This window comes from Melozone crissalis, unplaced genomic scaffold (assembly GCF_028551555.1).
Source record: "Melozone crissalis strain CALT ecotype California unplaced genomic scaffold, PUWL_Pcris_2 ptg000034l_1, whole genome shotgun sequence".
In the NCBI taxonomy this organism is placed as follows: domain Eukaryota; kingdom Metazoa; phylum Chordata; class Aves; order Passeriformes; family Passerellidae; genus Melozone; species Melozone crissalis.
The window spans coordinates 10422941-10692243 of record NW_026535812.1 but is presented as its reverse complement, the minus strand read 5'-3'; the positions used below and the strand labels follow the sequence as shown (position 1 = coordinate 10692243).

General features: G+C 39.9%; 9 protein-coding genes across 18 annotated transcripts; 3 read left to right on the top strand and 6 right to left on the bottom strand.

The window, feature by feature from the left end:
- Nucleotides 1-2668: 2668 nt before the first annotated feature.
- Nucleotides 2669-21875, bottom strand: DAW1 (dynein assembly factor with WD repeats 1). 2 transcript variants are annotated; one of them, XM_054282711.1, is made up of 13 exons: nucleotides 21826-21875; nucleotides 20053-20125; nucleotides 18697-18841; nucleotides 15439-15497; nucleotides 14647-14769; nucleotides 12988-13087; nucleotides 11105-11212; nucleotides 10309-10415; nucleotides 7247-7349; nucleotides 6753-6867; nucleotides 4764-4840; nucleotides 3877-4039; nucleotides 2669-3332 (listed from the first exon to the last, which is right to left on the bottom strand). In XM_054282711.1, exons 1-13 carry the CDS (start codon nucleotides 21863-21865, stop codon nucleotides 3298-3300), a joined length of 1248 nt encoding a protein of 415 aa, XP_054138686.1. In that variant the 5' UTR covers nucleotides 21866-21875; the 3' UTR covers nucleotides 2669-3297. The 2 variants fall into 2 exon arrangements, with proteins under 2 accessions (XP_054138686.1, XP_054138687.1); XM_054282712.1 differs by lacking the exons at nucleotides 18697-18841; nucleotides 20053-20125; nucleotides 21826-21875 and adding an exon at nucleotides 17825-17902.
- Nucleotides 21876-31878: 10003 nt separating this feature from the next.
- On the bottom strand, nucleotides 31879-33690 carry CCL20 (C-C motif chemokine ligand 20). Its single transcript, XM_054283039.1, has 4 exons — nucleotides 33609-33690; nucleotides 33260-33374; nucleotides 32463-32540; nucleotides 31879-32289 (listed from the first exon to the last, which is right to left on the bottom strand). Exons 1-4 carry the CDS (start codon nucleotides 33688-33690, stop codon nucleotides 32262-32264), a joined length of 303 nt encoding a protein of 100 aa, XP_054139014.1. The 3' UTR covers nucleotides 31879-32261.
- An 11554-nt stretch (nucleotides 33691-45244) lies between these two features.
- Nucleotides 45245-55214, top strand: LOC128940840 (thiamine transporter 2-like). Its single transcript, XM_054282584.1, has 6 exons — nucleotides 45245-45329; nucleotides 47855-48020; nucleotides 48352-49168; nucleotides 50639-50831; nucleotides 52389-52530; nucleotides 53117-55214. The coding sequence occupies exons 2-6, from the start codon at nucleotides 47871-47873 to the stop codon at nucleotides 53294-53296; spliced, it is 1482 nt and encodes a 493-aa protein (XP_054138559.1). The 5' UTR covers nucleotides 45245-45329; nucleotides 47855-47870; the 3' UTR covers nucleotides 53297-55214.
- A 533-nt stretch (nucleotides 55215-55747) lies between these two features.
- On the top strand, nucleotides 55748-66075 carry LOC128940841 (thiamine transporter 2-like). Its single transcript, XM_054282585.1, has 6 exons — nucleotides 55748-56741; nucleotides 58547-58703; nucleotides 60606-61422; nucleotides 63410-63602; nucleotides 64107-64248; nucleotides 65030-66075. The coding sequence occupies exons 2-6, from the start codon at nucleotides 58554-58556 to the stop codon at nucleotides 65150-65152; spliced, it is 1425 nt and encodes a 474-aa protein (XP_054138560.1). The 5' UTR covers nucleotides 55748-56741; nucleotides 58547-58553; the 3' UTR covers nucleotides 65153-66075.
- Nucleotides 66076-66204: 129 nt separating this feature from the next.
- AGFG1 (ArfGAP with FG repeats 1) lies at nucleotides 66205-103528 on the bottom strand. 9 transcript variants are annotated; one of them, XM_054282874.1, is made up of 15 exons: nucleotides 103325-103528; nucleotides 94415-94508; nucleotides 83817-83932; nucleotides 83135-83297; nucleotides 81990-82146; nucleotides 76444-76563; nucleotides 75748-75906; nucleotides 74607-74816; nucleotides 73584-73764; nucleotides 72863-72942; nucleotides 72484-72576; nucleotides 71087-71134; nucleotides 69554-69712; nucleotides 68854-68945; nucleotides 66206-68480 (listed from the first exon to the last, which is right to left on the bottom strand). In XM_054282874.1, exons 1-15 carry the CDS (start codon nucleotides 103489-103491, stop codon nucleotides 68421-68423), a joined length of 1899 nt encoding a protein of 632 aa, XP_054138849.1. In that variant the 5' UTR covers nucleotides 103492-103528; the 3' UTR covers nucleotides 66206-68420. The 9 variants fall into 9 exon arrangements, with proteins under 9 accessions (XP_054138850.1, XP_054138849.1, XP_054138851.1 ...); XM_054282876.1 differs by having other exon boundaries at nucleotides 75748-75819; XM_054282875.1 differs by lacking the exon at nucleotides 71087-71134 and having other exon boundaries at nucleotides 66205-68480.
- Nucleotides 103529-117800: 14272 nt separating this feature from the next.
- Nucleotides 117801-121328, bottom strand: MRPL44 (mitochondrial ribosomal protein L44). Its single transcript, XM_054282784.1, has 4 exons — nucleotides 121165-121328; nucleotides 120390-120858; nucleotides 119308-119486; nucleotides 117801-118152 (listed from the first exon to the last, which is right to left on the bottom strand). Exons 1-4 carry the CDS (start codon nucleotides 121326-121328, stop codon nucleotides 117963-117965), a joined length of 1002 nt encoding a protein of 333 aa, XP_054138759.1. The 3' UTR covers nucleotides 117801-117962.
- A 1498-nt stretch (nucleotides 121329-122826) lies between these two features.
- Nucleotides 122827-144707, bottom strand: MFF (mitochondrial fission factor). Its single transcript, XM_054282347.1, has 10 exons — nucleotides 144598-144707; nucleotides 140109-140326; nucleotides 139094-139266; nucleotides 138029-138117; nucleotides 134579-134653; nucleotides 131291-131449; nucleotides 128922-128939; nucleotides 126039-126101; nucleotides 124014-124098; nucleotides 122827-123650 (listed from the first exon to the last, which is right to left on the bottom strand). Exons 2-10 carry the CDS (start codon nucleotides 140323-140325, stop codon nucleotides 123519-123521), a joined length of 1011 nt encoding a protein of 336 aa, XP_054138322.1. The 5' UTR covers nucleotide 140326; nucleotides 144598-144707; the 3' UTR covers nucleotides 122827-123518.
- Nucleotides 144708-149672: 4965 nt separating this feature from the next.
- On the bottom strand, nucleotides 149673-201607 carry COL4A3 (collagen type IV alpha 3 chain). The gene is made up of 52 exons (XM_054282670.1): nucleotides 201527-201607; nucleotides 190579-190635; nucleotides 187473-187562; nucleotides 186816-186860; nucleotides 186288-186332; nucleotides 185931-185993; nucleotides 185164-185217; nucleotides 184315-184341; nucleotides 184031-184108; nucleotides 183084-183146; nucleotides 182566-182601; nucleotides 182412-182453; nucleotides 180948-181025; nucleotides 179670-179732; nucleotides 179359-179415; nucleotides 178645-178689; nucleotides 177202-177255; nucleotides 176800-176841; nucleotides 176009-176096; nucleotides 175615-175650; nucleotides 175139-175303; nucleotides 174845-174937; nucleotides 174038-174133; nucleotides 173625-173695; nucleotides 172853-173041; nucleotides 171820-171988; nucleotides 170457-170549; nucleotides 169875-169979; nucleotides 168893-168990; nucleotides 167380-167530; nucleotides 167155-167268; nucleotides 166206-166373; nucleotides 165039-165128; nucleotides 164319-164453; nucleotides 163486-163584; nucleotides 162353-162442; nucleotides 161848-161987; nucleotides 160752-160878; nucleotides 160403-160483; nucleotides 159677-159775; nucleotides 158661-158711; nucleotides 157532-157717; nucleotides 156712-156842; nucleotides 156194-156266; nucleotides 154840-154911; nucleotides 154599-154718; nucleotides 154349-154447; nucleotides 153523-153735; nucleotides 152641-152818; nucleotides 151450-151564; nucleotides 149984-150156; nucleotides 149673-149757 (listed from the first exon to the last, which is right to left on the bottom strand). Exons 1-52 carry the CDS (start codon nucleotides 201605-201607, stop codon nucleotides 149673-149675), a joined length of 5013 nt encoding a protein of 1670 aa, XP_054138645.1.
- Nucleotides 201608-206975: 5368 nt separating this feature from the next.
- Nucleotides 206976-268542, top strand: COL4A4 (collagen type IV alpha 4 chain). The gene is made up of 47 exons (XM_054282580.1): nucleotides 206976-207045; nucleotides 207902-207941; nucleotides 209771-209848; nucleotides 219285-219419; nucleotides 220303-220347; nucleotides 222004-222120; nucleotides 224494-224562; nucleotides 224788-224823; nucleotides 225556-225618; nucleotides 226049-226084; nucleotides 226252-226293; nucleotides 227217-227297; nucleotides 228671-228724; nucleotides 229853-229912; nucleotides 230525-230569; nucleotides 231584-231637; nucleotides 235611-235680; nucleotides 237146-237250; nucleotides 237865-238029; nucleotides 238599-238691; nucleotides 239019-239182; nucleotides 241298-241370; nucleotides 242644-242750; nucleotides 243103-243286; nucleotides 243842-243910; nucleotides 244942-245046; nucleotides 245448-245666; nucleotides 246240-246401; nucleotides 247047-247217; nucleotides 248369-248512; nucleotides 248893-249000; nucleotides 249248-249426; nucleotides 250486-250549; nucleotides 251060-251134; nucleotides 251267-251374; nucleotides 251687-251794; nucleotides 255649-255720; nucleotides 256503-256631; nucleotides 258436-258543; nucleotides 259041-259196; nucleotides 259823-259921; nucleotides 260229-260237; nucleotides 261684-261815; nucleotides 263833-263949; nucleotides 264660-264848; nucleotides 266615-266901; nucleotides 267497-268542. The coding sequence occupies exons 1-47, from the start codon at nucleotides 206990-206992 to the stop codon at nucleotides 267758-267760; spliced, it is 5046 nt and encodes a 1681-aa protein (XP_054138555.1). The 5' UTR covers nucleotides 206976-206989; the 3' UTR covers nucleotides 267761-268542.
- The last annotated feature ends 761 nt before the right edge of the window (nucleotides 268543-269303 follow it).

The window sequence follows — 269303 nt, the reverse complement described above, 5'->3', positions numbered from 1 at the left end:
CACCAGTCCATTGATAAAGAACCCACATGAGCTACTTAAATAAAACAAACTGCAGCTCAGAAGGAAAGCACATCCATACTAGCCAATTTAAGAACCTGAGTCAGAGCCATTCCTAAGCCTTTGCCATGTATAAGCAAGCCTATAACACCAGTATTTCAGTTTTGCCAACCCACTCTGAATCCAGTCATCACAAGGAACAGGCCCTCAGAAGGCAACTTGCAGCTGTGCATTATTTAGCAGGACAGACAGCACTGTTAGACAGCTGGACTATCAAACTAATTGAAACAATTTGCAGAAGAAAGGGCTGGGTGATGGGTACTGCATCCCCCTCCCAGCTTCAGCTGAGAATTAGACAGTAAAGTGCAGCAAACTGGCAAATAGAAGCAGGAGATATTTCCACATCCTTTTACTAACTACCCAGGAAATGTGAGTGATCCCACTGAAGGAGACAAAAAAAAAAAAAGAAATTCACACAAAATGCCACTTTGAAAACATGAATGGGTGTGAGTATTACTGTCATCACCTATTCAGAAAGAATTGGAATCTCAGATGTCACAAGTCCAAGAACACATCATGTGCTCACATGGAAATCCCCATCCTTGTGAAGGGTATGTTCTGTCCTAGAGCAGTTACATGACACCAACTTCTTTCCCAGAAAAACAGAATTGCAGATTCACAGAGGTTCATCCTGAAAAGATTTCAAAGGTCTAAAGGACAGAAAGAATGCAGCAAATATGATTTCTACAGTGACAAACCTAAGCACTTCAGGGCTCTCCTGAGGTAATCCTTTTCAATAAGGCCACAGGGAGCCAAGTTTGTCAGCATTTCAGGGTAATGTTGAAAGCTACATCTCCAACCACACAGTGATTAAATTAGCACTTGGATAGTATAAGGTGGGCAGTTTAAAAAAGTGCCAGGTAATAGGGCTTGAACATACACATTCACCATTTTGGTGGAGGGACTAAAGTGGAATCAGAGAAAGGGATAAAGCTGCTGCCAGACCCACAGAATGGTTCCAGCAAGTTATATTTATGCAATACGTTCCTAATGCCTATATCTATAATTTACAAAATCCACATGTGAGTAAACCAAGGTGCAGAGAACCTAATATCAAAGCATTCACAGAGAGTATCCAGAGTACAACTGAAGCTCCTACAAGGTACCAAGCCAGCACCCTTTCCAGCAGTGCTGTGAATCACACCAGGTGGGAAAATATTTCACATATGAGCAGGAAACTTAGATAATTTAGCCTGAAAAGCAGTTCTACACACTCAAGAATCAAGGAAGAATAAGAAATAGAACCCAGACAGCCTGCCAGTCTAATGCATACTGTATTAAACCTCAACTCTAATTTCTTGCAAAAATAGAACAAGGGCTAGAAGCCAAAGCTATTACAGATGTCTGATTCACTAGCATAGTATAAGGAAAAAATAATGAAGGAAGACACAACAGGAAGAAAACCAAACTAAAAGATTAAGAGGGGGTGGGAGGAGAATTTAGTTCTAATCACAGTCCAAATAATATTTTCTACTTCGTGATAGTTCACAGCAAGTCAAATTTCAGTTTTTAACTACATAGCAGTAATTGCAGACACCTCACCTAGTAATTTTTCTCCAATTTTGTCAGCTGGAAATCTCCCAGGACACAGGCGCCCATCAGTCTAGGGACATTGAGCAATTCCAAACCAACACAGAACAGCACTGCCCTTCCTGGCCCTTTCAATTCCAACCTTCTGAGATACATTTTTGTCATTCAAAAATTTTGCACAAACACCTAGGAAGCATCACAGGTATTACAGAGACATTTGTGTCAGCCACTTTACCTACTGGTGAAAGTTAGATTTTAAATTATCTGCAGCTCTCTGCTCACTTCTCCCACAGCACAGCACCACTTGAAATAACCAGGAAATCTGCCAAGGCTTGACAGAGACTTTTCTGTCTTCATTTACACACAAGGGTGCTGGCAAGCACTCAGATGTAGTCCCAACACATCAGCTTTAGTAATTTCCTACTACATTTTAACAACATTTAGAAGTCCACAGTCACCCAGAAATACAGAATATAAATAAAATACCTCCAAGTTCATTCTCTGCTGTACACTTCCTTTCTCCCTCTTGGCCTCTTCATTCTTCTTTTGAGTCTGCTGGAGGAGACCAGCCAGTTCTGCTCCTTCACTTATGCCTGCAAGGAGCAACTGCCCTTCCAGGTGCTTTCAAGAAGTGGAGCAAGCTCTGCACAGGTGAAACCTATTGGCAATTTCTGGGAGAGGAAAGCCTGGCTAAAAGCTCATTGCAGGCTAGTAAATGACTTGCAGGTGTTTCTCATCCACTTCTCCGTTTATGTCTGTTTCCTTGGATTCCAATCTTTGGCAAGCAGAGTTTCTTCATGCTGGACTTAAACAATGGGCCAGGATTCCAAGTTTAAGTCACCACTAATATTAATTTTTTTTTACCTCTGTTCAAAATAGGAGAATGAGGACTGAGCAGAAAGGACTAGATTAACTGGAAAGATGTGGGCAAGTATGAGAGGGGAGTTTAACTGCAGCAGATATGCAAGAGTTAATAGCAAGGCAGTTCATAAATGGCTGCTGACTTTTGCCAGGAATATGAAAGAGGCATTGCATTACAAAAAGCAAACTGGCATTTTAATTCAATATTTTATTACACACACAAAAAAAGTAATACAAAAGTCCTCAAAACAAGCATGTACCAACACTCCTTCCACAACTGAGATTACTATAATGCTCTGGGCTTTTTTATTAAAAAGATTCCAAGTTAAAAATCATACACAAAGAAACTGAGCTATCCCATGCATTCATTCTCACTGATCATGATTTCTCTCTGGTGACTGAAATAACAGACCAGATTCTTCTCAGTGCTACTCAGTGAAGAGGCAACATACACTAATTGAAAAATAAGGAAAACAAAAGAGGGGAAAAAACACTACTTTTCTTCTTTACTATGCAAGTAATCAAATACTAAGCAGGTTGTGTAGCGAAACTGTGGAGTCTTCATCCTTGGAGATACTCAAATCCACGCCGGTCCTGGGCAGCCTGGTTGGATGCCAGGGCTCTGAGCAGGGCAAGCTGTTGTGCTGGATCACCTCCAGTGGTCCCCTCCAACCTCTGCAGTTCTGTGATGCCATATCTAAGTCAAACCTATCAAATCTAGATAACTGTTCTACTTCAACAGAAGGTGAACAAAGAGAATAAAATAAAACAGATCTGAAAGGCTGAGTTTATTGACTCTGAAACTCACAAAGTATGCAGGCACACGTCAAACTGGATCCTTCTCTTCAGTCAGTGCCAGATTCTACAGGAGTTATCCTTGCTCCCTAGTAATGAACACACATTGTGAAGGATCACTTAGGTGCACAGTCTATCTATTCATGTTAATACCTACATCAACAATGTACCCAGGAGACACATAAATATTTTTTCTCTACAACTAGCAACAGGCAGCAGAATCTAGGGCAATACTTTCAGCTGAGATCATCCTGCATCCCATGACTGAAATGAAGGACACCTGATCAGAGTTCAGTACCAAATACTCCAAAGGCATGCTTCCTTTGCCTTTTGTTCATCTCCACCTCCCTCATAGCAATGCATTGTGAGAAAATGGCTTAGCCACTGCTCTGGTGCTGGTATGTGCCCACTGGAGAGATGGGAGGACATGCCCATGCCTTTGCACAAATTTGCTCATGGCCACATTCTCAAATCTCAGTTCTAAAGTGAAGTTCTAGATTTTCTTGACTATATTGTCACTGCTGGTACCTGCATTTGGCCCCAGGAAAATTTTCAGACTATTTTTGTTTTGCCATAAAAGATTTCAGATGTCTTTTTAAAAAAAAGGAAAGAAAAATAGAATATATTAGTTACCTGTAATGATTGTATCACCTTTGTAGTTAAAGGCACAGGAGAAGATCTCATCAGCATGACCCTCTAATACCTGAAGGCAGTGCCCAGTAGCAGCATCCCAGAGCCGAGCTGTTTTATCAGAGCTGGCTGTTAGTATGCAATTGCCTTTAGGGTTGAAACACACCTTTAAAAATACAGAAATGAGTTATGTTACTCAGCAAGTCAGTATGCGAGAGAAAAAAGCATATCAAAGTGATTGAGGGATGAAAATAGAAAGCAGCAATCTTGCATTCAGTTTTTTAGCTAAAGTCAAGGGTAGTATTCCACTAGAGTCATGCTGGCAAACTTCTGTGGCTGAAAACTTTGTGTATTTACAAAGGCCTTATATACCATGACCTTACTAGAGGAACATAACTTCCAAATAGCAACTTCTTTTAGATGTATCATTATTCAAATGTAAAATTTATACATATTTTATAGAGTTCTACATTAAGTAACATACATCTCTGTAGTATCAGAATTTGCACTGGAAAAAATTAATTTTACAGTAAGTCTCCATATTTGTTAAACATTCACTGTCATAACTGCATGGATTTCCAGATAATCAGGTACATTTTTGAGCACTAAGCAGACAATACCAGTTTATCATACCATTCAAAATTGCTTAAGGAACAGCACACCCAGTATTGTCTTAGCTCAGAAGTGGGAAATTGGTAAACAATCATTGTCTGATAGCTTTTAGCTAAAAGGAATGTTCTTTTAGAAAAGATAACTTCATAGCCAGACCTATCAATCTTAAACAATGTGGTGGTATAATGATTAACAGTATTCCTGCATCATAGAAAAACTCCTGGATTGGATGTCACACATAGTCAAAGTAAAAAAGGTGCAAACCACACACAACTTACCTTTGAAATTTCATCTTCATGCCCTTCTAGCTTTGCAATGCACTGTTTTGTTCCTGCATTGTAGACTCTTGCTGACCCTGTTGCAGTAGGAGCCATATGTGATTGTTATGCTTAAGCACCCATTTCAGTAAAGTCAGAAGGAACTCATCCTCAGGTTTAATTTTGGAAGAAATAGAAGGCAAACTTCACAGAGTTTCCTCCAGGGGTAAAGTATGTTTAAAAGAATATGTAATCTGGGTGGAAAAGACTGATTTCCTTTCCTGACCAGAAATGGATTCTCCTGGAAAATTCCCACCATAAAAATACAAAGGTCCACATAGAACACAGATTACTGAAGCCCATTATTTCAGAATGCCTGTACAATATATTAATAAAGCTTTCATTATAGCTCATTATTTAATAATCTATTAATTATATTTAATAAGATACTTATTAAATATCAGGAAACTTTTTACATTGGCTTTTGTCTTAATATAGCAAGTACAGGAAAATAGATCCAAATAGTCCTCCTCATCCAGTCTGGTAACCTGTTTCTGGAATTGTGTATCTAAAACTAATACAGTATTGTCATTATGCAGTATAATATAAATAACTGAGTAGGTGAATACAGAAAACTATTTATTATGATTCCTAGACAAATAATAAACATGCTAAGCTTCTGCATGCCAATAACAAAACAAAATTGCTTCTTTCACTATTTCTTTATTGTGTATTCTTTTGCTGTGCATTAGAAAAGCCTGCTAGTAAATCCACCAGTAAAATTCCAACTATATTTTCCATTTAAGCCTAAATCTGAGCCACCACATCAACCCCCTCAAAAGGTATTTATGTACACATTTAAAATGTATTTCCAGCCACAAGTGAAATATTTCCTTCCAAGTTTGAAGTTAAAGGGTAAAGACAAAAGTTGAGTTGATTGAAGTATGAAAATAATAATTTTGTCACTGGAGAAAACTTTTAAAGTTGAATGCCCAATTTCTGTAATGCAACAAACATTGCTCAGTCGACAGTTTTGAATCATGCCCTCCTCTTCAAGCTAATGAGACAAACTTTAAAGAATTTAGGGATTTTAGTGGAGCTGAGGTTTTAGTTAGAGATAAGCTTTATTGGAGAAAATCAAAATAAATGGGTAGGCCTTGATGAAGTTAAGAGTTAGTAGTTAACTAATAATTGATTGCTTGTCAACACAATGTTTGGTTAGCTGGGTTTATAATGAAGAATATAGAAACTGATAAATAGCTTTTAGGAACATAAGACAATTGTAGGCCTCCTCTGTTCTGAAACCAGTTGAAGACAGGAACGGGAGTTCTACCAAGGGTTCATTTGTCATATTTGCATTGAAAAGGTAGAAAGGTCAGAACGAGGAAGACTTCATTTACTTCCTCATTTTGGGACCCCTCCCCATGAAAGGGACCACCGACCCATTTCAAGGAACAAACTACGCATGCATAACAGCTTTTGAACTAATTACCAAAGGAAGCAAGGAATGGGATGTACCAAAGTTATGAATATGCATTTGCATTAGGGGTATTCAATACTTGTATGGATAAAAGCACTCTGTAATCACCTGTAAATTGCAGTGTGTATTTGAGAGCTATCCCACAATAAACACACACTTTCTAACTTTAAACTGTTAGAGAGTCTTGGTCAGTCACAGCTGGATATCGGTGCTAGATCAATATCCATATTTTTAATAAACCACTAGATTCAAAGCAGAGGCAAAGGGAAAGGACAGAGGTGTTTGGTGCTGCAGCTCCCCTCATTGATGAAGGACAGAGGTGTTTGGTGCTGCAGTTCCCCTCCCTGATGAAGGACAGAGGTGCTTGGTGCTGCAGCTCCCCCCATTGATGAAGGACAGAGGTGTTTGGTGCTGCAGTTCCCCTCCCTGATGAAGGACAGAGGTGCTTGGTGCTGCAGCTCCCCCCATTGATGAAGGACAGAGGTGTTTGGTGTTTGGTGCTGCAGTTCCCAGCAGTTCCCCTCACTCACCATCAGCAGAGGCCGTTGCAATGCGCTGCCCAGCGTAGTCAAAGCACACATCCAGCACCTCCTTGCTGTGCCCTGCCAGCGTCGCTATGTGTGTCCCTGTCACTGCATCCCACAGCTGCACACACAAACAGGGACACTGCATTGCTGCTTTGGAATTTACTAATTTACTTTATAGATATCCAGCTGATTGATAAAGCAATTTGTAGAGGCCCTTTCTGATGTTTGAAATGCAATAACACGAAAGCTGAATACAAATCAATAATGAGTCATTCTTTAGTTACCATAATGAAGTTCTATACATTTTTTAGTTCAGTGCATTGATTAAACAAGACTTAACTAGACTTCACGGAAATTAGTAAGATTATAGGTTTTACATTTAGTTGTAAATTCTCTAATTCATTATATGTACTACTTTAAAATGACGTTCCTCATTTTAAAAAAGGTACATTTTATATGTCAAGTAACTGTATTCACTACCTACTCAACCAGCTTACCATGCATGTTTTGTCCATTGATCCAGTGACAATGAGAGAACAGTCCCAGTTGAACTGGGCACTGCTAATCTCTCCTCGGTGACCTATTAAAGTATGTAGCAACCTACCAAAAAAAATACTTTAAATTATCTTTTACATTTATAGAGTATATTTTTATATACACATATAATTTATAAGTTTAGAGAATGGTATAGTTAAGGTGTCAAGTCTTCACCATTACAGCAATTAAATGGAGTGGTGCAGCTCATTTAGGATTCTAGTACTATATCAATTCCATTTTCTATTTTTGGCAAAAAGAGGCAGTAAAGAATAAAATGGAAATTTCCTCCCTTCTCTTTCAAAAATATTTTAGTGAATGTATTTCCAGTGAAATGTGATGATTTTCAGTACCAGCAAGATTCCTTGTATTCATCTACACACTAAGCAAGTACAGCAAGTTTTTCCACGTTACTCTCCTATTATCCTACTTCAATGAACTGTAAAAACAGTACATCTTTAAAACTCCATATAATCTAAACCTTTTATAAAATCCACTGAAGATCAAATGGAAGTTAATCAGGTACTTAATGCGAGCATGTTCCCAAATAACAGGCAAATGACAGCCCAACTAAAATATGATTTCTAATCCTCATTAATCCTCATCTTCTTGCTGCACAAGACTAGCAATATAAGTCCCATTAAATTATTCAGCTTTATCTGAGTAGAGAGGTTACAATTAGCCAATACTGCTTCCTATTTAATGGCCTGTAAGGCAACAAAGCCTAAAAAAGATTAATTGAGATATACATCTATTAAAGGATTAGCAAATTGGGTTATTATCACAATGCTAGTATCACTGCATCATTAATAGAAGCAGACTGTAAATAACAGATAAAATAATGACTAGAAAAACAACTAAATTAGTTTAAGTGATTAAAATGTTTTTATTCATTGCACAAGATATAAAAGAGTAGCTAAATTAATATATGTGCTTAATGAACAGTAAAGAAAATTTCCCGAGCATTTGAATTTGCTATTTTTTATAATAACAAAAACTTGATTAGGTTCTTAGCATTTTACAATACTTTTACTTTCTAACACTATGAGGTCTACACTGTTGTAATTGTGTTTATTTTTTTACAGTAAAACAAAAAATCAAGAAGCAGATAAGAGAAGAAAACTTAATTTTGTAAACATATTATTTGGTCATCAAGACTGCTGTTACTGTAATACCTAATGCCCAAATACCTAGTAATACATAAAAAAAGTATTAATTTAAAAGCTGAAAACTTGAACTTCTAATTTTCAAGAAGGCAGTGAGGCCTTCAAGCTTTGACATAAAAATCTGATCAATAAACAGAATAAATAGCAATGTGGAGAAGATCTCAGAGAAGCCATTATCAGATAGAAAGAACACAGAAGAAAGACTTATGAATGCCATAAAAAATTCCATTTAAGTTCTTTATTAAAAGTAATCAACTTTAGTCATGACAGCATTTCCTTAGCCTTCAGTTTCCAAGTGAAATTTGATCTATGGATGCTCTAGTATTTGACTACAATTGCAAATGAGAAACTGCTTCTCTCTCACATGCTGGTGCCCAGCACCCTGACCCAAGTTACAGGACCAGGCTGTTGATTTGCCAAATGAAGCTCTGCAGACACCTTCAACTGAACTACAATGGGCAGTATCTCCCATGGAAATACAGATCTGGATTACAAAAGTGTGTCTCCCCCCTTCACCCTTTTTTTCTTCTAAATCATAGTATTTTATGAAGAGAATCTCAAACTCTGTTCAGATTTCCTGTCCCTATATCAATTTCCCTCAGGGCAGTTCAGGGCACCTACCCAGAATAAAACTCAGGAACACATGTGCTCAGCAGCATCAGCCAGAAAAATCAGAAGAAACTCAAATTTGGAAAGCTGTACACCTCATGTGACTCACATGGTGAAAAACAAGCACACAAAATCTCACCTATAAGATTTTTGCAAATCTACCTGAATCTGTCAACAGCAAATTATGATTTGCTGGCAGTCGTTCTGACTGCAACTTTCCATTATTCCTAAATGCATTCATGCCCAGGTGCCATCTGAAAGGCTGACTGCTGGCCTGGGAACAGTTCTATTGCCCACTAGCTAATCACCAGAACTGCCAGTGAGAATCTGCTCCTTTACATTGCTGGTAATGGTCCTGATGTGAAGTCCATATTGATTTCATAGAAAAAAGCAACATGCAAGTCCCCAGACTTTGATTTCACAGTAGGCTCAGACAATAAACTGGAAAAAGTTGTTTTCACACAAAAATCCTTGCAAGAACATCAGGCTGAAAGAAGTTGAATTCAAAGGTCAATTTGCTTAATGAGTGTTGGTGTTGAATCAGCTCAAAGATTATAGGATCAAGCCTTAAATGATACACTGTGTGTACACTACTAATAAATCACACACTTAGTCTCACTTTTATATATATTATCTGTTATCCCAAGATATCACTATATACACACCTTCCTTTTATATATAAATTTCAGAGATATTCCCCTTGCTCTCAAAAAAAGAAAAAGCACAACCTCTGTAAACAAAATAGAATGGTTATCTTCATAAACTACTTTGTCAATAATCAGGCTGATCATTTTATTATTTTACTTACACTGAGTTTCTCACTGAAAAAACAAGTGAATTTGTCAGTATTATGCAAGTTAATATTTACCTGCCGCATTATTATTTGTTGGCATCTTAATCAAGAGATTTTGTTCTCTACAGTCAAAGGAGAAACCCATTTTAAATTTATATTGACAAAGGATGGTGAGAAGGAAAAAATACACCCTCTAGGGTCAGGGTCAGTCCAGTCTTTCCACCTCTTTAGTACTCATAAGATAGATTGAAATTTGAAACAAAGAATACATATAAAAGCATTTCATAAGCAGCATTCCTTTTCAAAAGAACAAAGAGAACAGTAGTAACAAATTACAAGACCAAAGAACATATACTCTAAATGAAATACAAGCTCCGTAAGATGTAGCTCAACATTTTCTATTTAGTTTGTCCTGAAATCATGCAAAGTAAAATTATATTTATTACTGCTGTAGTACCTGCCAGTGCCAACATCCCATACTGCCACTGTATGGTCAAAGGAGCCAGTGATGATCCTGTCTCCAGTGGTATTGAAAGACAGAGCAATAATTTCTGCTGAGTGCCCCTAAGAGAATTTTTAAAAAGGAGTATGAGAATACAAATTATTACTTTTCCATTAATATAGTTTAATATGTAGTCTTTTACCAGCAGCATAATCCTTCCATAACTCATCACTATTTTATTTACTGTCTTGTCCAGTATACCACAATTTTGACAGAAAGATCTACCTGACTATGGAATAGTCAATATCCCAGCAACTGCAAAAACTCAGGCACACCACTTAAGCAGGAAGTTTATTCACTATATATGGCTTAGGATTTATGTGAGAGAAATGCACTGAAGCAGCAGAGGCCAATCTGACCCTGGGGAACGCCAGCAAGCCATGCAGAGCAAAGAGAGATGACAATCTAGAGGTACCTGGTCCTCTGCCCATGTTTACCTCTCCATACAGAGGAGCTCACAACTGACTGTAGAGCAGCAGGTTTTAACAAGTAATGGAAGGGAATCTAATCTATAGCAGTAATGTCACTGCAATGAGAAAATCTGTCTTTTGATAAATAGGACTCAAAAACACCACAGCTTTCTCATTCCCTTCAAGTTTTCTTATTCTGTTTTGGAAATGTAGTTACTATGGGATCACCTGGTAAAAGAAGCTGCAAGGTTTGAAACAGTTGGAATGGTCACACTGTTATTTAACTCAGCTGGAAAACTAAGTAAGGAACACCTCTGAAAACATAAGGAATGCAAACATACATTTAAAGAGGCTACTTCTTCTCCTTTCTCTAGATCCCATAATTTGGCAGTGGTGTCCATGCTTCCAGTTGCCAACAGTGTGCTCTGAGGATTAAATGACAAACATACCTGCACGAGAAACATTGGATAGAAAAAGTTTAAAGGAATCCATTCATATATATTTTCTAAATAAACTAAACAAGGGTCAGGATTAATATTTTTAAATAAGACAAAGGTCTGATAATATTTTATGATATACAGAAAACTTGCAGAATTCTTCCAACAAATCCTTACCACATAATTCTGGATAAGTACTCAAACCAAGTGGACTCCATGCAAGCACATGCTTTGTTTTCTTTATTTCAAAATTCTCTTTGAAATCCTCCAATTACTGTCCAGTCTGACAGTGCTGCCTAGCACTATCATTTGGTAGGTTTTCTCTGTTCCTTGATGAGACTGGGGCAAAGATCATGCAAACAGTTCTGTGTACCCACAAACACACTCTGTGCACTCCTACCATACCAGGTGTCATTATCAATGTCATTTGCCAAGGGCATTGCCACAACATCATAGTTAAGAAAAAGCAAGAATAAAAGCTCAACAACTACTTTAATTCATTTCTCACATTAAAAAACCATGTATTCGCCCTCCCATTTTCTGTAATTATTCAGTGTGATTGCTCTGCAAATAAAGAATAGCAGCTGCCATGAAAAAAGGAAAGCAGCAGCTCAGTTTTTTCATCCTGAGTAACTATGGGCATGCCCTTGCCAGCAATGTATCAGATGCAATAATGGCCTTTCAGAAACAGGTCTGATTCAGAGAAACACATCATTTCCTGCTGGCAATTATCTCCTTCTAATTACTTGTCAGCACAACTCATAACAGTTCAGGTCTAATCTAACCCCAATGAAGTCAGAAAAAATGGAGAGACCTTTAAACATTTACCTGACTGATTTGTGGAAGTAAAACCACTGCAGCCTTTCTCACTAAGCAAACATGCTCTCCATTGTAAGGGGTAACTCAGAGCATCCAGAGAATCAAAAACATACTGAAACAAACCCCAAATTCCAATATAGTAAACCACTATTTTCTCATCTCTTTCTAGTTAAAGCCTCTCAATCTACAATTAAATTCAAATTGTTTTTTCAGAAATCATTTTGAGCAGTATTTCATTGAATAGTGATTGTATAGCTGTTAAAAAAACAAAACAAACAAAAAACCCATTCATCATGGAAATTCAGAGTTTTAGTGGTTTTGCCCTGATCTTTCAAACTGAAAGTTGTGTATCAAGGCACTTGATGCTGCTGATAGGGGTCCTAGTGCATGGGAGAGGAAACCAAGCATTTTTAAGCTTAAACTGTTTTAATTTCATAGATCTTTGACATTTCAGCATCCCACATATTCCCAGTTAACACATTTTAAATTTCAGAAACTCGTTCCCCTACAGCTCCAATTGCTTCTGTACATGAAGTACAGATCTCTGTGTGAAAGACAACAACACAAGCAATGATGTTCTTGTATATTTAGTTCTGCAAATGTGAGAGGCAATGCAAGATAGCTAGGAAAACATCTGATATGTGATCAAACAAAAAGTATGTAAAATAAAGCGAAAATTCCAGTTGCTATGGTATTTACCCATGTTTAAACATTTAGCAAACAAGGGAAATCAGAACAAAGTAAAAATAACAATATAATTTCAAGCTGTGTATGGGGGTTTATTCTATATCAAGAACTGTCAGACTATCCTCCCTTGCAGTGCAGAAATGTTAACAAGACCTGGATGTATGAATAGGAATGCCACAAAAACTGTGCCTTCCATGGGGCTCACAGGGAGTCAGAGCTCACAGTCATCAACGATAGAGTGAGGAAACACAAAGGAATAATAAATATCCATCACTACTCACTATTTCTGCACTATGTCCTCTGAAGGTATGATAACATTTTCCTGTTTCTGTACTCCACACTTTGCAGGTTTTATCAAAAGATCCTGTGGCAATCTTGTCACTAGATAGGAAAAAAAAAATCCTATAATTTTTATGCAGAAAAACCCTCTGACTCCAGAGACAGAAGAACTCAGAGAAACAACGCCCAGCCTTGGAAGCTCCCATGCACTTTGGTGCTTGCTGCAACACTACAAGATCCTGCAGCAGGAATTCACAAACACAAGTTACAGCAAGGCAAAAAATGAGCAGACACAGGGAGTTTCTAAGAGAGCTACTGTGCCTATCTATTAGCACAGGAGTGTTCATAACTGATGACTGACCTACTTTAAGGATGATGTTGTGCTGTACTTACAGATTTATTAAGAAGTTATATCATTTAATCAGATAACACCTGTTTACCAACAATTATAAATGCAGTTCACCCGAATTTCAGAAGTTGAACTCTACTCCCACTCAAGTCAGTTGTGACCATCTGCAGTTAGAGGAAGACTAAAGTGAAGTCTCCAGAAAATGTACCAAGGGGCACTGTACCAAAACCTAAAGATTAGCAGAAAAAAAAGGGGGTTTTATCAAATTTTTAATACAAAAGTAGTTCAAAGTTCTCTTAAGGTTTTGTCTCACTGTATGTTTCTTCTCCACTGTTGTGTTGCAGTCTAGTTACTGATCTTTGCACAGATTTTTGTCATTAGTTGCGCCAAGCCAGAAAAATGAACTTCATTAAATGGTTTTATAAAGTAAAGAATTAGATCAGAATATAAGACACTGACACAAAAGGGTCTAAGTTTTCCTTTTCATATAGAAGAAAGAGATGAAGTTTCAAATAATGTAAGAACAAATATTTTAACATGGTAATTGTGTATTGTTCAACTGGTAAATAGGACATCTGACAATAATGTGATTCAACAGAAAAATAGGAATTAATTTATCTTACTTTACAGAAAAAATGGTTTTTTCCCACATGACAGCTTCCTCAGGAAGCAAATGACAATGAAACTTCAGTAGCTAACATGTAATTCCCTTCACCTAACAGGCAGCAATTCCAACCTAGGACAAAAAATTACTGAAGAAAACAAAAGGTGCAAAAATTAGTATCTGATGCTCACACAGCAGCACCTTGTGGATTTTACAAAAATTACTCAAAAGCTGTGACATTTCTAAATCACATCCTAAATAATATTGAATTTGTAATGGCAAATGGAGAAATCCACTTATTTTTCCTTAACTGAAGCAACACAGATTGTCACATCACATACAACTACATGGAGGCAAAAGAGAATGATAGACATTCAGAACACAATCTGGTCATGTAGGTATTACTGAAATAAACTGTGTTTCAATACATTCAACTGACTCATTTATATTTTTTTCAGGACTGAATACCTAATTAAAATTTTGGTTAGAATTTCTAAATTTAATTTTAAAAAGTGATAGCAGAAAGCATGTTTGAATGGATCTCTTGTACAAATAATGACAGTGTCATCCCACAGTGATTAGCGATACCTGAACTCTACAAACTCAGAAGTTGAACTCTTTCAATTTAAAATAGTCTATTCTTAGTTAGAGTATTTATAAAATAACAGTACTAGCAATTATGAAGAATCTCAGAGGAAATTTATTTACCCATAAGGATTATTGAAAGCTATTGCATAGACAACGTTTCTGTGTCCCTCCAGCGAATGCAGCTCTTCTCCTGATGCTGTATCCCACAGTTTGCAGGTTCTATCATAGCTTCCAGTGATAAAGCTAAAGCAAAGAGAAAGTAATTTCTGAATACAGCAAATATCTTACTGGTCCCAACGCACTGCCAAATTATTTATTTCCACAGATTTTAGTTAGCATTGTCTCAGACCCTAAATCTGTATTCAAAAATACAGATTTATGACCATAGAGGTTCCTTTTCTTCTTTCTTTTTAACATCTTAGTCATAAAACCACATTTTTTTAATAATCTTTAATGTATTTTAACTAGAAAGCATGCTGCTGTTTTTAAGACATGAAGGAAAAAATGATAAGACATATGTCCACAGTGAAATCAATTAACATGAAAGTTACACTTTCACTACAGTGGAACTCCCAAATGAGTTTATGTCAAAGACTCATTCAGCTTTAGCAATATTTAGTTAATGATCATAAAGGTGCTTCTTTCTGTAATATGGTAATTGTCAACAGACTATGACTGTGGAAGAAAAAAATTACATAAACTGAATCTCACCTGCTACTTTTTTGCATCTCCCATGGGTTTTCCACAGAGGCCTGAAATATAATCCCCAATTATGCCCAAAGCTGCTTACAAGCAGCAGAGCTGAATCCTTTCTGCAGCAAGATAAGAGCACTGAAGTTTCCTTACCATTTAATTTACAAGTACAAAACTTCAATTAATGATTAGGTACTTTGACTTTGAAAAACAACTTACCGGGAACCAGATTTGTTAAATGCAACATTAGTCAGAGGCAATATGTGTGTTCTAAGCACCTGAAATAGAAGTGGGGGCAGTGAGAGGAAAAACATTTGAAGCTAAAAAAATAAACAAAATTGCTCAAAATATTCAACAGATTAATTTTTTCTCCTCCTCCTGTTAGAGGAGAAGAAATCCCCCATTAATCATCAGGTTACCACTGAAGATGTTATATGGTACTGATTTCAATTTATATTTAATTTCAATGAACTGGTTTTTTCCAATGTTTGCGTTTTTTTCACCTTCTCCAAGATCAGCAAAACAACCCTAGACCAGAGGTGAATGGGCAAAACAAAAGAGGAGACCATGATGACTATAAGATCACTGATGAAGGAAATCCCAACTAATATTAAGCCTTAGCCAGTGAACCAAGAAATCCAGTTAAATTTGAGACTTTTAGGGTGTGGGATGCTTCCATCTGGCACTTGACTTTGTTGTACAAAACAGGAAGAAAAAAGAAATATAAGCTACAGCTTATAACAATATAAGTTACAGCACTGTCTTATGAGGTCATGACAAGGTGTGCAAAACCATAACAAAGATACTCAGCAAAACAAAATTCCAAAACAGAATTTCAACTTTAATGTCCGCAGATTGTGTAGGTTGTGGAGGTTGTTTTCTAACAGTGCTTTAATCAGACACACAGGATCATTCATGTGAACAAGCCCATAGCCATGGTAACACACATTAAGGCTTATTAAGCAGAGGTGAAAATAGTTTCAGATACTGCAATGGAAGTCACCATGCCATGACACTTTAAAAAGAACCAAAAAAAACATTATCTGGTTGGTGTCTGAATAAACTGGCTTATGTAAATCATAGTTTGCACTTGAATAATTTTCACCTATTAGAAGCTGCCCTCTCCTCAAGCCTAAACCATAATAAAATCATAAACTGGGAAATCACCACAATTGCTGACAGTGAAGTAAAGGGACATTGAAATACCCCAGTGGTTCACTAGGTCTTTTCTGTAGAATGAAGAAACTGTTTATGAACAGTGAGATTTAATCACTGACATATTACCAGAGCTTCAACTTTTTTTGCTTATCTCAAGTTTTCCAAGCTGCCTGTCTCCAAAAGTAAAATGAGAAAGGCTCACAGATCTTCTACTCAGAAGGGTAGGGATTCATCAAAATGGTAATAACAGTTGATAAGTGAAGGACTGAGAGGGAGAGAGAAACAGAAAATGCATTTTATGTTACAGAAACAGCAATTTCTGCTCTCTAGAGAAAGCAACACAAGTTGTACTTTCAGCTACAGAAGTGGGAATGGGCAATCAAGATGTGGAAATGACAAAAATATTATGTTTTTTAAAAAAAGCCACAATATCTGTCTGCATACTATTATGGAAATCTCACCCATAACATTTTGGGACTACATGCAGGCAGTTCTGAACAACAAAGGTATTTTGAAATTATGAAAAAAGGGAGGAAAACAAGATGGTTTTTTATGTAATTTCAGATTATGAGAGTAATTCTGTTCTTCCAATGCCCAGTGCTGCAGTTGCTTCATCCACAGAACTGTGAGCCAGCAAGAACTGCCTGTGCAAATGATACAATAATCAAACCCTAAGGCAATATTAGAAAAAAATATACCTCAGTTCTGCAAAATCTGCTACAGCTGTACCTAAGATAAAGATCTGCAAATTACTATATCATCCCATGCCATGGAATAGTTTAAAACCTGAGAAATTGCTATAAAACTTAATTTCTCTGCAGGGTGCCTAACACACCACCATCACCACAATTACTGGAAATAACAAAAAGATGAGCTTATACACTTGTTTCAGATTATACTCCAGTGCAACAGGAATAAAAACCATTCCTTTCCAAACAATGCACACATGGAACATTTTTTTCAGGGAAAAGAAAAACAAATCTCACTCCCACCCATCTCTTATATTTTATTAGTATCTCAGAAGGACCTGGTACTCATATTTCATTTAGAAGCCTTAAATGAAACTGAACAGCAAAAAAGTTCTTTTCACACACTTCTAACCACTCTTGAGTGAAGGAAATAATCTAGCACTGATTGGATTTGCCTGCTTCTATTATTTCCAAATACAGAAGCTCAGACACAGCACTACACCCAACAATGAACAAAAACATTATTTACACTCAAGTTTGAACAAACATTTGAAGATTTGTCAGTCTCTGTGATGAACAAACAATTTCTAAAGCTTTTGAAAAGCATGGCATTATCTCAGTTGAGAGGATAACTTGCAAGAGAAACTTTTTAAATCCAAGATGCCTTGCTACATAGCTCTGTTTCCAAGGTTAAATCCATCTTTCTTTGCAGAATTCACCCAGATGAGTACTGTTGGTCAAAAGAACCAAAGTTATACCTCGGAGCATGTAAGGGGTTTCATAGCTGAACAAACCAACACAAAACTTCTTTTCTCTTCTAATTTAAGGTAACAATAAACGCCATAGCACTGACCAACATTGTTTAATAGCTACACATTGCCATCTGCTGACACAATAAAGACACAACGTTTAACTATGTCAGATTGTAGCATGAAATATCTCAAAGAAAGTTTCATTTCCACAATTAAATAGAGTTAAACCTATTCTCTTCTGACATACTCAATCCTGGATTTGAAGCTCTGAAAGGTCTCTGTAATAATTGTTCTTAAAATTCCTATTTGTTTGAAAAAAATATTTCAAGTGTGGTCTGTAAGCTGAAAATCAATATTATCAATATTTAAAGATAACAGTAATGACGGAAAGCAATGAAAACCAGGATTTGTAATGACAACTGCATGTAGCATAAAACCCCATAAAATAATAGCATAAATCCCACAATCTTCACAAAATGAAGAACAAGTAGACACATGTATGAATATATTTTGGTGCTTTCCCAACAGCTAATTTACGTGGGGTCGATTTACTGGTTTTGTTTAAATGTAACTATGGGTGTTGCTGGCCCACAAACTCTTACTCAACAAATAAAAGATTGATTTTTCTCCATCTAAAACACACCCTAGTTATTAAGCCTGGCTAAACAAGATCTATGAACAGTTATACCTCTCAGCTTTATTAGGGGAATTCCTGGCAGAAAAAACAGGCCAGACTCAGCTGCTCTAAAAGTGTAAAGAGGATTGAAAAGTGCCAGTGAATCAGTCATACAGCACAATACACAGCAGTAAAACATACTCACAGTATCATGACTGAAACCCCCACAAATGCCCAAAACTATTTTAAAGATGCCTCTGACCTTAAAAAGAGAGAATTTGTGATTCTGTTTTTCCCCTAGCTTCTCCTGCAATCTTTGCACTAGATGTATGATATGTTCCAAGCAGGAAGCTGTGATGAGAGGTTCTCTTTTTTGGATTTCTTCTACCAAGGCTGTAACATCTGTGCTAATTATGAGAAAAGAACAAAAACAAACTCAATAAATACCCCAAACCCACCACATTCCATTCTCTGGAAACAATTATGAATTTAAACCAAAGAATATTATTTACTTGCCAAGAAATTGAAGTAAGCAATTAAATGTTATGCATTTATCTCATTCTGTAAAGGCCTAAAGAAATAAGAATAAATCTTTCTTGGTTTTTATATTTCCTTCTCTCTCTTACTGAAGTTGTACAGTAAAATTCAACTTTTAAAAATTGTAGCTTGGCAAGAAATTTATCTTTTCAAATGATTTCCATGGAGGATCAGGCATGGGAGATGTGTGTCCCAAACTGTCAGTTTAAATATCTGAATTATACTGGAATTTCATAAATTCCAAACAAATTGCCCATGAAGTAGTAACAAGATAAATTATGTATGCAAAGTCTTAAATTCATCTCTGTCTGTGGCTTTAGAAATCTATGGGTGTTTTTACAGCTCTTAGTTTTGACAGTAACTATACATGCTGCAGTGTACTGATGTCCCTGGAGCCCGCAGTGAGGGGGCCACAGCTGCTCTGTGGAACTGGATCCTCCTTCCATTCCATCAGACAGCCACTGATTTCTGGCTTTCTGTGAGAAACTAAGGGTTGACAATACCCAGCAGTCAAATCACAATACACTCTTAAAATCAGCTTAGCAAGAAAGCCAAGCATGTCTGCTAGTATGGGAATTATTCAAGTCTAAGGGGATTTTCTGCATCAGACTTCTAAATGGGAGCCACTACATCATAAAAGAGTATCCTCTCAGTGTTTATATTCCTGTTCAGTAACACCAGACAACTTATTTCTTTTACAAAGAGACTTAATAGGTTTTACCCCCAGCACTATACTGGACAGTCCTAAGTAGACAAAACTCAATAATTTTTAAATTGGGATTTTTCATCCTGCATATCCAGCTTACACTATCTACTGACAGGCTTACATGCAAGGCCTCTTCCATGTCAATGCTGGTTTTAAGATAACCATTACTTCATGTCTTTCTGCCTAATAAATTCCATGGATTTGGGTAACTTTATTCAATGGTGGCACTTTGTTACTGAAGCCCTTCCTACCAGAGCACATAGGCTCCTCCTAATAGCTGATCTCAGTTATGTGTAACACAGTCAAATACAGCTGTACATGAACATGCTATAAAAAGAAAAAGAATGCTGTTATCTGAAGAAACAACATACTTACTCAGGTCTAAGATCGAGCAGATCTATTGATCTGGTCTTTGACTCACCACCTTCTACGTATTCCAAAATAATTCCTTTAAAAACAAGTGATAAACAGGTCATAATTAGACTTCTGGAGTTTTATAATATGCGCTGTAGACAGCAGCACTTCCACTTTCACAGCTCCACTGACTGCAGGAGACCTAGTTCCAGTTCTTGGAGCTGGAAGGAGGTTAGCTGTTATTGCTGACAGTAAGCATGGTGATGAACAAATCTGATATGCTTATATGAAAAAAGATATTAAATAATATTATTTCTGAGCTATCCTCTATTCTAGAAATGAACAAGATCTTTTTTCCAACAGCTTTTTGTATCATTTCATCAGCATTAATTTTAAAGAAGCTGTCTTCAAGATACTTGCTGTAGTTTGGTGTTCCAAGAAGTCTGGGAAACATTTTACAAAACTTATTATTTATATTTATTCTAGTGTTTGCAAAGGCTTGAGTGCAGTAGTGTATCAAAAATCATTAAAACACTTTACATTCCCAGGTTTGCTCTGGCACCTCTGCAACTTCCACTGAACTGGAGTATAAAAATGTTTAACCACATGGCTTTCTGTTTTGAAATAGCTAATAAAGGGCTCAGCTGCTCCTTGACTTTCTGTGGGATAAGACAACTTAGATGAACTTCTGTGTCATTCTGCATTTCACAAAGTTCATAGGAAAAGTCACACGTCTGTGACTACACTGTCACAAGCTTCTTCCATTTCTTTATGTGTTGGCACTGCAATAAGTAACCCATCCATGTAATGTATGATTATTGCTTGTGGATATTTCTGTCGAGCTGGAGACAAAGCCTGTGCCACAAACCATTGGTAGATAGTGGGCAACTTTTTGAATTTGAAAAGAAGATCCTTTTTCTAATATACTTCCCGAGCTGGCTGTCTCCAGCTTGTTTCACTGCTGAAATTTCACTGAGTTACCTGAGTACAGGGTACACCATGCCAGTCTGGCAGCACTGCTTTGCAAAGCATGGCTCCACTCAGAAAATTTATAAATGAAGGAATAAAAATAGGAATTAGTATCAGCTAGGTTGGAAAAGGCCTCTGAGATCATTAAGACCAACCCATGAGCGAACACCACCTTGTCAACCAAACCCTGGCACTGAGTGCCAGTCCTTAAACACCTCAGTGATGATGACTCCCCCACCTCCCTGGGCAGCCCTCTCACCTGTCTGATCACTGTTTCTGTGAAGAATTTCTTCCTAATATCCAATTTAAACCTCCCTTGGCACAGCTAAAGACAATCCTCTCATCCTCTCACTGCCTGGCAGAAGAGACCGGCCCTCACCTGGCTCCAAACTCCTTTCAGGTAGCTGTAGAGAGCGGCACCTTTTTTTGCTAAACAGCCATTTAAAAACACAAATACGGTTGTTGTTTTTTTTTTTCCGTGCCGTCTACAGTCACCGTTGACTTTTTAGACTCCTTAATGTGATGCGAGATAGACTGCCTTGAATTTGCAGTAAGTCACTGATTACACCCCCGACGGGAGATGAGCCGCTCCCCGCGGCAGCCTCCCAGGCAGGCACCGGGACAAGCGGCGGCACCCCCGCTCCGCTCGGGCCGGCTGCGGGTGCGCCACGGCCCCGCCCGGCCGTGCCCATTCCCTGCGGGCTGAGGGGCCCCGCCATGACGGGCGGCCCGCACACCCCGCCGCACGCCCCACACCCGCAGGCCCCCGACCCCGGCACAGCCGCCGGCAGTGCCTGGAGCCCCCCGGCCCCGCTCGCTCCGCACCCGGCGGGAAGTAGCGCAGCAGGAGCCGCCTCAGCGCCATCGCCGCCACCGCCGGCCCGGCCCGCGCGTCCGCCCACAGCCATGGCAACGGCCCGGGGCGCAGGCGCGGCTGAGGGGCCGGGCCCGCCATGGCGGGAGCGCTGCGGTGGCCGTGCAGCCCGGTCAGCGCTGCCGCCCCGGTGCTGGCGCCGGGCACTGGGTACTGCATCATCCGTACGGGGCTGAGAGGGCTTCGGGGCTGCGCCACTGGGAGGAAAGGAGCGGATCTAGGAAGGAGTGCGCTAAAATACACACATAAAATTCGGAGTACCGAAGAGCCACTAGTGACCGTGTTGCCACCGTGTGAAAGCTTTTTGGAAAGCGACTAGTTACTTACGAAGGAAAGAGAGCAAAGATTAATTAAATTAAAAAAAATAAAGAAAAACCTAATCAGTTTAATTTTTTAAAAGAGATACTGAAGGTCAATTATGAAAATACAGTTTAGAATCACAGAATCATTAAGGCTGCAGAAGGCCTTGCAATAGAGACCAGCCATTAACCCTGCATTGCCATGTTCACCACTAAACTATGTCCTCAGGGACCACACTCCTGTAGAACACCGCCAGGAATGGTGATTCCCCCAATTCCCTGAGCAGTTCTCAATATCCAATCTAATCCATTCCCTGGCACAACTTGAGGCCATTTCCTTTCATCCTGTCACTTGTTCCCCGGGAGAAGAGACCCACCCCGGTCACTACAGCCTCCCTTCAGGGACCTGGGAAGTGATTGTGTCACCCCAGTCTCCTTCTCCCCAGCTAAACACCCCCTGCTCCCTCAGCTGCTCCCCACAGGCTGTGCTCCACACCCTGCATCAGTTCCACTGCCTTTCTTTGCATGTGCATTTCATCAAAAAGAGAAGAAAAAATGTCATTGAAAAGAGGAAACCAATATGGAAGCATGAGAAGATAATGCATTAATAGAATGAAAAATTTGAGTCAAGCTCATGCTGAAATGGCTGTAGAGCATCAATAGGGGGAAGCAGTAAACACATTCTCATTTGGCCATCTCGTAGCCCACATTGTTGACAATAGATCAATACAAGGCAGTCCCACTCAGTGTTTAACAACACATGACTTTTCCAAAACCACCCATATGGCTCCCTACAGCTTCACTTTGAAGACAGTCCTTTGGTTTTTTGAAAGCCAGGAAATAAAATACAATGGCCAATTCCAGACTTCAGGACACGCCTGGGGGGACAAAGTGGTCTCTGAGTTTTTCATTCCCATTTGTTTGTTTTAAGTCTTTTATCGTGTTTGTATATGGAAAGTCTTGAGGCAGATAAGAAATATTTTCATTGAAAACAATCTGAACAGCTTTCCAACTTACTTGGACCAATCCTATTAAAAAATAACTTTTTGAACAACCCCAAATCTTGGTGGTCTCCAATTTCTTAAAAACTTTTTGTATTTGTTTAGCATAATATTTATTCACCCGGATTATAAATTCAGAATAAAAATATTTTTCTTTTCTTTTAACTTAAATGATGTGAACAAACAACTGTGGCAAGGACGCTGCTTCTTACCTTAAAACATTATTAGTTCATCATAAACACAGATTCATGTAGCCTTTCTGGTACCTTCCGTATTACTTAACACCAACTGGAAGTACTACATTTAATTGTTTTAGTCATATTTAAACAAAACAGTCAAAACAGGGGAGGGAAGTGGAAGGACTGCAAAGCTCCATGACGTCAGTACCTGTTAATCGGTACGTTTTCCCCTCACTTTCTTGCTCCAAATCTTCATCTGAACATAGACACCTCACAATTTGTCCTTACCAGTTATTAGGATGCAGTAATGACACAAGATGATGAATCAGGCCTCAGCTGTCACCTCTCTCCTTGCTTCTGCAGTGGAGTCACAGCAGAAGTCAATCCCTCTGAGCCCTGTGCCTGCTCTCCAGGCTGACCCAGAGAGGCACTGATGGGATGGCCTTGTTTGTTCCAGACCTGTACAGTCACTAGAAAGCACTGCTGACCACCTGAGAGGGGACAAGGAGCTCACTCTGTGCTGACACAAAGCTTTTCCCACAGTGCTACCCAGGAGAGGCCTGGGTGCAAACTACATGTACAATGACCACAGTGTCCTTCTGACGAGACAGAACAGAGCTGTAGCACCAGTAGGATTACCTGAGGAGGCTTTAGGGAAAAAGGGGAAAACTGTGGGGAGGGAGTGAATGGAAGGACTTGCTATTTCATTTTTACTTGGAGACTAGATAAGAGGGATTCTGATGATACAGCAGACTGAGCTCCTGTCCATACCATTGACTGTTAAGGAGAAATGCAACTTTTCTTCAAGTTCATGGAAAGAGGCAACTACTGCATACTTTTAGAAGGTATCTTCAGACTGCTGGGGCAAAATTGTTGCCCTGCTATTTTTTCAGTGTCTAAAGAGTGCACACAACATCTGAGTCATGAAAGGCTGACTTCAAAGAATGCACCATGTAGGGAGTTCAAAAATATCTACACTGGAAATAAAAATTAAATGCTGAGACATACATTTTTTATATACAAGATCAAAATTATTGATGATATCAGCCTGGAAAGATAATTTATATAGCAGTTGCTCCCTGTGCATTTTTGCTTATGTCAGCAGCTTCCAGGGGAGGCAGAAAGTTGAGATAGTATAAAACTCATTGGTTGTATTCAAGAGGCTTTGAACAGTTTCGGTGTAGATTTATCTACAGTGCTGAAGGGAACTCTGTCAGACAATGTGAAGCAAAATCAGTGCAGTTACAATGAAGAACTTCCTTTGGAGAACCTTGGGTTCTTTCTGCCAACACAGGTTCTGAAAAATCCTCTCTTGAGCCAATGTACCATCCTAAGGATAAGATGAAAGAAGTGTTTCTGACTCAAACACACTTGCAGAGAAGAGTGGGACTTAGGTTTCCTGGTTTAAAGCTGCATCATGACCCACTTGTTCTGAAGTAGGTCAGCCTGTGGTATGCTGAACTCTGTCAGAAAGGCCAGCCCAAGAGTAGTGTGAGTAGAGGGAAAGATGTAGAAAGCCACTTCCTATTTTTGTTATGCCAGTAGTGGGTGAAGTGAATTTTTACTAAGGGGAGTTTTTGTGTGCTGTCCTCTCTCATAATTTTCAGGTCTGCAGAATGCAGAAGAGCAGTTGTCTGATAGTTCCTTGTTTCTGCTTGGTGAATTAAACAGATTTACTTTTTTTTTTCCCAGGGGTGTTTTGTTCTGGCCTATTCTGCTTCCTTTTACCCAAAAAGACTCAGTGCCTTGCTAAAGCTCCTTCTCACTTCTACTCTGTTATTTTCAATGCTAACCATGACACCACAGCCATGAAAAAAGTTTAAACTATTACTTATGTAAGGAGCTTTATGTTCTGGGAGTTTGCCCTTTGCTAGGTAAGAGTTGTTCTAGGAGAAAGAAGTGACAGTGCATTGTAGAACAGTGTTCTCTTTCCCAAGGATTGTTTTTCCTCTTTGCATAGCTGTTTCCATTTATTTAAAAATCTAAAATTAAAAATGAAATAAAATTACTGGTCACAATTTGCCAAGAAAGCATGTCACCCACAAATTTCTGTTCACATGAATAGTTGCTTGTGATGTTCACCTACAGTGAGATAATAACAAGTAGCAGGAAGGAGCAGTAGTTCTCTTCCTTACTCTTCCAGTTTCCATCTCTGACAAACTGCTGGCATATCCCATGCAGTCAGGGAATTCCATTCGTGCTTACTTGCTTCAGTCAAATTTTCACTTAACTGAAACAATTTTTTCCTTCCTGTCCACTTTTTATGACTTTCCTCTCAACCCTGCCAAGTTTATGAGTTGACCCGACAACAAAAAAATCCTCAGTACAAAAACCCCAATGAGATATATTTATCTTACCGCTTCTGAGAAGAGCTCAGAGATGCTTTAATCTTTCTTTCCATGGCCCATGGGAGCTGAAGACCTTTAGGCTGAGCTCTGCATTGTCCCATCGAGACGGCGAAGCTGACGGTGCTGGGTAATAACGCAAGTGTTCTGCGGTCGGTGACTTCTCAGATGCACCCCGTCAGGAAAAGACAGGAGCTCTCCTACATGTACCTAATGCACAACTGGGTCAAACCATGAGTCAGGAGGCTGCAAAAACTCCTGACAAATAACAAGATTTCTAGTAAGTCAACAATAGAACTGGAAAACATAAGTAGTTAAAGCCGCTTTGTTTTAGAAAACACGACTTTGCTGAAGTAGAAGTGTGTTCATCTCACCATTGTTTGTAATAATTTTTTTTAAATAGTCAAAATAACTAGCTTGTGATTTCATATTTATTATCTATAATTTTGAAATCTATTAAGCATTTCACTTAAGCAGTTCTTTTTTCCATATCTGTTTCAAGGCCAGGTTGGTTGGAGTTGGATGAGTCCGTAAGCAACCTGATCTAGTGGAAGGTGTCCCTGCCCATGTCAGGGGGATTGAAATTGCATGATCTTTAAGGTCCCTTCTAACCATTCTATGATTCTATATTCCCTCTTTAAGTGTGGTAGTCCTACTACATTGTCTTCTCTTCTTTACCATCATTTTGATGTTCTTCTTATGGATGTGCAAAACAAGGTGCACGTATATCAACCATTAATTGTAATTAGCAGTAATACAGCACTACCCACTTTCATAGTCATGAAACATTTTTGCCTATTCTTGTACCAATTTCGGGAATGCTATAGAGTGAGCAAGTCTTTGAGATTTGCAGATATCTCAGATATCTGAGATTTGCATCATCTCTGAAAGACATTTTGACCATTTATTCCTAGTCGTAACAACACGAAACATTCAGATGCTCACAGGAACACACAATCATCTCTTTGAAACAGCTCTATTAAATGTACATTTGAAAATAAAGAAATTAGTGTAGTAGGATATATAACCAAAACATTATTTTTTAGATATGCATGACAAACTTTTATGTGAGCATTTTGATTTGAATTCCCCAAACACAGCTGTATAACAATTCTTATTCATACACAAGATACAATTCATACGTGAGTGAACAACTGAAGTCACTCTATACACTGACCACTCTACATCTCTGATTTACCTGCCACATTAAATTTGTCATTCTCAATTTCCCATTTGCCTACTTTGAATGTTTATAGAGTTATCACTGGTTTTGTGCCTGACCAGTGATGCTGCAAGGATATTGAACTACTGGTTTAATCTTGACACTGTAATTGATAATTTCACTGCCAATTGGACCACTTACCTGAACCCATTTCCAGTGGCACACTCTGATCAGATGGCTTGATCAGTCAGTGCATGTGGGGAGATGTCTGCTCCCCCACAGGTCTGAGGCTCCTAAAAGATTTGCAATGTTTCCATGCCCTTGGCACCTAATGATGCTATCTGCTGGCACCTCCATATTGTGTAAATCAATTCTTGGTACAGAGTTTATCCCCTTGCAAGTCAAGCTCATTCAATGTTTTGATTAAATTTTATTATCCAAAAGACATAGGATAGACACTATACCTGAAGTTTGGCTAAGAAATTAAAAATATTTTGTGCTCTGTTTTAAACACTTTGGTTCCTGCCTACACTAACCATGGATCCCCAACTGCTCTATTTGTTTCACATTTCCTGAGTTGCTGTCTATTAAATGGATCCTATCATTCAGGTTTTCTCACCAGGAAGCCCAAGTGGACCCAGATGGGCCACCTTGCTCCCATTTCCACAAGCTGGTTTGTATGTTTGTTTGTATCTCTCTCCCTCCTTATCATGGGCACATCTCTTAATCAAGTGTCTAACAGAAAGCTTATCTAATATTACAGCTACCTGTGTGTGTCCTCTCCTGAACTGTGACACAGACACAGCTAATGATAGCCTGGGTGTGCTGAATTGTCTCTAAAGGCCATTCCATCCCTGTCCAGCAGTAAAGATGTCAAGGAGAAAAAAACCCTATAACACAAACAGATAGAAAGAACATAGGCATCTTCAGCCTCAGCTAGAACAGCCATTGTTTTCACTGAAAAAGGGGCTCAAGATCATAATTTCTGATAACTGGAAGTAGCGTTCATTGAAAGAAACATGGCAATGACCTTCCTGTTAAATTACACTACTACAGCTGCTGCACAAAAACATGAGTTGGGTGTTGAAATATCATGCAACTAGCTTGGGTGTGAAAAGCTGTTGAGATGTTCTTCATAATTTGTTTTCCAGAGTTTTGTCTGGGTTAATTTTGAGGGTTAGAAAAAATAATCATTATGAGGCTTAGATTTTTAGGTAGATACTTCAGGAGAACCTGGTACGCTGAAATGTGTTGGATACAGAAAAATTTAATCAAGGGGCTGGGGTTTTAAAATTTTTATGTATGGTAATTAATTTTATATTTCATGGACCTGATTTGATTGTATCTCATGAATATTGTGAAGAGTTGGGAAGAAACCAAATTTAACAGAACCTGTGATATGACTTTTTATTCCTAGAACAGATTATTTTAGTCTCTATTTTTCCTGTAGCGTATTTGCTTTTTACCCATGCAGTATTCTAAATTTCATCTGCTGCTTTTACATTTAATATGTATCTTGTATTGCAGAATCTTTGACTAATGCTAGAAATTCAAGAAAGCTAAAACACTATTAAATGAGTGCCTGGGTTTATTTGCCATGGTAGGTCTATGAGCAATACCCTATGGCTAATGTACAATAGCAGCCACAGGACTGCAGCTATGGTGCATCACATTTAAATGTTCTAGCACCAGCAGCTCTAGGAGGGCTTTGGCTGGAAGCTGTCTGCACCTGACAGCACAGAAAGAATAAATACAGCAATTCAGAAGCCTGTACAGACTTAGGATTGCAACAGTGCTCAATTAAGGCTGACACCTCCCAGAACAGAGCAACCACAAGATCATGGGAACATAAATCATAGTCTTCATTGATGCACAGTCATACAGCTGTAATTGCTTAGTATACTTAGCATGCACAATGCAGTGGGCTTGTTCTGAAGACTAAAAGCTTCTTTTATGATTCATTTTTTGGCAAAGGATATTGCCTGTAGCCTGATATTTGGAGGAAGACTGCCAGGGTGTAGCACAGCTCAACTCAGTGTACAGAAGGTCTGTTACAATTGCTCCATTTCTATTGTTTTGATGTTTTTCCAGCTGGGTGGATGCCATTACAATCAAGTGACAGTGTCATAAGCTTAAAGCCCTTTGCAGTTCTGGACTTCCCCAATTCAATTCTCAACAAATTGCAGCTGAGTAGTGCACTCCAGTTCATCAGGAGTGAAGTTGAGCTGCACGTGGGCTGGTTGGTAATTGAAAATAACTGACCAATTATCCACATCCCTGTGGGGGGCTGAAAGTGTCACTGTCACTAAGCACACCCAGTGAGCTGGGCTTTCAGATATACCTGACTGCAGGACAAGGCCATTCACCCATTTGTCTCTTGAATTTGCAGGAGCTTTACAACCACTCTTTGTGTTTTTCCCCTTTTGATGGAAAAAACCAGGAGACAAGGAGGAATAAAACAACCTTCAACTTATGGAAGCTGCCATCAACTGAAGAGAAATGCAATAAATAACTTGTTAGTACTTCTCCAGCAGAAGAAATGTGGCAGGTTTTATATTTTAACAGCAAAATTAAACCATCAGATTTGCTATTCCCTACAAAAATCCCTGACCATGCAATGCTAGTTATTTTGTTTCTTTGTGCTGGAGTGTGATTAAAAAATTTAGAAATTAGTAAATCTAATTATGATTCCATATGTGAACAGGTCAAAGATCCTAACACAACAAAAGGCTGCAATTCTTGATTTGGAAAGGTGTGAGATTGCTTTATGGTAAAAAAAAAAAAGGAATTTAAAAATAAGCAAATAAAAAATTAAAAAAAAACACAGAAAGAATAGACACAAGTAGGATTCAATAGCCATACTGCAACTAGCACAAGAATCACTGAGGACTAGTTTCAATATAAAAGAAAGCCGGACACTTTGAAACTGAGATGTAAAGTGCTCAGAGTTTGAAGGGAAGGTTCCCACATCTGCTTCCCAAATATCCAAGCTATAATAAAAAGCATTTTGCAAGAAAAAAGCATTTTGTTTTTTGAAACATTATGCAAATGGCAGAGAAAAAGTTTCCAAATGACCATTATTTAATTCTGCATCTCAAATTACTCAAAAAAATTGCACAGGCTGAATTAGGAGCTGAAGTCCAAAGACACAGAGGAGGCAGAAACTCACCTACTCACATGCAGAACAGTCCCACCAAAGTGATCAGGATTCAGGTTTTCCTAGAAAGGGTCATGATTTACAGAGCTGTCAAAATTTCTAACTGACTACTTAAGGCTACAAAAATGTGCCTCTGGTCTGATGATTTTGGAGTCCCAGCACTCAGTTATAAAACCTGCTTGTATCCTCAGGAAGGCATGGAGGGACATGCTATTTCTACACATTAGTAACATACCAACCAGTAACATAACAACCTTAGAAATTTGTGATATTGAGCATGGAAACCAATATTTTCAATATCTTTCCTCTTACCAAGAGGTTGGTTATAAAAAAAAAATTGCCCAAAATAGGAGGAACTAAAAAGAAATCCCCCAAGTCACAGCTCTGTGGATGGAGTATGTGGAGTTTTGTAGCAATGGTAACTGGGAATTAAGAGCCACACACTGGTCTTCAATTCCTGATTTTGCTCCCCTGCTTTAAATTCAACCCTTGCACTCCAGGCTTTTCTGCACCAAGTTCTTTACTGCTCTGGTTCCTAACACCAATCCCCAGGGTAGGCTTGGGGAACCTCACCTTCCAGTACTTTTAACACATTCATCATGTGTGCACCACTTTTTGGTGCCTGATTTAGCCTATGTGCTCTCTGAGCCCAAACAGCCCATACCAGTACTAGCAGGTATGAGACAGAGCTCCACAATTCTGCCCAGAAGTTAGGGGAATGCCCAGGGAACAAGCTGGGTAATTACTCCTCCCTGGAGAATACCTTATGTTCTCAATATCAGGAATCTACCTGAAGGAAATTAAAGCTAATTAATTTTGCTCCTTTAGATTTCTTGCTCCTTGAGAGCTTCACCCACAGGGAACTGACAAGTCCCAGATTTGTAGAGCCACAAGCAGATTTTTTTAAGTTCTAGCAGGTGTTGAAACCAGAAAAAAACAGGATTACACTCATGAACACCATTTTAAAAATCCAGTATCTCTCAGCTCCTCTCTCAAGAGCACCAAAAATTCTTTGCCTTTAAGATTAAAAATTAAATTAAAATTAGTGCTTGTATTTCTATGGCAAGATGTAAATTTATCCATAAGACTCTCGTGCTGACAGTAGGAGGACTTCACTTGCACACTCTATCTAGTCACATCCCTCAAGTCCACATGGGCCATGTAATGGAGGATGAAAAGCTGAGCAGTCTTCCCCAGCCCACCTGCACCCATCTCTTCCATGATGTCTCATTATTTTATCAGGCATCCCTGACCTCCATCAAGAGCTCCTGCATCAGGAAAACCTCATTATGCCAGAAGCCATAGGATACCATAGGCAGACATAAAAAGCAGAGGAAAGCAGTGCAAGTTTCTCCTCTAGAGAAAGCCCTTTATGTTGAGAGCAGACTGTTAGCACAATGAATCCTCCTGGTGGATAAGCTAGAGAAGCTTGCCCAGTAACAACGTGTAAGGCTCCTCCTGAATAAATAGAGAAACTGGCAAAAGGAGTTCTCTCAAGTCTGATTGAGATGAAGCTAAGTCCTCATGGCAAACAAAACTCGATATATAGCAGCTGGCTGGGGCTGAGGAAGGAATTACCTCCTGTGGAGGTCATGGCTACCCCTAGGGCAAGCAAAGTGAGTAAGGTGGAAAGTGGTTGTAACAGGTGTCAACACACCTGTGCAATTGTTTCAGCTGAAGTCTCTTAACAAAGCAATTAATTTCAAGGGCAAGTCATGTTTTCAGTTAAAAAGAAATAAACATATCACAGAGAGTGCTGATTTTAACATTTAATTTTTTTAATCTCCAGTTACCATTTTTTTCTACAAACAGACTTTGTTTAACAATAATTCAAGAGGTATTATAATGCTAACTACAGCTTAAAGGAAACATTTTGTCACAAGACAATAACAAAATAAACATAATAAATAACCTGCTTTACATATGCTGAAGAAAACAAAACCAACATGCAATAAACTTAATACAATTCACACTCTGTACAACAGCTCAAGGTAGACCTTACTAAACAGCACTCATGTCCTATCAGTAACATACACATATTAGTAAAAATAGAAACTTCAACAAAATGCTTAACTCAAGCAAACCAGCGATGCAATATGAATCAACTCAAGAAGTTCATGGTTCCAAAGAAGCCAGAGTTGGCAGTGGGTGAGCACACAGCAGTGTACAAACCACCTCAGCCAGAAGCCTCTGCCTAGTTCTTCTTCAGCCACGTCTGTGTTTAGCTCCTTGCTGGAAACTGCGTCAGGCTGACATCCTCCTGAGCCTGTGGCTGTTAAAAGGAAGAGAGAACACACATAAATAATGACCTCAATTACAGTTTTCTCTTCTCCCCTGAGAGAACAGCTCAGGTGGAAGAAGGGGCATGTATCATGACTGTCTCTGAGAGGACTCCAGAAAGGAGTAGCTAAGTCTGACAGAAGATGGAAAGAGATGGATTCCTACCTCAGGAAAAGGAGATGTTTCTTCACCCAGCCTTCCTTAGGATTTACACAGGCATTCAGCCCACTGGCAGTGTGGAAACTGGAAAAGAAATAATGATAAAGAAATCAGAAATCCCTGCCAAACAGTGCTGTGTGGAGTACAGTTACTCTATATAATGACCAATAGAAACTGCTTTTGTAAACACCAGCTAGACACGGATGCTCCAAATCCCTCCAATATTATATGAAGAAAAAGAAAGTTAAATGTAATAGCTACTTCAGTCTCAGGGATCAATTTTGCACCATAAAATGTTGTTCAAGTTATTTGGTCTGTTTAGGCAAAGACCTTTGCTGGATGCTAGAAACAGCTGGTAAAATTGAGAATAGGTGCTGTCAAGCTAAGGTGACAGATCAACATCTAGGCCAAAACCTTGTAAGTAAAACATCTGATCCCTGTGAATTAGAAGAAATATTGTCACTTATGTATCTGTTTACAGGTTTTGGCAAGGGAGCACTCTGTGTTGGCCAGAATAGCCCTTAGCTGGAGACAAAACCTGTCCTTGTTTGCACAGCTGATTTCTAAAGAGTCAGATTTATTATTTACATTGTATGACTATCCCTTGGGTTAGCAGTCCGTATCAGCTAGAGGTTGTGGGTTTTGTTTACAGGTGTGATATACAATTTCTTCAGTTAATTTAACTTTTTGAAAAGGCAGGAAAAATCTCTCTTATAACATTCAAATCCTTGGTTTAGCCCAAACAGACATCCCAAGATTAATACATGTCAGAAAATACTGCAGAGATTCAGAAAGTAACTTACATGATGGCAGGGATGTCGCAGACCTCACTGGGGAGCTGTTCAGTGTAACCCTTCAGGACCCACTTAGGCAGACGCACTTTGGTGTAGGACAGGCAGCAATCCTGGTTGCTTTGTGCTGGAATGAAGAACAACAACAAGGTAAATAAACTCCATTTGGCCCTGCTGTTTAGGTCACTCTCTGCTCAACCCCAGCCATCCAGCTCACCCATGACAGAAGAGGGGGATGAGACAGGAGACAGCACACTTTGCTGAAACCATTCCCTTCCAGCTCAGCCCCTCACTGCTGCCAGCTGTGAGCTGCAGCAGGAGCAGGAGCCCTCCCCAGAGCAGAGCTCCCGAGGTCACTCACCTTCCGAGGTGCCGCACAGGAGCAGCGCCAGGAGCCCCAGCAGGGACACCGGGACCATGCTCTTGCTGCTGCGGCCACTCATTCCCTCTGCACACACAGCTGTGCTCCAGCGAGTGCCTGGCTGTGCCTGCTGCTCCTGCCAGCCCTGCCGCACCTCCACCTGCTTATAAAGCAGGAGCCCGGGAATTCACCCACGGGCGGGTTCCACTGTCATCAGCGGGTTTCCCCACGGCGAATTCCATCTCGCCCGATTTGGCCCCGGCTCTCCTTCCGGGTGCTACAAACGGAGATAACAGTGTGCTGGGGAATATTCTAATGGTGTTTTTTAACCAAGTCACTTAAAAGATTCGGTCTGAAAGAAAAGGAAATAAAAGGCTGTGAGGTAATGGTTCTGTGGGTGAAGCGTGTATAGTTTTAGGGGTAGGAGTGTGGGTTGTGAAATGAGGAAAGTCAATGTAGGTAACTTTAAATATTACCTACAGAAACTGTGTGTCTGCTGTGCTCTAGTTTAATGAACTCAGCCTGGGAGCAGGGGCAGGTGGGCTGAGCCAGCCAGATTCATTTCAGTGTGCCAAGGAGCTGGGTCACAAGCTGCACCAACACCAAAGTGCTACATTAATATTTCCTGGTTGGCCCACACCGTAACATCGGACTTTCCAGATTACTGTTTCTGAGCTCTGGACTGTAGTATTGGCAGGGACACACGAGCAGCATTGAGTATTCATGGAAATGGGGTTTTCTCGTTTCCTTAACCATATATTCCTTGCCATGACTTCCTGCCAGCTTGTTACATGTCTGAACTATTTCATCTGCAACAGAGTGAGCTTAAAAGAAACTTGAAATGGGGCCTATATTCTCCAAATCTGTGTTTTCTAGAATGCATTCATGTGCTTCATAAACAATAGCTGTAGTTTGTTGCTTTCCCAAACTGTACCAGAGTATTGTAACTCCTGAACATTCAACAAAAATACACTCAATCTTACAATTGCCTCGCACAGCTCTAGAGAAACCACCAGGGAGAGGCTCTGTCACCACTCCAAGTACATTGTTGGAGCCACTACTCAAGGATGGAACTTTCCCATGCTGTTCAGGGATCTTTGTGAAACTACTGTGATGGCTGCAGGCCATGTCCTGCCAGCCAGTGCTCACAGGAGCTGCTGCCAGCTCCAGGTGCTTATAGAGTAACCTGAGCTTAAGTGTTTAAGCTCTCTCTCAAGGTAGAGTCAATGGACAGTCATGGGCAGTGCATAATTACATGCCTTCTATGCTTCACAGGGTGCCAGTACCTCTCTCAAAGGGTGATTTGTATAAATAGAAATAGCTTGAACTCTAGAACAGACTGTTATTCAGAGAAATTAATTTCTCTATGTAGTAGTGAGAATTGAGGGAATTTCATATGAAATTTCATATACATGAGCAACCTTGAAGTGTGCATGGCATCACATATACTGGACATGCTTCTCTGCAGAGCCACAGCAACTGGCCAAAGGATGGGGAGGAGGCAACAAAGAACCCATGCCCTAATGAATGCAGCTTTTTGTGACTGTTTTATGGATCATAGTGAAATACTCTCAGTATGCAGCTGTCTCTGCCCTGCTTTAAAGACTGTCAGCATTAGGCAATGCCTGAAACTAGCTGACTAGAATGGTAGATTTTTTCTTTTACATACAGGTTTCATGGATCCCAAGTCTATTATACCTATGCCCAGCTTTGGCATTTCATATACCATTCCCTAGGCCATGCTGTTATCCATATGGAGGTGGCCTTGCACCTCATGCCTTCCTACAGCTCTACTTCTTCTTCACTGAGTGCTTCTTGGACAGAATCTTCTCATCTGAGCTTTGACACTTCTACCTAAGCCCCAGCAGTTTGGATACCAGGGCAACGACACTCCTCAGACAGCACTCACCCCATAGTCCTGCCCTCAGGCAGTTCCATCACAGCTGTGGTTCCCACAACTGACCCGTCCTGGCTTAAGGCATTTTCCATCATACCAGTAGTTCCCACAACTGAGCGTGGCTGGCCATGTGCCTTGTCACAGCTGGACACGTGCTCATTTTAAAAGGTGTTCCTTTTATCTCATTTTTTGTTTGATTTAGGAAATTAGGTTAAGATTTAGATTTGGAACAACAGCCACAAGGAGGGCCCCAACTTCAGGAGCGCTGTCATTTTGTTTGTACTTGGTGTATACAAAGTACCTTCAGTTTATTTGCACAAAGTAGTTAAAACAATCCAAAAAGGTTTAATGCAAACAGCTGAAGAAAGTTCTGCTGGTTGTGATATGACACATAACTGTGTCTTATCAGTCTTTACCTTCACAAACCCCTAATGGAAACAGAAGGCAAAAAATACATAAAAACAAGGAGGTGCTTATATTTGTTTTTCTTTATTCCCTGGGAGTGAGGGGACAGTTACTGTTGTCCACCCTGACCCAACCAAACTTTCAACTTGGTTTCCTTTGGCACCTGTGTGACCAAGTGAGGCCATGTGGGCTGGCCAGGGACTGCCACACAGCCAAGAGATGAGGCTGCCAGGCCCCAGGGTGGCCAGTGGCACCTCCAAACCTGTTCCTGGCTCAGTTGCAGGTGCCATATAAATGTGTTCAGTGTCTTAACACTACTGCAGTTCAAAAGCTACACCTTGAGGGGGCCACCAGGTCAAGGGAAGCCATCGTTTCTCTGCCCTGGGGCCTGTGTAGGGAGGTCTCCTCAGAGGGCACAGCCAAAGCATGACAGGTATCAGCCACAAGCTGTGAAAAGAGAAACTCCCATCAGACATAGAGAAGCCACAGCAAGGGAATGAGGCACTGGGACAGGTTGCCCAGGATGGGAAAGCCTTGTTTGAACAGCCCTGCAGATACTCAAGCTGGATGTGGTCTTTCCCTGAACATGATCTTAAACTTGGGTTCCTTCCCAAGCCACAATCACCCCTAAATTATTTTTCTGGGTTTTTCACATTTAGCTGTTTGTTTCTTATTTTAGTTCCCTGACTTATTTTTCTTCCTGATTTGACTTTGCTGTAAGCTTCTCAGCTTCCCTTCCTCCTGTTGTCCATCCTCAGATCCCCTCACAATAACTGCACACACAGTAAGGCAGAGCAGCAAAACACAGACTGACAGTGTTCATCCTCTCCTAAGCTTCCTCTCCCGTTGTTCCAGGGGCCAGAGAAAGCAGGCTCAAACCCCTCCTGTGTGTCTAACAGCAAAGACAGCCTAGGTGCCAGTGCTACAGTCAGACCTGTGGAAGAAATGCATTAGGGAAAACTGAGCCTTTTCCCAAGTAATACTGGGGAACTGACAGTTCTGAGAAGCTTGGGGATGTTAAAGAGGAGAGCTGGGGCGTCAAACTGCTCTCAGACACCATCTGCAAAGCTACAGCCAGAGGCAACTTTCTCTGGTCACCAAGCTGCTGCATCCTGATAATAAACTTCCTCTTTCATATCCCAAAGAACTTTTACTCACAGAAATATTTGCTGAAAGTCTGAAGTGCTGAAGAGGGCTTAATAGTTCAACCTTGATAAACACCTCCATACAGGGCAAAAAATTTGTTGGGGAGGGGATGGGTTTACCACATCATTCTCCTCATTACAGAAAAGCACAGGAGCAGTCTGCCTGGTTTTCATGCAAGGGTTAAAATACTTCCTGGACTTTTGAAGAGAAAGACAGAGAAGGAATTTTATAATCATTAACCATTTGATTATTGTCACTTTATGGGCTTAGGTCTGACATTAAAGATGAAAGACTAAAATAAAGAACTTGAATGTCAGCCACTGTTAGTATCTTTACCTGTGCCCTACAATAAGATGAGAAACATACTGCCAGTTGTTAATGAGCTAGCAGATAACAAGTTTCCATGTTTTTCATCCTCACAAAGAGATATTGTTTTATTGCTTATTAGTACCTTTTCTGAATTGATGTAAATAAAACTGTACAGCAATACTGCTGATCATCCAGGAAACCCAGAACCAGATGGGGGAAATTCCCTTCTGTAATTTCCAGAGGTTTAGGGCTCCTTTGATAAAGCAAAGTGCATGAGAAGGCAGTAGCCGGAAGGAATGTGGCCAAATACAGGGATTTAATCATTGCATAATCTCTGATGAGTAAATGCATAATAAGCACCGAGCACAAAAGTTCCAGAGGTAGCTTGCTCAATATCTCTGGAGCTGTAGAGGCTGTGATGCAACCCAGTGATTTCAGGCAATTCAGTACCTGCATGACTGACAAAAGTTATCTGAGGAAGAAGCCAATTTTCACTAATTAGAGGTTGCACTTCGTATGTTACAGATCTAGAAATACCATTGAATGACATTGCTTTGATGCAATTATGGACAAGATCTGCGCCTGTTGGGAGAAATTAACTTCCCATCTATCGAAAGTGCAGGTTATGAGCAGACCTGGTGCACCTGACATGAGCATCCTGGCAGCATCCCAGCACTGCTGATTGCCTCCTGCTACCTACATGCAGAAGCTAAATATCTAATGTTCTGAAGGAAGATTTCTCCCTGCAAAGTTAACTCTCCTCTGTCTACAGTCCCTTGGGGTAGCCGACCACCTTTTCACAGAAAGGGACCTCTCAAATGTGATGGCAAAGCCTATAACTGGAAAGAACAATGAAAAAAAGTCTTCATTGGATTTGTGTGGCAGGGTTTTGGGTAGGCACAGGGTTTTGGGTAGGCACTGGTGGTGGATTCTCTGCTAGAATCTTCTCCCATGTCTGGCAGAGCCAATGCCAGCTGGCTCCAAGGAAGGGCTCCGTGGACAAGGTTGAGCCCATCACTGACAGTGGTATCATCTGTGGGATAATGTATTTAGGAAGGGGAAAAAACCCTGTGCAACTGCAGTCAGAGAAAAGAATGAGTATATGGGGGATAGATGTTTGAAACCACTCTGCAGACCCCAAGTGCAGTGCAGAAGGAGGGGCAGGACCACGCCAGGTGGAGCCAAAATCCACAGCCTGAATGCAAAAATGCCTTCTGATACCGATAAAATGAGGGCTTGCACTTTAAAAATGTTTAATTCGGAAAGAGGAGCAAAAGATACTGTGCCTTGGCAATTATCAAAGAGAAATATGTGACATTTTCTGAATCTTGAAAGTAAAATACAAGAACAGAAGTAGGGAGAAAGAAAATCTGTGACTTAAATTTTTCATTAAAATGCAGTTTTAGGTTGGCTGAAACTGTTCATTAATTCAATTGAAACATGGTTTTGTATAAAATTAGAAGAGAACTATTAAGAAAATAGGAAGCTGCTTTTTTTGTGTTCTGTTTGCTTCCTCAGGAAGACCTAAGACAAATAATCCAAGCCTTATAAAGAAAAGAGAATAAAGAACTAAACAACATGAAGTAGTAATTTTTAAGTCAACCAAGAGAAATCGTGAAGGTTTTACTAAGTCCTACTTGACATACAGAATATGTGATTACTTGGACTACTCAGTACATTGTGAACACAGCCAGCGTTTTGTCATGTGTTACTGGAAGACCAGCTTAAAAATACCCAGCAATACCTGCTTATTTGGGATTGCCACACAAAAACCAATCAAGACTGTTTTGAATAGCTGTTAGTTAACAGTGGAGTGGCTGTGTCATGAGAGCTGGCAGAGCAGCTGTGGACACAGGCCCTCTCAAGACAAGAGCTGCAATCACTGCAGCTTTTCACCACTACAGGGTTGCGTTATAGGGACTTTCCTGTGAGGAGCTTTAAACCACAGTTGCCCAAACCAACTGCCTGGACTTCCCTCTTTCCAAGAGGCCTGCTCTTTTCCCAAGGAAACCACACCACCACATCCCTGCCATCCTGACTCTTACGGGTTATTTGCATAACACAACTGAGATCACTGACTCTCTCACCCTCCTATAGCCCTTTTCTGGACCTTGGTTATCACCCCCTGATTTCTGCAAGAGGCATTTGGAGGCCCTAGAAAGGGCAGCTTTGCTCTAGCTCCTGTGAAGGAAACCATCTGCCAGGCTAATTTTTCCTCTTTTTCTGCAGGGTTCTCTTGGCTGCTTCAAGCATTCTCTTGTTTGTCCCCGTTTTCAGAGTCTTTCTTGCTTACTGCCAGTCCAGACAACTGCAGCCAGCCCCAGAAGTGCCCTGTTGGTTGGCTCTTGGCTAGGGCTCTGAGGGTGGTGCAGTCCACTCAAGCCTGCTCACAGTCATCAGGGCTCCTGTAAACAAGGCAAGAACCAGAGACAGAAAAACTGTTTTAAGCCAGAAGAGATTTTAAGTCAAGCAGTCTGGGCTTGACAGAAATCTGCTATTCCAAAGTGACCTGTGTTTTACAAGAACATCTCCTCAAGTAAGTAGGCTCAGCCTTCCTCAGATCACAGACTGGTCCTTTTTCTATTTGTGTTTGTACCTGACCTAGGCCATAGAGGCATATGGCAACCAGGGCCGGAGCTCCAGGGTATAACATACACTGTAACTGCTTTGCCTTTGAAAGAACTCACAGGAAGGTGAAGGAACATGGAGAAAAACTTGGACCACATTAAAAAAAATATTCTTCATGAGAGGGATAAAAAACCTAACACACTGTTAGTGAAAAAAGCCAAACAAAACGAAAACCCCTAAAGACTTTAATAACTCTATGATCAAAATTCTTTGGAGCTGGCAAGAAATCAGGGTATTAGAAGAACTCAGGACATTTTAAGTGAAAGAATTCTTACATTTAAGCAAACACTAGCAGCATAATGGACCTATTTTAAGTCTGTTTCAGTTGTCAATAGAGGTTTAGCATTAAATGAAGCAGCCAGCTTGTTATGACCACTTATGAAAATGTGACAAATGCTCTTCCAGCAGGACTTTACACTACTTGGGCTGTTGCAATGATTCAGAGTCTCCCATGGTGTCTGTAATGAGATGAACCTTGAGGTTAAAGAAATATAGAGAGGATATGCTGAGCTGAATGAAACTTCCTACACACAGAGGTTGTGCAAACATAAATTTGCATCTCTGAAATGAGATATCAGTCTGTGACAGCAGGACAATATTTGCCACTAGTGGGAGGCCTGTGGAATAAGTCTACAGGGGAACACACCCTGGAAAGTGCTCTTTCAACATGGAAAGTGCCTTAGAAATCCCTCCAGGTTTTTCCTCTCATTTATCTTTGGCAAACCACAGTGAGTGAGCATTAGCATTAGTCACTACAAGTATTAACCATTTCAAATGAGATTTCTCTGACGTATATATCACTTCCCTTTTGTTAATTAACTGGAGATTTTAAAAGTGTGCAATCCAAAAAAGACTAAAGCACAGGTATTGAATTGGATTGTATGGCATTGTTACAAAGACTACAAATAAGATGTTAAAGTCACCAGGCCAAATCATCAAGGAGCAAACTTGGAGATAGGGGAGATTTTTTTGGTGCTGGGATAAGCATCCTACATACATCTATTTCTAACTGTAGTTAGAAATTCTAAACATGAAGCTTAATAGAGTCTTTCATATTCTTTCTCATCTCTTAAAAGCAATGCTTTTTTGTTTATTTTTTGTTACTACGTGTCACTTTTTTCTCACCAGAATCATCTTTCCCCACTTCATTGAGAAACAAAACACTGCTGTTCTTCCTTTAAACCCTGATGGCTCCTATGCCATTAGAAGAGCTGACAGACAGTGTAGGGGACAGAGGGACACCAGAGCCCAGTGCACTCAGCCACAGTCAGCACTAGGACAAAAGTCAGCTGCAAACCTACAGCAGTGACCTCATAATATTTAATTAGAAAGGAAAATCCTTAGAGAGTTCCACTGACAAAAGAGTGGTCCCTGTCCTCCACTGATGATCCAGAAGGAAAATATAAGGAAAACTAAATGACCTACTTAAGGTATAACCTGTTCTTCTGTAGATCTTTCTGTTCTGCTGTCATTGAATGAAACACAAAAGTTTCCTCCACCTTCCAACACCTGACTGCTTTGCATGCCTCAGCTGGGAGAGCAGAGTGTGCTTTGTGCCAGTAAGAGGGAGAAAGTAAAAGCTTGTTCAATCAACCCAGTCCTCAGATAACCAAACCTAGTCCTCAGAGAGTGAGAAACACCTTTATCTGGAAACCTCCCAAGATCTGGGAGAGATTTTTGCAAGAGGCACAGAGCAAATCAGAGAGCTGCAATGCAGGGCACTGCCATGCAAATAAGGATGCCTGTAAAGCCTTGGCAATGCTTCCAAAGGGACACCCACTGCAATCAGGTGCTCCTTGCTCAGCCTCTCACAACTACATCAGTGATCTCTCACCTAGAGTGAATTCAGCATCTAACCTGTAACCAAAAGGAGACAAACCAGCCAGTGACCTATATTGCAGAAAGGTAATGCAACCTAACTTTCCCTGGCCAGTAAAAGGAGATTAAGAAGGTAAATGCCTTAAAACCAGCATTTGCTCAGACTTCTTTGTTTACAAAAGGTACATAAAGCATGGCCAAAGTAGGTTCAACCAGTCTTTATAAACTCATCACAGGACTTCTGTGTGCTCCATACCATGTTGGTAGCACATTATAACAAGAGGTCCAGGTCTTGTTGGTGCCCAAGTGTGCCAACACAAAAATGCTGCCTGTAAGAAAAAAGAATTAAACCCCCTCAAAATGTCTCAGGGTGATGATTAATGGCACAGCTGTTTGTTCCAGCTCCTGCCCTGCTACCAGCAGCCACTACCCTGGCATGGTGCCAGTGGCAATGGGCACTCCAGTGACAAGAGTTAAGAAGAGTGAATAGGTAAAAAGGGTAGGCATTATCCTTAGGTAAGGTACAGCATAGTAAAAAATAGCCTTATAGCATTACTTTTTAATAAGGAAGCAGCTGTAAGTGTACATTTAAACCAAGTACCTGTGACGTTAGTTTGAATGTATTTCCTAACCTACCCCTTGGAGTAATGCCCTTAGTACCTTCTATCTAAATATTCCAGTTCAAGCTTTGCATATTCATTTTTGTGTCTCAGATCAAAATCACCTGAGCCCAGGATGTGAATGTCTTGCTACGTCAGGAACCTGGGGCAAGATTCAGCTGAGACACAAGTCATGGAAACACTCACCCACACACTGTGGGATTCAGGGCCAGCCTGCAGAGAGCAGCTCGTTCCCAAAGTGAGCGTGCAGTACACGAGAAAAGATAAAGATCAGCTGATCCATATGTCAGAACATGAACTTGTCCTGTGAGTACTCTTGGGTCTGAGAAATCTGACAGAAATACACTTTATTCTAACTGCCATCGAAACCTTTCTGTGCATAGGCTGTATTTGGCCACAAATGGAGAAAAATCTTCAGTATTTTTCTGGAAGGAAAGTATTTTTCTGGAAGGAAAGTATTTTTCTAAAGGAAGTGATAGCCACAGAAAATTTTCTTTGCTATCACTTCCTTTAGAGAACAAAGTACACATTCTTCAAATAGAATAAGCTATCAGTTTGACTGAAGAAGCCTCTTTGTCTGAGTTGGGCAGGTGTCAAGAAGCAGATGTGATTTGGAAGCTGATGTTCAGTGCCCAACCAGACAGAGAAACACCTCATGCTGCCACCATGAGCCTTTCAGCCTTGGTGCCATCCTGTGAAACACCAGGGATAATATCAGGATTGAGTCCAAGGGACAGCAGAGGCAGAAGGGAGTATCAAGATGACAAAGGTTTTCAGTCTTGTTCTTTTACTGCCTTTCTTCCCTTCTCAGAATTTTCCTATCTCCTTGATTCATTAGAGACTATATTAGATTAATTTTTCAGGATACACCACTACCATAAAACTCACCTTTCCTCCACTCTTACAGAATCTTCCCTTTCCCAAGTGAACAGAATTGCGATGCCAGCTAGAAACAGATTGCCCAGCCCACCCTCCAAGCAGAACAACATTTCTGCATCTGACTACACTTGGTGAAAAGAGTGTAGTTCCCTTCAAACCCAGCAGCTAAGCTCTGCTGCAGGATCCTTATAGCATAGGGCTCAAGTTGACCAAAAACTTGCATAAGCTTACAGTCTTCTATTTGGCATTCAAAAGTGAATCAGTGAAAAAGCATGAAATTTTAACTACAAACAAGATGGATTGAAGACTATGGGAAAGAAGAAATAAAGGATAAAAGAGGATCTGAAAGCAGAGAAACCAATCATCAATGCCTGGAACTTACTTAAATCATTCTTTCTAATTATTGCACTACAGGAAAAACAGAATTTTGCAGTTTTTCTCAGTGTCAAGAAATTTGAGTTGGATTCTTCAGTAAGTCAATGCAAACCCCAAGTAACACCGTTCCCCTTAAGAGTTCTCTGCATTTTAGCAAGCGTTTGTGAGAATAAAACCAAATGCAGGTATTCTCACTGTTCTCTCAGAGGGGCCGTCACCTCCTATAGCTGCAGGGTCAATGGAACAGGAGAACCAAGATAACTCCGGGATCAGTATCAGCAGTGACTGATGGCTGGGAAAGAGCCCTAAGGAGTTATTACATTCCTTCCAGGAGTTAGTTTCACACGCATTAGAGAGGCTGCCAGCATGTGAGGAGTGTCCGATGATGCACCATGCGTCACAAGGTTCAGCTGGAGAGAGTCCTGTGAGGAGCAGGAGTGGAACATGATGATCCCCATGGCTCCCTCCCAGCTCTAGGTGTCTCATGACCCCAGAAGCGCACAGCACTGCCCCAGGCAGGAGGAGATGGTTTCATGGACAAAGGCCAACAAAAAAGCTATAAAGGCAAGAGGCAGGGATGGCCCCTCTAACATCACTAATCCTGTAATATTGGATTGTTGAGGGATAGAAGGCAAAGGCTGCAAAACCTGGCCAAGAGTGAAGGCAAAGGTGGCTGAGCTGAGACACTTGTCTGACCCAGCAAGGAATGTCATACCTTTTTCATATTCATGTATGGGTCCATAAAATTACTGTTCCATTTTACTGTGTGTGAACCAAGGTGCTGCCTTCCTCTGGTTGGATAATTCACTGTTATTTACAAATATTTACACATTTTCCTACTGTATCAGTCATATTCCTAAATAATTATTACAGCACTCATTCCAGACCTACATGCTGTGAGACCAGGGTGGGAGTGGATCTAAATTTGTGTAAATACTTTTGGTGAAAATCTGTACATTTCACAGAGTGTACTCTGCTGTTGTGAGTCCCACAGAAACTTCTGAAGCAGGCTATAGGGCAGCTATCCCCATCTTCAGCAGCACTGTAAGAACCTGTCAAGGCAAAAAATCTGACAAATTTGCCAGCAAATGAGTCAAGAGGAAGTAGAGCAGGGTGTTTTACTTTTTACCTTTTAAATTTTTAGAATAGTTTGAAACCCCATGTAAGTGGTGTGGATACCTTCCAACCTTACAGCAGTGGTATTTGCTCAACCTCACCTCTGTAACTACCCACGCACAGCTACTGCTCCCTCTTTAATATAGGTCAGTTTGAGGTACAGATGGCTCCCAAGCCACATATCCTGTCAAATAGACCCAAAATTCTTTGGGAACAGAACTTCCTCTCTTGATTTTGTGCCAGTCAGGCACTAGACTGTAGTTTGGGTCTTGATTCACTGCTGCCTTGGGGAAAAGTCAGGCCAGGATTATTTGGCTGTTCCTTTAAGGGTGCTGAAAGAAAGCCAGCTGGAGGCCTTTCCAAAGGAGGTGTCAGAGCAAGCTGTAACACTAGAAGAACAGGAAAAGCACAAAACCCAAACAGAGTCCAGTAGCTGCAATACACACAGGACAACCAGAAGTAAGACTGGGAATACCAATAGGAGGCTTTTCCCTTGGAAGTAAGAAAGGAGGAGCTCCAGCACAGAAGGTATGATTATATATGAACTTTAGAAATATGAAATCCTGCAATGACAAGGGAAAGTGGGAGGAAAGAAGAGAGCAATTCAGTGGGGAGCTGGGGGGCTGTGTTAGGCTGTGTGTAGAAGAGCTGACAGCTCTGGCACCAAGAATTGCTGAAGGAAAAAAGAAACAGAGGATTTTTTTGTTGCAAAACACCACCAAGGCATCCTAAAATCTCTTCAAATGTGAACAAAACCTAGATTTATAAAAGACAAATTGACCACATGGGATGACTGAACAAGGAACAAATTGGATCCTTGCCCCTCAAGCAGCAAGGCAGAGCTGTGTTTGTCAGAGGTTTGTGGTTAGGAATGCAGAAAGGAGGGCTTGTACAGCAGCTGCACAGCTGGAGGGGCTTCCCCAAGGGCTGGGGTGTGAGTGGAACACAAGGCCCAGGGCAGGTGAGGTGACACCCCCTCCCACTCCCCAAGGGCAGAGTGGGCTGCCCTGAGAGCCCTCAGCCCCCTGCCCCTCCCAGCCCAGCACCAGTGACAGGTTTTTCTGCGCAGCTCCTTGTATCAAGGGGGAAACTTCTCACCTCACCTACCAGCCTAACCCCGGCAGCTCAAATGGCAGAAGTGCAGATTAGAGAGGTACAGGTGCAGCCCCAAACCCTGAACAGCGCACAGCTGGCACTGGAGGGATGCAGTGACCAGGACACACCTCAAGTTCTTCTGTGTATGAGAGAAACCATGAATTCCTGCACAGGATGGCAAAGCCCTGCCACCCATGGGCAGCATCCCAGGGGCAGCACAAGCACCCTGCAAGCCCTGCAGAGGCAGCAGCTGCCCACTCACCTCCCGAGGTGTGTGTGACATTTTGACAGGCTACATGAGACTTGCTGCCCTTGTTTCACACAGCCTGCTGGGGGTGAGCAAACAGGGCAAGACCTGAAACAGGGCAGAGAATCTAGGCTGGAAAGGGAAAAATATGCCCTGGCTACGTCCCAAAGCTGACTTGTACAAATGTTTCTCATTACAGTGTTAGAGATGGTCTCCACCCCGCTCTCTGGTGTGATTCTCTCAGAATCACACAAAGCATTCCCATGGCACTAGGTGCTGTATTGCTTTAATAATTACCACGTGGGAGGGGAGCAGGGGATGTTATGGTGACTCAGTGAGCACGATCCTGGGCAGGGCCCAGACTGGTCCTGCCAGAGCCACGTTTGCAGCAGGCTGATGTTCCAACAGCCAGGAGGAAGGAGGGGCAGAAATGCTTCTTTCCTGGAGCAGCACTCAGTGTGTCAGTCCTCCCCAGCTCGTTTGCCTTGCTGGGGCCACCTTGCCATCTAGTGGTTCACACTGCAGAGCTGACACAGAGCTGGGTTCCTTCCTGCTGCAATCCTGTAATGCCCATGCTTTTGGCCTTTATGCACCAAAGGAAGAACTTCAAATTCCCTTGGATCTGCACTCATTTCTTAGTGTGTCAGGCTGTCAGTAAAACATGCTGTCATAGCATGAAGTTAGAAAAGAAGATGCATAATGCCTACTGCCTTGTACATATCACATCCTATAAAAAGGATCCTCTGCCCATCCTACCTGAAGTGATATACTCATCAGGACATGACTGCTTTGGGCTGAATAGACCTTCCTTCAGCTTTTACAAAAAAATTTTGTGAAAAAAACACTACTTCATTTTTAAGATTTTTATAAGATTCATTTTTTGCCAAAAAAAGAAAGAGTTATCAGTAGGGAAGTAGATAAAAGTCAAAACTGGAGTGATAGAAATCCCACCTGCTAATATACAAAGTCCAAAGGGCTCCAAAAGATAAACTGCACACATTAAGATTCTTGACATTGCCTATACTAACATGAATATGGATGTTAACTTCCTTTGCATGTCCCCTTTACACCCATTTTGACTTTTGTTTGGGCTCTGTCCAGCAGAGTTGCAAATTTTAATTTATTCCACCACCTCACCTAGTGACAAGAACAAAAATACCTGCTTCATTTCATTTCAGCATGAACTGTTAACCTTCTGTGACCACGTTTATAAATGGAAAATATTATGTCTGTATCCAATATGGACTTCTCATGCAGATAATCCCAGATGAGAGTCTGGCTTGATATCATTTCTGTATTTCTTAGCAGCTCCGTCTGCTAGGCTCCAGAGTTATCTTTGTCATTTAAAAAGGTGCTTGGCTGTGATCAGTCACAGAGTCAAGGGAAATCTCAGTACTCAGCTGTCTTCAACCACTTCAATCTAGAAAGGCTTTTCCTGTGTTTATCTTGCTCAGTGCAGATAGAATGACAGGGTAGTTTGTCTTCCAGTTAAGGATCTTCCAATTCATTTTTTATGCCCTTTCTACAAAGAGAGCAGCAGACAAATGTAAGGAATAGCTATTCACTTTAACATTATAAATAAAAATTCTTTTGAACCGTCAACCTCTAAAGAGTACTCCTTAGCATTAGAAACCACAAAATAAAAATCAGTTACAAGATCTCTTTGCACTTGCATGGGCAGTGTCATTATTCTAACAAACTTTATCCTCAGCTTTGCTGCAGAGGCCATGGGCTGCTGGAAGCAAGAGAAGACCAGCACCTGGTTTTTTCCCACCCTGATCCTCTGCCTCTATGGATTCTTCTACATGATGAAACCATCAGAACCTTTCCTAACACCCTATCTAACAGGACCAGATAAAAACCTGACCACAGATGAGGTATGGCTTTATTCTATGATTTATTTTAACTGTAATGAAAAGAGAAATGGAAAACACTGTTTAATTTTTTTAAAAGGATGAAAAGAAAAAAAAAAAGCACAAATTTAACTAGCTCCGACAGGTTGCAATTTGCAGCAGACTGCATAAATAAAATATCCATTTAACGGATCCAAGATCCATTTGCCTGCCCAACAATCCCATGCTGATTCAATGTGATTATATATTTTATGAATTCCTTCAGAGAAAAATCTTCCCTCTACAACACCATTTAAAATACATGAACTTCCTTTCCTCAACAATAAGAACACTGACATTTTCTCTTCTGTTCTAGGTTACCAACCAGATTTTTCCAGTCTGGACATACTCCTACCTGGCTCTCCTTTTCCCAGTGTTCCTGCTCACAGACTACGTGCGCTACAAGCCCGTCCTCCTCCTGCAGGGCCTCAGCCTCATCGTCACGTGGCTGCTGCTGCTCTTTGCACATGGAGTGGTGGCCATGCAGCTGGTGGAATTCTTCTACGGCATGGTCACAGCCACCGAGGTGGCCTATTACGCCTACATCTACAGCGTGGTCAGCAGCCAACACTACCAGAGGGTCACCAGCTACTGCAGGAGCGTCACTCTGGTGGCAGCCACCGTGGCCGCCGTGCTGGGACAGCTGCTGGTGTCCTTAGCAGGCGTCTCCTACTTCCACCTCAACGCCGTCAGCTTGGCTTCCGTGTGCCTGGCGTTCGTGTGCGCGCTGTTCCTGCCCACGCCCCAGAGGAGCATGTTCTTCCACAGGAAAGATGGCCCTGAGCCTGTGCCAGGGCCTGGCAAAGGGCTGGCCGTGGGCACTGCCCCCAGGCCCCAGAGCTGCCAAGAGGAAAGGAGCCCTGATGCTGCTGCCGGGGCCCCGAGCCCCCAGCCCCAGGCCGGCAGGGCCGGGCCCCGCAGGCACCTGCTGGGCGTGCTGCTGCAGCTGGGCAGGGACCTGAGGCACTGCTACGGCTCCCGCAAGCTCCTCTGCTGGTCCCTGTGGTGGGCTCTGGCCACGGCCGGCTTCAACCAGGTGGTGAATTATGTGCAGGTGCTGTGGGACTTGCGAGCCCCCTCGCACAGCTCCGCAGTGTACAATGGAGCTGTGGAAGCCATAGCAACATTTCTGAGTAAGTCAGTGTTTAAACATTGATCACAATGACAGCCTCTGAAGTTTCACTTTAGTAAACTTTCTAAGTGCCATTCCATTGCAGGCGCTCCAGGGAGCCAGTGCACACCCTGTGCATTCCAGACCTAGGTCTTTGATGTACAACAGTTCAAATGTGAGTTATGTTGGTTTTTCTTTTATAGCCGACAAATAACTGTATTTTACCAGTATGCAGAAAGTGTGCAAGTCACACAGACATTGCATCTAGCTGGTAAATCCATTCAGAAGCACCCCTGTTTCTTTGGATGAGGCTATTGGGTGTTGGAATTTTTTCCCCCAAAGAAAATATTGCATTGTTTCCATAACAGTGCTATCAGCTTACACAGATAAGAGAAATTTTCTGTAAAAATTTTACACAAAATGAACATAATCCTCTCTTTTTTTTTTTTCTAGTGAAATACCCTTGTGCAACCAGACAAAAAGAAAAATTTTAGTCATTGCATGATACAAAAATTTTCAGAGGAAAAAAGACCCTATGAATCCTTACAATACTGATCTGAACCATTCCATTTTTGTACCAGGAGCATTGCTCTCATCACACATGCAAAGTGAGGTTATCAAAAGGTAACATCAGAGGATACCACCCTGCCTTGGCTCACATTGTGCTATTGTAAAGAACTTGCACAAGATGTGGGGGTGTGTTTTATCAGGAAAAATAAACACATCTGCACCACACCTGATCATTCAGGTCACCCTTACAGTCTTTAAGGAGAAACAGATACCACTCTTGCAGTAGGCAACAGACCACATGAATCATGAATTTGAAGACCTCCTGTAGTATCTACTCCTTGATGAATTTCTCTCTCATGGACTTGCCTAGTTCTCAGTGTATAAGTATAGAAGTTTTAAAATATAATTTATAGAAGTTTTTAAAAGGGTCTGGGACCCCTAAGATGGGCAGCCAGGTGGCTTAACTTTGCAACAGATGCATCTTCTAGGAGGTCCACAAAAAGCAAACCTATCCTTTCTTTTTCCTTGGATATACTTCCTTGATGCCTCAAAACTCACTTTTTTGACAGTTTATCTCTCTATGAGGTGCACAGAGCTAAACTGTTCAATAGAAGGTTTACTAGCCTAACTAGGAGAAGGTGGAAGAATTTCCTTCTTGAACTCCAAACCATGTTCCTAATTCTCTCCCCAGAGAGCCATGCTGTGTACAAACACCTAAATAATGAATCTTCCTACATTACAGTAAATTTATCCTGTGAAGTGGAATAAAGCACTAAGAATGGAATGGCATAGACTTGATATATGCAGTTGTCTTAAAATGACCAGTCATCTGCACAGCTGCAGAAGTCATCAGAAATGCTTTCACACTTCAGACTGCTTCATTATTCAGCATAGCCTTTTAGTATGTGAGTGTGGCAGGACTTGGTCATACAGGCTGTGGAGCAGATACAATATTTACATGTATTTTTTTCTCTTTTTCTAGGCTCAGTAACATCTTTCCTGGTACAATATATGCAGATTGACTGGGACCATTTTGGAGAACTGGCTTTAGGGATCTTCTCTGCAATAGATGCAGGTTGTCTGTTTCTCATGCATTTCTCTACCAGCATCTGGGTATGTTATGCTGGATATCTCATTTTCAAGGCATGCTATGTGCTCCTCCTGACAATAGCAACGTAAGTACAAAACATCACAATGCATCATCCTCATCATGCACAGAATACTGACCCTACTCTGAGCTTGCTTTGGGCATCCTTTTCCTCAGAGGTAGCTGACCTAATGCTTGACATAACTGTTTAGGTAAGGACAAGCACACTTAAATGTCTGGTTATGTTGTTTTCATTCTTCCAAACGACCAGGAGAGAAAAATTGTCAAAAGGACATTGAACATTTACCTAAGCAGAAATTAAACAAAGCACAAGGTAATGTTATTATTAAAGGCAATGGTAACTGCAAAATGTAGAAGCCATTTTCCTCCTTCGTGGCATGAAAGATGCAAAATGAACAATAGGGACAAGCATATCTTGACAGCCATCCTTTAGGATCACCATATGCCTAGACCCCCTACTGATGACCCTGTTAGCATGTCATGAACTGCTTGAATGCAGGAAAAGACTCCACATAAAGTGTACCCCAACATAATTTTATTCAGTTGATCATTGATGATATTAAGATGTAAAGAAGGAATGAAAGGGAACATAGGACATATAAACTCACATGAGATCTCATAGAAGACCAAGCTATTCTGTTGTCAGAAATAGAAATGCATAAATAATATTGACAACAAATATTTCGTCCTGTGTAATAAATATGAAATGTTATTCCTCCAGTAATTTTCTTGTTTGGAATGTCTTGAGACATACCACACTATTTTATTGACAAAAACACTGGATGCATTTTGTGTCAAACTCCAAAATTAATCAGATACCACTTTAAAAAACTGCTACAATTACAATGCATGGCAAGGTTATGCCTATCTTGAAGGAAGTCAAGTGAGCTCTTAATTGTCATTTTTGTAGATTGTTATTACATTATAGTTAATCACACCTGAACTATTTCAATATATTCTAAAAAAACCCCAACAAAATCTTGCAAAAAAACTCCCAAGCTAAAATTGAAAATGAGTCCTGAAGGATTAACACCCTTTTGTTTGTATAGAAACTTTGCAGGTATATATTGCAAAGAAAGATGTTTTGATTATTGTCAAAAAAGATACTGCAAGTAAAAATCTAAAGGCTCTTGACAGAAATAAGGAGCATGCTACCTCCACTGTCAAATCACAAAGCAAAATGTGACTTATTACCATGGAAAGCTTGGTTAGAAGATACCCAGAGTGACCTCCCAGCCAGGGCAGAACTGCTTCAGTGCTAGAGCAAATCACAGCTTTGCCTGGTCTCTGAAAGCTTCCAGCCATGGACTCTCTACAGCCTGTCTGGCACAGTCTGTGCAGGCAGAGAAGGAGCAAAGGGGAAGGGTACAGAGAGCTGACATTTTACCTGATCATCTGAAAGCAAGGGTTAGAAAAGCAGCCCATGCAGTTCAAAAAAACCCATTAAAATACACTATGGTACCCCAGATTTATTTTTTTTTAGAGAAAGAAATGAAGCAAACAAATGAAGCACCATTTCTTCTGTCCTTGATGGACCATCTGCATGAATCACTTTCTCTTCATCAACTGCTAGACAGCAATAGCTTTCCCAGGGGCAGTGACTGATCTGCCAGTTTCCTGTTAGGTTCCAGATCGCCATCAATCTGAGCATGGAGCGCTATGCCCTGATGTTTGGATTCAACAACTTCATTGCCCTGCTCATCCAGACCATTCTCACAATAGTTGTTGTAGATTCAAGAGGCCTGGGACTGGACGTAGTGACTCAAGTAAGTGCAGTTACCTTACTTTCCTACTTACTGCTCAGCCAAGTCATCTTCAAAATTCCTATGCTAAGGGCAACTTAATTATCCTTCCTCTATAGAAATCCAGACATCTTGTTCTTCCCTTGTCATTCTTCATCACTATTTGTCATCATTCTTCCCTTTTGCCTTTTAAAACATTTAGGACTACAGATGCTGGACTGTTAGTTTTCAAAGGGAGATAAACCAGAACATAACTAACCAGGCCCTGCTATCCAAACAGTTTTAGTAGTTAATAGGACACCATCCTCTCTTCCCAAAAGCTCAGACTGGTTTTGTCAGATGCAGAATGGGAGTTCAGGACTGTTCTTATCCCTCTCCCTGTTGGACGTTTGTCAAGAGGCATAAGGAATGAAAGGGCAGTTCTTCGTTTCACAGTTATCTGCTGCATACTTGAAAAGCTGAGATTTTGCTTAATCACAAAGCAAAAACTCAAGTGTAGAGAAACTGCCAGAACACAAGAGAATCAGAGTGACTGTCATCTTCAGAAGAAGCAGCATTTCCCTAATGTGTTTTTCATTAATTGTTCTGCCTTTTTCTCCTCCTCTCCCAGTTTTTAATTTATGGCAGCTACTTCGCAGTCATACATGGGATTTTCATGATCAGAAGCATTTGTGTGCTGGTCTCACGCAAATGCCAAAGGAAAATAGTGAGATCTTGCACGGAGCAGCTGAACCAGGCTGAGCACGAGTCAAGAGAGCAGATTGTCACAAGCTACATGACACGGCTGTAGGAGGCAGGCAGGCTGGAGAAGGGCTTCTCCTGGGAGAAGGGCTCCCAGCAGGGAAGAAGAGCAGCATGCAGGGAACAGCAGTGCAAGAAGAACGTTCAACTGAGCCCTGAAAAGCTACGCTGAATCATTCCAGCACTTCAGCACAACATATGCCAGCAGAGAGCTCACCAGAATGGCGCTGTGCCAAGAATAAAAGATAAGTTTCTTTAGATTCTTATTTACATGTATATAAATAGCTTAAGGGCAGTAAGTTATACACAGAATCAGAGCAACCACCTTTGCCTCCCCACATGCATGATGGCAGAGAGCAGAGTTCACCCTGCCTTGCTCATTGTAGCTCCTGAATGTGGTGCTGGCAAAGCTGCTTCTGTCACATTTGCTGATGCAGTGGCTGAGGGTGTGACTCCCCTTTGCACAGACCTTGTTCTGAACCAAGGAAGAAAAGATCATGTTTGCATCATTCTATTCTTTCATACCCACTACAGGCAGATGGGGGACAGGCTCCTCCTGTCTCACCCACAGCTCAGTGCACACAGGCTGCAGAAAGCTGGGCTTGCACAACCTGTCCTGGGAGCTTCACTGCGGCACTGCAACATCACAGTTATTGCTTGGCCCACATTTGAGAGCTACAAACACTGTGCTGACTTCACAGCAACCTCTGCCGAGAAGGGAATAATTCCAGAGTCCAAGCAAAGGCAAGAGCACCTTTGTGCTTCCAGTAAAATTAAACTCAGGACTGACTATCTTCCTCTTTCAGCAGGAAAAAAATAATATGAAAGGGCTTAAGTAGCACAGATTAAAACCAGAGAAGGACATTGTGGAGAAATTTAGCTGATTCCACAGAGGAAAATTCCAGATTAACAGGAATATCCAAGATTTATAACTGAAACAAACAGTGAGCATCATGTGTGTTTTTGAGTGCCAAGTGAGGGAGGTCCACTGATCTTGGCCAAGAATTTGGCAGGATCAGCCAAACTCATGTCAAGAAGCTCCAAGTCCTACAGCTAATTTTGTCCAAAGGACAGTCCAGGAGAAGAAAAAAGACACTAGAAATGAGTTTGCATAGTGAATGTCTAATTTAATATGAACCATATCCATATGCTGAAGTTATTTCTGTACTGCTGTTTGCTTCTAGCTTCCAATATCTACATCTAACTAATAAAAACCACTTAGCATTTACAGAATATTTTTCCTGTAGAGACACAAGCCATCATTTGTACAGAGATACCAGCTTTTCATACCACTGTCACACACTGCAATACAGACAAAGTGCCCAGAGGCAAGGACAGGACTGAAGCAATTTGTTTCAAGTCACAAGAAGAATCAGTAGGATCTGACAAAATGAACCTGGCTAATTTTTTAGGCCTTTTGTTTACTACTGTGCATTGTGGGGACATTGTCTGTTTTAAACTGGCTCTAAGCAGAACAGTTTAATCATTACAGTCATAAAAATAGGAGATGCACTTAGTCTCCAGTGTCAGTTCATTTCTTACTGCAGAACTGAGGGCATGATGCTCCTGCCTGAAGAAACAGGGACAGAATCCAGGAGAGTAAGGACTATTTTTCTCTTCTCCCTTGTGAGTAGCAATCTTCTTTTGAGGCATTCAGTTTAGAACTAGATGTCAGTCCCAGACTAGAAGTTAACAAGAGCTTGTGTTTAAATCAAAAAGAGGAACTTCATATTTTCACTTCCATTCTTACATTCTGGCTAGAGCTAACTGCTCTCTGTGTCTGTAGGATGCCACTGAGGAGCAAAGGACTGAGCAGACACAGTGTATTTGGCTTGCAGCTTTAGAGAAAACCATCTTCAGAAAACAGATAAGACTTCAAAGAAAAAATCCATTCCTATTCTCTCTAATCTCCAAAATAATGATTCTGAGGTTGGAAGTTGGCAGGAAGCATTATGGGGGTGTTAGGAGGAGAAAGACAAATCCTTATGTTATCCTGGGTTTTCAGCTGCAGATCAGAACTCACCCAGCAGTCAGAGGTTTCTAAAAGAGTAAGATGTACACTTGCACCTGTGTGTTTGTGTACCTACATGCACACACACTATGGAGAGGAGATAGTTGAGACTTGGCAGGTTACAAGGAAGGCTGGAACCCCAGGCTGTCTAGTTCTGTGGAAGAAGGAAATTCTCAACATCCACTTCTCCTAGCAACTTTTAGTACTGCTTTTCTTCCAGCATGTTAAAGGTTTCCAGGCAAACATGGAACTCCAGAGCTGGTGACATTCCTCCCCATAGCTGCAACCCCTTCTAAATACACCACTAATTACCTTTGAAACTTTAGTGGCTTTGGGCACAAATCTTCCGTGAAGATACAGCCCAGCAAGCTGGTAAGGCCAGTTTGAGCAAACAAGGAACAAATGTGTGTTTGTGTTCAAAACATGCAGGTACTGCCCAAGCACTGTGTGGGCTACCAGAGAAACAGGAGCCAGCAGCCCTTTCAGCCCCTTCCCTTCCCAAGGTCCTTTCCCTGCCTCAAAGCCCTTGGCCAGGGAGGAAGACGAAGGGCAGAGGCAGGTCCAGCTCTCCTGAGCATTTCCTGCCTGCTTGCACCAATTTCAGCCCTGAGGGAACCTCCCATACCTGCAGGACCAGACCAGGCTCTGTCAAGCTCCCAAAGGGCCTCTCCTGCCAGGGCCTCAGCTTCTGTTCCCAGGGTCAACACACGTCCTACCAACAGGTTTCAGGGTGAACTCCAGCCTCTGATGAACCTTGGAAGATGCAGGCAGTACAGTCTAAAAAAAAATGGGTAAAGGAAAGCAAAGCAGCAGCATTCCTCTGAAACAAGCCTGGTAATTTTTTAGCTAAGAACCTAGATTTAGCAGTTGAATTTAATCCCTTTGTCCTTAAATGACAGATCTGTTCCTATACAGAAGTAGTTCCAGGCCAACTAACAGTAGGAAGCATTTGCTGTCCCACCTCCCATAGCCCCAGCAGAGCCAGGACAGTCAGAGATGCCCCATGAGCCCAGAGGCCTCTGTGCTGTGCACGGGACAGGGACAGTTAGTCCAAATTGTAAAACTGGTTATCTGTCTTTCCATAAATCAGAGCCCAGAGCTTTTAATGGTATTTATTAACAGAAAGAATGCAATCATTGCTTTCTTGTCACAACAGGTCTTATTAATCATTAGCTACACTAAGTCTTATAGTTTTATCTTAAAAATAGAACTCAGTTTGCTGACAAAACCCATAAAGAACACTTTCCCTACAATCTTCATGGACAAGTTCTACAAGAAAGAACAACTATGACAAGCTGTTATTATTATTTAAATTCTGATAACATTTTCAAGTTTAGAAATAACTTCTTGGAAAAAGTTACAGAAATATCTGACTACCACAAGCTTAAAAGGGTGGTTTCTCACTTCTCTGCAAGACAAAGTCATCCTAGGAAGAACTGCAGCTGAATCCACAGGAAATTCTCCACAGCTAGAGCCTTGACAGGTAATTCATCATTATTTGGGAGTGTGCTGGCTACTCACTTGCTCAGTGCATTTGGAGGTGATGCAAGATTTATGGAGATGTTGCTGATCAGTCAGGGCTTAATTTTTTATATTTTTATCACATTTCAAATAAGGGCTTGAGTTAAAGATACTAGAGACTAAATTGTAGTTACAATTATTTGTAGGAGAAAGATGACAGAGACAATTTTTAAAAATCAAGTTACAAGGTTAGGGCTGCTTTTTCTAACATTCCTGTGAGGTCACACAAATATTGTCTTTATAACATACGATTTATACTAAGTTTTAATGGATATCATCTCAGTGCAAGCAGAAGCACTTTTTCAGAAGTGCCTGCCATAGAGTGGAATTCAGGAATTTAAGATACACAGCTTGTAGCAGCATGATTAGACATCAGCTAGTGCTTTGCTTTAACTTGCTTATGATTGAAAACACTGTTTCACTTATTTCAGAATCAGTGAAATTGACTTTTTAGCACAAAAGTAGTAAAATAAACTTAAAAAATCAAATCTTTCTCGACTTCTTTTTGCTGCCAGCTACACTGAAGAAACAAGCCTCCTTTTCCTTTTGGTCATCACTTTCAAAAGTGAAGTCAATAGTTCTCTATTCTAAGTCTGAGCAGGTACCATGAGCAGATAGTTTCTGGGTCTTTCTTTACCCTCTCCAATGACTGGAGTGCAAGAAACATGAGTGTTAAAGCATTTTTAAGAAGCTGAGATCAAAATGGGTTGAACTCCCTGATGACTTTTATTGCCATCAAGAACATTTGCATGGTCACTGTGTCAAATCAGTCAACAAAAAATCAAACAGATTTGCAAATCAACAGACAAAAACCTCCTTGAGCACACAGAATGAGCTTTGACCTCCCACTTTGCCCACCCATTTACTCAGAAATGAGGCTATAATGGAACTTTATTCTTCTGCTACAGCGCAGCCACTGAGCCCTAAGCACGTAACTACAAACAACCTTTGACAGACAATACAGAGTTTACCAGGGCTGGTGCACCTTGATCCAGTTGCTCATTTCCAAACTGCAGCTGTGGAGCCAGGCAGGTTCAGTGAGGGAACATTGGCTTAGGCATGTGGCACAGGTGGAGCCATGCACTTCACTCGTGAGACAGAAGTGACAATGCCCTTTATCAATATAACCAAGTTCAGTGGTAAATGTGATAGTGGCTTAATGAGACTCGACAGGAAAATGTGCTTGATTTAGTGCAGAGATGGCAAGATCAGGTAAAACTCTGAGAGAGACCCTCCTCCTAAGTCACTGGGCTCTAAACTCCTCTCAGAGAGGAGCCTGGGTGCTGCTTAAACCCACTCCTAGTCCCAGATTTTGTCAACTGCTTCCATCTAAAGGGTTATGCAATAAATGCAATAAGTTCTTTATATGACTTAGCCAAGGTTTCAAGGCTGAGCATGCTGTTAGTCACTTACCAAGAATGTGTTGCAGCAAAGAATCTCAGCCTCAGGAGCGTGCCAGAGGTGTCCCTGCCCAAGAGGAGATCCAGGAGTGCAGCTCAGCAGGAGAGCTTGAGATCAATGGTTTGGTACATCTGCACACCAGCCACACATCTGAGCCACCTCTGCAGGCAGCCCTTGGCTGTCACACTGCCACCTGTCCCCCTAAGTCCACTTACACTGGATGCCACCACCACAGCCCTCACCAGTGGTTATGGCTGCAGGGGAGTGACTGTAGGTTTAGTTAAAATGTAAACTTGAAAATTAATTTTTACCAACTGTGAAGAGCACCTATTCTTCCTTTGACACCTTTTTCTTTTTTTTGTTTAGGTAGATTATGGATTGCTGGAAGGGAGCCGTAAGCCACAGCTGGATTTATCCCACAGTGATCATCTGTGCAAATGGATTTTTCACCACAATGAGGCCATCAGAATCTTTTCTCACCCCCTATCTAACAGGACCAGACAAAAACCTAACAGCTGAAGAGGTATGTAACTATTCACTTAAGCAGTAACTAAAATGCTTAAAGCATTAGGTCTTACAGCAGTAACTGAAGGGAAGATGAAGTGTATTTTATCTAAAGATCCATATTTAAGATGCTTCTGGAAAAGAATAGGGAGTCACCTCTTTGGCAGGAGGTCCAAATTTTAAAGTCCCTACATTCTCAGAACTTTAAAACCCCTTTGATGGTTGATATTTTTGGCAAAATCAGGTCAGCTAGTTCCTCTCTCCACCCCAGAGGAGACATTTATTTATACTTACCATGGAATTGATTACACTGACAGAATTGGTTTCAAAACATAAGAACGCTAAGCAGCCTTCCCAGCTAAGCAGCCTTCTCCTTATGAGTTGTAAGCTTATTTCCTATATTTCATGCATTCATTGACCTTTGGAGGTTAAGTCCACATTCAGAAAAACTGGGGGTTTTTGACAAAAACATGCACTCCAAGCTTCCTTGCTATGTGCTGTGTTCAGCACTGGCTGCTTCAGGAGCACACCTCCCAACAAAAGGGGACATGGTTAACACGTGGCTGAGTCATGGAGCTAACGGTATAATTAGAAAACACAGGCTTGCTACACCCACATACAGCTAATATGAGGAACAGTCATTCCTGATGTGCAGTAGCAAATGTTAAGGCAGAATCTACCAGCACACTGTGAACCCAAGGTTTCTGCTGAAAAAAGGTATTTGTGGTTTAGGTTGTCAGGGAGTCTTTTTCTCCCCCCTTTTAATTTTTTTTTTTTTTTGTAGCTACAAGGGAAAGCATTATTTCTTCTATAAATCACACAGATAGCATCAGAGAGTGCCATAATTCTGATTTCAGCAAGAATCCTTAACTCAAAATCAAGCAGAGTACAGATATTGTCTCTTTCAGCCAAACTCACCTCCAGTGAATTAATTCAATGAGGTAATTCTAAGTTCAGAGAAACAAAAGAAGTCACACAGAAGGATACAGTGAACCTGCTGCTCACTATGCAAAATCATTCCAGTACCTGTTCAGAAGTAAAAAGCATTCCTCCAGCATTTGATACAGTTCCTTTCTAGTCTAATTGCTTAAGCAGAGAACAAGAGATAGGAATGGATACCTTAGCAGGCCCCACAATTACTGGGCAAGACCAAAACAGGCAACTTAAAGTCACAGAAGAAGGTTGCTTTGTGATGTGCATCTATAAGGATACCTGCCCCAGGTGTGTCCAAACTGCCTGGGCAAGAACTGAGCTTTACTGGCAACCACAAACAGCACCTTCCAACTCAAAATCAGAAGTTTTAGAAAAAAGAGAAAGAATTTCTTCACAGGGCATCTATGTATTGAACTCCAACTTAAACTTACTGAAAGACTTCTTCAAATTTACTTTAAATCAGAAAAAAACATAAAAGGTGCACTACACTAGTAGCAGTTACACACTCTGTGCAGTTCCAGTTCCCCTTTGTAAGAAGCACATACTTTTTTTATCTATACCTAACAAAACGTGACCAAAGGTATACAATTACTTACATTAAGTTAAAATAGGCCTTCATTTTCAGATACTGGCGGGAATAGGATTTGAAACCAGAGAGACATCAGACACAAAGTCGTAATTGCTTTAAACAGTTGCACATCAAAACCTGCCTTCTTCATAGGCCTTTACTGGAATTACTTTTTAAGCCAATCTGTTTCTTTAGTGGAGCATAGCATCACTGTCTTTAGTCCTTACATAGTGAAGTCACAGTCTGGTAACTAAAAGCAGTTTAAGCCTCCACTGTTCACACATTCCAATGTTTCATATCATCACAACTATGTCATTTCAGCAGTAACACCATCAAAAACCATCCAAGAGGGTATTTTAAACATATGGGGGGTTGGGGCTGTTTTGTCTGTATAACATCTCCTCTTTCATTGTGTTCTAGGTTACCAACCAGATTTTTCCAGTCTGGACATACTCCTACCTGGCTCTCCTTTTCCCAGTGTTCCTGCTCACAGACTACGTGCGCTACAAGCCCGTCCTCCTCCTGCAGGGCCTCAGCCTCATCGTCACGTGGCTGCTGCTGCTCTTTGCACATGGAGTGGTGGCCATGCAGCTGGTGGAATTCTTCTACGGCATGGTCACAGCCACCGAGGTGGCCTATTACGCCTACATCTACAGCGTGGTCAGCAGCCAACACTACCAGAGGGTCACCAGCTACTGCAGGAGCGTCACTCTGGTGGCAGCCACCGTGGCCGCCGTGCTGGGACAGCTGCTGGTGTCCTTAGCAGGCGTCTCCTACTTCCACCTCAACGCCGTCAGCTTGGCTTCCGTGTGCCTGGCGTTCGTGTGCGCGCTGTTCCTGCCCACGCCCCAGAGGAGCATGTTCTTCCACAGGAAAGATGGCCCTGAGCCTGTGCCAGGGCCTGGCAAAGGGCTGGCCGTGGGCACTGCCCCCAGGCCCCAGAGCTGCCAAGAGGAAAGGAGCCCTGATGCTGCTGCCGGGGCCCCGAGCCCCCAGCCCCAGGCCGGCAGGGCCGGGCCCCGCAGGCACCTGCTGGGCGTGCTGCTGCAGCTGGGCAGGGACCTGAGGCGCTGCTACGGCTCCCGCAAGCTCCTCTGCTGGTCCCTGTGGTGGGCTCTGGCCACGGCCGGCTTCAACCAGGTGGTGAATTATGTGCAGGTGCTGTGGGACTTGCGAGCCCCCTCACACAGCTCCGCAGTGTACAATGGAGCTGTGGAAGCCATAGCAACCTTTTTGGGTAAGCAATCATTAGCAGGTACTTGTAACCCATCCTGTGCTGAGGGACTCTTCAGAAATGTGTTTGGTACCTTTCCACCTCCTATGAGAGCTAAGTAAACAGACAGAGATAAACAGTGTGCAAAGCATGATTTTACTATAAACTTTTACAGTGAGCTCTTCAAAATTAGTCTTAAAAACATATATAAATAAGCTTTTCCTTCTTAGAGGAGACTCATTCTGCCAAAATGTTTTAAGATTACTGCTCTGTTTAGACCACGTCTTTAACCTTAAGTAAGCACATTAAAACTGTGCAATGATATCTTCCATATTCCTCCTTCAAATACACCTTAAGCTGGCTGGTTAAAGAATTAAAAGAACACGTTAGCAGATACACTCCTCTAAGTATTACTCAGAGCATACTGTGAAAATGTCGATTTAGACACTGGTTTAAAAATCATTCCAGTCTTAGTGCTCCTCAACAAATATCCTGACTGCATCTGTGTCCTGATTGGCATGTTTGCCACAACTAAGGGGTTGTACTCAACGCCAGTATGGGCCATTCTCTTCAGAGTTCGACTTGATGGTCCTTGTGGGTCCCTTCCAAGTCAGAATATTTTGTGAAACCATTTCTGTGATGTGACAAGGCTGAGAGCACTGTAATTGTTTACCCTTGAAAACCAAGTAATCTTATTAATGTGCATAGAGACTTGAAGGGGAGGAGCAAAGAGGATGGAACCATGCTCTTCCCAGTGGTGGTCAGTGACAGGACAAGAGTCAAGGGGCACAAAATCAAGCAAAGTTCCACTTAAACACAGAGGAACATTTTTATTCCAAGGGTGATTTTAAACAGGAACAGGTTGGCCAGAGATGTGGACTCTGCATCCTAGAGTCAAAACCTAGGCACAATCCTGAGCAGCTTCCTCTAGCTGGCAGCTTTTAACAGGGCCATGTGACCTCCGTATCTTCCAACCTCAGCCATTCTGCTTCTCATTATTTACCTGGTCCACCCAAATTCCATTTCTCTTTAGCCACAGAAGGGTATGGGTAAAGTGAAACAACATTTACATGGCTGTACAGCACCAATACAGCCTCCTTACGGAGCTCCCATTTACACAGCTGTCTCTCCCTGTATTCCAGGAGCTGTATCCCACACTGCTACAGGCAATTGTCAGGTTACTTTTCCTCCCTGCAATCAGCCTGAAATTCCATTTTACTGAAGCTACTCCAGAACTTCTGACTACTGCTTTGAACAGAGTTCCCAAAGTCTTTCTTGCCTTTACTTGGCATTTGACACACCTTCAGAGTACAGAAGACACTCACAGCACTGGGAACCACTGCTCATGGTTACAGAAGACACTGACCACTGGGAACCACTGCTCACGGCAGGAATGGACCAAAGGGATTGGTTTGCTCCAATTTCTGGAATTCTGATGAAGAACACATATAACCAGCAAAAAAAGTCCAGTTTTTCTGCTAGCCCACCTGAGAACATGGGGTTTGCTACACTGTAATTGACTCAAGTAAGGGTTTTAACATGTGATGGCCAATAGGACATTGACAAATGCAGTTTCATAAGGCTTTTCATCCGAACCTGTAAATACACTTCTAGTAAAACAAAAAAGGCATAAAGTGCTAAGATTTTCTTTCCATAAAGAACTTCACATGAAGTAACTAAACTCATTATACATATTTTGACAGAAAATGCTTGGTGGGATTGTTCTTCTCTTTGCTCATAGTTGTCTAAAAACAGAGCCACAATAGATAGTGCACTGCTGCCTCCAGCCTTAGGCATGAGGCACTTTCCCAGAGCACTTCAGGCAGTGAAGGGTCTAAACAAGGAAGAAAACAGAAAACTCCCACATCCCTAACAAGAAATATGATCCATACCATTACCAAAGTCCACTGTGAGCAAGACTGAAGAGCTCCTAGCATGATCCAATGACAGTTATGCAACGGCTCTCAATGATAATGTTTCCAAGTTTTAATTACTACTTTTCAATTTTTAGGTTCAGCAACATCCATGGCAGTTGGATATGTCAAAGTAAACTGGGATCTCTCTGGAGAACTGGCTTTGGGAATTTTCTCTGCACTGGATAGTGGTTCTCTGCTTCTTATGCACTTCACTGACAACATCTGGGCATGTTATGCTGGTTACCTTGCATTTAAAGCTTGCTATATGCTTCTTATAACAATAGCCACGTAAGTACAACACACAACTCTTCTAACTAAATTGGATTTAAATCACTGTCAAATTTTTATATTTATCAAAATTTTACCGGACGTTTCCCTAGGTATAAATACAAACAAGTTATGACAGCAGCATATATTGTTACTAGCGTGTATAAAACTGGGTAAAATTATATGACCTAACCATTAAAATAGTACACTCCAAGTGAGAACAAGGTAGCTTCTGCACTTGGCCATTCAATAACCAATGCATGAGTGTTCTCAAAATGATCCAGTGAATATATACACAGGTATTTAGCAAAAATATTCACTCAAGGGTAAATAAGATGCACAAAAGTCACAAAGCCAGAAAAACCAAAAAAATTTCTGTCAAAATGAAGCTGATAAAGCTTAATAGCCAAGATTAAAGTGATCTTGTCCTTTGAAGAGTGCACTGTGCCCATTAAACTGTTCCCATAAGTGCATCCACCTGTCCTTGTTCCCCACAGTTTTGTGAACATATGCATTCATTGTCAGGTTTCAGATTGCGATCAACCTCAGCGTGGAGCGTTATGCTTTGATGTTTGGCTTCAACAACTTTGTTGCACTGGTGATTCAGACAATTTTAACTGTTGTTGTAGTAGATTCAGGAGGTCTGGGACTGGATATCAACACTCAGGTAAGCCACTGAGTCCCACTGCTTAGTTCTCCTACTCTCCTTAGTTCCCCTACTCTCCTTCAAAAGCAGGTTCTACTCCAAGATTAGCCTGTGGTAATGTGCAAGCTCAGGACAGTTACTCACCTGGAAAATGACTCATTTAAAGTGAACTGGCTTGAACTACTACAACCTGCTTGTCCTCTAGGCCTCCCAATACTGGGATGACTGGAAAATATTCTGTGTTCACAAAACAGAGGGCAAAGGTGACCACCTATTACTTTGGGTATTCTTTCAATTCAAGGCTTACTATTCACAAGTTTATAGTCAAAATACCCTAACCAGAAGCAGGAAGCCAGTTGAAAGACAACCTATAGGTCTATTACTAGGGCAAATCTAAGTTACATAGTTCCAGTGGACACACCTTTAAAGTTACTGTAATTCTGAAAATTAACTCATTGCAATTCCCCATTAAATTTCTAAAATTAGTTTAAACGGAGACACGGAATGAGTCTAAGACTCTAGGTTTCATGTTTCCAGAAAAAAGATGAAGTGCAAGACAGCTGTCCTCCCTTACTGAGGTGGGGAAGGACATATCAGAACCTTGTGTCCCCCTTTTACAACCACAGAAGTTCTATAGTATAAAGTCAAGCAGTCCAGACTTCTTGAATCCTCTCAAGATGGGGTCATTCTGGACACATGTGACAGGGAAGGGAAGGCAGCAATGGAGAGACACCCCTTAGAGTCAAAAACTGTTTTTCCTGTTAGATAACTACTTTTCTCTCTCCCCACCTCCATTTCCCAGTTTCTCATTTATGGCAGCTACTTCGCAGTCATAACTGGAATTTTCCTGATCAGAAGCGTGTACACCATAATTTCCATCAAATGCAGAAATCCAAGTGTGGCTGCTGAAAGCACTGCCCCTTAACAACCAAGACAAAAGCAATGGTTACAAGCAACAATGCAGAAGGCTCCGTCATCTGGACAAGAAAGCAAGAGAAATATAACATTCAATCAAGGAAAACTGGTCCAGGTTGAAGCAAGCTGTTTATGAGCCTACTGCACAGAGAGCTTTGTCAACAGGATGATGCATTTGCTCCATTTTCTTCACCAAAAGTTTAATACAAACATTCCTCAAACAGTCTTCTAATTCAAGTTTAGTGATCTGACATACAAATTTCTATTAAGGCTCAGTGAGCACAAGGACATACAAATGCCTGAACCTCACACCAGAGGAACTCACAGAACAACCCTGGACTTTGCCTTCTACTGAGTATTTCAATTTAAGGCAATTTATTCACTGACAGAAGACCATCAGACATGCCCAGGCAATCTAAAGCAGTTGAACCATACAATGACTTGTCAGATAATTTGTCACAGAAGCCTTTGGAAAACTTCAAGGCTTTTTCAACTGGACATCACATCTGCCTTACAGAGCTCAGGATGGTCCTGCAAGTGTAGCATCTTCTTACACTTGTAACAGCAAATGTTTAGGACTGAAGTCTAATTAAGAGGTCTCCATATTAACTTCTGTATAACAGGCCTAGAGTTATCAAGTGAAGTGCTTTGATGCTAAAACACAAAAATACAGCTTTTAGGCAACTATGCTATTTGCATGAACAATTAAGGGAATAACTGCAGAGATCTCCATGATAAAAAACATTTAAAATCAGGGGTGAAAAATTAATTTTGTAAATAAAGCTATTTTAAAACCTAAACAACTAAACACCAATGGTGCCAGTTAATGCTCAATGTACAGAAGACTCAAAACAACACAAGATCTTCAGCTTATCTGGAATTTGACAAAACCAAAATCCGTGAACACAGACTAAAGAGGTGTGCTTGTGTGTAGTTAAAAGTTGCAAATCTTTTATCTGCAGTTAATTCAGTTATGAAAAATAAAGCATTCCACTACTTCTACAGCATATTCTAAACTACATGCCTTGCATACTTCAATCAGTTTCAGTATCTCAGCAGTAATATTTGGATTAGAACAATCTCTATAGATGCTGATCTCATTAGCCCTTGCCCAAAGCCTAATTTACACCACTGTAAGTGAAGAAGGCACAGAATTGTTGCTCTTTCATAACACTTTTCATCTCATAGACAAGACATCTCTTTGATTCAGTCCAGTTCTCTGCACTAAGCATTTTTAAGTATTCCACAAGCTCAGCTGAACCCTTGCAGTTCTCCACTCTCTACTGCATTTACCTCATACTATCCAAAACAGCCAAGGTTGGGGAACAGGGAGAGTTACAACTATTTACACTGTGCTAAAATACAGTGGTAAGAGTAAGGGTGTTACTAATACCCTGCAAACCTCCAGTTGCTGGGGATTTCTTCAGTGAATTCCTCAGAGAATGTTGGGAACTGAACTGAACACCACACTGTTGAGCAGTCTCCATCAGAAACAAGAGAGAGCCTTCAAGCCTGTTTTAAATATACCAACAGGACAAAACCAGACATTTAAGTTCAGAAAACTTGCAGTATGCTTTATGAGTTGCCTGTCTCCAGCTTGGTATCTCCAAAGTTTAAAAAACAAAACCAAAAAGAAATTACAATCCCCCCATAGGCAGGCAACAAAAGTCAAAAGCATTAGCACAAATGTTTTTACATGCAGAGGTCAAACCTTTCAGATGCCTTAGAAAAACCTAGCCAACATTCAGGCAGTCAATTACAAGTGAAATGTCTTACCTTGAAGAATTTTCATGTTTATCTCAAATGGATTCACATGTTCTTTTTAAAAAAAGTCAATCTCACCTTATTTATTCCTATTATCCTGTAATCTGTTAGAATTTTATTCTCCAGCTGGTCAGAAACCTTTAAGCTTGCAGTTTATGTATTCACAATATACTTACATTATTTGCTTAGTTCCAGTATTACACTTGAACTGTAGCCAAATTTATGTCTGTTTAAAACATCAACTACTTTGATGCAGTTATATTTTCCTTGAATCTTATCACTGTTACAGAGGAAGACAAGCCAGACATTTTTTCCCCAACAAGTTTCACTGTAGTATGGCACAAAATATTTCTGTAAATGAAAAAAATAAATTTAATATTCCACAGGAGCTCTTACTGATAGGTATCGGTTTTTAATAAAGAGAGGGCTGTTACATCTGTGGTTCCTTGGCCTGCTGTTACACACTCTGTTCAGAGCACAACTAAGGCCTGTCATTAGTTACCCATAATAAGGTGTCCTTTGCTGCAAACCTTCTCTCCAATAACTACCCTTCCCAGTGCTTCCAGTGTCCTTCATGGCATACTCTATGCAAACAATCCAAACCTCACCTAACACTCTCCTGCGTGACAGGTCACTTCACTTGAGCTAGAACAGTGAGCTTCATCACAAGGGCAAAAAGAAACACATCCAAGTGAGGATGTGAAAATTTTAGGCTTAGCTCACCTTTGAACACACTGCTTTGGACACCTCATCTGTATACAAGACACAGTGTGTACATTTTCATCCAGTACATGTTACTGCACAGAAATAATGCTACACAGGGGTTTTTTCTAATATTTATTTTTTCACCTGCAAACTGTAGCAAAACATGATCAGCTTTATTATGCAGACAGGTATCCCTCTAACATTAGAGATTTAGGCATGTATAAATAGAAGAGCTCTTAGGAAAGGAAAACATTTTGAGAAATGAACAAACCTTCAATTTAACTTCGTGACTTCCAATACCAATGGTTAAAATGATGCAGCTCATTCATTCCAAGAGATACAACAGCACCTTAAAGTGGCTGATCTATTCTCCAGTAACATTTTCACATAACAATGTGTTAAAGTTACAAATACTGATATGCACAAATAGCTATTTTCTAAGAAAAATATGTACAGTACTGCAGCATAATGAGTGTGGTATCTGCAATAACTTATTAGCCAATTGTAATACACATGATACCGCTACTTTGTACCTGCCACTTCACAGGTTCAAGGATGTTACCACAGCCCTCTGTTTTGCACGTTATTAACTCGTGGGGGGTTGGTTTTCTTGCTTTTTGTGTCAGGTGGTTTTTTTTTTTTTCCTTTTTGAAACTTTTTAAAGGTACACAATGCAGGCTTTTATTTTTACTTCTTAAAGACTTCTTTTGTGTTTAAAGCTAATATCAGTGAAACAAGACAACAGTGCAAGAGGCGCAGAGATGTTATGTGACCACATAAGAGTTCTTTTGGGTAAAGTGTCTATAAGGCTATAAGAAAGGATTGGTTGATGAGCTTCCTGTTGGAAATTGTCCTGTTGGTGCACCAGCCTGGGGGAAGAGGAACAAAGAAAAATAAGGCAAGTATTTTAAGATTTTTTTTCCATATTGTGAATAATAAATGCAGAATATATTTTAAAAAAATAACCTGCTGGGGAGTACTTCTGTTTTATATTGCAATCTACTTTCTGCTGCTTCTCTGGAATAACACTACTCTGGGAACATGTATGAAAGTACTTCTGCTTTGATCTGAACACCCTTACAAATGGCATAAATCCAAATAGTGAGCTGAGTTAGGAGAGTCACATGCTTCCTTCCATTATAAAAAGCAATAAAACTCCCTAATCTTTGTCTATCTCTAAATTAAGTGTTACAGACTATTCTTCTTTGGACATACAGAAGTCATTGACATGCAACAACTCACCATAAAAGGGTTACTAGATACTCCAACAGCTGCAACTTGTCCAAAAGGAGTTACTACAGGCTTTGCTTGCCCAAATGTAGCAAAACCTGCTCCTTGGAAAGAAAAGCAAAATAATATTAATACTAGTAAACAATGTTGAAAGAGTTCTTTGCTGCAGCTCCCAACCAAAATTAAGTGTAAGTTTGAACTGCAGAATCAGCAGGACTGATCCTACTTAAACATGATCAGGAATGTAAGTGTAAAACACTGTGGCTGAGCTTCATGTTTGTTTTCAACCGTTCACAACTCATCAATCTCCAATTTCTACATATGCACCTTTTTCAATGTTATATCATATAAATTCAGGGAGAAAATGCTTTCCAATTTTCTCTTGCCTGTGTTCTATGAAGTTAGAGGAAGTGTAATAGTATGTTGCAGACATTTCCAAACAGCCCTTCTTGCCTAAAAGCCCTTTAAGCCTGGGAATACTTACCATTTTAGTATGAGATTCTGGTAAAATTTAAGTTTGGTAATTAGGCAATTGCACACAGCCAAGTCACAAGGCTCATCTACAGAGCCAGAACAGTGTGGGAACCCTTCATCAACATTACTATCAAGTTCATGTAGAAATAAATATCCACCCGTTGTTGCCAACTTATAGACAGAGCATTTTCTCCATGTTTCTGATTTAGACAAGGTTATCTAAAACATGCACACCTACCATTTGGCTGCTGAGCAAAAGCAGTCTGTTGAGGGAAAGCTGCCTGGGTTGGGAACGTGGGCTGCTGGAAGTTGCCACTATAACTAGTAGGAAGACTGTAGGAGGCAGGAGTTCCAAATCCTGCCGGCATGCTCATGGATGCAGTACCAAAAGTTGCTGCTGGTAGGCAAAAAGTAACATGCAATTATTTGTAAGAAATAATTTTTTTCATGAAACAAATTACTATAAGGCCATGTTAAAAGTCTTCTAATGCCCTATGTGACTGGACAAAAGTTTGGTTCAACTTCCACAGCCACTCACTGAACTGATTTGTTCCCTTCCATCACCCCCAACTGGGTGCATAATTTGCCTTTACACTTTGAAAATGAATGGTGTTATTTAAAATTTAATAGATCCAGCACATTCAGATATACTTTCTGAAGAGGAAATTATTTTTTCTTCCGAGTGTTATCATATATTTCCCCCACAGGTTTTCTGGTAGAAGTCTGTACACATAAGAAGCAAGCAGGTTCAGGCAGCCTAAGCCCCTCTGTCTTTCTCCTTAGAAAAGCATGAAAGAACTTTCCTACTTCAAGCTGCACTAGAGGAGGTTATAAATAAAAAAAAAAGGGATACATGCATCCCCTTTTAGAATCCCATCTTTAATGTCTTTAAGGAGATTCTCACCATGCACATTATTTGCACACAAAGTTTCTGTTGCAAACTCTCTTACTGTTGAGGTAGAACTTAAAACAAAAAGAGCCCAAAACTTTTCATCTGATTCTCTGCTGAATATTTCAAGTAAAGAACACACAGCTCATAAGCATTTCCCCATGCCTTCAGCAAATAAACAGGAGCACGTGAGGTGCAAAAGTATAGTAACAAAACCATTATTCAGTCTTTTGGGAGTTATTCTTGAAAAGAGAAGTGCATAGGAAGAATTTTGGTACAAATACAGACACCAGGTATTCTATGCTAGTTAAACAGGACTTCTCTTTTGAAATGTTACAAGGTACACTTTATGCAAGCTCAACTGTTTAATAAAGCTAATAAAATAACTTTAATGAATATAGCTTAATTATCAGTTGAAGTATTTACCCCAAAAGTGTTCAAGGGCAAGACATTATACAGACAAAGTGTAGACACGTGCACGCAAAACTAATGTACTAACACTGTTCTCAAGTTACAGTGAGCAGAGCAGCTACTCCACAGCAAACTTGGCTAAAACAGCAAAAAGAAGCACAACAAAATCAGCAGGGGACTTGGGATATCCCAAAAGGCATCAAACTACTGTTGGCAGAAACTTCAACAGTCATTCATAAGCACTATATGGTGACCATGGATGATACCAATAATGGTTTTGTTTTGGTTGCTCAACAGGATGTCTATGTATGCTCTTCTCTCCCTCTGCCCAGTTGCCAAATATCCACACCCACTCCATTTTTATGAAGCCTTCCACAATGCTTTGTGCAGAGAACCAGATAGCTGTCAATAAGCTTTTACAAGCAAGAACAATTAGCCACAAGAAACTTGATACCAAATGTGGCCACCTACCAAAATGAGCCTGAGGAAATATGTGAGAGTGCATTGCTCCCGAGAGGCCTTATGGAAGCCACAAAGAGACCAGACAATGTCAAATCATTTATACACTCTTGAACAGTCATTTCTTAGTTTTTTATATATATAGAGAGAGAAATAGATACACATATATGTACCAAACAGTTCATCAACAGCATGACCAGCCATAGATTAGTATTAGAAAACCATGAGAAATAAGCTCTACAAGATAGATCTCCCATGTATTAAACAGGAACGTTCATGCAGGAAGAACACATAAAATGACAAGCTGTAAGTTTACACCTTACACTAAAAGGGGATGAACATTATCTTTACTTTAGACTTTATCTCTGTCACCCAGTGTGGAACATCAGGATGCTGCCAAAGGCTTGGAACCTCAGCAAGCCAGGGACAGCTGCACAAAAGGTGGAAGGGTAGTGGTGCCATACTCAAGAAATTTATCTAAAGAGGCTACAAATTCTTAATGATGATCCAAACTAGCCCATTTAGGAATGGGATTGAAATAAAGAAAAAAGGTATTTTGGGCATTAAATATCTGAACAAATTTAGCTGCATAGTATCTCAAAAAGACTGAAAACAGAAACAATTTTAGCAGAGGACAAAAATTTATCAAATCAGTTTTTAACTCAGCCTACCTAAATCACTGAGCAAACCACATTTCAAATGTCAAAATGCACACATCAGCAGATTTAAATCTGTTGAAGTCCAACTAATAGATAAAAATGTCAAAATTCAGCACTTGCTCTGTAGAGGAAAATCAGCATAACCTAACAGCCATCTAATCCAAGTTCATAATTTTAAAGTAGAAGTTTGCTTTCTTAAAAAGTGAATACATTTTGCCCATAGAATTATGATTCTACAGAATCACCCCACAGAAAATTAATATAAAAAATGAGTGTAAAGATTATTCATATGCTTTAAAAAAGAGACACTAATGTACTAATTAAGTGGACTGGTGAGGAGCTAGCATCCCAAGAGCCTTGGGATGGTTCTGGCTCCAGCTCTTTGGTTTTCAACACTTAGAAATAAAGAAAGAAATTAAACAGAAGAGCTTTCAAGATCCCTGATTTCAGGGCTACCTTCTATAAAGCATGCTCTAAAGACAAGGTTATAGTCTTGGAAGGAAGCCAGCTGGTGATACATATACCACAAACAGGTAGAGCTCAAACAGATCATTTCGACATTGTTCATCACCACCATGTGAAATCCTAGAATTGCACTTCAACATTGAGCAAACACACAACATGTCAAACAGACTAGGGACAGATAATACAGAAAATCTTTAAGAAACATATTACACAGATACAGGAAAAAAGAATCAATGCAATTCTTTAAAGAAAGTTTCTCAAACACTCAGTGTATTTTTTCCTAACCTGTTGCTCCTCGGCTATTGGTCTGGAATGGATTTGTTGAAGGTGCCACTGGGGCAACAGGGGCAGCTACAAATGGATTTGTGGAAGGTGTTGCTGAAAGATTAAAGACATTTTACTAAGTAAGCATTTCTCTAACACCAAATTTCACTTACATGAAGTCTATACAACTTTTATACAAAGACACATAAATACCTAAAATTAGGCCAAAAATCAGGAATATATAAGATACATTAAAAATATAGTTATTTTGACAGAAGTACTTTTTTGTTAACAGTACCTTTATTAGCAGTACTAGTGGTGTCAAAGCAGAGCATTATCAAGTAAAAATTAGTAGATTGCTTACTTATAGTCCCCAAGGGTGTTAGTAACACTTCCATACCTCCAAATGGAGCAGGCACGCTTGAAGATGCAGGCTGCGTCTGTGCTGTAGCAGCTACAGGTACTGTTCCAAAAGCATTGCTGGAAATAATTTATACAATCCATTCAGTGAAGTCAGAATTGCTTGTTTAATAATTAAATACAATTTACAGTTACTGCTGGCATGTAAAAGGGGATGAACATTCATGTGCAGTTTGCAGACTGCAGTGTACCTCCCTGATGCCAGGGTGAGACACTCTCACTGGTGCTGAGCAATGGAAAGTCATCTCCACCAACAGCAGGAGGAGGAATATAGAACTAAGGCCAGTTGTAAAGCAAAAGCCTTAGGGGCACTTGCAATGCCAAGCCCCTAACAGGCATTTGGTATTTGTTACTTCAGTGATCCAGAAATGGGTGGCACCATTTACATTAAAAATATCTGAATTCTTTTTTCAGGGATGATCCTCTGACTTGGACTAAGCATGCAGGTGCTCTGCAGAGCAAAGTGCTACCATCTAACAGGTTTAGCATGTCATGATTAGAAAGACGTAGAGAACATTCAGCTGACAGTATTCCTAGAGTCAGCCATCCCTCAGTCCTGCCATTATTGAAAACAAGAGATGCAGTTTCAGCACTGCCTCTAAACTCATTCAATGCTTCCCAGTTTGGATGAGAACAGGTCTGAGAAGCGCCTTGCAGCTGCTGGGTGCTGCTGCAGGCAGGGTGGGCAGTGAGCAGCGTACCTGCTGACGTTACTGGTGGCGGTGTAGGCGTTGCTGGAGGTGGCCGTGGAGCTGAAGACGCTGTCCAGCTCCGCCAGCGCCGCGTACTTGTCCGAAGATGCACTTGACTGGTTGGGGGCTGACAGGGCAGGGCCTGCTGAGGACACTGCTGTGCTGAAGCCACTTCCCTGCTCGCTCCCACCTAGAAGGAAAGCAAGCAGGTGAAGCATAGTGGAGATAGCTTCACTTTCTGCCCTGCTGACACTGAGAACTACATGAAAGTTCACAGACGGTTGCAGACTTAAAAATTAAATATGCACTAGGGCATAGAGGAAAAAGTATTTAACGAGCCATTAGCTGTTAGCAAAATGTCCTGCCTCTATAGGTACTCTGCAGCCCCAAAGAGCTTTTGTTTTCCTAGAAAAATAATCCATTCATCTTCAACTAGAAAATGAACAAAACATCTAACCTCAAATAATCCATTTCAGAAAAAACCTCTAGAGTACAAATGAACACAAGTTTTAACACACCATTTGAGAAGAACTACATTTGAGTAACAGAATAAGTAGCTTTTTCTCCTCAATTTATGATCAACTAAATCCAAATATCATTGCTACTATTTTATGAAAAACTAGAGCCAATTGTTTTTGTGGCAGAGAGGAAGAAAACTGCTCTGGTAGCTCTTTGCAACAACTGCAGCTCTCCATTCCAGAGCATCCACTCTAGGTTGTAATACAAATATAAAATATGTATTTGTATTTTTGTATGTTTTCATTATTGAAGTAATTATTATTTAGATATTTTAATTTTGAATTATTCATCTCAATGGGAAATAGGTTCCCAAACACCAGTCTTCTAATGACATCCTTTTGAAATGATGTCTTAAAACTCGTATCTTGCACATTTAAGGGTACATCGAAACAAAATTCTGCTGATCACTTAGAGAAATTTTGAAATACTGTAACAGTAGTTTGACAAGGACAGCCATCCTTGTGGTAACTATACACATATAGAATAACCATGGCAAACAATAAAGTTTAATACCTTGCCCTGCACTGAAGATATTATCTAAATTAGCAAGAGCTGCATATTTGTCAGCTGACTGAAGATTCAGTTTATTCACTGCAGCTTTACTGGCTGCAGTTGCTGTGGCGTTGCTCTGAGAAGCATTGAAGGATCCAAAATCAGCACTGGAGGATTTGGGGAAGTTATCAAAGTGAGCAAAATTAGCATTCACTGATCCAGCACTTCCACCTGTAACAAATTAAGTTAAACATGATCAATGCTCCAAAGTTAGGAAGTTTCTCCAACTGTAACTGATGGCACAATAACCCTCCCTTTGTGGCTATGTGAGGCAAAGTGTTTGCCTGCCCCATCCTACCCATTTAAGGGTCTTTCCCACTTCCTTCAAAGTTCAGTGGGCCATCAGAAAAAAATCATAAAATAGTGTTTTGACTGCATATCAGGGATAAACACCCCAAACTTCAACACTTTAAATCACAGTCATAATTTGATCCTGAAAACTATATGCTATTTTTAGCTGTTAAAAGTAATTTCAATAATAAAAACTTTAACAGTCAAAATACAGAAGCTTCATTTCCCTACCATATGTGGCTAACAAATAACTACTATTTACATTTGCTTAGTGGTTCAATGTTTAGTCATTTCAGATGTCAGCTATAATCCTAAGCAAAAAAAAAAAGTGCCTGGAAGTCCAAAAGTTATATGATTTCATGCCCAGGTTTAAAGAGTTTTGTTCTCTGTTCTCAAGAGTTTTAGACTGCATCCAATCAGGAAAGAGGTTAGGGGGAAGACACAACACAGCTCTTTTATAACAAGTCTCCACTGAAGTCAGAGATACATAAATCAATTTTATAAATTTAATATGAGTCCATACAACTGAACTTCAGATCAAGTATGACACCATGAGCTTCCATCTCTTCATTGTCCAGACAATTTAATCTAGGCAGGTCACAAATTTAAATGAGTTGTTCCATTAAGTGCATCACATTTTATAACAGTTGGTTGATGATTCCACTCATACTACAGAACTTTCTAAAACAGAAACACAACTTTCTAAAAGCATAAGCAACAAGTTGAAACATATGCAACAGTAGGAATGGAAGTGCTATACTACAATGGCATAAAATGAAGCAAGCTGAGTTTTCCACTGCGTGGAACTTACTGTGTACAGCCTGGAGAGGAAAAGCTGAAGTAAATTCACCAAAACTGCAGCTAGATGAAAGCGTTCTGAACGCTGGACAGCCAGAAATTGTGTGTGGGTTAAAGTTAACATAAGAAGGGAGAAAGAAAATTTGAAAAAAAAGTTTAAAACAACACCACACTCAAAAGAAAAAAAAAAAGGAAAAGAAAGTCAGTCAGCCAAAGATCTAGACAAACAGCAAGTGTAAACTCAAGCAGAAGTTCTAAAGCATGATCAAATTAAAGGAAAGCAAAATAAATCTTAGCAATAGGCTCTACACATGAAGTCAAACATACTGAAGTGTGTGCACATGCCATACATATGCAGACACACACTTGTTTGGTACTGTGACATCCTTTTGGATCTACTGAAGTGCTTCTCTTAGAAGACAGAGTCAATTCAATACTTATTAAAACCAGTAGAGTTTATTCTTTTCATAGTTATTTCAGGTGTAGAGCTAACAAACACAGTGCCATAAATCAGACTTCTGAGTAGCGTTAGGGGAAAAAAAAAATCAACACCAAACACAAGGAATTCATTTTGAGTTTCCCCAGAGCTTCAAATGGCTTGATCACATTAAAGCAGGCAGATGCAAGAAAAACTCAACTTCGGTACCTTTCAACATAAAGGTAAGGATTATTTCAATTAAGGATTAATCAAAAGTGCTAGGACTTCTACCTGTATTTTGGGGCTGAAAAGGAGACTGACTTGCTGTGGGGAAACCTCCAAAATTACTCGAGCCACTAGACTGTCCAAATGCATCAAAGTTTGCAAAACCTGCATTGGCAGAGTTCTGCGCTGTAAATCGCAAAGGAACAAAACATGTTAATGGATATGGGAAATAAACACAAAAACAGATGTATTAACTGAATTCATGGTCATGACAGCCTTCAAGGGTTATGTCCTACCATACATGTGCTGCTTTTGACATGAAGGAAATTACATGTTATTCTACAATTGAAAGTTGTCTTTGAACAAGCTCTCACAAATCACCTTCACAGAGCTGTATCAGTTAATGCCACTCCTGTCCTTCCCACACAAGCTGCTGCTCACAACTCTACGACCCAATGGGATCCACTCCAGCTTAACCGTAAGTGCTTGCAGTGCTGGCTGCCCAGGAAAAAACAGCCACAAAGTACAGAATACCTAGTTTCCAAAACTAGAACTTGTGAGCTAACTGAACATTTCTTTGTGCACAAAAATCAGAAGGTATTCTTGTAACACATTGGCAATTCAAATTCCTCATACACCAAGTGCTTCTTCCTCAGGTGAATTTTGGTTGGCACAGCCTGAATAGTTTTGGCTAGGTTTATAAATTCATTTAACTGGAAAATTCAGTCTTTAAAAAAACTAAATCAGAGTACAGAAATATGGAAAATCAATGCCAGTGACAAGACGATAGCATTCATGGTGTATCCACAAAATTAAATCCAAGGAAATTTCAAGTAATACTTCATTTTTTGCCTTCCTTTTGTGCCATACTATAGGAGAAAATAGAAGTTAACACTAATCTAATTTTGACCAGCTGGACATTCAAGCATCTATAGACTCAACAGAAATTGCACACCTAACTGGTAAGCTCCACAGAAGCCCTTCAACTCTATTATAAGCAAGAAAGGAAAAAATGTTTTTAATCAAATGCAAACCAAACCTTTTTATAAAGATAACTTGAATTACAATCTAAAGAAAGCTCACACAACACCTTCTGGAATAACAGATGGCAATACATTATATTTTTAGGTTAGAATTTGTTTATTCTAGAGATATTTTGCAGATTAAGTATATACAAAGAGAATAAATTATGCTGATTGCTGAAGTACTGTAACTTAATAATCTGATAGTGCTAATTAAAAGCTGTATTATTTAAATTAATTTCTATTAAAAATATCTGTACTATAAACTTAAAAACTGGAAAGACATTTTAATACAAACTACTGTACTCCACAATGTTGCTAATATAAATTAGCAGGAAAGTGCCTGCACTTTCCTTCCCCGAGTACCCGGGGAGAGAGTGAGGTTTGGCTGGACTCAATACCACATTTAATAAACCATGTGCATAAGCACTGGGTTACAGAGCATGGTTTTGGCAGCAGGGAGCAGCCAGGGTGGTCCCTGTGAGGAGTGAACAGAAGCTGCCCCCAGTGCTGCACAGCTGCTGCAGCTCCAAGACTGCCCCACCACTGCCCAAGGCCAAGGCTACCAGCAGTGCTGGCTGGGGCACTGTGGTTAAAAAGGTTAAAAACCAGTGTGCAGCAGCTGTGGCAGAGAGGAATGAGGAAAATGCAAGAGAAAACACTGCAGATACCAAGGTCAGCCAAGAGGGAGGGAAGGACATGCTCCAGGCCCATGGAGAAGACCATGGTAAGGAAGGCTGTCCCACTGCAGCCCACGAAGGACCATGGTGTAACACATTCACCCTGCAGCCTTGGAGGAGCCATGCCAGAGCAGGTAGGGAGGGCATGAGGAGGCTGGAGCTCATGGAAAGCTGCTGCTGGAGCAGGTTTCTGGCAGGAGCTGTGACTCTGCCTGAAGGACAGCACCCCATGGAAAGGACCCACACTGGAGCAGGGGAACAGCATGAGGAAGAAGTAGCAACAGAGACAAAATCTCATGATTTAACTGCAATGCCCATTCCTCAGCCCCCTCATGGGGAGGAACTAAAATGGTCAGGACACCTCACACACCTACACCTCACAAGAAGGGATGAAGGTGGATTTCGTTTTATTCTTTTACTGTCCTACTCTATTATTGTCAATAAATAAGTCAAGTCTGGTTTTCCCAGTTACTTTCTCCTGACTCAGCAGCTTTTTCTTGTCTTCCCCAACCTTGCTGATGGGAGAGTGAACACACAGCCCCCTGGGCACCTGGAACCCACCACAGCATGGGAGTCAGCAAGGAGAAAAAAAAAAATATCAAAGTGAAAGCAAGATCATGGGAAAGTTATTGAAGTGCGCAAAAAGTTGGCAGAAACAGACAAAAAATTACTTCTGTGATATCCTGTGTATTGGTTCAAACAGCATTTTACAAACTCCAAATCCCTAAGTTTGAGCTGTTTTGGTGTTTAAACCAATAGTTTTTTAATAGGAATAGATTAAGAATTTACTTTAAAAATTAAAGTGATACTTTCATCCTAATGCATCAATTGGACAGGCAAGAGACTGATGTTTAGTTGACCAAAGAGGATTAAGCACTTAAATGTCACTTCTAGAATAAGGGCAAGATTATTCATTTTAATCACTCACACAAACAGAAAACTATGTCAAGAATCTTAAATGAAATATCTTTTGGGCCCAAATTAAAAACTGGAGTGTATTACATTACAAAACACTTCATTTTACTGTATCAGCTGACACAGAAAGGATGACCTTCAAGTGAGCCCATGTTCAAATAGTACTGCTGCAAAACCTTTTCAGCAGAGTATTCTGATATTAATCTTGTTTTATTTTATGCAGTAAAATGTCAACCTTTGTAAATGTGACACAAAAGTAAAGACCGGGCAAGACTTGTACTCTCCTGCACCTGGACAATACATAAATTGCCAATTCCAAAATTCAGTTCTCCACACAAAAACCCAAGAACAATCCTAAGTAAGCTCAGGAACTGCAGGGGGTTGCAGATTGCCACGGATTTACAGCTGCCCTTGACACTGCAGACCAACAAGGCAGTACAAAAGCCAGTTGGCTACAGCCAGGGATGACAACACCAGTCATGGCAATGCCAGCTGCTCCTACAATCTCTGCAGTTTCTTCTGTGAGGTTTGTACTACCTCCTATGTAATAAAGGAATGAAACACTGCAAAATAGAAAAAAAACTAAAATAAAATCTATGTATACCTAAAGTAAAAAAAACCAAAAAAAACCCAACTCCACAAAATAATTCTTATACTATTTTGTTTTTTCTAGATAAAGTCTCTTCTTCCATGTTATCGGTAATACAGTTGTGCTGTGTCACTACACCTTTGTAAAATCTTTTGTCCAGCTCATCTATTCCATCAGTTTTTAAGAAACTTACGCGCCAAAAATTTTGATCCTTGTTGCAATTACCAATCTATAAACTACAGACAAATCAAAATCTCCATTTTGCAGAAATTACAGAACTTTGTAAATTAAATACCAACAGCAAACATAAGGTCAGTATGTTTCCCCTTCAATAAGCAACAATATCCTGAACCGGCTTAATACATTAAAGAACTTGGAAAGCAGAAACATATCACAAATTGCAGTTCCTGCATCATTTTCAAGATTTACACCTACACTTCACAGATTACAGGACAAGTTTGTTAATATTTTCCTATCAGCTGCCACACTCAGTAACTTGTATTGAAGGATCTTAATTTACTGGTTTCTTCAGTGATTTAGTTGGTATTGTGAACAGGAAGGGAAAAAAGTCCATCCTTTACACTCACAGCTAAAACCAAGCCCTAAAACAAGAAGACCAGACTGTAAACTTCGAGAAAGGAGCACTGGACTAAGTGCAAATTCTCCCATCCTCCTTAGCAGTGTGTAATTGCTAACAAAAATTACATGTTTAGACAGCTCCTTAATGAGCATTTCAAATTCATTTCTGCCAAAGCTGGCAGACTGATCAACCCTCCTTGTGTTCCAAAGGAAGAGTCTGTAACATTTTGTTATTCATTTCACTAACACTACCCTGTACTTACTGCACACAAGACATGCCTTACAAGCATTTTACTACAGCAAGTTAGAAAACACCCTCAGGTAGCAAGTCTGCAATACATGTTCAGCTATCACACACTCAGAATCAGGTTTCGGCCTTTTAGAAACTGATTTACTAGCACTGATACTGCTTGGGGCTCTAAAACTTATGGTAAGAAGTCATGGGAATGACCACAATGGTTAGTTTGTGACCAGAAATTAACAGACTCTCTCCTCAGATTTTATTTATTCTGGAGTGTTCCTACAGCTTTCTATCCTTCTAAAAATTACCCAGCAGAGACGCAGTGGAATTTTACCTAGATTTGGAACACAGTATTGAAATACTGCTTTAATGGAATTTTCATCTCCTAAAAAGCATTAAGAATAATAAAGGGTATATAAATAAAGAATCATTCAGCAACAAGTTTGGAAAGAAATTATTAGAAAAAATTAACCATCTGCAGCCTTTTCAGTAACACTATGCAGCACTGGCCAGCAGAAGTTCTCCAGTTAAAACACCTCCAAAATTTTGATTAACATGAAATCTAATTTTAAGGATTTTACAGAACACACAGAATAACAATTGCTGTTGCAGTGTTACTGAATTCAGACATTTATTTCACATTAATTTGGATAAATCTTGTATTTTGCTCAGCTCCTCAGGTGTGAACCTTAAGTCCAGCCTATGATAGTTTATCTTGTCTGTTAACAGTTTCAGGACTGATTTGCAAGAAATCTCTCTGAGTAGCTTAGCAGCATCACAGTTTCTCTCAGAACAACTAGATGAAAAGCCCATTCAGACCAGGCAGGCAAAGGTACTTTCCCACAACTACAAGGCAAGCTAGCAACAAGAAACTTCAGTGACCACAGAATTGACTTTGTCTTTAGGATACATTTCTATGGCTCTTGGTCTTTGGCTGGGAAAAAAAAACCCCTGAGGGTTCAATATATTTTACTGAAGTCATCCTCTAAGAATTCAAGGCCTATCCTCTTTCCTCAGTCAATACATATGCTCAAGGCTTGTTTATCCTTCCTGAAACTACAGAATACTGCTCACATGGGCAGTACTCAGCTTTCAAACAGACACACACACAAAAGATGAGATCACTCTTTAAACTGGGCAAGCCTTGGTTTTTGCTTTGACAAATTGGCATTTATTATCAATTCATTTGAACTCCTTTAAAGTCTCTGTATCTGCTTGCTTTTCATGAATGCTCTTCCTAATAATTTTCAGAAAGAAAATTGAAGGTCTAATATCAGCTTCTCTCAAAAATTTATTACTCATACTCTCACTCTCTCCCCCAAAGAACCTAAAATTTAGTAGAAGGCAGAAACAGTGTAATCATACATATCCTAGAGAACAGCTACAGCAACCCCCACTTCCCAAAGCAGAATTGTCAGTCTTTATGTCTTCAACCTTTCTTTATAAAGACCTGAAAGAAACTTTCAACAATACCGCATTCCTAAGGCACAGTAATTACATACATCTCATGAAGTTTAGTCAAAAGCCATCAAAATTAAAACTAGATTTTATACAATTAAAAAGGGTACAGTGGTCCAAATACCTACCTGTATGACTGTTGAAGTGTGCAAAATTAGCAAAATTCGCTGTAGCAGTTGACTGAGGAGGGGCAGCAGCAAAGATATCTGAGCCAAGGTCACTGAGGAGGTCAAATTGTTTCTTTTCTTGTTGCTGCTGTCCTTGAGATCGAACTACAACAGGAGACTACAAACAAGATTTCAATTAGCTAGTACAAAAAGGTGGTGTTTTACCAAAGTGACATTTACAAAATATTAGAAGGCTAGACTAAGCTTATTTCTTTAACAACACATTTATTCCTGAAGTTTAAGATGATGTATGTAGTACACACCCTCCTCCTACAGTATAAGGAAGATTATTTATATGCTATTACTCTGGCTCTTAAAGCAACTCTTGAAGATTTACATGGTTTAAATGCACCCAGAAGACTAAAGTAGCAAGATATTATTAGCAACTTCAGATTTTGCATTTGAAACTGTAAATACTGTACAAATACAAGCAATAAAACTTAATTTTACAAGACAGAAAATATTTATTCACTACATTCTGAAAAAATCATTAGAATTCAGTATAAGAGAGAAAAATTGAAGAATTTAATAGCAAGGCTTGAAGTTGCAATTTTCTACTGTTTGAGTTAAAAGAGGTCAATTTAAGAGTTGCCTGTATGCTGACAGCAGTTTTTAAACAAACTGTTTTCCCTCCAAAAATCTAAGTACACAGTGTTGTTTGACTTTACATTACAGCATAAGACAGTTTCAGAACGCATAGGAAGTCATAATAAATATGACATGCTTTCATCCACATAGTCACTACTAATCTCACAGTTAACATCATCAGTCATTTTCTTATTTTCAGAGAGAAAATGCAAAAATTAAAATATAACACATTAGATCTAAACTTGAGGTATTTATGCAAAAGACAATTAATTAATCCTATCACAATGGAGAACTCTATTTACTGAAAATAACCATTAAAAATCAGTTTGGTCAATAGAAACAAACTTCTTTTAGTATCTGATCTGCAAACATGTATATACTTCAGAAAAATATACAACATACAGTGATCATATTAGTTCCTATAGATCACAGCAGCTGTTACTGCAAGAATTTTTGTGCCACTGAAAGAGCTACAAGGACTGCAAACAGTCCTGTGCCCCTCAGCAATCATTACTCACTTGGCTAGGTGTGCCCTTGTTTAAGTGCAGTGCGGGTGCAGCTTCTCCCAAGAGAGATTTGAGTGGCTTCACCTCAGGTGTGCTGCTTGTACTACTGGCAGAAGAGCCCGAGATGGATGCATGGACTGATGCCACCACCTTTGCTTGCTCTGGAGGAACATACCTATATGCAAGAAGAGCACTGGTTTTTACAAGTTTCACATGGAAGTTCTTGAGTCTGAAGTTGAGACCTGGCAGATCTCAGCTTTGCGCCTGAACCCTGATCCTGCAATAGACTGCATCAGTAGTTTGCAAAGTACCTATTCTTTAAATATGACAGAGTTGGTTTTTTTTAACGGACTAGAATTTAAAGTTATCAATATTTTTAGCACTTATTCAATAAATCATAATAATAAATCAGATGGGAAATAACAGTTTGCAAAATTGTTACTTTACACTGTTGTTGACATCCTCTTATGCCATTTCTGTTCCATCAATATGAACACTGAGAAACTTGTTTAGTTTGCCTTCTCTGCTTCCTATAGGAGCTCTACATAAAGTTCAGAAATCATTTCACTTTAGAGTGTGTAATCTAGTCTAAAGTGCAGATTCAAAGAAGGAAATAACATTCAAAATGAGAGCAAACAGTCCATCTTCACTCCTCATCACAGGGGCAATCTTTCTAATAGTAAAGGTATCTTACCATCTTTTCTTTTCATATTTTTCCTGTAGAAATTCCTTTACTTTCTGTGGATCCCTGAAGTCTGGAATTGCTGATGATCTATCATCAAATAGGCCGAGCCAAATCTGTTTGCACACCTTAAATAAAAAAAAAACCACAACAACACAGATTAATCAGAGAAAATCCCTTAATTCAAAACTTAAATAAGTTTACTATTGTCAATACATTAAACCATTAAAGTGTGTGGCTGCATAATTTATATTCCAGACTGAGCTGCTGTAACAACTGACTGGTGCATCATGTACTGGTCTAAATACCTGAAGCTGCCCGTCACAGCAGGGCAAGCAGATCCCAGCATCCAATTTCATCATTCAACACTCCTTTTCCAAAGTATTTGTAGAATGTGCTCATGAAATGCAAGGCACCTGATTTCTACTTGCAATCTTTAAAATTCTTCTCCTTCACCTAATTCTATACATTCCCTTACCATACTTCAGGGCTTAAACTGTTTCAACAGATTCCATATGCCTTAAGCCTCGAATGGTAGATTTTAAAGAATCCAAGGTTCAGTATTTATACTTTTAATTACTATTTGAGTACAAGAACTGTTTTTTCAACAGCCTTTGTTACCATGATGCAGTTTCTACAATACCATATACATTTGAATGATGGTATGAGATAAGGGGTAAAAATACTCATGCTCCAATTTCGTTTTCTAATTGTAGCTGTGAGTGAGCAGAAGTTTAACCACTTGCAAAATTCTCAGTATGTTCAAACTTTAATTCCTGAGCAAAACAAGAGGAAAGGTGTTCTCAAAACTAAAGCAGATGTAGGAGTTTTAACATGAAATGTTTTAAGCCCTTCAGACTACTCTGCAAGTAACCTGAATATGCACCCAAACAATAACACCAAACATTAGCTGCCCTCAAAAATCACAGTGCCGTTTTAGAACAGGTTTCTTCCAGAGAAGCAGAGTCAAAAAAGCTTTGTTTTTATGATGCATAGCTTTTCTTCCCACACCCTTTCTGAAATAGCCCTGACCATGCCTCCTACCTGCCTACTACAAACATGCCCTCTATCCCTGCAAGTGTCAGGTTTTCAACATTGTCCCCAGTGACCTTCAGGCTCTAACAACCAAGAGCTGCAAAACTGATTGCTCTGAAAGCTGGCAAATCAAGGTAGAAGCTGTGATACTCCCACCTCAGCATCCTCCCTAAACTACTTGGCAAACATGATAAATCTTATAGGTCATTTCCAAGATTGCTCAGCATTAGAGAGATCAGGCAGACATCCTAACTATGTATTTCATTTTTGATGTTTCAGCTCTAAATAGTCCAATTGCATATTCAACACCTAACAGTCCTTATTACCAACATTATCATCATCCTACTGGATAGAGACAAACAACAACAGGAAACAGATCTAATGATCAAAAGATATTTTTAAATGAGAATTTATATAGCTAATTTAGAGCTAAGATCAGTAGTTACTATCTCAAACTCAGCAACTTTGCATTCATTCTGCAATTGTACTCCACAACAGGATCAAGTTCAACGCACTGATTTGAGTTCTCAAAATCAAACAGTCATTTACAGTATAGTAATAGATAAAACGAAGCTTTATTATTTAATACATCTTCATATGAAATTAGAAGACAAACTTAGTCAAAAAAGTCACAAGTCTGTTCTAAAGTAAAAGCTAATATCAAGAATCACTGTTTTAGCAGTATCAATCTTTCACTACTTTTTGGTGACAAAATATATAAAATCAGAATATTTATGTGTGTAGCTTTAAACTTGCAGTGAATAGCCTGAAGTGAGCCAGCAGTAGTATTTCCATACTTAGATTTGTGAGTATAACTATACAAGCAGCAGTCATATGATTGCTAGGAGGAAGAGAAGTCCTGCTTGTGGCTATTTACAGAATCTCTAGCAGCAGGAGTTGGTGGTGCTCAAATCTACACAGTCCCTCCCCAACCCCAACTTCAATATTGGAAAGAACATCAGGAAACACTGAAGAAAAGAAAAATTGGGCTCAATTTCAGACAGACAGAAAGACAAATGTTACAACAGCCCCCACTTGATTCTGCACCCAGCCCTGTAACACTTGGGGCTCTACCACGATAATCAGTTTGCATCCAGCCTGAGATGTGCTGGCCAATGACAGAGGAGGCCTCCTCCCCATCCTTATCAGACCATCCAATTACTTCTGCTTCTCCTGCCATCCAAAACAAGTCAGATCAAAGAAACTCATCACAATTACCATGCCACTGCTACCATTGAGACCTAGAGATCAACTCACAGCAACAAACCACAACCCAGTTTTTCATGTTTATCCCTCCCAGTTTTCTGCTTCATCTTCCCCCTGAAGTGCCTAAGCATTTGGAGTAGGGGGGGAAGAAAACCAAACAAAAAACCCTCACAACAACCAAACAAAAATCCCCAACAACTAACAATCCAAACCAAAAACCACCACAGCTCGTGTCAATGTCTCAGGCCATCATGACCACTACAGGCAGTTTCTGTGAGGACTCAGAAAACAAGGTGCTGTGTGGCTCCAGATCATTAGCAGCTACAGAGCCATAGTAGATCCAGTTCTATGAATATGCAAAGAGGAACGGAGGAGGACTGTGCTGAACAAACACCTGTTCGTTTAAAATGATGCAAGCTTCTTAAAGGCATCAGCTCTTGCCATTGCATTGCAATTTCTGCAAACCTTCAGAAAACCTTTCAGGCTTCCAAAAGTGTTTCCTGGAGCAACTAATTCCTTCTAAATACCTAACCACAAAAGGAAGTAACAAGTGAAATATGCCTTAAGTCACTACTATAATTAATTTAAACAAACTGCCAGGCACTCTGTGTTCTTCTGCTGCTGGTAGCACAGAGAACAGTTTTACTAATGGGCAACCAATTTTACTACCAGTTTTATTAATGGACAACCACTAAGCCAAAGAGCCTACTTAGTCACACACACTTCAGCAAGACATTCTCATTGTACCAGTATGACTGCAGGAGCTGCAGAAAACCAGTGTAAAACATTTACCACACCAAATGCAAATTAAATTCCACCTAGGTTTCTTAACCTAAAGAGTTATCAGAGGAAGTACAATTTCTTAAATGTTCTTAAAATGGACCAGTCTTAAACCAAAACCAGACACCCACAACAGATAAGAGTAGTCTGGATTAGTGGGACTGATGGAAAGAAACCATAAGATTGTAAGTGGGTGTACAACATGACTGGAATATGAAGGGTAAATCACATCCTCATAAGGGCATTTCAGACCATGCTTATGCCAAAAAAAGGCTGTTTTGTCTTCCTACTACAGTTGGGCTTGATGATCTTAAAGGTTTTTTCCAACCTACACAATTGTGACTTAAGTCCTTTGGAAAGCTGTATCTTATGAAGTTTTAGACCCACACCAGAAACCATGGAAAGGCACATATTTCTGTCTGAAGCAGCACACAATGCTTTCAACATCAGCAGCCATTCCAAGCAGGCATTCAGAGCCCAATAAAAGGCTCATTGTCTTCCCTTGTTTGCTGGTGACCTGTGTGCTCTGTCTAGCTATACTTCTGCTACCATCATCTGACTTGACAGGATCCACAACACTGCATTGATTATGCTTCAAGTGAACCACAAAACAATTTTCAGCCATCTAAAAAAAACACAAACGGCAGAGAGCTGTGCAATACCACAGGATGAAATGAAAATTGAAAAATAAAATTTAAAAAATACTGTTGACAAAGACAGAACTCACATCATGTAACTGTGTTTTCTTGAAGTAGTTATCTGTCCATAGTCATTTTAAAGTAAGTCACCAACAGTCCTGAATCTTGTGCAAAGAAACAAGTTTGCTGTGAGAAATTTTTTTTTTGCTTTATTTTTATTGATCAGGTCATCACATTTTTTTGTTTCAAAGCTAATCAAAAGTTACTCTTGTGATAAATATCAGGCAAACTTATGCCATACAACTTGCTGTTTATGGTGGGGGAAGATTACTCAGCATTTATACCTCTGGTACCCTGATTACTCCCTACTAATTCACCATCTGAACTGGATAGATACCAAAAGATTCATTAGAACAGCAATAAAAACCAGCACAACTATAGAAAGATCTGGCAACTTTAGTTGCCAACACCTCATCACAAGCTTCAGTGCTATGTTCTGTCTGGCCCAAGAGCTGCCCAGGCAGGACACCTGAAGAGCACAGTTACTCAGCACAGCCATCCACAGCATGTGCTCACTCTTGCAGGGCATTACTTGCAGGACATGGGAGCACAGAGAAACTGCAAAAAGGCATTAAAGCAAATGTAAACCTGCACAAACCAAGGCCTTAAACAAGCAGTTACTCTACTAAACACATTATTTAATACAAATTCACTATCTGAAAAAAAATCCAAGGAAGTAATTGTTCACAATTTTAGGTAATTTTGAAAACATATGTTTTGAGAAATTTGAACTCGATATCCCAAGGAGTATGTATTTCAAACCACCCCTCTAACAGCTCCATATATAAATCACACTTGCAGAGCTCATTCAGAAAATGCTACTGCTCAAGTTGTATGACACATCTTCAGTCCCATTTTAACAGAATTACTCATTCCTTTGCTTTTACAGGTAATATATGAACCATCATCCCAACTCAGCACACAATTACACAACACTACTATTAAGGTAGTGGGCCTAAAAATTTTATGACTTTCTGAAATCCTTCTACATTGCACCATCTCATTGGGAATACTCTGGTTCAGCCATTTAATATTAATATTGTTCTTTCTGCAACAGCAGCACAAATAAGCATGTGCTCAAAAGCTCTGTTTATTTGCTGCAAGCTTTGCTATACTCCTCCTTTTGATAATCACAGCTCTATCAAATAAAATGCTCTGCTTAGAGAAGAGCCTGACAAGCTCGAGCCAAGAGTAAACATTCAAGTTATGTGGAAGCCCCTAGAAACAGTGGAACATATCCAACAATCCATAATCATTGTCCACTGTCCCTGAAAAGTGTAATTAGTCCATGTCCCACTGGTTCACCAACCGAGCAGAGGAAAAAAAAAGGAGAGCATTGAAGTCAGAATGACTAAGCGTATGCAGCATTTGAAAGTCTACTTTTGTTGAAGGCTTGACAGAAGCAATACTTTGAAGTTTTGCCCCTACTACACTCTGGGGGCTGCAAAAATCAAGACAAAGCAAAGTTTTACCTTGTCAGATAACAATAAGTAGACACCAAGATTCAGCAGTTGTCTTCACGGAATTTAAGAGTTCATGAGAATCCCTTTACAACTGCTTTGGATAGTACCTGTCCTCTGCCAACAAGCTCCAGTCCTGCAAGGGATGTCATTAGACACTTGGCAACCAGATACTGGGACATTCAGAATTAGATCAGCAAGTACAGCATGAAGTAAAGAGGGAAAGAGAATCACAACCAGCATCAACCTACTCACCCTGACCTAGATAAAAACCCAGGAGGTAGCAAGGCAGAAACTGTGAGTTTCTATAACTTAAATATATCATTGAAAGGAGAAATTGGGCCAAGTGCATATTGTATGTTATAATAAAGCCTTTACCTATATTTCTCTTCATTGCACTGGTTTCCCTGAATATGCACTCCACAGCTATTCCATCTGAGACTGTTTTCCCCAGAGTAATTATATTTACCATACATTAGGTTTTCCATACCGTATTTACATTTATAGCCCTGCACTTTGAGAAATTACCTTTGTTTTCAGCTTTGACAGAAAGCAACAAAGAACACATCCCATTCAGTGCACATCTGGCACGCCACAAAGTTAATCAGAAAGGTTTCTGGTTTAAAACCCAGCCTCCAGTAACATTTCATGCCTTCAGGAGTTCCAAGAAGAGCTCTAAGACTAAAAGGAAAATACATGTACCCGTTTTCCACAAAAGTTTAGCTTTTGTTTTGCTTTACATTTGTTCACGTGTTTTGAGGTTTTTTCCTGTGTGCTTTTATAGTTGGGCAAGGAAGAAAGAACAGGCCTACTAAAAAACTGTTAATTAAGAATAAGCACTATCCACTAAATTTTGCAGAAACACTGAGAATCTGAGACTTCAGTTATTTCTATTCCAGTGCTTTGTATTTCAACTACCAAACAAAGCTTTGCCATGTTATAACTATTTCACTGATAGAGATCTCCAGTGTGTGGGGATAGGCGGATATGGGAGAGACAAAGGCCTTCTGCTTACACAACACACTGAGCCACCACACTTCAGAAACTCCTGTAAGCACAGCTGTGCTAGTCAGGAAGAATAAAAATTCAGTCAGGCCAGCAAAGTTAAGGTCTTGCTCATTAAGCCTCCTGCTCCTGTACATGATGAAGGCAGCAAGGCAAGGAAAAGCTCTCACAGGACACATGCTTGTGTTGGTAGGAGCTGCACTTCAACCCAGGAAAAAGCACACTACTTGACCTGCAACACTTCTGGAGACCCAGACATACCACTGCATAGGAAGATTACATGTGTCAGTCTAGTTTAAAAAGCTCTAACAAGATAATACCTTTCAGGAGGCTGGTAAATGCCAAATTAGATTTCTTCTTCTCCCCACCGCTGCCAATAAAATATTCTCAGTTATGCACCAAATATAATGCTGGTAGTGCAAAGAGCTGCACATTACCACACAACAAAGCTATGTTCCAAAACATAACACCCTACAGGAAGAAAGATTTGGAAACAGTTTCTTTATGTAAGCAAGTTATAGCTTTGTTTAGTAATCCTGCACTTCTCATGTCAATATTATTCATTAATCTCTGTAGGTTAAAAGAATTTTATACTGCCAGAGTACTAATTTCAAAGGCAGTTTGGGTGCAGAAGTGATAGTGGTTTCATAAGCAGAGTGAAGGCAGTAAATCCAGCTAACAAAGACATTGTTCTACACACAGTCAGCTCATGGATCTGTGTATGGTATTAGCAGAACCAGCAATGTACTCCAAGGACACCTGAGTGCACAGCTCCTGCTGTCAGCACTCATCAGGTCCAGCTCAGGACTGCTCCTTTCTCTCCAGGGTGTCCAGGCCACATTCCACACTGAAGGAGATTCTAGGGAAGCATTCTGGTCTGACCTAACACCAGCTCTGAACCAGGCTCAGACTGCTGCCAGTTCTGCAAGAGTGCAGGAAACAGGTGCTACTGAGAGTCAGGAAAATTGGCACCAAAAATTCAGCACTATTAAAATAACTCCAAGCAGCTGAGCATACTTCATGTATTCTGCTCAGGTAAACATGGTCTTTGCCCCAGAGTAGCAGAAATTTTCTAAATCCAAGACCATCAAAATTTTATTCTTCAACCACATGCAAATTAGAATGGGTTATTTGGAAAGGTTATAAAATACCTGTCATCTTTCAAAAGGGTAGGAGAAAAATTAACTCTGTAACTGGTTTGCCTCATAATACTATTCTTCATCTTAGAAGAAAAGTTTCTGAATAAAGTCACAGCTATAATGGCAACAGGAGATTAGCACCACCTCCACTTTCTTCAAACAGCAAGTTCACTTCCTACTACCACTGCACAACTGAATCAGAGGCCAAATCAGCACCAGCATCATTTGAGGATGAGTATTCAAACAGATACATCTCCATTTCACTCTCTCCTCGTTATTCCTAAGGAGAAAATGTGAAAATACCTCACACTGCTCTTCATGAAGACAGCAAGGAGACAAAAAACCCTACCCAGTGAGTCAGAACTGCCTTTATCCTTCAAAAGGATTTCAGAAGGCACTTGAGGAATGCCAGCTGGAAGATGCCTCCATTCTTGCTACAGTGACCTAATCCCAACATAAGCACAACTGGAGACTGCTCAGCTGTTTATACCTCCAAATGAGTCAGCAACACCAAAATATAGGTGTCTTCTAATACAGTATAAGGATTCAAAACTTTGTTTGAAGCAGTAAAAACTCATTAAAAATAATTTAATAATTTTCAAGCTACCTATGCCAGAAATGTCTTAGAATGGCCACATGTGGGGAAGAAGATGGTGCCTCACCTAAGGAAGAGCTGCTCTGCATAATCTCTCCCTGAAGCAGCTGCTTTGCAGAAGCCTTTCAGGAACTGAATGTTTACCCATGTGTGCCACAAAGAGGGTCATTTACAACAACTGGGGAAAAGTTGGTATTTAAAATATTATGAAGCATTTTGGGGTTTCTTCTTTGTTTAGTTTGGGTGGTTGGGTTGTTTTAGACGACTTCAACCTCATACAACACACTGACCTTATAAATACCCTTTAAATGAGAGTGGAAAATTACTTCCTTTAAGAACAACTCAGCACCTTAACTACTTTATCTCATGGAAGTTTTCTTGCTATTTTACTTTGTATTCAGAACAAGATCCCTATTGTACCAGCACGACCTACTCATCTGGAAGCAAGAAAGGTTATCACAGAGGCCTGGGCCATGCTGGAGAAACACTAGAACAAGAAAGTTGGAATGAAAGTATTTTAGAAGTTACAGAAAAATGGAAGTTAAACATGATAGATTGCCAAAAAAGTTGAACTTCTTTTTAAATGTATCATTGTAAAATTATTATAACTGTTGATATTACTACATTGGACAACTCCATGTTTGAAAAGTCTTATTTCAGGCGATTTCCTTTCTTCCAAAAGCCTCCTACGCTGAACAGTAAGCTAAGCAGAAAAATGGGGGGGTTTTGTCAGATGAATTTCCTCTGTCCAATAAGTATCTTATCTGCAGATAAGTATTCCAAAGTCCAAATACTATCAAGAGAAAGCAAAATGCCTACTTAACTACTGCAACATAAAGTACAACATGTTTAACTAGGTTTTAAACTTCTAACAGTGTTTAAAACAATAATCATTTCTGTTCAATATTTGAGCACTCCTAAAAATGTACCATCAGCACTTAAGAGTGTGTCTATTCAGCTTTACTTAAGAATTAAAGCAATAATCAACAACCTAAAACTAAACTCAGAAGGACATCTTCATTTAGGAGGCAGCTCATTTAAATCATTACAATTCTTTAATTAGAGTACTACAGGCACAAAGACCTCTGCTTTAGAAACAGAGTAGCACTGCAGAGGTCAGTTTTTTTAATGTCAATAATAAACTATGTATCAACTAAATCATTAAGATTAGCAGACTAGTCATGGCTATGAGAAGGACAGCCACACTAATCAGTTGAGAAAGGATCACTTAAGATTCCAGATCAGTGAAAACAAACTCAAAGCCATCTCTAGACATAGCAAGTTTAGTAAGAAATGAAATTAAAACAAATACAGGGAGGGAGCTACAAACACATGTTTTCCTTTACACTTGGTGAAGCTTAAAGCAAAGCTGAAGTTTACAATCTAATCTTATGGAAAGAGCCTCCAACACACTCTGTGTGACTCCACAGATGGCTCTTTATTAAATTTCCTTATGCAAAAAGTCAGTAATACTGACTAATATATGCTCTATACATATACACACACACATGCAACGCTCTACAGTTTAAAAAGCCCAACCAACCTAAGCCATCAAGAGTATTTTATAAAGTCTGGGAGAGTTCAGGCCTTGTTCTAGCTCTGTCTAAAGGAATCAGGCACTAACAGTCATTTCAACAAATAACACATGTTTACCAGGCCAGAAAAAGAAATTACTACTTCTGTTTTCATTCTTCAACCTGACAGTTATGAATGGACCAACTTTAAGAAAGTTAAGTATCAGCATTTTACTGAATGATGGGATTTATCCTCACAAAGCTTCACAAAAGCACACTAATAAAACACACTCTAGCCTACAATCAATAGTTCTACTAAACAGGGTACAATCAATGTGAAGCAGAACCTTATCTAGTTTGAGCAGAGGCAAAATCTGCCTCTAAAATCCTCAAGGCTACAGCATGTTATTAAAACACAAACTACACCCTCAAACTGAAGTCAGCAATAGCCACATCCAGGGCTCAACACCTCCATGTATTCCCACAGAGTCAATCCAACATCTACCTCAGATTTTTCCTCCTATTAAAAGGAACAAAAAGTCAGTATGCTAGAACTTGTCCCCTTCAAAGCTGCCACAAACTACTCACTAGATAACAATTTCTCCCTTTCCTCCCTCTGTCCAAGAATATTCAATATGGATAGACTTTAACACACATACACAATTATATGTATATACTTTAATTAAGTATTTAAATTATTATTAATTATAAATTAATTCTTTATTATTATTTATTAAGTACTAAAACTACTAGAAGACTTTCTGATACCAAGTGAGAAGAAATACAGCTACAAGCTGCACTTTTGTATTTATTTTGGGCACAGAACACTCTTTCAGGAAACACTGCTGCAGTCAGTTTCAAGTTCTGAGCTTACAGGGAAAAAAAAAGTGGCTGCATATTGCCTTATGCAAAATCAAAAGGAAACCCAATTCAGCAATACTGATCATGTGAATCTGCATTGTCTGGGTTGGGCAATAACATTATGATGATCAGCTACCCAATGAAATAAGCTCTTCAGAAGTCTCATTTCAAATTATGTTGGCTTCAAAAGACTTCTGACTAGCTTTTGCTAACAAAAAAAAAAAAAACAAACAAAAAATCCTAAGTTTTCTTTAAGTAGTGTTTTCAACCTTAATACTAAAGTGCCAAACCCACTTTATTCTCCAAATTACACTTACTTCATTTCCATGTTTCTGCAGAAATTCTATTTCCTGTTGTGTGAAGGTAGTCATTGAAATCGACTTCACTCTGTGGGGTGGATTCAAGCCCCGCCTGAAAGAAGAAAGAGGTGTTCAGCACTCGGGAAATTTGTCACCATACAATCACGTTTAACACCACAGCTAGAAGTCAGACAGTTTTAAAATCAGTAGCCATCTCTGTAAAGCACACTCATTCTTGGTACTGCCATACAACTTAAGGCTGTGTAAGCTCTTCTCAAGTAACACTCAGTATACAAAGCTGAGTAACAGAACTTCAGGGGAGACCCATATTCACAACTGCTCATGCAAAATAACTCGGGCACTTTCTATGCAAATTTAAGAAAACAAAATTAGACTTTTTAAAAAATCCTAATCTGCTTCACCCTTGCCTCTACCTTTTGTCTCTCACTCTTGGGTTTCTTGGTTGTAGTTTCCTTTTCCTCCAACTCTTTCCACACTTTGATCTCTTATTACAACTTCTACACAGTAACTAGATTTCTTCAAGCTAAACTGCCCAGCTCAGTCTTTTTCTCTTGCTTTAAGCTACATTTCCTGTTTCCTCACAGCATATTTTTATAGTTTACTTTTTGCCCCGAGAACTCACAGGGGCTTACTCCTCCTCCTGAACACTACTGAAGTAGCCAGAACAAAAGCAAAAAGACACGTTTTAGTGTGCTGTCACATGAGAGATCCCATTGCTAATGCCACAGCTCAAACATGAGCAGCCCTGCCTGAAGCCCAGACTGGCAGCACTCTCACATCCATGCCACGCTGCCACAGCAGGGCCAGCAGCACACCAGGCATTTGTGCTGCCACAGCCTGACACTGTCAAACCCAGCTCAGCCACAGCCTGCGAGCACACCGAGAAAACATGCTGAGCAACAGCACCAGGGTAAGCAAAGCTTGCTTTCTTTTCCAACTCCTCCTTTAAACACATGCTAGCTACTGCTGCTTCTCCCCACAACTGCTTGCAATCAAAGCCAAGCTGTGCTTTGTCCAGGGGATGCAAGAACATCCCATCCCACAGGTGCCAAGCACTGCAGACACTCACCCAGGCAGCACCAGGGGCCAGTTTAACACTCAGGTTAATCAGGCCTGGATTTCTGAAATATCATCTTAAAAACAATTCATATACACTAACCATGAGATAGCAAAGCACACAAAAAGCTTTCCAGGGATGCAATGCAGGCCTAACAAATCACTAAGAAAATCAACTGTATTGGTTCTATTTGCCCCTACACTTTTAATTCTAAATTTGGTTCAGATTGCTTTTAAGAAAAAAGAAAAAACACAACAAAAAAACACTGACATCTAATTTAGGACAGCCAGTAGATTTCTTAAAACTCCATTATTATCTCAAGAGCGTTAGCTATAAATTAAATTGTTATCCATCAGAACAGCCTGTGACAAAAATCAGATATTCCAAATATTAACAGTAAATTCAACTTTGGCAGAAAAATTTTAGCAGTTCAAGTTTTCCAAGTCTAATGGGAAAAATACTGTTGTGCCTTTAGCTTGGAAATTCACATCCACATCTAAATTCAAGTGTACCTGTAAAACAATTCTGATCCCGTTTTAAACAATTCCACATTTTTAATCAGAAGTTGAATATGGCTTAGAACACTAAGCAGTAACATTTTAGCCTAAGTTTCATGAACAAACAAATTTGAGATAATCACTGTTTGAAACACTTGGATAAACAATTAATTGTATTTTGCTAAGAAATGCAGTCATTTTGAATACCTTAAAAGCAGAAATCATTTCCAAACTTAGAGGCATATGAAAATTTGTTTCACAGAATACCATTTGCTTCAGCAAACTTTTGAAATCAGAGCAGCTGACATTCGACTCCACAGTTCAGCACCTTGACAAGGTAGAAGTTTCACTGAAATTGGTGAGAGAGGTTTTATGATAGTTGATTAAACTATCTTCTCTCAAAATATTTAAATTTCTTGGTAAATTAAAGCTACTAATTTAACATCTTTCATCTAGCTGTATCATCTACATCACAAATAAACTACATTTATTAAAATACTATAATATTATCTGAGGTTTTTTTTTTAAAGTAAGTACTGATTTTAAGATGATGTAATTTAAAAGAAACCTGTAGGAGTTCTATGCAGTTAAAATTCATTGTTTCAGAGCTGGTGCTACGATTAGGTTTTGCTTATTTTTGGCTTTTAAAAGAAACACCTTCTCAGTCTGTGCATGCAAGTAATTACACTTCACTAAATGGCACTTGTAGCATCACATATTGAGTGACAGCACAGAAACAAAGTTGGCATCCACTTGGCACTTCACACAGATCTATCTGCTCCATCAAATGTTATATGACAATTACTGTCCCCTGCTTTTACAGTAAGTATAAAAGCAGTTCTGTCTGCCTTAGTCTGTTCAATTTACTCTCCTCCTAGTAATTACAATAGCAGCACAGTTAGGTAGTTGTAAACTATTTAATGGCTATTTAAAAGCCAGAGCTATTCACTAACACGTTCACGTGTTTCTCAGCACAGGCAGTGTATCTCAACTCTCCCACTAGCTCCTGCTGGAAATTCCTTTTTGCAGTACGTACAGTTTAAGTGCTCTGTTGTACCTGTGTTTCCAATTTCAAGGCACTGCACAAGTTCTCTAAGACTTACCTACTCTACACTGATCTACCAGGGCTCTTTAGAGCATTTACAGCAGCAAACACTGACATCTTCAGTATCTTCAGCTCTATTAAGCAGCAATATTAAGTGTGGTTGAGGCCTACATAAGATCTTGTTAAATCTCACCAGAGACTTCCTCCATGCCTCTCTCTCCAGTGAAGAGTTCAGACATATAAGGTTTCCTGCTATACACACTATATCCACATGGGATAAGAGGAATTCACATTTCTCTTACACCATCCTGCTAAAAGAAGGAAGACATCCCCCCTAAAGATCAGATCACCACACAGAGGTGTCAGATGTCTGGCAGGATGAAAGAGAGCACGGCACCACATCCAGTGGTCCAGGGGTATTGGAAATTCTGAACAAAACTTTAACAGCCATAATCTAAAGTAACTATAAAGCTGCAATACTGTACATTCAGTATTGCAGCTATGTCCATTGAATATGGCAAAGGATGCAGGGAATCTATGTAAAGCTTCCTCTTAAGCTAAAGCAGCCTATGAAGTCAGCCCAAAACAAGGGATTCAAGACAAGAAGCTGCACGCAAACACAGCCCAAGCATTATCTTCCTTAGAAAAATTACTTTGATTCTACCATTAGAACAGCAAACTATTTTTTTATGATTTCTAACATCCATGAATGGCCTGGAATTTCCCTAAAACAGAGCAGTTGTGCAATTTTTGAAACAGGATTCAAGGACCAACCCTTCCTTACCTTACAGAGACTATTTAATGACCCAAATGATTCACAAACACCTCATCTACATATGGGGGAAGCTTATTGGTAGACAGCCAAGTACAATTATCCCTCATGAGGAATTACCAAATCTCCTTTTTCATAGGAAAAATGTTTCTTTCCTTGTATTTGACAAGTGTTTCACACAGTTCTAATGCTTTACAGTACTCCGTATTTAACAGGGGACGAATGGATTACAGCCCCTTAGCGCAAATTATCCATGCCTAAATTTAAATTGACCCTGAACAAGTATTTGCAACCTGCCCCCGTGCAGCAGTAGCAGTTACTCCCTTCCCTACAACAGAGCTCCTGGGGAAGGCAGCAACCAAACGCCACCTCAGCACTTACACCAGACTGCAGCTCTCTCCTCCCAAGAGGCCCCGGGGAAGGATGACAGAGTAAGACAATTCTGCCATCTGCACTTATCCAGCACACCAGAGCTAGAACATCCCACACAGAGATCCCACTCATCACTGCCAACTTCTTCACGCTCAGCAACGATTATTTCTGTGGAAGAGCACTGTGACCAGAGACTGCAGCCCCGAGTCTCCTCCACTGACCCTCACTGAGTCACAGCTCAGCGCAGGGGCAGCTTTGGAGAACATGAGACCTCTGTTCTCCAGAGGGCATTGTTAAACTGCTGCTCTCACAAACAAAGGAAGCTTTAAGGCCACTGACACAGGATTCTGCAGTCTGGCAGTTGAAACATTAAACATTCAAAACACAGTCAACAAGCAGTGGATATTTGTTTCTAACATAATTTAGCGGCAAATTATAGTTGAACTTGTGATTGTTGGCAGAGCGGCCGACTGCAAAGGCTAGGGCTGGGAGGGGAGAAAAATGTGAAGAGTGAGCCCTGGCAGAACAGAGGGTCCCTTTCAAGGGAGGAATGGTGGGCAGACGGCTGCCCAACGCTGCTCGTGGCCCCTGGATCAGATTCTAACACCATCTCGAACCTAAGCCAGCAAAATGTGCTCCCCTAAAATGCAGGAAGTTAAAGAGGCAAGTCAAATACCGAGCCATCACAGAGCACCCCACACACCCAGATGTCCAGAAAACAAGCACCAGAAAACCCAGTGTGACAGCATTCATTATTATTTCTGTGCTACTGTAATTAGCAAAAAGGAATATAAGCAGCACTGGCCATTCCTGATACTTGTAGACCTCCCTGGAGACCCTCCGCCATCTCACAAGCTCATTTATTTTTAATAGCAGACGACTCATACACACATTTTGAAGCAGAGTTAATATTAATTTAGGTTTTTTCTTAAAAAATAACCAAACATTCTTTTTGAACTGCACAGTGTTCAATGTGGTATAAACACATTTCCTTTGCTCTCCTGCCTTGCAACTGAAAACACAAAAAATATCCTTAAAAAAATATATTTACACATACACAGAGGCCCAGGACACATGGAGTCATTTTCCAAACAGGCTCCAAAGGAAAAAAAAGGACTGCAAAGTCATGCTAACTCAATCACCTTCATTTTAGCATTGTTTATTTAGACTCTAAATTTCTGCTAAACTTATTCTAGGTAAAGAACAATAACTTATCACCACTGCACAGAGATGTTATCATTTGTTACTATTCCATCAGCCATCAAATACTTCTATCTGGCTAATATAGAAGTCCTCTACCCATGAAAATTTTAAATTTAAAATTTCAACTAGGAGCATTACAAGTAGCCAGAAGAAGGCCAGCAGTTGTAAAAAATTAGCATAAAAGGGCTTTGGCACTTCTCAAAGTACCTATTATGCTCTAAACATTCCTTGTTGCTGAACAAGAGACTTCCTAAATAAGTTGGGAGGGAGTTAAGAGAGCAGTGAGAGAAAGGATAGGAGCACCTTAATTATCACATCAGCAGATACAAAATAGAGTCAAGATTAAAATAAAAAATTATATAATTCAAAACATGTGCAAGCAGACTGTTAAACAGGGATATTTTCTGTTGGTGAACTGAAAAACATGTTCTTTTTATCAAAGTTGGGAGCGGGCTGGCTGCGAGTGCTACAGAAGTACTTGAAAGCAGAGATGCACAGACAGCTGAGATACAAGGCAGGGAGGCATTTGATAAGACAAAGGGAAGGATGTCACTGTCAGCAGACCACATGGGAGCATCCAGGAAAACAATAGTCATAGCTACCAACACAATCCTTTGAATCAAAGGACTTCTGTCAAACCAAAATAATCTCCCTGCCAACATCTCCCAAGACGCAGGTTTGCTGTAATAAAGAGAAATTTTCCTGTGGTGTATGACTGTAATCTTGACCTGAGCAACTGCTCCTCCAGAGCACCTCCTCCCACTCTCAGGGCAGAAATTGTGTAGAATTCCAGATATCTTAGATTCTTGTACAACACCAAAAACTTGAGTTACCTTGTGTGATGCTAGCACACTTTTATTGCCCACATGAAGAATTTAAACACAAGGGACAAGTGGAACTATTTTAAGAGGAAGCAAATTGACAGCACTGTGCATGAACTTTCTCCTGCATGCACCATTTTACACAGCAAAACTTCTGCTCTGCTAAGCCTGGTCTGACCCAGTCACTTAAACCCCAGGTACTATGGAAAAAACCTCCTGTCACCCACACTTCTGACTTGACAAGACACCTTCAACATTAAGTCAGAAAGAGATCTTTTTAGCAAAGCCACTAGTTCTGTCACTGTTTTTAGCAGTGTATGAAAAAGCTAGACATACTATGTTCAGAAACAGTAGAGGGAATAGTAGGTTTTTAAAGCTAAATCTAGTAATACATAGCATCACTCTTCTGATAGACATGAAATACTTTAAGAAAATTCAGGATGGATCCAGAATTAAGATTTTGGATGTGACTGAACAGTCCTTGCCAGGAAAATGAACAAACACTTCAGAAAACTAGTAAAAAAGTTATACTACAGTTTTAAAGAGCTTAGAGTTAACTGTATCTAGAATAACATGCTTATTTTTAAGATGATACTGATGTTAGCAATCACTTTTAGTTAATTGAGAAACCTTTCTGAAGGAGACTTTTTAATCTAGTATTTAAATCTTGCATTGAGCACTTCATACTTGAAAAAACTGGTCTACCTGACTTCAAGAATACTTCCTGTACCAGATTAAAAAAAAAAAAATTAAAACAAGAAGCAATGCAAGTCATTCACATAGCATATAAACAAGATAAAGTACTAAGATTATGAAAACCTTACAGTAAAGCAAGTACTATGAGGCAGAACACAAACAGCCATTAAGAACTCCAAAAGCAGCAGTACTTTTATATTTGCCATTATGTTGTTTGTTCCTAAGTCGTTTCCCTACACCGTGAAATTCTACAGTGAAAAGTGTTTGGAAATAAACAAGTTGTTTGAACAACTGTTCTCATGGAAGTGTTAAAAATAAGTTTCCAGTTATGAAGCAGACATGACCTACACCAAGTCTCATTACTAACAAATAAACATGCCACTGGCTAGGTCATAAGGTGTTAACCAATATATATGATCCTGCACACACAACTTATGGAAGTTTTTCCAAGTTGACATGAAAGAATGAGTCCAAATTTATTTTAGAGGGAAACTAAGTCCTCTTAATAGTCATTTACCCCAGCTATAAGTGTAGGTGTTACTAGCTGTAAGAACCAAACATACAGTTTGTAGTTGCTTTTTTGCAGCAAGACAAAAACACTGCATATTTAGAATGAAAAAACCATTTGTGTTTCATTGGAATACCAATACATTAACCATGTTTTTGCAGACAGTCTTCCTCCTTTAAGCATGGTAACATCCAAGTGATGGCCAACACCAAGTGCAGCTGTCCCCTGCTTATGAGCTGTTTCACTGCCTGTACATCCTTTTGGGTGCTGTAAATTGGACTATGTCAGTAGTCCCTACCTCCCAGCCAACAGATAAAAGGAACAGACTCTTCTGAACCCACGCTAAGCATCCCAGCAGCATTCACAATATACTTGTCTATTAAGGTTAAGAAGCCTGAAAAATAAAGACAAACACTCTCATGGTGTAGCTTTACCACACTTTCAGTCTAACCCAGTAAGAACATGTGCAACCATTAAATAAGCTCAGTGCAGTAGCTTAAAATAGTTTCACATGCCAGCACAAATAACAGTTTGCTAAGAGAGCAAACAATAGCCAGAGCTGGCTGATTGAGTGGCATGTTCGTGTGAAAACCTAGAGTCTCTTTTCAATTTCACAACCTAAATGTATTTTCTGTATTTGCATCAAGTCTGTTCAGAAGCCTACATAAAGTAGAAGAACTCCAAGTCTAATTAGCTGTCTATTAGTATAAAAGGCAGTTTGTTCCATGTAAATTCAGCAAAGAACTAATATACTTGCTTTGCATTTCAACATAATTACCAACTTTGTTCTAAAACACAAGACCTTACTTGGAAGGGATGTTTGGGGTAGTAAGGAGACAGAAATTAGTTCAGGCTCCTGAATGCTTTTTAGAAACACCAGTCTGTATCCTCTGACATACTATTTATTACTTTGGTTACTCTGATTCCGCTCCATTCCATTGGCACAATGCAACAGAATCATATAAAAGCAAACGGATATAGCTAAGGAAACAGCAGCACTGAAGACTCCCAAATTATAGATATGTGATGAAATTCACAACTGACTGACCTCAACTCTTAGTTTCATACACACTATCTCTAGGAAGGATGGGTGGAAAAGGGAGGAGTAGTAGGAAGGCCCATACAGGAATGAGGAACAGGAAAAATGCAATCACTTTATCAGAGCCAATCCCTTTCCCAGGTTTATATATATAGTTTGTAGGAAATAGTCGATGTAAAGTCAAAAATCCCCAGCCAGCTTCTACTTTTCTGATCAAGCCTCTTATACCATTGGGCCTAGAGTTCGACTGAGACAGAGCTCAAAGGGTTGTCTTACAAACTATCACCAAGCAGAACTCGATGCACATAAAGCCATGCTGGTGGTTTAACTTAACGTTTAAGTAATATCTGTAAACGCATTCACGACAGGGTTAGTATCCCCGCATCTTCAAGGCTATCATGACAGTGAACTAAGCCACGTGCCCCTTCCCTTTCCACAAGTATTGTCGCACCCTTGCTTCATTAACCACCCTCCGACACTTCCGTGGGGCGGCGGCGCTCGGGGTGCCCGTGCGCGCTCCCCGTACGTGCCAGAGGAGCCTCCCCAGGACCACCTCGGGGCCGCGGGGCTGCCGTGAGCCCCAGCGCCGCACACCCTGCCAGCGGCGGCCACCTCCGCACCGGGGGCTCCGACGGGGATTTCCAGCGAACGCGCCCGGGAAAGCCTCCCGACGGCCTCCCTCCCTTCCCCGCGAGAGCCCCCTGCCCGCTGCCCTCCGACGTGGCCGAGCGGCAACAGGAAGGGCGAGCGCGGGGGGAGCGGCGGCGCCGCGAGAGCCGCGGCGGGGCTGCACCGCCCGGCCGCCGCCGCCCTGCGGACGCGTGCCCCGGCGGCCGGGGGCGGAGGTCACCGCTGCCGGGGGGATGGAGCCGGCGGTCCCCTCCCGCACTCACTCACAGGATGCCGGAGCAGGAGGTGCACACGAAGCTGCCCACGGTCATGTCGGTGTAGGTGGGGCCCCGCTGGTCGCAGTCGAAGCACTTGCGGTTGGGCGGGAGGCTGCTCATCTCCCGCAGCAGCTTCAGGTGCTTCTCCTCCTGCTTCCGCTTGGCGCTCGCGGCCATGGCCCCGCCGGCGAGGGACGGCCCGGCACGGCGCCGGGCCCCGCTCACACCCCGGCGGCGGCGGCACTCCGGGGCTCGGCCGGCGGGAGAGGGGCCGGGCGGGCGGGGGGGTGAGGGGAAGACAGGAGAGGAAGGGGCGGGGAGGGCACAACCGGCGCCTGCCGGCGGGCCGGTACGGAAAGGGGGTGGCCGCTGACGCGGACCGGCAGCCCACGAGGGAGGGAGCGGGCGGGGGCCGCGGCTTAGGGGAAGCGGCGGCAGCGGCAGCAGCACCGGGCCCGGGGCGGCGGAATGACGAGCCCGGGCGGAACCTGCGCGACACCTTTATGAGCTCAGCGAGGAGATGGCGGCGGCGGCGGAGCCCCGCGCGCCCGCCGGCTGCAGCGCCCCCTACCGTGTGGGAGGGCGCACTACACCCCTCAGTCCCCTCGCGCCGCGACCCTGGCCCGGGGCGGCGCCTCCGGCGGGGCCGAGTCACCCCGCGTGACCCGGTGGGGAGGGCCAGGGGTCAGTCCTGTGGAGAATCCCGATGGAAAAATATCAATAAAAAGTGTTAGACTTTCCTCGGAGAGGAGGGGATCGCCTTCGCGCTCAGCGGGGTGCTCGGGGCGGGCTGTTCCCCTCACACCGCGGGGTGAGCGCCTGGCAGTCCCCGCCGCCCCTCAGCCCCTCGTGGGCAGTGGCCTCAGGTCGGCTGGGAGAGTGGGAGGTGCTCCGTGAAAGAAGGACCACGTGCCTCGTCCCCAGCCCAGCGCTGCCGGTGTCCCTCTGTGTCCCCAAAGTCTGGAAATTCAGTCTCGGAGCGTGGCGAGAGCGGAGGCGCTCCCGGTCCCAGCTCAGGTGCCCGCGGGTCCTGGCGGCGGGGATGGCCCGGGGGACGGGCTGGTGGCCGTGGTTCCGTGAAGATCCTCAGGGCGGATTGCAGCGGATTTGTGGGGAGAGCACCCCCACGGGGTCTGGCTTTCTTGGGACGGAGGTGAGAAATGCACAGTTCTCTTTTGGGAATTCGGTGCTCGGCTGGCCGTTCCCCCAGCAGGGGAGAGAGCAGGGGCAGCAGTCCTGTACTTCTGGTACCCGAGAGGAAACCCCAGTCAGCCCCTGATCCACAAAATACGTGTTTGTTCCCCACAAAGGTGCCTAACAGTGTGCGAAATCAATGTTAGAGAAAAAAGTAAATGCACTTTATATTTCAGTGATTTCACCCTAGCAACGCTATGTATGATTAAAATCTTTTAATGTTTAATGACCCAATACAATGTATTTAGGGTCAAGTTTTGTGCCCCTGATGTCAGTACACATGGGAACAAGATCTGATCCACTGTATTTTCCTCATAGTTTCAGTTAAAAAAATCTAGAACTAAGTGTTCAGCATCAGTAATCTGTCCTTCCTCTTCTGATTCCTCTGGATGTGCTATGTGCTAATTTACCTGAGCTGATCAACCAGTTCTAAGTTTTAAACACAGAAGGCAATGCTCTAATTTTTTCCTAGTATGGATGGCAGGAGCTGTTCAAAGTGAAAAATAAACATCACTAAATAATCACCAATGCTTAAATAGCATTCTTAAGAGTAAACAGGAAATATTTCCAGTCTTATAAGGACCAAATTCTCACTGCTTCTCACTGCTGATATTCTTGTAATTCAGAAGGTTTCATTTATTTTGCCTTTTACGAAACATGCTAACATTGTACCTTTTCCAACGACCTAAATGACCTAAAGCAGATGACCTAAATTCAGAAAAAAAAAATTGAAGGTTAAAAAACAAGTTGTTGTTTTTTCCTGGAAAATCCTTGAGAGAGCAGTGATTGGCCACGCACCTGCTGCAGCAGAGAGTTGCTCCATGCAGGCAGGTTTAGTTTCAACCAGAGTCAAAGGTGGTTTGTAACTGAAGCAGGAGCAAGCAGCTTCCACTGCTCATATCACGACTGAACTCACATCAATGTCTCACAGGAACAGCTGCTAATCAAAACGACATCGCTGACATTGACATTGTCATTGTCAGTAAAATGTGGAACTGAGCTCCCAGGAAAAATCCTAGCACTGTGTAAGTCAATCAGAAAGTTCAGTAGGAATCTGTGGCTCCAGTTTGCTTTGTGAAGAAACAGTCCTGCCATTATTCTGCTGTTTGATAAGCCTATTGAGCCAAGATAGGCTTACACCAGTGATGAATTACCTATGTTAACATTAATGTGGTTTAGAAACGACTTTTTGTAAACACCAAGCTTCTCCATCCTGTATGTTACAGAGCAAATTTACCCCAGGAAACTACAGAATGAGACCTCAGAGGTGTGTGAGGATACACAGATCCCACAAATGAGATCTGTGGGATTTGGGTTCTTCCAGAGTCTGTGGGCACACCTGGGGTTCCTACAATCAAGTATCTAAATCTTCCCCTCCTGTTTCCCAGAGGAACCTAAGGAATGCAAGGCCCTAAGTAGAACTGTGTGTAACACTGTTGACATACGGAGCTAAAAACTGGCTGTGGTAACTTCCAGCTCTGTTTCACCTCCCCTCAAGCAATAACATTACTTGTGCTCCTCTTCCATTCCTGCTTTTTCTATTTTTTACTGCTCACAGCAAGCATTAATTTCCTCAAAGCAGCTGGTCTGTGTTTTCTCTAAATCACTAAAGGGAAATATCCACAAATAATACACATGAATAAAACCGCTTCTCTTCAGTTTTACTCCTGGCTTTTCTTTTTCATTACATATTTTTCTGTTTCTCTATGCTAGAACGCAAATTTCCTTTCCTGCAGCTTCTCTGTCCAAATTTGTTCTTCATTCTCTCCTTCTAATGACCAGACTTCTGCAGTTGGAAATATACTGTCCAGCTGTTTATTCCAAAAGTGCTTAATCCCTGCTGCACCTGCTACAGCTTTTAGCATTAAAATTAATTTCTTAACAAGAGGTAAAACAATTATTTTTTATGCTTGCAACATTTCTCTTTACATAAGAACCAGAATTTAATATTGCAGTTGTGGGTAAAAATATCTGAAAGATGTTGCTTTTGTAAGCTCTTAAATATGGGCCAATAGGGTATAAATTATAATGTACATACACATAATCTAGTGGATTTATTGTCAGGACCAAAAGAAACAAGACTCTAAGAATGTACATTTGGGAGATGAATAAGACATTCCCTGTTTGCCACTAGGATTGAGGTCAATAATATCCACTTTAAAGCAATTAACCCAGCAGGATAAGTGACATGAAAATTATCATGCTGAAAGGCTAATGGGCTATTAAATCCATCTTGCTTCACCACTGATGGGCACACAGAATTAATCCTGGGATTAGGTATATCGGATCGGGTAAACTGCTACCTCACTTCATATTTGTATGTGAAGGGTTTCCTGAAAATGCCAGCAAAGAACACAGCCACAACATTCACTGATGTGCTCTACTCAAGGTTCAGTCCACTGAGCAGAAATTAGTGTGTCTGTGCCTGGCCTTATTCAAGCAGTAGCTTTTTGTTAATGAATAGATACGTTTTGGTAAGAGATCAGAACAAGAGAAAGTCATAGTAATGGTTATATAAATCATGCTGCCTGTTGGCAGTTATTTAAATCTGGACAATTCAATGCAAGAAAATGGTCAGACAAATATGATTGAATTACAACATTATCTTTACTTGCAATGCCATTTCCCTTGGACATTTCCCACCCACTGCTATGGCATTAATGTAGTAAGAAAAGGTAAATGATGGAAAGCCCTGCCTTTACCCTTAACAGCTGTGAATAAGAAACTGACCTCACGTAAAGAGAAAGGCAGTCTCATCAGCTTGGGATTTTTGTAATGAACAAGTTAGTGGTCTGTATTGTTTTCATCTCATCTTTTATTTGTGTGAAATACACCTAATTCGTTTGGAGCAATATGGGGTAGGAGATGGTTTTCAGTCACCATATGATTCTCTTCCTGCTTTCTAGATTGGCCAGTGATGTTGAAAGGTTATCAATATTTCAGCCTTGACCCTTTATTTGACACAGTTCTTGAATTCCATCGTGCCTTGAGTGCACAAGATCATATTCCAGTTTGTAATCACAGACTAGGCAGTGGAAAGAACATGCCTTTATACAGTTGCAGTGAAAGCAAAATATCTGTCATAGGAATGCACATCTTGTATGCAAGGCAAATGCATTTAATTTTTATTATCATCTTTACAGTACGTTTTTAGAGAATGTGCCAATGTTTCTATTACTGTTTTTCATTTTGTATTGGTTTATCATTAATCTGTAAAACCCTGTAGTTGAATGATGCTTTATAAGCTGTAACAGAAGTTTTGGTAAAATGATTGTTTCATGCATTCTTTCAGAGAAACATGCCAGAGGAGAGTGGAACCCTTCAAACCACAGAGTACACTCATACTTGATCCCGTTACAGCAATAGAAATACAAGGGTAAGTCATATAATATTTTATATTTGCTGGAACATCCCACAGGAATGTTGGCAATGCACAAGGCAGCCCAGAGTCTATGGGTAGAAGAAAGAAGTTGTGGAACTGATATGAACAAAACAACAAGGATTGAAAAAACCCATATTTAGGACACAAATGTGAAAGACAGAACTCAATGGTAAGGTAAGGTGGTAAGGTAGTTCAACTCTTCAACTCCTTTGGTTCTAAATTAGAAGAGGGAGACAGAATTTAAACAGACATCTAAACCCCCACAGCTTCTGTAGTATTTGGCTACATGAAGTACTGAACCAGGAAATGCTCTCCCAGCTCTCTTAGCAGGAACAACTTAATTTGCACATTAAACTTTAAAGACTTAAGTTATTTCTTGACCTATAAATGAGATTTGTATTTAAAACTCAATGTATTTTGAAGTTCAGTTCTTCAGTACCATTTCCACTTGATGATGAGCATTTCCTGCCTGTTTTCTGTAAAACTCCCATGGGAGTGAAGAGAGGCCTTTGTTGCTTTCCACTAATGAATCTAAATTATTGATTAGTCAGTCTAATTTGTGGAAGCTGCTCTTGGTTAGTGCTGTCTTAGAAGTGCCTTAGATTGGGCAAAAAGAAATAATTTCACACAGATCTTCAGTGAGGGAAAGACTATTAAAATAGATAGGAGAAACAGCATATTTAGCCAGTGTTCTTTTATTTGCCCACACTTTACAAAACTCACATATTCTCCTTCATACTTCCCTAGAATTTTATTTATTTTAATAAACATTACTTGAGGGCTGATTTGGGGAACACTAGAGTAGAATTAACTGTTCTGAGCAGATATCTTTCAGTGCTCATGGTAACCCTGAACCAGTCTAAAACTGGAATCTAGAAAACAGATCCATAACTTTCCAATTCTCTAAGCAACCTGATTATATAAAGAATGAAAAAGGACAAAAAGAAAGAAAAAAGGTGCAGAGTCACAGTTCCCAAGACAAGTCACGAAATACCTGTCATGCACTGCATGATCTGAAACACTGAGATTGTAAATCAGTGACTCCAATGTTTGAGTCTTGCCTGATAAACAAAGTTTTTTACACTCCACTGCACAAAGCAATGAATATAACAAGTGTCAGAATAGCTAAACATCATTGAAACACCCATTTGGACCTGAAATGGGATGAAAAAGAACAATATCTTCAAGTAAAAAAATGGAGATGGACATAACAAAAGAGGGAAATACAGGAAACAGCTTTTTGATATCAGACATTCAACTAGAAGAATACAGAACATAATCTCTGTCATGTAAATATGGGAAAATTAAGTTTTTTAGTCAGTCCATTTCTGAAAGAAAATATTTTAAAGGACAACTACAAAAAGAAAACCAATTCTATGAACTTTAATGTAATGTTTCTCACCACTGTAATTTTAAAATCTGAGATGCTGTCACCAAGATTTTTTTCCATTAATCTTTCAGAATTTGTCTCATTCAAACTGCAGAGAGAAAGGCTTTATGACTGGTAGCAATAACAGATAAAAGTAAAAGCACTAACAAGATGCACAACAGACAAAAAGATCCCCAGAGAATGTAGCACAGGCTCCTGCAGCTGCACTGAGTGGATATGGATAATCCCTGGTAGCTGCAAATACCCTCTTAGGGGAGGTTTTCTGCAGGAGAAGCCTAATCTCAATCCATACATAGGAAAAACAATACCAAACCTAGTAATGCCTTAGCACTTTCTCTCCATGTCATTTTCTTCAGAAGTACAAAACAAACCCTCAAATTGTTGTTTAGAATAACTGGTTTAACAAGGAAAATGAATCCCCTGACACTCAGGCCTCCTGTACCTTCTCTGTACAGCAAGAGCACCTGCAGTGTCTTGCCTTGAACTGTGTTTAACACTGCAAGCCATACTTGAAGTTACAAACAGCTGTGAAAAAATTAAGATTTCTTTCAAGAATGCATTCTCTGCTGAAGTGGCAATGACAGACATGTCTCTTGGAAACAATGTGTGGGAATTTCAACTGAGAAGGTTGGTTTTGAAAGCATTTGTCAATTAGAAAAACTCTCTTTTAACCAGGAGATAAAAAAGAAAAATGTTTATCTTCATGTGACTTAACCAAAATGTCTTGACATGAAAAAGAAGCGTTTTTCATTACGTGACAGGAATATTTAATTTTACTAGTTACATGTTTAAATAAATTCTCAAAAATCTGAAAAACAACAGAACAAAACTCCAACAATAAAACAACGACCAGAACCAAATGAATAATCAATGGCATGTTGTGCACAGTAGCATGCCATGTATTGGGTTTCACAAATGGGGAAAGAGTAAGTGTTCAGAACATCATCACAGCCTGAACAGAACAAAACCTTGGTTTGGTTTGTGGGCAGCAAGAGAATTAATAAATACTCTGAAGCAGCACAGTGAATGAAAAATTTGGGATAACAACAGAAGAAATAGCAGTGTCTTACTGACATAAACAGAGTCATTTGAGAAATGCACCCCTGATGTCCAAAAGATTTTATACAAATGGAAAAACCTCACCAGCAAGGTCCTCTGGGCTACCATGGATAAGGAAAATTGGTGGGGAGAAGGAACCTGACAGTTAATAAATCATAACAAATATGGAAACAAAAATATTACAGAAGCTGTTAGGAAACCATAGTATTTCTTACAAAGTAAGACTTTTAATCAAGTCTCTTGTAATTGTTAGAGTTTGTTACCCTGTTAGTATAACTTTTTAGATCTCTCTTCTGAGTTTACCCTGACTTTCCTAAACTATCAAGGTCCATTTTATGAATACACAGAGGTTTTACATCCTGCTCCTTTTTGCAAGTGGTTGTTTCAGAGCCCAGGGCTTTACTAATAAAGGTCCAGCTCTGCAATTGTTACAGTTTGATGTGTTCATAGCCAGCTTATAAATACTGCTCTGAAACCTTCAGGTCCTTGTCCCCCCCTGCACGTCCCTCTGTGGCACAGATATCTGCCCAGCTGCCATGGGGACACGTGCAGGCAGGAGATAGAGGGGATGGAGCAGCTTTGTGCATTGCTGCACTACAGCTTTGCTGATTAGGAGAGTACACACTCAAAACAGAACCAATTTAAGCAAAGCAACAATTGACAGAGAAAGGTTTCAGAGTAATTATTGAAAAGTTTTCATTCATACTGACCTAGGCATTTGCTAGGGTAAACTCATTTTACACTCCTGGACAGAGATCACTGTTCAAACCCACCTGCCAAGAGGCTTAGCACTTCCTGTATTTTCTCATTAGAAACAGTCAGTGAATGTTCAGAGCGCTTGTGTTTTGTTTCTTTGCTGCAGCCCCCCAGCATTGCCAGGCAATGCCCACAATTGCCCTCGGTGCTCCAGACAACCAGTATCATCCCCTTATATAATGAAATCCAAATAACCATTTGTCACAGCTCCTTGGAATAACATCTTCATGTTAAATGATGGATTGTTATGCTCCAAAACTGGAAATTATCTTGAAGCATAAAATTATTCCTTGCAGGCTTCAAAATTTAGCTAGTAAGAGTCAGATAGCTCAGCAGTGTGTACTGTCACTAACAACAAATCCTTTCTGCAGCAGGGGGAGTTTTTCTCTAAATGAAAATTTCAAAACTTATTCAAAATTTTATCAAACTTCATCATTTTTTTGTTATCATTTAATCCCTGATGTTTTTGGTTACTAGGAAATGATGAACATAGTACTCTAATCAAGGGAAAAAATGTTCCAACTTCTTTTTAAATAGTCTGTTTTTATATATGAGATCAACCAAATTCAACCTGATCCATGATCTTCTCTTAAACACTTGATCTCACAGCTGAGCTTGCAGTGGGCAGTGGAAATAACCAATTAGGAGCTAATTGGTTTGAAAGGAAACTTTCAAATAAATAAACTATGAAATAAATGACCTAATTCTAAAACCTGGGAATAATCAACAGTTTGCTTCTGTGCTTCTGTTCATAGTCTAGATTTCCATGAACTTCAGCAGTCTGCCTGCTGGTCATGCAGCACAGAGCCTGAATCAAAGAAACCCTGCCAAAGCTCACTTGGCCATCGTGCCTGCAGTCACAGGACACTGTCAGAGCAGATTCCCAGCAGCTGGGAAGAAAATGTGCAATGCTGTGGGGCTGAAGTGAAACTGGGTGGGTGTGGGCATCTAAGTTCCTTCTAAAGTAATCAGAGCAGCAGTGGAAGCAATAATGAATTGCCACGGGGGGATCTGCTAAGTGTCAATATATGAATGTCATCTTTTTTCTTCTCCAGTTGTTGTCTCCTTGCCTGATGGCCACAGGTTGTTGGAAGCTGCCTGACTGACAACATGCTGAAATAGCATCACATGGTATTTGAGGTAGGAATTAAATATTTAACATAGATCTTTACTGCAAAAGAAACATGAAAGAAAACTGAACTGTGCTCTGATATTATAAACAGAAAATGACAGGGAAACAATTCAAATCTAAACCCATCACCTCCCTAGTAATGAAAACCTAATCAAATTATAAAAGTAGCTCTCCCAAGCTCATTGCCACAGTTGTTGCTCAATTAGAAGGTCTGTGTAATAGAATAGGAAACCTTCTGACACACTTTTAGATTAGGCTACTGTGTTTTTCCTGATGGACTACTATAAACATTTCCACTTTCCATCACTTGAAATTAAAGAGAATAAATTCCATTAACTTTCAACTAGCTCAACTACTGAAGCCATTTTCTGTCTGGACTCTTTTCCTTCTTAAACATTCTCTGATGCTGGACTGATTTTCACAAATTGTTTTGTTCTGTTGTCATCCTAAGCACTCACCTTTTTGCCAGTAACTTAGAGAATAAAGCTGTGCCTCCTAGTGCTACTGAAATAAACACTAAAGTAACTGGAGTTCTTTATTTAACCACCAGAACTTTTAGACAAATCCTTGCCCTCTGGTGGTGGGAATGCTTCCCCTGGTTAATCCTCCTCTAACATGACTAATTCTGTGACACTTCCTTAGTTTCAACAGTATTTTCTTAATTTTGCAGAACTGCCTCTGTGGAGGAAATACTCCACAAGGACAGGTTTCAGAATGCTGTCTTTGAACTCCAATTACTCTGAATTTTCTCTCATAGGTTTAGGTCCAATGTAGTGGTGCTCCACCTGTGTGTTTCCTGCAGCCACACTGACTTTTCATTCCACTTGGCTTCATTGTTTGACCTGGCAATATCCCCTGCATTACCTCAGAGATATTCATCCCAAATCTGGATACATCCCCCCAAATCTGCTGTCTCAGCATGGCAGTGGGTTTCTCCTCACTCACTACCTGCTATGTGGCACCATTCTCTAGAAATGGTCAAATAAGTGAGAGCAGAACATTTTAAAACTTCCAAACTTTGTGACTTCAGAAACTGATATCCTGCACCAGTCACGAGTATTTCATTTGTCCCTTCTCTAAGGTTGAAAAATTTCCAGGGGCACTTTTCCTCCCCACCCAAGTACAGCCTACAAAAAGCCAAACACACACACTGGCATTGATAAACTGAAGATTTGATTCAATACTTGGCTAAATATGTGGGAATTATAAAACTACAGAACCTCTTGTCAGGAGCAAAGGATTACAGCTCATTGTCTACTGAAACAACTTGCATTAAACAGTGTTAAGTTTCTTTGAAGGCAGATATCAAAACATTGTTTCAGAACTTTTTTTTTTTTTGCAAGTTGCATATTTTTAGTATTCAGAAATGCTACATAAATATTGGCCAGGTAATTTAAATTATTTAAATTACTACTATAAAAAACATTTTTATTAGAAATACTTACTTACTGATGCAATTTATTTTGGTTTCCTAGATAAAGTAACAAAATCAGGTGCTTTAAACCAAAATGGTGCCTTCAGGAAAAAGAGTACTAAACTAAAAAAGTCAGGTAACAACTTACCTAAAAATGTTACTCAAGTTAGAAATACAAATGTTGTTCTGATTTATATAAGCATCCCAGACTGAGGGAAAACACAGGACTGCAGAACTATTGAGATGCCCCTTAAAGGGGAGCCCTGAAGCATGTTCAAAACTCAATGAAATCCTAATCTCATTGCAATTAAATGTAAAATTCCTCCAACATCAATAAAATCAAGATTTCTTCTGATAAAGAACATTGGTATAAGAACAAGTGAGCACAACTGGCAATTAACAATTCCAGAGGTAAAAAATAAATTTTAATTTCCATATCAGAAAAGTGAGGTTCTGTAATTGTTCCCAGCTGGAGCACCAGAGGCAACAGATTTAATGTGTCCAAAATTAACATGTTTGATTATAAACCTGTAAGTTCAAGAGCACAGTCCCCAGCACAGCTGCCACAGACTGGCAGAACCATTACACTTATTACACAGAAATAGCCAGGGATGATGATGTTTACCTTCTCCCTAGGGGTACCCTTTTCCCAAGGAGGAGCAGCCCAGTTTTTATGTGCACCACGAAGAGCTGCATTGCAGGGTGCCTGTGATTTAGGAATCACCAAGTGCCTTCAATAATGCTCTGATTCTGTCACCCAGAGCAGCTGTTCCCACTCTGCAGCCTCAAACTACAGCAGGGGCTATTTACTGACCAGCTGGTGAGCCCTGGATCTTTAGTTTCTTAGGCAAGCTGAAAAGGGAAAAATGCAAAACTAGTGCCATTACATCTGGGGAATTGATTTAGAAAGAAAAAAACCAATGTGTCCTTGTTGAGAAGTGTTTGCTTCTCAACACTAAATGCATCTCTCAATATTAAACTTCAAAGCTCTGATGTAACAGAACCCAAATAGTTCAGAGCCTCTTTAAAGTTACCACAGCACTCAGTAAAGTTAAGGACAAGGAAAAGTAGGGCTCTTCTTGTGTTTGTGTACTGCATCATCCCCTCCCTCTACCCTGCAAAACACAATGACAACACATCTTTTGATGTTTTGAATTCTTCATGGCTTTGTATAGCAGCATAACACCAGAACACCTCATTTAAATTTTTGATTTATCATATTACCCAAGAGATTGTTATAAGAAATAAAAAAATAATTGTCATAAACCAGTAAAAGCTTTAACTTTTCACCAGCAACTTCAAACTCTGAATTAACACAGAGATAACTGTGAAATGATTGGGTGTTCATCTCCTGCCTTTAAGTCACAGCAACAATTCACAAAATAATTATTCCTGGACTTTTTTTTTGTTAAGAGAAGCTTGAAGCAAAACATCTGGTTATTGTAACCAGAAGCTGCATCTGAAAGCAAGAAGATGAACTAGGTGTTCAGTCACATCACTGAACTGCTGAGACACAGGAGCAAAGGCACAGAGAAGCAACAGAGCAGCTTCTGTTGCTGAGATCAGAAGCAACTTAACAGTGCATGAAGCATATTAAGAAATTTTTCTCCAATTACTTAACTGCTACCAATAGAATACAACTTCTCTTACCTTCCTAACTGCAACACCTTCCTCAATATAAAATTACTTTTACAACACTTAAAAAAAAAGACAGGATGTAGATGACAGAAACAGAGTAATCCAAGACCATTTACACACTGGATTTATCTAACATTTAGAGAAAAAGCAAGTCTAGGTTACTAGTGTTTCCTACTGTTTAGTGAGTTTACAAATGTAATTTTTGTAACAATAATCTAGTTCTTCAATAGGTTGCAAGAATAAAATGTCCTGATTCCTTTCTGTCAGTCATTATTGACAGTCTGCTCAATCTGTTGTCTCTCTGAAAGATAAATAAAATGTGACTGTGAAAGGAACAACCACAGGGGGACATAAATGCACTTGTACTCAGCATCAATGCAAGCAGCTCACAAAGCACTTGTCAGACAAAACTGCCATGGAATTTCACGAACAATGTTTGTGAGCTGCCATTTTCACCACACTTCATAGCTAATTATTTATGTAGGTCTGACAAATCTTTTAACTATGCTATGTTTTATGGCTACTGATTCAAAAAACAAGGAAAAAGTTTAGTAACCTGAAGTATGCAAAGGATCCCACTAGCACAGCTGTAGATCCTGAAATACATGTTGAGTGTCAGAAATTAAGGCACAGATATCACATAAAATGCTTTTTTGATCTTTAAAAATGTGAAAATTGGACATTTTCTTACAAAAGCTCCTGTTTCAGTCAACACCTCTGTAAGAACCCAGTCCTTTCCTTCCATGTCCCCAAATTGTCTTTTCATTTGGTCTTAATACATTCCATTTGTGTGCCACACAGTAAACTGATTTATCTTGCATCACTCATCTTTTACCAGCACAGTATTCTACTTCTCCTAGGACTTATGCCCACATTCCAAACTATAAAGCCAAAGGAGGGAGATCTTAATTGTTTTTAAAGGTAAACTGACTGGAATTTGCTTCTCCATCTCAAAATTCGTAAATACGTATATAAAAGCAGTAGGTAACTTGGGCTATAAAAAATCCTCCTTCACTATTGTCCTTTCAAAATAGGTAAAGAGCAATAACCTCATCTGGAAACTAAAAATAGCATGAGTAATTTTACCATCTTTTCACATTTTGCTCTTATTCCCCTGGAATATAGTGACCTTATTGGCTTTGCTTATGTAAGTGGTAATAGATTGCCTAGCTGGAATTTTTCGTTTAACACCAGCAATTTTGTGCATATTTTCTGCTGGGCTGATCTTTCTGCCCTCCTTTTTGCACTCCAGCCCTCCCTGGTGTGCCCCCTCAGCCAGGGGCAGCAGGAGCTCTCACTGCTCTGCAGCCACAGTTCCACACTGGGCAGATGCAGGGCACTGAGTGCTGGAGACACCCAGGGTCACACACAGACTCCTCCTGCTCACAACACCAATAAATCTCTTTCCCCTGGGTTGGTACAGCCAGCACTGTCACAGCACAGGACCTTTGGCTGCCAAGTGTCCTTCCCTAAATCCATCTTGTGGGCCAAAGGCAAAGGATGTGTTGTGAGGACAGCCCTATCAAACATGATCAGTGGCCATCAGCCTGATTCTCCCCCTCCTTAGTGAAGGCACTTGCATTTACCTGGTGTCTTCCTTTACAATCAGTGCTCACAATGGGACAAAGCAGGAAACACTGCTGAACATCCAGCTTCTTGGTCCTACATCCAGCTTCTTCCTTGCAGGGCTCAGGCAAGTTTGGAATAGATGCTCACTCCTTTTTTAAGAAAATTATTCCAAAATAGCTGCAGTTCTCACACATCTGTTGCCCTCTGGCAGATATGCTGAGTTTCTATGACATTTAACAGAAATATCATGCAGGTACCTGAAATATTCCTAAGTGTCCTTCCATGCATTTGGAGTTACACTAAAACAGCTACAGATGTTGCAAACAAGACAAACACTGATTTCACTGAATCCAATACTTCTGTCATGGAAGTGTTTAAATGAAAGAACATGGACTAAACAGGAAAAGTACCAAAAAGAAAAAAAAGAGAAAAAAAGAAAAAGCTTATCTCATAGCCTATCATGAAATCATGTTCTCCAATTTCTTTAGGTTCAGGCCTTCATGATCCTAGTTTTCACTATTTCTCATTTTGCAGCAGAGGCATTTTACAAGTTTTAAAAATCTTTCAGAGCGTGGTCCAACAATAAAAACCAATGTGCAGGCAAATAAAATTTAGATGAAAGCAGTGAGACCTCAGAGTTTGAATCCCCAACAGTGTCAGGATCATCATCACACCTGATGTTTTCACAATGTGAAGGACACATCAATCCAGATGCAACCCAAAGGCTGATGTAACATATGTTAATTCAATTCAGCTTATTAACAATCCTCTCCAAACAATCTCTGAGAAAGCATTCATGAAAGCTGTTTCTGTACAGTGAGACTTTGTCACACGTTATTAAACATCACTAGAGATGGTCTCCTGTGATGCACAGAAAAACTTCTGAGCCAAAAGGCAAAAATTCAGATTAAGGGCACTTCTGTTACATTCAGGAAAATGAGCAAACATTAAACATTGTGCAAAAGGAAAAGACTTTATTTAACACCATATATGACTCGGAAGTTTCACTCACTGAAGACCAGAAAAACAAACCGTATTTTGCCTTTCCAAATACACCTATATTCAACATGGAAGTCATTGATTTTTAAGATACACCAGAAATGTCTTTTAGCATCTAGTTACTGCTGATTGCCTTTTCCTTGTTTGTTTCCTTTGCAGCTGCCAATCCTTGTTTGGGTTTGGAGTAATCCCAAGGTCTCCTGTTCTCTGTGTACCCATAGAGCTTCCGCAGTGCCACTCGTGCAGCCTCCTCCTCTGCAGCCAGCAGTGTTTCACCAGGGCCTTCAGCTAACATCTTCTTATCACTTGGGGAAAAAACATAAAGTTACAACCATGAAAAACAAAAGTTTCCATCATAAAACCCTAAGAACTGCTGTGTACTGTCAATAAAATAGACTGGTTTTTCTCCAATGTCTGTGAACACTGACTTTTATATACACACAATGGAAACATTTCTGTTGGTCTTTCCTGCAAAGGTAAGAAATTGTATATTCAGTAATGGAAACTCAGATCAGAAATGTGTCCATTTCCTGGGAGAACACCACTCTGTTCATTTAGGTTCCTAACAGCACTGATTCTTTACAGCATTCCGTTTGTCAGCCCTGATAAAAAATATGCAAATTTGTTACTCTGGTTGGCTTAAACAGGAACTGAAGTGCTTTTGTCTTTTCTCCTCCCCTGGTAAGGAAGTATTTCAAACTGCTTCAAAAGGACTGAGAAGCTCTCTCCGTTATAAATTATGTGTTCATGTCTGTTTAACAGTTCATGAAGGGACACCAGGGAATCCTGAAGAGAAACAATCAGAGTTCCCTTCTTTTTTATAAGATACATTTTATAGGGTACAGAAACCAAAGCAGAGTAAAGCAGAACAAGTTAAGGCACATGCTCATCTGCAGCTCCTTTAGGAGAGCAGCAGTGATGTGATTCTGTCCTGCCCACAGCAGCACTGTCACTGCTGGGCACTGACCACACCTGACACAAATGCACCAGGGACAGCTGGCACTTCCTAAGAGCCTGGACACAGACACTCCTACGGGCCAGTTCACAGTGCTGCTGATTTTCAAACTTAAAAGCTTCTCTGGAACTTAAAATGAGTCTCTCTCCAACTCACCCCTGATGTCTCTTTATGCTTGTCTAAGCCCTGGATACAGCTGTGGTCCATCCAAAGCCATGCAGTTATGCTGTTCCCAAAGTTCCTGTGTCAGGTCACTCAGAACTCACCCAGGCTCTTTGGTGCACCCTGTTTAGCCTCTGGAGCCCTTAGTCAGAGACTGTGTATGTATCATGACAGCAAGCTATGGCCAATGCTTAAATGGCTCATTGTATATGGAACTTCCTATCACATTTCTTTTCTGGAACAGCTTGACCAAAAAGCATGAGCAGAAAAGTAAAGGACCATCTTCCCTCCTTCCCACTCCTCCAATTAAAGCCATTTAACTTTAGATTAATATTGCACTAACCAGTACAACCCAACAAAGTAGACTGGCAGGACTGTGCTGACCCCCAGCTGCCTGGTAATTCTTGGTTCTGGAGCAGAGATATTCCTCTTGGTCAGTTCTTCCAGCAGTAAGCCCATAGGATTTACAACTTCCCAGATCTCAAACAGGTCTTTTCCAATCAGCTGGGGAATAAAAAAGTCCTAAACAAGAAAATTTAGAAGTTACAATTAATGGCTTGAGATTCTGGTGTCTCCTAATGAAAATACAGTGTGAAGAGACAATAACTGACAATGAATTGCTGAAGTGAATGATAAAGCTGCCTCAGTGCCCCATCCCAGTGCTCGTGATTGTGGTGTAGCCACTGAGAGATTTGTGCCCGGGGCAAAGTCAGCCCCAGACCCAGAGCAGGGACAGCTCCAGCCCGACGGACAAGCTGTGGCAGCAGAGGAGCTGGGGCAATACCTGGGAATGTGCAAACCCACGGGTCCTTCACCTGTTGGGATCACTCTCTTGTCTGTAAGAGCTCCTTGCTCTTACAGACCCCTCTCAATGCTCTTGTATCAGGAAAAACATTTTAACAAACACTTCCCCATGGCAAAACTAATAATAAGTGAAAAGGATGACTGAAACAACAATAGCTGCTAAAACTACTTGGTCACACTGAATTTCAATCAAACATTTTTGTATATTTTCAGGGGCTTCTTGTATATCTTCAAGAGCTTGCACTCCTACATGCAAAACCTATGAATTCATCCCTGTTTATATAGAACAAAGTTTTTTTAAATTGAAGATATATGAAATCTCACATCTAATAATTTCATTATCTGATAATATAGTGCATGGACTATAATGCTTTCCCTTACCAACTTTCAACAAATATTAATATCACCATCATAATCCAGAAGTGTATGATTTCATGTACTTGATCAGCCTTCTTAATGAAAAAGCCCCCAACAAAATCTCCAACCCCCAAAACCCAGCTGACCACCACCACCACGCCAGATATCATCGGTAAATTGTCTTGTTACAGGTATTGTCAAACTTCTGCCAACCTCCCTGGATCTCTCCCCATCCAGGAACAAACCAGCAGTCATCGAACCTACCCTGACAAAGACGCCGGTTCTCTCGGGCCCGCTGCTTTCCAGCAGGGTTCCTATCACAGCGAGGAACGTCCTCTGCAGCACGTCTGGAGGGGCAGGAAAATCCCTGCAGAGCGCCAGGTCCTGTATGGACAGGTTTTGAGCCACATAAGAGACAAGTTCGCGACTGGTCAGAAAATTAACCAGTGCTTCTGTGCCCTTCGCAGGTAACTCTGGGTAGGCGCCTTCAAAGCACCGCGCCAGGTACGCGCGGGAGAAGCGCAGCCCTCGCTCCGCAAGGCCGGTGTTGTCCTGCAGCTGAAGAGCGACCGCGTCCTTGTCCAGCCCCAGCTGCCGGCGCCTCGCCTCCTCGCTCTCGATGTAGCAGGGGTTAACAAACGCAGTCTTGAGAAGGTCCAGGGCGAAGTTTTCCTGCACCCGGTGGCTGAAGGCCTGGATCTCCGCGTGGTAATCCCAGTTGGGCTTCTCGGACCTGCGGGCGCGGGAAGGGAACCAGCTCAGGAGCAGAACGCGTTACCCGCCCCAAGCCTTTCGAAAGGGCACGAGAAATGAAATTGAGCTTGAATACCGAACGCAGTATTTAAATCCCTGGGGTCAGACACTGTCGGTTCCGCACCCCCGTCTGCCTGCCCCGTTCAACCCGGACTATGCCAGCCTGCGGAGATCAACCCATTCTGCTCCAAAGCGTGAGCAGATGGGGCCTAAACGTTCTGATTTTCCCCTTTTTGGGGCCGTCGCACCCCTTCTCCAAGTCCCGCCCGCCTCTCCCGCCGCTCACCGCCGCTGCGGAGGCGCCTGCAGCCGCTGCAGCTCCTGGTACGCCCGGAGCCAGCGCTTCTTTTCGGGGGGCGGCGCGGTGCTGAACGCGGTGCCGAGCCCGGTGCCCCGCCCGGCCCCGGCCAGGAGCGGCCGCGCCGCCCGCAGCAGCAGCCGCGCGGCCATGGCGGGTGCGGGCAGGGGCGGCTCCGCCCCGCGGCTTCCGGGCGGAAGCGCTGCCGGCCGGAGCGGCGGAACCGGGCCCGGTCTCTGCGGCACGTCTGGCCTCGGGGACACGGCCAAGGACAGGAGCTGGGCAGCTGCAGCGCCGGGGCTCCGGCTTGGGCCGCCGGGGTGTTTCAGCTGAGACCCTCAGGATGGGCGCCCGTCAGCCCTCAGGCCGCGGCCGCCCCGCGGTGTGACCCCTGCGGAGCTCGCAGCGGGTGCCAGGGCTGCCGAATGTGTCCTACGCGCTGTCCCTTAGGTGGCGGCATTTTAAAATATTTTTTTGAGTTCCGTTCCCACGTGCAAGACAAAGTCCGGTTTTGTGCACTTAAAAGAAGCTTTATTTTTGACTATCGCCTATACAGTTCTTTGTACATCTCTCAGCCCTCATTTGCACCATCAGAGTTCATACAGTACACCTTCAGTGCAAAGGTCATGGTATAAAACTCATGAAAATGCAGAAAATGTGCAAAGCAGGCCTGGCCCTTTTTATCGTCTTTACTAAAAGACAAAGGCACACGCTTCAACATTCACGGTAAGAAAACATGCACAGCAAACGCCCCGATGTAGTCACGGAACACAGTAAACAAAGATCAGAAAGAACAAACGCCACAGCCCTGTGGAAGCCAAGGAAGCAGGAACTGCCTGTAGGAACACTGCCTGTACAGCAGTGCAACAGCCACACACCGAGCCCAGTCTGACTCCACAGCACAGGAAACGGATGAGAGCAGCATTCCTGCAGGCACTCGCAGCACTTGTATCAAAATCATCAGGCGTTCTCATGCTGCTGCTCCCGGGATCCCCTGTCCTTACCCGGGCGCTGTCCCCGGGCCCGTGCGCAGCCCCAGCACCGCCCTGGGTCCCGCTGTGCAGGGGCAGCCCTGGCACTGGACTGGGGCTCTGCGCTGCGGGGGGAGCGAGGACAGCGCTGAAACTGAGCCCGGCTCCTTCTCTGCGGCCGCCGTGCTTCACCAGCTCTTCACCCCGCTGTGCCCCTCTACAGCCCCCAAAGGGCCCTGCGCAGGGCTCTGGGTCCCGCTGTGCTGAGGAAGGCTCCCTCTGGAGCAGCGCTGTGTCACTGCCGGTCTCGGGCACACGGGCACAGTGAGTTGCTCTGTACGCCCCGGGGAAGGAGCTGCGGCTGCTGCAGCCGTGCCAGGGCCATGGAGCCGCCAGCCTGCAGAGAGCTGTCACCCCTGTGACAGCATCGACCAAACCAGGCCGAGGCTGAGCAGGGGATGGTTAAACTCACCCCGGGATCAGGGCACCCCAGGCTGGCCCCCATCCCCAGCACAGCCTGACACCAGCGCCACAGCCCCAGCGGTGGCAGCCTGCACTGCGCTGTCACATGCCCACCTGCTGCTTTGGAGCTAACTACTTACATCAAAGACTAATAGTTCACATAAATTCTCAAATAAATTCTCTTCAAATGATATTAAACAATGGTTTGGGGTTGGGCATTTTTGAGAGAGTTTTATTAAAGATACTACACCAAAATCTTGTACTCCATAATATTTTGATCACTCACAAACTAACTTGCTTAAAAATGTAATTTATAGAAAAACATCTGCCAAATTAAACCTAAAAAAAAATACATATTACACACTTATGGACAATCTGCATGTTAGCAAAGAATTCGTTTTATTATTCAACCTGAACATAAACAAAGAACATACTCATGAAACAGGACACACTCCTTGATTATGGCACACCTCAAACTACTTGGACTAAAGGAAAACTAGTGCAATTGTTTAATTGCATCTAACAACAGAACAATAAAAATGACTTTGTATTCCTTTTGTTTTTTGTTCTTTTTTTTCCAAACCCATTCCATTTGCTCTCTTCTCTCCTCAACACAACCTCCAGTGGTTAGTCCTGGAGAGCACTGACATTGCATGAAGCAGATTCCCCATGGGCTGGTCCATGTTACACAGAAGCATGCAAAGGAGGATACTGCAGCATTTGCAATGCAAATCTATTAAATACGTTATAAATGAACAAGGTGTCCCTTTAACACTGCAATTCTAGAGCCTTTATCTGTGGTAGAAGTTTCCAGTGTATTCATTATAAAACAGCATACAATCAGAAACAAACAAGGAATTTTGCAAATTGTTTGTGTTTGCAGCTAGTAAATCTTTCTGAGAGCTGTGTCTAGCGCCGAAACCAAAGCCAGCTATTGAGTAGCCAGAAAGCTACAGTAATGGAATACATGATCATTTCCCTCTTAGCACGCTCTTTGTTCTCTTCTTCCAGGAGCTGCAGACGGCGATTAAGTTTGATTATCTAAAAACAAATAAAGGCTTTTATTATTTCATTACAAGTTGCCACACTTTCTAGAAGCTTCTGAATAACCATGTAAAATTAGTATCTCAAACAATAGATGGATGTCAAACAGTTGATAATTTGACCTTCTCTCTTCAATCAGTAGTGATCAGATCCTGCAGTCCCTATTATTTAGGAGCAGAAACAGAGTCAGATTCTGCAGACTCCCAGAACAGGACATGGTATGTGAGGGCAGTCCAGCAGGGGCAGAGAGAGGAGCCCTTGCCTTGCCTGTTGGGGGTACCTTTGTAGTCATAGAGAAAACCTTCCCCATTTCACCACTACAGCTTTGTCCTGATGTTGTCACTACTGTGCTTTACATACCTGTCTTCTTAGGGAGGCAGCATCTACGACTGTCATGTCATCTGGGGTTCCCTCGAGCGTCGTTTCGAAGCTGGAGAGAGTGTATCTAGCAAATGAAGGACAGGGCTCAGCTATGTCAGCCATGTAGATCAGCAAGTACCATATTTTATCAACATTCTAGCAGATTTATATTTTGGTGGTGATGGAGACAAGAATTAAAATTTCTTTTTGCAGCTGTTACAGAATTGCATTTCAATAGGATCCTAACTGAGTAAAGCACAAAGAGATATGAAGTGGGTTAGTGCTTGACTAAATTTGGATTGATTGCTCTCCACACTTAAAATTCTCCACACAGACAAACTTCCTTCTGACATACAGTTCCTCAAAAGACCATTTCCAGTTAACTAATTCATGAAACATGAACATTGCCTGACCTAAAGTGCCAAAGCTGCAAGAGACCTGGCCAGAGTAGAAATAACCAGACTTGCAGAGTGTCTTATGCTCAGTACCTACTTCAGTATCCCAAGGGGACACTTACCGAGATTAAGAACCTCAGTCACATCAATCTCTGTATTTTAGGCAGAGAATCTGGCAAACAAAGCCCAGTGCAGAGTCACTCACTGCTTGGTGAACTTTGTGTGCATTAGAAAGTTTGCTCCCAGAGCACTCTCAGTTTTCTGAATGCAGCAATTCAGAAAGAGCATTATTCCAACTCCAGGACAAGTTAAATAAATAAAGAACATTTATTGTCAGTTCAAAAGTGGCAGAAAGTCTTTACAGGTTTTTATTTTGATCATACAAGTGCTCTTAACCAGATTCATTTCCAACATCTAAACAGGTAAAGCAGCTTCAGATCCTGCACCTACTCCTGAGCTTCTCACTTTGTGTGTTAAAACCTCCATTTCCAGTATCAGCTCCCCCTGACTTCCATTCTCATGAGGACCTGTGTACAACTGCTGCAGACAGCTTAAATGGAGCAAAATAATGTCAAGGCTACTGAATTCCCATCAACAAATACACCTAAAAGAACATTAAGTATTTAATGACAGTTAATCTCGAACTAATAAGAATATGAGTAGAATTCCTGGAGTTTGCAGAATGCCCTTAAGTGCAGAAACTACTTTTGCATTTGCAGGTTCTCCCATCACTTTCCTGAAACTTCTCTAGAATGCCCTCTGAAAACCAAAGAGATTTCTGACAAGGGTGTTTGTGTAGCTATTTTTTTGTTACTAGTACATGGTAAAAAAAGTAGAAAATTCCACCAGATCTAAAGCACAGCTGTCCCTCACTCTCTCCTGGGAAAGGCAGGGAGAGTCAGCATTTCAGTGAGATGCACAAGGCTCCCTCCCAGCTCACATAACAGTGTATGACTGCTGCTCCACAATTTCCAGACCTTCCCAAGTATTGAATCAAGAGGGTTACCAGCAAAAACCCCCTTGAGATCCCTCTCAGACCTTTTCAGAAACCGATTCCTGAGTTAGAGAACAATCATCTGTTTGAATCCAGTTTCTACTTACACCCAAATCTAACCTCCACTTCCATGAAAACACTGAAGTCTGAAAGGCAAACAGGAAAAATGGATGTGAAAGGACTGTGTTTCCCCATCATCCTGACCATGGGATTATGTGTCAATCTCTTACCCAGTTCCACTGAAATGATGTCAATCTGCCAAGACAATGGCAGTGAAGAGGCCTCCAGGTGCAACCAACAATCACAGGCTGAGAGCACCTCCAAATTAGATGAGGTAAGGCCAAATTTTCTAGTAAGCTCCCTATGAAATAGCAAATACTTGAACTATACAGCTCATGTAATGTAAGAGCCTCCTCTCAGGCATTCATCTGAGGCAGAGTTCTGCAGCACATCTCAGACAACTGAGATCTTGCAGGTGACTTGGATGGGGAAGGAATAAAGGCCTGAAATACCTCAAGAGTTGAGAGGCAGCATAAAAATGAGCACTGTGCTTTAAAATAACATTGCTGAGAAGAGGGAAATAGAAATCTGAATTTTAGAATTAGTGGATCGTGACTAACAAAAAATGCTCTTTACCTGGTGTTGTCATGATGAGGGTTAGAGGAGGTGGTAGCAGCTGACCCACCACGTAACATTGGCCTACAGCAGGATTTTGTAGAGTGAAAGCACAAGACAGAAACAGGAAATGACAAACAAGAGATAAGATGTAAAACACAAGGATCAAAGGAACATCAAAATACTTCCAGATATACTCTATGTTTCAATATAACTTCTTTTATTTTGTTGTACATTGCACTTTCATATTTCTCTCGTTCAAATTTAATCAACACTGAATGTTTTTGCAGCTAAGACACATAAGCAAATTTTTGATGAAGCAGATTTGAAGAAGCTTGATTTGCAGAAGACAAACAGGTGGAATAGAAATTTAGCCTTAAAAAATAAATATGGGGAACTTCTGGTTAAAAAAAAATAAATTACCCCCAAATCTAACACCTCACCCAACAATAACAGGAAATCAATAAAAGTACTAGACATAATTATAAAACCTCTTTTAATCACCCTCTGCTCCCTGCAGGGAAAGGGGAGATTTGTATTTCCTGCATTCATCTATGCTAGACGTAATTCAGAAACCTGAGCTGGCAGCCTAAGGGCCATGTATAACCTGGAGAAAGGGAGATCTGTCCAGGAAGTGACTACAGCCTTCAAGCACATCTCTTGAACATCCTTACAAGTGCTGCTCTTCTCCCTTTTTTTCTGGGCAGGGAGGAAGAAAAGGTAGAGTTTTTTTAACTGCTGCAATAATATACATGAAGTTTGCAAGGAGAAGTTGCTGTATTGCAGCTCACCAGCAGCACCCTCTGACAAGCTGGCACTCTGTGTTTCCAGCACCTCTGGTAATGAGGCATTGGGTTCCACATCACAGGTGTGCAACAACTGCAGGAGCCTGAAATCTCTTCTCAATCTCCTTCATTTTCCCAATGCCAACTGGAGATACTTGTACCATGCATTTAGCCCACATATCCTGCAGGCTATAAAACTGAGGACAATCTAGGTATGAAAATCTTTACAGCAGGTCCATGTAGGAGGCAGAGCTTTGGTGCCAAGGTGGCTGGGAGATCTGAGACCAGCCAGAACCACGCAAAAATATCACAGCCACCAGCTTCGCTTCAAAAGATCAGGATCTAGGAGTCCTGGCAAATATTGCTACCTGGTAACTATTTACTGGGACCAGGTCCTAGCACCAGAAGTGCACCACAATGTTCTCCTTTCTAGCACTTAGGCCAGCATGATTTGTTTTACAAAACAGAAAGCCCCATTTCTGATACATGCAATATATGAATGTTCTTACCTAAATGTACAAGGTCTTGCAGAAAGTTATCCAAAAAAAACCTATTCCTATCCAGAGAAATAATTCAGCTGGTCTAAAATCTCTGACAGATGCCACAACTAAATACTTTGAGACAGTATAAGAAACTGAGCAAATAGCAGCTATGGACAAGGCCACAGAATTTCTCTGAGAACTTCAGTCACCTGTAACTAACTGGCAGATCTGTGAATGTCAGAGCCAGTACCCAGCAGGCACTGCCCACACCATCTGACACAGGACATCTGGATTCTGTGTAAGGAGAACAACAGTCTCAAGTGCTCTCTAAATTCAGCTTCTGTGCTATCTTTTGGTAAACAAAGTTTTACAGCTGTTGTAGAATTTATCAATCCTAATTCACAACTACCCTTCCCAAGGAAAGCCACAGGCTTGGAGACAGCTGAGGGCTACAGCAAGGCACAAACCCAGGGCACTCTGAGACCTGTGCAAGGCAGGAATTCAAACTGAAGTCTTTGATCTTACTTCCCAACACAGCCAGGCTCTTCAGATGCTGCAGGTGATTTCTTCCTTTTCTTTACAGGTCACTTTTTATTTCATTACAGATGGACCCAAAAGGAATACCACAATATGGCCCCATCTCTTCTACTTGCTTGGTTTTTTTATATCAACAGAGAATTGATTACATTGATCACAGTGGCCTCATAACTGAGAACTTTACCCCCAAATTAGCAGTAAGTTTTTTGGCAAATACAGAATGTACAAGTATAATATAGGCAAGACATTAAATGCATGGCCTCCTTTAAAAAATAAGTGTACATTAGAACTCTGAATTTTCTGGCTACTTCTGTCAATTCCATCCTAAACATTAGTGCATGGTCAGAAGAAGCCATAACACCAAGGTCATGTGTACTCCCTGCAAACAAAGCAGCAACCTCAACCTTGAAGGGAATGCTCAGGAATACAATTTAATACCAGTGGGAAAACAGGCAGTAAGGCAAGGAGCAGCTGAACCTGGTCTGTCTCCTGCTGCTTCCACAGTGAGGATGCAACCCTGAACACATGGTCTGGGAGGAAAACAACCAGGGGGGACAAATCTCATCTCTTTCTGAACCATCATTACCCCAGGCCAGAGTCAAATGTAGCCCTCTTTGATGGTCATAACTCACTTCCCATTTTATTTCTACAATCTTTAACTTTCTCAATATAAAAATGATCTTATAAAATCTCGGGATATGACTATGTGGGTGAAGCTTGGCATTTAAAAAGGACAGTGTTTTTTTAAAAAAAGGACTATCCTAAAGAAAAGAAATCATAAATTGCCATACTCTTTCCTCCTAAATAAAATGTACTGACTCAAGAGATGAGTCAGTTTAGATAAAGTACAGATTTCAAAACAAGTCTATGCAAATATGAAATTGTCTCTTTTTCCTGCATTTAAGACATCACTAAAATCTCCTTAAATGCATAGGGGTTTTTGGGGGCTTGTTTGTTTGGCTGGTTTGTTTTCAGATTTCCTTCTGCTGCCTGCCTAGAGCATAAAAGATCAGCCTTTAAAGGACACTAGGGGTAGGTCCTACAGTCATGCCACAGAAATTGAAACAGAAAAATGGTTAGAACTAGAAACCAAAACTGACCTATTGTCCTTGTCCAAGCTGAAGGAAATGCAAGAGTAAACAGTGATCATTAAATTGTAGCTCATTTAAATAATCCTTTATGTGAGCAGTGCTGGCTGAGCTAGGCATAACTCATTATCTGCAGCAGTACCATCAGCACCTACCGTTAGCAGTTTTAGTAGATTGGAAAATGTTTGGGGGGGGGGGGGAAGACAAGCTATAAAACAAGTTAAAAATATTTCCAGTGAGTAACACACAGCCAGATCTTGTTAGCTTTAAAAGATCTCTTCAAGTATTAAGCATAAAATGTTAAAATAGTTAAGGCTTTGAGAAAGGAAACACATTACACAGAGCAAAAGAACAGAGTGCAGGTTTAGAGCAATTTAAGATGAATAATATTTTGCAACCATGCAAGTGGATCATCCAAATTTCACATTCCCACGCCAGCTGTAATGGTGGGTGTCTAAACACCCAGCCACAAAGAATACACTTTCACCTTATTGCAAACTTCATTATTTTAGCACCTATTTATTCATAGGTGACTAGAAGCAGGTTTCCCATTCCTTCTAGGAAGGTTAGTAAGAACATCTTGAAAATTAACTCAAACCAGGATGAGTGTAATTGCAGCTTTTCAAGTATTCAGAATCCTAGAATTTTTCTGATAATTGAACTAAGTTGAAAGTGTATGTATATGGATTTGTTTTCCAGAATCCTAGAAAACACAGGCAAGAGCATGCATAAGAGAAGCCAGGAATAAAACCTGTTAGCTTCACAGCAGACTGGGAAAAGGGCTACAGTTCCAATCTATATTTTAACAAGGACTCTTGGCACAGGATCCTTAAGTGCTACTGTTCATAGACAGTACAATTTCTTCTTATCTGGGAGCTTTCATTTGGCAAAACAAATTTATAATTGTATAATTTTAATATTGATAAGGGGAAAAAAAGTACTGATACCCAACTGTTGATAGATAGGCATCAAAATTTTAACAGCTACAGCCTGGCATTTCACAGGATTAAATAATTCATTAGCTAAGCACCCAACCCACAGTATTTCAAGGGACTCTGTGCAGCTGATTTTGCTTGTTTTTCTGAGTCCCAGTTTAAGAACACAAAGGCCAAAAATACTTGAGTTCTTTACAGTTCAGGAATGTTAATATGGGCATTTATACATTGTCAGGTCAGCAAACATGGTGAGCTACAGGAGGTGCCAGTTTGGAAAGTGACTGCAAACACACAGACATTCACAGTAAGATTGGCTTGATAGTCACATTTCATTACCAAAACAACTAGAGAGCAAATAATTTAAACTTCACACTACACACAGTAAGTGTGCTGCTAAGATAAGATAGCAGAGGCACATGGCAAATTTCAAAGAACTTGCTAGCACAGGCCACACTGAAGGGCTGCAGGAGAAATGAGCAGGTCCTCCCAGTGTTCTTCCCAATTATTTCCACTAATTCAACCTCCTGGCAAGCCCTGGGGGTCTGAGCTAGCCCTGCACTGGAGGCTGTGTGCAATTGTTACATGAACTTCTGTGCTGGCATACAACTAGCCTGGAAATTGCTTTTAGTAAATGAATATTGCCATTGTTGGTCTTTAGGAATGTTTCTGTAGTATTAAACATGCTGTTCTTGGAACGCTTCCAAATCCCAAATCCAGACAGTCTAAGGATACACCAAGTGAGCAAAATTCCACTGAAGAGAATGGAAATAACTACACAGGGATTACCATGAGGCTTGTTCTGGCTCATTAATCTCCAAGTGTCAGGTAATCCATAAAATCAGAGACAGCAATAATCAGAGGAGCAACCAACTCCCCAGTGTCCCCTGCCTTTCCTGCTCTCAGCATCCAGGGTGGCCACCATCAGTCATGTGGCCAACAGAGAGAATTATTCCCAAAATAAACCATGACAGTTTCAAGTCCTAACATATTATCCAAGTAGTCTACAATGCCTTTTAATATTCTACCCTGTTTCTGCATATTTTTTAATGCTTCATGACATCATCAACCCAATCTTATTGATTTGCACCCCTGCTCACCAATAGAGAAGCAGAAGACAAGGCTTGTAAATTTGCAGGCCCAGGGTGAAGTATTCATTGCAGAATACACTGATAATCTCAGACCAGCAAAACCCCTTGCAGCCACGGGCTAACCCTTCCTATGAAGATTTTTCTTTGGAAGGAAACCAAAACAATGCTGTATTTGAAACAGAAGCATTTTGAAATGTGAATTTTGGACATTTAAATTGCTTATGAATATTGAAAGCAAAGGAAAGCAAAAGCAAATAATTCCATCTCATTGTTGTGTAAACAGAAATAAAACTCCACTAAAAAGGAGAAAAGAAAAACAAAGCAGCAGAAGCTGGCAGAACCAGTGACAACCAATCACCTGCGGTTTTCATCCAGCACATCCAAGACCTGCTGGTAAGCCCTACGAGTGGAAGACTGGATAAACGACAAAATGCCACGAGCAGAGTAAAGATTAATTCCATCTTCAGGTAACATATTGGGAGGACAGACACGGGCCTGTTGCAGTGATGGGGTCACACTGTTTGTACAAGCATAGTAAATGAAGAGAGAAACACTAGAGTCAGATTTTAATTGAAAAAAAAAAGCTTTTCAGATAGACCCCATTCCAAAATGCTTATTGCTTGCTTTTGGTTTACCCTTCTCCCACCACTGTAAGGTAACGCTCCCAAATTCCAGTAGTGTGGGGATTAGGAGCTGCATTTAGATATGTTCACCAGAAACACACACAGGTAGTAATTAGGACACAGTTTTGATCTGTTATACAAGTTAGTCCTAGAAAGTGCTTGTACAGCTAAATCTGTACCTGCTGCAGTCAGTGTTCAAGTCCTCACTTGACATCAATGAGAGGAGTGTTTTTACAAGCACTGGCATTTTAAGAAAATCCTACACATCATCTCTTTTCAAAACACAAGCCTTTTTCAATAAGGACAATCTCACACAGAACCCCTTCAAAAATTTTTTTTTGGAAACTGTGATCAAGACAGTATTTTGATTGGCATATGAACAAGTTGGAAGGCAAAATGCAACACATTCTAAAAATAGTACAAAATTCACATCCCAGTGGCAATGAATTACATGATCTAACATGTTGACTATGATGCAAAAAATATTATTTAAAATATGCAGGACTGGACTTCAAACATGTCCATTTGGATTATATCAAACTTGTCTATCAGAGAGAAAATAGCTTTGATAAGCTGCCTACGATTTGCTTATGATTCTTTACATTCAAAGTGACTTTATTCACTTTTCCTGTACACAGCAAGATTTTTTTTTTTAATCTGGAAACTTTATTAGAGGTGAGATGCTCTTTTAGTAGGAATTAATTAGTGTTATTTTAATGTAAATATTAACACACATGCAAACCAAGTGCAAGCCACTGTACCCTTAAATCTTGGGTTAGTTTCTATTCCGAGATTAGCACACGTAATTCAACACATTTCCTTGCCACTTGTGCTTTGCTACAACAGCTTTGGACTTAAAATGTCAATCTTTTTGGCCTTGGCATTTTAATAAAACATTAATGCTGAGTACTTGGAAGTTGGTTTGGTATTTGGCTAATCTCTAGCTGGGTCAGAATTCTGTGGCTACTCTTACTTTGAACAGAGCTGCTCTGCACGTGGCTGGCAGCAAGATCACAAAACTGAGCAGGACAGAAAACTCCACTGAACAGATTGAATCAAAGAATGTTACAGGAATGTCACCTCTGCCACAGCAGAGCTCAGCCATCCTGGGCTTCAGGGGACACCCACAGACTGCAGCACCTGGGGCTTGACTGATAGTGGTCATTGTTACCTCAAGGGCAGGTAGCTTTTCAGGCTGCCACAGACTACATTGCAGTAAATATCTGGTTGCTTCCTTACAGCTTTTATTGTTCTCCCACACTTGTAGAATCCACCTTTCTCTATATTTATGATGACTTCTATTTTGTAATCAATAGTAGTGGCCACACCCACACGTTTTACTATGGAACTGCACTAGAAATGCCAATATTCAACTGAAAAATATCAAGCAGCAGGGGCAAGTTCGAAATATTGCCATTAAAATGAATTTATCAGAATTTTTACTCCTTGTGGATTTACTGGATTGAGGCAAATGAGGGAAGAGTTAAGGATTGAAATCACAGCATGTTTTGCATTAAAACTAATTTCCCTGTACATCACTTCAGAGATGTGCAGAATAGGGTGAAAGACAATTAAAAAAGGCAGCAAATAATATTTAAACATATTGAAAAACAGAAAAAAATTGTGGAATTCCTGTTGTCCAGAATGGTATTCGTATAAATACTACAGTAATGATTTTTGCATACAAAGATTTCTGTACATACTAAAAAGATCCTAATAAATTATAAAAGCAAACCCAAAAAACCCGAGTTTTAACTAAAACTGTGCAGAATTCTTTAGCATAAAGTTACATGTGCTGATTAAATTCAAAGTTATATAATAAGGAAAAATCAAAAAACAAGAATAGTTCTATGAAGGGCACAAAGGCCATGACTGTGGGTTGGAGACAGAAGCAAAATTTTTCTTCTGAAAATTTTGCTTTTTCAGGATTTGAAATCGCTGTCCTGTAAGCATCTGGCAGTCCTTTGGACTATGTCAGAGACCATGGAGAAGAAATATTATGAAGCAATTACCTGATACAAATCAGCCCAGATAACATAAGAGAAAAAAAATCTCTGCCATAAGGAAATTCTCTAATATGTAGTATGAGCACTTATCATTAGACATTGTGGCTGAATCTGAAATCCCCCCTTCCCCCCTCCATTTCCAGTGAAATGGTCCTAGTTGTAGGTATAACTTTGTTTCTCATCTCTGAAAAGAATTCTTATCTACAGCTCCAGCCACTCTAACCTCCCTGGTTACAGACACCAGTCAATTCCAGAGCTTGGAACCAAAACAGACAGGATGAAATTACAGACGTTACTATGAAAGAGTTCAGTAGCATGTTGCTATATGCAGTTTTTAGCTTAGCAGCAATCTCCCCTAAGCCTTCTCAAAGCATTTGTGGTGTACTCAGGCTTTATTTCAGGTATTTCTCTGACTTGCAGTTCTGGTAGTATTAAATGAGAGGTAAACAGATTTAACTAATTAAGGTTACTTTGAATTCAAGCACATAGAGAGACGTGCACACCATCACCTTTTCCTCCATGACTTGCAAGAACAACAGAATTTCTCAAACTGTGAAATTGAACTCTCTAGAAAGTTATTCTAAGGAAAAGGCTGGAGCAAAAAGAAAATTAAGTGTTGCCCAGTTTTGCATGCACTCTTGGTGATTTGGTGACTTCCAGCAGAGAAGTGGAATCCTTGCATTCAGCATTGGCTGGCAATGACCAACAAAAAGCTTTGTTTCTCCAGCTATACAAAACCAGCCAAAGAACAGAGTGTCAAACAAGTTAAAGATATTTTGAAATTTTATTTCCCTTTCATTGGCTGTCAGGTGTTTTTCCCTGTGCTCTTTACAGAGGGAAACAATTTGGCCAAGTTTGAGAAACCCTGAAGCAAAATTAGAAACAACACATTCAGTGTAGCTGTTTCAGATTTTATATTCAAATCTAGAGATACTTAGTCAGAATATTAGTACTGCAGAGAGCTACAGAATTATTCACACTCTTGCTTTTCATACACCAGGGAAGGTTCAGGCTTACGTGCAATCCTTAGTCGAAAGAGGTGACTGCAACCGTGGCATTTTATTTCTTGGGACAGTATCTGATCTGTGCCACCTTGAATAATAATTGTAATCTCTTAAGTAAGCATCCTTAGAAAAAGAGGGATTGTAGTTTAGAGAGTTGTCATTATTGCTACACAGACAGTTATTGTACCAGCAGGTACTTGTTAGTCCCAGGATTTCTAAGAGCATTAGAGAATTACTGACTTTAATGAAGCCCAGCTGCCAAAAAGTCCTCAGAACTGTCTCTGCATGTAACTGGATGACAAGAAGAGAAAGACAATGGAAGAGAAACCACTATTTGTGCATGTCAAGAACACTGTGACAGGGAGCCCAGCCAACTCTCACTTGCACCACCTATTCGAGAATGTTTGATTTTGTCACTTTCTAAGTCAAGCCTTGGAATTTCACACAGTACATCTGAATATTTTGTCCAAGGAGGACAACAGTGTCCTAGACTAAAACTTGAGAATCTTTTGAAAACAAAGGTTTTAAAAGGCAGTGCTCCAAGCACCTCTTCAATCCTCATCACAGCATCTGAGCAGCCCACGTGGACTTCCTTTTCTATTTGAAGATGTGAACCAAACCAAAGCACAAAAACAAAGAGCTGATTTTTGTCAAGGTAGAGCACCACAGCATTTGTTAGTGCAGAAGAAAACTATTTTTTTCAGCCAACAACACTGGATATAAGAACTTTAGCAGCAGCTAGTTTCTTGTATTCTTGTAATTACCTGGAAAATTAGTATTTTCAGATGGTAAAGGAATTCCAAGGTGATATAAATGAGGCAGCAGCTGCACAATTGTATTTTCTGTAGTGCAAAGAATAGATGTACGTGAAACTTGTAATTTTTTTTGCAGTTTACACTGTATGTCCTGAGGGCCTAAACTGTGAGGAAACAAGAGCCAAGAGGTTACCTTTCCACCAAGCACAGAAGGCCTGGCCTTCCTGCATTTGTGAGAGCCACACAGGTTCCACTGTGACTGTGGTGTTTTTACAATCTGAATTCGTAGAACAGTCTCCTGAGAGGTAGGCAGGTACAGAGTCACACTCTCAACCTGGAGAGTGACAAAACCCAGATGAGGAAGAAATGCCAGACTCAGCATCAGAGTGCCAGAGCATGTTCAAAGTGATTTCTTTCTTTGGATCATATTGAATCAGAAGAAGCAATTGCGACAGAAAAAGAAACTGTGATTTCAAAGCAGATGATCTAGCATTAGACACAGCATAACTTCTGTCATAAGAAAACAGGCACCTGAGAGGACAATAGAAAAATGAAGTTCTACTAAAATACATGATCTGCAGGTCAGAAGTGTAAAATACTGCAATGAAGAAGGATATCTTCCACATGGGCAGTAGAGAATACAGATCTGAAGGCTCAATATCATCTAGCTGTTATTTATCTTACAAGCAAGAGAAGAGATCCTGGATCAATCAAAAAGATACAATAGAAGGTGCTTGGCATTGGAACTATGATTTATTAGACAGACCTTATCAAGCACTAGCCTGGGTATCAAGAGAGGAAAACTAATCTCCAGATGTGTAATAATTTCCTGGATTTTGTAAATGATAAACTGAGTCATGCCAGCTGCCAGTCATATGTTCCTTCATCATAGGCTTTTTAAATTTACAGGATTACAGGTGCCCATTGTATTGCTAAGCCTCTGAAGGATTGATAGAAGATTAAAATACTGTGACAGCAAATAACATTCAGGTCATGTAAACCCAGTAATTCTATATATAACTACTGAGTGACAGCAAAGCACAGGACAGCAAATTTTACAGATTTAGGATTTTCCGATTCAAGAAGCCAGACATGTGAGAAATCTGACAGCAACTACAGGCAGAGCTGATCTTACTGTTTTCTCAGATGGCTGGCATGGCCCATGACTTTTGGAAAACTAAACTAACATGGGGATCAAGTAAAGCAATTTCAAGACATTGCAAGAATGTCTTTCTTTACCAACTGTTTTTAAGTGCAATACATCAAAGACTGGCAAAGCAGAGCTGGCAGCATCAAAGGCAGAAATATTTCCACAGGAAGCTCCCATCACATGAAGACCATGGTACTCCAGCAGGTACCATGTCCAAACTGCCAGATGGGCAAGAGAAAGCCACTCTGAAGTGACATTATAGTGTGTCCAGTCCAGTGGGACATTACTGGATAAGTGATGCCACAGGGAGCTTGGACACTGAGGAGGCTGATAGAACACCCAGAGACTGAGCTGGTCAGGCACTTAAAGATGGGAATCTGAGTTTTGCCAGCTCAGTAAACGTGTGTGACTCTGCAGACCTGAGCACCTAGACATGAGCAATCTATAAACTTGTATGAACCCAAAGTCTGATCAAATAAGAAGCGGAAGATATGAAACAATATTTCCATAAATATCTGGAAGAGAAGTGTAACATGTGTGGAACATGCATCAGAGTACATTTCATTGTAGCCAAATTAACAGGTGGACAGATATGTGGTACACACAGTACCTCCTAGTGCCCCTGATGTCAACAGAAGAAAACAGGCATTTCTAGGGCATACTTCACTTGATCTACTTTAGACTAAAAATAGGTAGACCCTAAGTGGGCTATGCACTTATTTCCCTCTAGATTCTGAAAATTAAGTTTGATGGTGAACTAGCAATATTGTTATACAGTCTACATTGGGACAAATGAATCCCATCTTTCAAATCTTAAATTTAAAGCCTTTTCTAAGGCAAGTATTCCTTATGGCAGCTGTATTAAAATTCATACATAAAAGATTCCTAAGTGTTATACTGCAAATTCAGTTATTTCCAGGTAGAAAGATGCTGTCACTCAGAATAAGGCATGATTAATCCAAGACTATCATATCTAATAAAAATGTACAGACATCTATGTCTTCAGAACTGCAACTCTGGATAGTAACAATGGATGAAGCTTCCAATTCTAAGTGCTCCTTGCCATTTTGGTCAGAAAAGATTAAGATGCATATTCTCACAGATTCCAATAAATGAAGTACAGTGACGCCATAGAAAAAATACTTATTCTAATATTTTTGAGGAAATAAAAATATTTCTTCTCCAATGAATGAAAATCATTATAATATTAACAGTGAGAGAACTGGGAACATTTTGATGCACAAAGAATGCCATTTCCTGAAAATTCAGGGGGGAAAAATATTGTACCAACTCAAACTGAAAATTTTCCTGAAATAACAATTCCTGGTAAGTGGTGAAACCAACTGTGAGCCACAAACACTTCCACCCATCCCGTGCAAGAAGTCACCTACCTAAACAAAACCCATGGGAGAAAAGAAAAAGGCCGGTGTTATAATAGTTAAATGATGTTCTTGCCACAACATAGAAAACATTAGTTGGGAAAAGCAGTAAGGAGGAGGTAAGGAAGGAGGGTGGGTGTCCCAGAGGTGCAGCAGAGGCCCTGCAGGGCTGCACTCACATGGAGTCGTTGCGGGCCAGCTGCCCGTTCTGCCGCGTGGCGTTCTCGCTCATGGAGCGCTCTCGCTTCAGCCTTCCCACCGCGCGCACCTGCAGCACGGGAGCAAAGGACACATCAAAGCCAGAGAGTCCCAGGACACAGCTCTGTGCTCTGCAGGCCTGTCACCCACATCTGCCCTCAGACACAAAGGCACATTTGCAGAGGTTTCACAGGGATTAGGGGGAAAACAGCAGATGACAGATGTGATGCTGGTACGTGTAAAATCAAGCTCCGCGCTTACTGCAACCCTGCTGTTACCTATCCGTGTGACCTGATGTCATAGTTACAAACCAACAGAATTTCCAATGTTCTCTGGAGATACTCAAAGCCCCCTGGACACAATCCTGAGTAACATGCTCTAGGATGACCCTGCTGAGGGAGGCTGGACTATATCAACTCCAGTAGTCCCTTCCAGTCTTACCCATTCTGGGATTACTTCCCACCACCAGAGATACATATATTTCTATTCTATTTTAAAAGCCTATAGAATATGCAGCTTCATAAATAATTTTCTGTTTTTAAAGTGTCAGTTGCCATTGTTCATCTGGATGCCAATGCTATACCATTATTTGAAGTTGTTTTCTTAGAGTTTTGCTAAAACTCAACAACTCTGTGTGGTGTTATATCATCTGGCTATGAAGTCCTAAGCACAGAAGTTAACCACATACATTATAATGTATAACTATATACAAGAATCTTACATTTTTCTGATACTTTATAAATAAAAAAAACCTTACAGCTTTCTCTTCATCATAAGGATTTTTTTGTTAGAAGTATTTTGAGTAGTTCTAATTATGATATTATTTTTGTAAGTAGTGAGTAAGCTTGCTGAGCATGGCAATTCCAGGCCATCTGCCACTTCAAAGTCTAAATAGAACTACTATAGTGCTAATAAAAATATTTTTGTATTTTCCCAACATATGTCAGCAGCAGGCTGATCTGCACTACAGTAGAGAAATCATTGGTCATTTCACTTTCTTTAGCAGAACGCTTCTCATCTAAGGAAAAAGCAAAATAAGTACTGGCCTCTTCACTCTGAGGTGTCTGCTGTGGAGGTTTTTCTAGGTCCAAAAAATCTAGTGGTCGATCACTAAGAGAAATAACACGGGGAGGAGTTTTCAATGCCAGTGGTTTGAATGGAGTAGACTGAAGAATGTCAAGGTCTGCTGGTCTGGAAAATGGAATGTCTTCACTATTACCTGCAAGAACATCAATTGTCAACAGAAAGCAAATTGTTCTGAGGCCTGAAGGCCTGTGCCTAAAGTTCAAAAGGACATCACAACAGTAACTTCTCCTGCCTGTGCCAAATGATGAAGTATAACTTTCTTTAACCTCCTTGTATGTTAAAAACTACTCTTGAAGTGCTCATAAAGACCACATTGACACTTATTTAAGCAGCTTCTCTGAGGACAATGATCCTGAGTAACCCTGAACCACATAAACTGTCATGCAAGTGAGAGCACTCAAGACACAGTCCTATCACTGTCTTTGACTGGGGACATCAAAGCATAAAATATATGCATGTCACACATATTGCAAACTTGTTAGACTTTTATCAGGTCTGGCTATGTCACTGTAAAGCCCATGACCACAAATACTAAACTAATATTGATAGAGTCCACTCATAATAGACAGATTATCAACAAAATTAGCACTCTAATTAAAATCAAATACGCTTTGCATGACAAATATAAAGTCCATCCCTAAAATTTGTTACAGTTACTTTAGCTTACAGTTAATTACTAAAAATCGAGTGTAAATCAATAAACAGTAATTTTTTTCTCCAAAAATAGCATAGTAAGATGAAACATCAGCAATTAAACCTTCTGTTCATAATTAATTCATCACTGTCTCCATTATAAGCTACACCAAAACTATTCATGAAACATTTTCAGACCTTAAAAAACTTCCCAAGTTAAAGAGCTTTAGCTATTTAAACACCAGAAAGCATTTTCCAAAAGGACATATCAGTATATATTTTTTCCATCCAGAAATCAAGGGAACTAATTTAAGTTTTCACCTGAGTGCGATGCAGACATACCTGCCACTACAATCCGCTCTGGAACCTGCATGGTTACACTGGCATTTGGGAATCCTTCCAGGCTGCTCTTGTCCAGGTCAGAGTTTTGAGGAGCCACCTTGAGCTTCTCGGGGACCCTCATGCGCTGGCTGATGCCCTCGGTGTACTCCATCTCGTACTGCAGCCGGTTCATCTCGGCCATCTCGGCAGCCGGCGACGGGAACGCCGCCCCGCTCATCCTGCAAGGCAACCCAGCACTCACACAGGGACACGCACCCAGCAGGAGGGGGCACAGGAGGTGCTGTGCTCAGGGCACCAGGGAAGTGGGAGAGCAGAACTGAAGAGTCTCATTTGAAGGAGCAAACTGTGCAGTGAAATTCATAGGAGGCGTAGTCACAAAGCGCTGGGAGGTGCAGGCAATGAAAGAAGAACAAAGTGGTACTGTAGACAATGCTCAAATTGAGGGTTCTCAAACTGAGCCATGACAAATAAAAAACAAAAACAAACCAACCTGGAAATTCTGCAGGTAAGGTACTATTCCTGCACTGGCTGACAGAAATAGAAACATAAACAAACACATCAAAGAATCGGTAGGATTGGTAAGAAATCTATTCAGGATTGCTGAGAAATCTAAATTACTGATTTGCATTTGCAGAAATCCACCATACTTGTGGTAGAGAAAATGGCTGAAGTCTCACAAAACTGCATGCTGAGGCACAGGAAGACAGAAAAGACTCAGCCTGGGCAGGAGCCTCCTGCTCACTGTCAGTCACCCAGATCTTAAAAGGACAAAGTTCCTTATCAACAGCCTGTCAAATCAGCTTGAAAACTGAGAATATTCATAACCCTTCCCAACTGCAGCAATTCTTTAAACTTCTCACTTCTATATTTTTCTCTAAATTAACATCTTACTGTTGTGGAACTGATACAAGATGAGGAGGAGAGAGAACAAGATTTTATTTAAACTTAAAAGCATTTGCCAATACTTTATATATCCATTTTCCTAGAAAAGCAGTGGAATTTCAAATGAAGCAGTGGATGAGTTCCCTAGAAACTGGGTTGTGAGAGACTTACCAATGCAATTGCTGGGAGTTGTGTCAAAGACCAAGATAACTGGGAGTCTGAAGTTAGATTTAGGGTTGAGAGAAAAAGAAATCCTAGAGCTGTGCCTGGGGGTGGCTGGAAAGGGACCTCAGACAGCTGGGAGGAGCTGATTCCATGGGTACCTTGCTGATGGCTCAGACCCAGATAATGGCTGTGGGCTTGGTTACCAGACACCCTGAAGCTGCATTTGGAGGGGGCTGGAAAGGGGCTCCCAGAGGGAACACTGAGCTGCAAGAACTGGTTGTGGGAAACTTTTTATCCAGGCAACAGCTGGGGAGCTTATCAGCAGCTCACACTGCAATGATGTTTTTTTAGGGTTAGAATATGAAAACAAAGTTTCTAGGCATATATATACACACACACACACAACATGTAAATATAGCTTACATTGGCAAACCTGCCTATGCAAAGCATGGCTTAGTCTAGCACAAAATCTATGAGTGGTGTTGCTTAAGTAGGTCCCTGAAGGAAGTAACCCATCCTGGCAAAAAGGCAGGGTTTGCCACTAAAACTGCAGCTACATTCCTTTACTATTTTTGGCTCAAGGCCACGTCTGTCGCTGTGTGTGCACTGCAGAGCTGAACGTGCAGAACGCAGAGGCCTCAGTGCAGAGCAGCCCCAGGCAGGTGAGCCTGCCCAAACCCTCCCTCCCACCATCCCACCAGCAATTCTTCCACATTTACCAGTAAAACCTCGAAGAACCCTCAGGCCATGGACAGAAGCACAGAGAAGGATCTGGACTGTGTAACACACACTGAGTGTGATCACCTGGCAGTCCATCCTGTGAGTCTCAGTGTTATTTGCAAGGCTCCCCATCACCACACATGAAATAAAGCATCTCAATAATCTCCAAGTGTCACTGCAGCACAGCAGGAGAACAGGTGATCAGGAACAGGGTGAAGATCACTGTGTAACCTTAAAAAAGGTCTATGTTAACTTTAAAAAAATTAGTTTTAAAGGAAATACTTGAAGGGCTGCACATTATTAATTATCACAGTTTTTATCAAGTGAAAGAAAGTGAAACAACCCATTTAATTAGGAATAAACACTTTATAGCAGTTCAAGAGGTGCTTAAGCATCTGTCACTTCCAAAATGTTAACCTTTTCACATGGAGTTTTTTCATCCCTGCCCTTTGATTTTACCCCTCTTGCAAGACCATGGCTTGATCAGCTAGTGACATGAACAAAATACATAGCCATCTGAAATTTCTAAATTCCAAAAGGTGCTTTTCATTTTAAACACTGTCTGTGATCAGTGAAGCATTTCCCAACCTCATAAAAATCATAATGTCAACAGAGAGACCAAATTTTAAGAACTTACAGTACCCAGAGTATCAACTGGCAGCAGCTTTAGGCACACTTATTGCTCACATGTGACCAAAGGTGTTTCCCTGCTTCACTCTCATTTGGAAACACCTGGCTGGCTCCAAGTTTAGTGATCAAGTATCCCTGCCCTGCAGCAGTGTTTCCACCACAGCTTGGTGAGGCTTTTGGACACAAGTCTGCTTGCACAACAACTGCTTTCCAGCTGCAAGGCAAAACCTACACAAAGCCAGACAGCAGCAGAAAGTATTTATAAACCAAATAGCACTGTGTGGGTTTAGCAGTGCTTGCCAAGGCCCTACAGATGCAAAACCTCAATATCTTGCTACTCTCATCTACTTTGTGCCAGAGAACTGGAGAACTGGATTTGCTGTCAAAGTGATTCCAAATTTTACCCCTTTTTACAGGAGACCAGCAGAACAGAAACAATGAGATCTCAGCAACAAATAAAACATCTTAACAAAGCTTCTGAACTAAACAAAGTTATGTTTTCTGCAATGTCCCTGTTATACAAAGCATTTTGGAGAAAGCATTAATAATAAATCAGGAGACTGAGTATTTTAAAATTGATATTTACAGAACTAAGTACCTCTTAAAAAGTCATGATAATAGAAGTCTGAGAATGATAAGACAATAAAAATCCAATCACAAATACAGGATAAATAGAAAATGGCTGAAGTGCAAATGAGCATCAAGCACATTTAATGAAAGAAAAAAATAAAGGAGAAATCCAGAGGATGATAAAGCAAGAGAGGGAAAAAAAAGGTTATTACAAGTGAACTACATGTTCAGAAAGGCACAGAAGAACCTCCCTCTCCTAAACAGGAACAGAAGAGATGAGGCTGAAGCAATGCATACCAATGTGAGGGACGACTGTCTGGCAGCATTTTGGCCATAATCAGGCATTGGCCATATCTGTGCAGCAACTGGGAATGCTCTGCACAGTGTGGAGCCTCAGATACAAGATGAGCTCTGGTAACAGTATAGCTCTGGCAGCAGGGAGCTCAGCGAGGTTTTACAACCCACACCAAACTGTAGCTTCTCCAGCTCCATTACTGTTTGTTCCTGATGTGGCTACTTCACAGATCCTCTGTTCACGTGCACATAAGATACAAAGTGTTCCCTTGGCAAACACCCAGTTATCCTTGGACAAGGAAAAGGGGGAAGAGGAAGACTCAGAGCAAAGTTGAGGATGCGAATTAAGGACCCAAAGGACCTTATTCTGGGGCGCTGTAACTGAATACAGATCAGAGAGACCGGGAACTAAAAAAGGACAAATGGAACAATCTGAGGGAAAGGAGCACCAGGACCAGGCTAAAGGCTGAAAGCTGCTCTGCAGAGCTCAGTTACAGGCGCTGAACTTAAACAATGCACGGGCCCCGCTCCTCAGCACTGGGATGGCATCAACAAAATGCACCTGTGACACACGGGCAAGGCTATATGATCACAAACCTCTAAAGACTCTGTTCTTTCAAGCTGGTTTACTCCAGCAGAATGCTTTAACACAAAATACTTTTAATTTTTTTCTAATAAGAAAAAAAATGCTGGAGAACGTTAGAAGAAAACCATCACTCCGACAACCATTTTTCTGGAACACCCAACTATCCACTGCGCTGTGGCGGCACTAAAAGCATTCGGAAATAGAGGGGGTGCAGGTGCTTCCTTCCCTTTATGGGGGGTCAGGGCGGCTCAGCCGATAACGTCCGGGGCAATTGGGGAGCTCGCGGCCCCGGTGTCCCCGGGCGGGCGGAGCCCCGGCACAGGCTGTGCCCTGTCCCGCTACCGAACGCTCCCACGCGACCCGGCAGCGACCCCGGCACCGGGCCGGGCCGCGGGGCACAGCCCGAGGGGCCGGGCCGGGCCGGGGGCAGCGCTGGCAGCCCGGAGCCGGGGCTGGCGGGCGGGATGGGCCCTGAGGGGGCCGGGGCTGAGCGGACGCGCGGCCGCGGGGAGCGGGGACACACAGGCTGAAGGGGCTCCGGCTGCGAGCGCGGCGAAGGGCCGGCTGCGGCCCCGCGGGCAGGCCGAGCCCTCCGAGCGGAACTGGGGCCGCTGCCGCCAGGCCCCGGCGGTCCATACTCACCCGTGCGGCGGAAGGAGGCCGGGGAGCGCTGCCAGCCCGGCCCGGCCCGGCCGGGAGCGCGTCAGGCACCGCGGCACCGCACCGCGCTCCGCGCGTCAGCCGCCAAACGCGGCTTGCGTGTCCCCATCGGCTGTCCGTAAGGGCCGCGCGTCACGTGACCGGAGGCGGGCGGAAGCGGCTCTCGCCGGTGCCTCACGTGTGAGGGAGGCGGGGGCAGCCATCTTTACTGAGGGCAGGGTGCGCCGCGCAGGCGCGTTGCGGTGCCCGGCAAGGTGACCCGCGGCGCGGACCCGGCAGCAGCGGGACGGCGCAGCCCTGCCCTGGCTGGGTTCCAGCGGGAGAGCCGCGCTCGGTGCCCACACACGGAGCGGTGCCGTGCGCCCAGTGCGTGTCCGAGTGTGCGCTGAGCTCTGGCACGGGCAGGAGCCGGGGCGCTGCAGGGCGCGGGGCCCTGAGCGCTGCTCCGGGGCAGCCCCGCCGGAGGCCGGCTCTGAGCGCCCGCGGCCCTGCCCGGCCCACAGCCATCACCGCCCCGTTACTGGCACAGAGCATTTGTCACCAAAGAGGGGTGACAGCCGTCCCGTTCGTGCCCCGCTGACGCCCAGCGCACACGCCAGCTCTGCCCAGCAGAGCTTAAACCTTCCAAGGGCACCATTAGCTGACCCTGATTATCAGCGAACCCAGGAGCAGTTTCTGCTTTATGACATAACTCAATTTTCCAACTTCACACAGGAAAATACAGTGAAAGATGCTGTTATGTCTGTGAGGTACTTTATAAAAAGAAGAAAGCAGGCTCAGAGCTTTCCCTATCTTTGGTTTTATGATTACAATGTTTTGGAGGTCAGAAAGTGTAGCAGTTCCACCACAGAAGCATGTATTGATCAAGGGCTTGGAACTCGCTAATTCAGCTCTTCACAAATATCAACAGCACTGTTTTACATAGGCAAGTGCTCAGAAATATGATCTCCTACTAAACCAATGTTGTCTAACATTGAGAATGATACAGTAGTTGCCTTAAGATCTTACATTTACTCTTATATTTAGCTGCCTTGAAACACGAGCTGCCCCAAACACATCTTACCAGGCAATCCTCATCATTCTGTATGCAGAGTCCTCAGTTTAACCTCTTCTTTAACATTTTGTAAATTATCAAAAGGATTTAGTCTTTAAAATAAAAACAAACAAGAAAACCACAAAGCAATTATTGTCTAGAAACTTGTTCTTCAAGCACACTAGAAATATGGCTCCTCTCCTGTAATTCCCCATATGTAATTGTATGTTGAGATCAGTTTTGTGACTGCTTTTGTTCCATCGAATGTATGACTGTTGCTAATAAATTCAGTGGTCACAGACAAGTCACTTGAGTTATTCTGAGTGACAGGAAATCCTCCAGAAAAGCTCTGGTGGGGATTTCTAGTGTAGTATCACATTATAAATTACCATTAGAGGGTCACAACTGCCCTTGCCCCCTTGTCTTCTGTCCCAGCTCAAAAAGAATTGGATCAGGCTGTATCCCTTCCCCTCTCAGATATTCTTTCCATTTTTTGCATTGTGTACAGGTGCTTGCACAAATAACTTTCTTTGACAGTTTGAAGAGTTCACTGCAGATATCCTTGATTTTCAGATCAGTGATTTAAAAGGCCATCCTTAAGCATGTTGCATACAACGCAGTTCTGCTGGTTTGTCTTCTTTATGTGCATGCTGAACTGTTAATAATTTTAGGCTGTGCCTTTTTATTTCTGCACACTCTGTGCCAAGCACCACACAGCCACTCACTCCCTGCATCCCACCTCACCATGGGATGGGAGGGGAATCAAGAAAATAAAATAGAGGTAACAGTGGTTTTATAATTGGAACAAAATAGTAATAATAATGATACTGCTACTAAATGTAATAAAACGGAGAAGGAAAGAAAGGGATAAAACCCAGGTAAGACAAGTGATGACAACACAATTGCTGCCCAATGCCAAGCTGGTCCCTGATCCACCATCAGCCTCCTCTTTGCAGGTAATTCCCCAATCCATATACTGGCATGGTGTCCTATGGCATGGAATTGCCAGTTCAGGGCACCTGTCCCAGCCATGCTTCCTCCCACATTTCTGTGCCTCTCCTCACTGAAAGTCCTTGACTTAAGAGTAAACACTACTAAGCAACAACCTAACCATCAGTGTGTTGGCAATATAAATTATCAGTTAGCAATGTAAATTCTGCTACTGAATCCAAAACAGCCCTGAACCAGCAGATGAGAAGGAAAACCCCAGCTTATCACAGCATCCTATGTAGGAAGAAAGCTGGTATGCACAGACCCAGCTTGGGTATTTACATTCAAGTCCTAAACTTGGAGTGTGGTCCAGGTCAGAGGGAGTGAGTGTCTTTCTTAAGAGAAACTCCACCCCATGTGTTTTAATCAGATAACCCTTTTTTTGGTATGCCCAGGTAGTGGACAAGAGCATTAGTACTAGAAAAGGGGGAAAAAAAAAGCCAACATGGAAATGGGTCTTTTATTTAGTCAAAATATCTTTATTTGGCTGTATTTAGCAGAATACAGCCCCCATTATTTGCTCATTATTCCCAATTTCTCGTGTGTCCATTCTTTCAGTACCATATATTAACAGCTTGCACCTCATCAGCACTTTCCAGTTAAGGCTCCCAAAGCATTTACAGACAGCAGGTAACTAATCCTCACAACAACCATTAGCAGTAGGGAAGGAAAATGATCTGCAGCTGCAGTGAGAAGTCAACATCAACTTTTCCCAAGTTTTCCTTTGATTTTCAGTGCCTAGCTTGTATTATGCCAGGCTTGATGAACATGTGTCCCTGCACTTGTATTTCATGCTTTTGAAAGAAAGACTCATTTTGAGCACTCAAAATTTAGAGCTATTTATCAACATCTTTCTTCAGTAACTTCTGAAGGCCACAAAAAAGTGAGCAGCAGAATCCAAAACTAGGAACAAGGCATAACTTCCAGTTATATGCTATACTAAGAGACATAATTCTCTGTAACTTACCTTTGTACTTCAAAGCCACAATCCATTCCCTTCTCCTTACACATTATTCTCTACTGGACACATTTCCAGCAGACTTCAGCCTCAGGTACTCACATTTGCATTTTACCAGCTAGTTTTATGTGGAAGTCTCCACAGTCACCAGTTCTATGTTTGGATGACTGCAACGAGCATTAATGGAAAAAAAAAAACCACCAGCACCCCAACAACCTACCAAGCAACAGGTGTGGTCTTTGAGTATTTAAAGCAAACTTCAGAGTTTATGGAAAAGTCTAGTATGTGATTGTTTGAAGGAAGATAATCTCAACCCCAGGCTTGATTCAAATGAAAGACTAAATATTAACTTGACATTAATACCTTCTTACCAGTAGTGCATCTGCAAAGAGATTCTTCATTAAACCCTGTAAATTCACAATTGTACCTTGCAAACAGAATTACTATGACTGTTCAAGCAAACAATAATTTTAAAATATCCATTCAGTTCATATAAATGATATCTTCATCTTAGCTCCATCATAAGAAACAGGCATGGAACACAGACAAAACCTTTTCTTAGTTAGGTTAACACTGAAAATTCAAACAGTCTGACAAACATGTTGCAAGTACTTTAACAGAAACAATATAAAATTTCACTGGCTTAAAAAAACATCTAAAGGAGAAATCCTGGTTATTTCACTGAATTGCTAGACCCTACATTTTAAATGGTGCATTTACAGAACTATTCAGATGAATTAGGCTTCTTCACTAAATACTGAAATTCTGATAAATTGTGCAAGTATTAAAAAATATTAACATTTTAAATGTCAACATTACAATTTTAAATAGCCTTGCAAGTGCAATGTTATAAATATTAAAAAAACCTCAGAGCTACAATTTAATATAATTTATATGAGAAAATGAAAGTGCTTTTCAAGTATTTATGTTCATTTATAGTTGGATTCTCTTGTATATAAGTCAGTGCTTAAATGGTACAATTTAAATATCAGTCTTTTTAAAAATTCTGGATGCATACATTTATCGGTATGGAATAAATGGTTTCATTTGCAGATGTGTGTGCTAAATATTTAAATACAGAATACAATTTGTGATAAATATTTAAATATGAAATACTGTAAAATGGAAGTATTACAGATTTTGTTAGCAATCACATCCTGATGGGTGTGTAATAACCTGACAATGCCATGGGAGCCCTTGAGCCATACAGTAATTGTTAATTCCAACAAAATCCCAAATTACACGGTAAATACTTTTTCTTCAGGAGAGACAAAAGCATGTGACCATAATAATTTCTGCCAAATTTGAAGAACTCAAAGACTGCATGATCAATGTCAAAAGCCATGGAATCTAAAGAAAACTTCCCAACACTTTCTTCAGTCAGCCCTCAGCCACAGTCACTCTGGAGCACAGAGCCACTGCTGTCACCACTGTCCTGCCTGCCCAGTGCCTGCTGTCGCTCCCTCTCTGGCCAGTCAAGCACCATTATCATCACAGTGATACAAAAACCTTTGTATTCCTGTTTGCCAGCCAGAGGAAGGGTGAGGTACATGGGGAGATACTTGTTTATTAGACAAGAAAACCAAACCAAAACAACTCTTAATGAATCATTATATAGTTAAAAGTGCACTGAAAATATTTCCTATTGAACCCTATCTCTCATAAGTGCCAGACTGGCATCTTAAATGATATCCACTTGAAACACTGAACATATGTAAGCTGATACAGGAGCGTTTAGATTGTCTTGCTGTTTGAAAAGCACATGACACAAGGCAGCATTGACATCTTTCATTAAGGATCTGGTGATGCTGTGGTTTTATGTTGAAGATGCAGCTCAGAAATGACAAGGTTCAGCAGATGTCCCTGCAGATGCCATTATAAGATTCCTCCAACAAAGTGCTTTGTCATTTGTCATAGACAAAAGTCAAACTGTTGCCCTACCTCACCACAGTGCTGCCCTGGCAATTTTTAGTTTTCTTTCCAGATGCAGCAGGACTTCAATAAATTATAGCTCTTCAGAGTTAGGCAATTTTTTGTAATAAATCAGTTTCATGTTCTGTGAAGAGTGGCCAGCATTTAGATTGGTCTCTTCATGCAGACCTGACAACGACTGATGATATTCTCTAGTTGTCCTGCTTTCAAAGTCTGTGGCACAGGTCTCCTAGAAGAAAAACCCAAACATTCAATTTTTTTCTTTAAAAAACAGGGAGAGACAATGAGACTTTGGATATGGAATTACTGACAACAGCCTTGAAATTCTTGGCTCAAACATCCGTGTGCTACAAAATGACTCTGCACCTGACAAATGGGTGCCTAACCCAAAGGGAGTTACAAAGGAAGCTGCCACAGGTTTTGCAGGCACTGGGATGCAGGGAAGTACAGTTTACCTGAACATTCTTCTTGGATTTAATGATGCCAACCAGAAACTGTAGGAATTTGTGTAGTAGTTGCATGTCCCCCTGCCATGGCACTCTATGAATGGGACGGCCCGAAATTCTTCCAGACAAGATCCAGGAGATGCCAATGCTTGGCCAGAAGCTTCTGAGCCAGCACTTGTGTACTGCAACCACCAAAACATTTTCATGAGAACTTGTCCATCAGCTTTTAGTAAACTGCAAACACCCCCCCCCCCACCCCTTTCTGAAACGTACCATATGTTCTTTGGTATATCTTGGACAAAATAAAATGAATGCAGATTCATTTGATAAAACTTACAATGAAGCACAGAAGCCTTCTGAAAATTCAAGGAGTTATGGCATTTCTTAAGTCCCTGCAAAGGCCTTTCTCAGGTCAATAAAATGCATGAAACTAACCAGTACAAAGCCTAGAAAGCTGGCTTCTGTCCAGTTGAGTACAACAGTAACTACATTACAAATAAACCAAATTGGCAGGAGTGTGTTTTCATATTTTTTATTGCACTGATCACTTCTCCCAACACAAAAAGCAGAAAAGGCATTTCCTTCTCTGATGTTGGTAAATGCTTGTAGAAATAGCTCTATAATAATTTACAATGGTGTAAAATTGGCTAGAAAATACCATCTAACTTTGCTGATATTGGAAACAAGTAAATTGTTTTAACCAAATGCTAAAAAATTCTCTCATTTTTTCCCAAGTTTATTATTATTACTACTTGGGGCCAAATCACAGGAGAAACAAAAACTTCACCCTAGACCTAAAAGGACTTTACATTAAGGAAAAAAAGAGGGGTTTAAAATTCCTCTACCTTATTTTTTCAATCCCTATGACATCCCACAGACATGGGTAACACAGATGAAATGCTACATCCCCTATTATAAATATACTGTTAGTCCCATAAGCTGTTCTCAGTTTGCACTTCCATTATGAACTTCACTCATATCTAATTATGGCATCAAACTTGCTGAGGCAGTCTGCTGTAGCCAGGGTTCTGCATTTATTTTTATTTTAGCTTTCGGTGCACTTCAGCCCCAAATCTGATTTTTATAAGAACTTCCTGGCATGGAATTTGGTCACTTATTTCTATGTTTTTGTGTTCAGAACCATTTTAACCACTCCACTCTCCAAACCTATTTCCTAGATCTTAGCATAACATGTGAAAGTGAATGCATGCAGTTATTTTTGCCAGCCTAAAATCCTTTAGTACTTCTCTTATCTTTTCTGCTTTTCCTCCTGCCACCTATTTTTGTGAACAGATCAGAATAGCTGTTTCTATGCTTTTGGAATTGAATAAGAATTAATAGCATTATTTTCTACTTCTTGGCAGAGGAAAAACAATCAAAAGGATTTAACAGTTATTAAGAAACAAATGAGCTTTGAAAACACCAATGAAAATGAGAGGACATGAAATTAATAATTCAAGTTGTTATATCCTTACCATAACAAAAGAAAAACCCTTCCAGAGAGACATCCAGCCATCTGGACATGCAGGAACTACAGTTGTTTGGCTGTGAACTGCTATTACCATTGCAGCTCCTTCACAGACAACACACCTGTGTAGGAAAGCACATACATTCAGTGCAGACATGAGGGAAAACATGAAAGCAGAGCAAACTTGTGCCTTCTAGGATGGTAGCTACCTCATGGCATAGCACACTTTACTATAAATGCTACTGCTCCCACAGGTTTGTGTAAATTGAACCCATATATCTTACCTTGCAATTGCTTTGCAATCTCCCCTAGTAACACCTGATTTAAACTGTTCTAAGATGGGAAGCAATTCCAGAACATTTGAGCTTCTTAATTTTGCCTTTAACGAAGTAATGAGCAGTATGTTACCTTTTTCCCTTGCCCATTATTTTATGTTGTTCTGGCTTAGTTCAAAGTTCTGTACTTCGGTACCTTTATTTGCAAACATTAGAGAAAGTAATCTTTATTTTCTAAATGAGGAAACTGAAGCTGAGCTATTGGATTGAAACAACAGGGTAGGGTAGGGCAGGACAGAAGATAAGAGTGCAAAGCCTGCCTTCCCACCTTAGATTTTGCTGCTCTAGGCCCTTCTTGCTTTTAGGACTTTTCTCTTACATTGTTCTCCATCCTTCTCAGCTATTCCAAGCAACTAGAAAGGGCCAAGCGTGCAAAACAGTGTTTCATAGCTGAGAACCTTCTGCTCAGTTTACAATGTTCTTCACCAACTACATGTATATACATGAATACTACATATATTACATGAAAGTAAATACATGATCCAGAATTGAAAGCAGAACTTGATTTTTGCTATAATTCTAAATAACAAAGTTGTCTTTATTTCGTTTTAGTCTGTCTCTAATATCCATAATGATAGGGTCTAAAGAAAACAATCCCTGCAATCAGTAGGACAGTGTGCCATTTTCTTATGCTGGCTCTGCAGCAATAGGCCCTGTGGTGGGTCCCTAGCTTTATTCCAACTTTTCTGGAGAGTATCACTGAGTATGTGACATACTTAGGTGAGTAATCAAAACCCAGGCTGATGAAGTCAGTGCTTGTACTGGCTGAGACAGCCAGGTCTTGCCTAAGATTTGCCACTTAAAACAATTTGTGATGCCTCTGTGGTTCCAGGGCAGAAGTGCTAAAATTCTTATCATTTTACCTGCTTATCTGGGGCTCGAGTGCCCTGCCAGAAATGGGTGCCATGTCTGGTGGCATCACCACTGCAGTGGACAGCCAGTAGGAGTAGTCATTGCGAGAAGCAAAGCTACAAACATCATTGGGGCTGCAGAACAAGAATGGCATGGTGCTGAACCTCTGCAAGCAGCTACCAGCTGTTCCTGGAGGACAAAGGAGGAGAGGTTTGTGGCAGAAGGAGATTAAATTTACTGCAGTGACCAGAAGAGACACACGATGGCACCCAATCTACTATAGGAAGAACTAAAACAGTTCTTAACTATAAAAAGAGTCTGTTCAGTAAGATTATCTGAAAGCAAAATGCTGCTGGCTTATACAAAAATATCTATATAATAAACCAGGGCTAAGAACAAAATCTGTTAAAACACTACAATCTTCTTGAAGGGTATCAGCCCTTGACACAGTAGCAGGGACTCAGCTGCTTAAACAAGTTTCTGGTGATATTATTCACACCCTAAAGTATCCCACTTAGACTCCAAAATCCACAAGATTCTCCTTCACATCCTGTGGTGTTACTGTCAGCCCTGTGTCAGCTCAAATGTTGTCAAGGTTATATATAGGTTATATGTGTTATATATGTCAAGGTTATATGTATACTAGACACCTATCCATAAGTAACTGAATTCTTCCTCAAAAATCTCTAGGGATATCAACAAGGGAATATAGGAGTGCAGGAAAGAAAAGTGTCTTTTAAACCATGATTCCTGAATTGACTCCAGGCACCTCTGGAGACAGATGGTTGAAACCAATGTTTATTTCAGACACTTACTGTAAATTTGGTTTCAGGACAATTTAGCATTACTGGACTCTAAGAAAACAATCTGAATTTTTTTTACCAATACAGTACCAAGATCTTGTCCATGTGCTCGCTCATTTCCTTGTACAAAAAGCAGTGAATAGCCAACATAGATCTGGGATGTCCCATGTGGGCACGAAGGAACCTTTGTTGTCTGACTATGCCGGGTAAAGATAAATCCTTTTCTTGTTGGACCAGCAGTGATAGTACCTGGTGATCCAGGTAACCCCTGCAGACCTGGAAAGCCAATCAATCCAGGTTGTCCTGTGGATGAGAAATAAATATGTCTGCAGGTATTATAATTTTGTTTAAATTTTCATTTCTTTTAGATTTGTGAAATTGCTTGAAAACTAACAAAAAAAAATTACCAATAACAAGATACAACTTAAAAACTCATAATATATGTTCCAGATGTAGGAGTTCTTCAGGCTTAGCTCAGGCAGCTTTACACTGCATAGCTTTGTGGCATAGTGAGGTATTTTAAAGAAACATGAACATTTTAACCAAAAAAACCTTAAAGTAAAAACATTTCATGATGCCTAAATAAAAATATTTTGTTCTATTTTGATGTAATAAAAAGGCACCCTGGTACCTACAGATTTCAAGTGTATAGATTTCAAGATTTCAAGTAAATAGAAGTGATTAATAACAGAAGAGCATAGTCAAGGCATAGTTCTGTAAATTATTATTTCAGTTGTGAACAAGCATCTGTTAAAAGCTAAGAATGTGCTTACATATGTCCCTAAAGTTACTGTAAATGTTCTGTAAATGACAGAATCTCTATACATGTAAGAGGAAGGATTTACAGAAATCAGCAGTATAATTTATCTGTAAATTCAGTTAGTACCAGCCAAACAGAGATTCTGCTTTCCTGTACCTCTTGGTCCTGGAAATCCCCTGTCTCCTTTTGGACCAGGTAATCCTGGATGTCCTGGGTGACCAAAACGGCCTGGTAGACCTTTTACTCCTTTGGGTCCTAAATTGCAATCAAGAAAAAATTCCCCAGAGGCATATGGTGAAGATTTAAGACATGTCAGATTTCTGTGCAGAAGTTTTTTCCACCAAACCAAAATGTTCTCCTAAGCAGCACACACAGATGCATGCATAGAGATAAAAATATAAATCACCTTGTAGTCCAGGAATCCCTGGAATTCCTTGATCACCTGGTGTTCCTGGGACTCCTGGCAGTCCTGCAGGACCCTTGCTTCCTGGAATGGAGAATATTTTTCCAGGGAATCCAGATGGGCCTAGCAGCAAAAATATAATGAAGATCTATTGCTTTACAATGAGAGAAAGCAAACAAGCTACAAAACAAACCAAATAAATCAAGCTATGTCAGCTGGTATTGGAAGGAGAAGAGTTGATTACCTTGCTGGCCCTTTGGTCCCCTTGGCCCTTCTGCACCTTGTGGTCCTGGGGGTCCTTGATTACCCTTTTCTCCTAAAAGAGAAGACTGAAGATATTTCTCTGGTTTAAAATGTCAAAACAACTGTCAAAGTTTCAGAGGCTTGCTGAAGAGTCCTACAAAATCCATGCAAAGTTCCCAAAGGGTAACACAGCCTATAGACTGGTTTGAAATGTGAAAGTGGGTTTCTTCACCTCTGCTGCAACTGCATAATTTATAGATCAAGTGCATTTAATTTATAAGATGATGCCTATCTATATGAAGGTAGTTCCATAAACCTAGTTTAAATTCTCAACTTTAGACTATATCCTTTCTATCTTACATGTTTTTGTCCCTGGATTTGCAGCCTTCAAGTGGAGTTCAGCTCCCTTTAACCCTACTGTCAGTTATGCTGAAGGCTTTAAGAGAGGTGTAGAGTTTTTATTGAGAAATTTGATCAGTCATTCTTTTCACTGAGTACAATATGAGGTTACAGATCATGCTCCACAGTTCTGCTTGAAACAAAAGAATTAATTAAAAGTATTTTTAATACCACATTGGGAGATTTGACATATGTGAAATGACAGGTTTTGGTTAAAGAAAGTAAAATTACTGTCTGTGTGGTGACTTTGCCAATTAGAATAAATATAAAATGCACAATAGTTAGCATGGATCACTAACAGGTAGGTTAAACAGTAATGACAATTCTGTGGGACTGTAAATCATGCAGTTGAGAAATGAGAATACTGGAGTAATGCAGGCCTGCATCATATTTAAATCAATAGAAAATTTTCTAAATTGAAAGTATTTTTAGCTAGTTACTGATTCAACTTACCCTCAGGAATATGAAATTAATGAAGCCAATACATTTAACAGTTCATCTTCTGATAAACTGTGAGATTTTATTTAGAACTATTCTTACAGCAAACAAAGGACACAGTGCTGTAATTATGATTAAATGCTCCTGAGTTTTATAGCTAAGAGATTGTCAAAAAGTTACATTTTCTAGCAGTGGTGGCATATTTCCAATTGGCAGATTCAGTGCCAAAGTCCTTATAGCTCATCACTCACTCAGGACAAACTTGTTTTGAATTTGCCTGAAATGGAGGTTGTGGATGAGTCAGCCCTTCCTCACCTGAGCCTAAGTTAAGACCCACCCAGAGTGTGCACCTCAGTGAAAACTCTTAGTGAATGCTTTCATTTAGACCTGACTTAACCCGGGCTTTCGTGGCAAAACCTTGTGTCTCTAGAACCCCTCATACACAAATAAAATTACAACTCAACATGTAAATGATTGTATTTGGCACACAGGAGTGTGCATAATAAATACATGAATACCTTTTACACCTGGGAATCCAAGAAACCCAGGGTCCCCTCTAGCACCAGGATAGCCTGATCGACCTTCTATTCCCTGCAAAACAGAGAACATCAGTGATAAATAGGAGCAGCATCTTCACACAATGAAATACATTCTATTTTTGTTCAGAATATTCAAGGCATTATGTTCACAGAATATGCTGTAACTAGAACTATCTGCTCCACTTTTAAGCATGTCAGAAATTGTCATATTATTGTTCATATTATTCTGTAATACAGACCAGCCAAGGAAATGACATACCAGGAATTAGAAAAACAATTCTTATTGACCCACTGAAGTCCATAAAACTGGCTTCTCATATCCACTTTATTTCCTCCATAACAAGGTGTTTTTGTGAAAATGGGTAGGAGGGGACGCTTGTTTGGGCTTATTGTTTGTTTGGAGATTTTGGAGGGTTTTTTAATGGATATTAATATCTTTTCATAGTAAGAGCAGACTATCAATGCAGTAAGAAAGAAGCACTGTTCCTTTCACTGACTTTGGGACCAGGAGGGCCAATGTCACCAGCTGGGCCCCTTGGCCCTGGAATTCCATCCGCCCCTTGGACACCTTTGCTTCCTTTCACGCTGAGAGTGGAAAGACCAGGAAGGCCTGGAAAACCAGGAACACCTATACAGAAACATCAGAGTAAGGGAAAACTGCTGCCAACAGCTTTTCACCTAGATTACACACAACACAATGCAACATTCAATGACTCTATAAAAAAACTCATGTTTATCACCTCAGTGATTTCCTAGGAAATATACATACTTTTTAAAAAAATAAAATTTTTCCTAGCCTGCTAATTTAGTCTAAAATCAGAACTTACAGTACTCTTCAACACTACAGGCTTTTGCATATCCTCCAGTTGTAGTTAAGTCTGGAATCACAGAATCATTTACACTGGAAAAGACTTTTAAGATCATTAAGTCCAATTGAAAACCTAACACTAAGCCATGTTGTCACTTAGCATGAGTGGCACTTAGGGACATGGTTTAGTGACAACATGGCTTAGGTTTAGGTGTTAGGCTATCTCACTTTGTTAAGGTTGGATCTCAGCTGCCTCACAAACCACATGGGAGGAAGCAAGATAATGCAATCAGGTGGGCTCAAAAGCTTAGAGTTATTTTAATTTAAATGTCACTGCATAGATCACATTGTTTGCAATGGTAATGTTGCATTAGCTACTAAAGGACCTGTTTAATTATGAAACTCTCTTGAGGGAATACCCCTTTCAATCTTGAATTTTGGATAGGCTGACTTCTACTTTAAATTATCAGTATATCCTTTCAGACAAATAAGGAGTTCCAACAACACACCTGGTCTTCCATGTGCACCAGGAGTACCTCTGTTCCCTTTCTGGCCAATGACTGCCACGCCTGTGGTGCCTTGAAATCCAGGTAACCCCACTAAGCCAGGAGGTCCAATGGGTCCTTGATCTCCCTGATGACCTTTCACACCTGGAGGCCCAGGAAAACCAGGCAGTCCCATGTCCCCTTTGATTCCTGCAAAGTGTGGATATCACATGTGGAGAAGGCTGTCAAGACAGTGAGGTGATGTGACAACTCCAAAAGTGCATTTCCTATATGGCAAAGGTGGAATTCAGCCCTTGTCTTTAGTACAGAGAAGGCCCCAAAGCCAGGTTGCTACCCTAAAGCAAAATAGTTCTGAGAAGACAGGACTCACAGCAAGGTACACACTACTTTTTTAAATTAAAAAACCCCACAAATAAAAAAAACCCCACTCCATTTCAGAGATTGCTCATCCCAAGGAATAAACTTGAGAGGAGGATGAACAGACCAGAGAAGGGAATATTCATTGATGAATAAGTAGAAGAAATGCTTCTTTGTTCAGAACTAAGAAATCCTTTAAAACTGGATCAATATGAATGCAACAAAATAAGAGACTATTCCATAAGGATATTGTTTTAAAGTCAATCTTAGAGTGCTTTTAATTTTACTTTTTTAAAGTAAAGCAAATCAGTGGATTTCTACCAGCACTAGAAATACAATGTAAAACCTAAAAAATGGGAAGAGTCCTTCTTCTGTTTATCAATATCAAAGGGAAGATGAACAAAATTAAAATGCAACCACTGCAGCTTTCTCAAAATGTGCTTATTATTCAGAAGGATCTTGTTTTGATAAGAACCTACTCTGGCAATCCAATTATATATCACAATAACATTTCAAAAGCTCTAGAATGTGTATATCACCTTCACAAGACCACAGAAGTCAGCTCCTTTATTTGCCTCTTACAACAATCTAAACTTTGCAAGCAACAACCCTTGACATTTACTATATAGGACCAAACCATTGATCAAAAGCACAGAATCACTCTTGATTTCCTCTGACACTTAGTGCCATTTCAAGCACCTGAAAGCAGGAGGGGACTTGATGATGGTTCTGAGATTTAAAAATTAAGCTGCTGCTTTTCAAAAAGGCAACTCACCTCTACGCCCAGGAATACCTGGAAAACCAGGGATCCCTCTCCCTGGTGGTCCTGTAAAATATTGGGTCACATTACACTCAAAGTCCAAAATAATTTTTAGAAAACATCACAGTTTTCTAATATTTCATACATTTTTTCAGAGATCATGGAATCAAAAGGTAGAGTTCAGATGTATGTAAAGTAAAATGTATTATATCCACTTCTTCTATACAAAACCACAAATTAAATTTTTATGTTTTTATTTATAGGAAGAACGCTTATTGGTCAATCTTATTTGAGGTACATTCTACAAGAAGAAGCTATTTTTTTCTTTTCAGAGAAAAAAAAAAGAAAAAACCCTGCACACTTAATTTAGTTATTAAGAAAAACAGAAAAACAAATGTAAACCTATAAAAGAAAATACTTTAACAGTGATTACTTCAAACAGTGATTACTTCAACGTGAGAATACTTTCTAAATACTATGGATGCCTTCTAAGTATCTTCTTGATACTAGGATGCAAAGAACAAATTTTCAGTGTAAAATTCTGTCAGAATTCAGTGTAGGACTAAATCTATCTGAACACTGATAACATCAGGAGTGACTTTTAAATGAAAGCTTTCACAACCCAAGGTGTTGGTCATGGAAGCTTTCACTATTTATGCAGGAAAACACTGTGATTCCTTTTATTTTATATTCATGTAAGACAGAAGATTGCTTTGAAAGGATTTTGGTTCATTTAAACTCTTTGAGATTAAACCCATAAGAGCTGTTAACAGCAGTATTTTGACTCTTGCAGACATGGATATTTTTAGGTGACATTACAACACGTGTAGAATAGAGCATTTGTAATGCACTTGGGTTGTTGACAGCATGTACAAAAATTACATAGAAAACCACTTATAACCTTCTACTTCTAAACTTAGTTTTGGCTCCACAGAAGCTCCTTGGTAATCCTTCCCAAATCATCCTTGTCACTATAATTACAGAAAAAAACCCAATTGTCAAAGAGAATGAAAATACTTCACTGCTGTTACCTGGTTCTCCCTTTACTCCTGGGGGACCAGGCATACCATCCTGACCTTGAGTACCCCTTTCACCAACAAGCCCAGGTTTTCCAGGGGCTCCAACAGCACCTGTGAATTACAATGGACCACAATATCATTTTTACTTCTGTAACTTTGCAGTGAGAAGATTTGACTCCCCTTTATTAAAATTTAATTAGATCAGCTACTTCAAAGATAGGGGTAGCTGTGTTGGTCTAGAGCAGCATATAGCAGCTTGTATGGAGCTCACAGGACTCCAGTGGATTTAACAGCCCCACTATTTTCACAGGCATAATAAAACCTTCAATGCATACCTCTCTGTTGCTACATATGCACACTGCCCCTGAGGTATAGTTTAGTTCTGTTTTAGTTCTGTTGCTTTAGCAGACAACTACAACTCTTTGTTACTCCAGTTAGTTTCCTTCTCTTCATCTACCTATATCTTAGTTTATTATTGTCTTTTAGGAGGTAGAACCTAAAGAACCTAAGCCTCTCTTATAATTGTGTGGCTATCGCATCTTGAGATCCTTGGATATTTACTTATAAATAAAAAATGGGCAAAAAGCTTTCCAGTAGTGAAGTAAAGTTAAAACTTTTTGCCTCAGCTGAACTGATAACATTGAAAATGGGCTGTGAAAAGGAGGCAAACAAAGCCTCAGACTGAACTGAAATCCCAAATCCAGGGCAGTGATTTAGGAGAGAAGCTATATACCATACCAGGAGGGCCTGGGACTCCCTGCTGTCCTGGGCGGCCCTGGCATCCTTTAACACCAGGATTTCCAGGGGGTCCACACTGCCCTGTGGGAAGAAAGAGTGTGGCAGAGGGGAAGTGGCATCACCTCTAGATCCAGACTCGGTTTAGAGCTTTGCTGGTGTTTCTGCTTTGGCCAGCAGCAAAAGTTCTCCAGGTGACCCAAGCTGGCCTGGCTGCTGTGACCACAGAGGAGCTGTTGAGGTTTGCAGCAGGCAGTGTAAGTCACTGTGCCACCCCCAGGCACTCGTGCACTTGAGGAATTATCTTCTACAAGTGTCACCAGCTCACCAGCCCTCCAAAAGCGCCCCATACCTGGGATTCCTGCACCTCCAGCTTCCCCTCTGATCCCATGGGGTCCTGGTACTCCTGTAAGCCCAGGTTGACCCTCAGAGCCCTTTTCTCCTTTGCTGCCAAAAACTCCTGGAGGACCTGGATCTCCCTGAGAAACAGTTGCACACACACAGGTAAAGAATCACAGTGTGGAATAGAAAAATCACATGCAATTTACATGTAATCACATTTCATTAGGATTTTCAGATAAAAACCAAAGCAGACTAAATACAAGCTTTTCTCATAATACCACTGATCTTTTAGACATAGTTAAGATCTATTTGTAACCTTTATAAACCAAGTTGGTTTTAGATTTTTCCCTGGCACAGATTTCCCTTCAATTTTATTCTACCCGCTCTTCTTTTGATCCAAATATTCATTCCTTAGGTAATATGCAGCTATACAAAATACTGAATTGCATTTTTTTCCTTGAATTTCTACTGACTTTTCACAGTCATCTCACTGGGGCTACCCAGCTCATACTGAAAATAAATTTAAATTACAGGATTTATAGAGGAATTTATAGCCTCAGCCACACATTTCAGATAATCTCATAGGTAAAAAGACTTCCAGTTATTCAACAACCAGAACATGTGGAGTTAAACTATCCAACTGATCTAACTTAAAAACACTGTTTTCTTCTTAGCAAGGTATATATGATCAAACAGCATAAACTGGATGTAATACACATTACTAAGGAAAAAAAATCTTGTGCAAGGATATTACCAGAATATCAAAACCAAACAGTACAAGTTTTATAATATAAAACTTCTGCATTTGCTAATGAGTTTTCGATGTTTTAACTTTTTAACATCCTTGTTCTTAATGAATTAGAACTTTTACAGAAAACAAATTACTTCAAGATATTTTATCTTTATAAATAAGAAATTTTTGCAGAATTAAAATGAAATATAATGAAATAAACTTCTCCTGAGTAATGACACAATAGAATTTTCATATTTCTTACCACTACTAAATCAACTATATCTGCAAACTCTGCAGCTCTTGCTTACATGTTGTTCTGTTTCTATAGTCAAAGGCTCTGCCTAACAGGAAAGTTTTTCCACTGCCTTTATACCTTTGGGCCAGGTTCTCCTGGAGGCCCAGCAGATGGGTACCCAGGATCTCCTTTGTCACCTGGAAAGCCACCATAGCCTGGTGGACCAGGGTCACCTGATGGTCCTGGAAAGCCTGGAGATCCTTTCTGGCCTTTTGGACCTGGAAAAAATACCAGTACTGATACCATTCTTAAAAGGATCCTAATTGCATTTCACACTCCACGCTTTGTGAGCTATTGCTTATATGTAGAGATATTAATTCTTCGTTAAAGTAATTTAAACTGTGATTTGATTTCTAAAAAGAGGTTCTTACATGTAACAATATATAAATTAAAGAATTTGGATAGAGAGGGAGAATTGCATTCTGCAAGTCAAGCAAATGCTAGGGTGAAGATAAGTCTATGGATACTAAAGAATAAATCCCAGTCTAAGAATTGTGTGGTGTACTGACAGTAACAGCTCAGACCTGTGCAAATGCTTCTAGAGAGCTTTATGAATTTGTAATATGTCTTGAAAGAAAATGACCTGGAATTCCCATGTCCCCTTGGTCTCCAGGTGCACCTGGGAATCCTTGTCCTCCAGGAATCCCTGGAAGACCCATAAATCCCTTGGCTCCTGCAAGATGAAGAAATAAATGTCATGTTAGAACTGTGATGGATACAAAATCCTCTACCACACACCTACTATTGCACCTGTAATAGTGTATTACATAGATAATCAACATGGAGCCATTTGCCACAGACACAGATAAAATTATCATTATTGTTTTCAGAAAGCCAAGGAAATAGCGAATACCTTAGGTATCAATGTTAAAATTAAGGTTTGTGACTGCAGCACTTAGGGACAGCCACTGCAATATATTTTAGCTGAATTTGTTCAAGATCATGAATTTGCATTTATGCACTGGACTCTCCTTTCATTGCTTGCACTCCAGTTCAGTTTAGTTTTGTGCATGGAACAATTACATTATTGCTTATGACAGATTTCTCATGACTATGATACAGTAAAAAGCTGAGTGTGACCTAGGCAATTTTCCCCTCACTCACTTATCTTGAGATTCATTTAGGTAAATTAGCACTCAGTTTAATGACTAAAAGATCCAAATACATCTAGAATATTCTGTGAACATCCTTTCTACATGCCAGTGTGCCAAAGCCTGACATTTTTAAAGCTGCTTTTCACTGGAAATCTGCTAACTTTTGAAATACAAGTCAAATATGTAAGTTTTGAAAAGGGAAATATAGTTCATCTGAAATTTAAAAAAACCTAAAATAGTTTTTGCGCAAAATTGTAAAATTTTAGAATTAATTTTTAAATAATGTTGCAAATTCAGACTTCTTTTTGCTTTTTAGAAATATTAATTTTTATTCATTGGTTTCATCAGCTTTTAGATTTATTTTTATTCAGGATTTAATATTATTTGCTATTTGTCATCCTAAACAATGGTCTATATTTGAAAGAAAGCAAATAATAATTTGTGATAGCTGCTGTGACATTCAAAGTGCAGCTTTTGAAATTGCCCAGTTTCAGAATTCTCAGGAAAGCTTGAGAGTTAACAGAGAATGTAGTGCTGCTTCTGGAGCCAAGCTGGTGTGCACTGCAGCAGCAGTACCTCCCTGCCCACATGGCACAGGAATTTTAATGCACAGATTCCATACCTGGTACACCAGGCATTCCTTCAGACCCATCAACACCTGGTGGACCTTGCACACCAACGTCTCCTTTTTCTCCCCTCACACCCATTTGGCCTTGAACTCCTAAAATGAAGTTTCATTTGAAAGATATTACAAAACAACATCCTAGAATATAACTTTTGTACAAAGTTTAACATTCTATAACTCTTTAAGGTAATGAAACAGAAGTAGAGCATGGGATTTTCACTCTGAACACATGGAAGCAAAACACAAACTCAAATCCAACATCTTCTGTATTTTTCATGTGGAGGCAATAGGAAGTTCCTGAAAGCTTCCATAGGAAAATACCAATAGAAAAAGCCAGATAGCATTAGTTAAGCATCTACAGCTCATATAGAGAGTCTATATTAATATTGCAAACAAAGGAGTTTTTCTGGCAGTCAAGTACTTCTGAGCAGATTTAATGTCTTTGCAATCCAGCCTCTGGCTGGTAAGTGCAGCCATTTCTGTGCTCACAGAATAATATAAATGTAAAAACATGAATGTAGAGTATATATATATATATATATATATATAAATATATAGAAGCCTCCTGGTACTACTGATATATTATTTAGCATAAAAATGAGAGCTTTTTAAAGGACTTAGGACTTACTAAAATTGAACTGAATATTCAATGTAATATCCAACTAATCCATAAAAAAGAAGACAGTTCTAGTGTTTAGCAATAATTATTTCAAAACAATGTGATTACTCTCAGCAGTTGAGTCAGTTTATTCCATATTTTAGAGTCCACTGGAACTGCAAAACAGATGACAACCCTGGCTAGTTTTAATGACAGAACAATGAATGTGTACCTTTTAAACCTCGTTCTCCTTTGTCCCCAATACCAACCAAGGTCTCAGATGGTCCTGGAAAACCTTTATCACCTGGTTCACCTTTTTCTCCAAGAAATCCTTTTCTTCCCTTTATTCCTGGGAAGCCAGGAGAACCTGTAAGAAAACAGAGTGAAACATTCAGGAGACCTGATTAGTTGATATAATAAAGCAAAGCAGATAATGCCAATCTTCAAGAGCAGTTGTAATTTGCATATGTAAATATAGATTGCAAAACAACCTAAACTAGCTTCTTAACTGCTCCAATCATCAATAAAACACCTACAAGTACAGATTACTTGTAGCAAGTAATGCTTGTCCTTCCAGCAAGACATGGAAGATATTTCTTATAGAGAATAAAAACAAAATCTTGCGTCTGTTAAATAAATATAATAATGGTATCCAAACAGGAGGGAAAAAAACCAGCAAAAAGGCTCTCTGCTCATTTTTGAGCAAATCACCAGCCACTTAAAAAAATGAAAAAGAAAAGATGGCAAGTCAAAACTGCAAAAAAATAATATATTATTCAGTTTGCAGACTGCACATATAACGAAAACAGATTTAGCAAGACTCAAAGAAATTCCAGTACAACATCTGTACTCAGGAGTGATAATATACACAAAAATGGATCACAAGAGTAACTTGGGCATTGAAATTCCTGTGTTCTAAGTGATAAGGAAGGCATATAAAGTTGTCACTTGCCTTGGATACCAGGGTTGCCTGGCCTTCCAACCATGCCAGGGGGTCCAGGAATTCCTAACAGTCCCATTACACCTGGATCTCCCCTTGCACCTGTAGAGTTGAAGCAATAGGAACATATTTGTTAGTATTAAATCAGTTAAATAGAACATTGCTTTGGAGAACTTCACATACACCTGTCATTTCAGTGTTTAATTGCTTATTTTTTCTCCATTTCTGTAACTGTCCAAGCCAGTTTTCCCATCTTTAACCACAGGATGATGACTTATAACCCCCAAATTACCTAAGTTAGTAGCTGCAACAGCTCCTACCAATGAATTAAATAATTAACAGTAAAGATAATGTATCTGAGATCCCCACACAGGGATGAGAGATCAGTCATGAGATGTGTGGGAATGACATTCCTTTCAGGCTCAGGAGTCAAAGACCAGCTGGGAAATAACAACTCCCTCAAATGCCACCAGAAGTCCATGTTTGCATAACTGAGTCAAGTGTTACATGTTTATCAAAAGATTTACAGATTCTCAATATAAAAAGGCATGTGCCATCTCTTTCCCACAGTGTAATGATTTGATATTAAAGAAAAATCTTTTTTAGAAATAAGAAACATTATATGATTGACATATTTTATTCTTCAAAACAAATTTCTACAGATTTCTGAAAGAAAAAAACCAAACCAACCCTACAGGGACCACTTAACTTACTTAAAGTTAGCTCTGGTTAGTGACAGAGCTTGATCTGACTCAACTCTATCTGACTCTAGATCTGAGCTTATATGAAAAAGAAACTGGCATTATAAACTATTTGAAAAGGGATGCTGAGTAAGAGCTAAACACTTTGCAATTCCATTGTGCTGGGGGAGTTGCTTTGATCATTAAATATTTCATGTCCCACTGCAAGGACATTCCTTGACAAAAACTAGATAAAACACTGTTCTCAGAAGACTATTATAGAAAATTCCACACTGTGTCAAGAGAGCTTCAAGATATGCTCATCTTTTAAGGAAGAATGATTTATTCATTTTTTCATAAAAATCTCAAAGATAAATGAAAGGTATTGATGGAAAAATATTTCAGCATCTTCAGTCTGGAAAAACATGACCTTTTTGCAAAACACCTTTCTGCAAAGACTCAGTTGCTACATCAAAACAAATACTTGAGGAAACCTTACCTGGCAAACCAGAGATTCCTGGCCTTCCAGATTGTCCCCTGGGACCAGGTAATCCTGTTTTTCCCTGAAGACCAATTAATCCAGGCTCCCCAGGCCTTCCATAGGTTCCTGGGATACTCAAACCAGGAGCACCTGGGTTTCCTTTTGAACCTTGTAAACCTCTTCCTCCTAAGAAAAGTGAAGGACAGTGTAGTATGGTAGATCTGTCTGAAAAACAAACCTTCATCTCTGTCTTTACATCATAGCATGAAATTCTTCTTGAACTCTGTCTGTTTGAGGCTAAACATGAGATCTGTAAGGCAACAAATACATTCAGACAATCTTATAAGGGCTGTAAATTGGGATTTTTGAAAAGAAGAAAAAAAAAGTGAGAGTAGACAAATCTGTTCTTTCCCAGAAAAAGAAGAAAAACTCAAATATGAAAACCCCATCAATTTTGCATTCATTCCTTATAAAATTTTATTTTTTTAAATCCTTTTGAGATTGTATTTAGGAGAAGGAATGTGTTGTATATCTGAGTGTGGTTTTTTTGAAAAGAAAAACATATGCAGTACAGGCAGGTACTTTTGGCACCCTAAATTCTTTTCCTACCTAGCTGAGCTCTTCCTTTCACTTATTTCTTTATCAATCCCATTGCACCACAGAATCTAAGTTCAGTCCCACAGGGGAGACATGTCTGAAGTATCTATCTGTTTTACTGGGAATTTGGGTCAGTTTGCGATTACTCTTTATACTGGCCAATGGAATCTGGATCTTAATCCCTCTTCATCAGTGCCTGTGCTTCCTCCCATCTACAGAAAGAGCATCTTTTAAATGGACTCATATTTTCTTGCATACTATTCCATAACCAATATCCAGAAACAACTTCAGCTCCCTAGGGCCATTGGAAGGCAGAAACAAAATCCAGACTCACCCAGTCAAATGGCATTTTTGGATCAGAGAGTCCTACCTGGTGGGCCTGCAGCTCCCTGGCCACCTGGCAAACCTGGCAGGCCAATAAGACATTCAGCAGGTTTCCCTGGAAAACCCGGGTCTCCAGGAGCTCCAGGTGAGCCACGATCTCCTAAAACACATGACAGTGGATTCACAGCCAAAGTAAGTTTTAGACTTTTAGTGAGCCTTGTTTGACTTGATTTAACATGCCGTGCTCCCTGAGCTTCTCTGGCAACATTACCTCTTAGGCCATCATCACCATCATGCCCAGGATGCCCTGGTAGGCCTGGGAGTCCTGGAAGTCCAACTTCACCTTTTGAGCCAGGACTGCCGAGACCTCCTGGTGAACCCATTCTGCCTGGCTCTCCAGGAATAATCATGCCTGGCTCACCCTGCAACACAGAGAGAAGTATAAACAATCCTCTCTGCTTTGAAAATCTGCCAAAATATTTTCTCCACTGGAGTAATAATGACCTTATTTTATTAGGGTAATTCTCTTAATTCCCTTTGGATCTTTCACACTATAATTTCTAGTGGCTTCAATTCAGCAAACCACTGGACATTCCTTATTAGCTAGCTGAGTAATTAATCTAGACAGCTTTTAAACTTTGTCTCCTAGCCCTAAAAAGTTGCTACTCAGCAATGCAAGACACTTCCCTCCATTTAGTCTTTACTGCATTGAGATGCCTTCTGCAGCTGTGAATGGCTTTGAACATCTATCTGAAAATGAGGGTGAAGTTTGTGCAAGTATAACTTTTCCTTTATTTTTATATTTAAAAAATTATAAATATATCAAATTATTTATTTGAATGATGAAGGTTGGTACCCAGATATGCCTCAAGATACTCAGTCAGTCATTGGGGTTTTTTCAAATCATTCTTTTGAACATTCTTGTCCATGAAGACTGCTTTTATCACAAGTGTCCCAAGTGCATTCCCTGACTGGAAACTTTGAATTAGTAGGGTTTTTTAGCTGACTGAACTTCTGGTTGTTTTGAGTACCAGCAAATCAATATGTTCATAAAGCAGATCCGTAGACCTGAGCTTATACCAATCACTAATGATATACTTGGACCACAGAGGCCACTTCACATCCAGATGCTCTGTTGCATCAAGTACAGATTAAAAAATGACAAAAAATTCACAACCTCAACTGCCTTCCTTTGTCATGTCAGAAAAACACAAAAGAATGACATACTGGTACAAACAGACAAAGAAATGCCATATGTTCAAATAATTTAGGTGTTATTACTTTGTTCAAAAATTGAATCCTAATTACAGACTAGTCAAGAATCAGTAGATTAGCTTCTGTTAATCAGCAAGACTGGGTGCAGTATTACCTCCAACCTTCTTTCTCCATGCTTCAATTTAACAGAGCACTTGCTTACATGAGATACATACTTGCTTGGCAATTACCTCCATCAAATATATGCTTAATTGGATTTCTGAACAGGCTTCTTTTCAGCAGCTGTCTCCTTAATTTTTTTGCTTTAAGCAATGCAATATCCTCCTTGTGGCCTGAAAGCTGAAGTAGGAAAACATCCCAAACACCTGGAATTCTGAAATCTTGTATTTGGATCAAAAATTTTGGTTTGAGCCTCTTTTTATAGAAAGAATTTAATTTCATACTTTGTGCATGATTAGTCAAAAAATGAAGGAATTCCCATATTCCTTACAATTTCTAATTTATTTGCTCAGTGTAAAGTTGAATGAATGGGGCCTATGGAAAAGTTTGTTCTGTATTTCTAACCAAACCTTTTGTCCTGGTTGTCCTAGGTTTCCAGCTCGGCCTGGATCTCCAATCTTTCCTTCACAACCTGGTGGCCCTCTGCCTCCTGCAAGTCCTTTATCTCCTGCAAAAGGAATTAAATGGCAGTACAGATGCTTTATTTTACAAAAGGGTCCTTGCATGTGTGCATTTATGAGCCTCTGACACTAATGCAGCTTACATGAGCTGAAGGGAGGATCTTGATTTCAGAGCTAATGTGACACACAGCATCTTGTTCCTTACATATTCACACAAAATTGACTGAAACACTGCTTGTTAATTCACTGACTTGAAGTATGTCACCATTTTTTTTTCCAAATAAAGCCATTCTGATGTTAGTTCCCTGCTTTTCTCTTTAGCAAGCAGCTTGGTACAAGTTTCAGTATCTGAGATTTTTTTGTTAACTTATGTCCTTACAGGATTATGAGAATTTCCCAGTATTTCTAGGGTTCAAGGGGAGTTACAACTTTGCATGAGGAATGGCTAAATTTAAAGTACTGAAAATGCTTTCTATTACCTGCATATCAGGGCAGATATTGCATTGCACATAACCAAAATTGATTAAAAATAAAGTACTTTGACACTTATACAACTCTGTCTCTGTAACACATATCTAGGTAAAGAGAATCCATCTGTTAAGTATAAGTAAGCACTTATACATAAGTATAGCATTAAGTATAGCACTCAGATGAGATAGCTGCACCTGTTTGGGCAGTATTCCAGCAAGCATCAATGTCTTTAAAAGTATTTCCCTACTGTCAGCTTTGATATTTCATACTCTGAAATACATTAAAATATTTTAAACTTGCCATTTCTAAGACTTGAGGCAGTAAATCACAAGACTGCTAAAAACACATATCTGTTTGTTCATTGATTTTCTTTTTTTAACTTGCTAATTATTTTAAGGTGTACTTAATTTTTTACTTTTGGTTTTGCCTTTTTTTTTTAAGATCAAAAAGAGTATTTTACCTTTTGGACCTGGGTTCCCAGGAAACCCAAGCCCTGGAAAGCCTGTGTCACCTGTTGGCCCTGAATGTCCTGGATCACCTGGCTGACCTCTTGCTCCAACCCTACCTGCCCAAAGAAAATAAATAAACTGTGAATTATCTTACCACAGAACATCAACTTGTAAGATTATGTGTGTTATAATTTACCATTATTAATAAGGACACAGCTTTAGATTATATTAGAATTTAGACACTATTTCTCCACTACAGGTTTTCACACTTAAAGTGCTAATTGCATTCACAGTGTCAAAGCATTTATGTGTCTGTAAGTTTTTATGCAATCTGGCCAAATTCCAGACTCCTAGAGACAGCTACATGCAGACATGAATCTTCCACTTCTTGAAAGGTTCCAAACACACTTTACAGGGGTGAAGCTTGAAACAGAAGCAACTATAAAAACAAAATACCATAAAACTGTAAAAAAACTTCCTGTGCTGTTCAGGACAGTTTTAAGGACTACTGTTCTACAAAACCCAAGCAAAGATGCCTTACAGTTAACCAATCTCTGATTTTAACTGTTCCACTGATGTAGTGCTGCACTCACCAGGCACTCCTGGGGGTCCGGGTAAACCATGTGGTCCCTGAGGTCCTGGCAATGCAGGTAATGGAGTTGCCCTACTGGTCTCTCCTTTCAGACCTTCAGCAAATACATTATAAAATATTACAAATGCATATAGTTTGGTAGCCCCAAGCCTTTAAAAATATGAGTGATCCATCTACTTGGCTAAAAATGTATTCATCTACAGTTGCCATATTTCTGAAACTCCAACAGATTTTTGAAAAGCCTTCACATCCTGACTTCATTAAGTAAAATAATTTTATTGACACCTGCAGTCTTCCACTCAGCCCTCTTGTAGTCTAGGGGAGATGCAGAAAACGAAGCAAAAAGCCACCAGGAAAATGATACAACTGACAAGTACTTAAATCTTCAACTCCATGTCATAAAGGCTCAATGGGCATTACCTTTAAGCAAACTCAGCCATGCAGCTGAGTTCTTCCACTGGTATGTTTGCAGCACTCAAAAATATTTATGCCCTTTACATTTAACCTGCTGACCATTACACTAATGGTGACGACTGGCTGGATACTTGATTAGTTATTGTTTCCACAGAGAGGTCAGCCAAGCCCTAGAACACATTGCCTAGAGATAATGTGCTGTCTCTGCCCTTTGAGGTTTTCAAGGACTAAGTGGATAATGCCTTCAGTAAATTGGTCTGATCTCAGAGCTGTCTCAGTGCTGACATGAAGAAGTTCAGGCTGCACAAAGTCCTTCAAACCTAAATTATCTTATCATCCCAAGATTTTTCTATGATCTTCGGTGGAACCCGAAGTGGGGACAATGTTCTAGAAGTCCCATGGCAAGGAGTGGTTTCCCATGATTCACATTCAAAGCAGCCTTGAGCAAGGGCTGGTTCCAAAAAAGAAGCTGTGGAGCAAGCCATGTCTTGGCAGTTTTGTGTTCCCCTTGGGATGCCTTTCACAGCTGCAGTGTGCCTGGAGCTCTGGGCTTTGTGGTTTTGGGAATGCTAGCTCTAGGCATAATCCTAGGAAAGGGAGTAAAAGGCATATGGGGGTGAGGCTGGTGGCAAGTTGAAATGGGGAGGGAGCCATGCTGTGGCTGGTCTTTTCTCCCCTTGGCATGTCTGTTTTAGCTGCCGTGTCTGGAGCTCTGGGTTTTTGTAGCTGTGTTCCCAAATTAGTAAATTATTTCTTTTATTCCAATCTATCTCTCCAGTTTTAATCAAGTTCTCCTTAACATAGGTAAAATTCAGTAAAATAGGTGTGTTGGCATGCCTTTTGTGTTCCAAAATTAGTAAATTATGTCCTTGATTTCAATCTATCTCTCCAATTTTAATCTAGTACTCCCTAACATAGGTAAAATGCAGTAAAATAGCAAAGTTACTAACCTGCTTCTCCAGGTAATCCAGGTGGTCCAGGTATTCCTTTAGAGCCTTTAAAACCTCTTACTCCTTGTGGTCCATAACCTGCCAGTCCAGGAAGCCCCATTTCTCCAGGAAGCCCAATTCCACCAGGCAATCCAGGTAGTCCTCTATCTCCTTTTGATCCAGCCAATCCCTAATGGTTAGACATGTATACCAAGAATTACTTGCTTTCCACCCCAGCTTTCTTAACAAAATTCCAATTTCTCTGACTATAATTTTGTATTATTTTACTAGTGTCACTCTGATAATTTCAGAAAAAAATTCCTCTGATTTACTTGTGATTAAATGAATATAAATTTGAATTTCAATGGTTACAAAGAGATGGCTATTAAGAGTGAAATACTACAAATAAATACAATTGCCTGACTTTTTTCCAATCACTGTGGTGTTTCACTGTACACTTTTCTTCTGTTTTAAAACACATTTAGCCAAAATCCAAACCCACATCAGCTCTGATTCTCCTTGAATTCTGTGGATTCACGTTTAGAGACATTTATATCTGAATCACGTTAACAGTTTCTCAGCCAACATAACACAACAGTAATTATTAGGGTTTTTTCTGCTGAGCTCTTTCCTAACAATTCTAGTTTTATGGTCAGTTCTTACTGAAGATTAATTCTTGAAGACTGAACAGGAAGTACTTGAATTATTAAGCATTATAATTAGTCAGGAAAATGCTTTCTAAAAAGATTTTATTCATCACTGAAATCCAAAAAAATGCTCAAGTATCAATATCCAAACTAAAATCTCACTAGACTGCTGAGGTTTTTCAGCAATTTGTACTTATACTGGTCTCATCTCTCTCTGCTATTACATCAGAATATTTCCTCTCATTCTTTCATGCATATTGGTTATTAGAGTTGAGGACAGTACCCTCAGTCAGGTAGGGGATATTCAGATGGAATATCTGTGTGGATTAAAGAGATTGTTGTACAAAATAAAATACAGACTTAGGTTTCCATGAGTTCCATATTAATTGCAAAAAGTGCATACCCACCTCTTCACCTTTAGAACCTTTGGATCCTTTAGAGCCAGGTCTTCCCAGAAATCCACTTGAACCTCTTCTTCCTTTTTCTCCCCTGGCTCCTGGATCTCCTTGCTCACCTTTTGGCCCTTCTGGATGTACATATCTTGGCTCACCTTTTGATCCTTTACGGCCTTGATCTCCTCTGAAACCTGGAGGTCCCTAGGATGGAGTCATCAAAAGAATTTCAGTGCTAGATGTATGACATTTGTTTCCAAGTTTTCTTTTTTTTTTTTAGAATTAAATACCTCAGAGGGGTTCTCCCAATTCTAATTTTTATTCTCTGTAATAGCATACTTCAATGAATAGGGTTTGGGGGGGTTTTGTCTCTTCTTTTTCTCCTGCTTTTACTTCTTTTGACAAGACTACCATTTCATTTATGCTACTACAAACAGGAATAATGTAGCATAAATGAATGAGTAAAACCATGGCACAAAAAGAAGGACTTTAGTGCTGCACTCACTAGAGATTTCTCTTCCACATTGGAATATTTCCCCAGGGACACTCTAAATGCCATAGTTGGCTCTGCTCATAGTTAACTTCCCTCTCTTCCTTCTCCACCCCCCAGGTTACAAAGTCGGTACACTATCCCTGCTGAAAGCACACTGGGCTCAAGTGATCTTGGGCTCATGAACTCTGAGGGGTTCAAAAAGCCTGCAAAGCCTGTTAGCAGACTCATTCTGCATCTGTACAGCAACCACCACAACGAATATTAACGAATGTTAATCTGAACAACCAGTCTTACTTGAGCCCCTGGAAGCCCTGGTGTTCCTGGAGAACCTGGAGAACCTTTTGGACCTGCTGTTCCTTCTCTACCTGCAAAAGAATCAGTATATTTTGTAAAGAAAAATGAAAACAAGGACATGGATTTTGACAAGCTCCAATAACTGCACCCAGTATTCAATGTTTCTGTTATTACACTGACTACTCATCATAGACTGAGCTGGCTTCAGGCTGCACCTAAAGCCCATCAGCACTGTGAGTTCCAATCTTTCAGGGCTTGTGCTGATGTCAGCAGAGCGAGCTGCCCCAGGCTGTCACACTCACCTCAGGGCTAGTTCAAGGACTGCAGGCTGCAGACATGCCCACACCTGATTCTCATGTTAAAAACAAAATCATTTGTACTCCTACTATCCTGTTAGGAACAAGAAAATTTACCAGGCATGCCATCCTGACCACGAGGCCCAGGAGAACCAGGAAGACCAGGCATTCCCGGAATGTAGCTACAATCAGTACACACACGAGCATCATCACCTAGAATGAAAATAAATCATTAGTTGCTCCACAGCAAGTCATTTTCAAGGTTAACTACTGCGCTACTTACTTTGTTATAGCTAACACTTTTTGGCCAGGAGTGGTAGAATCATGGCCTTAATTTTGTTGGAAGATCACTTCTAACACAGTACTAAATTACCTGTGGTCAGAAAGTCAATCAGAACTGACTGCAATTAATTGATGGGTCAGAAACATGTGGTTTAAATTTCTTGATTTTTTCAAGTTAAGTTTTAGCAAACAATTTGGATACAGTCACTTTAGTGATAAGTCAGATTCTAAGAGTACGTAAGGGACATATGCTTCCAAGTAACAGAGCTCTGCAACACTCAGGATTATTCTCATGACAAGCAAAGGGCAAAGAGATTCAGCAGCTCAGTGGGTGAAGTTGCAGCATCAGAGATGAAATGTCAGCAAGAACATAACAGAGTACAAAGCTCTACCAGTCTGTAGTAACAGCTTGTTCCAGGGAAGACAGTTCTGTACAACTGTGCAGCACTGGCACATCACTGCTCTTTCAGTTGATGTAAGGGGAGGAAGACATTTCACTAACCCTAATAAATGTTCTTAAAACTCTGAAGTCAGCAAATTATCTTAAAAGGTAAATTACATTTTAAAAAATCTAATGAGAATCCATGAGGATCACTAGATTGTACCTACTTCTACTTCTGAGTGAAGTTATCTGAAACTGACCTCTCATGCCAGTATCTCCTGGAGGTCCTGGAGGTCCTGTACACCCTGGCTCTCCAGGAAGTCCTGGCAGACCAGTTCCAAATGTTACTCTACCTGTTAATGAAATGAGTATTTCACCATTACATCACAGATTATTCAGACAATTCTCTAGTTGCTAAGGGAGAAAAATGTTGAAGGGATGAGCTAGAAACAGTATTCTGATCCCTATGGGTCCCTTCCAACTCGAGATATTCAGCAATTCATTTAAAGAGAGAGCTACCTGGAAAAATCCAAAACACCTGCAACTAGAAGTACCTGGTTCTCCTGGAGGACCTGGCAATCCAACAGAACCAGGCCTGCCAGTAATACCAGGCAGTCCTGGAGGGCCTACAATACACAAGCCAGTTTGTCCTTTCTGTCCTTTTGCTCCTTTTGGCCCAGGAAATCCTGGGGGACCTCTCATACCAGGTCTTGACACACCTAACCAAAGGGAAAAAATAATAAAAAAAAAAAGAGTTAAAGAAGAAATGGCATTTTAAAGCTAAGCACTCAATAGAATGAGTGGTAAAAACACCAAGTTCATCTCACAGATATTTTTTATCTTGAAATATATTAATCAAAGGGGGAATCTACAGACATTTAAAAATTATCTGAGTACTTGACCCACCAAAGCTTGAGTGATAATTTTTTAGCACTTAGAGATATTTTTAAAGTCACCTGAAATTAATATTTGACAAAGCTGATTCAGTGTAACAGACAGGAAGAACAATGTATTTTATTATTGCAAATACCTGGTCTACCAGCAGCTCCAGGAGGACCCTGTGGCCCTGCAAAAGCAAGGTATTAAAAACTTGAGTAAAACCAATCTATACTCTATGAAGTCACTGTTCAATAGCATTGAATACAAACTTTAATCTTTTGCATTTTAAGGTTAAAATTTAAAATAAGAATCTGGTCTTGCCTGAGCAGGCATCTACCACTCATGCAACTATTCCATACTGGTAATTATTTTTAAGGGTAAATAATGCTAAAAATCAGTCTCAGGATATATTTCAAGTCAGCAATTACATGTGAGTCTAGGAAATACTCTTGTAAAGGCAGAAGGTTGCTGAAGATGTAGTCTGCAATAAGCTCTTTGAGTGGACTGTTTTTACTAGAGGATTGTAATTTTGATATCCCACTCACCAGGCATGCCACGTTGACCTTTTGGTCCTGGAGGTCCAGGGGGTCCCTCATCCCCCTTTTCACCAACAACATAATCGTAATACTCCGTCTCAGGAGAAAGGTGGCAAGAAAAGAAAGAGTTGTAAGAATTAAGAGAGAAGCACAGTACCTCACACTGAACACTTGATTAAAGCAATGTTTTGATCTCATTTGTAATTTTGATGTTCTGACACCACAAGATCTTACTAATTACAAGCAACCAGAAACAAAATCAAAATTGTTATTAGCAGCAGTGTTTTTTTAGTACTCCATCAATATCACAAACACTTCAGCTTTTTACAAAGCTATTTCTTCTGAACAATTTAGGCAGAAGGTTTCTATTGGGTGCACATGGGGCCTTTAGGAAAGCCAGTAGGGAGACAGCATGACTAGACAGGGAAACTACTCACACCAACTTGCTTTCTTGAAAAAGTGTTCTTAGGATTTTAAAATTAAGGCTTCCTGTTCTGGAAGTGATTAGAAATTGATGTAAATATTAACTCCTGTCAATTTTTGTAGCTGTTCTTTGACAGTCCAATCTTCTGCCAAAATTACTGGATCCAGGTGAGGTCTAACAAGGCACAGATACTGTATGCAATTCCATATGAAAGATTATCTCATCTGTGTGAGAATCACAGCAATATCAGTACTTTGAGAAAGCCATGCCTGGTTAGAGCATCACAGGACATCCATTATTGCCTCATGCAAACGATTTGGATTTTTGTTATTATAAGGGTTTAGAAAAATGATATATGAAGGTAATTTATACTTACTCGACCACAAGCTCCAGGTGGACCAGGGTTTCCTTTCATCCCCTTCATCAGAGAACAGAGATAGTTTTTTTTAATTAAAAACAATATATGGAATCACATTTGCCCACTGTTACTTCAGTATATTGCTCAAAACTTCAAGAAAACCAACTGTTCCTGACCAGTCTGTTCCTTACAAAGCTATGCAGCTGCATACACCAAAACCTACAGGACTCATCAGCAGACAGATGGACACCAGTTCAAACACATGGTTTGTTGCAGCTGATCCATTCCCTATTCCATGATACTCTTATTTGTCATCTCTTAGGCCAAGTGAGACATATTATATACACAGCAATAAATAATAATCTCCAAACATATCTTAACCTCATCCTCAAAAGCAATAACAGAACAATTGGACAATACCTTAGCTCCTTGCCTTCCAGCCAGTCCTGGCTTGCCCTGTTCACCCTTTTGTCCCTGCAGGTGACAGTACACAATTTTATAAGGATATAATATTATAATTTTATAATCTTTTAGCACTGACAACAGTAAGATCTAAAATGTAAGGCTTTAATCTTTCATAGTGATGCAACTTGCTTGGGAGAAGAAACTGCAGTGAAAGACCCAGTTTGAGGAACAGCTCCATGTCTGTAGGAAAAGCTGCAAGTGTCCCATCCAAACCTGCATTTATTACTAACAATCTCAAGGGAAGGTGCTCTGCATGGCACAAGTGCAGGAGTCTCTGATCTGTTCTCCCACTGCAAATTATTTCTGAAGGGGAGAGACTGAGCACAATGCAAGACTCTCCCATTCTACACCCTCGCCCAGAACTCGCTCAGTCTGTGGGATGGTGCTGATCTCAAGAGGTGTCAGCAGCACCAGGAGGGACAACAGTGCAGGCTAAGGCTCTCTGCAAGGGGTCCCTCTCAAGGTAAGGGAGAGGGACTCCTTGGAGACTCATGCAGTTGAATGAACTACTAGTGAGTAAAGCTGAAATAGGAACAGAGCAATGACAAAATTTTCTTTTTGTTAGCTGAGGCAGTAGAGCTTTGTGGTCTGTGATCCAGTGTTCTTTGTCAGACAGGAATGTGTTTAGACTGCCTGTGAAGGTCATTTTAGCATGACAAAGGTGATGTTATAGTAAGATACATGTGCAATGGACTATTCTGGCAGTAAGAATTTTGGTAAGATATTTATAAGGTCGCTGCAACTCTTATGATGTTGTGAAAGTAGAGCTGAAGTAAAAAGAACTGATACTTAACCAATTGAATACAGTATTTCAAACACATTTGAACAACTCCAAGTTTTAAATTAGTACACAAATTAGACTATTTTGCTTCTAAAATGGCATACTTTAAGAACTATATGTTGACAAAATTACAGTCTAATAGCTATCAGGCATCTTGTTCCAGGCCAAGACAGCCATGACCCTGACAATAACTTTTCTTTTTAAAACAATGTTTTTGATCTTAGTGATTAAAAACTATTCATTTATCTTCTCAATTTAAGTTAAAGGGAAGGTATAACTCTTTTGCAAAAATTTCAATGTGACTAAGCAGAAAAACCTCAGTAGAATTTTGCTTAACTTGGAGTCTCAAACTCATAAGCCAGTCAGCAGCAAGCAACAGGTCTTTTATTTGACATAGAAGCAATGACATCTGTGAACAGAGCCTCTTTCTCATGCACATAAATTTGTGAGGACATGGTGTGCTCCAAGGCCAACTGCATGAAGGAGATGTTTCAGTGTATGCAAATCAACATTTTGAAACACATTCCACAATGAGAGAAAAGCTGTGACAGGAAGACAGAATTGTCATAAACAGATGACCATCACTTAGAAAACATTTAGAAAACTTCCTTCATTACCGGTAAGCCAGGTGGACCTGGAGCACCTTCTTTTCCAGGCTTCCCCTACAAAGGAAAAATATAAAATAAACAATTTAAAGTGAAGATATTACATTCAAGCTTGGTGCAAAATCAGGTTCTTGCAGAAACAAGAGAAACGATAAAACAATAGAGCAGATTTTATCTGAAAGTTTGAAAGGCATTTGAATGAAGGTTATAGCTTTCCTTTAATTATCTTCCAAAAAAAGACATAATCAGGTAAGTTGTATTTAATATGAATTTTTTAAATAAATATTTTTTCATATACTATGCTGTTAATGAAGTAACTCTTGGGCAACTTCCTTCATATCTCCACACAGCTTCTGGTTGAACATACTGGTTTAAGTCTGCTGCCTTAAGTAAACATGGTGTTTTCTCTTCTACTTATACCTTTGCATTACAAAGCCACTACATGTCTAGCAAAGCACTCTTTTACTAAGTTTTAACAGCAGAACCTTTATACCAAAAAAAAAAAAAAAAGGAAGCATAATCACAATTAAGTGACCTTCAGTCCAAGTACTCATGTAAGTACAGTCACTTGACTTCCAGCTCTTGTCTAGTTTACTGCAGGAAAGAGCTTTTGAATCTAAGCAAATTTGCTCTGAGTAGCAGCAAGACAAAAACTGGACAGCAACAGGAGTTCAAAACTGTTTTTCACAAAGGACTAGCACAAACGTATTCAATGTTTGCACACACCTGTGCTCCTGGTTCTCCTCGGTCACCCTTTTCACTTTGGGAATCACCAACTGGCCCCTGGAACAAAACTACACTGAGGATACTCATGTTCTGAAATTCACATTTTCTAAGTTAAATATTTGTTTTATAATTTTTTATCTTTAAAAAAAAGTTGGAATGCTATAATTAGGTATTTTATTCTACTCATTAGTTCTATTCTTGTCACTAGAGGTGGAAATAATTAGTGTAAATACTGGGCTCTAAAGAGTAGCATTTACTAGGTGATGCTGCCTGAACATCTGGATTTAAGGGATTTACTTTTGTTCACTTACTGTAAACCCCATTGGTCCTGGGAGTCCTCTTGATCCTTTTTCTCCTTTTTCTCCTTTCAAGTCCTATTACACAGAAAAGAAGAGTTTACTGTGGTGTCTTGGATTTTTCCACGTTTACCATTTCAGTCTGGTTCTACAAATAGGAAATCCTTCTAGTCACCAGCAAGATTCTTTGAGCAGAGATGGTTCTACTCAAAAAATAAGCAGAAACTTCGTATCAGTGCTCCTAAGTCTGTGATATTTGAAAAAAAAACTGTTTCTGCACATTTCAGAATAGAGCTAGGAAAAACAACCTACCTGTGATTGCATGCAAAAGGACTGCAGTAAATATCCCCACAAATGGCAACAAGAAACAACCCCAAATAAACCTTGGTTGCTTCACTGGAGCCAGAGTTACTTACAGACACAATTGTAGTGGCTACCTACAGCATCCTTGTCTCTGTGGGTGCAAGATTAGATTATACTACAGTGTAGCACCACTGGGCCACATCTAAAGTCACTGTAAAGCCAAATTTCATTGTTTAATTATTACCTCATTAGACTCATGTGCCAAATATAAACCTCACTTTTATTTCAGCATATAATGGAGAGGGACTTTGGCTGAATCCATAGATCAGATGCAAATTCCATAAGAAAAATGGAATCAAGAACACATAGAAGACTTGTCCTGTTAATATGTGAATACCTACAATTCTGTCAGCTACTGCTGTTTAATTTCTATATAAGGCTACAATGCAAAAATTTTAATTCACAAAGCAATACTTAAAGCTGAATCAGACTGTTTCCTTTCATATTTATTGTCTTTCCAACACTTTCCATGGTCACTCAGGTTGCAGTAAAAATAATGAGAAAAACTACAAAATGTACATGAACACGCTGTAAGCTTTTGTGAAACTCTGGTAGCTCTGAGCCTGACATTCTCAGTGCCAAGGCCCAGAGATCAACACAGCTGTGACTTTGAGAACCATTCAGAACATCCACGTGGATTTGGTGAAGCAGAAGTGATTTACGCTTCATGTACTCAGATTCCCAGCAGGTGGGGGTACTGGTAAGCAAGAAGCATTTCACTGGCACGAGCAGATGTGCACATGAGCACACAGGCTCAGCTGAGCTGGCTCCACACAGACACTCTGAGCTTAGAATCTAACTAAACAAGTCTGAAAAATGTTAGGATGGGTAAAAGGAAATGTTATCAGAGCAGTGAAAATGAAAATGTCCTCTCAAAGGAGAGCCTAGTCAGATGGCTTATCTGAATGTAACGTTTAACAATTTCACTACCGTCATGTTGTCTGGTCCCGTTAACGTCACAATAACAGTTCCTGGGGGCCCAGGGGGTCCAGTTAACCCAGTGTCACCCTTGAAAGAAAAAGAAAAATAGAGCAAGTTACAAGCAGTGTAGTTTTGTTATTTCAAATTACTACTACTATACTTTTGATATCATGAAAATTCTTCCATCATTACACTCAGCCAATAATTCAGTTAACACTTATATTTGTTTGCCATTTAAATTCCAGTAAAAAAAAGTCATGTGGAAGATTTAACCTTCCCCTAGAGGACATTTTCATAATACAGAAATGAATATGCTGATATCTGTTAAAGTTTCTGGAAACAATTTAAATTTTTAATCCTATTTATTTGGTACAAAACTCTTTTGATTCAAGCAAAAATATCTCCTTGACTACAATATTTGTCTCTATTTATGTCAATCGGTAAATTAAATGAACTGTCTTTGGTGACATCCCCCAAACTGCAGTCTGGGTGTTTCAGGGAGATCACAGAATCATGGTGCTAACAGACAAAACAAGCTTCCACATGTCCTTCACTGACAACCTAAGTAGTGAAGTTTTTTTCATTAAGAATCTTTGAGAACTGGGAAAGTGTGATCTTTCCTGTGTACCTCATCAAAACAATATTCACAATTTTCAGTGATTTTAACCCAGGAATGCTTTTCCATGAATTTGCAGCAGAACAGCAAAGAATGTATCACTTTTTCATAATGAAGCAAGATGTTGGTTCCATGGCTACCTGAGCTGCTGCAAATGAATAACCAGGTTTAAAGGCTTTTTTTTTTTTCCCCAGGAATCTCCTAGCACATTCCTGATGGTGATTACAATGTTAAAACTGAATCTGTGCAGGTCAGTTAGCATAATTGTGAGATGTCCTAATCTCTTGCAAGAACATTTAGATTAACTGCAGTAGTCCTGCAGCTGCAGGCTGGGTGCTGAGAGACAATGTGGGCATTTGTAGTAATTCCTGGCTTAATTTCAATTACATGGAATACAAAGTAAGTACATGAAACACAAGTTATCCAATTTTTATTCAAAACCTGGGGGTTTTGCTAGTATCACAAGGGCTGACACTGAAAATACATTGGACAGAAGTTGTGAGACTACAAATGCTACATATTTACCACTGTTTATCTGCTTAGATAAGCATTTAGGAACACTACACAAAGTACATATTTTTATTTAATGCTATGTGCCAATTAATATTAATTACTGGCTTCTCTTCAGTGTCTAATCGTCTGTCTAGATGTTTAGTTCATTGGCTCTTATGTCAAAGTATTTTTACCTTAGAGAACATGGCCATGTCTCCATTTTTTCAACAAAAACCTCCCACATGTATACTGAAAATTTGCTTTTTACAGGACTTACTTCCCCAAGCATTTCACCATAGCAAATCAGAAAATACAGAAAACAGAAACAAAATTTATAAAATGTTTAAAGCTTCTTATGAAATTACCTTCCTTCCTTTGGCTCCTATTACTTTCAGTCCCATAAGACCCTGAAAAAAAATCCCCAAATGTTATTTTTTTAAAAATTTTACAAACACTTAAACATGGGTTGATTCAGGTTACACATCAAAAGTTTTCCTTTTTTTACCAATCTGTGACTACCTTAGGTCCAGGAGGTCCTGGTTTTCCTGGCATGCCCTACAAAACAGGAAAAAAAAACAAACACCTCAGCTAAAAACTTAGAAACTTGTTCTCTGATATAGGTGTTTTGAAGTACCCAACTTCCACAGAACTCATATCCCATTTTTACTTTTCCTCCACTTTTACAACTGCAAGCCATTGTCAGTGAGTGACAGATTGTTTACACAGTATAGTTGCAAACACATGCATCTCTCAATGCTATGCATATTAGTATTTAAAGTGAATTAATAGATAGTTATTTGAAAGTTAAAATTTATGCCTACATGGACAAGGTATGCTTCTGAAACTATAAGAATTATCATGCATAAAAATAATCAAAATAAACTGAAAAAATCAGATGTGTGCAGAAAAACACAGTTTTTACATACACCTGTCTAGATCTCAAATAAGTCTGAGAGAATCAAGTATTTGTATCTGTGTAATTCCACAGGGTTTAGGGGAAATTGCAGGTCAAAGTAACAAGTGAAACAAATTCATACCAAAGGTCCTGGAGGGCCCTGTGGTCCAAGTTCCCCAGGAAATCCTTGAGCACCCTGGGCACCCTGCATATTAAAAAAGAAACAGGAATAAATCTCCTGGCAAGATTATGAGCAAAATACAACACCAAATTCAATGAATGAGAAACAGAGGAGCAGCTCTGCTTCTGAATTTCCTTTTCTTGTCTCAGGGAAACACAGAAGTATAATTCTTCCTCACTGCTTCATTATCTGGCATGTGTTTTGAAACACAAGAAAACATCTGTTCTAAAACTAAACCACTGAAGTGAGGATGTTGAGGACGTAAGCAAGTCCTCTGGGAAATGTGGACTCATAATCCATATGGTCCTATTAATGCCTCTAATAAGCCTTCAATCCTTCAAATATTCTATGCAATAAATCCTATACTTTAAAGTTGTTTGTCAAAGAAATGGAAAATAGAAAATAAAAATGTTTATTTTAATTTCATGATCTCTGTTTATTCCAATAGTCAGAAGAAATGTCAGCCCTGCCTTCCCCTGAAAATGTTCATTCTTGAAATATGGACCATTCTTTCTTTTGTTAGTACTCTAGAAGTTAAGCTGGTCTATCCTGTTCAGTCTTAACTTTGGGAATTTTAGCAGCTGGACTTGATGGCCATTATAGGTCCCTCCCAGCTGAACTATTCTATTCTATATGTGTAGGGGTAAACTCATAGATCTGTGACCAGTTTTCCTCCCTACCTGAAGTACTGTTTTTCTGCAATCTGACTAGCCTGCAACCTGACTGATTTTGGTTTAGAAATCAGTGACAGTTGTAAAAAACACTGTATCTATTAAGTAAATAATACAATTAAGTCATGTAAAATACCAAGCAATTTTAATAAATATTTGTGTTATATAGAATGTGCTTATACATATAACTGTATATTTTTATACATATCTATCTCGGCACCCAGTATTTTGAGTTACCTGGAGACCAGGCATTCCTGGTAATCCAGGATCACCTTTTGCACCATACTCTTGGCTATATCCCTCTGCAGGGTATCCCTGGACAATTAGATAAAAAGAAACATAAAAAGTTATGTAGAACTCTGTAGTGCAACAAATCTTCTAATACAGTTTGTAGGGAAATAAGCAACATCAGAAGTGCATAATGATGGAAACTATTATGGATAGTTCTACCTTTAAAAAAGATACACACAAATCGTTGATAACCAATAAATATTTCATGTCATATCTTGCAAAAAACTGACCTTCTCTCCTTTGATACCAGCAACTCCCTAGGAAGAAGAACAATCATATTGAAACAGAAAAATAAAAGTGCTGAAATAACACTCTAATAAGACTCTAAATAGTGTCTAAGCTTTGTGCTCTTCAGGTGATTTATTTTCATGAAGAAGGTACATAGCCAGGTTCGTGTTTATTGGGCCAGACTTCAATTTAAGAAAAAAGAGCATATTGTTTAAAAATAGTCAGTCTTACAGGTACAACTCTACAACTGAAGGCAGAACAGCTTTGAAACCTGATCTTAATAAATGAATAAGCAAAATGAGCAAAACTGGTAAAATAAAGATCGTATTTATAAGTTATTAGATTTGAAGCCACTACAACTTAAAAAGACAGCATTCCTTTTCAATTTGTTTAAAAATCTCTCTTTCAAACACATTTCTACAGTGAAAAAAACCCCAAATCCTGGGATCAAAGCAGTGTACCCAGAGTGAGAAGTTCTGGGTTTAATTCCTGGTTCTTAAGGACTTAATTAAGCCATTAATTCCTCAAAGATACTTAGGCATGAACTGAAACTGCAATCTATTAAATATATTGTGGACACTTTCAGGAGTAAATTCTCATGAATATCCCATGAGAACTAACTCCAGTCAATGAATTTAATGCAGTCACTAGCTAAGAAGTTGAGGCCCAACATGTAGACAATAAAGCATTACATTTAACTTTGTTCTCTTTATCACACAGTTTTCATACTAATAAAATGGGGATACCTATATAGTTCAACTGTTGTGCATGAGCTAACATGAGGCTTTATTCTCCTTCAGGGACTGGCTTTGTGTGGTGGGAATGCACACAAACATGAATTTCACACTTACTGGAAGGCCTGGAGCACCTCTTCGACCTGGAGGACCTGGAAATCCCTGGTCACCCTGCAAGCAGTAACAGCGACTGTTAATGCATTTTATGGTTTATTATTTGGCCTGATTTTGTCAAATGATCACAGAAGTTTTCTATGCTATCACACTAAGTGCACTGTGAGTTCATGAGCACTGTATTTTGCTAAAAGAGGATTTTTCTTGCATTTTATGCAGCTTGGCTTCTATCCTAGACTCTTCAGATTAGTTCACAGTTTCACTAGAAATTGATGATTTTCTGTAATAGGGATTATTCTGACTCCTTTCAGAATGCTCATAGAGAAAAGAAAACCTGGTAAATCTGTTACTTAACATTGAGCCTTTTCACTTAATTACTTTCAGGATTTATGAATTGCCAACTGCAAGCTAGATACTGGAAAAATAAAATGGATTAACTATCTTCTTTATAACCCATTGCAACAAAAGGAGACATTGGACAAAACTGATTAGGTCTCCTGGATTTAATGAAAAAAGTATTATCTGTCAAAATATCAAATGTTATTCTTATCTTTTAGCCAAGGCCATTAAAATGTATTATTTAAGTATTTATTTTGCACAAAAAAGTAGCACTTTTCCTTTCTCTGGACCCATGACACAAGTTTTTCTAGCTGATAAAGTCACAAAGCAAAACAACTCAAAGTGGTAGATTGGGGGAAATTTAGATCACTTTTTGTCCGTTCCCATGCACAGTCAAATGCAATCTCCAGAACACTCAGCTTGGTTTGTACCTTTGAGCCATTGCATCCTGGAACACCTGGGAGCCCAGGAGGACCAACAGTTCCTGGTTCACCCTAAAAGAAGCACAAAATTGACACAAGCTTTGTTTTTGTACATTCATATTGCCTTACAGAAACACTGAAAGAGTTTATGTTGGAGCAATGTTTCACAAGACTTGACAGATTACAATGGGTTCTTAAATCATTACAATGAGTAAGAATTGCTGATGCCAAGATTTTTATCTCTAGGCCAATTGACAGAGACAATGCTGATGTTGAGACTAGAGTGAGCACATTGAGCTGAGGATAATTGTGCACTAAAGACTGAAGTAAGAGAGAAATGGTTAAATCAGTTTCATTTTTACTTACTGGAAGGCCTGGAGGACCTGAAAATCCAGGGATTCCTGGGACTCCCTAATGATATTAAACAAGAGAAATAATATTATGAATATTAAACAAAAGCTCATTAGGCAATTTTTCTTTGATTATAATCATATCAAGATTATGAATGCAAGTATGATTCTATTAAAAAAAATCATTACTTCCTTAACTCTTCTGACTGTGAATCAAGCATAATGGTTACACACAGGTAACACACACTGGTTTTGCCCACAGGGAAAAAACCCAAACAACTTTTTGTTGAATTCTAGTTTGACTTTTTCACTGCATAGCCAAATATTAAATACATACAGCAACAACCTTGGATGTAAGATGCAGCAAAAAAGGGCAAAAGTTCTAAAAATAAATAATACTAGTACATACACTGTGTCATAAATTTTAACCATACTTTGAAATCAGGCATAATGTTTTGCTTTTATTTTCACAAATTATTGAACCAAGTTGGCAATTAGCTTGACATTTAATACATGTAAGTTTGTTTAAAATACAAACACTTACTCGGATACCTTTGGGTCCAACTAAGCCTGTAAGTCCTGGAGAACCCTAGATCAAAAATGGAAATTGATATTTTTCCGTACATTTCAATTGGGAAAGAGCACATAAATGTCAACAATACACATAATATTTTCAATATCAATACCGATATGTGCACACAAAGTCAGCTGTATAAATAAATAAAGCCATTCCATACTGTGGGCAACCAGGTATTTCCTAAACAGGCCAAGATGTACCTTAAAAAACATGTTTCCCTTCAAATTTTCTTAAATCTATTTTTTGTCTCATTCGTATTTGTCTCATTAGTAGCTTGTTACTTTCTTTTCTGCAACAAATGTCAAGATGTTAATTGATACAAAGACAAAAATTGAGGTATGCTGCAAAAATCTGTCTAGACCTATGTTCACTGTCTCTGCTGCTTTAGCACTGACAAATGGAAAACTGACAACAAAGCCCATGGTCATATCAGCTCTACTCTGATGCAGTAAAAATGACCCTTGCAGCTGATGACCAAACAACATCCCTACCAAATGGGAAGCTCTGAGACAGGTTTTGGTTTGGTTTTGTAAAACAGAATAGTCTACACAGCCGTAGCTAACTGTGACTGTCAAGCACCGTAGTTTCTCTGTGTGTATCTCTCTGTCTCACATACATACCTACCTTTGGTCCCTGTGGCCCTGGAGGCCCTTCTGGACCAGGAAAGCCTCTTTGACCAGGTGGGCCTGGAACACCGGGAAAGCCTTTTTCACCCTGTAAACATTAAAATAATTAAACTCTTCAAATATCCATGAATTCTCCTTTTGATAGCTGATTTCTGAGGCATTCATTACTTTCAGTACCCCTTGGCTTTCTGCTGCTGTGGTAGATCCACTGCCCTGGCCAACACTGACCTGTTTTTGTGGTCCATCTCTGGGCTGCCTCGGCCCCACAGCACCACGTGCTTGTATGTATGGCTGAATTATCAGAGCATAAGATAGTACTCAGGATGTTGTAGAGTATGGAAGTTAGCTGACAGCATGAAAAGTTTAAGAAGGCAGCTGATATGTATTCCTTATTAATATTTCTGTATTATGTTTAGCAACAAAAATTGAGAGACTTAATGGCTGCTTGTCACAGCATGTGCCACAGCACACATTGCAGTTGAGACGGCCACAATACACAGAGCATCATCACACAACATCAGGAATATTCAACCCATTCAGAGTAACACCACACCACTTCAGAAGGCCTCAAGAATCATCTCTTCTTGTTCTTTAGCCCAGCCTTTTATCCCCTCCTGTTGATGCACTGCACCTGTGTGCCCTCTGCTCCCTTTGGTGGTTGGTCAGTGCCCCTGGGCACTCCATGGCTCATTGCTGTCAGTGCTGCTCACCTGCTGCTCACAGCTGTGCCCACTGGGGATGAGGCTCAGCCCAGCCCCATCCCAATCACCACAAACTGTGTGCCTACAGCTTCTGCTGTACAGCAAGATCAGTTCCAAACCAAGATCAGTTCAATTTCTCTTCATGAAAATCAAGGAAGAAAACAGTGGGAGTCAAATGCAACAAAACCATTCAGACAGACTAAAACACCCTTGCTTTACATGACAAATATCTTAAATTTTTCTGAATCTAATCAAATTACTTTTTCACTTTTTTTTTTAAGATCAAATTCAAATAAATAAACTAAAGGAAACAAAATTGAAGGTATAGAAACAGAATACAGAAGGCCAAGCTAGAGTGAAAGGAGCATTTTCAGTTTTTTAGTTAAATATAGAAGATGTAAGTCTTAATTTGGTTTAAATTATACGTTTCAAGCCTGGAAGCTCACGGAAAAGGTGTTTCAACCCTTCAGACAGCAGCAATTTAGCATGCTCATTTTTACATCAGTGAAGAGCTGCTGGTTCAAGACATCACAGTGTGACACGGGAGAGAGAGAGAATGGGATTATTAATTCTCTCAGAGCCAATTTTCCTATTGCTTTATACAAAGTTATACAAAGAAAGCATGTGAAATTTTGCTGTGACAATGTTTGAGTGTTCTATTAGATGTACAAGACAGGAGCCAAGAGATGTCTCTGGGAAGCCAAAATACTCTGGCTTTTCCCTGCACCAATTCTCACTCCTCAAAATTCCACAAACTCGCCAGATTTTAAATAGCTTCTGAACGAAATAAAAATTTTAAAAATAGTAATTTTATATATTTTTATCTCTCAAGACAGAATGTAATCTCATAATACTTTGACACATATGAAATAAGAATTGCATTCTAAAGAGTGTGTGAGATATATATAATAAATCGGCATAGCTTTTTATAAAAATAGTTTATTTCTATTGTTTGTCCTGTAGCAGCATCCCAAGGTAGGAGGATGGCTGCTATCCCAGGATGAGCCGCTGGAGGGGGTTCGGTGCCAGCTCCCAGGAAAACCAAACTCCACCTGCCTGCCGTGCCAAGAGCCACACGGAGCTGCTGAATCCAGAGCTCTCCTGACAGGTTCACTGCCCGCTCTACAGAAACGGCAATTTTAGCTATACTTTCTTCTTAGCAGATCAACAAGATCTGAGGATTTTCAGATTGGAGAATTCTAAACACTGAATAATGACCAAAACATATTGATTAATGCTATTATCTTGATTTTCTGCATGTAAAACTCCATCAGTCTAAACAATTATTTACTCTTAGCCACAAATTGTTCAGTTATTTTCCATGGAACTGATAAAGACAAGTTGTGGGTGTCCATTCTTATTAATATTTCTCTTTTAGTGGGCAGCTTATTTTTTCTAGGCTTTCAACTGGTTTCAATTTCACTGTTTAAGACAAAGTCAGGTTAGACCAACTAGTAATGTGAAAAATAAACAGGGAGATTTTACTAAAAATATTAGTATTCTCCTTTCCCACTTATCAATATATATTTTAATAATGAGCATATTTACTTCCAGATAAATTTTCTCCAACTTCATAAAAGCAGATGGGACCAATCAGTGGGACTAACCATAATCCTAGATCTTTATAGATGTCTGAAATCTATTGATAAGGTTTAGTATGGCAACTTCTGTGTTCATGGCTCACCTAATTTGCAACCATGACTTCTTCAATAATGCCCCTTTCATTTGTGAATCAGTTGTTTTCCAACTGCGAGCAGGAGTTCCAAAGAATTTTTGGCATTTGTGTAATTTAGGTTTTTCTAAAAGCCACTCAGAGCCTCTGCCAAGCTGCTATTGGCAACAGGCAGAGCTGTGGATCTGTTACTGCTGATGGAGTTGCCGCTCCTTCAGTGCTGGCGAGGTGTTTGTGATTAGGACCCAGAAACTCATGCCCTGCTTGATGTGTTTAGAAGTTTATCTGTTTGACGCCAGTATGTGCAGCTTCCTTCAGGAACTGGCAAAGGGGGGTGGGCAGGATCCAGAGATGAAGAGAAGGAAGCACTAAGCATGAGATTCCTGATGGCATCATGAAATTTATAACAGGAGAGCAGCTGCCAAGGTAATGGCGTTTGTTAGGGGTTAGTGAAAGAGACCTGGTGGTTTTGGGCAGTTGTTCTGCTGCTGTCCAAACATCACACAGTGCTGTAAACATAATAATGCAGTAAAAAAAAATCAGTTGAAAAGGCTTGGTTAAACAGTTTCCCCAAAGTTAACAGAACTTTGTAAGGTAATCATTCTCTGTAGACTCTATTGGCCAAATACCATCATGAACTAAATTCACTCACTGTATCAACTGAAGTAATCTACCAACAATTTCCAAGTACATAAGCTAACACTAAAAAAGGAAAATGTATCTGTTCTTACCTTACTACCTTTTGTGCTATCACAAAAGCAGGGACTTTTACCTTTGCATACACAGTTCTGAAAAACAGAAATACAAACGTTATAATACAATTCTTTTTCTCATTGAGTTGTTTGGAGAGAGGCAAGTAAGATCTCAGTGGTTTTAGTAAGTAATTATTTCACAAATAATACAGCTTATAAAAAAATGTTTGTGAAGAGGCAATTCACAACAGTGGCAAGGAGCTCATTATTCCTCTGTATTGTCTGTTGAGACAAATAAGAGCATTAGTGAGATCTTGCAGACAGAATTAACTACCCCCTACAGTTTCTCACATTACAATAGTCACAGTGTTTAAAATTTGTAACTTTTATGTTTCTTTTATGATGGAGGAAAGATGCTGCAAGTAGCTGCTGCTCTCTATGGACTTGACAATTCCTGACAGTTGCTGCTTGTCTTTTAGGGGGCTGAACTTAGGGGAGATGATGTCATCCATCAATTTAAAAACAGCTTCAGGGAGCATTCCTCCAGCGAACAGATACTTAAACATTAGTTTACAAAAGAAAGCAGAAATTAAAATCAGTTGTCTATGAAAGGCAAATCCTCAAGAAATTATTGTGTCTACCTCTGATTTATAGGCAGATCAATAGGTGGCTACTTGATGTTTCAAGCTAGATTTCTAAAGAAATGCAAACATTAAGTAGTTAATTCTTTGTCATACTTAAAGAAAACTCACTCTTACTGTGATCTGACAGGTACAATTCAAGTGGTACTGCATCAGAAATTTGGAAAACAAAGGTATCATGTGAAACAGAAAGCACCTAACTGTGCTACCTTTACTATTATATTAATCAATATGATTATATCACCAGGGATACAAGAATAAGAACTAGTGCAGAATTAACAACAAACAGTACCCTGATTTCTCCTTGGTGAGATCAATCAGTCTGATACTGGATAATCTAAATTCATCAAGTCAGTTATATGACAGATATTTTAAGCATTTAAGCATCAATACAAGAGAATAAAGTGATGTATATCTCAAAAGAAATTTGGGATAGTTTATAAGACAACTGATTTTCTTGTTCCTTATTCAATGACAGTACTTTGCATCCCAAAGCATTCTCTTCAAAACTGATTATTGGTAGAGGTCTGCTAAGCAATACAAAAAGGGCAGTTGCTCCAGGTAAGATGTATACACAGATATATACCATTATAATTCTACAGACCTTCATGGAGTTGTACCTGATTCCTGCCTGTGAAAGTAAACTAGAAGCAGATCTTTCCAGCATCTGTATGCGAAGCACAGTTTTCAGGACATGTAGAGAAATCCAAAAATGAAATTACTCTCCCATAACCAGTATAATCTGCAGAAGATTTGATGTGTACAGATACCGAACAAATCCTTTTATCTTATAATCAAAGATGATCCAATGTGAAGAGAAATGCATGAACATGTAGAAAATTATGACACTATACAATTAATCTAAGTTAATAAACAATTGAAAGAAAGAGAACCTTTGCTCTTCAAGAAGTCAGAATGCTTAGAGTGTTTAATTTGCCATTAGTAAGCTTTCAGATCTCTTTAAGTCTTTTTGTGTACACATATCACTCTAAACTAAACTGAAAAGACCAATGATTTAACATTACACAGTCAGTTAGCTGGATAATACTAAATGTTTTGGCATATGATTTTTTATGTAAGATTAGATTACGCCTTCTGTACAGGAGCTTTGAACCAAAAACTCATTGCTCACTTATACTGCAGGATGCTTTCACATCCTTCCAAGATGCCTGCAGCTCCTTTATAAAAGGACCATAAAAACCCAATGTGATGTTTCCAGGTTATAAGATAAGGAAACTGAATATTAGGCATTAACAGTTTATTCAAAATTCTCACAATAACATCTATATAAATAAGTGTATTAACCAAAGCCACAGGTTTACTGCATGTTTTTTGGTTTTGTGATTTTCATTGTAATAATTTACATTTCTTTCAAATATTTAGATGAAGAATATTTTTGATCTAAAATCTAGGTCAAAGGATACAGCCAGATCATTATATGATTACCAAATCAAATCAATTCACCAATAAACCAAAATTCGATCCCCACAGCACTTGGAGTAATTTAGAGAGGAGCTCTTCTCCAAAGAGTTTTTAGTGATAGTTACAGTGTTATATAAAACAGATACATGATTCCAGTAGTACACGCTGAGGCACATTTACTGCACTGGTTAATGTTTTGTTCAGTGGGTGCATCCTCATCTGTAACACTGAATTGCCCTTCCTACACTATGGGGCTGGATTCTATGGGGCTCTGACCTCTTCCTGCTCCTGATTCAGAGAGTAACTTAACCAACTGCTTAGAAAGTATTCCAGTCCTCTCCTTCACATAATTCCTCTAAGAAGTGATACAGAAAGAAGAAAGAAATAACAGACTACAGATTATAGTGTCACCCATGCAAAGGCTAATGTAGATTGAGCACGGCACTGCTACTCCAGCCACTGCAGTGGTGGCAACTTAACTGGGAGAGAATCTTACACAGTTCTCAGCACCTTGCCAGTAGCACTGCTTACATGCAGAATGTCAGAGAGTGTATTTAGAGATGTTATCAAACATGAATATGCCAAAGGATGTGACAAAGTCTTGAGCAAGCAATGGCAGCCTTCCTATTCTGCCCCTAGCACAGGCTGAGTGCTGTCACTCACATGGTGGGGCAGCACAGTCCTACCAGGAATGGTTTAAACGCAGGAAGGTGGAGTACAGAGGAACAGAGCCAAAGTGAGGATGATCCTGTATTTCTCCACTGATCTATTTTTTTGAATGATATATACAATTACAGAACTGCCAGAGTCCTTGTTTTCTCAGATCCAGAGAAGATCAGGGTAACTCAACTACAATTTCAAAATACATATTTGTATTAAAAATACTGCGTCCAGGACAGAGAGGCAGCAGAATGTGTTGCTGCAGGAAACAAGCACCATATTCTTTAAGTATATTTCAGACCAAGAGCACACAGGATGAGTAATAAAGATATTGAGATGAAAGCTGAGATGAAATTAATTTTAACGTGTAGGAATATAGTAAAGTGGCTGAAGTGGGGCTTAAGTTTGCACTTTTGGCCTGACTGGTCTTTAATTTCATGGGTGAACTCCACTGTGGACAGTAAAAATAGCCCAGGTGGCTCTCAAGTGGGTGATGGAGCTGTTGCTTTCCTTCACTGGTTGCTCTAACTGCTGATCCGACTTATTTTTAAAAAGCTAATTTTTCATTTAAACTTGATACTTATTAGCATCTCACCTACTCTGCCATTAGGTCTTTATCTCCTAACTTTAAGAATCACTAAATTAGAACTCTATCACTATGTGGAACAAGACTTACTGGATAATATCTATTTTTCTGTGATGCCACTTTTTTATTCTTTTCCATCTTTCTGCTCATTAATGATATCCTGAGCAGCCTGAAAACATGCATGTCATCACAGTGGTCCTAAGTGGTTACCAGCTAATTTCAATTTTTCTGTAATTTCTCTTAAATACTTATTAAAAATTATGTATCAGTGAGCCAGCTCCTTTAAGTCTTGATTGTAAATTTTCAAGGGCTGCTGACACATGGAGATTTTTGAATTCTTCCTGCGCTGTCTCAGTGCAGAGCAATCACTTTACACATCCCAGCTGTGTCTATAAATCACAAGTGAGCACATAGAATAACCCTGCTCCAAAGTTGATGTTAATATAGTGCTTAAAACTTCAGAAGGCCCATTTCACTCATTCTCTACTACCTGTTTTCTGTTGCATCTAATAAAGGTGGGAGTAATACATTGTGATTAGAAGAAGGGGAAAGTTTTGCTCTACCATTTATTCACACTGCAGATCTGTGTTGGGGTAGGTATGCTGCACATATGTTAAATGTTGTACTTTCTGAAGAACATGATGGTGGTAGCTAGAGTTTCTAGCTTGGATAAAATTACAGTTTTGAATTTTTATCCTAACTGGCACCAGAGGATCTGAGGGCAGAGCTTTACAGAAAAAAGGTTCCCACTGTGAGAAAAGCTGTATAAAGAAAATCTTTTTCTTCTGATATACCTGTATTAAGACACTTATCTAGATTAGCACAGTCAGGAATTCTAGCTAGACAAGGTGGATACGTGACCCTGGCAGCATATTCCTCATGTTGCACAACTGCAAATCACCATGGAGCGTGCAAGGTCCTGGAGAATGAGGTCCCCTCTCTCCAAAACACTGCTGTCAAAACAAAATACCAGTCTCACAATTAGAATCTGTATACTAAAATTTTTCATGCATTCTAAGCATCAAACATGAATTCATTAAAATTATCAAAGACCACGAAGAACTTTGTGTTTTTTTAGTGATTGCTGGACCAGTACAACAAAACCAAATTATTAAGCCTTCAATAGGTATAGACAACATAGAGCAGAAATAGGAGATGATGAGATGAAGGAAAATATGTCAGTTCCCAAACCCTGAAACATTGTGTAGTCACTTGTGAACTGGAAGGCAGCCAGACATTCCTACCTTAGAAGACTCCTGTTAACAGCCATGCATTCTATCACAATTCACAGCATTTTGCTCACCAGTTGAATACCCAGCACAGGATGAAAATTATTTCATTCAGACTTTCCATTATAAAGAAATACACCTGTAACTTAACTAATAGCACCCAACACAGAGAGCCTGGATCTAAAAGACACAGCAGGAGACAACTGCTATGCTGCAGGCAGCTCAGCTGTTGAATAAGCTCCAATAAGCACCTGTAATGGGAACCCTGCTCAGGGAATAGCTATTGAATCAAAATGCCTTGTTGGTGACACAGGCCTTGTATTACTGGGTATGGGCTGCTTTCAGTGTGAGGTGCAGGAGAGAAGTCCTAAACATTTGTGGTCATAGGAAAACATAACACTTCACAGAAGCAGGACTTTGTGTTTAATTTACAGATACATCCGTCATGGTCACATGATGTTAACACACATTTTTATCTGAATTTGGTAAGAATCTCCTTACTTTAAATCCTTAATTTTAATCTGGTATGAGGTCTTTTAGGAGGGATTTGCTCATTCATGTAATATAGAGATATATTTATAATAGTATTTCAAACCAACTAAGCTAAATGACATGTAGAGAGAAATGGAAGAAGCTTCTGTATGTGAACATTTAAACAACTTTCCATTATGCCAAGGGGAACAGGTTTATGAGCCCCTTTTTTTCACTTCAGAGATGGAAAGAACTTTGAAAAAAATCTCTTACATTTTATAGCAAAAGCCTGTTGGTTAAGAACTTTGCATAACAAGAGTTTTGTAGTGTTAGACAAACCTCTCATAAGTATCCACACTTACCACAATAAAAACCCAGTAACATAAACCTCAGGTTAAATAGTATAAGTCAGATGAAAACAAAATTTTCAGAGAATTTCTAATATCTCTTGCTTCTTTTTTTGTTGATATACTTACTGTACAGCCTATCTTTTTTTTTTTTTTTTGTTCTGTGAATAAGCCTGTTTGTACAAAAGTTCCAAGAAACCACTGTAACATAATTGTTCATCCAGGAAAACACACCACTGTGTCATTGGGAGTGTGTTTCACATGCAACTGCCATGGTGCCAGCCATACCCTTCTCCAAGCAGATACAGCACAATTAATTCTACTGAGCTTCTCCCTTCTCTCCAGCTCATTATCAGTGAGGAAGTGTGAGAACAGTAGGGTTTAGTAATCTTCACTTTGCCCATGTCTTCATCATTGCCTTAGGATAAAACAGATAAAATGTTTTAATGCAGAACAAACCAAACACACTGAGTTTTCACAAACTCAAATGATTTGTGAGCTCTGTAGCAATGGCCACTAAGGCCTAGTTTGTAGACATTGCATAAAATTAGTCAGTATCTATACAAGTAGAGCTGGTATGTTGTGTGCAGTTTTGAAAGGCTCTATGTTGAGGCTCTCAAATCTCCTGTTTTGGGGAGGATGTGTGCGTGTAAATTACTTTTGGTCTATAAAGATACAGAATTTCTCTCTCTTAGACAAAAAGAATGATGCTTGTCCTTCTAAACCATAGAATATATTTACATTTATGTTTATAATGACCCATACCTTACTCTACAAATCATCACACTAAGGTTGAAGTTGATGTGATAAGGACTATCAGAAATGGTACCAAACTGTTCGTGATATATTCAGATTTGTAAAATCTACAAAGATGGAGCCAAAAGCTCCATCTCTGGGGTTGGTTTCTTCTCCTGACCTTGAAGAGGACATGGGGACAACAGAAATAAATATTTTCTTTTCCCCAAGGAAAAAAAGACTAAGCAATTCAGGCCACACAATTTTGTTTTGTGTAGCAAACTCTTAAGGGTGTTTAATCAGCTTATTCATCCGTGTTCTTCCTTCCTAACAATCACCCTAAAAGAGCAATCTAATAACAAAGAATACACACCATTTAACTAGTGAATTTTTGCTTACCTACCACAATATGGTTATCATTAACTCACACATTTTTTATTTCTTCCCAGCTGTTAAGTGTGGGAATGATATTCACTAAAATTTTCATCTCCTCAGGCCTGTATATTTGTATATTCATAAAATTCCTGGTGTGCATCTTCTGTTTAGTGATGCAAGTAGCAATGAAAGCAACAGTAGCTTGTTCAGAGAAGGCTTATTGCACATGCTTTGGTTTTTCCTTATTTGAAAGGCTCTGTGATTTCACAGATTAAAAAAATTAAAGGTCACTTCTTCCTGCAGCTTCCTCCAAAATAGCCTGTGGAAGAATGCAGCACAAAGCCCGAGTTAAAAGGTCTTCAATAAGCTAGGCAAAATGGAAAACCTGCAAACCTGTGGGACTCTTACCCTGTCACAAAATGGGTAGGACAAATAATGAAAATGGAACTGAAAATATATTAGGTGTGACAAAATCGAACTTTTTCAGTGTGACTGTGAGAGACTGAGGCTGCAAACAGTTAAGGAAAAAGTCTTTTTTGGATTTCACCTTCCTCCTAGGCTCCTGTAATCCATGCCAACATACTTCTAGTGTTACTTTGTTAGGCAGTAAGGTGAGAATGTGACAGTAAAACAGATGACCGGACATCCCATACTGGTCACACTTAATAGCAAAGTATTTTGTTTCAAAGATCTGTTATGTCAAGTCAGCTCTAGGTATTGCAGAAGAGACTGCTAGCACAGATCATAAATAAAATGGAGAAGATACAGAAATCTCTATGAAATGCAAAGCAGTGAAGAAAGAACCTGCCTCCTCTAAGAATTTTAATGGCATTATTCAGCCAGCAAAATAACTTGAATTTTAGTCTTTTGCTTAAATATGTATTTGTCTTGTAGGTTTTCTAGAAAAGGCAGCAAGTGTCAACAGTTCAATTTTTACAGGTGTTTACTTAGGGCATCTAAGCAGGTTCATCTTTCAGTTGTAAGATGCAGCACACACACAGGCACACTTCACATTTCTTGGCCATCAGAGCAATGCGCTGCTAACGAGCAGAAATCCATCAATTTTGATGCACAGACATTTGGGTAACTCTGCCAATCTATGCTGCCTCTCTTGGCCTGGTAGAAAAAGCCTTGCTCTGCAGTGCTGTGACATTGGGCTGTTTCTCTGTGGAGGTTATGGCTGAACTACAAAAAAAGTAGAGTCAATCAGGAGCAGAAGAGTCTAGCAGAAGTTGGACCCAGTTCTCAGAGTAACACCCTCCTTGACTTTGGAGCTGGGATCACATTAACCAAATCAAAGAGGGCACTTCACAAAGGACTTGTTTTTCTAACATGCTCTGTGAACTCTCTTGTATATTCAGGTGCACATTTCCCTTCTCAGCTGCTTGTGCAACAAAGAACCTGGGTGCCTCCAAAGGCTGTCAGACAAGGAACATTCTCACCAGGACACTTGGTGCCTCCAACACTTTGATTCCTGGTCAAAAAAAGCCTGCGTGCCATTCCTACCAGCCTTGGAGATGGCCATGGGCTGAAGTAGAACATCATTTTTCCCTTCCAGAGCCATGTGTTAAGATCTACTTGTGACAGCAGTATAGGTTACATATAATTAGGGGGAAAAAAAAAGCAAAGAAGATTCATTTTAAGTACAGGCATGCAAATTCTAACATTTGGGAGAAATGAAAATAGTTGTGAAATATGAACACTTGCATTAGTCAGAGACAATATGAGTGAGGAAGAGAATGCAAAACAGATCTCCTCAGATCTTACAGTCACCAAGGTTGTTATGTCCCCTCCTTTGCCTCCAACGCATGATGAGAAAAATCAAATGTCACGATGGAGGCAACAACATAACAACAACATAACCTAATTTAATCCTGTGAGCTAACAAACATTGCAACAGTATTTACAATACAAATGAAAAAGTGGCAGTAAGATGAGGTGCAGCTAGTTTGCAAGCAAGTAATCTTGCTGAAGTAGGAACTCTATCTTGTTATGAAAAATACTAACATGATGGCATCACAGAAATGATCAATGCCACAAGATCCATTGAGCACTAATAAACTTGACCAAGGTATTTTTCCCATCAGGAAAAACTGAAAAAACATGTCATTTGAAACATCAAAATTTCAGAGAATATTTTTAGATTAGTACTTAATTTGAAGATGTAAGAGAAGTACATAAATGGTATCAAAAGACAGGACATTCTTAAGGGAATTAATTGAGTTGTACATTTACACCAAGACACTATCACTTCCAGGTGCTGTTAGACAAAATGAAGCAATGAAAAAGCAAATCCATTTTGTTCTGAAAGAAAAAAAGATGAAGAATAGGAACAATCTTGTGCCCTGTGAAAACATATTATAGTGATGATTCTAAAATATATAAATGAACAGCAGAAAAATCAGAATAATTATAACACCACTGTTTGAAGTCAAGGAAGAAGAAAGAAGCTGATCAAAGTAGCTGAAAGGCCTTTGACATGGGAAGATGCTACTTCTGCTGAGTTTTCAGAAGATGTGATTAGAGCATGCCAGTGGCCAAGAATGCAGACAATAATACTCCCTAGCAGGTGCCAGAAAGCTCAGCCTCCTAAGGGCAGAGAAGTCTGGACTCTGTGAAGAGCTGCAAAGACTAAAATTTGCTGTATAAACAGCAGCAGTCACAAATGGCTGATTTTATTACCTGTCTTCAGGAATAAACTACACCTAAAATTTTTTATGTTGAAACATTTTTAAATTGATGCAAACAGCAGAAGTATTGCTTGCTGATCAAACATCAATTTATTTTCATATGAAAGAGTAGCATGATTTTAGAACATTAACTATACTATTTCTTTGCAATGAACAGTTTAGCCAAGATGCAATAATTTATTCATCAATTACCTCATGTCAATTACAGCAGCCACTAATATTTATTTAGGAGTTTAGATAAAACTGCCAGAAGAGAGGCTTAGAAAAAGTGTGTGTGTGTGTTGTGGGAGAGGGGGGGCATTCCTGGAACACAGCCTGTGCTTGCTAAAAGCCATCCAGAAGCCCACATGATGATATCCACCTCTTCAGAGCAACGAGGGCAATGGATGGCAGGTATCAGCAGAGGAAGAGGAGAAAGGAACAAAAACCAGCAAACTGGGCAGAAGAGAGAGACAGGTCGTGAGCTGTTAATTTTCCACATCTTCCACATCCCGATCTGGATGGAGCCTGAAGGAACTCTGCAGAAAACACATACTTTGCAAATAGATCTGGTAACTCTGTTCTACATAAGAACTAAGAGGTATTTTAATTCCATTACAAATAAAACAATTAAATCTTTGTTAAATCACTGAACTTGACTGCCAGTGGAGTTAGAGTGCCATGAAAAAACCCAACATATTGGATGAGGAGCTTATGCTGTTTCTAGACACTCTACCCAGAATGGGAGAGTGAAAGAGCTGCAGGAGTTTAGAAGAAACATTATTACTAATTAGACTGCTTCAGATAATTGTAGTAGAATGTGGCTCTGCTTTAGCAACAGCAAAGTACAAGACCACATTTCTTCCTTCTAAAGGGGAACTTCAAAATATTTTGAGAGGCAGTAAAAATTTTCATGTACGGTGTTAGAGCTTTACTCATAAAAGGAAAAATTAAGATTGTTGACTATTACTGGAGAAAAAACTTGAAATTTACTAAAACTGTCAGTTTCGCGTGCTTTAGGTTTATCAGAAATTTTAAAACTGTCAGTTTCACGTGTTTGATGTCTACTAGAAATTGACCGAGACCGGCAGTTTTCTGTTTGGAACTGCCAGAAGTATTGAGAGCTACACCGAGCCGTGTGCCCTCACAGCTGCCTGCTCTTCTCCAAGCCGCGAATGTACAATCCAAATGTTATAACCAGACACTGGAGAAAGGCACAGAAAAGACTACAACATGATCTAGGAGAATTTACTGACCAAACGGTGATGGACGCTTGTCATTAAGCATGAAAGACAAGTGTCTTAAATGATTTTGTCATGAAGGAAGCACAGGTGGTCCAGACAGTAAGTGCCGATCCGGAGGTGTTTGCTCAGGGCCATCCTCTCCCTCAGGGCTCCATCCTGGCCGCCCACTCCCTCACGGCATCCCCCGCGCCCGCAGGCCGGGCCTCCGGAGCCGCTTCCCGGGCTGGGGACGGGACGGAGCCCCCGTCCCATCCCGTGCCGTCCCCTCAGCTGGAAGGGCGGGGAGCTCCTGAGGCCAGCGGGGACGCGGTGCCCCGTGCACGGCCTTCTCTCCCGCCCTCATCCCCGCCCGGAGAGGTGTCCGGTAGCGGTGCCCCGCGGCTGGGCGAGATGCGCCTCACCTCACTTCACCTCGCCTCCCCTCGCCCTGCGCGGCCGTGCATACGCGGTGCATCACTTGAAACACCCGCATTCACCTTTCCTTCCCCACCAGCGGCCAACGCAGCGCGGTGGCAGCGGGGAGCGCGGGGCTGAGCCCGCTGTGTCCCAGGGCCCGCCGCAGCCTCCGCGGGCCCCGGCGCCGCCGCGCCGTCCCGGCGCTCACTCACCTCCGCCGCGGAGCGGCCCGGCCACAGCAGGGCGAGCAGCAGCACCGGCGCCAGGCGGCCGGGGCAGCCCCCGCCGGCCATCCCCCCCTCGGCGCTGCCTGCGCGGCGTCCCGGGGCGCTTCCACTCTGCCCCCCTCCTGCCCTCCCGTGGTTTTGGCCTGAGGGTTCCTCCGCACCCGCCTCGGCGCTCCCGGGTCGCGGCCCCGCCCCGGCCACCCCTCTCGTCCACCCCCTCATCTCCCCCCGCGAGCCTTGGGCAGCGCTGGCAGCCGCCGCCCGCCCGTCCGTCCGTCCGTCCTCAGCGGGCATGGAGTGAGCGAAGTGTCGGGGGCTTTCCTGCCTGAGAGCTGAGGTGAGCGCCGCGGACGGGCAGCCCCGGGCGGGAGCACCTGGCTCTCCTCGGGACGGGGCTGGGCAGCGCGCTGAGGGGCAGCCCCGTCCCGGGACAGCGGGAGGTGTCCGGGTTGCCGGCTGGCTGCGTCCCCCGCCCGCGCCGCTGTCAGGGCGCAGGTGGTGGGAGCCCCGAACGGCGGCGGGAGCGGGGCCGGGGCCAGCCCCGGGCGCCGCCCGAACGAGGCACGGGGTGCGCTCCCCGGAGCGGGGGCGGCTCTGGGTCCCGGCGGGGAGGAGGACACGGTGATACCGGCGACAGCGAGGCGGTTCCGGGAAAGCGGCAGCAGCAGCCGGGCTCCCAGCGCCATCCCGCCGCTGCCGGGGCGCTCCCGGGAGCGGACCGGAGCTCCTTCAGCAGCGCTTTCCGCTCCCCCGAGTGTTTTCTTTATGAGACAGAGGAAATCCCCAGAGGGAGCAAAACGCTGCCCCACCGCATAAATGGAAAGCAGCGAGAAATGTTTCTCCTCAGGGTTTCCACCTAATATGATAAAAAGCTTTTGCGAACAGAATTGTGATTTGTAAAGTGTCGGCAATGTGTAATGTTTTGTCACATTTATGTTATTGACAGAAGTGTTGCATGCTCAAGGTAACCTTTCACCAAATACAGTGCTGTTTTGAGAAGGTACAAACTTAGAAAGCATGCTGGCAGTGCCAGCCACAGCAGCCTTATCTTCTCTGTAGTGTTCATGGATGCTAATACAGGAAATCCCATGTTACAGGGGTTTTTTGCACTAAAAGTGATACAGCAAAAGCAACTATATAAGAGATATGTATAAATTTAGGAACATTAATGAAATACAAAGGTAAAGGCTTTTGTGAGCAGAAAGCTAGCCAGAGAGCTTTGTAAAACAGCTTCTCTGACAGGCACAAGAGTAGAGCTGAATCTCTGCTCAGTAGACCATACTCAACCTCTAATGAAAACTGCTGTGAAAGCTGGTTAGCAGAAGTGACTTTTCCAAAAAGTTCGGTAGTGCCAGTAAGAACATGCTTCAGGAGGAGGTGAGCATCATCTTCAGTACCAAAGATCTTGTACATAGCAACACGGTAAAACGACTTGACTCTAAAATATCCAATATCTGTGAGAGCATGTTGGTATAGACAGCAAGGTATGGGGAGAAAAGGAAAGAATTCCTCTGGTTTCAGGCCAGATTGGTGGTGACCATGTAGAAGAAATAGTATCCACTGCTGGAATTTAACATGAGAAGTACTGGTGTTAGAGAGAAGGTAGTAGACACTTAATTATACAAAAGTGAAAACAAAAGATGCATAAGCTATGAGACAATGAGGTCAGAGCAAATGAGACTACAGTGGAAGAGAGTGATCAGTCCTCTGAAATTATGACAATTTCAATGCAAAATGCCCCAGCTCTCACTGTAAAGAAGACAGTACTCAAAAGAAGAGCTGTTGAATACTATGCCAGTGAGTTATTGGAAGAAACAGACGAAAGCAGGCAGACCACTGTTAGGGGCAGGGAAGGAACTCATGCAGAATACTGAGTGAATGAAACACTGCTATAATAAAGAGATACTGAGTCAATTTTCAAATGATGAAAACCCTGTGTGGAAATTAAAAAAAAAAAAAAAGAAGTCAGCAGGCTCAAAGCAAAAATGTGAAAGTGCTAACAAGGGAGATGTATCAATAAGGTTGTATCAAAATATTTAAAAAGAATCCTCTTCACTTGCAGAACCACCTCCTTCACTGACCTTGGGCAGCTGGCTGCTAAGTGGCTCAGCTGAATGGGAGTTTTGTGTGTTTATAGTTAAGAAACAGCAAGTAATGTTGCACTCTAAGATTGTCACATAGAAGCATACAGGCCTTTATGTGAGTCTCTAGGACAGATCCATGACTCCAAAGGAGCACTGAGCTGCTGCACAGGTAAGATCAGCCACTGATGTTCTCCCACTGCTCAGCACTGCCATCATGGGCAGTGTCCATCCACAGAGAAGCTGTGGAACCTTGATGCACAGTGTTGCTGATACTGCTGTAAGTCATGAAATTATCCAAGAGCTACAAACTCAGACAATCTTGTATGTCTGAACAGCTGTCCAGCTAATTATCAGTTGTGCCAAAACGTATACCTGCAGGTGCCTGTAAAGGTACTTTACAAAAATCCAACAAAAGCACCAGTACATGAACACAGGAGAACAACCTTAATTCTAGAAAGCAATTGAAAGATGCGCCTAATTGAAGTTTGTCTTTTTCTACAGTAACTGATACTTAATTACTTTAACTTTGGTTTTGTTTCTTTGGTTCTCTATGGTAAAGAAAGGATAATACTATTTTTGGGAATATTTTTGTGGGAAACATTAAAGTTGTATGAATTTAGTATAAAGTGCATATGAATTTAGTATAAAGTGCAAAGTTTTATAGAACACTGTAAATGAAAAAACAGGGCTTATTGGAAAGGATGGAGAGAGTACTGAAAATGTCCATCACAAATGAGGCAGAAGTCCTATGGAAAACAGCATATATGTTCACAGACTTCAAATGACTGTCCTAATTATATGCATAAAAGAACCACATTAAAACTGAGCACGCAACCCCATTTTTTATTTCACAGCTTCTGAATCCTTACTTTGTAACTTGTGTGGTATTGTTGCACATGACGTTGCTTCCTTTGGATGTAATGAAAATGCAGTTAGGACTGCTCTAATTCTTTTTACCTCAATAACTGTAGCTGTGTGTCTGCCTCAAACTATGGCTCATGTCCCCTGTTCTTTAGCAGAGTTACTGAGAATGAAGCTGTCTTGTTTCTTGATTCCTGTCTAGAAAGTAAACATCTAGATTATGTTATACTGCCAGCTTTTCCCCTTCTCTTTTCTGAGGTGAGGCTTGGTGATGTCATGTGAAATCTATTCCTTTGGTGGCAGTGAGTGTGCTATCCTGGGGATATTTTATTGAGGTAACTGTTGTGATTGCTTCAAAAACATAAAAAATGAGATCAATTTGACACATCAATCTAAACAAAACCTTGTATTCTTTCTGTTATTGTATTAGCTACTGAACAATTCAACTTGTTCGGAAAATGATGACGTTTAGATAGCCATGACAAAATAACAAGCAGAGGGTTGCAAGTCTTCCACTCATGCATTAAGTATTACTTCAAACTGTGTCAATGGGTTGGATCAAAATGGATTTTAATTTGAAAATAAAAGTTTCGCTGCTAATACAAAGCAAATGTACCAAATATAATTTTCTTTTCTATTTTCTTCTTAATTTTCAGAAGCTGTTTGTACAATTAAATAATGAGATGGATAGTGGGCAAAAGGAATACATTTCTGCAAAGTCTCAACACTTTATGACTTGGATTTTCCATTTGAGGCAATCAGTCCCTGCAATATTTTATTGCCTCACAATTTTGCTTATATTGTTTTATCTTACTAATGTAAAAAATCAGTGAGGTAGGAATGTGGTTGGAATATTATTTTTTTATTAGAGATGTTGTTATTTTTTTCTTTTCTTACAGATGGGGAACTGGGGCACAGCAAGACTGTAAGAATTTGACAGATGAATGGAGTACTGTACAATACATATAAAGAGTGATCTTGCAGCTTGGACTGGCTGCCTTTAGGCTATTTATTCATCAGTCAGGGCACAGCAGCTTCCAATGTCTCCCCTTAGTACTGTGGGATTTGGATATACTGTGCACACACACAGGAGTCAATATAATTTATAGATTAGTTCTGGTTAGAAAGATGCCACACTATCAAATAATAGAAAGCAAAACAGTAATGTTTCAGGAACTGTACCCTCACGTGTTTAACAAACACATGGCTGCTGCCTGAACAGCTATCAGAGAGCAGCCAGTTTGCTGCACTCCACATCCTTACTCCCTGCTCAGGAACTGAGTGTCTTTGCCTACTCAGGAAACTTCTCCAAAGGAAGCAAACCCCTGTCACTTCACTCTCGTCAGTGTTCAGTTTCCTAAAAATTGTTTCCCACATTTGGAACACTGGAGTGCTAAAAAGCAGAAGCCTGTGATAACCTGTGCTAACCTGGGAGAAGCCCAGCCCTTAAACCCTCAGTTTGAAATAACCCTCAGTGTGACTCATTTGCCAGACATGCCTTATTACAAAGGATTGCAGCTTCTTTTTTATTTGGGGCATAAGGGAGTTTGCACATGACCTGGCCCTGTCTCTGGATTTGTGAAGCTTGAGTTTCCAAAAAGATTGGAGCAGCAAACGAAACTGTAGGACCTAAGTGATTGGTCAGGGATGCACTATGTATGCAAATTATGTATTATGTATGCAAAATTTGGCTGTGTGGGACTGTGGAGGCCACTGGTCAGTCCTGCACACAGAGTTTCCAGCTTCCTAAATCCTGGAAAAACTGTAGAAAAAATGTTCTAAAAATAAAGTGAAAAACTCTAGGTGATGTCCAGTGATTGTCATCCATCCATGCATATGGGTAGAACTCTTAGCTCAAATGCATATGTTTTATTCTGCATTCAGAGTGGTCTTCCTTTGCTCAGATGCTGGCACAGACTGGTCCAGCCCAGTTTACAAAAGATGCTGCTGCTCAGTCAGGTCTTAAAACTATAACAAATACTTTCTTGAGGTTTTTTTTTAAAGTTCATTAGGTTTTTTTACTGTACATGGCTATTTCATCTTTTGTCTCAATGACTTTAACTGAAATGGTGGCTATGAAAACTTAAAAAAAATAATGATGCAAGATTCTCTTTGTTCATTATTTTATACACAGAATGAGGACTATCTTTACTAGGCTGAAATCTTGTACCCCTTTTTATGTGAATCTGCAGTTTCATCATAGTCCCCTTGAAATAATTGGATTGCTGATAAAATAAAATGTGGCCTGAATAGGAAGAATATAATGTAGTGCCAACACAAAGCTGTGCAGTGTAACACATACAAATGGTTAGGTCTTATTTTTGGTTTTCCTGTAATTATTCATGTGTACATTGGATGTATATTTTAATAGAAACAGCTTCAGAGGGGAAAACAACACCAGTATGGAACAGTGTTTATAGACCATCCACAAACAGAAGGAAAGAGAAGACCTGCCATTTAAAGAAAAAGAAGTGCTGCATATACAAATCCTCAATCAGCAGGAATGGCATTAACAAAGGATTCATTTGAACGGATTAAGTGGCTTATCACAGCTGCCTGGTGAGTTTTACAGATCACTACATTTTTTAACCAGATTCACTGAGATATATTCTTAGCTATTAATTTAACAGTAATAAGAAATACCTAGACATTTACAAAGTTGAAGTAATTTTGAAATAGGCTTCACTGTATTCTGTAGAATAATACTCAGAAGTCTGTATGCTATAGCTGTACCTAATTTATCTTTTCATATAAGTAATAGACACCTTAGTTCTTAGCAAAAATAATATTAGCATTAATAATAAATTAAAAGAATGCTTATTTTCTGTATTGCTGCAGAAATTTTGGGCTAACTTTATATTTTAGTATTTTTTTGTAAACTTCACAAGCCTTTGCTGGCAGTGTTGGCATGGAGCTGGGCTTCCCTAACAGCTGCTCTGGAATCATGTGGCTATTCTCAATGTGGCTTTCCTCTCAACTTTCTCTTGCCCTCTTTCTCTGAGCAAAAGAAAACAGCACCAACTAACTGATTTCAAGGTGGATGCAGATCATTCCAGTCTCTACTCCGTCTTCACCTCATGGTGTCCATGGAGCAATCTGTCTGGAATGGGTCCCCTCTGGCCCTTTGTAATTGTGGGATTGGAAATAGGTTACAAGAGGGAGTTATGACTTTTACATAGCCTTGTTCATGCCTATCTGTTTGTACTCAGCCTCAAAAATCCAAAAAGATAAGTATTTACAGCGTGGGAGGCCATTTCTTGATGGTGTGCACCCCTTATAGGAACACTATCTAGTGCCCCCAAACAGGATTGAATCATGTGTACATTTGATCACTTCTCACTTTCTACCAGCTAAATTTTTGTAAAGGTTTGAAGTCGGAGGCCAGCTTTAATTTAGTTTTCTTCTTTTAAATCAGGTGGCTGCTGATTATTTTTTCAACTCAAGGAATTGATGGGGTAAGTGACATTGATATTTATTTTAGGCATGTGAGGGATAGAATGGTACAGTTTGAACAAGTAGCACCACATGCACCAAAATGACCAATAGTTCTGTGGGAAAACTCATGTTCCTTTCTGTATTTCTGAGGTTCTGTCTTTCCTTTCTGCTCCTCAGCTTCTCTAATTTGTAATTTTATGCTCCAGATTCTCCTAGACTCTAATTCTGGCTTCTTGAGGTGCATTTGGAAAGCTGGATGTAAAAAATCCTTCCTTGTTCACTGAGTCTATCTCCTTCCTCAGAAAGTCTCTCTAATGGTTCTGCATTATGGCACATGTCAATTCCAGCTTTCCATTCTGCTGTCTATGTTAACCTAGATCTTAAACTGGCTTCTTTGGACAGTCCCATCTCTCTGAAGCCAAATTTTCACATATAGTATAGTTTCAATATCTACTTTATTATCCTGTCTGTACTGGCCTTCATATTACTCATATGTTTGCAATGCCCTTACCTTCAAGTCCATCCTCATGGTATTCTTTCAAATATTTACAAGCTCTTTTTTTGTAAAGTTTATTTTTTTTGTCCCCAAACTCATCCCTTTTTATTTGAGCTATTGAAGATGGAAATATTTTTTAAAAATAACTATTTAATCAGAAGAAAGGATAACAGTTCTCTTACTGGGAGCTTGTATTCTATTGACATTCCAGGAGAGGCAAGATTCTAACAACTATGTGAGAGACTAGTGCAGAGCAGATTAGTAATTTCATGGGAAATGCAGTGTGTGAAAGACAAGTAGTGTGTGAGAGAGATCATCATACCCTCTTGTGCTGAGGTTTGGGAATTCCAGATATTCTAAAATATCTGGTATAGATAGAAAGAACAGAATTTTTCCTCCTTATCTAATATTTGTCAGAGTTTTCTCCTTGAAACACTGAAGTATGAGCCTATAATGTTCTGTTGGGTATTAAAACCAGTAACAAAACAATCTTGACCTTGATAATAATGAAAATCCACACTGGGGAAATATTTGTTTTATCACCATTTACTTGTTTATCTACATTATTCTTAAATATTTTACCTCCTTGTTAAAATTCTTTTAAAATTATCTTTAATAATTTACACCAATTTACTCAAAAAATGCTATTTAGTAGACATTCCAACTTAGTTTATAAGCGCATATGAATTATGTTTATTATTACATTTGGAGAAATAGAAAAGAAGAGTGATATGTTCATTTACCACACACAAGTTCTACTGAATTTACAACTTGTGTTTTCATTTCCCCTTGAATAGTTTTTTTTTCTCATTGCAATTTGATGAAAAAGCAGTAATTTCTGTGCTCTTAAAATAACAAATTTTTAATACAAGCAGTAAATTAATAGTAGGCAATGCATAATTACACCATGCATATATTTATTTTCATTTAATAGACAAGAATTAAATTCAAGGTTTTATCTCTGAGTGAATGTCTTGCTCCTACACCTTGTTTTGTCTTTTATCATTTCATTGTAGTTGAACAATCTCCTAAAATAATGTGATGGATTACAAATTGTACATTATTGCAAATTAAATTCTGGTTCTGTTAAAATCTTTTTCAGGTGCAGCTGGTTTCCTAAGTTATATTTGGCTGTAATATTTAGTTATGTAACATAACATGTAGTTAAGGTCTTCCACCTTCTAAAGCAACAAGTAATAAGCTTTAACTTATTGCTTCTACCTGGCCAGCATGTTTATGTTGATGAGAGATCTTTTGCCTTGAAAATCACCTAATTAACTAATATGTCCAGCTGACAATACTTGATGATGTAATTGTTGTGCATTGATAAATCCATAATCTTTCCATTTTTAGGGAGGATATGCATATATTGATCCATGTGGGGGACAGGATTGTTCAGTTTGTCGGTGCTTTCCAGAAAAAGGATCAAGGGTAAGTTGTGATTAGTGATAATTATAATTATTGCTGCAAATACTGTTCATTTTGTGCACATTGCTGTTCCTGAAAAACAACATGGTTGATAAATCAATAAACCAAGATTCAGACATAAACACATCTGACAAACTGTATAATCCTGTCACTGGTGTCAAGTACAGCTGTCACTGAAGAAACCTAAGATTGTAAAGAATTCTGTTTCTAATTGAGTTTGTACTAATCATGGTACCTTTCTTGTATTAAGGATTCTTTGAAATCAGTCTAGGAATTCGACAGATGTAATTCCTAATACAAGTAAAGTATAGAAATCTATACTTGTCTTTGATTAAGAGGCTGGTTGAAAGAGAAGGTCCATGCCATTCTCTAGTTTTATAAGAACTTACTTATTTCTTATTTGGGTTGGGTGACTCCAAAAACATTAGCAGAATTTTTATCTTAGTCACTTAAGATACTAACTTTAAAAAACCCTTGAGTTTTCTTTGTCTTGTGAATAATTATAAAACAGCTCTAAGCCATTTTCATATTACATGCTAAAATTAGTAACTGTGCATGTTGCTAATTGAAATACATCCATGATGATTAGTTTATCTTGGCTGTTCTTTCTCAGAATACATCTCTATATAGAGATAGCCAATAATTTAAACTTTGTGTGAGGAAAAACCTTATATATATATACAAATTTTGTATATATATGCACTGATTAGTGGTCAACTAAAAAATTGTCAGTGATGAAAATTGTTTCTACCAAAGTACTATGTTTAAGTTTAAGTTTAGGAAGGTTGAATATGATGGATCAATTTTGGAAGAGCCACATGCCCCATTTCTTTGTGTACAACCTGAGTTGCCAGAACAGCAAGACACCTTTTTCTTCCTGTGCTTCTGCATTTAGCTGCACGCTTTGCTGTGTCATGATCACTGCCCCGGTGTCCTTGGATCCTATCCTAATCCTCCAGGATTATGTCTATGTGAAAGTCCCCCATGCTGTAGGATTTTCATAATAGAGGCCTAGGATGTGTATATCTCTGTAACACTGTGGTAACAAAAGGGCATCCCAGGAAAAGTATTTTGACTGGTACCTCTGCAGTGTCTCTCAGTGCTACTGAACAGACTGTTTTGGATACCAAAAACCTGATCTGAAGTGCCATTTAAAAACAACTAACTCTCAAACAAGAGAGTTGCCCGGAAGTTCTGAATTACATGCTCATAATCAGTCAATAAATAATAAATACCTCCTGCAGTTGTTCTAGCTCTTTCCTAGGCTGTCCTCATCACATGTAAACTGTACTACGATTAATGCATTTACAGTTAGTTTTCTAAACAATTCCAAGGAACTAGACTTAAGTGCCAAATAGAAGTGTAATAAACATTTCAAAATTAATTCAGTGTTGTTATGCAACTGTAAGTCTGAGAGTTGTACCATTTTCTGAAAAAGCTCTGAAATAAGCATGCACATATACCCTGATGGACAATGGATAAAGTACCTCCAATGTAATATTAATCTATATTTCATGCAGTCATTTATATTAATCAATGTACTAGAAACAGAACTACTCTTCAGACCCCACATGAAACATGGCTTTACTAAACACTGCCTCACACAGATTACTGCACATATTTTCTATCCTAATGTATGGTAATTAATAATTTTCTCTAGGATTATTTAATATTTTCTTTCATACTACAATTCTTCTGGTTTTTAAACTTTGCTGTATTCTGCTTTTACACTCTGACACACTAACTTTGCTCTCCAATCTTTTGTGGAGACTACCCATTACAAAATAAAAGATTGGTTTATCTTATCATTAGCTTTCTAGAATGCAAAACATCTGCTTTATCTGCTTTTCTGTCTGAATCCTACTCTGGGGCTGGTTCCTCAGAGTTTTGCATCTTCCTCAATCCTGTCTTGAAATTGTGAAAAATAAATGGTTATTAAAAGCCTCTGGCATTGTACAGTACACAAGCCTAAAGATTCAGAACTTTTGTTAGTAAGCCTTCTATTTGCCCATTTGTGTTGCTAACTTATTTCAAAAGTTCCATACCTTCCAAGTGATTTCTCATGTGCAGCTCCTCACAACACTGACTCCTTCTTCACAGCACAACCAACAAACTCCAACACCCAGCTCACCCACTCTTTTGTAGCACTCATCTTCTTATTGGACACAGCTATGACCTGTTAAGGGCAGGCCTGTTCCCAATCTTTGGTGATTGGTACAGCTGCAACTCCTCAGGTGTGAGACTGCCTTCTGCACTATTTTCTTACATTCTATTCCTCCACTCATTTGAAAATATTTTAAATTCCAACATCAAAAGCCTTCTTTATTGTAAGTGGACAAGATAATGATAATTGAGGTTTAGCTAGAAAACAGCAGATCATGGGAATAAGAAAATAAAACTGCCATAGTCATATTTGAATGTATTGCTAGTAGGCAAGTTGACAGAAAAGTAAAAGCAAATACCTAAACTTTCATTTAAATAAAACTGTTATAGCCATGCATCAGTTGCTCTATTGGATTTTAGAAGAGCTTGTGTACCTGTCATTTTTAATTCTCTCAGCCATAACTTTGTGCAAGAAATAGATTTGTACTCCTATTCATTAGCAAGAAATCACTGAAAAAAACATTTTAATCACCACTGCTAGTTGTATGTCATTACAATTGTTCACACCACAATGAAATTTTTACTTCTGTTCACTTGTTGGAGTTAGTCTCTCATGATACTGTTTATCTTTTAATCTTATGTCACAACTCAAAAGGACAAGTCTCTCTTCGATAGGATCCATTAAAATGTGCTCCTAGGTCTCTTTGTCCACACTGTGTGCTATTATACCTGGACATTTCAGAACTGTAGGACAGCTAAATGAAGTAAAACATCATTAGTGAAAGTATATATAGCAGTAAGTGTTCTACCTGACTTCTTAGATTCTTTTTCCCTTCTTCCTTTTTGGTAAAAGGAACCACATGAAGTCTGTGATTTCAATTTTCATTAAAGACATAGTAAAACCTTTCCACCATTTCATCCTCTTTTTTTACATTGCAGAGTTGTTTCCTGGAAAACTCCTGCAGTGTTGTATCACCAGCTTCCAAAAATAATGGCTGCTGTAATAGAATTTAGATAGCTAAAAAAAAGTTTGCAGTTAGCACTGACCGATTGTAAACCTGTCCTGTGCTGACCCCTGTGCTGATCAAACCAGAGTTTGATCCTATTCAATTCCCTTGGCTTTGTTTTTAGTTAAGTAGATTTGGGAAGCAAGCATCTATTCATGAGCCAACCTGATCTGGCGTCATGTGAAATGCCTGGATCAAGTGAATAATAGATAGAACTCAGCAGGACCAATGTTCGTTCTTTTGCAGATGAAGCAAGAGGTAGATTTTTTATCCTAGTGTAGGGGAGAATGCAGCAAACAGAAATCTAAGAGGAGGGTTTTACACTTTCTGACACTTCAGATGTAAGGAGTAAGCATTCACAAGAGGTGCTGAGTCACTTGGGTGTCACAGGTAAGTCAGGAAGTCAGCTGGTATCCGTCACTGCAGGGCAAGAATGCACTGCCTTGGGGTAAGAATGAGCAAAGTTACCTGGGAGTAAGTCAGTATTCTGGCACTGCTTCTCTTGTAACATCTCAGTAGATCTTGTGAGTTGCCAGATTTCCTCAGTAGGTTCCATGGGTTATTGGAGTTCAATTTACAGCACAGTCTAAACATATTTAAAATGCACTAAGTCAGAAAATGGTGCAAATTCTGTCTGTTTTGGGAAGTAAAAGACATTTATTAAAACACACCTTTTTTGCATGTCGGTATGCAGTGGCATTCTGTCATTCATATGGAATATCCAGTACTTGTATTTGAATTTTCAAGTTGCACACTCAGGAAATAAATATGTAAAATCCTTCTGCTTAGTCTCAAATGCACTATCAGAGATGTATGTACACCAACATCTGAGGAAATCCAGGTTTCTCCCATTATTTACCTCCTACTTGTTGATCAATTTTTCCCAATACATTGGCTCTGAGTTTTAAAGCAGAAGATTTTTGAGACCAGTTACACATTTCACTTACATTCACTGAAAATATATTATGTTTTTCTATAAAACAGACCCAGAGAAATGAGACGCCTAAATCTATATCTGAAGCAGACCACACCTTTTTTCTTTCTTTTTTTTTTTTTTTGTAACTGGGCAGAGGAATAGGCTCTGCCTATTCCTTGCCTGCAGAAGTTAGGATTTGAACAGGTAGGGAATGGATCCTGCTTACCAGATTGTGGAATAGGAACAGAACCACCCCAGTCTTTAAGGAGAATCACACCAATCACTGCAAGGTCTCTTTGAGGTTGTTTGTCATGGATGATGTCCAGCTACAGCATCTGTAAATTAGCATTTTTCATATTACACATTTATCAAATTTTCAGAAGTTTTGACCTTAGTAATCATACCTCCTTTTCTTCTTGAGCATCTTTTTTTTTCTTAATACTTTTGGTTCCCCTGTCCTACCATACTGAAAATGGTATTTTTTCTCTGTTGCTGCAGATTGCCAAGCTTTTCTACATCAAGCAAGATAAAACTCTACAAAATTATTCTCTTTTACAGATTTGAATCAACCAAAAATTGTCAACAGTGACTTCAATAAAATATTACAGAGCAAAATTCAATTTTATTAGCTAAGCTGATGTTAATTATTTGTGGTCTATTTCTATAATATCTGTGCTCTATTTGTAGCTCTCTAATTGTACCTTTCAGCCATTAGTAGTTAAGAATTTCAGTGCTAAATTATGATTTGTTGAGTTAAACACAATAGTGACACCCACTGGCTTATTGGATAGTTTTTCTTTTATAGTCCCACAGGGTTAAAACACAAACCTAGTGTATACATTGTGAACGATGTTTTCAGCACTTCACTGTGATTTCTCATGCTTCTGTGAAGTATCACTGTGAATACTAAAGTGCATCATCAGGGGTTTTGTTCTTACAGCATATTATATCATTGAAAAATATAATAAAGTTGCCAAATATAAGTTGCCAAATTTTCCAATAGTTCAGATCATGGTTCAGATCTTCTTTACAAGAAAGGTAGAGTGTTTACAAGGGTCTGTAGTAACAGAACAAGGGGTAGTAGCTTCAGGGTGAAAGACAATTTAGGTTAGATATGAAGAAGAAATTCTTCACTGTGAGGCCCTGACACATGCTGCCCAGGGAAATTGTGGATGCCTTATCCTTGAAGTGTTCAAGGCCGGGTTTTGAGTGACCTGGTCTAGTGGAAGGTCATCCCAACCATAACAGGGGGTATGGAACTACTTGATCTTTAAGATCCCTTCTATCCCAAACCATTCTATGAAATTCTATGAAATTCTATGACATTCTATGAAATTCTATGAAATTCTATGAAATTCTATGAGATTCTATGAAATTCTATGATTCTCAAGCGCTAAGTATTATTATTGCATTTACTTGGCTAAAAATCTGTGAAAAAAAAATATCTAATTTAATCTATTAAGGGCAATAGACTGGATTTAATTCCAAATTGTGTGATTTCTCAGATTCATCTCAATCAGGTTTATATTTAGAAGAGGGTTTGTTCTGGGTTTTTTTGAGCCTTGACTTACAGTGAAAATTAGTTTGGTTCTAGTCTTACACAGTGAGGAGTAGAATCTTCCCAGAATGGACATCCCTCCAAACCCTGGAAGCTGTAGCTTTGTAATTGACCAGCTCTTCTAAAAGGGGAGAGGATATGGGTGGAGCTTAGAGCAGCAGCAGATGCCCCCACCTCACTAAGCAAATTACAAAATAAAACATTTCTCCAAATGCCTTAGTGAGCACTCCTCTCTTGCCCACAGACTGCTTTCCTTTCCTTCTTGCTCTGTCCTGCTCCTGTGAAATGAAAATGACTGGTTACAAGCCAGAGTCCAACAATGCACAGTGGAAAGGGCTGCTGTGTTATTTGCCTACAATCTGTGTGGAATTGCTGGGCATTTTCACTTTTGCTCTAATGAACAGAAGGTAAGTGCATTTCACGAATGACTGGTACATCTCCATAGCCTGTAACACAGGGTACTGTCCTCACTGAAAGTGATAACTGGGCTTCTTTTGACTTTTTTGATAACAAGAAGCAAGGCAATTCACTTGAGTAGCATGACTTTTTTTTATTTCCAATTAAGACTCCTTTAAAACATTGTGCTTGGGAGAGCTAAGTGCTCAAGGCATTCTCAAAATCAGATGCTCTTCAGTCTCATGCATTAAAAAAAAATTCCAGTTAACCTTGGCCATTGCCTTTTCCAAACAGCATTAAATGTTTTGTTGCATGATTCTGAAGTACTTGCAGTCTTAGTCTTAGGAAGCATAGTTAATTAAAAAAAAATATAGCCTTGTTTTGCTTAAAGTCAATTTCTTACTGCAGGTCAAGCCCAGGATATGCTAAAATAACAGACCGTAGTCTTGGCATGGTAGCTCCTGACCTAGACAATTAACAAGGCACTGAAAACCTAGAGGAATTTATTGGCATCAGATGGCAGAGCGGGCATAATATTCTGTTCATTTTATCTGAGCTAATTTGTCATTTCCACATGAGCATGACTACCTTCATCCTCTTTATTTTTACAGCTGTCCTGAGACTGTAATGCTGTGGTAGTCACATTGGATGGGCACAAATAATAGATGTGATAATAGATGTTATGGCATGGTATCAGTTTGGTCTTAACAAAGCTCCAGTCATTATCAGTCTTTGAGCTGAAAGAAAGAGAGAGAATCCATCAGCTTCACATGGCATGCTAAAGTTGTATCAGCTGCCAAACCCATTGTGAATTCTGAATTCAGTGACTCTGTTCTATGACTTCACTACCTTCTACTGAAGACCATGAAGTCAATTAAATTCACAGTGTGGCAGCAAATGAAGACATTTTACCAACCTAAAGGACTACATGTCCTGTAAGTGTTTATTTTTTAATTAGAATAACTACCATAGAATGCCTACAGTGTCTCAGCTTTTTTTTATCTGAGTGCAATAAAAATCATGTTTCTTAACTGTCCAAAGGATATAACATGTTTGAAAATTTTCTCTTTCAACTCTTGAATTCAGAGCATATATGCTATTAATTAAAAATACTGAAGTTGGTGCAGAAACCTGTTGTCAACAAAATGCACAAAAAGACAAATGCACTAAAAAATTAGTGCAAAACATCTTATGCTTTTCTTTTCCTGTTGATGAATGATGCGTTTTGCAAGGTAATAGTTTAGAGAACTAAAAAGTCATGCCACTTCCAGTAAAGTTAATGATTCAAAGAGTTGTATTTTATTATTAGTCTGATTCATTTCCCTTGTACACAAAATGATGTTTTAATTAAAATGGTTGTCCAATTATCTTTTTCAATCAAATATTTAAAGGGGGGGGGTAATAGCTACTTTAGAAGTACTTAAATTAATAAGTTAATTCTAACATAGAATGAGCAAGGCTCTGTGAATAGACAGGCTGCAACTGCTCATGCAAGCAAACACTCAACACCCAGAATCCCAACTGTCCATTCACTGTTAACAAGGATGCAGAATCATCAGCTTTTAATACCAGTAGCACTTAATTTGCACAATATTTTACACTGCTGAAGTTCTGGTATCTCAAAAATTGTAACTGTTAGAGAAGACGAGATGCTAAGTCTGCCCTGGAATTTTCGGCAGTGACTTCTCTGTAAGCAGGATCAAGGCTGAAGTGAGAGGAGCAAGTAAAGATAAATGGAACATGACTCATATGAGGATTCTTTTTTTCAGGTGGTCCTTATTTCTAAATGTAGGACTTCTTTTCCCAGCCTCTGGACTAAGTTCCTGTTCATGGTTTAAGGGCCACTGGTCATCCAGCCCTACTTCCACTGGGGAGGAAACTTATAATATGTTCCTGTTCAAACACGTATTATATAACTTCTCTGTTGTTTTGTTGATTGGATTGAATGATGCATACCATAAATTTTTCACTTCTTTTCACTGTCAAATCACACTGATTTTAAAGACAATGAGAAAATAAATAAAAAGGAAAAGAAGCTTAAGTCCCTGGCTGTAATTCACAAGATTTTGTCCAGACAGATTCAGCCTGCTGAAATGTTTACACTGAGAAGAAAGCATTCAGTTGTTTTGCTTCCTGAAGCTACATATTTTCTTACAATCGTCTTTCATTTCTATTTTTTTTTCTTCCTTCAATCCATTCATAAAAGTAAAGATATAGCCTGTTACTTCTGTGAATACTGAAATATCTTTTACTGCCCTCAAGTGGTCCTAATGCCATATGGTTTTCTCAGGAATGTGTGGGGTTCCCTTTTCCTCTCTTTTAAAATACAGGATTATAATTAATTATAATAATTAATTCTATAGTATAATAAATTATTGATTGATTATACATACTGTGTAACTAATGGAATTAATTATAGTTCTAATAATTTAGTATAATTAGTGGATGAAGTCTTGAAAGCAAAACAGTCTTCAGTTTGGAAACAGAACAAGTTATAGGTAAACAAGGATAATGATATAAAATAAAAAAGATATGTAAGCAAAATAAAGACCTGCAAATACATAGATTTTTGTAGGGTGGAAGTGTAGACAGCTCACATGTGAGGCCTGATTAGAAAGCTTGCTTCATTCAACACTTTGAATCTATGATTGCATAGTTGTTGAGCAGCACAGAACAAAAACTCCAACACATCTGAAACAACTGCATACCAGTGCTAGTCCAGTCCGCACCACTGAAAAGTCCAGTGGGCATGGGAAGCAATTCTGCTTTAGGAGAATTTATAGTACCTTGAAAAGTTAATAGAAATCTATGGAGATTGTATGGTAATGAAGGTACAAATACTCAATTTAGAGCCATTTGTAGATAAATTACATTCTTCAACCTCCCAAACAATTTTGGCACAATCTATTAAAATTGATACTTTCTGTAAATATATTAGCTAATAACTATTCTTTTTTTCTCCAGGAACTTCACAAGTTTTATATGAGGCACTAAGATATGAGAGTTATTATGAAAAATATGAGCTAGAAAAACTTACTGGCATATCATGACTTGAAAGAGGGAACTTGCTAGATTGTTCTAATTGTGTAAAAAGTCCCTTTGTCTAAAAGGACTCCTCATTTTTCTGGTGGGAAATCACAATGCTCATTGAAGTCCTAGGCTTGCAAAAGGTGATACTTAAATTGCTGGAGCCAGGAAGACTTGGAGGTTATCCCAAGCATCTCAGAGAGGTGGTCTTGGAGACCTGATGAAGGTGAAAAGAAATTATCACCTCCAGCAAGTTGTTAAATTTGAAGGTCCTACAGCAGCTAATCCGTGAAACAGTTCTGCAGGCTGTCCAGCAACTGTTTTGAATCATGAATATTTATACATTGTTAGCCTTGTTTTATGCACAGGGTCATCTCTGAATTGCTGTGGGGGTTACAGAAGTATTCGTTCACTTCTTTGGACTCTTTTCAGGGTCAGCCTGGTGAGCTGGGAGCTCAAGGTCCGATTGGGGCCTTGGGATCTACAGGACCAGCTGGTCTGCCAGGGGAGAAAGGACAGAGAGGTGAGAATGGGAAGCCTGGGCCAGCTGGAGAAAAAGGTGATAAGGTAGGAAACACCACAGACAGCTCTTTTAGGTATATACAGTGTGTAATGTTAAATGTTTATAAGCGAAACAGAAACTGAATGACCAAAAAAGCATTTGCCAAACTATACTATTGCTCACACAAAATTCTCACAGAAGTTAATTACAGATAGTTAATTATTGAAAAAATATTTCAGTAGATTTTCGTTTTGCTGTGGATTGCAGAATTAGAATTGTCAGAAGATGTAAAAGATGGTGGACAGACTCTGATTGTCACATACCAAATCATCCTCCTTAATCTCAAAGAATGTGAAGAAATGGGGAGCTGGAGGGAGCAGCATAGTGCTTTTAAAAATGCTGCACTAAACAGAGATTTATTACCACTTAGAGAGTATAAACTGCAGAGTATAATCTGCAGTTCAGATTAATATCTTTCATATCTGTACAATCCCTGGCCCTTGGTACTTCATATTAGTTTTAATAGTCTAATTTGACTGATCTCAGAATGAAATCACTAATGTCAGTATCTAGCACACCTGAAATGTAAATGCTGTAACAAAAATTTTATCAAAACAGGAATAGGATTGTTAAATTATTTACAGAAATATTTTATAAGTTACAGGTAACTTCCTGTTCTGTCAGTTTATAATCTTTGGAGTATGAATAGCTATTGAGTATTAGGTGTTTGTACCACCTGTTACATGGGTAACTGTGGGCACTACTCTTCTGCTAGGCCTGTAGAAGTTTTTTTCAGATACTTAATTTCTGAAAATTATGGCTTTTGATTCATATTTTAAACAAGACTGATTTTTTGTTTCTTGCTCTATAGTAGCACATATTCTTGTTTTTCATTCTTTTTAAGTAATAATCTCATCAACTTTGTTTTTTCATATCACCTGTTTTTAGGGCCCAACCGGAGTTCCAGGATTTCCTGGTTTAGATGGTGTTCCTGTACGTATTAAACAAATATTTCTTTGTAAAAATTACAGATCCCATAAATTCATAGCAAGTCCTCTAACATTTCTCTCAGAGAGCTACATGTTTTGAAAAAAAATGTAAAATAACTAATTTAACTTCAACTGTGTTTCCTATTGATAACAAGCACCACCAAATCCCCAAGAGGTAAGTACAGAATTTTCAAGCAGGAGTGGGGCAGTGAAGGCAGAGACTGCCACTAGGCTTAAAAGCAGAGTATGTCTTCTCTCAGGTTCTATAATACACTTGTTTGCTTGTAGTTTGCTTGGTTAATTTTTAACATCTCTGAGAATATCTCAAACAATGCACTGTTTTTTGTTCAAACATTCTGATTTTTGCTTGTAGTCCTTTTGCAGGAAGAAACTCAACTGCTGAGTCCAGTAATTTTAACCTGAATAGGGACTGAATAAGCAAATTGGGTCCTAAATATGTCTTTATAAACATGTGATAATGTACTTTTATTAATGTCTTTTTCAATGTGAAAATTGGTGAAATACTATCTTAGATAATGCATTTTTTAAAATATTGTGCTAGAACTGAATTCTTGTGATGCTACCAGTTTCATGTGGATCAAACAGAGTTTAAATGCTGAGTTTTGAAAGTAAAAACAGAACCAAAAGCTGAGTGGGTGTTGTAGCATCTGTTTGTCAGCTGTCCACATTTGACAGTGGGACTGTTGCCAAAATGTCTGGGTAGTGCAGAGGTCACAAGCCCAAAATTTGGCACAAAAAGAGGAAGTGTTCCCAAGAAATGTATATTTTTTTTGCAAAGAATGTTCATTTGAAAACAGTGTCCACAAATTAGACTGAAGAATTTACAGACAAGAAGAAGGTAGAATTGACAAAAATGTTTCAGGTAAATGACCAGGATACTCTCTTAATGATTTTTCACACTTCTCCCCCCAAAAAAATTTTTGTGTCAAAATTAATATTTTGTCATTACAAAAATCTTTAATTCTGTGCAATTTTTTTTCTCCAACAGGATAATAATTCCAAGAAAATCTCATTGTTTTATTGCCCAAGTCCTAATTTTTAGTAGAACTAATCCGTATTTGCACACTGGTTAGTTATTACTAGGTTAGAAAAACTACAGTCTCTGTAATTTCTGTGTGCCTGGGTCAAGCTATGTCCTCTTTTTACTTGTTTTATCCTAACAATTAAAAAGCATGAAGTTGCTTGAAATTATTATTTTTTCTTTTTTGGTTTTTGTGGGGGTTTTTTGTGGGTTTTTTTGTGGGTTTTTTCTGCTTTATAGCTGTAGTGGATCTAGTGCTGTCCGAATCACCAGTGCACCCAGTAGAATTATTTACTCATTTTCTGCTGTGAGATATGGATCAGGAGGAGGGCAAAACAGGCTCAAAACTTTTAAGGGTATAAAGAAAAGTTTATGAACAGAATTAAAAGAAAAATAAACAAAATACTTACCTCATTTGTTCTACCCTACAAAAAATCTATTCAGAATAAAAGACATTTCTAATGCAAAAGAATATGAAACCAGCACCACTGTAAAGGTCATCAGAGGTCATCTCATTCACATCTGAGATATATTTATTTCTGAACTGTTCTGTTAATTTAAAAAGTAATTTCCCATTAATCATGGTGTATTTCTCATCAAGATTAAACTGTCTTTCAGGGCCTCCCAGGAAGGGAAGGACCCAGAGGGAAGCATGGTTTGGACGGCTGCAATGGCTCGAGGGGAGACCCAGGATTCCCAGGAGAAAGCGGTTATATGGGACCAAGAGGTCCTTATGTATGTGAGAGGCATTCCCACTGTGCATGCTCATTTCCCCTCCAAGCCAACAGCTCTTAAAAGGACTCTTAGACTGTGGCATCAGCTTTACAGTGCTGCACAGGGAATTCCCAGGAATTCTTACTCACTTCTTAATGGGAGTAAAGCACTGCCCTAACAGATGAAGCTTGAAAGTGAAATAAGCTTCTATATACTTGAAGTACATATGGCTGCCTTGAGAGTTAAATTCTGTCTTGTTTCCCCAGAATTGCCACTCCAGCTGAAAAGGAGTAGCTTGAAACCCCCTTAGCATTCATTAGTACTTGAAATTTCTTAAAAGCATTACTGGTTGGGACTTACATGAGATGACTTAGAAATAAGTGGAAGGTTCAACAAGGCTAAATCCTGTTTCACTCTAAGATTTGGTACCACTTTTTTACACATATGTGCTCTGTGCACTCCTAGTCTTGCTTAGACATGTATCTGTATTTGCAGAGATCGTTCCACAGTTTAAAAGTTTGAAATTAGCACTTTAATATTTGTTTACTTTTTCTGGTAAAATGGAAGGCACTTTAAAATTGTTTAAGTAGCTGTGTTAGCAGTACTCAACTGCTGAAAATAAAAAGATTCTTGTCATTAAGCTACAGTAATTTATTTCTGTAGTTCCAAAGAAATTTTACTCAAGAGTTCTAGTCACCAGTCTTTGATTTATTGTGAAAACAAGTTTTAGTTCTGAATGAATAAGAGCTGATTAGTTGATCTACCAGCTTCCCTGAAATTTTTTAAGTAACACAATAAAAACAACTGCACTTTACATGAAAAATCAAATGTGTTTAGTGAGAGCTAAATAAAATGCTGAGTTCAGCCATTAGAAAAATGTGGAGAGGATGCAAGAGTGTAATGATGTTATCAAAGATTATAACAATTAGAATAAAATACACTTTCATGCTATGAAAGACACAACATTGTAAACTTACTAATAACCTCATTTGTAATACCTCTGCAAGTAACTTGTTACTTCTGCTGAAACTCTAATTTCACGTGTATTTTCTTATGTACTACGGTCTTCAAAATAGAGTTTTACTTTTTTGTAATTAGACAAGTGGCATAAAGGAAAAAAGGAACATGGGACAGCAAAAATCCTACCAATTTCAGGAGTCTGCTCTTTGGAAAGCCTAGAAAAGTATTTGCATCCTACAAGAACTGGGAGACACAATAGGCATGTAGCCTTGGATTGCATACTAAAATTCCAGTGCAAATTCATTTGGCTACCCAGAAAAACAACACACAGTAACCATATTTCCCTGTGTGCTAGAATGCTCTTCCAACCTCTCTATGCAGATTGCCTATTTTTAAATTGATTTCTTGCACCAGGTACTAACTTGACTGTACATTACAGCCAACATTTTTATTTAATTCTTATTTATAACATTGTCCTGTACCATTTTATTTAACACCATGTACATATGGTTTTAATAAATTGGCTTTACTTCATTGACCTTGTTGGAAATAAAGTAATTTCTATCTGTAAGGCCTTACCTAAGTCATATAGAAGATAAACTCAATCTAACAAAAATGTTTTATTATAAAAGAGACCACGTGTAAAATAACTAAAGATAAAAACAACTTTTGATTTGTTTACTGTGTTCCCTAACAGCTGTTGTTTACCTGTAAATTGTATCCAATCTACTGTAGCTATATCCAGCTGCAGACAGCTGTAATTCTTCCTTTTATTGTACCATTCCAGGGAGAGATACCTTCCTTGTTTCATTCTGACTGCAGGATTTGAACAGACAGTTTAAGATATCATGAACACTGTACCAGTACAGTTTTAAAGTGGTTGACAGTGTCCCATTTTATTGAACTCAGTATTCAGGTGGTTAACTTAGTTAAATTATATCCACTGTACTCGGATTTCAAATGGAAAAACTTCAGAAATAACAATTCAACATTCAAAATATTGAATATATGCATCTAATACAGTCCATACTTTTATTTTTTTATCTGTATGCAGTATCACTTTAAATTCTTCTGAATCACACAATGAACTTTCATGGAAGGCAGAGGGCTAGTACTTAAAACCACTGCCTCCCTGAAAGAAACAGAAAGCATATTGATAGTAAGGGCAAGATTTGTGAAGATTGTAGAATATTGAAGGACTCAAAGGCTAAGGAGCACCTAAACAGAGCAGGAGTCCAGAAGCTGTGGGAACCTGGTTTGCTCAACTGTACAGAAGGCTTTTTTAGATAAAGTGATCATTCATGATCCTAGTGGATTACCCTGTGATATAGGGGCACCAGAAAGTCACAGTCTGAGAAGTTATCATACATTCTCCATGGAAATGTATGATATCAGTAAGTAGACCATGTTTTAAAAGACTCTTTTTCTTTAAAGGGAATTCCAGGGCAAAAAGGAGAAAAAGGAAATTCAGTGTATATTTTACATTTTGGAAAAGGACTTCCGGTAAGTATCTGATTGTGAAAAAAATAATCTATTTCTAGGAAAACATGTATGCTAAATGTAATTGTTCCATTACTCCTCACTAGCTATAAAACTTAGTGGGAAAAAAAAAATTAAAAACCCGTATACAACTCTAACAGCTAGTTTATGATCTTAATATCTGTAAAGTTAGAAAACACCCACAAGACAGCTTGAACTGATTAATTTGCTAAATGATTGTCTTTACAGGGAGAGAGAGGTGATCCTGGACCGCCTGGCCTGCCTGTAAGTACAGTCAGTGGGTTCTAGAACTGCTTTTTGTCTTGAAGATCTTCCATTTTTTCTCCTTAGTATGGTAAGAAATATTGGGGTTTCTCTCTGCCTGCCTTAAATAGCAAAATTCCAGAATAAAGTCTGAGAAACATCAAGTCTGTATAGTTTGTTCCTATGGCTAGTTCGTGTTGGCTGAAAGAGAATAGAAACAGACCATCCTCCCTGCATTAGCTGTATGTGGAGCAGCTGTTGCCCTGGTATTCACAGAATATTTTCTCTGTGAACTTCAAGATGTGAAATCTTCTGCTTCAGTATCTGATGGGTCTCCCAAGAATAAGTAGCACTCTGTGATATTCCAGCCATAAGAACATGAAAGAAGAAGAGAGAGTTTAAATTTGTTGCCGAATCACATTCTTGGTGGCTTTGGGTTCCTCTTGTTATACCCTTCAAAAAGGCATTCACTGATGAATTGTATCAAGTCCCTACACCATAGCACAACTGCTGACAAAGAGAACTCTCAATGCATTAATAACATAGAACTGTGCCTTGTCCAGTATTACCCAGAAGCTGCTGCTGGGCTGCTCTAGTCACAGGGAGATTTCAGGCATGGTGTCAGCTTTAGGCTGTGGGTGGAATCCAGTGGCCAGTAGGCTGAGTCCAAGGTGGTTTAGAGCGGCTGGGTTTGTGTAGGAAAGGGCAAGTTCTTTCTATGTTCACAAAAAGACCTTTTTCAATCTTTTCCAGGGACCCAGGGGCTCAAGAGGTACAACGGGCCCATCTGGATACCCAGGCCATCCAGGCTTGCCTGTAAGATCCCCACAGTTATACAGCCTTCCCTTAGGATATGCATTCATTCTTGTCTACCCATTTTAGAACTTGCCTTAATGTGAGTCAAAGCCTAAAAGTAATTTTTGAGGCAGGTAATAAGCTTTACCTTATGAGTTTGGAAGTTGAGGAATATACTGTTCCTTCCCATGTCTGTGTGAACATGTTTCATCCTGGCAGTCTGTGGTCATGGAGAAATGCTCCTAGTGCTCTCTTTTTCCAAGACCACCTGTGGGAGACAGGAAAGGGGGAAACCAGAGGTCAGCCAAAGCAGTGACCAAGTGAAGTAAATTGCACTTTGGAATAGATAAAAGAGAAAATTCTGCCTCTAGGTCCTACGAGCAAGAGGAAATAATTTTCAAAACCTGTCTCTAAATCAGACATACTGACTTGTCTTCATTCTCTTTTAAAGGGTGTTCCAGGTTACCCTGGTTTGCCAGGTGAACAGGTAGGTAATAACTTCTGAAGCTGTTAGTAAAATAATAATTTATACAAGTATTTGAAATGTTCCTTTTGTTTATTTTTTATCAAGTTTTTCAAAAGAATTACTTGATTGAACTCTAATGTTAATATTTTCTGATCATGCTGAAACTGTGTACATTCTTTATCAATTAGGGAAATCCAGGAATTGGAGTGGATGGACAAAAGGGGGAGCCGGTAAGAAAACAAATAATATTAAATATATTATTGCTGTAGAGTTAGAAGAATACTAGAGTCTTGTTGAATTCCCTGGAACCCATTCATTTGTGGCATTGTGTCCTGCTCATCACATTAGAACAGAAGAAGTTATTGAATCAATTAATTCTGAGCAGAAGGAATTCCTTCAGTGAGCTGCATTCAGGAATCAAGCACATTCTGAAGATTTTGAAAAGCAACCATCAGTGTTACTTAATGTTCATATACATTCTGAACAGACACTGCCTAGGTAATCACAACAGTATTTGTGATTACTTAGTGGTGGGCTGGACCAGATCAGTCCCTGAATCTCATCTCTTGCTAAGTGCAGAACAGATGTCAAGGAAAGGGTGTAAGAAGCACATGATAACAGTTCTTTACCAGTCTCCACCTATATTAGCATATTCAGGATATATAGGACAAATGTGGAATATTTGAAATTTCTTCTATGAATTGATCCAATCAGTTCTTAGAATTTGTGTAAGTATCTAACATAGACAACTTTCCACAACAAATCAATAATTTCATTTCACATTCACAAAGTCTTGTGCTCAGACGCTTTGGTCTAGAATATGAGAGACTGTATGTACACATAAGAGATTTGACAGTCCTGTAACTGCTATCTCCACAGCAGATTTGGAGCAGGAGCCAGGCATTCTCATTTATTTCCTTAGCTGTAGCATAATTTTTAATGAGTCAGGAGAATAGGAGATTAGATTGCCAACCTTACTCATCTGGGCAGATGTAAAGAGGCTTACAGATCTCAGTGCAAACCTTTATCTGCAGGTAATTAGTACATTTTCAGTGAGTACAGAAATATGTAGTGCTGTGGTACAACAGGAAAACAAGCTGAGTGTCATTGAAATGCTGCATGGACATCTCTGCTGTTGTTTTGGCTTCCACAGGGTGACATTGGACTGCCTGGGCCGCCTGGGTCACCACTGTTAGTTGGACCTCCTGGAGCTCAGCTGTTCAAAGGACAAAAGGTGTTAATTTGTCATCATATTTAACAGTGCTCAACTTGGCAAGTACAATCCTGTGATGTAATTTTTGCAAGGATGGCATAAGATATACCTATCTTTCTGTAAGAAACCACCAGCTGCAGCAGAATCCTCTGTTCAGCATCCTTCCTACAAGCTTTCAGGAGGGGACACCCCATGTGTACTTTAGCTCATGTTCTGGAGGGAAGACTGTCTTGATGCAGAAAGGAGATACTGCCCTTGCTTTAGTGTTCTTCAGTTTTTGTCACTGCAAATCATGTTTCAGGCATCTTGGCAAATTTGATTACTTTGCTATTGAATCCCTTTGTGGCTCTTCACTAATACTTTACTTGTTTAATACAATATAAATTTTGCATATCACTGGCAACTGTACTCCAATCTACAGTTTTGAACCAACCTTAAGCCTTCTAGGGTGCTCTTTTTAATATAAAAACTTAGTGTGATTTTGTTGTCAATTTTTATTGCAAGTTTTATCACAGAATAATGGAATCATCTGGGTTGGGTGAGTCCTTAAAGATCAGCTAGTCCCAACCCCCTGCCATGGGCAGGGACACCTTCCACTAGACCAGGTTGTTCAAAGCCTCATCCAAACTGGCCTTGAACATTTCCAAGAATGGGACATCCACAACTTTCCTGAACAACTTCTACTTCTTCAAGATCATACCTACCATAGCCACAGCTGAGTGGCTTGGAACATTAGAATGTTTGTAACCCATGTTTTTTTAAAACAAAAACTATGTTACAGAGCCCTATATTGTTACAGAGTCCTCTGCATCCTCAAGTCAGATTTCCTCAAATACACAAATGAAAAGGTGAAGTTGGCATTGCCAGCTCCTTGCAGCCTCAACTCAGGGAACCAGTAGATTTCACATGTTAGACCTTGACTTTGATCATGCAAACAGCTGCTATATAAGTGTATGAAGAGAGAGAAAGGACCAAAAGAACCTCCATAAACTCCCCATGTTGCTGGGAAGTGGGACATTTGCTGCTCTACAACACAACACAATCATGGCTGTGTAAGCAGCCATTCAGACTGGGGCTGTGCTCAAAAGTGAAGATTTATGCTTGTGAGCACTTGCATCAAGTACTTGCATCAAACCAAGAAGAGCAGCAAATTAAAAGATCTATCCATCTCCCTCCACAGTCATTATGCTGGTCTGACAGCATTAACAGAAATAAAGATAAGTACATAAATGTTTTTCTTCCTTTTCTTTTGTCTAGGACACATAAAGAAATACACCCAGTGCTTAAAAACATACCGTTTAACACTTCTAATTCAGACTAGGACTTTAAAAATTAAACAGCACATAGGCATATCCTGCATATTAATATACACAAAAACTTTCCTTTATACATAGGGCCAAAAAGGATTACCTGGGGTAACAGGATACAGAGGGCCACGTGGACCCAAAGTAAGTAATGGGACTTTTTTTTCCCATGGTGCTGGCAAAGTCCTTGTGTGGTTATTATGTTAAACTTCTAAAGCACAGCATTTTTTGCTGTGAAATTTAATCACTGCCTAAATCAGTGTGAAAGCAAAAATATTTAAAACCCTTTGGAAGATCTTTCTGAGTCCGTTTTATACATACCTATTCAGTGTTGCCTGGTAGCAAAAAAATCAGTGTTGTTGCCAGTTGTGCTGTTGAGATAATGGATTGGAACTGTGAAGAAAATACAAGTACAGATTATTTTTATTTCCTCAAGAAGAGAAACAGAGATGATCTGAATGTGTTCTTAGTGGGGCATGATGTATATTTACCACAGAAGGTTGAGGGAAGACTTTAACTTGACATTGTGGAGAGCCCCAAGGGTCAGAGTCACCTGTTTGGAGAGAGGGTTGCTTTTTACTGTCTATTCTACATTTTCTTTGCTTTCTGTCAACATGATCAATTTAAACATTGAGGTGCCAGAAGAGGAAAATCCATAGGCAGGAAGCTGCCAGATCTCAGAAAAAAAAGAGGAAATTGGAGACAAAAGAATGACTCTAGTTTATGTTAAAAACTTATTTAGCTTTGTAGTAGAAGAGAAGAAATGAGAAGCATGAACATCAGCTTTCTGAGGTGTAAGTTTGGCACTTTTTCAGAAGTTCATTTTCCATCATAAAAACCACTGTTACTTGGCACTGGAAAAGAGAACAAAGCTAATCTTTTTCTTTAATATTTACATTGAAAAAAAACGGCTTTATATGCACACTCCAGTACTATTTGTCTATGTAGATGATAATACATACACTTGTAATTCATAAGCAGGAGCAGAGAAATCAACTGAAGCAGCTCAACAATGCCAAAAGCTTTAGGAAAAATATATACAAATTCAACTGCTGAAATAATATGAAGCTTAGAGAAGAGACCAGAGCAGGTTCCTCAGATACCTGGAGCTACTTAGGCACTGCTGGGGATGCTGTGCAAAGTCAGCCCCAGCGACTGAACCTCACAAGTGAAACAAGATCCATCTATGTAATGTATACATGCACAAAAATTAAAATGCATGGCACACTTCACTGAGCATCTTGGTTAAAAAAACTATTTTGACTACTCTAGGGCATACTTGGGAGAGGAGAAAAAGGTGAAAAGGGCCTTCCTGGATTCCCTGGATTGCGGGTAAGAAAGTTGCACAATAAATTATATCATAAATTCAGTATAATTAGGCAGTTCAAGTTTGCAATTTCAAGAAAGACTTTAAGGATTTTTTGAACTAATCTGTCATGCCTCCTGTATAGAATATTTAGAAGACTTGCCCTGGGATTTACCCTGTCTCAGACTTAAACATAAGCTCATACAGACTTTCCTTGGAAAGAAAGTAAATCTGTAGGGTTATCCTCTAAATATTTGGAGCAGCACAAATCTGCCCTGGAACAGCACAGTACTAACACAGTAATTTTAATGTTCTCCATACGTGTTGATGGCAGTTTTTCACAGCAACTTTACTTGTGCTGGATTTGCCTAACAGTGCTGAAGTGGAGCAGCATTCCACTACTGTGCTTTATGCAATATGGTAAAAAAATTAAGTGAAAACTTGACTGGTTTGCTTTGGTCTATAGCTCTAATTCTTGTCCATTTCTCACAGAAACTATTTGCAAAAGCTTTTCAAAGTTTTTGGAAGATATCCCAAGTAATATTTAGCTATTAACATTAACTATCAGCAGTTCTGAATAGGTTTAATTTTAAACAAGTTTTTACTGTTTTAGCTTACAGTCTACTTGCTTTTATTAGGGTCATCCTGGTTCTTATGGACCTGCAGGTTCTCCTGGAATGAAGGTATGAAGGCAGAAAGTATCAGAAGTTCCCTGAACAGTGAGATCAATGAGATTTTGTTTTCTGTGGATTTGTGCAGATTTGGAATTTCCACATACTTCACAGAGCAGATTGCATTCCTTCTTTTCTGTTCTGCTACCTGTTGCCACAGAAGCTGCATGGACTCTGTGTCTTTGAATTTCTGCCACTCTGAAATTTGGCTGAAATTTGCTAATGGAATCTGAAGTTGCAAGGAGGAGGAAAAGTCAGTGGGACACACAAACAGCATAATAGAAAAGTTATGCAGCATGTTAACTTTGTTTTTTATGGTGACATTGTTTGTGTAATTTTGTGGTGCATGCATGTTTTGTTCACGTTTCTGGCTTGAGAAATTCCAGTGATGCTAAGTCTGCTAAATTTTACTTGTGAACTTACAGCATCTTACTGGAATAAAGAACAATAGATGTATGTATATAGATCTATATTTTGCCCAACTCTAGTTAAGATAGTGATCATGCTGTTCATAAATCACATTGATGTATAAATATTTGCCTCTAGAGTTATGTTCCAGGTGACTGTTTTATCTGCAAAAATACTTTTCACTTTGTTTTTTACTCCTGCCTACCTAAAGACTTTGAGTACTGCCTGGATGAGTATATTAGAAAATCATAAAAAGAGAAGAGAGCTGATGTGCAGCTGCTTTCCATGCAGTAGTTTAAGAGAATCATTCAGCAAGCAGCAAACCAATTTCAGCTGTATTAAGCAGACAGTCTATCAGAGACTGCTGGTATGTATTCCAGCTAATTCTGTGCCCCAGCTTCACTGAATCTGCTGAGCACTGTCTGAATAACCTGGCAATACAGGCTGTGAATTTTCCATCACAGGAGAGTCTGTGAAACACCACCTCCTGTACAAACCCAGTGAATTCTCTGGACACAATTATAACATGACAGTACTGTATAGCTGCCTTACTGGGTTTTATTCAATTAATTATGTCTTAACAGATTAATCAAATTGTATTTATCTGATCCTTTCCAGGGTGAAACAGGATTTGCTGGTTTTCCTGGACAACCTGGCTATCCAGGCATTCAGGTAAAAAATGTGACACATTCACACCCCACTCCCCTCTGTGCCAATATTTCCTGCCAAATGTACCCACTTATCAGACCATTTCCCTTTATACAATCATAATTTCTGTAAATGCTTACTATTTTCATGATTGTTATAGTTATTCATCACCATGGTAGTAAATAGCAATGTAAGAAAACATTCCTAGCTGGTACAGGTGAGAGTGGAAATTCTATCTTACATACCATAGGAATTGTTAATCCAAATAGTTACCTGTAAGTATACCAGGATAGCTACCTAATCCATGAATTATAGTACTCTGCAAGGTATTCACAGCTGAGCTGCATTCCCCAGGGAGGTATGGGAGGTAAAGGAAGCTCTTATTTAATTAATAGTATGGTCCTATAAACGAGGATGAAAACGAGGATGAAAACCAAATGAGGTGGCAAGATTCCATTCAGATGGGCCTGTTTGCATGATTTCCCAAAATCTCTTGGCATGATTTATCGAAATCTCTTGGCATGTTTTCAGTCTGTTCACTTAAACAATTGTTCCAAGATGTTTACCAGAATGGTAAGGATGTGGACTCCTTCACACCAGCTATGTTTAAACATTTCCTACTTTGGCTCACTTTGATGACACTGTCTTTTATTTTATAATACCTGCTGCTTTCCACTAGGGATTAGAAGTATAGGTGTCACAGCCCAGGGCTAAGCAGTAAAAGAGGAAAATATTTAAAGTGTGGAAAAGATGCTTAAAACAATTTCAGAAGACCCAGGTGTCAGTCTAGTGACATTTCAGGACAGAACTTTATGGAATTTTCTTCTGCAGGCTGCAGAACAAATGAAATTCTGATTACTGGATCATGTTGTAATTCTGAACAACACCAAAGACTTGAATGAAAGGAACTATCATATTTTCTAAAGCACACTCAGAAGAAAAAAGCAGTTCTGGATGCTACCCTAGAGGGAGCAAGGCAGCAGTGAGTCTAGCCAGGGGGGAAGGCCTGGAGTCCTGGGATAGGGTCCAAATGGTCAACAGTGTATGAGCAAGAGGAGAAGAGAAATGCTGCAATGCAGAAGGTGGGTGACAGAATCATCAGTAGAGACACCAAGGTTGAAAAAGCTCATCAAAGTTATTGTCACAGTACAGAGGACAAAAACATTACTGCAGAAAGAGTGATGCTAATGAACTTGGCTTAAATATTCTGGAATACAAAAGTCAAGGAGTATTTATTTTCCTCTGAAATAATTGTTTTTGAAAACTGCATATAAGCCAGTAAATTTTCTTCAAGAGATTTGCACAAAAATCACCTCTGTTATAAACTAAAGATTAAGATTGGAACATGCTCTACATAATCTGTGGTGACACAAAAAAGTGAACTGTGGCTGGTGCAAATTTTTCATAAGTAGTATACAGCTAAAAACACAGTTGAAAGTACATAAATATAAAGCAACAGACAGCTTTTCAAAGCATGTTTACAAATGAGAAATGACAAAGACATAAAGTAAATAAGTACAACAAAAACATCTGGCTTAGTCACAGACTTACTTTCAAAGTCAGGAGAATGCCAGGAGAATGCTAGACCAGCTTCTTCAGCCAAGATTTTGATTATATGGTCATACCCTGGGAAAAAAAAATTCCCACAGATGTTACTTTTCCATCCCCTTTGGCTGTTATCAACTTCACAACACAGTGATATAATTTAGATACTAATTAAACTGAAACATTGCATATCAGATTTAAACAGAAAATTCATTGCAGTCCAATACTCCCAAAATCTAGAATCAAATCTTAAGTGTTTTGTTGTTAAAAAGTTTTCACCCTGATGTACGTATTGTTTTAACTCAGGGTCTCATTAACACACTTGAGACAAATTATGTTATAGACAGAATAGTGCATTCCTCAGACTCCATTGATTAGCCCACAGCCTGAGTAGCCATCAGTTAACACTACAAACAGTAAACAAAAACATGATTAATTGTTGGTAGGTTGTGCCAGGGAAATGGTTGAAGTCCTGTAGTAATGAATCAGAAAGATGAAATTACAATTACTAGTGCCCGGAGCAAAAGAAATCAAATCAATTACAGGCACAACTTAATAAAAAAAGGGTAACTACTACAGATAGGCAAAATACTGAGTGATTGCACAGATGCTGTAGTTTTGATTGGGAAACCATTGGAGAAATCTGATTATTCCTGAAAGGAGCAGACCTATCCAGACTGCATCAGCCATTTAGCTGCCCTCACCAGCTGTTGCTTATGATCCACTAAAAATCACATGGACCGAAGGAACAAGAATATGATTATAACTTCTGCTGGGAATAGCCTGTCCTTGTGTAGATTTTTATGAAACAAACATATTCATAGAAAATCTAAGATGCATTCAGGTTTAAGGTGAATGCAACTCAGAAAAAAAACCCCAGTTGCATTGGAAGTAGAGTTCCTCTTTTAAAAGAGTGGACTTGAAGGAATTGTTGCCATAGCTTTTGATGCCTAAGCCTGGATGCTGGCAACATAATTTTTTTAGAATAAACTGTCAGCAAGCTGAGTTTCCTAAAGTTTTTATGGGAAGAGAAAACAGTATCGGTCAACAAAATAATCTAAAGAGATCTATGCCATTGTGTGGGGGTGTACCAATGGTGAAAACACAGCAAATAGGCAGCTTCCAGCCAGAGAGGGTCATTAGCCCTAACAGCCTAAAACCAGATTTTCAGAGACCACAACTAGAATTGGTCTTTATTACTTGAGATACCAAAACCAGACATGTTTGACATTGGCTCATTACTCTTCATTTCTTTCTTGTGTTCTGGTTGTGTCATTTAAAAATCAGCCTGAAAATTATATAAGACTTGGGCCAAATACATCTATTATACAAATCTTTATTTAATAATCATTAAATTAATTTTAAAGCTCAAAATCCTTTCTAAATTTATCAGAGGAGGAAAAATACTAGTTTTACCTTTTCTTTCCTGCCACACAGAAGGCTCTTCTGTGTCATTAGAGAAGACAAATTTATGTTCCTGTTTAAAAGAACCAAAGATGACACAAGGATATTTTTTCATTTTGCAAGATACCATCAAAGGAAACAGGCCAGAGATCATGAGGGCAGCAGTCAGTAACAGAGCTGTCTAACTACTGCAGAGATATCATTAAAAAAAAAAAAGTCAAGAGAGAGGCATAGAGGCCTTGTTTTCACTTGTGTAAGAATGGGTATGCAGTTCTCCTTGTCTGTGTCCTAAAAGGCCCTGGAGTCCACTCTGGGAATGCAGCCTCACTCTGCAGTTCCCACATTGACATTCTTCTTTTCTTAGTTTCCATTTGCTGAAAAAGGAGAGCTCATTTCTAATCTACAAAGCAAAAGGTCTAATACAATTTGCCACATAAAAGACTTCCCTAAAGTCCACTTCACTTGCAATTCTAAGTAGCAAAATCCAAGTTAATTTAGAAAACCTCCAAGCAGAAGTGATTTTCCTCACCATTAGTAAACACTTTCATGTTTCCCTAATGCAGATGTTTTAAACTTCTTGTAAGAGCTTTGAGTATCTCTTACCATTGATAATAGCTGTTAGACAGTGAAACTTTCTCTATGCTTATTTGTCATAGAAGTAATTTCCTAATCCTGATATAGCATTTCTGTAATTTTTAATTACACATTGGTTGTTAAATCAAAATTTCTCAATTAAATGGATACTGATTTCCTGTAGTTGAGTCATATTTACAATAAATGAATGAAATAAAATACAGCAGTCACATGTTCTGAGGAGTCAAATAGATATGTGTGATGGCTATATTACTGTTCAGCCACTGGTATCCTGAAAGATAATGATTATTTTAAATATTTTTGCTTGGTTTTAAATGCTGCAAAGTGTCAAAATCAAGTTTTCTGGACCCTGTGTATCACATCCTTACCTATCTCCCCACTGTTGAAATATTCGGTTACATTGTAGTACACCATATATTTGTATATAAAAAAAATGATTGTTGGACTCTTACAGGGGGATCCAGGAGAAAAAGGGCCCCCAGGTCCTCCTGGAGCTGTTGGAACTCCACTGCTTCCTATAAAAGGTTATATCTATTTTTGACTAGTCTTTGTGCTGTATAAAGTGCAGGATCTGTTTTGCGAAGGCGTGTGAAAGTGGTCACTAGGGGTGCAGGGGACAGAACCCTAAAATACTCCCAGTGGCCACAGGCCACCCCCCTGTTTGTGGGTTCAGCCACATTTTGTGTTTGTCTTGCTGGTCTTCCTGGAACTACGTTATCACACAAGTGTCACATTAAATGTTTGTTTGGGAGAAAGATCTTTGTGCATACAGTCACAACTAGATCTGAAGGACTCTCTCGTTCTTGGACCTAAGCATAGCTACAAAAAATCAATGAAAAATAAGCCTGTGCTGGTTAATGGACAGCAAATAAGAACACCTGCCTTCCCATTGTCATTTAGGATTCCTGATTTTAGTACTGCCACAACACACAGATTTTAGACTACAATCAAGTTTCCTGTTTGCAGGGGAAAAAACCTGGGACTACTACTCCCAACAGAATACCTGTCAATTTATTACAGGCTGGGTTTTAATGGCCCAGCTCCCTTTATCCCCATTTTACTCATGTAATGGGTGAAAAGATGTGTGAAAATTCTTATTTCATAGCAGGAATCAGTGGGGAACAGCCAGGTCTGCTGCCTGCAAGGTTGTGCTTTTGCATGTAATACTTGAAGAGTTTGTCTTGTGAGAATATTTCAACAGAGAGCTCATAATAACTTGTATTGTCTAGTACAGCACTAGAAATTTCTTGTGATCACAGAAGTAAGTTACAACAAAACCCCAGTTCAGCAGAACCCCCCATGACATAGGGGCCTTATCCTGAAATAAATTAATTTTTTTCCACAGACTACCATGCCCAGCCCATACAACAAACCCCAGGCTTAATATCTCAAGTAACATTCAGTCATGTACATGGTGTGAGTGGATACAATCTTCAGAGAAAGAGGCCTTTAGAACAATAGAGAGTAGAACTGCTGCCCATATTTTATTTTTTCCAATTTAATGAAGCTATTTGCATCTGATTCAGATTTTCTTTATCAGTATGTAATTGTAATTTTAAATTTTATTATTTGTAGCAATTTTGAAAATATACTTTTAAGAATTTGAATAATTTCAACTAAGGTGATCCTGAAATTACATCCCTGTGTGTACTGCCAAAGCACATAACATGAAATCCATATTTATTTTAAATGCTACACGTGTTTATTTTAGCCAAACATTTCTCTCATCATTTTGTAATACATAGCACAAAGATACTTCTACAAAGTGATGAAGAGTTAAAAATGTGCTTATGAAACGGGCTGAAATCCATAGAAAAATAACCAAATCCTCCCACCTTAAAATTAAATTGTTACACATTTTAAAATGCTTCATAAATTATTTTACTCTTGTGCAGTTTCCAAATTATAATTTTGGTTGCAGCATAAATTAGATTTAAGCTGTCAATTCCATAAGGTGTTCAACTCACATGTTTCTGTAATTCTCTGTAGGTCCACGAGGAGATCCTGGATTTCCAGGTCCTGTTGGTGAAATGGGGTCAGTTGGACCAATTGGTCCTTCAGGCCTTCTAGGAAGACCAGGATATGATGGAACAAGTAAGAGAAGTAGAGGATAAATGTGAACTAACCATCAGAAGGAAAGAAAGCAGCTGAAAGAAAACTACTCTTTGGTCTTGTTTGATGCAAGTCACCAACTCTAAAGACTGTTCAGTAAAACTATTAACTCAGCACTTAATAGCCAGAAAAAGAAACAAATTATCCAAGTAGGATAATTAGGAATGACTAGACAAGGAACAGAAGACAAAGGAGACTAGAACATTAAGAATTACTAGAAAAGGAACAGAAGACAAAGGAGAATGCTACCATGGTAAATCAATGGTATTACTGTGTCTGGAGTGCTGTGCTTAAAATGTCTGCTCTCCATCCCAAAAAGACATAAAGGGATGTGCTGAGGATGACTTTGCTCTGTATGAGGAGCTGGAGTAACTGGGATGTCTGCAAAAGAGATAATGGAGGGAAGGAGGAAGAGAAGCATTTGAAGGTCTATAGCAGGAACCTCTTTTCTAGTGGATCCTGAAAAACCCAAGGATTTGGATTCAACATTAGTTGTATAGAAGCTATTCTTCAGAGCAGTCCTGAATGGTCTGGAGTTTCCTCCTTGATATCTCACATTAATGCTGTGTGGGCTGTTTACCTTTCTTTTTTTTCAGGTCTTCCTGGCCTGCCAGGAGTAAGTGGGGCACCAGGACCTCAAGGTTTTCAAGGGGACCCTGGTTTGCCTGGAACAGGTGAATTAATCCCAGGAAGACCGGGATTTCCTGGACCACCCGGCCTGCCAGGGCAGCCAGGAAGACAAGGCTTACCTGGACTACCCAGTAGGTTCAATAGCAATTCATATAACAGAAATAGAATTCTGCAGATTAATAGATCCATTGCTTTTGTTGGTGCTACAAATACAGAGAAGTGAAAAGTGCATTTTGACAGCTATTTCCAAGTTTTCATGGGATGTTGAAACCATATCTTTCCTATTAGCTTTTGATCAGTGAGATTTCAAGATTTTCATAGTTTTCTGGGTGGTTTAAACCCACAAAAGTAACACAGATATTGAAATTAAGCTTTAAAAGTGCTTTGGTCTGATAGACCATTTTCTAACTGTTCAAGTTAAAAATACAGAGGTGGAAACTCAAATCTGCATCCTTTAGGAAAGAAAAAAGTAAAGTTTTAAGTAGAAAAAAATAACAGTGGCAATGAGAGGCAATGTGTCAACATCAACTCTAGCCATACCGTCTGTTGCAGTATAATCTATAAGCAACAGCCTGTAAAGCATTTAATAAATCTCTAACTTCTTATGTAAGAATAACAAGAGAAGGGAGAGGACACATGACGTAAACTGGGGAAACAGTAAACCTGACTTATACTGGCTGGAAAATTTGTTTTTTCAAAGGTGTAATCTGTACTGACAGAGGGATCCCTGGAGAACCTGGACCAAAAGGTCAGATTGGCCTTCCAGGAAGAAAAGGGGCAAAAGGAGAGAAGGGTAAGCTGGATAACAACAGTTTGAACATGAAACCTTTGCCAGGAGTGTCAAATCTAAATGTGCAAGAAGTTCATGGTAACTTGGAGGTTTAGGTCCATCAAAATACAGAGTTACTGTTGGCACTGGGGCTTCTTAATCAGCAGAGTCCTGTTAGTGCAGAGTTACTCAGCACTGTAAAGGGAGACACAATCCTCTCCTGGTGAGATAACATGAGATAAAATGGTCTAAATGTGGTGCACTACTCACACAGAAAAGAAATAGGACAGCATTATTTTTTGTGTGATAATTTTTCAGCTGTTTCAATGTAATTTTGACATTTTCATGCAGGAAGTCAAGGCCTCTGCTCATGTAGTGCTGGTCCTCCTGGTGCCCGTGGTGTGCAAGGACCTGCAGGTACTCCAGGAAGGAAAGGACAAATGGGATCCCCAGGAAGACACGGAGAAAAGGGTGACCCCGGCTTATCTGGTGCAGTGGGATCACCAGGGCTCCCTGTGAGTGATTCTCATGAGCTTCACTAAACAACATCAAGCTTCCTCTCAACTCAGCAGGCATTTAAGCAGAATGGTGGAGAAAGTGCCCTGGAACACTATCTGGAACTTTTATCTGCTTTAGCTTAATACAGTCTAGTGAAACAAGCTTTTACTTTTGGAGTAGACTTACTTTCTTTAATGTGCTTCATATAGTTTATCTTAGTCCCCAGAGTGAGAGTAATTCAAAACACCACTTAATCTAACTGCCTTAGGAAAACAGTATATGATAATTTATTGGTCTTGCTGTGATTTTGATCTACTTCTTCTGGTCTGACACATGGAATGTACATCCAGGATGCTGCATGCCAAAATAATGTCAAATAGAAGGTTTTTTTAATACATTTTCTTGTGTGTGAGAGGTTTTTCTTTGAAAATATAGGTAGATATGCCCTGCTTTATAACCTGCATTATGGCTTGGTTTTTGGGCTGTTTTGAGGGGCATGTTTAGAGGGGGTTTTGTGCCTATTTTTTTTGTTCTTGGTTGATTTTTGTTTTATTTTTTTTGAGATTCAGGTTTGTTTTAATAGCAGAACTGTTTGCTCACATAAGGAATTGCTTAAAAGTTTCCAGAACATGTTCTTTCAAAAGAAAAAAAGCAAACAAATCCATTGTGAGTGTGAGAGAAGGAGGTGGAAGGGCTCTTAGTCAAGTTCCAATCGTTTCATTAGAGGAGAGATTTACATTTGCCCTCTTTTTTTCTTAAAACCCTATAACCTGAGTGGTGTATGTGAGATTCTGCTGTTTTTGTTACTTTTGAGAGTATGTTTTAGCCCTTGTGGCTCTGAAGTAAGGCTTGAAGCCTTGTCTGAATTTTGCTGTTCTTAGGTTACTTAATTGAGAAACAAGGACAAAGTACTCACTTTGGAAGGAAATAACTCACTTCAGTACAGAAGTGCTTTGGTCTAATGGACCATTTTTCTGCTTTTTTTTCTTTCCAAATCCTTCATTTTCTTTTCAGACACTAATAGCTCAATACTGTCTACTTGAAGATCTAGACATTGTAACAAATAGTCACTTCTAGTTTCAGATACACATTTTTCAGAAGTCTGCTCCCTGATTTGAAATTGTCAATCACATTATAAACTGGTTTTGCTCCACCTATTTTTAAAGGAAAGATTTTGAGTAACAGAGGAAGCTACCTAAATAATACCCCAGTTTTGTACCTTAGTGGCCTTTTACTTCTGTGTAAATTTCACATGGTTGTCTTAATCCATATATACTGTTTCAAGATCAAACCTTGACAAAAGATTATATGAATAGTGCACCCTGCTTGGACAGCTGAAAACAAAAATCAGCATAAAAATATAGAAAAGTATTTATTTTGCCCTCTAAACCTCTGAAGCCATATATTCATCTAAGAATATAATGTACCTAACTAGATGAAATTTTTTTTGTTGGCTTTGTGGGTTTTCATTCAAAAAAAAAAGCATCACTTACTTCCTGCGGTGTTCAGTTCTGGGAGGACAGCCTCATCCAGCAGTCACCACTCTCCAGATTCCCTTCCTCAGTGGGTTGAAGTCTGCAGTGGGAAGAGTTAATGAATCATTTGTCTCTTGATATTCTTACATTTGCAGTGCCACATCTGTGCAGCTGTGGGCCCAGTACTCTGGCATTACAATTTCTTTCAGTTGTTGTAGTGGTTTTGGTTTGCCAATTTGAGATTTCCCGGGGTTTGTTCATCTTTAACATGTGTCCACAGAGGCATGTTCAACTTTTAAGTGGTTTAGCAAAGTGTCAATATTCAAAATAGGTCAGTGATTGGTATGGAGGAAGCTCTCAGCAGCTCCTCTCAGAAAATCATTTCTGTTGGTGGCTTCTTCCCTCCTCACCAAACATCAATTAATGCAAAACCAGCGCAGTTGTGCATTTGTGCACATGGCAGAGTCAGCCTGAAAAGACCATGTGCCATTCACACTCCTCTTTTTGACCATCAAAAGAGACCAGTGCATCCCTTTGGTTACTTTAATTGGTCTTTTTTGGTGAAACCATGCAAGAGATAGATACCTAATTTTCCCTTCAATTCCCACTTTGATTCCTTGCTGGAGATAACTGACAACTCTTTTCTTTGTCAATAAGGGGACTCCTGGTTCTGCTGGACAGCCTGGGGAAAAAGGAGAGAAGGGTGATCCAGGAAGAGTTAGAATAAAAGGTAAACACACATTTTACTGTTAACCTTTTTGTTTTCCTATACAATATCTAGGCAATAGTGTAAGCAAAACATGAATTTACCCTTTACTAAATCCATTGGCTCAGTAAGTCACTGAAACCTAGAGGGCATATATATCCAAACTGCTCTCTTGGTACCATCTCTTCATGCTAAACACAAGATCAGCACAGTGTTTTATGGTTTTTTTTCTCTATAGTTGAGCCATAAAGCAGTTTTAACAGCATGCTATTAATGCAAACAAATGACTTTTCGTGTCATGCATTTGATAATTGGGGTCTTCCAGAGGTCTGTACAGCAAAGACTAAGCAGAATACAAATACTGTGAAATAATGAAGAAATATTATTGAACAGAAGCCACCTACTGAACAGCCCTATACCAATATCATAGCTGTTATCTCATATTAGGCCACCAACATCTTTCTTGGGAAAACTTCAGGCTCAATGACTATTCAGATTCCTCTCTTATTTCTAAAAATTACTCTTGACCAGGCATTGAAGAGAAACAATAGGCCACCAGTTGCACAACTGGAATTCTTGTAATTAAATAGATCAAAACCTCTCCACAGTTATGGTTGTGATTTGTAAAGGCAAAAGAAAAAGAGAACAATAAACTGCAGCAATCTGATGGCAAAGCCTAGTTAGAAAGGCTAAAATAGTTATTCACAGAAGATTGTCCTTTTTATTGTTTATAAAAAGTTAGCTTTGGATGCCTGTGGGTTTTTTTACAGATGTTGGAATAGAGGAAAACATTTGCTTTTATTTGCAAAGGATTTCTTGACACAGCAGAAAGAATCTTTGTGTTAGAATAGTTTTGCTGTCCTTGATGCAAAAGTTACTTTCTCATAAGTATTGGTGCAAGAAAATCCATGGGGGAAAAACCAAAAACCTTTGGGGAATATTGATGTAAATATTCTGTATCATATGGCACAGCTATATCCTGACTTCACTGAAATCAAGAATAAATCTGTGACATGTTTCAATAGTGAAATATTTTAACTCTATGTATAGCACAGACAAAAGCCACATTCCTGTGGTGCCTGTGAACATCTCTTTTACAGAGACCAAGTTGTTCCATCAGGTATCCAACTACAAACTGCCTTCCTGAGCCTAAAATGCCTCATAAAGGAATGTGAATTCAAGGACTGGGAATTATCATGGAGATAGGATCAACGGTTACCCAGCATTTCTTTAAGGAGAAATACCTCCTCCCCCTAAAATTACTGCAAATATCTTTTTCCCCAAAAAATATTTTAAGGATTGAAGGGTGAAAGAGGACCTACTGGGCTTCCAGGATTTCCAGGCCAAAGAGGTCTTGATGGCAGAGATGGAGAACTAGGATTGCCAGGGGAAAAAGGAGCTGAGGTATGTTTGACTTCCCCAGACTTTTTCCATTCCAATTAACATATTATCTTATGAAAGATTATGAAAGTTTTTATGCATTAAAAAATTCATTTCTTGTAAGTATTACTGTTTATTTTGGTATTCCTGATGATAATCTCTGCGTATACTGTGTGCCAATATTACAGGGTCAGGAAATAAAAAATACACAAACCCCTTTGTTCCTGTTGCCTTTGAATATTTAAAAATACTAATGCCATCCATGTGGTCTTTCCATTGTGAAAGTGTTTCTCCAGATAATTCTCTAACTGGTTTTTTATAATCAAAGAGAGGAGAGAAATTAGCTCTTGTTACTTACTGAGAATTTATATTTCAGGGCGATTCTGGAGTAGCAATTCCGGGTGATAAAGGATTCCCTGGGCTCCCGGGACCTCCTGGGGTAAAAGGCCAGATGGGATTGCCTGGCTTGGGGCTTCCTGGCACTCCAGGAGCCAGAGGTAGCCCTGGAGACTTTGGTGATATGGGTAATGTTGGGCCACCTGGTCCAAAAGGCCAGAAAGGTAATTTTGAATGTTTATGTTAAGAATGAAATAGCAAAATACATGTTTGGATGTTTGGTGGCATCCATCATGGTTTAATATGTATTATATATTATAGTGCTATTAATTTAGAGTAAAAATAATATTAATGTTTAGGAAAACACAATTTATACTTAAAGCTTGTCCTGGTTTTCTTGGTTATAAAAATGCCTAGCAAAAAAAACACCTACGCTGATAGCTGTAGATAGAATTTAAAAGAAAATATTATTTCTTTCTTGCAACAGAGAGCACTGTAAAACAAGTTGCCATGACAATTTAAAAAAACTTTGTCTTTAAAAAATACAACTGTATTACAGCAATTTGGAATATCACCAATGTTTGATAGGAAGTATCAAGAAAAATATATTTTAAGATTCCCCATCAAGACTTCAGTAATATGGAAATAACAATGTGCATCACCAGTCACTGCACATTTGCACATGTGGTTGGGTAGTTCCCCAGAAATATTACAGTAAGTGCTCAGACTCCAGTTAATCTAAAGTGAAATAGGCCAGTTTCTTCTCCCTCTTGCTTCAGGTGAAACTGTCTGCATTACATCACCATATCCTGGAAATCCAGGTCCCCCGGGTTTTAAAGGTGTTCAAGGTATGTTTATGCATAGAAGAATTTTTGATCTATACTGAAATGGAGTTTTAAGTTGCTAATTAAAGAAAAGAGGCTATCCTAAAAAGCTACACTATTCTAGTTTTTCAACAAAATACGTGTTTCAAAATGTAAAACTGCAAATACACAGGAATGTAGTCTCTAATAGAATCAAGGGCCAGACAGCTGCCATTTGCACCATCAGCAGGTGTACAGTCAGCCTCCATGGAAATAATTAAATCAAGGTAGCTTCAAACTCTGTCCTGCCTCAATGAAAATGCATGAGAGAGTCTGAAAAATATGGCTGGAGTTGGGTAAGGCCTAGAGTATGTACATCTCCATACCAGGAGAAAGAGGTGTGCAAGGCAAAGATATGCTGCAAGTCTGTAATTTCTAAAAATGTATTGCTCATGGCAACTTGCAATTGAGCCCTAATATCTCAATACTTATCATCATTACTTCAACTTATCCAATTTAAATTCAAAGAACTCACCCAGGAACTGGCCAAGTGTTGCTTGTGATCGGCTCCAAGACATTTGAAATATCCAAGCAAATTAGAAGAAATGGAGAGAGTGGATTTTCAAGCTGTGGAATATGGTGTTACACAGCTCCCTGACATCAGTATTGTGGGTGGGAACAAAAATTTATACAGTCATGAGTGTACTGAGCTCATCCGCACCATTCCAGAAGCAGGACATAGCACAGAAGAGTATAAGAACTTGAGCTGACATCTGTTATTCACTAGGTTAATACTGTTTCATGACCACATGAAAATTTGTAGGAAATATTTTTTTCCTAATTAACACTAGTGATTTGCAGTCTGCTGTTAATGGAATAGGGAACATGTTCATTTAGAAAAACAGCAACCATGCATTTGTTTCTGACTTGGGCAGTGGCTCTTGCCCAAAGTGTTAGAAGCAGATGAAATCAGCTGGTTTTCAAGGTACATGAATTTGCATGGAATAAAGATAAAATCCTTTTAGCACATTTTAGTGCTCTGACAGCCTTTTTATGTATTTCATTTTGATTGTCAGGACAAAAAGGTTTAAAAGGACTCCCTGGGCATCCTGGACCAAATGGCTTTGATGGGCAAAAAGGCAATCGAGGAAGGCCAGGAGCAGGAATCCCTGGGCCAGAAGGTGAATTGTGCTTTCCCTAATTTGGGAAAGCTGCTGGGCAAGTTGAAATGCAAGGAAAGATAGAGTAGTATAAAGCAGGATTGAACTGAAATGAATAGTTCAGTGTCCAGAGAGCACTGAACCACACAAGAGTGACAGTACTCAAGACAGATACTGCCCCAAAGAAAACCCCTGTCACTTCCCACGGGAATTACCTCCTTCAATCCTCGTGTATCATTAGCTATAAATAAGAAATATGAAAATTAATTTATGATATTATTTTTCTTTGCAAGGTGACAATTTAAATTTGGCTAAATTTGGACTACAATATTCCACATTTGGAAGGGGTGGGGAACCAAAACAAAAAACCCTGAACAACTCTTGACTTAAGCTCTATTTGAATTTAAAAATCTTATTGACAGGCTTTCGAGGCATAGCTGGTGATCCTGGTGATGAAGGTGAAAGAGGATCTACAATTGATGGCAGAAATGGCCTTCCAGGTCCACCTGGCCCAGATGGTCAGAAAGGTCTTCCAGGTGACACCACCTATGGCCCTCCAGGAATCCCAGGCAACAGGGGACTGCCAGGACCCCCTGGTGCACAGGGAGCAAGGGGTAATCCAGGCATTCCTGGACTTCAAGGTATGAGCCAGCTTCTGTGAAACACTTCTACATGTTCAAAGGACAAAATCTGAGCAAAGGTGCTCCTGGTTCAGAGAAAACTTCCTCTCACTCAGATCCATAATGGTGACTGTTAACAGTACTATCTGTCTTTACATTTACATTTTGCTGTTTGCTGCAGTGATGTCTCCACAGCACCACGTCCTTCCCACCCCACAGAGGATTTGCTGTTTCCTTCTACAGGTGTTCCTTTTGCCTGGCCCTAAGAAGATACACCCATCCTTCAGTGCAGGGAGCACCTACAGAACTAAGCCAGTGCTGTGCACCTGGTGCAGGCCAGTGAGCTGCTCCTATACATCAGAAACTCTCTTCTGTACCTATAGATGAGGGTTGAATTTGTATTTGTTCCTTAAAGAAAGAAGTTCTCCACAATAGCCAATTTTAAATTGCAGAAAAGCATCACTTTTCACAAACTGTGCAAAAATTAGAGGATAAATAAGATACTATAGTAACCTAACATGTACATTTCAAAATTTAAACTAGGAATTTTGAGGGACAGTGAGTAATGGAACTAACAATTATTTTTTTTTCTAGGACAACCTGGTACCCCAGGATTTCCAGGTGCCAAAGGCTTTAGAGGCCCAGAAGGTGATGTAGGAGCACCAGGCTGCCCGGGCTTCCCTGGCTCACCATGTGTCCCAGGCTTACCAGGGCCACCTGGACTCAGAGGTGTCATGGGCTTGCCAGGACCTCAAGGTACACAACATCCAGCAGGCTGCCTCACAGCCCTAAACTTTGCACATATTTTCTGCTAGGTTTCATCACATGATTTTTGTGGCTGGCATGACAAATACTGCCATGGGAGCTGCTCATTACTGGGGGTGTACATTGTGTTTTGCACAGCTCTTTATACTCAGGGAATGTAGACTGTGCATCTCAGGTGTACCCCAACTTCCCTTCCCATGCTGTTCCTTAACTGGCCAAACCACAGCGAGTTCACTATTAGTAATAAACAAAGAGTTGTCTCATATCTGTTGTCCTGAGTAACTTAACTGAGCTCCTGTCAGTGCTGTGATGCTTTTATCTTCCTAATTCTTCAATAGAAGTGTTATTTAGGAAGAGCTAGGAGAGACATCTATCAAAAGTATTTACATATTAATAGGGATTTTTCACAGTGCTCTTCTATTGTCTGTCACTAAAGAAATACAAGAAAACAAACATTCCAATTGAAAAATATAAGCAGGGCAAAAACTCCAACATAGTAAAAAAAAGGTTTCGACTTATTTTGCCATGTTTGATGATTTTCAAATTTATACCAAATCTATCACTTTCTACTTTTTATATGCAATTGTGTAACTTTTGCCTGCCTTTACGTACATAGATTAAAGTTCTCTTTCTCAGGCTTACCAGGCTTTAAAGGTCAGAGGGGAGACAGGGGCCTGGCTGGGCCCCCTGGAATCAAAGGCCTCAAAGGCTCTCTGGGCTCACAAGGTCTCCCAGGTCCTCCAGGCTCACGAGGTCCCCCAGGACTTCCAGGAAATAGAGGGCCTGTTGGCTTCCCAGGAGAAACAGGTATGTTACATATCCTGCAGACCACCTCTCCTATAAGCTCTCTTGTAGAGGGAGCCCTTTTTACTGATGTTAAGGTTAGCAAGTACTTTGCACCCACCTCCCTTTCCAACTTCAAGGATAAGACTGCAGCAGGGTAGAGTCAATAACCATAGAAACATCCTTTGTTCTTTCTCATATGATAAAAACAAAGGATGAATATAGTTTGATGCATCTTGGTGCATCCTGGTGCTTCAGTTGTTTTACCACACTGACATATTTCTATATATTATTTCCTGACTATTTGTAATAGGTTGTAATATGCAATAGTAAGGTTTAAGGTTAACAGAATCCCTTGGGTGGCAGTCCTGAGGGACAAATGAGCCCAGGAAGCTTGAACATTCTTCAAGAAGGAAATTTTTAAGGCATGGGAACAGGCTATCCCATGTGCTGAAAGACAAGACAGTGAGGAAGATGGGCAGCTGGGTTGAACAGGCTTTAGCTGAACTCAGAAAAAAGGAGAGTGTTTGAAGTTTGGAAGAAGGGACAGGCAACTCAAGAGGACAAGGGTGTATCAGGGTTATGGGGGGAGAAAATCAAGAGGCCCAAAGTGCAACCAGAACTCAATCTGGCTATTGCTGTAAAAGACAGTAAAAATATTTCTATAAATACATCAGCAGCAAAAGGAGGAGTAAGGAGAATCTCCATCCATTATTGGATGGGAGGGGCAAAACAGTGACAAAGGATGAGGAAAAGGCTGAGCTACTTAATGGCTTCTTTGCCTCAGTCCTTAATGGCAAGCCCAACTGTTCTCTGGGTACCAGCCTCCAGAGCTGGAGGGCAGGCACAGGGAGCAGAACAAAGCCACCATAATCCAGCAGCCACATGCAAGATCTGGTGGTGTGTTGGGGATAACTGCTTTAGGAGTAAGGTTGGCCTAAATCTTCAGGGGCTGACTGCAGGTAGGAGGAGGCAATTTGCCTCAGTAGAATCAGGGTTTCAAGAGAAGTTTGACCTTGGCATGAAGCCATGCTCCAACTAATGGTTCTCTAGTTCTGCTGATTTCCTAAGAAGTCCTTCTAAACATCCTGGTTTTGCTTTATACTATTCCTCAGAATATGACAGTAGCAATATAAGCAGACTTAACATGTAAATAAAGCATTTCATATTACCAGGAAGCAAAGGCATTCAAGGACCCCAGGGATTCCCAGGACTCCCAGGAATACAAGGCCCAATGGGAATCTTTGGTGTAAAAGGTGAAGAAGGAAAAATAGGTCTACCTGGGCCTAGTGGAGAATGTGGAGATATGGGAATGAAAGGTTTGTAAAAACCCACTTTACTCTGTAGTTATATTGTCGCTATATTTAGTTTGTTACTGCTGTGTTAAAAATCTGTTTAATTTTTTATAGAAAAGAGAGTAACCATCTGCAAGATGCAATCACAGGCAGCTCAAAATTGCTGTCTTTCATAATTTCACAGTCTTTCCTAATTCTTCTGATTTAATATCACCTGGGTTGTGATTGAATAAACAAAAAATCAAGGGAAGGATTGCAAATTCTGTCAGCAGTGAGCCTGCTGAGAAAACCGAGAACCACATTAGTATTTGAAGGCTTTCTCTATTAGGAAAGTCACCCCTCAAACTGATTTTCAGGACATGTCACTTGTGGGGATGCATTTACATTGCATATGTTACTTCAAGGTGAGAGGGGGCCTCCAGGAGACAGCGGCTGCGTTAACCTCCGCCTGGAGAAGGGCCAGAGGGGGGACCCAGGGTTTCCTGGGGAGCACGGACTGAGAGGTGACACAGGTGAGTTCATGAAAGCCCTGCATAAACTCACATTCCTCTGACATAAACCACTGGTGCTTTTCACAGTGTGGGCTCAGGGCTGCAGTAACATCCAGCCATGTTTGCAGGTTCCTAAACTGGCTGTTTAGTTTCTTTGTGTTGTCACTAAGGCAATACACCATGAGTGAAAGCATTGCCATATTGAAAACCAATATCAAACACTGGCTTGACTTGATTGGTCATTATCTTGTTCTGCAATCAACTTCAGGTGAAAAAGGCAATACTGGTTTGAGAGGCACACGAGGATTTCCAGGAAAGAATGGTGTTCCAGGACTACCAGGTGACCAAGGTGACAGTGGAGTGATGGGGTTTCCAGGATCACAGGGTTTGCCTGGACCAAAGGGCCTTCGAGGAGTGACAGGTTTTCAAGGAGAACCAGGTGACCAGGTAAACAGAATGGTAGTGAAGTGTCCTGGACTTTGCAGTTATCTCCTGCCTCTAAGAAATATGATGAAGGAAGTTTGTACTGTACTCACTCATTAGATGTTTCCTCTGAGAAGAGACAGCCAGAGTAGTAGGAGCTTTAAATTCCTTAATGAAACACCTTTGTGCTTTGGTTACATTTTAGCAGGAACTGTGGTGGGAGTTAGGAAAGGACCTCTCCTGGCTGCCTGTTCTGATGTAGTGCTTTGCTACATGGCTGGAGTCCAGGCTCTACTACACTAAACAGGAGGGCAAAACCCAGATGCACAATCAAGTTTTTAACATTATTCTTAAGAACAGATTGACAAACCACTTACCACAGAGATCATAACATAGCAGCAGCACAATTATGCAGTTAATATCTAGCTGCTTCTTCATATCCTGCTGTGTGAAGTGACCAAGGCAACAGACAAGACAAAGCAAGTCATCTTTGCCCCAGGCAGAACCCAGGCAAGCAGTGTTGCTCAAGAACAAATACACAAAACCACACAAATATTTCATGCAAGGTATAATTCTTCACTTCTTGTATGCTGGGTAGGTAGACAGTGAGATTACATAAAGGAAAAGGCACAATTATTTTCTTTTGCTTAGCTTGTTTAATTAAATTCTTTGCTGATTAATGTTCATTACTCAAAAAGAAAAATAGGGAAATCTACATTTTTATTGTGACATCACAATATTTCTGGTTACTGTTTATAGTAAATGTTGGGTAACATACAACAATATTGGATATATATTTTATGGTACCTTTAAATCAAATTATTCAAGCCATCTGTGGGGAAATTAAGCTGTTTGAGCCAAGAATGAGAATAAGCTATAAAAGCATAAATTCAAAATTATTGGCAAGTCTAACCTACAGTCTCTTGTTGTTGGCCAATGTTAGACAAGTAACAAAGAAAAGATTTTTTTTTTTGTTGAGCTTAAGATATAGTTTTGCTAAGAGAACCAAATGCTCCTACAGATCATTCCTGCCACACATATCCTATGTCAAACATTTTTATTTTGTTTTTAAAAAAAAATTAGGGTGATGTTGGCTTACCAGGAAACCCTGGATATCCAGGACTGACTGGCTCCAAAGGATGTAAAGGTAATGAGTTTATATAGACATGCTGTGAATAGAGCAATATTGTTAGGATATATGTGGAATAGATAGGGAAGACCCACTAGAAAATTATTTTCACTTCTGTCTTGTTTTCCCATAAAACATGGATGTAATTAAAAACAAGTCTTACTTACCTGAAGGCAAAAGTTGATTTCAGTATATTCTTCAACAGCTTTTTCCTTTAAAATAGGTATTGATAATTTAGAAGATAAATTCCGGTCAAATTTCATAGAACTTTAAAATTCCATCAAAACCATGTACAAATCCATTCTTACAGATATGGAAAATCTGTCAAATCAAATAAGAGAAAATGCAAACAAAGTGAACTGTCATAATTTGCGTGTGACAAAGCAATTCTTACTTTGGGTTCTCTCAGCCCCTTCTGTAGCTGTTTATATCTATTAATGACTTTCCTGATCTTACAAAAGTGTCCAGCTTTGGTTTTGCGGATGGAAAGGATGCTTGTATAAAATGGAATTCATTGTACCTCAACAGGCAAGAGAGGTGACCCAACTCCTCTGCTTGGTACACATGGTCAGAAAGGGCCTGTGGGAGATCCAGGATTGCCAGGTACCTCTGTTTGATGGAAGACAAAATTGGACTTAAAAATTAATTTTCTCTAAGTTGTGTTAGAGGGAGCTCTGCTCCCTGTGCATTTTGAGCCATTCTGTAGCAATTGCTTTTTTTTTTTTTCCCTTTAAGGACTTCGTGGATTTCCAGGGGAGAAGGGTTTACCGGGTATCCAAGGACAGCCTGGAAGACCAGGCTCCAAGGGTGACCCAGGATATCCAGGGCCACCTGGATTACCAGGTAATGCCAAAGTTTAAAAAATAGTGCCATGGAATAGCTCAAAAGATATATGGAACAGGAGAAGGCATTGAGGCATCAATGTGAGGAGGCTGGAGAAATCAGAGCTCATACAAAAGGGGGCACTGAAAATTATTTTTGTACCTATAGCAGCAATTATCTGCTCAGCCTCAGAGAGCAAGACCCTTCCATTCTCCCTGCATCCCCAAACACATGTAGGTACTGCTGTTAACACAGCTGTGTGCTGCAAAGCATGTGGAAAAAATCAACAGTTTAATAGGATTAAATATTCACAGGGGGTTCTTTCACTCTCAGGAGCAACAGGTCCTCAAGGATTGCCAGGAGAACCTGGAGAAAAAGGGAAACCTGGAATTTTGGGACCTCCAGGATTGCAAGGGTTACCTGGATCCCAAGGTAGAAAAGGTAAGAATAGAAGAATAAAAGAAAAGGTAAAAAGAATATACAGTGCCATTCTATTGGTAATGTGACAGTACCAGACATAAATACTTTTTCAGTAGTGAAAATGGAAAAGGCCTAACTGTGACTGTGATTTGGACTCTGTGGTCTCTTAACTGCTTAGACTTAGGCCAGTTCCCATTACCTTTGATAAGTAACTAAGTAGAAATGCTACTTTGGAAAATTGGGCTACAATCTAAAATGAGTAAGGGGGAAGGTAGAAACAGAGTCTGGCTTAGCTGATTGTAACCAAGAGAAGAACTTTAAGAAAGAAAAAGGAGTTTGCAGTAATTCAGTTGTTTCACTTTCACTTCAGTTATACTGTGTTCTACATTTTCACCATGGAGTGCCACTGTTACTCTGTAAACCCAGCAGGCTGCTATGACAGCTTTGTTTTTCAAATTTGTTTTAACAAATTGTGATAACTTGAGTTGCATTTTATTGTTGGTTTTCTTGTTGCTTGTCTGATTTTGGAGTATTTAGCATCAAAGTGTTTCCTCCAAATCCTAATTTACACTTCTTGCAATGATTGTTGTGCTTAGATTGAATGTCAGTTCATCTATACAACTGTTTTTGTTGGGGAATGTTATTAACTTTTACTATGCTTAGAACTGAAATTGTAAGTTATTAATACTCCCTAAAGAAAGTTATCAGCTCTGTATCCTGTGTCTGTTATGGTGTGCCTCATAACCAGTTCCCAAACAGGAAGATTAGTGACCCATATGCAGAAACCACAGTAAAGTAACACTTGGGGCTACAGAAAATGGTTAGAGAGGACAATAGATCCACTTTTTCAAATTCAGCTTAAGGCCAAATTGAGAAGTTTCTTATAAATTGCTGAAAATTCAAATGAAAAATGGAAACAATTTATGATTGCTTGCAGTAAATCAGCAGTGCTGATTTAAACTGTCATGACAGATTCCCTGCTGGTACATAATGTGCAAGAGAACATTTCAGTGTTGCAAGCAATATTTGCTGTAACAAAGGCAGAGATCTGCAGTGGCAGGGATGTCTGAAAAGGGTCAAAAAAGGAAAAAAAAAGCATTCTTCTGCTGCAAACTTTTTCATAATTGATGGGCTCTTTCCTTCTTGCCATAAGACACCTTTTACTGTATTGTGCAGAAGTTAGCCCAAGTCCTGCACAGGAACATGACATTAACACATGTCCTGCAGAGGGAAAGGTTTTCAGTCCCAAATGACAATTCATTAGAGAGCGAGTTGCCTGCTAAGCTGAGGATTCTATGTAATGCCAGCATAGCTGAAAAGAAGGTTAATACCTTTGAAACTACACCCAGTAATGAAAACTGACTGGTATTTGTATTCCAGTTCAACTGGATGTATAGATCTTGGTGCTGTTTTCAACAAGTGCTGGTGCAAGCATTAGAAATGAAATGGATAATTCATGGCTAAGTACATGGCCTTGTTAGTCTCATTGGTTCTCAGTTTCATTAAAGGTCTTGTGCCTGAACTTATAGATTTTAAAAAACTTCTAGATTTAAAAAAAAAATGAACATCATCTATTAAAGCATAGCCCCATTTTTTTTATTACTGTTGTTTTACTAGTTAAGGGCTAAGCCTGGCAAGCCTTACTTGTGTGAGTAATCCTTGATGGAGCAAGTAATACTCAGACCATCACCAGGAGGACTTGTGTGAGTAGGAGCTGAATTGGGCTGTACAACACAGAAACAGTGGTTCATGCTCAGGTCAGCCAATTCAGCTGTACCTAGAAATATGGGACCATAGCAATCCAAAAATCTAGAAGTACAAGTGCTGATATTATAATGGATTGTTGGCAAATGTGTCAGAAATTCCCTGGAAAGCAAGTAAAACCAAGCCATCAATCTTGCCAGAATGAGCCAAAGATCAAAAAAAGTTTTAAGTGGTGACCTGGGGGCCAAAATTAGTTAGGAGCTCTTAATAATTTTAAAATACCCCTGCTAAATTCCCCAAAAGCAACTCTTACATAAATTTTAAAATGGGAACATGTCCAAAGCACAGGAAGGCTACAGAAAGCAGGAATGAAAGTTAGAATGTCATGAAGAGTTAAAGAACAATTAATTAAGGTCATAGAAGATATTACAGGTCAGATTACTAGTATCCCATGTTATAAAGTGGATTACACACAGAATATATTATCAATGTTTTGCAGGTTTTCAAAAATTTTTCTGGATTTAAAATTTTTCCAGACTGGTGTTTGCTACACACTGGATTTATTTTTTGCAATTCATCCTTTGTTAATTTTTAACTAAAATAATTCTACAGTTTCTGAGAACAAAGCTATATGACTATAATTTTTGGTGTGCCTGCTAGAGAACTCTAGGGCTTTTTTATTTTTCATTCTCAGATGACCCATCTTTGAACTAGGGACACTTAAATTTGGCAAGTGAAGCAGTTGATGAAAGGTATTTGTGTTGCTGTTCCTACAGCAATTTGTCCCTGCCAAATTTGACCAGTTTACAAACTTTAAAAAATATATCCGTTCTTATGTGCTTAAGTAGAGCAATAAATTGTCCCAAGATGCCTGCTCTGGATACATGGTGGATTGGTGAGCTGCAGGACATGCTGGGATGAGCACAGGCACCCAACAGAGAACCTACATAGGAGCCAGAGGAAAGGAGACACACACACAGATAATTCAGACTTCTGGGAGAAACCCACTGCAAGTGCACTGGGAATCCTGCAGGGCAGGGAGAGGAATTGATGGGGAAGGAAAGGAGGCAGAGATGAGCAGCAGAAGTGGAACAGGGACGGGCACTGACAGTATCATTCAGCTGCTCGGTGATCAGCGTCCCTCTCTGAACCAAGAGGCATCCCAGTTCTGTTCCTGTCTCTGAAACCTCTTTGAAACCTGTCACAGATGACCCATCAGTTTTGCCAGACCAGTTGCTATCACCAGGTGACAGACTGCTGCCTGCACTGAGGAAATGTTTGTTCTCACATTTCGTCTATACAACCAAGGAACTAAAAAGCACTGATGACATGGAGATATTTTATACCCTCGACTGCAAACAATAAACACAACCTTAGATTAGTTCAACTTTCTTAAAAATGGATTAAAAAGTACCATCTATTGTTTCATTTATTACCTTTTAGCAATTTTCAAAAAAGCACAAGTAATAAAGCAGAAGTTATGTCTGACTACCACAAACATTCAGCCAGTGCTAGTAGTGAACATCACTAGTGACAGAGCTGCTCTATATACTACCATGTGTCACACCAGAGGTTTCAATTATAGATTTGCTGTTTCAAAGATTTTGTGCTGTTCAGATCAAAGAGCTTTTGTAATAGAGTGATGCAAAAAAGCATAGCTTCCTGTGTGAAATCTGCAGGACCAGGGAAAGAAGCCAGGTGGAAATTTAGCCTCTTTTTGCTGCTAGATAAATTGCACTTCTATTTTGAACAGAAGCTGTAAAGAAGTTCCAGCTTAACAGCTATCTTAGATCGTGTCTGCACCCTCATCAGTGGCCATGAAGTGGTAGCAGGAGTAGCAACTACATCTTGCAGTGGCAGTCCAGTCACAGACAGAAGGGTCTCTATAGATTAGCCCATAATCTGCTAGCTGCAGGATGGAAGTACCTAAAGGATTAAAAGCTGTGCTTTCTGATTGCTTTGATGTGAAACTGTATTAAGACTGCAATTTTTAAACTTGTCACATTTGCCTTTCCAAAAAGATTGCACTGCAATGTGATCTCATCTGCAGTTGCTAGCAATCGAATTCAGCAAATACCCCACCTGGATGTTGTCAGATTAAAAAAAGGCTTGATTTTTAATTGTGACTGTAATGGATTGTTGGTCAGTCATACCTGTGTAACACCTCTCAGGTCTTCCTGGACTGCCTGGACTGGATGGCTTGGATGGACTAAAAGGTCAAAAAGGTTCTGCAGGAGCTCCAGGTAAAGATAAGAAATAACTGGAACAGAAAATCTTCTACATGACTGAATGTGCAAGGAAAGATACATATTATTTTGATGTTTACCTTGCCCAGAAGATATCATTAAGGCTCAGACCAAACTTTCAAACAGAATCTGAAGTATGCTTAATGGCACACCTGCAGTTATTTGTGGGAAAACTTTCAAACTTCCATTACTCACATAGCTTTGTTGGAATGCTTCAAGGCTGTTTGTAAAATTAAAAAGTTCAGTGCAGATGATTCAAAGGAGAGCCAAGTCTCTTTTTCTTAAATATGCAAAAGATAAAACTAACAAATTAAAAGGAGACTTGTGAAATCCCAGCTCCATTAAAAGTCCATGGGAGTTGTGCCTCATACTTAAGAGGAATGTGGATTTCACTCATGCTGATGTATTCACAACTTTCAAAAGGTGCTTTTGAAGAACTGTTAAAAAACAATGCTTATAATCTATCTAAAGATTGCACATATATGCTGATGGAAAATTAAATTTTGAACCATGCAATGAATTTACATTTCAAGTTACCATAATGACACCATATAAAATAACCCCTGAAGAAGAGCATTTAAGCAAAAAGATTACTTTCTTTGAAAGTGATGAATTGGGGCCAGATTCAACAAAACTCTATCCAGCTTCCAAGAGGGAACCAGAAAAACAGCACTAGGCAACTCTTGCAAGGAAGAACATCTGCAACTGGTATTTCTGTTCTGCACATCTGTATTTGTACTCGCTGTAAGCTTTATGTACATAATTGTTTTCTTATAAAGGTCAGAGTGAGACAGGGCCCCCAGGATACTCAGGAGAAATTGGACCAAAAGGAGACAGAGGTGATCCTGGATGGCCTGGTATTTCTATTCCAGGCCCCCCTGGAGAAAGGGGATTCCCAGGATTTCCAGGTAAGAAAAGATTTTCTCCAAAGTGCTGCTCTGCAGTGTAGAAATTAGCTCATAGTTAATTTCTTTTTCTAAAGGCACTTACTCTGGTTAATATGAACATTACTCAGAAGATTCTTTCCTAAAACCACTTCTGTTGTAACATGCTGATGTTTCTGGTAGAGATACAGAGACTCCTGAGAGTCTCCAGAGAATTTCTGGTTTATGTTATAGGAAAGAATGAAAATAGAAAATTATGGACTTGAATATACTCAGGGAACTGCTAGTAGGGTTGCCACCTGGGAAGAAATTCCTGAAGAAAAGGAGTGCAGAAGATCTGGCAGTCCCAGAACTAAAGTGAATCTATCAACTGTTCTGATGTAATTGCAAGATAGAACTGCTTCACAAGATTATAGTGGTTATTTTAGAGGTTGGTGGTATACAAACTGCACAGAAATGGGAAAAAGCAAGTTTGAGGAAGGGCCACTGATAAAGTGAAGAGACTGGAGAGACAGGGAGAGGAGGAATTGCTTTGTCTCCGGATCAGAAGGCCCAGGGGGAGTTTATTGATGTGTGTAAATACCTGATGGGATGGACCTGGAGACAGTTCCTTCATAGTGATATCCAGTGAGAGGACAAGAGGGAATGGGCACAAATTAACATACAACATCCTACTTAACTGTAAGGAAAAGTTTTATTTTCCCTGTGAAGGGAATTGAACATGGGAACAAGTTGCCTGAAGAAGTTATGAAGGATCTGTCATTGGAGATACTCAAACCCCAGCTGGACAGAACCTGAGGCAACCTGCTCTAACTGATCCTGCTTTGAGGGCAGGGCTGATCTAGGAAGTCTCCAGAGACCCACTCAAGCCTCAGCAACTCTGTGATGAGAAGTGACATCAGCTTTACGCTGCCAGACCTTGCCACAGTCACATAACACATGGAAGAAAAATAGCAGGAGGTGAAATCTGGTGAGGTGAATTATTCTAAAATGAAGACACAATCGTTTTTCTTAGTTTGGTTACTAGTTTGTGGACTAGAGGAGTCAACAGAACTGTGCTGTTGAGGAAAAAAGAGCAGGTTTAATTCTGAGAAGTATTAACACTGTCTAACATGGGATAAGCGAGGTCTTTGATAGTTGTGACCAGCTTTGACAAAAAGGAGAAAAGTCACCAGAAAGTAAATGGAAGGATGGATTCAAAAGCAAGACTGAAGAAACTAGATTTGTTTTTTGGTAGAAAAGAGAAGGCAACAGAATGCAACCCACATGTTAACAAGCTGCAACCATTCAACAGTGTTGTGCAGAGAACTCTGCCTGTCACAAGTAAGGGCATAAATATTTTATTGTGGAAAAATCCACATTTAAAGATTGGGGGAAAGAATGCATTTAAGGCTAGTAATTTCATCTTGTTCACTGAGGTTTTTAGGAATCAGTGTAATTCCCTTTCATTAGGAACAATCTGTGAATACTTTTCCTGCCCCAGGCAGAATCATTTCATAGCCCCCACTCACCTTACATTGTTATCATTTCTCCCATTGCTGGAGTTCAGGAAAATGTGGCTCTCTGTGGCAATGTGCCAACATGGGATGATGTATTCCTCAGGCTACACAGATTTTATGGGAAGAATTAAAAATTCAAAAAGATAATTAATATTTTCACTTTGACAAGATGGCCTCATTAGCCTGGGGACTGGTATGTTTGGTATACAAGTGTGACCATACATTACCTCCATAACTTCTCATGTCAGCATTCTTTTACTTACCAACTTCTGCCTGTAATCTAAAAAGAAAAACCTCAGATTTATTTCTTTTTTAATGTGATCCCTTAGGTAGAAGAGGACCTGTTGGACCCACTGGACCTATGGGAAGATCTCCTGATAGTGCCTCCCCTGGTCCTCCGGGTGATCAAGGATTACCTGGTTTCGATGGCATCAGAGGTACTAAAACTAAAAATATCAATTTTTATAATGTAAAAAACCCCTGTGAATACTAGGAATAACAGGGTTACTGTCTGTGAAACAATGTATAGAAGTGCATGGGGAATAAAGAAACCCATCACTACCTCAGTGAACACTAGGTAGGTAACTGACCAAGGACAAGATGGAGATCTCCACATAAATAAAGCTTTAAAATATAAATGTAGAGAAACCGCGTTTCAATGAACGTATCAGTAACTTGCTGCTTGCAGAGAAATTATTTAACTTTGGGAACTATTCCTGTTATTGTCTTCCTTGGACAAAGGCTAACACTAGTATTTCCAGAAATATGCAAGGGCTGTCCTACATCCTAGACAAAATCCCTCCAAAAAAAAAAAAACAAAACCAAAACACTCTAGAGTAAAATAAAAAAAAAAAAAAAACCCAGCAGCAAAACATGGCTGTTTTTAAATGGTTGTACTTTGTGCATACATTAAGAATAAAGTTCTTTTCCATAGGTGATCCTGGGAATCCTGGTCCTCCCGGAGAGACGATCTTTGTGCGAGGAGATCCAGGTGACAGTGGTGTTCGAGGGGCACCAGGTAATCCTGGGCCACGAGGACAGCAGGGAGCCAGAGGCCCTCCAGGGAGCCAAGGAAGAGCAGGCCCAAAGGGTATGGTCAGAGATGTTTTTAAGTTGTGTGTGCACTAATTCCCAGCCCCTGTGACTGAGCCTTGTGCCCAGGGGTGCCCACTGGAGATGGAGCCAGGCAGAAGGGGTGGAGGCTGGACATTCCACAGCTCTTCCTGCTTACCTACAGACACAATGGGGTTGGGGTAGAAAGTGAGAGTAGAGACAGATTCACATGCACTGCTTCACAACAGCTTGTTGGAAGACACTTCTGCCACTCTGAGAATAAGGCAGTAAAACATTTGAGTTTGCCAGAAAAGCAAATCGTGATCCCCTCTTCAGCGGTCTCGAGAAACTATGGAAAATGCAGATGAGTTTGAACTAACAGTCTCACATCTGCCCCAAAGCAATAGCTTGGAGCTTTCAACAGATTCTTTAGTTTGAAAACAGCAATCTACACTATGACTTCTTAGATACTTTGCTTCTTTCACACCCTGCAGAGAAATCCCATCTACACCAATCACTTCCAATCTCTACAAAAAGAAAAGTCATCAGTCAGATCCAGAACAGAAAAAGAAGAAGAAGTGTGTATTTTTTTCTTTGCCACAGCAGAGTTGAGGATTCCCAAGCATCCAGACTGCATTTTATTTTTGTTTGTTTAATTTCCAGGTCCTATGGGGGTCCATGGCCCACAGGGTCCACCTGGTGCTTTAGGACAACCAGGAGACCAAGGTTTTCCAGGAAGACCTGGTCCCAGAGGTCCCACAGGTACTTATGAACCTGTTACTTAGTGTCATTCAACTGTAACTGTGATCCTTCAATTAATATATAATCATACTAATGTTAACTTGCATGCAAATAATTTAAACAATCTTAGAAGAAAAGACCCCTGCAGTTGCCAACTTAAATGATTTCTCATTTGATTAAAAATTTCTGAACTATTTGTTTCTAATGTCACCTCACGTAAGTGATTTCAGTTCTCATTCCATTCTTTACTCTAATTTACATGCCTGAAACTTGCTTCCACCTGCACCTCAATGGCCACAATCTGCTTTCCATTTTTCAAATCCTTCAGGTTTCATAGGTAAGTTCATGACTTTTGATTATTGTTCTTTTCATGGGAGCTCCCTCCCTTATATATAGAAACATTCAGCTCTTATTAGAAGGTATCCTTGGTGTGGTTTCTAGGAATAGTAGGTACTGCTAGCAGGATATAGCTCTAATTCATATTGCACATAAACAGCACCAACGTCATGAGAATGCTCTGCTGAGAATTATCGTGCTAGGATGTCAATTAGACTTGTGAAACATTTGTTTCTAGTTCTTATTTGGGGGTTTTTTTCGGGTTTTCACACAAAATGCTTTCTAACCTAAATCGTAGCAAAAGCTTGAATCCTAACTCTGGATTACTACAAACACTGAACTTTCCATCTGACTAAATGTTGATCCAAAATGCAAACAGGCAAAAGCTGTCAGTAACTTTCAATATATAAAATGTGACTATTCTTTTTTATTATTATTATTACATATTATAACCACTTCAAATGGCTGTTATGTGCTAGCCTTTTTGGCCTGCCTATTGATGGTTTTGCAAAAACAAAATAGGCAAAATTTTCCATGTGCTAAGGTGTTTGCACTGAAGCTGGTTAGGTAGACTTTAGGCTTTAACTCAAATCAGTTTGGGGCACATTAAGAAGCTTTATACCAAATATGTGAAATGTGGAATCATTGAATTGTTTAAGTTGGAAAAAACCTTCAACATATCAAATCCCATCATTAACCCAGCACTGGCAAGGCCACCCCTACACCATGTCCCTAAGTGCCACATCTACACATCTTTTCAATTGCCTCCAGGGTTGGTGACACCACCACTTCCCTGGGCAGCCTGTTCCAGGGCTTGACAGCCCTTCCCACAAAGACATATTTCCTAATACCCAATACAAGTCTCCCTTGATGAAACTTAAGGCCATTTCCTCCTATTACTTGGGAGAAGAGACTCTCTACAAACTCCTTTCAAGTAACTGTGATAGAGCAGTAAGGTGTCTCCTGTCCCTCCTCCAGAGTAAACACCCCCAGTTCCCTCAGCTGCTCCTCACCAGATTTGTGCTCCAGACCCTTCCCAGCTCCACTGCCTCTCTCTGAACACACTCCAACACCTCAATGGTTTTCTTGTAGTGAGAAGCCAAAACCTGAATACAGATTCGAGGTGCAGCCTCACCAGTGCTGAGCACAGGGGAACAGTCACTGCCTGGTCCTGTTGGCCACAATGCAGAATGCCACTGTCCTTCTTGCCCACCTGGGCAAAGATCACAGACCAGCTAACATACACTTGCTAACACTGGCTTGCCACACTGTTAATACTGTGCTAAAAGACTAAGAGCAAAATTAAAACAGCAGGACTCAGTTATTCAATATTTTAAAATACTTAAAGCATACTCTTGAAAAACCAAATCAGCTAACATTTATGTTGACTTTTTGCACAGGAACTATTAGCCAGTCTTGCAATTCACTTTCCCATTACACATTCCAGGTGACCCTGGTGAGCCAGGGAAAGTGGATGATTCATGCCCTACCATCCCAGGGCCTCCTGGGGAAGCAGGGCAAAGAGGAGAGGATGGCTCTGCAGGACTACCAGGGCCAATAGGCCACCCTGGACCCCAAGGTAAGCTCATGTTTTGAAAGCTTGTTCTTTGAAAGGATGTTCTTCTCAGCCATTTAGACAACAAGTTGAAAAGGGTCAGAATGTTAGTTACTTCTCTGTGTTTTACCCTCTCTCTTCTCCTTGGACACTTATTAACAGTCTCCAGAAGTACATAATGGGCTGTTTAATGCTGAGGATGATGGATAAATGTAGCTGAACCAGGCTGTTTGAGCCTGCCTGAACTACATTCCCATTTCCTAGGCCAGGCAGGGTAAAAGCATAAGACACTGTTGAGAAAAAAGTTCTTTAAGTAGTATTTTTCCTTTTTCCCCACCAAGTTATAAAGCAATGCTTCAAACCAGCCCTCTGGCTAAGACCTATTTGGAGGATGCTGAAAATGTACTTTTGCTTTAAAATCTAGCAAAAGTGAATCCCAAAACTCTGCTAACCAAAGTCCTAAGAGGACACTGAAGTCAGAGAAGTGGCTACAATAGAGATCTTTATCTGTTATAACATGAAAAAGTTACCACCAAAGGAAACTGACCAAAGAGATCTTAAAAGGAAGTGATGAAAGACTGAAATGTTCTTCTGACAGAGGAAAAGAAAACAAGGGTGATGCTGGTACTGGTGATCCCAAAAGAGAGGCCACCTTCACAGAAACACAGCATAGGCTGTACTGCAGTGTCTTCAGTTTAATGGTGGAATCCCTTGTGTGGTTTTAGGTATTTCCTGCTTGGGAAACCAAAGTTTGTTGTGTTGGCTGCTCTGGGTCCAGAGAAAAACCCCCATGATTGTCTCCCAGGAGATTCCCTGCAGCATGAAAGGAAACAATGCAGTTTTCAGTTGATTCTCTAGTTTTAGCTATCTTAGTTGATTTGCCAGCTAAAAGGAGTTTCTGGGGTTACACAGCTGTGTTTCCATTATATACGTCATTAAGGGTTTTTTAAAACCAGGTGATACAGTGATACACATATTTACACTGGTTTTATGAAAGAAATAAAGAAATAGTAATGTTTTTTCCTTCGTTAAGATGGGAGAATCCAATTTTTTCCTGGCTTGGAAGGCAAACTGTAAGTTTTACTGGCAAAAGCAATGGATTTTATTAAAATCCCTCAATGGGCTTAAGCTTTGGAAGAATAACTCAGCAACCAACATAGAAAAGCTGTTACTTTTTTTTTTTATTGGTTCAGACTTTCTTAGTAAAAAATAAGGGGACGTTTGAATGCTGTGAGACAACCTTGAATTACTCAGTCTGCAGGTTAATAACAAAGTCTGCAAGGAATGAAACGCCTTTACTGAGAAACAACTGTGGTGGGTGCTAGAGAAACACCCTCATCTGAAAACTGGTTTTTATCAAAAGGGGAAAACCACTTCTAAGGGCAACAATACCTGACAAGTGTTGCTTTGTTCAATTCAGATTGTTTTGGGTAGCCAGTGAACAGGCCCAGCATTATCTGCACACTACACGAGATACATCATTTACTGTCACACCACACCTTCCCCCCAATGTATAAAGTGCATGGACATGTGAGAAATACAAAAAAGAGAGGCCATCAGGAGCCTAAAAATGTCCAGTTCTGCAGTCCCTCTCTGTTCTCTAAGTACTCCAATACATCCATTACTTCAAAGGGAGTTCACTATGTGTTCTAAGACTTTGCTGAATGGGGTTCTCCAAGCTGACAGCTTGGCTTGCCTCAGGAGGAGTTACAGCTCATTCCATGATGCAGATCCTCATGGCAGGTCTGCACGAGGCTGGCATGATAATGTTGGTTGGGGAGTGCTTTGATTTCTACTGTAAATCACACAAGATCTCTGGAGAGGATGGAAAACCTTATCAGGAGCTGCTGTTCCTAAGTCATACCTCTGAGCTACTGCTGTGGTCACAGGGTGAATAAGTGGTGAAGAGAATTCCCAGCAGAAGCAGTTCTGCACCTCCCTGTCCTGGTGTCCATTTTGCTGACTGGCCCTTTGTGTTTGGACAAGCAGAACCTTAAATGCAGCCCTATGAAGGAAAAGCACATACTTTGTGTTTATCTAGGCATAAAAGGTGAAGAAGGATCATATGGCCTGCCAGGTCAAGATGGGTTACCTGGGGCACCTGGACCACCAGGTGACCAAGGGAGCCGAGGAGAGCAAGGATATGCTGGGCCACAAGGTAAGAATGAGCATGACTTTGAGGGGGGAGATGGGTGAGATGATGCACGGACTCAGTTTTCTCTCTGCTCCCCCAGTTCCCACACGGATACATCCACCTCTAGCCTGAAATTCCATGACATCTCTTGCCCCTTCTCAGTTCAAGCATTGACAGTGACATTTGTGAATGATTTCATAACAAGACCCGTTGGAAGAAAATTTATCTCAGCATCCATTGCTAAGCAGAAAGGCAATTAAGCACCCATGCTCACACAGAATAGATCAATAGGCATGCACCTCTGAGCCAGAGCTAATGGGGCAACTGTCTGGCAGTAATTAAAGCTGTATTTTACCTGTGACTGCTCTCTTATAAATTAAGGGTTTAATATATACGTGAGCAAGGGGCATTGACTGTTACTGCAAAGATTCAAATTCAGTCCAAACCTTCTGTTCATCCTAGTGAGTAAGTCTGGGAAATCATTGCCCACTTCATTTCCTAATCTATACAGCACAAGACAGAGGCACAGTAGAAAAGCCAAGTGCCAAGCATTCAGTGGCAATCTAGTTAATTTCTCTCCCAGAAGAAGGATTACAGAAGTCTGCTTGTATCTTTATTGCCCATGACAGCCTTGAAGTTGTATTATATTCAGTTGGGAACTTATTGAACATTTACACACCGCAGGTGTGAACTTTGTATTTTATACAAGTAAATTTCTTTTACCTTTCTCCAAGGTCCACCTGGCCAGACTGGTGTCCCAGGACAACCAGGCCCCCAAATTAGATCTGCAAGTGGATTCTTGCTCGTCCTTCACAGTCAGTCAGACAGAGAACCACTCTGCCCCCAGGGGATGCCTAAGTTATGGACTGGCTATAGTCTCCTGTACCTGGAGGGACAAGAGAAAGCCCATAATCAAGATCTTGGTATGTATTGTACATAATTGCTCTCCAGCTAAGGAATAATATGGTGTTATCTACACAAGGAAAGACAAGTCATGTGGAGCAAGCTATAAAACTGTCAGCTACTTATTTTCTACACAAATTTATACTGATTATAATGAATTTGCTTATCTTGCCCTATTGTCACCCATTTAAAATGGCTTTCTGCTGCTCTGCAATTGAATGCAAAAGTGTTTCTAAGTAATTTTGACTTCAAGTTGGAGATGAGGGGTTTATTTCACTTATCCCAGCTCATTTTAGGCTGTCTTTGAAGTCACTGGAGAGATTTTCCTAGGTCAGAAATCTTATTTGGCCACTCTGAAATAACTCCCTGGAGGATCTGCTCCTTTTTTACTGTAAACACAGCTTGGGAAAGAGCTGGTTAAGTTGGGTAAATACAGTTGGGCAGTATAAGTAAGCTTTACAAGTAAATTATGCATCATGTGCACAGCAGAATCCTTTGCTTTTCAGAGTCAGAAGCTAATATTTTTTGGAAAAGCCAAAGCTGAATTCCTGCTGCTTTTGGTGCCTTGGGTCACTTCTTCCCTGTCTTATACAATTCTGACTAAAATTAGATGTATAAATAAGCTGTCTGACTTGCAGCCTGAGGAACTGATTGGTGGCAATTTGCACAGAAAAAGTTTCCTAAATTCTTGTTGACTTGTCATACAAGAGTCAGAGAAGTCTCTGAGGAGGAAAGATCAAGGACCTAATAAGCTGAACAAAAAAGAAGTGTTTAAAAGAGCAATAAAAAGAGCTATTTTTAGAATAGCAGTGATGTTTTAGAATGTTTTCACTATTGTGTGTTTGGCATTTCCCAGGAGACCCACTTGCTAACAGAATGCCTCATAACAGCAGTGAAAATAAGATTCAAAAAAAATCCTGTGTGATTTTGCAGGCATTTTTCCTACTCAGGCTGCTCCAGATCCTTCATTAGTACTGGAATATAATATTATCAGTGATAAACAAAACTGACTTCTGTACAGAAATGTCACATGTCTTTAATGAAAGTGTTTGGGTTTGGAGGCATTACAGAAATAACACTTCACACACCAAGTTCAAGGCAGAACTTTGTGCAGTGATTATTGCTAACTCAATAGGCTACCATGAAACTGTTCTAAATTCAGTTCTGGAAGAAGTTCACCACAGAAGTATGCACTGGTCACTTATTGGTTCCCACTGCTGTCTGCCTGCTGGGAATTTTACAGGATTGGCTCTGCAAAATCCGTCAATCCTTTTATTTCACTTTGGGAGTCTGTGAAGCCTTTCTGGAAGGCAGTAGGATAGCTGCTGGGATTTCAGCTTAATGGACTGCTAGCAGTGGCTTGTCACACTTCACAAAAATGTTTCTATTTATCAGCATTGTCACTTGGTTTCTCACTGCTCCTAATGAGTTTGTAAATAGCTGATCTCCTTTTAAACCAGCCACCACCTCTTGCCTAATTTATTTTTCAGTGTTGGCACAGCTAGGAAATTTGTTATCATAACTGTTTCTCATGGTGACAAACTACAACATCATGTTTAAATATCAGATTGACACAATTAAATATTACTGGTCAAAGGAAGATACATACTGGTAATAGGTCTCTGTTTTTCATGGAGACATCTTGGTAAAGGGCTTGGGAGGTTTAACATCTGTGCATTACCTAAATCCTGCTAAAATACATATTTTTGTAGCAATATTGGCCAGAATACAATTTTCAACTGACCTAGGAAGTGAAATAATTGGCATCCCTCACTGTTATTTCCAGGTCTGGCAGGGTCCTGCCTGCCTGTGTTCAGTACCATGCCCTTTGCCTACTGCAACATCAACCAGGTGTGTTACTATGCCAGCCGCAATGACAAGTCCTACTGGCTGGCCAGCGCGGCCCCGCTGCCCACGGCGCCGCTGTCCGAGGAGGAGATCCAGCCCTACATCAGCAGATGTGCTGTGTGCGAGGCCCCTGCACAGGCCGTGGCACTGCACAGCCAGGACCAGTCCATTCCCCCCTGCCCACCCAGCTGGAGGAGCCTTTGGATAGGATACTCGTTTCTGATGGTAAGAAAGTGGGTGCATCAGTATACAGATTATTTCTTTCAGCCAGCTTTTGTATTCTAAAAGTTTGAAGATTTTTACCTCCGAAAAGTAAATTATTCAGTGTCTAGCAAACATTAAAGAGGAAAATTCACAAGAAACAGGACAAAGGTCCATTCCAAATTGCAGAACCTGGCTGTAGCTACATATACTGTACTTAAAGACTTGATACACATTTCTTAAAATAACAAAGGTTTTGCCTCCTTGTCTATAATAAACAGTGGGATTTTCATGTACAAAGACACAATTTTCAGAATTAGAGCTCCTGTCTTTTTAATGCCATCCTCAAGTTACATTTGTGTAATGGCATCATTCTGAATCAACCCAGACTACTCCTTCCTTCAGTTTGATAAATACCTGAAAGTTAAGTGAGCTGGCTCTAGACTTTGAGATTAATTTATTACAGACCAAATTAAAATTTCCTCCAGCAAGAGAATCTTACTCCCATATAAGATTACAAAAAACCAGCACAGTTAAAAGCAAGTAGAGAAAAAGACAGATGAACGTCATTTACCTATTTTTCATGCACAGTTACCAGTTGTCTCTTTGTTCTTTCCAGCACACTGGATCTGGTGACCAGGGTGGTGGACAGTCCCTTATGTCACCCGGAAGCTGCCTGGAAGACTTCAGATCAGCACCATTCATCGAGTGCCAGGGCCAGCGGGGAACGTGTCAGTTCTTCGCTAATGAATACAGTTTCTGGCTCACCACCGTGATGCCTGAGCTGCAGTTTGCATCAGCCCCCCTGTCAGGGACTCTTAAAGAAGGACAAGAGCAGAGGAAAAAAATCAGTAGATGCCAGGTATGCCTGAAGCATGGCTAAGAAGCAAAGCAAAAGCAGGCAGCTACAGAGAGAGGCTTAGGGGAGGACGAGCAACGTGCAAAGGTTTAAACAGCAGCTCGTGTTTCAATCTGTGTCAAAGTGTGCAGCACTGTTCTTTGTTGGAATGGAAAAATAAGACACAGATGAGGGATGTGCTGAGCCTCATCCACCCATGTACACACATCCACAGGCAGTAAAATCTCGTGTAAAATTATTAAGAAAAGACAAAACTCTGTCCCACTGGAGTCCACTGCTGTAAAGCACAGGGAACAAGGTGAGCTTGGAGGATTTAGTCAAGCTGGGAAGACCAAGGACACCATACCTGTTGTGCAAGAGAATGGATTTCCTGTCAGAAATGGCATTTACAGCAGGAAGAATATGTGCATTTACATGGCATATTATAAATATTTATCCATACTGATAGAAATGTGCAAACATATAAATGTCAAAGCCCTGTAGCTGAATTTCCCAAGCTAAAGAAACTTTGCACTTGCTGTTTCTGAGGGAAGGGAAAAATGTAATTGTTAAAAAATAATCTAATAATAAAAACAATGAAGATCAAAGTCTTTTCCCACTGCAGTACTGAACCAGACTGAAAGAACTCTTAATTGGGCTTTCATAAGCAACAAAAAGCTGCAAATCCATTTAACAGGAGATTATGTAAGAAAATAAAATTAGCTGTGATAACAAATCCTTAAAAACCTGTATTTATATTTACAATTAATTTCTAAGAGCAGTTACATTAAATTACTAAACTCTAATCCAAGTTTCCGAAGAAACAAAACAATTTCTAATATTAATTGAAAAGAAACAGTGACATGGGGATAAAATGGGTGAACTTATCTGAGTGATGAATATAAGAAGTGCTAGGACAATAAACTGCATTAATTCTTTGCTTCTTTGTTTGTAAATACACCAGGAAAAAAAGAACCATCACCATTAAGATCCTTATGGAATGACAGCTCTGAAGATCCTTTTTATTTTTTAAAGCACTGATTGTAAAAATGTTCATATCCTAAAGCACTAATCACCTTTTGAAAAAATGAAAACACATTTGTACCTCCTTCATTCATCTGTAAAACCAGAACTATTCAATGGTTCTATATCATGGGGAAACATCTGAAAACACAGATTACAAGTGGAGAATCCATCATGTGCAGAAGGGCCACAAATGCCCCTTTTACCACTTAAATAAGCCACATTTTAATAGAATGGAATCTAATGCTTTTTCCACCACTTTTCATTTCAATTTCTGTTCACTGAGGTGCCCCCAGCAAAAGGATTTTCAAGGAAACTGAATCCTTATCCAAGGGTCCTAATTCAAAGTAAACTCCCTCTGAAGCCATCACGAGTACAACAGGCTGATCAGCCAATTTAAAAGCTGGATACACAAACTCAAAGAGCAGGAAAGACAGACATTCCAAACTCAGCCAGAGGAAAATAAAACAGCCAGAGGATAAGTCCAGTCGAGTGCAAATCCATCTGACTGTGCAACTTCCTCCTGACACAACCAACCAAATGTGCTCTCCAGTGTGCTGTGCTT

Excerpts from the sequence above, each read along its gene's own strand:
- DAW1 (XM_054282711.1), bottom strand. The coding sequence starts at position 21,865 with ATGGCGCTGAGGCGGCTCCTGCTGCGCTACTTCCCGCCGG. Across the intron at positions 18,842-20,052 it reads CTGCTCGATCTTAGACCTGA|CACAGATGTTACAGCCTTGG; the intron begins GTAAGTATGTTG and ends TCTCATAATTAG. Across the intron at positions 13,088-14,646 it reads GCTTTCAATAATCCTTATGG|TGACAAGATTGCCACAGGAT; the intron begins GTAAATAAATTT and ends TTTCCTATCTAG.
- CCL20 (XM_054283039.1), bottom strand. The coding sequence starts at position 33,690 with ATGAGTGGCCGCAGCAGCAAGAGCATGGTCCCGGTGTCCCTGCTGGGG. Across the intron at positions 33,375-33,608 it reads CCTGTGCGGCACCTCGGAAG|CACAAAGCAACCAGGATTGC; the intron begins GTGAGTGACCTC and ends TCTTCATTCCAG. Across the intron at positions 32,541-33,259 it reads TGCGACATCCCTGCCATCAT|TTTCCACACTGCCAGTGGGC; the intron begins GTAAGTTACTTT and ends TTTCTTTTCCAG.
- LOC128940840 (XM_054282584.1), top strand. The coding sequence starts at position 47,871 with ATGGGCTGCTGGAAGCAAGAGAAGACCAGCACCTGGTTTTTTCCCACC. Across the intron at positions 50,832-52,388 it reads CTCCTCCTGACAATAGCAAC|GTTCCAGATCGCCATCAATC; the intron begins GTAAGTACAAAA and ends GTTTCCTGTTAG. Across the intron at positions 52,531-53,116 it reads GACTGGACGTAGTGACTCAA|TTTTTAATTTATGGCAGCTA; the intron begins GTAAGTGCAGTT and ends CTCCTCTCCCAG.
- LOC128940841 (XM_054282585.1), top strand. The coding sequence starts at position 58,554 with ATGGATTGCTGGAAGGGAGCCGTAAGCCACAGCTGGATTTATCCCACA. Across the intron at positions 61,423-63,409 it reads AGCCATAGCAACCTTTTTGG|GTTCAGCAACATCCATGGCA; the intron begins GTAAGCAATCAT and ends TTCAATTTTTAG. Across the intron at positions 64,249-65,029 it reads GACTGGATATCAACACTCAG|TTTCTCATTTATGGCAGCTA; the intron begins GTAAGCCACTGA and ends TCCATTTCCCAG.
- AGFG1 (XM_054282874.1), bottom strand. The coding sequence starts at position 103,491 with ATGGCCGCGAGCGCCAAGCGGAAGCAGGAGGAGAAGCACCTGAAGCTG. Across the intron at positions 83,298-83,816 it reads AAATATGAAAAGAAAAGATG|GTATGTTCCTCCAGAGCAAG; the intron begins GTAAGATACCTT and ends TCTTGCATATAG. Across the intron at positions 68,481-68,853 it reads TATCTAGTAACCCTTTTATG|GCTGGTGCACCAACAGGACA; the intron begins GTGAGTTGTTGC and ends CTCTTCCCCCAG.
- MRPL44 (XM_054282784.1), bottom strand. The coding sequence starts at position 121,328 with ATGGCCGCGCGGCTGCTGCTGCGGGCGGCGCGGCCGCTCCTGGCCGGG. Across the intron at positions 120,859-121,164 it reads CAGGCGCCTCCGCAGCGGCG|GTCCGAGAAGCCCAACTGGG; the intron begins GTGAGCGGCGGG and ends CCGCGCCCGCAG. Across the intron at positions 118,153-119,307 it reads TACTTTGTTGGGTTGTACTG|TGATAAGAAGATGTTAGCTG; the intron begins GTTAGTGCAATA and ends TTTTTCCCCAAG.
- MFF (XM_054282347.1), bottom strand. The coding sequence starts at position 140,325 with ATGAGCGGGGCGGCGTTCCCGTCGCCGGCTGCCGAGATGGCCGAGATG. Across the intron at positions 138,118-139,093 it reads AGACACCTCAGAGTGAAGAG|GTGCGCGCGGTGGGAAGGCT; the intron begins GCCAGTACTTAT and ends CCCGTGCTGCAG. Across the intron at positions 134,654-138,028 it reads CTGGCCCGCAACGACTCCAT|GTGGCACAGATCAGATACTG; the intron begins GTGAGTGCAGCC and ends TTATTATTCAAG.
- COL4A3 (XM_054282670.1), bottom strand. The coding sequence starts at position 201,607 with ATGGCCGGCGGGGGCTGCCCCGGCCGCCTGGCGCCGGTGCTGCTGCTC. Across the intron at positions 176,842-177,201 it reads CTGGAAGGCAAGGAGCTAAG|GGGATGAAAGGAAACCCTGG; the intron begins GTATTGTCCAAT and ends TCTCTGATGAAG. Across the intron at positions 173,042-173,624 it reads CAGGGCTTCCAGGGGCTCAA|GGACCTCCAGGTTTCAGAGG; the intron begins GTAAGACTGGTT and ends ACTCCATCCTAG.
- COL4A4 (XM_054282580.1), top strand. The coding sequence starts at position 206,990 with ATGGCATTAACAAAGGATTCATTTGAACGGATTAAGTGGCTTATCACA. Across the intron at positions 255,721-256,502 it reads AGGTTCTGCAGGAGCTCCAG|GTCAGAGTGAGACAGGGCCC; the intron begins GTAAAGATAAGA and ends TTTCTTATAAAG. Across the intron at positions 263,950-264,659 it reads AGGATATGCTGGGCCACAAG|GTCCACCTGGCCAGACTGGT; the intron begins GTAAGAATGAGC and ends CCTTTCTCCAAG.